Source organism: Eurosta solidaginis, chromosome 3 (genome assembly GCF_040869045.1).
Source record: "Eurosta solidaginis isolate ZX-2024a chromosome 3, ASM4086904v1, whole genome shotgun sequence".
Classification (NCBI taxonomy): domain Eukaryota; kingdom Metazoa; phylum Arthropoda; class Insecta; order Diptera; family Tephritidae; genus Eurosta; species Eurosta solidaginis.
In genome coordinates this window covers 100,139,257-100,427,614 of record NC_090321.1, presented here as the reverse complement: position 1 = coordinate 100,427,614, position 288,358 = coordinate 100,139,257, and the positions used below count along the sequence as shown (strand labels likewise).

The following is a 288,358-nucleotide window of genomic DNA, read 5'->3' as shown; positions in this document are numbered from 1 at the left end:
AGTGCCATCCGAAGATGTCATTCATTAGCTTTATTATGCTTTGGATACAGCGGAATTCCTCGAGATAGTCAAAGATTGGTATTATTTTTTTAACACGAAATTCTCCACCTTTCAATCAGTTGCAAACAAAAAGCCTTTCGGAATGGCGTTAAATGAGCAATTTCAAACATTAGAGCGAATGGATGTGTGCATGCAGCAAACTCTAGCCTATAGACATAAAGCATTACTGCCTTTTCAGAACGCCATACTTATAAGCAACAATTCCCTCAGATAGTTGCATCAGTTTGTTCAGGATGGATACGGCCTTCAATATATTCTCACTTACCGACTTAATCAGGATATCATTGAACATTTTTTCGGCGCGATGCGTGCTAAAGGTGGTCTTCATGACATAACCCTGTAATGGTTAATACTAAGATAGAGGGGGATGGCACTCTTCTGTAGGCGGATTTGTGTTTGGAGCTGCGCGGAGTAGGTCTGCCGGGACCCGTCTAAGGCTAGCAAACAGTGGTTGGGAGGTTCGCGACCTTTCCTCACAACCTCGGAACATTACATTTTTTTTATTACAGAGTCCCTATTTATTTAATAGCTTACAAAAAAATTTATTTATTTAGCGAAAACGTTTCAGTGGCCATCTGGTGAAATCATTATAATCGAAAATATCAACTGCAAGGGATGTTACTTAACTGGATGAACACAATAAAAATGAATAGCGGCTTTCTCCCATTCTCGTCGCACAGTGGACGCATAGGTGTATTTGCGCCACGGCCTCTCTGATCCCTACCATGATCCGTCGGTGGCGTATACAGTTTTTGACAGATCCCAAAGGAAAAGGAGACAACTTACCCTCTCACATAGTTACCACCACCCTTACAGAAAATTAGTACCGCATAATTACCTCTGCTAGCGTTTACATATTTTTTTAGAATTGATAGGAACTTATCCCTAAAAGCTTATTTCAACAATTTTCAAATTCAGGTTATTGTCTATGTTGGAACAATTCGATACCTTTTTTCAATAAATTTCATTTTTTCTTACAGGCTTACACGCCTAATAGTAGGCTAAATTAATGTATACGTGTTACTCTATTCATGTATGTGTACTTTGAAAAATTAAAATAAAACATTAACTTCCTTTATGTTAATATTAACATTATTCCTACATCTAGCATACTGATTCTTTTAGGAAGCAGTTTACACAAGTACATATGTACATACATATATGTATACCCGCCTACTCTGCTGTTCTTGCGAACATTAATGTAAAAAAAATAATATTGGTTTAATATCAAAATATGACGATATGAATGTTCCCCCACGAGTCCGGGATAGCGAAGCAACCGAGCTGTTACTTGATTGAATTTATATGAATCAAACATCGTTAACATAAAATCATTCTGTTAATGACGCTACATTTTATACAAATTCACGTCGAACATGATCTGAACAAAAGAAAATGTTACATTATCTGCATGTGTTCGCTATGTATGGAGCTCGTAAAGAAATATTCAAATTGTAAACATCATACAGAGAGGACAAGTTTTATTACATACCAGAGAGCTTCTTTGCTCTTGTATTTGCAGATCCACCGATGAAAGCGCTTCCATGTGTGTGTGTATGCTTGGTTTCTGACTGCATTAGCTAGTTTCAATTCAATTATTTTTCCTAAAAATTTCTCTCCGCAAAAAAATTTACGAATTAAGTTACAAGCTATTTGTGGGTTGTTTTTATCCCAACCTTTTGATATTTTATTGCGACGTTTACGATCCGTCCTGTTCTGACGTCATCCAAGAGGATTAAAAAATGGACAAATTAGAATATATGTATATTTTTTCTTCTTTGATCGGCGTTGATATAACAACCTTCAGAAAAAAATAGTTAAAACCATGAACAAGAAAAAACTCTCAAACCAGAACAGGAGTGTCGTTGATAACTTTTTCCACTTTAGATAGGTACACAAAGGTGTGGAATGTATGTATGTATATACACGTGCACTCCTCCAAATACACTGGAAAGCTATATTCTTTTTCACTTCTTTTTTTTTTCTTGATACCGCGTAAATACCGTATACTACCTACTTATTCTTTTAGTATAATTATTTAACTATTTTAATATAGTAGTTTCACAGAGATTATCTTAATGTTCCGTATATTTCTATTCTTTTTTCCTATTTTTTTCTTTACACGATTAATAACTTATTTCCCGTACCGCGTCTTACTACTTGCACGGAATCACTGCCTGACTTGGAAAACAATTAGATTTGGCATGGTTTTCCAATGTTTTCAGTGCTCTCAAATTTTGATTTTTTTTTCTTTTGTTTGTTTCAAGTACAGCTTATGGAGACATGCTGCATTATTAGCTTTTAACACTTCTCCTAAGTTTTTTTCTTTGATGAATAAAATTTTTTTTGTTTTTTTCTAACAACTTTACATAAGTACATCTGCACTCTAGGGCTCTTTTGATCTCTATTTTTTCCAGATCCTTAAGCTGCAGATACCTAGCATGTAGTCGCAGGGACTGACAGCTTTTCCGCTGAAGTAATTTAATTTTTTCCACACACACCCTGGAGACTGCCTTTGTTCTTTCTTCACTATTATATATTTATCGGTTGAGGCTAGAATAAAACACAATGTTTTTTTAACCCGAACAAAACTAAGTACACTCCCTACTCTATGTATGTATATTTACCTTCAAAGCTTGGTTGATGGCTTTTATAGCTGGCGTTGACTTCTTGGTTCGATGGCTGGATCCAAAAGAAAGAGGTCAACTCACCGGAAGTTAATCTGAAGGTGAGGTATATCTTGACAATGAAATCATATGACTTCTGTCAAATAATTACCCCTTTCAGGATTATTCCCAATTCAACCTTGGGAAAAATCATTGTATAGTAAACATTTTCAACACTTTGTCTAGCAATGCCAATCTATTACTATTCGTCTTATCTCTTTTATTAGGTTTTCCGATACTGATATCAAAGATATTAGAAAGGTACTCATAATTCGAAATCGCTCACTACAACCCATTGCAGTTCAAGTGGACTGCGAAAATATTTATTGGGTAAATTGAATGTTGATGGGCACACAAACTAGAGCTTCCGATTTCTTCTCGAACACAAGCGAGATTTTCGAGACCCGAGCTTCTCGACATTCTTACTTATTCGCTGTATGGACAGTATTTATAGACTTGGTTTTTTTGTTGATCTCCTTCATGTTAGTCGCCCTCCTCTGCGGAGGGGTCCCAGCACAAGACGAAGTAAGAGGAAAGCCTCATATGTCCTACAGCGTCAACGGCGTGTTCAGAAGAACGCATCACCAACAACACCCAAGCCAATGTGTTGAGGTACCCGTTCCGGGATGCTAGCTCTGCGGCGGGTTGACTAACCATTTCATGCACACTCGTGGGAAATTTATGTCAAATATTAACAAAAACAACAAAAAGGAGGGGAGAAAGGGAGCGTTCTGGGAACGCTCTATGAAGAGGATCTTCTGGCTAGCAGCCAGGAGAGCGTCAAAGAGGTCGGCCAGGGTACCAGCCATAGTACCCCTGTCGCACCCAGCCAAATCAATAACCAAATACAAAATAGAAAGAGGAGCACACAAGCCAAAGTGGCTCCCAAGAGGTCGAAGAATTCCTCAGGCAGTCTGATGAAAGCTAGGTATCTGAGGGCTCCCTTCATCCTCAAGAAGATATCCAAGAATGAGGAAAAAGATGAGGCTCACGAGCGGGACGCCGAAGTTAAGGTATGTTGCGAGGCAGTGGTCAAGGAGTACGAGACCGCCCTCGCGTACAAGCCCTCAGTGAAGAACCAAATAAGCAAACAACAACCAGCTCAAAAACAGTCGGCGAAGCGCAACCGGTCACAAGAGGTGAACGAGCGCGACGTCAAGATAGGGAAGTAGTCCGGGCAGACGATGGCGCTTCTACCAGTGCTGCGGCATCGGACAAACCCACTTACAGAGAGGTGGTCAGGGACCACCTCCAAGTGGCTCTGGTCGAAGCTGAGAGCAATGGCGGGAGGGAAGTTCTGGCGGCTTGGATTTCCATTGAGGGACGGCTATAAGAGATGGTCGTCGAGCACCTGATGGAGGTGCAAATCCCAGTTCCCGCCTTCAACTGCGAGGAGGTATACCGCGGCTGCAGGGTAATCAAATGCGCGGATGGATTCTCTAAGGTTAGCAACGCATTTGATGGCCTTACTTTAAAGGTCATCCAAGCTTCGAAGATTGCCAGGAGGCCCCGGGCGCGCATTTGGCTACTCGAAATGCCAAAGCTGGAACTGGGTTCACAGAAGCTAATACAGGTAGAGCAACAACAGAAAAGTAGCCAGGCCGTGCTGCTGCTGATCAGCAACGAGTCCCTGGGGGCACTCGAGCGAAGGGGAAACCGCCTGAAATTTGGCCTGAGGGAGGCCAAAGTGACGGTTTTCCCAGCGGCAGCGGCACCAGACAATAATCTGGAGGAGATTGACGACGCCAACAAACTCCTGGGGGGGGGGGGGGGGGGGGGGGGGGGCTCAACCTGACGGAGTTGGGTGAGGATGGGTCGTCAATCCTCGGAAGTGCAGGCGAGTCTCAACCCAATGATTAGGATGGCTCAAATTAACCTGCAGCACTCAAAAGTCGCCTCGGATAACCTGCTGGTCCTCCTCAGGGAGGAGGACATTGATGTCTGCCTAGTGCAGGAACCATGGGTGTGGCGGTCACAGGTTATGGGCCTAAAGACCAGAAACTATAACCGCTTTTACACACATGGAGAAGGTAAACCGAGGGCTTGTATCCTCGTTAGGAATACTATTAATGCTTTCTTTTTACCTAATTTCAGTAGTTACGACGGATGGCGGCCACCGTGGTGTGATGGTAGCGTGCTCCGCCTACCACACCGTATGCCTTGGGTTCACACCCCGGGCAAAGCACCATCAAATTTTTAGAAATAAGGTTTTTCAATTAGAAGAAAATTTTTCTAGCGGGGTCGCCCCTCGGCAGTGTTTGGCAAGCGCTCCCGGTGTATTTCTGCCATGAAAAGCTCTCAGTTAAAGCTCATCTGCCTTCCAGATCCCGTTCGGAATCGGCATAAAACATGTAAGTCCCGTCCGGTCCCAATCAAGAGGAGCACGACGCAAATTGGAAGAGAAGCTCGGCCTTAGATCTCTTCGGAGGTTATGCGCCTTACATTTATTTTATTCAGTAGTTACGACGTTGCTATGGTCAAGGTCGAGTCAAGAAGCGGCCGAAGCATGACGGTCGCCTCGGCTTATTTATTTATTTAGTCTAGTAACAAATGTTTAGTACAGACACTTATGACTAAATTACAGAGACCAGCTTATATTAAGCTATGGAGAACACTCGCAAAAAGAATTTATATTATTACAGAGACCAGCTTATATTAAGCTATGGAGGACACTAGCAAAAAGGATGTATATTATTACAGATTAAGTAATTGTTTAGTTTAAGTTGAAAAGCGTATTTTGATCGGAGAAATCAATATCCAAAACACTTGAGAAGCAATTAATTTCTGATAGGGCTCTGTTAATAGGCGCTTTTGAGCTATAAACAGTTCTACTCAGCCCTATGAAAAAGACTTCAAAGTGGCGGAGGTTTCTACAGGGAGTATATTAGCATAGTCTTTCATGAAGCAACGCGCAGTCAATTTTGCCCGTGAAAAAATCGAAAATGAACAAAGAGGCCAAAAGAATTATGTGATTGTTTAGGGATAGTAAGGATATTAGTTGGCATCGAGACTCATAAGACGGGATCGGTTCAGAGAAACGTAATGAAATAAGAGCGAAGCGCATAAAGATTTTTTGAATCCGCTCCAGGCGGTTGATGTGAACTGCGTGGTAGGGCCGCCAAATGAAAGCCGCATATTCAGGTTTGGACCGCACAAAGGACGTATCTAGACTTTGAGTGTGTAGGGGTCAGAGAAGTTTGCGGAATGGCGTCTGACAAAAGCAAGCATTGAAAGCGCCTTAGAAATTGTGAAGCTGACGTGAGTGTTAAAATTAAACTTTGAGTCGAAGTATACCCCCAAGTCTTTAATTTCAAGAGTCGTTCGAAGAAAGGTTTCTGCAATATGATAGGAGGTATGAAGTGGCATCAGCAGTTTACCATACGTCACAGTGTGGCACTTACTTATATTAAGGAAAAGACGGTTCTTAACACACCAGACATAAAGCTTATTAATCTCAGATTGAGAACAACGACATCATTATAACAACTGATCTCAGAATAGATCTTGAGATCATCAGCATAAAGCAGACATTTGGTAGATGAGAAGCAAGAGCTAATGTTATTAATAGACAAGATAAATAGTAAAGGGCCCAGAATACTGCCCTGGGGCACTCCAGAGGTGGCCCAAAATGGTTTCGAATAAACACCGTCAATATTTACAAGATTACTTCTGTTGTGCAGGTAAGATTTAATCCACTGTAGGAACGTAGAGTGGAACCCATAACAAGCTAATTTCGCAATTAAAATTTTATGAGAAATTTTATCGAATGCTTTGGAGAAGTCTAGGTATATTGTATCAACCTGAAAACCCCGCCTAAATGCCGCGTAGCAATCCTCAGAAAAGACAGCGAGGTTCGTTAATGTGGATCTGGCGGGACAAAACCATGTTGATTGGCGCAAATCAGCTGTTTAATACTAAAGTAAAGCTTGTCATTGACAACACATTCAAAAAGCTTTGAAGTTGTAGACAATTTGGAAATAAGCCTGTAATTAGAACAGTTACTTTTGTTGCCAGACTTAAAAATGGGAGTAACGGATGCTTGTTTCCAGTCATCAATAAAAATCCCGATGCCAATGATTTATTGAATATAATCATTAACGGTCGTACTAGCGAAGGACAATTTTTCAATAGAATAACTGAAGGATTGTCAACATCAGTTCTGGAGGAATTTTTACGTTTTATCATCCCCTCAACTATGTCTGCCTCAGTGAGAGTAAGTGACCCAAAATTATTAGCGGAGTGAGACTTAATTAACTTGTGTATGTTATCTGTATCTTCCACAGTTAAATCATTATCTGTGATAAAGTTCGCCGAGAAGAAGTCAGCAAAGAGATTAGCAGCCTCATTAACAGAGTTGGCAGTAATATTATTGTAGCTTAGTGATTTCGGTATGCTAGATACGCTCTTCATGGAGTTAATGTAATTCCAAAAGTTCTTCGGATTGCTCTTGAAGTTTACCTCAAAATTTCTGACGTACTTAGCATATAAAGACTTATTAAGATTGTTAAATTTTTTCTTATAAACAATAAACAAATCATAAAATCGACGCTGATTAGTAAACTTATATTTTTTAAAGAACTTGTTTCTCAAATTTTTTAGAGCTCACTATTGTGCCAGGGAGATTTATAAATTTTATTTTTATATACCGGCACGTTTTTTCGCAAATCTTATGAATTTAATTTTTAAATACATTGAAAGACTTTCCAACTTCACTTTCGCCAAGCATAGCATCCCAATCAACTCCACGTAAAGCAGAATTTAAACGATTAAAATCACATCTTCGAAAATTGAACGATGTTTTCATATTTAATGTAGGAATACGGAAATACTCAAAGAACTGAATTTCAAGCTTTAAAGGCAGGTGATGCAAGTTTGGTGGCGAAATTGAAGACGCAAGTTCCGAGATAACAAAACTATTATTATTAGTTACAAAAATTAAATCAAGAGTGCGATGTAAAGAATTATGGAAACTATTAATTTGAGATAAACCAACCCCTCCCAAATTATCAATAAGATACGATTCATAAGAGCTGTTAATATTAGTAGGATTTAAATAGAGATTGTTTTCAAGAGAGATCCAGCTAACATTACTTAAATTAAAATCCCCCAGTACACATAGCTGCGTTTCTCCTAAACTTCGCTTAAGATTTAAGATATTATTTACACGAGCCTTATAAATACTTTCTGGGCTAGACGGCGGAATGTATGAAGCACAAATGAGCAGTTGACCCAGAGAGCCATGAATCCGCACACAAAGTTGATCAAGAAGCGTGTCACTAACAGTTAAAGAAATAAGCGAGGCCTGGAGACCGACCCGGGCGGCAATCAGCACACCACCTCCTCTATTTAGGCCAGTCTTTGTTGCATCTCTATCCTTACGGAAAACATGATAAAGCTTAGGATCAAAAAAATCAGCATCGAAGAAATTACTATTCAGCCAAGTCTCAATGATGACAAATACATCATACTCCAATAAAGAACCAAATAGGCGCACATTTTCGGCTTTGCTTCTAAGGCCAGAAACATTTTGAAAAAAGATATTGATATATTTGCATGGCATGTGATTGACACTATGAACTAAGTCCGCTGTTGTAGTTTTGCGTCCTTTTGAAAAAAACGGAAGTGGCTGATCGTCACATTGACTGGCCACAACTCAGGCTTCAGAACTTTATCAAAGTGCAATTCATCTACACCAAGTTTAAAATTTACATATTTACGGTTAATCGACTCCGACTCCTTAGCAAGCTTGAAACACTGCAGTTGATGCTTATTTAGATTAGTATGTTTAATCACATACTCAATAATATCCTCAGGTTTGACCGAGGGTAAAAAAGAAGAAAGATGAAACCATCTGAAACGAGCAGCTACCCCAAGTTCAGTAGACACATAAGAGCCAATCACGCCCCTCCGTGAACGCCTATGATTGTTATTAACATTATTGTTGTTGTTACCGACATTGTTGTTGTTGTTGGCATTCTTGTTGTTGTTATTATTATTATTGTTATTAGGCGAGCTAGGTTGAATGTCCAATCCCGACGATGTACTTGATTGCATATTAGGATTCCCACCACTAGCAGTAATATTTAACTCATCAGGGTTAACAGCAATCGCAGCAGGTTTTTCCTTATATGGCCCACGATCGGCCCGCTCCTCCAGAGGAGGTCGCGCAAATGATAGCACAAACAACCAAGAAGGAGACGGTCGTGATGGGTTGCGACGCCAACGCAAGGTACGCGGTTTGGGGGAGCAGCGAGATAAAAGAACGGGGTGAGTCTCTTTTTGAATTTATATTAGCTGACAACCTTTACGTATGTAACAAGGGCAGCTCTCCCACCTTTAGTTTTCCGAGTACGGCGAACTACCCGGGGTGGGACGAAGTCGTTGATATAAGACTAACATCTGACTCCCAGGAGCTTACGGTAAGAAAATGGGAGGTGTCGAAAAAACTTTCCTTGTCCGATCACCGGTTGATCCTTTTCAACATAGACTGGGAAAAATAAATAAGTCAGCCGCACAGAAACCCTAAATGAACGTCCTGGAGCCTATTTGACAAGATAGTCAGTGATAGGCTCCATAGAAGTAGGACGCCCATTCAATCTACGGTCAGTCTTGAATACCGAGTCCGGTCTCTGGAGAAAAGTTTTCAGGTGGCCTTTAAAGTCGCATGTCCAATTTCGAGGAGCAAAAAGACCTTCCCACCGTGGTAGGACGAAAATCTCAGCGACCTGAGGTCAAAGCTGATGAGGGTCTTCAACGACTGTCACTTCAGGAACGATTTGCAGGAGTACAGGACGGCTCTGAGGGAGTATAAGAAAGCCATATGGATAGCAAAATCAAGCTCTTGGCGAGAACACTGCGAGTCGATTGAGTCCACGAAGGACTCAGCCAGGCTGGGAAAGATTCTTGCCAAGAGTCATTCAAACAAGACATTTGTCCTTATAGATGCTCATTTCCCGGATGGTTCGGGGGAGGGAGAACGCGATACAGAGACGGCACATCAGGAAGTACCTGTTGGCCTCATAGACAACCTTTTATCGGTGAAGAAAATTGCCTGGGCAATAGATAGCTTCTCTCCATATAAATCACCGGGCGTGGATGGTATTCTACCTATTATGCTGCAGAAGACTCAGAAATCTTTGGCTAAGGAATTAAAGAAGATCTTCGAGGCATGTATTCGTCTCAACCACATTCCGGTCTCGTGGAAAACAAGGGTGTTCTTCACTCGAATTTTCACTTGCGTCTTCGACGTCGTTTGCATTATTTTGCACAGTCACCACGTTGTCTGCTGCTGCCATGGTATCAATATCGACAATTTATTAATAGGAATTGCTCCAAAATCAATATAAAATGGTTCCTCGTAGTTTTCGTCACTACAATTAGTTTTTTCAAATGAGAAACCGCGCTACTTGAGGTAGTTCGAACGCTGGAAAAGTCCCAACGTGCTTTGCACAAAGAGTATATTAACTTTGATTTGATAACGGTTGGTTGTACAGGTATGAAGGAATCGAGATAGATATAGGCTTCCATATATCAAAATCATCAGTATCGAAAAAAACTTTGATTGAGCCATGTCCGTCCGTCCGTCTGTCCGTTAACACGATAACTTGAGTAACTATTGAGATATCTTCACCAAATTTGGTACACGAGCTTTTCTGGACCCAGAATAGATCGGTATTGAAAATAGGCGAAATCGGATGATAACTACGCCCACTTTTTATATATATAAAATTTTGGAAAACACAAAAAACCTGATTATTTAGTAAATAATACACCTAGAATGTTGAAATTTGACATGTGGACTGATATTGAGACTCTTGATACAAACTTGAAAAAAGTTTTTAAAATGGGCGTGGCACCTCCCACTTCTGATAAAATCAATTTTACAAATATTATTAATCATAAATTAAAAATCGTTAAACTTATCGTAATAAAATTCGGCAGAGAGGTTGCCTTTACTATAAGGAATGCTTTGAAGAAAAATTAACGAAATCGGTTAAGGACCACGCTCACTTTTATATAAAAGATTTTTAAAAGGGTCGTGAACGAATAAAATAAGCTATATCTTTGCAAAAAAGAGCTTTCTATCAATGGTATTTCATTTCTCAAGTGGATTTATAACAATAAATATGAAAAACTCGGGAGCCATAACTCGAAGAAAAATTAAAGGATCTTAAAAAAATTGGGTACACAAATGTTCCCTATAGCAAGAAATATTTCTAGAAAAAATGGACGAGATCGGTTAAAGACCACGCCCACTTTTATATAAAAGATTTTTAAAAGGGTCGTAGACGAAAATAATAAGCTATATCTTAGCGCAAAAGAGCTTTGTATCGATAGAATTTTACTTTCTAAATTGAATTGTAACATTAAATTGGAAAACACTACAATTTTTGAAAATGGGTGTGGCACCGGCCCTTTCATGACTAAGCAATTTTATATTATTCGGGAGCCATAACTCGAAGAAAAATTAACATATCGTAATAAAATTGTGTACACATATTTTCCTTATAGCAGAAAATATTACTAACAAGTAAGGAAGGTTAAGTTCGGGTGTAACCGAACATTACATACTCAGCTGAGAGCTTTGTGGACAAAATAAGGGAAAATATGTGGGATAATCACCATGTAGGAAAATGAACCTAGGGAAACCCTGGAATGTGTTTGTAGGACATGGGTATCAAATGGAAGGTATTAAAGAGTATTTTAAAAGGGAGTGGGCCATAGTTCTAAAGGTGGACCAGGGGTGACTCTAGAATGTTTGTACGATAGGGGTATCAAATTAAAGGTATTAAGGAGGGGTTTAAAAGGGAGTGGCCCTTAGCTGGTACGATATGGGAATCAAATGAAAGGCGTTAATGGGTATTTTAAAAGGTAGTGGGCCTTAGCTCTATAGGTTAACGCCTTTTGGAGATATCGCCATAAAGGTGGACCAGAGGTGACTCTAGAATTTGTTTGTACGATATGGGTATCAAATGAAAGGTGTTAATGAGTATTTTAAAAGGGCGTGGGCCTTAGTTCTATAGGTGGACGCTTTTCGAGATATCGCTATAAAAGTGGACCAGCGGTGACTCTAGAATGTGCTTGTACGATATTGGTATCAAATTAAAGGTATTAATGAGGGGTTTAAAAGGGAGTGGGCCTTAGTTGTATATGTTCAGGACCACGCCCACTTTTATATAAAAGATTTTTAAAAGGGTCGTGGACGAGTAAAATAAGCTATATCTTTGCAAAAAAGAGCTTTATATTAATGGTATTTCATTTCCCAAGTGGATTTATAACAGTAAATAGGAAAAACTTAAAATTTAAAAAAATTGCGTGGCGCCGCCTCTTTATGACTAAGCAATTTTCTATGTAATGCAATTGTGTACACATATTTTCCTTATAGCAGAAAATATTTATAATAACTTAGATATAAAACAAGTTTCAAAGGTTTGAAAGGGTCGTAGACTAGAATAATAAGCTATAACTTAGCAAAAAATAGTTTTGAATCAATGATATTTCACTTATCAAGTTTTAGTGTAAGGGGAAATGGGGAGACATTTTTTCTTAAACGGGCGGTGCCACGTGTTATGTAGAAAAGTAATTTATCTAAAATGAAATGAACAATTGAAGTTCACGCTGAGTATATAATGTTCGGTTAGACCCGAGCTAGACACCTTTACTTGTTATTACTGGAATTCTTTTTAGTTTCCGATCTTGTCGTAGCTTTCATTATTTTACATGCCTGTACTGACATTTCTTTCAAATCATTGATATCTATTCGTGACAGAGCGACTGCCACGTAATTTTCTTTTCCAGCTATGTACTCCACCCCAAAGTCATACTCTTCCAAATCTAATCTGATCCTAGTTAATTTAGATGAAGGATTTTTCATTGAAAATAAATATGTTAAGGGTCAATGATCTGTTTTCACTGTGAATTTTCTGCCATAAACATATGGTTTAAAATATATAGTGGCCCAATGAATGGCCGCCAATTCTTTTTCGGTCGTGGCTTTATTTATTTCGCCTTTTGTAAATGATATTGAGGCATAGGCAATTAGTAATTGTTTTCCTTCATACTCTTGGCTTAGGACAGCTCCGCAAGCATAACCACTTGCGTCAGTTGTAATACAGAACTCTTTATCAAAATCGGGATATTGTAGGATATTTGGACTAATTAATGCATTTTTTAGGTAGTTAAATTGTTTTTTTTGGATTGGTCTGTCCAATAGAAGATGACATTTTTCGTACTAAGCCTTGTTAGTATTCTAGAGTATTCCGCGAAATTTAGTATGAAGCTTCTATAATAATTACAAAATGCGACAAATCTTTTTGCTTCATCAGCATTTTTGGGAGTTGGGTAATTTTGAACAATTTTAAATTTATTTGGGTCTAGTGAAATTCCAATACTTGTGAATTTATGCCAAAGATAAGTAACTTCTTGACTGACAAATATACATTTATCGGGATGTAATTTTAAATTATATTTTCTACAAGATGAAAATACATTTCTTAAATTTCGTATCATATGTTTTTCGGAGCAGCCCAATACGACTAAATCGTCCATGTATAAAAATGCTTGTGATAGATTCAAACCTGCGAATGCCAATACCATCATCCTCTTGAATGAGTTTGGAGCTACTTTGAGGCCATAAGGCAATCTTTTGAAACGATAAGTACCGTTATAAGGATGTGATATCCCTTGACTCTGGGCTGAGTTCTATTTGGTGAAATACTGATATTAAATCTAGGCATGAGAAATATTGTTTTTATGAGAAATATTTCACTCTTCCTAATTGATCCAGAATATCATCTATTCTAGGCAACGGAAATTTATCAGCTGTTAATTTTTTATTTACTTGTCTGAAATCAACAACTAATCTCCACCTTTTTTCTTTTACCCGGAAGGGATTTTTTAGGTACCAATAAAATAGGGCTGTTATATTCTGAAGTTGATTGTTCCACTATATCATATTGAATTAATTTATTTACTTGTTTGTTTATCTCACCCTTATGTGCTTGAGGTAGTCTATAATTTTTAATATAGACAGGAGTATTATCTTTCATATATAATCTCATGTTTTTTATAATGAAACCTCTGCATACTCTCTTACTGATGCCGTCAATCTTTTTGCAGATTCCTTCAGCTCAAACTTCGAGTCTGATACTGTTTTTGTGGTTGAGCATACTGATTTTGATACTCAAATAAATGGTGAACTTTCCATATCACTTAATGATGTTACTCGGGGAATTTTGGTGTTAAAGTCCTCAAAACAATCTTATGTGGATGAATTGTGTTCATTTTTGCTAAAAAATACTGTGGCAATTGCTTATCCGATTTTATTAATATTCAATAAATCTCTAAAGCGGGGAGATTTTATTAATGCCTGGAAAGTAACATCCATTACTCCAACTTTCAAAGTTGGCAATAAGAGCAATATTACCAACTACCGTCCAATATCAAAACTTTCCACAATATCGACACTTTTCGAGATTATAATTAAGGAAAAGATATCGTTTGCGGTAAAAGTATTGTAACGATTTTACTGAAATTCCACTTATTTGCAATCTTCTGCCAACGTTCGTATCGCTAAACTGTTGAATAAATAACTCCAATATTGAATAATGAAAAAAACGGCCTTCATTAAAGTACTTCACAATAACACTTATACTTTGCAACGAATAGCTTGCTTAATTACCAAACTGATTGATAACTCAAATGAAACTGATTCTCGCCTCCACTGTTGTCGCCCTTTTATAGTGTCCGACCTCCTCATTGCATATTTCTAGGCTTTTCTAATTCCAGAACTTACTAGTTAGTTATAATTTCTCACCTACAACTACAGATGTATAATTTTTATAGCTTCTCTCAAACCCCATGCGCTTGTATGTGTGAGTGACACTTCCACAATTACACTGCAATTTCGGGGACAAACCTTTTTTCGTTGTGGCTTGTATAACAGCACCAAATCTCCTTCCTGAAACCCTTCCGAATTAATTGCTTTATCGTACCTCGCTTTCATCTTGTCACTCATAATCTTTGCTCGTTGCCTTACCAGATCGTGTATTTCCCTCAGCTCTTCTTCCAAGACTCCAGTGGATTTCTTGACATTTCTCTCCGCATCGGCATCTATCCCATACTTCAAATCAGCTGGCAGTCGAAGGTCATTGCCAAAAATTACCTTTGCGGGAGTTTGGCCTATTGTCTCATGTACCACTGATCGATAGGCCATCAAGAACAATTATATGTGTATATCCCAGTCCTTATGGTACTTGTCTACTACTTTCCTTAAATGTTCCTCCAATGATCTATTGAAACGTTCCACCATACCATCGGACTGAGGATGCAATGCAGTTGTCCGTGTTTTCCGAATGCCCAACTTCTTGCACATTTCTTGGAACATAGCTGATTCAAAATTCCTGCCTTGGTTAGAATCTAACTCCATTGGTACCCCATACCTTGCAACCCAATCGTTTGTAACCACTTCTGCTACTGTTTCTGCTTCTTGGTTTGGGATTGGGTATACCTCTGGCCATTTACTGAAATAACCCATAACCACCAGTACGTATTTGTTTCCGCGGTTGCTAGTAGGAAATGGTCCTGCGACATCCATGGCGATCCTTTCAAATGGTGCACCTGAAACATACTGCTTCATCTGGCCGTTACTTCGTTTTTTGGGCCCTTTTGCTCTGTTGCAAACCTCGCAGTTGGCAATCCACTCGGTGCGCGACTGACGGCAACCAACCGAATAGAATCTCTGCTTAATTTTCTCGAGCGTCTTCGTGATTCCAAGATGACCTCCACTTGGAACATTATTCAGCTCGCTGAGCGCGTCAGGAATCCTCTTTCTGGGAACAACTATCAATTTCTTCTTGCATTTACCATCCTCACTCTCCCATAATCCATGAAGGCAACCGAATATCAATTCTAAACTGTTCCACTGTGCCCAATATGACTTCGCAATGGGACTCTCTGCTGACATCTCTTCTCTGTTTGGTCTTTCGTTTCGTTCGAGCCCTTGCATAACATGTGACAGATCTGTATCTTCTAGCTGACACTTTCATAGTTGTTCCTTGTCCCATTAATCCGTACACGTTATAGGCATTAGCCGGGCATCTATAATGTCTTCTTTAGCCTCGGCCTTTGAACAGTGCTTGCATTCCAAACTACATGGTCTTCGTGACATTGCATCGGCATTTCCATGGGTACTACCTTTTCGATGCTCAATGGAAAGTTATAGCTTTGTAGTCGCTCGATCCACCGTGCCAGTTGTCCTTCCGGATTACGGAACTGCATAAGCCATTTTAACGCTGCGTGATCTGTCCTGACACGGAATCGCTGGCCGTAAAGGCATTTGTGAACATGTTTAATGCACTCTACCAATGCCAACAGCTCTCTCCGCGTAACGCAGTAGTTCCTCTCTGGTTTTCCAATCGAACGGCTGTAATATGCAACTACCTTCTCCTGTCCATCGACCAGTTGTGATAAAACGCCTCCTATAGCATATCCACTCGCATCTGTGTCTAGAATAAATGTTGCTCCTGGATTCGGATATGCTAACATTGTGGCAGTGCACAACCGCTCCTTCAATGCTTGGAAAGCCACTTCTTGGTCCTTCTTCCATTCAAAAGGTTTATTTTTTCTTGTAAGCTCATGGAGGCTATGGGCTACGCTGGAAAAATTTGGTACAAATCGGCGGTAATATGTGTACAGTGTAATGTGTAGGTTCTGTGGTCTTGGCCAATCCTTTACAGCCTCTATCTTTTCGTTTGCAGTGCAGATGCCCTCTGTCGTTACCTTGTGACCCAAATAATTTACTACCTTTTTAAACAGCGCACACTTTTTGGGACTTAACTTCAGGCCAGCGCCAGCTACTCTCTGGAAAACTTTCTCTAAATTTTTAAGATGTTCATCAAAGTTCTTGCCCAATACGATGATGTCGTCCAGGTACACCAAGCATGTTTTCCAATGTAGTCCTTTCAATACCTGATCCATGAGTCTCTCGAAAGTAGATGGTGCATTACATAATCCAAAGGGTATTACTGTAAATTGCCAAAGACCATCTCCGACGCTGAAGGCTGTTTTCTCTTTATCTTCCTCCTTCACCTCCACTTGCCAGTAGCCGCTTTTCAAGTCCAGTGTGTAAAACCATTTCGTACAAGAGAGCGAGTCCAGAGTGTCGTCAATTCTTGGCAATGGGTAGCTATCCTTTTTCGTAACGTCATTCAACTTCCGGTAGTCCACGCAAAACTTAATTTTTCCATCCTTCTTCTTTACAAGTACTACCGGTGAGCTCCAGGCACTAGCTGATGGTTCGATAACGCCGCTGTCGCTCATTTCTTGTATAATTTGACTCACAACTTCCCGCTTCGCCAGTGGAACACTACGTGGAGCTTGACGTATCGGCCTCGCGTCTCCAGTGTCAATTTGATGTTTCACAACATTGGTGCGGCCTGGTTTGGAACCATCCTGTTCAAATATGTTTGCGTACTTTAGGAGCAGTTGCTTTGTCTTACTCTGATAATCTTCCTCTAGCCCCTCCGTCCATGCCGTGATGTCATTTGAAAGATCAGTATTACTAGATGAAACGTGTTCATGGAGCTGTTCACAGTTAATAATTACTTCATCCTCTTGGCATCTTCCCAAAATAGCTCCTTTGGTCAGTTTGAGTGGTGACTTGAACTCATTGAGTACTCTTACCGGAATACTTCCATCTTGTTTTGTCATAGCCAGGGTTTTTCCTACAAGTATGTTCGGTGCTGATTTGTTTGCTGCTTCGACAACCCACAATTTGTTTGTCCCACAATCTCCATCAACCTTTGCCCAGATGACTGCTTCAGATTTTGGTGGTATTTGCTGACTCTCTTCCACCAGCACTCGTTTACTGCTGTAGCCTCTCTCGTAGCCGAAATTAAGTGGCACATCCATGTTCTCATATCGCATCGTCTTGCTTTGCATATCGATCTTAATGCCTTGGTCGATTAAGAAGTCTACTCCAGTTATGATTTCATCAACAATATCTGCCACTATAAAATTGTGTAGTACCGTGACGTTCCCAATTGCTACTTCACATTCTACTTCTCCAATTACCTGGGTGTCCTCTCCCGTGGCTGTACGTAATCTTGCTCCAAGCAATGGTCTTATCTTTTTGTTGACTAAATCCGCTCGGATGATGGAATGAGATGCACCCGTATCTACAGTCAGTTAACGTTCCTTTCCATCCACATGTCCTCCGACAGTAAGATTGTTTGACCTTCTTCCAATTTGTGAGATTGAGATTATGGGGCATCAATTGAGGGAGCCAGCTGTCGCCACTTGCGGCTGACTCGCTTTAGTTTAACGATTGAGTAGACTTGGAGATTTGCTCATCTCCTTCAGCTCTGCGTTTACGGCCACCCACATTGTTGGAGCTATTGGGACTGGTGCTGCAATGTCGTGCAATATGACCTGGGTTGCCGTACTTGAAACATTCATTAACTCCGACATTTTTCTGTTGTGATCCCTTCAGTGCTTCCATAATTATGTTTCCACTTCCACACGATGAGCTTTGTATGCTGGTTTACTCAATAGTGAGGCAGTTTCCTGAGTCAATGCATGTGATACCGTTTCTCCAAATGTTGGCTTTGGGTTTGCGTATGTGGCTCGCTTCGTTTCGACGTCCCGTATGCCATTTATAAAGCTCTGAATTTTTACCCTTTCGGTGTGTTCCACGGGTGCGTCGGCATTTGCGAGATGAGCCAATCTTTCAACATCTGAGGCAAACTCCTGCAAAGTGTCATTCGCTCTTTGGTGACGGTTTTGCAATTCAATCTGGAATACTGTTTTCTATGCTCGCTTCCATAACGTCCCTCGACAGCGCCCATCAACGCTTCATAGTTATTCCGCTCTCCTTCGGGAATCGTCTGTAGGATTTCGGCTGCTGGCCCCTTCAATGCTACGAATAGAGCTGCAACTTTATCTTCAGAATTCCAGTTGTTCACTGCTGCGGTCTTCTCAAACTGTAGCTTAAAGACCTGGAAAGGAACAGACCGTCAAAGGATGGTGTTTTTACCTTTGGATTACTCGCTGAAACAACTGGACGATTTAGTTGCAACTCCTGTATACGATCTTTTAAAGCATCTATCTCGGCCTCTATTTTATCTTGTCGACCACTGAACCCTTCCTGAAACTGCGTTAGTTTCTCTTCCATACGTGATTCTAGTTGTGCAGAGATCTGCGATGATACCTGTGCTGAAATTTGTGTCGACATTTCTGATATACGTGCCTCTTGTGCTTCAATTTTAGATGTTATTTCTGACGACATTTCTGAGATACGTGTCTCCTGTGATTCAATCATCGCTATTATACGGTTCTCCTTCGATTCTAGTTGTGATGCCATATATGTCTTCTGTTCTTCCATCTTGGATGTTAAACGTGTCTCCTGCGATTCCAGCTGAGATGTCATTTGCGACAAAATTTCTGAAATGCGTGCCTCCTGTGCTTCCATCTTGGATGTTAAACGTGTCTCCTGCGATTCCAGCTGAGATGCCACTGTCGATGTTTGAGCAGTTATTGCAGCCAATATCATGTTAAAGTCTGTGCTCGTAACTGTCTGCGATGTTTCGTTTTTCTCTTCAATTTTTGTTGTTGTCTCGTCGACATCAAGATGAAAGACATACTCTTCCACGTTAATTCCTTCTGCTTCCATTGCCTCTCGTAGTCGTGTCTGAAGTTCGAGTTTAATGCCGGTTGTATTCAATCCACGGTTCTCCAACTCCTTCTTCAGTTGCTGGATCTTCAATTCACTGAACTTTGCCATGTCCTTGTTGTCCTCTGGAATTTATTCAACAATTCCTCTTCTGACACCAATTGTAACGAACTTACTGCAATTCCCCTTATTTGCAATCTTCTGCCAACGTTCGTATCGCTAAACTGTTGAATAAATAACTCCAATATTGAATAATGGAAAAATGGCCTTTATTAAAGTACTTCACAATAACACTTATACTTTGCAACGTATAGCTTGCTTTACAACCAAACTGATTGATAGCTCAAATGAAACTGATTCTCGCCTCCACTGTTGTCGCCCTTTTATACTGTCCGACCTCCTCATTGCATATTTCTAGGTTTTTCTAATTCCAGAACTTACTAGTTAGTTATAAATTTCTCAGCTACAACTACAGATGTATAATTTTTATAGCTTCTCTCATACCCCATGCGCTTGTATGTGTGAGCTACACTTCCACAATTGTAATTGCATACCTTTAGGAGCATCTCAGATAAGATATCTGCATGTGGTTGTGCGTTGCTTCTCAGCTGCGTATACGTACATATGTGTAGACCTAATGATTGATTAGTTTATGTAGATACAAGTGACTGTCTGCTTTATTGTTGTTGTGTCTTTATTTACTTAGCATCAGACTAGGGATGTGAGTTTCACTTAGTGTCACTCATATTCGTCACAATATCTAGTGCAAGAGAATTGCGAATGTAGAGTGGGGTGGTAACCATTTTCTTTGTCCGTCTTACGATTATTCCGTGATAGTTTTTTTGCAATTGTTAGAATTTAAAAAAAAAAATTCATATAAACTCGCACTTTCGGTATAAAATTTTATGTGTTGAACTCGTAGTTAATACCGTAAATAGGCTCGCCCTCTTAAGTTCGTTAGTACATTTTTTTTGTATAATTAAAACCATTCGATTTACTAGTGATGCCTAAATAGGCATTTTAACATGATGCTAGTGTAATTTCCAAATTAATTGCAGCACTAGCAGACATGGTCGCTATACATGATACGAACTTACAACATTCTCATCATCGTCGCTGAGCTCACCGTCGCATCGATGGAGACCAAGTAAGTAGAAAGAAAAACAAGTTATAATTCAATTACATACATATTTTATTTTTTTTATAGTAGAAACATTTTTCGACATGTTAGATTAGGCGAATATATGTCATTCTATGGGTAATAATTAGGTGAAAATATCCCTTTTTGCCTTGACATTTTGAACCGCGATTCAAAATCTAAGTTTGATGAAATCTTTGTAGTGTAAACTAAAAATGGATTTCTGAGTCTTTTATTCTGATGACGAAATGTAGGGACAGGTTAGTATACCAGGTCTAAATGTTTAATGGTCTAAAGGGTTAATGTACGTAAAGTCAGGGTACATTAACAGGTTGGGTGGGTAAAGACGAGGAGGGAAAATGCCATCTTTCCAATCCCTCCGTCGCTGGTTGCAATGAACCTTTTTGATTCCGCTGTTGTAATAAATTATTTTTGTTTCGCTGCTTGAGTTTCGCTGGTTTTTTTTTGTATTTTTATCTCCGTTCATGAGGTAAGTAGTGTTAAATACCCTGCATCAAATTTTGTTTCGTACGAATTTCGCTGTATGTGACCGAGACAAGCCCACTCCCATTTACCTGAGCCAGACCGTAGCATAGCAAGGTATGCAGACCCGTCTCGGAAGCATGCGTCTGACCCTTTTTCATTAGTAAACGTCAGCATTCGAGATAAGTTCGTTACAGAAATAAATGGCGCCCAAAGTGGGGCCTAAATGTGATAAACCCCTAGGTCTTTTCATCGTTACCGAAATAAACCTACGTGTGGTACGACAAGTTGGTTTTTTTTTTCATTACGAGTAGTAATGGATAGCAAACAAAATAAAAATTAAGCTTATAAAACTGATCATCTTGTCAAGGCTCCCAAATTTCATTTATAAAATAACCTTCTTTTTCCCAGTGAATAAAAGAAAGCAGGATTTGCAAAGTTTGGATTAATTCGGACTCTGATCGCTGACTTGTTTCACTGAATTAGTATCATAAGCATGATATCTAAAGATTTGAGATGGATTACAGATTGACGTATTTATTATGTATTCTGTCCTCGCAAAGACAAATTTTTTTTCGTTTGTAGGACTGTTGGAGTCAATGGATTTGCAGAAAATAAATATTTCTATACTTACATCTGACCTTGATCCACAGCCAACAAAAAAATCGAATACGTTTCATATTTCAACCAAACGGTCAGGCATTTACTTTCGGATTTTGATCTGTTGTAGAACTGCGGCGATTTACCAAAGTATAAGCTTAGCCACTAACCTCATTTTTATCCAGCATACATGTACACATTAAGGAGTGAAGCAACCGCGAATTATTAAGTCTAAATTATTAACCTTCCCTACAGAGTAGTCATCATATTCTATTTTATTAATTAGTTGATTTAAAAAACGCGATCGATTGATTGTTTTCATTCCTAACGAGTTTCCGTTAGAGACCTAAACATTAACACACATAAACATTTTTTTTAGTGACACGTAGTCCTGATAATGCCTCTGGTGGCACTGATGGTGCTCAGTTGAACAACCAGTCCTGTGCCATATGCACTGAAACCTTGTCAAATAGTCAAGATAGAGGAGAAACGGTGTGCCATCATTGTTTCAACCTGACTTGCATCCATACCTGGTCAGACAATAATGACACTTGTCCAATCTGTAGAAGTCCCTGTTTCGCAAAAGACCTAAAAATCTTAGAAAAGGAAAAACTGAGTATGCCAACCAGTACTATTCCTCGTGAACGACCGAATACGCGGCTTTACGCCCAAAATAAACCCCAATTCCAAACTTATCCGTCAACTGACCGTCGACACGGTCAAACGAATAGTCCACGATACCGACGCGCGACTAATCCACACCAAAGCGGAATTACTGAACAGCGAGTGCAGCAAGTAGTTGCTGAATCAATGCAAAACTTTCGTGAAGTAATGACCATGGATATTCAGAATATGCTACAAAACATAACTATGGATAGAAATACTAGACCATCTCCAACTGTTTCTCGGCGAGAAGAGCAGGTGGAATGGCCACGCGACGCATCGTATCCGGAGCGACTTATTAATGACAATGTTCGGTATGAGAGACAGCCAGAGTCATTAGGCATTAGCCGATTGTCTGTGGCAAACGAAAAACTGTCATATCTAATTCGAAATTGGCAGGTTCGTTTTAGCGGGTCGAAAGATGGCATATCTGTAGACCAATTTATTTATCGAGTAAACACGTTAACTGCCCTACACCTGAACGGAAGCTTTACAGTACTTTGCCAACATCTGCACTCATTGTTTGAAGGCAAAGCTTGGCAATGGTTCGCGACGCCAATTTAAGGATTTTTCGACAGACGCCGAAATATGCGATGACATTCGAAGAAGGAAACAAAAATTTGCTGATCCCTTTGATGATTTCCTTGAAGTTGTAAAGGAAATGTCCGACAAGTTGAGAATCCAAATGAATGAAACAGAGTTAGTCGAGATTTTGATACGTAATTTGAAGTCCGACTTGCGCCACGAAATTTTACACTTCGAAATAACGGATATTGCTAGTTTGAGGAAAGCAGCGCGAAAACATGAAAAGTTCTTTAACGATATTCACGTTGGCTCATCCCGGCAAACCACTGGACGTCACCAAATCAATGAACTAGTTAATTCAGATGTTACAGACTCCAACCAAGACGAAGAACTCGGCAGAGTAGAAGCTGTTGAGGCAAGTAAGCTAAAATGTTGGAATTGTCAAGAGACAGGACATAGATATCATGACTGTCTCAAGCCCAGGAAAATCTTCTGCTACGGCTGTAAACAAACGGCTGAAAACATGTATAAACCCACATGTCCTAAATGCACCGTTTCATCGGAAAACTCGAAGAACGATGTCCGTCGAATTCCAGACGAGCATCCATCGTATCGCCCTCGGAATTAAACACCAAACACGGTTATGGTGAAACAAACCATTCAAATGACGACAATACCGAAAACACTCAGATACTTTCACCAGATAGTACAAAAACTAATAATAACCTGATGAATAATACAACTTTAAAATTTTCTATAGATTTGAGTGAGACGTTATCTAGAAAACCCTATCACGTTCGTTTGACGGAGTACAATAGTTCGAGGAAAAGAATATTATCGGACATGGAGAACAACCGTACTCCAACTCGTTCCTTTAAGCGCATATCAGCCTATTGGAAGCGTAAGAAAGCATTACTTAATTCGTGTTTGCTGGGTTGAGCACATATGGTCAAAAAATTAAAACACAGTTGTTGTTGTTTTCCCGTCGCGTTTCGACGTTCTTTTTTCTCACGTCATCTTCTGGGGATTTCTTTAATGCTAAATATGTAAAAATAATATACATATTAACATTTGATACTTTTTTATACCAATAAACATGAAACTAACACTTCACACAATTTTTTTTTTCTTTTACTTACATTAATTATAACACAATTAAATTATACATTGCACTTTATTTTAAACAAACATAAAGAGTTGGCACTTGCATTTTTTTTTATACTCAGTTGAGCAGAGCTCACAGAGTATATTAACTTTGATTGGATAACGGTTGGTTGTACAGGTATAAAGGGATCGAGATAGATATAGACTTCCATATATCAAAATCATCAGTATCGAAAAAAAATTTGATTGAGCCATGTCCGTCCGCCCGTCCGCCCGTCCGTCTGTCCGTTAACACGATAACTTGAGTAAATTTTGAGGTATCTTGATGAAATTTGGTATGTAGATTCCTGGGCACTCATCTCAGATCGCTATTTAAAATGAACGATATCGGACTATAACCACGCCCACTTTTTCGATATCGAAAATTTCGAAAAACCGAAAAAATGCGATAATTCATTGCCAAAGGCGGTTAAAGCGATGAAACTTGGTAGATGGGTTGAAGTTATGACGCAGAATAGAAAATTAGTAAGATTTTGGACAATGGGCGTGGCACCGCCCACTTTTACAAGAAGGTAATTTAAAAGTTTTTCAAGCTGTAATTTGGCAGTCGTTGAAGATATCATGATGAAATTTGGCAGGAACGTTACTACTGTTACTATATATGTGCTAAATAAAAATTAGCAAAATTGGATGAAGAACACGCCCACTTTTTAAAAAAAAAATTTTTTAAATTCAAATTTTAACAAAAAATTTAATATCTTTACTGTATATGAGTAAATTAAGTCAAAATTCAACCCCAGTAATGATATGATGCAACAAAATACAAAAATAAAAGAAAATTTCAAAATGGGCGTGGCTCCGCCCATTTTCATTTAGTTTGTCTAGAATACTTTTAATGCCATAAGTCGAACAAAAATTTACCAATCCTTCTCAAATTTGGTAGGGGCATAGATTCTATGACGGTATCTGTTCTCTGTGAAAATGGGCGAAATCGGCGGAAGCCACGCCCAGTTTTTATACACAGTCCACCGTCTGTCCTTCCGATCGGCCGTTAACACAAGAACTTGAGCAAAAACGGATATATCTTTACTAAACTTAGCCCACGTACTTATCTGAACTCACTTTATCTTGGTATAAAAAATGGCCGAAATCCGACCATAACCACGCCCACTTTATCGATATCGAAAATTACGTAAAATGAAAAAAATGCCATAATTCTATACCAAATACGAAAAAAGAGATGAAACATGGTAACTGGATTGGTTTATTGACGCAAAATATAACTTTGGAAAAAACTTTGTAAAATGGGTGTGACACCTACCATATTAAGTAGAAGAAAATGAAAAAGTTCTACAAGGCGAAATCAACAGCCCTTGGAATCTTGGCAGGAATACTGTTAGTGGTATTGCATATATAAATAAATTAGCAGTACCCGGCAGATGATTTTCTGGATCACCTGGTCCACATTTTGGTCGATATCGCGAGAACGCCTTCACATATACATCTAAGGGCGACTCGCTTTTAAAACCCTCATTAATACCTTTAATTTGATATCCATATCGTACAAACACATTCTAGAGTCACCCCTGGCCCACCCTAATGGCGATATCTCGAAAAGGCGTCCACCTATAGACCTAATGCCCACCCCCTCTTAAAATGCTCAGTAACACCTTTCGTTTGATACTCATATCGTACAAACATTCTAGAGTCACCCCTGGCCCACTCTAATGGCGATATCTCGAAAAGGCGTCCACCTATAGACCTAATGTCCACTCCCTCTTAAAATGCTCAGTAACACCTTTCGTTTGATACCCATATCGTACAAACATTCTAGAGTCACCCCTGGCCCACCCTAATGGCGATATCTCGAAAAGGCGTCCACCTATGGACCTAATGCCCACTCCTTCTTAAAATGTTCAGTAACACCTTTCGTTTGATACCCATATCGTACAAACATTCTAGAGTCACCCTTGGTCCACCTTTATGGCGATATCTCGAAAAGGCGTCCACCTATAGAACTAAGGATTACTCCATTTTAAAATACTCATTACCACCTTTCATTTGATACCCATATCGTACAAACACATTCTAGAGTCACCCTGGCCTACCCTAATGGCGATATCTCGCAAAGGCGTACACCTATAGACCTAATGCCCACTCCCTCTTAAAATGCTCAGTAACACCTTTCGTTTGATACCCATATCGTACAAACATTCTAGAGTCACCCTTGGTACACCTTTATGGCGACATCTCGAAAAGGCGTCCACCTATAGAACTAAGGATTACCCCTTTTAAAATACTCATTACCACCTTTTATTTGATACCCATATCGTACAAACACATTCTAGAGTCACCCCTGGCCCACTCTAATGGCGATATCTCGAAAAGGCGTCCACCTATAGACCTAATGCCCACTCCCTCTTAAAATGCTCAGTAACACCTTTCGTTTGATACCCATATCGTACAAACATTCTAGAGTCATCTCTGGCCCACCCTAAGGGCGATATCTCGTAAAGGCGTCCACCTATAGACCTAATGCCCACTCCCTCTTAAAATGCTCAGTAACACCTTTCGTTTGATACCCATATCGTACAAACACATTCTAGAGACACCCCTGGCCCACCCTAATGACGATATCTCGAAAAGGCGTCCACCTATAGACCTCATGCCCACTCCCTCTTAAAATGCTCAGTAACACCTTTCGTTTGATACCCATATCGTACAAACATTCTAGAGTCACCCTTGGTCCACCTTTATGGCGATATCTCGAAAAGGCGTCCACCTATAGAGCTAAGGATTACTCCCTTTTTAAATACTCATTACCATCTTTCATTTGATACCCATATCATACAAACACATTCTAGAGTCACCCCTGGCCCACCCTAATGGCGACATTTCGAAAAGGCGTCCACCTATAGACCTAATGCCCACTCCCTCTTAAAATGCTCGGTAACACTTTTCGTTTGATACCCATATCGTACAAACATTCTAGAGTCACCCCTGGCCCACCCTAATGGCGATATCCCGAAAAGGCGTCCACCTATAGACCTAATGCCCACTCCCTCGTATAATGCTCAGTAACACCTTTCATTTGATTCCCATATCGTACAAACACATTCTAGAGACACCCCTGGTCCACCTTTATGGCGATATCTCGAAACGGGGTCCACCTATGGAACTAAGGATCACTCCTTTTCAAAATACTCATTAACAGCTTTCATTTGATACCCATATCGTACAAACATATTCTAGAGTCACCCCTGGTCCACCTTTATGGTGATTTCTCGAAAAGGCGTTCACCTATAGAACTAAAGCCCATTCCCTTTTAAAATACTCATTACCACCTTTCATTTGATACCCATGTCATACAACCACATTCCAGGGTTACCCTAGGTTCATTTTCCTACATGGTGATTTTCCTTATTTTGTCTCCATAGCTCTCAACTGAGTATGTAATGTTCGGTTACACCCGAACTTAGCCTTCCTTACTTGTTTTACTTCGATTTGCATCTCTGAATAACAGCTGAGTAGACGCTGTTGATGTTGTCAAAGTCTTCTTTAAAATTTAGTGTGTTGTGTATTTGTTGTTGTATTCTTATGCTTTCTAGAGACATTCTCGTTTTTTCTCTTTTTTCAATATTTAATATTTCGACATTTGAGAAGTCCGCTATATGGCTGCTCTTTTTTAAGTGATGAGCTAAACCGGTGTTCGTTTTTTTGTTTGCTGCGTCTTTCTGGTGTTCATTAATACGTATAACCGGTTGTCGTTTGGTTGTTCCAATATAACATTTTCCACATTTATCATCATCGCGCCCATTGCATGTTATTTTATACACCACATCATTTTGTTGATCTTTTGGAATTGGATCTACGATTTTAGTAAAAATATAATTAAGTGTGTTGTTCGGCTTTTGCGCGTAGTTAATATTTTTTTTGTTTATTATTTTATGTAGTATTTGATTGTCAGTAAGACCCGGTATGTATGTTACACCGATGTACTTTTTATTAGTGTTGTCCGGCGGTAAATTGTCGCGGTTTTGACTAATTCTGTTTATTGTGTTCTTAATTAGTCTATCAATAAAGGTGCTTGGATAGCTATTTTTGAATAATATATTCTTTATTTTCTTCATGTTTTCTTCAATGTACTCTTCATCACTGACTAGCGCTATTTTTCTTATCATACTTGTTGCCGTGTTAAGTTTTTGCTTGCAAGGGTGGTTTGAATGATAGTTAATTAATCGGCCCGATGCGATGGATTTAGTGTGCCAATTCATTAATAACTGTTTATTTTTTCTAATTATTTCTACATCTAGGAAGGGTATTTTATTTTCCTTTAATATTTTTAAGATGTCTTCCGCGTCCTTGATTTTTATGATTGCGAATACATCATCTACATACTTGTTGATGTATTTGATGTATATGTCCTTTTCTTTTAATTCAGCTATGCTGGCGTCAAGTATTTTGTCCAATACTATATCCGCTATAGTCGGAGATAGTGGATTGCCCATTGGCATTCCGTTTGTTTGTTGGTAAAACCTCAAGTTGTGTATAAAATAATTGTTTTCTCGTAAACAAAACTCTAATATATTTTGGAACTGTTTTTTTGAGATGTTTGTGTGTTTTTCCAATTGTGTCCATTGTTTCATTATCGTCTGTATTGCTAGGTGTATTGGAATATTTGTGAATAGTGAAATTACGTCGAGCGATATGAGTACTTCATCATCTTCTATGTTAATATTCTTTAATCTCTCCTTTAGTTGAAATGCATTTTTTATGTTGAAATCTTCTGATATTATGTTTATGAGTATAGCACCAATATGTTTGGACAACTTGTAACAAGGTACCTTCGTAGAAGAGGAGATTGGTCTTAATGGCATACTTTCCTTATGGATTTTTGGAAGACCGTATAATCTAGGCGCGACGGCTGCTGTACTAGCTAGTTGAAATTTTTCTCTTATGTTGATTTTGTTTTCTTTGAACAACTCATTAACAATTGCGTTATTCTTTCGCATAAGTTGTTTGGTTGGATACTTTCTTATAGTTTCATATACCTTTCTGCCGCTAAGTAGATCACTCATTTTTTGTTCATACTCAGTTTTGTTCATCAGAACCGTTTTGCTTCCTTTATCCGCCTGCGTTAGCACTACATTACCCTTATGCTGTCGTAGAAATTTCTTTGTATTTTCAAACATTTGAATTATATATTTTTCTTTCGGATTATTGTTAATTCTTCTCTGGTAACTGCTGATTTTCGTGGCTATGTTGCTTCTTATTCAGCCTTATTGTAAACTTCATGTGAATAAATCAATCCCATGAATTTTTTATTTCCCCTGAACACAAAATTCGTATCGTTAATTTCATGTGAATCAATACTTATATTCGAATTTCGAATATGCTATTGTGAATATCACTCATGTTTTGTTTACAAATTTTTGCAGAAAAAATTGCTGTTGTGTAGTCAAACATTTTATTTTTGCGTTAAATATTAAAATTGTAATGATTAATGCTTACTTGCGCCTTTGTTTAATTGAAGAAAAAACTAATACCAGTCAGCAATTGGCTGAACGAGTGTTCAGGAGGATATTACGCGACAAGTGTAATCCCCTTGAATTACCCAATGCAAGGTAAACATGCAAATAATTATACTCGTAAACCAAATAAATAATCGCGTTTTAACTATTTATACATAGCTTTCACCAATTGCATAAAATAAATAAGCCGGCGTTCAAATATTTGTTGGATGTATTGCACAGTGGTCTGCCAGTGGCACGTAAACGTTTTGCAATAGACACAGTCGTAAAGCTTTCAGCTGCTCTAAGATTTTTTGGTGAAGGAGCATACCAAAAAGGAGTAGGGAAGCAAGTGGATGTTGGCTTATCGCATTCAAGTTTTAGCCACGTCTTGTCTGAAGTATTGAATGTTTTTGAGGAGTGCCTTTGCAATCAGTGGATAAAATGGCCTACTAAAGACGAAATACGTTAAATTGCTTTGGATTTTCATCAACAATTTAATATCCCAGGCATTATTGGCTGCATAGATGGCACACACGTTAGAATTATAGGCCCTAGGAATGATAAACACTTATATTATAACAGAAAGGGTTACTATAGTATGAATGTTTTGCTGGTAGATTGGTAAAATTTGTGTATGCTTTTACGCATGTTAATAATTTTATCTGCAGGTATGTGATAACAAAATGGCAATAAGATACGTCGATGCTACACACGCTGGAGCCTGCCCTGACTCATTAGTTTGGGATACAAGTGAATTGAGGGTTTCAATGGAGCAGCATTACTTGCAAGGCACTAGAAATGTTTGGCTGCTAGGTAAAATTTTAATGAAATCTGTACGTCCCAAAATCAAATTTTGTTCATAGGCGACGCTGGATTTCCACTGGAGCCTTGGTTGCTAACACCCCACAGATCAGCGGAAGAGGGCTCCACAGAAAGGAAATTTAATGAGGTTCATGCACGTGGACGTAACATTGTGGAAAGGACCAATGGCGTCTTAAAAAATAGATGGAGGTGTGTACTAGGAGCCAGGGAGCTACATTATTCGCCTAAGAAAGCAGATCAAATTACTAATGTCTGTTGCGCGTTGCACAATATATGCTTAAAATATCGGTGCAATGACACACCTTTTATTTCAAATAGAGCTTCTCAACCAGAAATTTCTGAACACGTGCAGTTTGAAGAATCTGAATCGCATTCATCATACCTCAATGAGGCTAAGCGTATTAGAGCAAATATAGGCAATTGCCTTATGTAAATTTATGAAAAATGTTTTTATAATTGAATGACACTCTTCAAAGAAATGTCTGATTTTTATTAGCTCAAAAGCGGCTTTATTGTTAATCTTGCTTTACAAATTTCAAAAAATAAAGTACATAAAATTCATTTTTTTTTTACAAAAACGTTCGAAACATTCTAATTAATGCCTAAGCTTTTCTTTGCAGCTAGTATTTCCAAATTTTGAACCTCGATTTGGCTGTTTATAAGTATGAGTTTACGGTCAACTTCAATTTTTTTGAGCCGTTCAATTTCCGAGTTGTGGCGTTTTGTTTCCTTTAGTAAACTGTTTTGAGTATTTTGAAAGTTTTCGAGGCCTTGGTTTAATTCCTTTAAGTGGCCTTCTATTTCAGTATAGTGATGACTCTGGATTTCCAAGCCCTTTCTGACGTTGTCATTCATTTCTTTTTGAACATCTAGTTCAATGTTTAATAGCAGTTATATCCAAATAGACTGTTCTAATACAGAAAAAACATGTTGCTTGCAAGGTCCTCCACCGGCCTTTCCCTATTTTTGGTATTTTCGACAGCCTTGTTTCGTACGTATCGTTTTTGATCAATCCAAACCTCTAAGCAATGGCTATATAAATTATGGCACATTCCATAGCCACATTGCATTCATAGTCACCTTTTTCCATTCGAAGATTGATTTTGATGGTGGGCCCATGCTATTGAGGGAATTGTTCAATTTCTTCCAAAAAGCCAGCACTTTATCTTTATTTATTTTTTTTTTTTTGGAAGCCCTTTCCTATTTCAGGATTTTCCGCCATAGTGCTTACCAAGAAAGTCAACTGAGTTTTGTTTATAGACCTAATGTGATATAAAATAATTCTTAACTAAGTTTAATAAGCAATAAACAATCCTTACATTTTATCGAGTGTTGTTCCCCACTTTCAGTTTTGCGAACAAATTCTATACATTCACGTGGAAAAAAAATTTGTTGACGGTTAGGGTAATTTTTCGAAAATGGGAAATTTTTCACATGTGAAGTTCACAATGAGAACAGAACAAATGTGGGAATTTTTCCCTTAGGAATTGCATTCACGCGAAGTTTACAATATGGCTGATTGTGTCTTTATTTCTGTCGTCCTCGATATCTTGTATCCCTTGTTCTAATTCTGCGAATAAATGTATGGGGGGAAAATTACCTTTTGTTACTGGTAATGCAAATTTTGTGCCAAACGAGAGTAAACAAAGGCTTTCATATAGCACTTCAATGCTCGTTTTGTTGATGGACCAGTCTTCATTAAACCTAATTCCAAACTTGTCACTGTTTCGTGATATTTGAGCCTGCAGCTTTTTTTTTTTATGAATTTTTTCTGTAATAGTGCCAATGTGCTTCGAAAAATGGTATTGCTTTTCCATCACAGTTTCATATTCATTTACCTCTAATCTCTCCCTTAGCGTTTTCGTTATTTCTTTCAAGCCATTATCAATTATTTTAATATTTATGTTTGTTTCTTTTATCTCCAAACTCAGTATTTTTTGCAGAAAGCCCGTTTCCATTTTTTTTAGTTGATGACGGGTAGACTGGTTTGTGAAGCAATGCGACAGATATTTTGTCTTACCTCGTAAGTGTGGTGGTGTGATCCCATAGCTTTTGCATTTGAGCAGAAACTTGAGTCTTTCTTTTTGTTTCGCAATATTTTTCGATTTTTTATTGAATTGTTTGATAGTATATTGTATTTCTTCATTGTATTTTGTTTTGATGTGTCTAAAGAATTGTTTCATGTTTATGGTTGATTGTTGGATTTTTGTCTCGGAACAAGTCAAAACCGCGACAATTTACCGCCGGACAACACTAATAAAAAGTACATCGGTTTAACATACATACCGGGTCTTACTGACAATCAAATATTACATAAAATAATAAACAACAAAAATATTAACTACGCGCACAAGCCGAACAACACACTTAATTATATTTTTACTAAAATCAAAGATCCAATTCCAAAAGATCAACAAAATGATGTGGTGTATAAAATAACATGCAATGGGCGCGATGATGATAAATGTGGAAAATGTTATATTGGAACAACCAAACGACAACTGGGTACACGTATTAATGAACACCAAAAAGACGCAACAAACAAAAAAACGAACACTGGTTAAGCTCATCACTTAACAAAGAGCAACCATATAGCGGACTTCTCAAATGTCGAAATATTAGATATTGAAAAAAGAGAAAAAACGAGAATGTCTCTAGAAATCATAAGAATACAACAACAAATACACAACACACTAACTTTTAAAGAAGGCTTTGACAACATCAACAGCGTCTACACAGCTGTTATTCAGAGATGCAAATCGAAGTAAACAAAAAATGCAAGTGTCAACTCTTTATGTTTGTTTAAAATAAAGTGCAATTTATAATTTAATTGTTATATAATTAATGTAAGTAAAAGAAAAAAAAAATTGTGTGAAGTTTTAGTTTCATGTTTATTGGTAGTAAAAAGTATCAAATGTTAATATGTATATTATTTTTACATATTTAGCTTTAAAGAAATCCCCAGAAGATGACGTAAGAAAAAGAACGTCGAAACGCGTCGGGAAACAACAACAACTGGGTTTTAATTTTTTGACCACATGTGCTCAACCCAGCAAACACAAGTATCAGAAATTGGTCCATATATAAATATAAATTACTTAATTCTGTTATTTCCTCTATAGTTTACAATAATTCTGACATTCGACCATAGGCAAATATAAAGATATTAGATAAACCATATTTAGCTTTATTAGATAATGGAGCAAATAAGAGCTGCATAGGATCTGAATTATCAAAACTAATTATGCAAAGTCCCAAAAGAGATTACCAGAAGCTTTTAGGTTCTGTAAAAACAGCAGATGGGAAAAACCAGAGCGTGGCTGGAGTCATAGAGCTTACGATAGATTTCAAAAATCGTAGAGAAACGATTGAATTGCTTTTAGTGCCGTCTGTTGCCAGCAACGTTATATGCGGAATGGACTTTTGGCAGAAATTTGGTCTGCAAGTTCAAGCTGAACCATGCATAGATCAACTTACGGACGAAGGAGAAGACCCCGATGTGATTCCGTTGACATCATTACAGAAACGCCAACTTGAGATAGCTATTTCTGCATTCCCTGCTTACGAGAAAGAAGGCCTTGGAACTACAAAGTTAATTGAGCACGTCATAGAAACTGGCACAGCTACCGCAATAAAGCAGCGCTATTATCCAATCTCGCCTGCAATGGAAAAGCTATTATGTGAAGAGATAGATCGTATGATTGAGTTAGGAGTAATCGAAAAGGCTGAGAGCTCCGCATGGTCCTCTCCAGGAGTGCTTATAGTAAAACCTGGAAAGGTGAGATTTTGTTTAGATTCGAGAAAGCTTAATGAAGTAACTGCGTATCCTATTCCGAATATAGATGGACTGATAGCCCGACTACCGCCTGTATATTGCATATCGAAAATCGACCTGAAGGATGCCTTCGGGCAAATAAGTTTGTCTAAGGAGTCTCATCCCAAAACCGCATTCACAATACCCAATCGACCATTGTACCAATTTACACGCATGCAATTTGGTCTTCGTAATTCACCACAAACAATGTGTCGATTGATGGACATGGTTATCCCGTACAATCTCAAGACTCATGTTTTCGTTTACCTAAACGATTTGTTAGTTGTCTCACAAACATTTGAAAAACACATATCGCATCTGCTGGAAGTTGCAGCACATTTAAGAAAAGCTGGTCTAACTATCAACATTAAGAAGAGTAGCTTTGGTCTAAATAAAGTTAAATATTTAGGATTTGTAGTTGGGAATGGGAAAATAGCGGTAGACGAAGATAAAGTGAAGGCTATTTCTGACTATCCATGTCCGAAAACCATTCGCCAAGTACGCCAATTTTTGGGAATGGCAGGGTGGTATAGGCGCTTTATTGCCGACTATGCCAGCCTCACGTTTCCACTAACCGAGCTGCTCTCTAAGAAAAAAAAAGTTTGCTTGGAATACAGCAGCTGAAGATGCCTTTCAGCAGCTTAAAAATAAACTTACAACGGCCCCCTTATTGATTCACCCTGATTATTCGAAACAGTTCATTGTCCAATGTGATGCATGCCAGTACGGTGTTGGAGGCCTGTGAGCTCAAGCTGATGAAAATGGCGACGAAAGGCCTATTGCCTTTATGTCCCACAAACTGAACAGAGCGCAGAGAAATTATACCGTCACTTAACTGGAATGTCTCGCAGTGGTTATGGCAATAAAGAAGTTCAGGCCATATATAGAAGGGCACGACTTTAAAGTCGCTACCAACCACGCGAGTCTGAAATAGCTAATGCGCCAAAAAGACTAAGCGGAAGGCTAGCGCGGTGGGCCCTAAAACTACTAGGTTTTGACTTTTCCATCGAGCACAGAAAAGGAAGCGATAATAAAGTCGCTGACGCGTCGTCTCGCGCTTTTGACGAAACTGGAAATGTGGAGGAGATAGAGTTAGAGATTTTGCCAGAAATAGATTTAGAATCGTCGCACTTCGAATCCAATGAATACCGAGAATTACGGGAAAAATTTTCAAAATTAAGTGCAGCACTAGCAGACATGGTCGCTAGACATGATACATCGAACTTACAACATTCTCATCTTCGTCGCTGAGCTCACCGCCGCATCGATGGAGACCAAGTAAGTAGAAAGAAAAACAAGTTATAATTCAATTACATACATATTGTATTTTTTTATAGTAGAAACATTTGTCGACATGTTAGATTAGGCGAATATATGTCATTCTATGGGTAATAATTAGGTGAAAATATCCCTTTTTGCCTTGACATTTTGAACCGCGATTTAAAATCTAAGTTTGATTGCGTTTGATCATAAAGTTAACACACTCACAACCTGTCTCATTTACCTGTGGGCGAGTTCGTGTCTTTAGTCGTTGCGTATGCTTATTTTATTTTAGCACCAAAATCGAGTTGATAACTCAAAACCTAACCCATATATTGAGAGAATTTGCAAATAATAAGATTTCCCAAAGAAAGTTACGAATGTTTGAAATTAAAATTTATATAAGTATATATAAAGCTATTATTATAAACGGACCAAACCATCGAGAGCTCGTATATTCGAATATTAAATATATCGATTAATTATATATCTTTTAATCTTAGGAAGTAATTGGCTTTTGAATAAATTGATAAAAATACCCAAATACTGAGAATAGGATGGATTAATTTTTTTTGTTATATTCTTACCTTCAAATTACTTGATCTAATAATGTTAGCTATTACTATTATTTCAATAAATGTAAGAAATCTTTGTAGTGTAAACTAAAAATGGATTCCTGATTCTTTTATTCTGATGACGAAATGTAGGGGCAGGTTAGTATACCAGGTCTAAATGTTTTTCTCGGGTTAATGTACGTAAAGTCAGGGTACATTAACAGGTTGGGTGGGTAAAGACGAGGAGGGAAAATGCCATCTTTCCAATCCCTCCGTCGCTGGTTGCAATGAACCTTTTTGATTCCGCTGTTGTAATAAATTATTTTTGTTTCGCTGCTTGAGTTTCGCTGGTTTTTTGTTTTTTGTATTTTTATCTCCGTTCATGAGGTAAGTAGTGTTAAATACCCTGCATACAAATTTTGTTTCGTACGAATTTCGCTGTATGTGACCGAGACAAGCCCACTCTCATTTCCCTGAGCCAGACCGTAGCATAGCAAGGTATGCAGACCCGTCTCGGAAGCATTCGCCTGACCCTTTTTCATTAGTAAACGGCAGCATTCGGGAGAAGTTCGTTACAGGTGTTGAAACCGAACAACCAGGTAGCAGTGGTAATGCAAAATGAAGACGAGGAATCGGTAGCCATTGACGCTTTTAATTATGTAAGTATTACGTTTAGGGTCAAAGAAAGAGTATTGTCTGATGTAGTATTTTCTCTTTTCGACACCGGCAGTCCGGTTAGTTTTATACAGAGGTCACGGGTCCCAGAACCGTCACCTACAGGAATGTAGTAACATAAATACGGCGGAATATAAAGGAATTGGGGGCAGAAAAATAAATATTATTACAAAAATACAATGTCATATAAAATATAATGAAATGTCCAATAATATTGAATTAACTGTAATTTCGGATGAAGATATGGTCGTACCTGTTATTTTGGGACGTGATTTTCTCATAGGTTTCATATTAACTTAAGAGCATTAGGAAAAAAAATGAAAAACCAAAATTGTTAGACATAAGACGAAATAAGCAAAATTCAATAGAATTACAAAAACCCATAACCGATTCTGAAGCACTCTCGGTCATTGTAAAACCATATCCAGAAAGAGATGGCCATTGCAGTCCCGATGAATCACCTGCCGATTACCTGCCTGACGTTTTTGGTATCGATGTTTGTTATGAGCAAAGTGAGATAGATATAGATTATATACTTGCCGAGGGTCATCAAAACAGGTTAAAGCAACTCATTGATGATACTTACCTTAAGCGGGAGTCATTGGTGCCGTATTTCGAATCGCTGTAGTCGTATCCCTAACGTAATCAGCTGTTTATCGTTACGACGGTAAACCAAAAACCAATTGGTTGGCTACGATACGGTTACGACCTTAGCGGCACCAATAATCGATTGCATTGATTCCCTTAAGGTTGGTCGAATCAGCTGTTATAAGGTTACCGATACGGTTACTGATAAAGCACCAATGTCTGCAACTTTAAATCGGTAATAAAAATTGAACCACTTAATTATGAAATGAAAATACATTTAAATACTGACGTTCCTTTCCATCACGCGCCCCATAGACTGTCTTACACTGAACGCAGTGAGGTGCAAACAATTATAGCTGACCTTCTTAAAGAAGCAATAATACAACCAAGTGACTCACCCTGTGCTTCAGCCATTGTGCTAGTAAAAAAGGAGAATGGGAAACCCCGCATGTGTGGACTATAGAGCACTCAACAAATTGACGGTTAGGGATAATTACCCACTGCCATTGATTGAAGACTGTATTGAATATCTACAAAATAAAAAGTTTTTCTCCGTATTGGACTTGAAGAGTGGATTCCATCAAGTCAATATATCTGCCGAATCCATACCGCTTACCGCCTTTGTAACTCCTAATGGACAGTTTGAGTATTTAAAAATGCCATTTGGTTTAAAGAATGCACCAGCAGTGTTTCAACGATTTATCAATACCATTTTTCGGGATATGCTAGATGAAAGAAAAATTATTGTTTACATGGACGATATAATTATTATTAGCGGGAATTTCGAAGATCATGTGATTCTGTTAAGATCAGTACTAAGCGATTTGAAGCTTAATTTAAAGAAATGTAAATTCGGTTACCAAGAAATCGACTATTTAGGATACAAAGTTACTAGAGCGGGAATTGTGCCTAATGAATCCCATATTAAAAGCATTAAGAATTGTCCATTCCCTACGAACCCAAAACAATTACAGCCGTGCCTAGGTTAATTTTCTTACTTCCGTAGATTTGTGTCATTATTTTCACGAATCGCTAAACCGCTACAAGATTTATTAAAGAAAATACTCAATTTAATTTTTACGAAAAATTTCATGACGCTTTTTCTGAATTAAGCTACACTGTGACGCCAGTAGTATCGGTTTTGGAGCAGTACTATTACAGCGCCAAGATGATGGTAAATTTCATCCGATCTCCTGTTTTTCTAAAACTGCTTCAAATGCTGAATCGAAGTACCATAGCTTTGAGTTAGAAACTCTATCATATATGCGTTAAGAAGATTTCGGACCTATTTGGAAGGAATACCCTTTACTATAGTTACAGACTGTAATTCTCTAACTATGACTCTTGATAGAGTTAGAGAACTTCAACTATAAAATACAACACCGTCGAGGTACTTCCATGGGTCATGTCGATGCATTGAGTAGACGACAGATTGCTTCAGTTATAGACGCCAACGATATTGAATTTCGCATTCAAGTTGCTCAAGAACGTGATCAAAATATCAAGAAACTACGGGATCGAATTGTCAATGAGGAATTGACTGAATTTGATCTAACTAACTAACGATGACAAAAACGCGTTATATGCCCCAAACGAAATGGAATTTAACGTTATTCAGTCAATACACGAAAAGTTAGTCCATCTGTCTGTCGATAAAACATTGAGTAAGCTAAGCCTCTATTATTATACTTTTAAAAATAAAAGTCCGGAAATAAAAGTTAAATCCCGACTTTTATTTTTTAATGCCAAGATAAAACTAGTCCTATCGGACTGAAAAAATAAAAATCCGAAAATAATTTTTATCTTGATCCAAATATATTTAAAGCCAAAAATTAATAGTTTTGCAAGGACTTATATATATTATAAAAGGAATAACAGTTTCAGCCCCTGGTTGAGTGTGGTTTCATAAATGAGTTTCATGTGAACTCTTTGGTAATGCGGCAGTTACCCACCGACGTGTGCCGTACGTAAGGACGTTTGTCGTACGAAGCACGTTTGACCGAACTCTCAAGCCCGTAGGAATCAATGTGTGCGTCTGTGTACATGTACATAACATATTTGTGTGTGTATTGTTTACAGATAAGCACTGTTGCCATTGACCATTTTGCATGTATGCTTATGGAAACATCAACTTTTTCCAATTTAATTTTTGATATTGTAAAAGGCCGGAATACATATTAAATAAGTATAAATAGATTAAATATTTATAATCAGCACTTTTACATAATTATTTCGAATTATTTCCACAATTTTTCAAACTTTAATTAGGCGTTTTTGCATAAAATTGCAAACGGTCAAAAATTAGCGCACAAAAGTTTACTAGGCAACTCTGTCTAGTGAGAGAGCGATCAGCTGACACGTTCTTACGGAAAAAATCAAAATTGTTTTGATTTCTACGTTCCGGGCTACGTACGTACGGGCGTTGCACGTCGGTGAGTTTTCGTTTACATTGCACACTCATAAGATAGGTCGTGTCAGCTGACACGTTTTTTCTACGTACGTTCGTGGGTAACTGCCGCATTAGACATTTAAAAAGAGTTAGATTTTAACATTTTGGTTCGATAGAGAGTGATAAAAAAAAAATGTTCGAAGTTTGAAGTACCAATGTTGTGAAATAACTAATATTATTGCTCTCTGTTAATGTGAAATAACATCCATACATGCATTATAATTTATTCCCCGAATTTAATATGTATTTTAGATTGGTCATATCTGTAAAAATTTGTGTATGAGGTGGGTGACCGTGCGTGGTGTTACATGAACATGCACATATATTAAGTTGTGCACCTTTAACCGCGTTGCAAGTTGAAGCGTTGATTGTGTACATTTTTACACTCAGTTGGGCAGAGCTCACAGATTATATTAACTTTGATTGGATAACGGTTGGTTGTACAGGTATAAAGGAATCGAGATAGATATAGACTTCCATATATCAAAATCATCAGTATCGAAAAAAAATTTGATTGAGCCATGTCCGTCCGTTCGTCCATCCGTTAACACGATAACTTGAGTAAATTTTGAGGTATCTTGAGGAAATTTGGTATGTAGATTCCTGGGCCCTCATCTCAGACCGCTATTTAAAATGAACGATATCGGACTATAACCACGCCCACTTTTTCGATATCGAAAATTTCGAAAAATCGAAAAAGTGCGATAATTCATTATCAAAGACGGATAAAGCGATGAAAGTTGGTAGGTGAGTTAAACTTATGACGCAGAATAGAAAATTAGTAAAACTTTGGACAATGAAGCTAATTTTGAAGTTTTGCAAGCTGTAATTTGGCAGTCGTTGAAGATATCATGATGAAATTTGGCAGGAACATTACTCCTATTACTATATGAATGCTTAATAAAAACTAGCAAAATCGGCGCCCACTTTAAAAAAAAAATTTGTTTAAAGTCAAATTTAAAAAAAAAGTTAATATCTTTACAGTATATAAGTAAATTATATCAACATTAAACTCCAGTAATGATATTGTGCAACAAAATACAAAAATAAAAGAAAATTTCAAAATGGGCGTGGCTCCGCCCTTTTTCATTTAATTTGTCTAGGATACTTTTAATGCCATAAGTCGAACCAAAAATTTACCAATCCTTGTGAAATTTGGTAGGGGCTTAGATTCTAGGACGATAACTGTTTTCTGTGAAAAAGGGTGAAATCGGTTGAAGCCACGCCCAGTTTTTATACACAGTCAACCGTCTGTCCATCCGCTCGGCCGTTAACACGATAACTTGAGCAAAAATCGATATATCTTTACTAAACTCAGTTCACGTACTTATCTGAACTCACTTTATATTGGTGTAAAAAATGACCGAATTCCGACTATGACCACGCCCATTTTTTCAATATCGAAAATTTCGAAAAATGAAAAAAATGCCATAATTCTATACCAAATACGAAAAAAGGGATGAAACATGGTAATTGGATTGGTTTATTGACGGAAAATATAACTTTAGAAAAATGGGTGTGATACTTATTAAGTAGAAGAAAATGAAAAAGTTCTGCAGGGCGAAATCAAACGCCCTTGGAATCTTGGCAGGAATACTGTTCGTGGTATTACATATATAAATAAGTTAGCGGTACCCGACAGATTATGGTCCGGGTCACCCTGGTCCACATTTTGGTCGATATCTCGACCTTCACATATACAACTACCACCACTCCATTTTAAAACCCGCATTAATAACTTTAATTTGATACGCATATCGTACAAACATATTATAGAGTCACCCCTGGTCAACTTTTATGGCAATATCTCGAAAAGACGTCCACCTATAGAACTAAGGCCCACTCCCTTTTAAAATACTCATTAACACCTTTCATTTGATGCCCATATTGTACAAACAAATTCTAGAGTCATCCCTGGTCCACCATTATGGCGATATCTCTAAAAGGCGTCCACCCATAGAACTAACGCCCGTTCCCTTTTAAAATATCCATTAACACCTTTCGTTTGATACCCATATTGTACAAACGCATTCTAGAGTCATCCCTGGTCCACCTTTATAGCGATATCTCGAAAAGGCGTCCACCTATAGAACTAAGGCCCACGCCCTTTTAAGAAACTCATTAACACCTTTCATTTGATACCCATATCGTACAAACAAATTCTAGCGTCACCTCTGGTCCACCTTTACGGCGATATCGCGAAAAGGCGTCCACCTATAGAACTAGGGCCCACGCCCTTTTAAAATACTCATTAACACCTTTCATTTGATACCCATATCGTACAAACAAATTCTAGAGTCACCCCTGGTCCACCTTTATGGCGATATCTCGAAAAGGCGTCCACCTATAGAACTAAGGCCCACTCCCTTTTAAAATACTCATTAACACCTTTCATTTGATACCCTTATCGTACAAACAAATTCTAGAGTCAGCCCTGGTCCATGGCCCTGGTTATGGCGATATCCTTAAATGGCGTCCACCTATAGAACTGTACCCCACCCCCTCTTAAAATACTCTTTAATACCTTCCATTTGATACACATGTCATACAAACACATTCCAGGATTACCCTAGGTTAATTTTCCTACATAGTGATTTTCCCTTATTTTGTCTCCATAGCTCTCAACTGAGTATGTAATGTTCGGTTACACCCGAACTTAGCCTTCTTTATTTGTTTTTGATAGCATTATGCACGCGATAACATTGTTTGTACAATTATTCTTACGCCTCCTATAAAACAACATTAGTAGCATAAAACTAGGCGAATAAGCCTTAAAAAAGGGGTTTCAATCCTTTTAACTTTAAGGTAATGCGAATTCCACACAGAAGCTTTATCAAATCATAAACAATTTTTTTTTATGAAACAATTAAATTTTTTATCGTTTTACACACAACCATCAGCTTCATCAGCTGCTATACGGTAAAATTTCACATTTCCTTTTTATATACACAAGAAAAAAAATAAGTCAAAGGGTAAATTTTCTATTTTTTGGACTTTGTGAACAATTTGAATAAAACGCAGGTGTAGTTATTTATAGACAACACACCTGAGCGTAAAGGTACTAGTTTTATTCAAAAGCCGTTTTATCTTGTGCTGCCAACGCTGCAGGAGTTCAACTGCAGATATTTACCTTTTTAGCTGTTTATTAAATATTAAATATAATAAATCTTTAACTGTCATTTGTTGTTAGAAAAAACAATAAAGTTCGAAGCACCAATCTAAGTTGACTAGATTTGGTATTCCATTAGGCATTCAATATTGCACTGATTAAATAATCAGAAACCTATATTTTTGTGTGAGGAATTAAGTCCAATAAGAGCCTTGATATAGAAAAGCTCATTTATGACATCGCAAACTGTCTGTGTGAAATTGCGATTAGGTTAAACATATACATGTAAAATTTAGAACGTATAAGTTACCTTTTTTTTTTTAAGTTACCATTACATACACATTTTTTTTAATTTAAATAAAATGTATTAATTATGTGAATGAAGTGAAATCCGATATGACCTAGTAAATTTAATCGTGGTGGCAACCAAGTATAAAGGTAAGTGATCCTCACTTAGGGACATTCACAAAATTTTATGTGCAAATTTGAATGTCAAGGTAGGGAGGGTATAGAAGCACGAGCGTCCCGACATCTAGGCAGCTCATTTTTAGGGGAAGGAATTTTTTAGCCATGAGATTGTATCGCCTTTATTAACAGCAGAATTTTATTTTTTCTTTGTTTTCCTTAGTGGGAAATTAGTGCACCAAATAAATTTGTTTGTGATAAATAAACAGGGACTCTGAATTAAAATGTAATGGGGTCTGGTGCTGTGAGGAAAGGTCGCGAATTAGACTATGGGGCGTGTTTAAGACCCAGTAGAATCGACCGCCTGGCTCTTCTGGGCTGTTTTCTTTTCTTTTTTAATCACCTTTAGAATACAATTCCTAAAAATCTATAAAGGAACATTGTACCAAGTATAAGTGATTTGCTTGGAAATACTAAGTTATCGACGTAGTTCATTATTTAGTCCAAAATCACCCTCTACATAAAACAATGTACCACTACAAAATATCTGTCAGCAATAGCCCAAGTAAATGCCAGCTAAAACTTCTTCCCGTTCGATGTTCACTTACCCGTCACGAAGTTACCACCTTAAAAGTTATATTCTTTTTGAGATTTTTAAAAACAAAGCGCTATGACAGTAGCACATAGTAATGAAAATCTGTCACTGGTACCAGAAGGTTCAGAGGCCGAAGGTAATATTTATACCATCTGTCAACAAGACCTTAAATCATATCAGAAAGTGCGTAAAACTTTATGTAACCATATATGTATATCACAGAGAGAGTATCAGAAGTTGGTTATCCACTTCACAGGAATGTCCATATTGTAGAAGAGCTTGTAATTTTCGCGAATTGCAAAATATTAAGATCGGTAAAAGTAATAATCCGGCATTTTCCAATCCGACACAAACGTCACAAGGACGAGGAGGAGCGGTACCCGGATACAATTTGCGATACAGTTCTAGGCGCCGGTTATATAATGAAAGTAATAGCGTATCACAACCAACTAGTAATCATGACCAAAATCGCTCTTTACCTTTGATAAATCGAAATATGTAATCGTTTTCGAGTAAACGATAATACCCTGCAAAATGTAAATTCAAACTTAGTTGATAGTAGCTAAATATCTCAAATCGTCGACGCGGCTAATAAACGACTGAGAGCCAGCCTAATCTTCAGTCCAATACTCCGAATACAACACTGTACCCGGATAATAACCAAATACGACAGGATCAGCAAGGTTTTCAGCCTGCTAACGTTCCATCCATTCGCCAGGATAAAATAACCACCATCATACAAAACTGGCATGTAAAATTTGACGGTTCAGCTGACGGACTAACTTGCAACGAGTTTATATATCGTGTCCATGCGCTGACAGCGGAAAGTTTAAATAACAATTTTAATGCAGTTTGCAAAAATTTACATATTTTGCTTGCTGGTAAAGCCAAAACCTGGTATTGGCGGTATCAACAACAAGTACCGGCCATCGACTGGAATTCTTTCTGTACTGCGTCGAGGTATGAATTCAAAGATTACCGTTCGACATACGACCTACGTGAGCAAATAAGAAACAGAAAGCAACTTCCAAATGAAACCTTTGTAACTTTTTATGACTCAATAATGTCCATGATAGATCGACTCCCCATACGAATGGAAGATCACGAATTAGTAGAGTTGCTAACTAGGAATTTGCGTCCCGATATCCGACATGAGCTTCTATATGTCCCTGTACTTTCAGTAGCACATCTACGAAAGTTAGTACAGATGAGGGAAAATCTTTTAAATGAAGCCACATATCAACGAACACCCATACGCCGGACCAATCCGCCAACATATGCTCCGAGACGTAATGTTGCATCGTTAGAGGCAGGTGAAATGGAAGAAATCAGCTCCGATTTGGAGGAAGCACAAGTATCGGCAGTGGAGTTACCATCCGGTAACATCCGGCAACTAATCTGTTGGGACTGTGATGAAGAAGGTCACCAATGGGATATGTGCATCAAGGTACGTAACATTTTTTGTTACGGATGTGGGGCTAAAAATGTATACAAACCCCAATGCGAAAATTGCATATCCAGGCCAAAAATCCCCGAAGAAGACGTTCGACCACAAGCGAACGTCCAGCAACCCGACAAATTAGAGTTAAGCGGTGAGAAAATTCAAACTAATTCCGACAGTGATTTAGGAGTCGACCAAATGTTAGGTATAGAAAACTCCCACAACCATACAATTTTAAAACGAGAGCTCGATTCGAAGGAAGTCGATAAACTCATTTACCCACGCAAACCATTAAATGAGCGAATACGTAACTATATTGAGGCAAGGAACAGAATTTTCCAGGATCATCCTGAAACCAATAAATCTTCTATAAAAAAACAAAAGATAAACCTTGCGACTTAGGCGCTTTTGGAAAGCAATTAAAGACAGGAAAAATATGTTAATATCGTCTATTTTAAATGAAGAAGATGCTAGGTATCATGCAAAAGTAAAGATTCTTGACCGCGGGATGTTCGGATTGCTAGATACAGGTGCGAATATCAGTTGTATGGGTTCTAGTTTAGCCAAAGAGAATTTGTTAGACCTATCCGAGTTCCGAAAATTTAAATCTAATGTCAAGACAGCAGATGGGAAATCTCAAACAATAAATGGTTATCTTTATATAAATATAGAATAAAGGGCAAAAATTAAAAGGATAACACTTTATATAATTCCATCTATAAGCCAAAACCTAATTTTAGGAATTGATTTTTGGAAATTGTTTCAATTGGCTCCAAGCATAATTAGTAGTATTTCTTCCAGCGACAAATGTCAAAGTAGTTCAGATAGGGGTAATCAACACATAAGTGAAAACTATAAATCTATTTTGTATCCGCTGACTGAGGGTCAACGTCAGCAGCTAGAAGCAACAACTTTACAACTTTTTCCTGATTTCGAAAAACAAGGGCTGGGCAGGACAAGTCTCTTGCGACACGAGATTGACGTAGGAGATGAAAAGGCAATAAAGTAACGCTTTTATCCAGTTTCCCCAGCAGTAGAGAAATTAAAGTATCAAGAGGTGCTGAAGTTAGTAGTTATTGAAAAGTCTCAAAGTCCTTGGAGCTCGCCAATGCATATGGTTATAAAACCCAATAAAATTCGACTGTGTCTAGATGCAAGAAAAATTTGCCAGAGGCAAATATTATAACTAAACTCTTTTTAAAGGATGCCTTTTGGCAAATTCCTTTGGCAGAGGAAGCCAAAGAAATTACAGCTTTTACTGTGCCTTGACGTCCTTTGTATCAATTTGTTGTGATGCCTTTCGGTTTGTGTAACGCTGCGCAAACTATGTCTCGTTTAATGGACGAAATTATTCCAGCTGACCTACGAACACGTGTATTTGGATATTTAGACGATATTTGTATCGTATCAGACACCTTTGAATCCCATTTATCGATTCTTGTTAGGATAGCTGAGCAATTTAGAAAAGCGAATTTGAAAATTAAGATCAGTAAGAGCCAATTTTGTGTAACAAAAGTAAAATATCTGGGATATGTTATTGGTAACGGTGGCATTGCGACAGATCCAGAGAAAATTGAGTCGATTAAGGACTGGCAAATACCGAAAAATATTAAACAAGTTAGAGGCTTTCTAGGTTTAGCGGGATGGTACAGAAGATTCATAGAAAACTTTTCCGACATAGCTTAGCCCATAACTGAGGTTTTGTCTACCAAACGCAAGTTTGAATGGACCGAAGATGCCCAATCAGACTTTGAGAAAATTAAACAACGCTTGATGAATGCTCCGGTTTTACAGAACCCAGATTTTTCGAAAAAATTCTTTGTTCATTGCGATGCCAGCGATTACGGGATAGGTGCCGTTTTAATACAGCTAGACAGTGAAGGAAATGAACGCCCAATAGCCTTTATGTCAAAGAAATTAAACTCTGCTCAAAGGAACTATAGCGTTACGGAGCGTGAGTGTTTAGCAGCAATAGAACGCTTTAGGTGTTATATAGAAATGCAGGAATTTGAGATTATTACAGACCACTCTAGTCTCGTGCGGCTTATGAGGCAACCAAAGTTAAGTGGCCGCTTGGCAAGGTGGGCGCTTAAGCTGCAGAGCTATACATTTTCCGTTAGCCATAGAAAAGGCCAAATTTAACTTTTATCAGTTGTGCGCTTCGGAACTCAATACATCAGTCCTTAAAATGCTCACCATACCACGCGTTATATGGACTCGATATGATTACTCATGGGTCATCATATGAATTGTTACGCAAAGCGCATGCGCTAGATGAACCTTGCATAAGACTAGCTGGAGACGATATATTATCCCTTGGCCGTGCCAAGTTGAAGAAAAATTTAACGAATGCCTATCATTGTAATGAAAGACAATACAATCTACGAGCTAAACCTGTATCATTTAGAGTAGGACAAGAATACGTAATTTTGCACAAAGTAATTTCGAGATGAATTTCAATGCAAAATTTAGTAAAAGCTTTTATAAAAGCGAGAGTTCGCGAGAAACTGGATTAGTCCTACTTTGTCTTAGAAGATTTGCAAGGGAAGATCGTGGGAACATTTCATGCCAAAGATATCAAAGTTTGATCGCCTTTTTTCAGTCTAATTCACCGGTTTAAAATAAATCGTTAATTATCCAGTTTGTAATGTGCGATTTCAGAATTTTCAATTTTTCAAGCAATTAATTTCCAGCGTATTAACGCAAGATCATCTTAGTTTCAAATTATAATAGAATAGAGTTTCGTTCAATTGTATTTCCATATGGCGGAAATCATATGATATGCCAGAAAACCGAAGAGAAACCCGGCTTGGTTTAAGTTTTGTAGAATGAAAATCCTTCTTTTGGATTCGTTTTTTCGGACGTCTTTAAAAAACATAAGCCTTTGGTCCATACTTGATTATAAACTTGGTAATCATCGCATATTTAGTGGGAGATACACTGATCGGGTACAGTTTTACTCTCTCACCACAATTTACAACGTTTTTCAAGAAGTGGTTGAGGTAATGGAGGAAACCAACAAAGCGATCAAATGATAAAACCCACGCGGACGGGAACATGGCAGCAGAGTAGGAAAGCGTCAAAAAATATATTTAGTGCCGAAAATAATAAAGCATTTGGTGAAAAAAATTTTTTGGAAAACGTTGAAGTGAAAAAAGTGGTCATCATTCAGCGCAAGGATATGGCTATATAAAAAAAATGATGGGAAATTTTGTATAAAAAAAAAATAATCCATTAAATTGTTCCTAATGTGAGCTATTTTCAAAAACAAAAAACAAAAAAAAAAACAACAGAAATAAGAGTTTGTTAATAAATATATGTTTCGGGATTTCAATACAAAAGAAATATATATATATATGCGACAGAAAAAAATTATTTAAATTAGGTGAAATTATCACATGAACACTAGAAAAGTTTGCAACAACATACATTACGACAAAAAAAAAAAAACGAGAAAGGAAAATAGGGAATCAAACTAAATTTGAACATAAGTAAATAATTTTATATAGTACGTCAATACAAAACAAAAGGTGTAAAGTAAAAATTATGTGTGTACAAATATTGCACAAAAATGAATTTGAAAGAAATATGGAAATATGAGTTCATGTACAAAAAAAAGGGGGAATAGCAAAAAGAACGGTCTGTGCATGTAAAATAAGAGTATCAAATAAAACAAGAGTATCTCATTATAATAAAAAAAATGTTAATATTTGAAGCCGAAATAGTAAGTGCTGTTAAAATGTTGTTTTATATAGTAAATAGGCTATACGAAACCAAAGAAAAAGGTTTAGAAAGGTGCGGTTAATTCACTTTAAGAAAAGATATATACGAAGGCTTGATTATCCAAACGGTGGTAAAACAAAAAAAAATTAGTTTCAGCCACCCTAATATTACTTACACGTTTTTTTACCACTCATCATACTTATATACATACATACATGGATTCTCAAAAATAAATGCAGATCAACACACATACATGGAAGCGCTTTCATCGTGGGCTGTATCAGTAATTCAAAATGTAAGTCAACCTTTAGGAAATTAAATTTTTCTCTTTAATTGTGTTTATTATTTCTTTACTCAGAGAGTGTGTTATGTTAGTACAGTTGTAAAGGTTGAGTGAGTGTCGTTTGATCAAAGAGTTTCATGTGAGCTCTTGGTTAGACATTTAAAAAGAGTTAGATTTTAACATTTTGGTTCGATAGAGAGTGATAAAAAAAATGTTCGAAGTTTGAAGCAGTGATGATAATCATGGCAAATTTGTACTTCTTTTGTACATTTCGCTTCCCGAAAGTACGTTGGTACTACATTGACATATTTGGTACATTTTTGTAAAATACAGCACTACACTTCAAGTCATTTGCAGGCAGCTCTGAATGTACAAACAAATTTTTAATTTTTTGAAATTAAGTTGTTTTGTTGCCGAGCACAATTTGCAATTGGCAACTATGGATCATTTAAATATGCTTATGAAAAATAGCATAACTGATTCTAAAATTGTGAACAAATTTTGCATCAATAGAATTAAAGCACAGAAAATAACTCAAATAACAGGGCCAGAAAATATAAATCCATAACTGCATTTTGTCAGAAGATCTATTACTCTAGTAATAGATGAAACGACTGATATATGTATATAAAAAATTTGGCAGTTTCGATTCGAATTTTTTATAAAAGTGCATTGATAGATTTTTAGATTTCATACCTTTGACCGATAGTAGTACGGAGGATATTTTTTATGACATTATTAAATCTTTGAAAGACAGTTGAATACCAGTTGAAAAAATTATTGGTTTCACTACCGACAATTGCTCGGTTATGATGAGAGCAAAAAGCGAAGTGCAAGCAAGGCTGAAGCAAGTTGTTCCAAATCTGCATGTTAATGAATGTGTTTGTCACATTTTAAATTTAGCTTCAATGGCCGCTTATGATGTATTTCCCAACAAAAATGATACATTGTTAAAAAACGTAAACTATAATTTTTGTAACAGCTAGGGGGCAGACTTTCAGAGTTTTCAAGAACATTTCGGTACAGAAATGCATGTTATACTAAAGTACGCCCCCACAAGGTGGCTTTCTAGACAAGCAGTCACAGATAGAATTCTTGAGCAATGGGATGCCCTCAAGTATTATTTAAATCTTTACGTATTTGAAAATAAAACCAGTATCGAAATATTAATCTTATATCTGAAATTTTCCAAACTCCTATTTATAAAGTATATTTTACATTTCTTTCTCATATTTTAAATGAAATAAATAATGTGAATCTAGAAATGCAGTCTGAAGATTTCTGCATACGTTTACTTATTACCAAATTAAAAAATTTATAAAAATTTAAAAAAAATCTTATTTAGACTCCAGTCCTATTTGGATTTTAAATATTGATTCACTTAATCCCAGATGAAGTTTACTGCGGTGTTAATGTGGATATTATTCTGTAAAACAACCTTTTGAAAAAAATGACGTACACTTTATTAAAGAAAGTAAATTTAAATGATACAACTATGTTGTGGGCTGCAAAGCTTTCGCCAGAAAGTATTTTAAGCCGTATTGTGCCTTTACTTATGGAATTGTTTCCAAAATCTGAATTTGATAAAATAGAGAAATTTAATTCTGAACTTAGAGCTTTAGCAGAGAATGAGAGCCTTAAAAAATTCAAGAATTTAAATATATGCAGCTTTTGGGAAAAACTATGATCAGTTAAAAATTAATTAAATGCGCAAATGTTTTCTAATATTTTTAGAATAGTTCAAGGCATATTGTCGATTCCGCATTCATCCACAAACGTAGAAAGGATATTTTCTATACAAAATTTAATTAAAACTAAGTGTACAAATAGACTTCAAATAAACACAGTTTCAAATTTAATAAAAACCAAGATTTGATGAAATCAACTAACAATAGTTGTCATAATATAGATACGAAAAAAAGCTTTTTGTCAACTGAACAATAGTTGTCATAATATAGATACGAAAAAAAGCTTTTTGTCAACTGAAGTATTTAAAGAAATCAAAGAAGAAGAACTGTTAATGTACTGATTGAAACATGAGTTATTAGTATATATATAGGCGACAATTTGCCAACTTTTAGACCTGAATCTAAATCTTTTGTACCTAAAATGTTTTTATGACACGTTTTTGCATTGAATGCAGTTGTTATTTTTTTTAAATATTAATTTTATGTTCCTTACTGGTACACAAAAAAGAAATGTTTTGATATACATATGTACATAATTGTATGCTTCAATCGATAAACTTCTTTTATTATTTTTACTGGAAAAGTATTTCTTCATAAATCATATTTCCCTGTTATACTACCTTTAATTTGTGTTAGAAAGTTTCCTGACTAAAAAGAGTTTTTGGATAAAGAAGCAGAATATAACTCTAGTTTGGTTCAAATTCATCATCGGAAGACTTTTGGTACATTTTTGGATGATTTGGTACATTTTTTTCCTCGTTTGGTACATTATGAAAAAATCCATTTATCATCTACTACTATTTATAATAACTACTGTTAGCTGATTTCATCAAGTCTTTATTTTTTATTAAATTCGAAACTGTGTTTATTTGAAGTCTATTTCTGCACTTAGTTTTAATTCAATTTTGTATAAAAAATATCCTTTCTACAATATGCCTTGAACTATTCTAAAAATATTGGAAAACATTTGCGCATTTAATTAATTTTTAACTGATCTTAAATTTTTATGAATTTTTTAATTTGGTAATAAATAAACGTATGCAAAAATCTTCAGACTGCATTTCTATATTCACATTATTTATTTCATTTAAAATATAAGAAAGAAATGTAAAATATACTTTATAAATAGGAGTTTGGAAAATTTCAGACATAAAATTAATATTTTGATTACTGCTTTTATTTTTAAAAACGTAAAGATTTAAATAATACTTGAGGGCATACCATTGCTCAGGAATTCTATCTATGACTGCTTGTCTAGAAAGCCACCTTGTGGGGGCGTACTTTAGTATAACATGCATTTCTGTACCGAAATGTTCTTAAAAACTCTGAAAGTCTGCCCTCCTAGCTGTTACAAAAATTATAGTTTACGTCTTTTATCAATGTATCATTTTTGTTGGGAAATACATCGCAAGCGGCCATTGAAGCTAAATTTAAAATGTGACAAACACATTCATTAACATGCAGATTTGGAACAACTTGCTTCAGCCTTGCTTGCACTTCGCTTTTTGTTCTCATCATAACCGAGCAATTGTCGGTAGTTAAACCAATCATTTTTTCAAGTGGTATTCAACTGTCTTTCAAAGATTTAATAATGGCATTAAAAATATCCTCCGTGCTACTATCGGTCGGTCAAAGGTATCAAATCTAAAAATCTATCAACGCACTTTTATCAAAAATTCGAATCGAAACTGCCAAATTTTTTGATATACATATATCAGTCGTTTCATCTATTACTAGAGTAGTAGATCTTCTGACAAAATGCAATTATGGATTTATATTTTCTGGCCCTGTTATTTGAGTTATTATTTTCTGTGCTTTAATTCTATTGATGTAAAATTTGTTCACAATTTTAGAATCAGTTGTGCTATTTTTCATAAGCATATTTAAATGATCCATAGTTGCAAATTGCAAATTGTGCTCGGTAACAAAATAACTTAACTTCAAAAAATTTAAAATTTTTTTGTACATTCAGAGCTGCTTTGCAAATGACTTGAAGTGTAGTGCTGTATTTTACAAAAATGTACCAAATATGTCAATGTAGTACCAACGTACTTTCGGGAAGCGAAATGTACAAAAAAAGTACAAATGTACAATGATTATCATCACCGCCATACATGGCATTATTATTTATTCCCCGAAATTAATATGGATTTTACATTGTCATATCTGTAAAAGATTGGGTATGAGGTGGGTGAACGTGCGTGGTGTTACATGAACATGGACATATATTAAGTTGTGCACCTTTAACCGCATTGCAAGTTGAAGCTTTGATTGTGTACATTTTTTTTGATAGCATTATGCACGCGATAACATTGTTTGTACAATTATTTTTACGCCTCCCATAAAACAACATTAGTAGCATAAAACTAGGCGAATAAGCCTTAAAGAAGGGGTTTCAATCCTTTTAATTTTGAGGTTATGCGAATTCCACACAGAAGCTTTATCAAATCATAAACAATTTTTTTTTATGAAACAATTAAATTTTTTATCGTTTTACACACAACCATCAGCTTCATCAGCTGCTATACGGTAAAATTTCACATTTCCTTTTTATATACACAAGAAAAAAATAAGTCAAAGGGTAAATTTTCTTTTTTTGGACTTTATGTACAATTTGAATAAAACGCAGGTGTAGTTATTTATAGACCACACACCTGAGCGTAAAGGTACTGGTTTTATTCAAAAGCCGTTTTATCTTGTGCTGCCAATGCTGCAGAAGTTCAACTGCAGATATTTAGGATTTCAGCTGTTTATTAAATATTAAAAATAATAAATCTTTAACTGTCATTTGTTGTTAGAAAAAACAATAAAGTTCGAAGCACCGATACAAGTTGACTAGATTTGGTATTCCATTAGGCATTCAATATTGCACTGATTAAATAATACTGGTCAACAACATTTTTGTACATGGGTCGTGCGTATATTTTTTTTATTGCTTTTGCACCCAGAAATAAGAATATGAACATAAAAAAGTTTTTGATTTGGTTTTGTTCGAAAAAAATGAGAAAAACGAAAAACATGAAAATTCATCAAAATTTGACATAGATTTAATTTATTCTAGTATAGTAAAAATCAATTTAAGATATATTCTTATAAATTTAGTTTTAGAATACAGTTTAAATGTTTAAAAATGCTTTTTCCTGCTTTTCCTGCCATATTCGGTAACATTTTCTCTTATTAACATCCAAATTTAGTCCCCCATCATGCTTTCCGTATACTGGCCTTGGTAGCGTTTCTCAAACTCCATTATATCTTGATGGAATCGCTCCTCGTGTTCTTCTGAATAAGCTCCCATATTATCTTTGAATTTATCCAGATGTGAATGTAACATGTGCATCTTTAGCGACATTCTACATCCGATGGCGGAAAAATTTGTAATCATGCCAGTTATCAGCTCATCATAATTTTCATCCCTACGATTTCCAAGAAAGCCATGAACTACTGCCTTAAAACTGTTGCACGCTAGATTCTCCTCATTGCTAAGTAGGTCCGGGAAAATATCGCAGTTCATATTTTTTTTTATTTGAGGGTCAACAAAGACTCCAGCTTTAATTTTCGCCTCTGACAGCTTTGGACAAAAGTCTGCAAATATTTGAAAGCTTTAGACTCAATATTAAGAGCCTTCACAAATTGTTTAATAAGGCCCAATTTAATATGCAATGGCGGCATTAATACATTTTTAGGATCGACAATTGCTTCATGTTTAATATTAAATCTTCCCACTCCATACTCAGTACGTTCAGGCCAATGTTTTTGGCGATAGTGGGCGGCATCATTTCTGCTATCCCATAGGCAAAGATAACAGGAGTGTCTGGTATATCCACCTTGCATTCCCGTAAAAAAAAACAAACCATCTTGAAGTCTCCAATAACTTCCCACTTGTATTCCGTATATTTGATTGCAGTTAATAGCATTTTAATACTCGCATAATTTTCTTTAAGATGTGTGGAATGTGCCAGTGGAATAGATGGAAATTTGTTCCCATTGTGTAGTAGAACTGCTTTTAGACTTTTTGTTGAGCTGTCGATAAAGAGGCGCCATTCATCTGTTTACAAGGAATACCAATTGCTTCAAATAAACTTTTCACGTCATAGCAAAAACAGAGTCTATCTTCATTACTGTAGAAACAAGAAAATTCTTCATGACGCTTTCTTTGCCGAGATATTCGAACATCAGAAGTAAATTCCGTTGTTTAAGCCGCGATACTAATAACTCTGCTTTGTCTTTTGATAGATTTAAGTCTCTTATTAAGTCATTGAGATCTCCAGAGTTGATGAGATGTGGTATTCCTGGTTCAAATTGAGGAACAAATTCGGAATTTACGGATGCAGATGAACTCGGTGTTTGAAAGCTGCTTTGAGGGAATAGTTGCTTTTCCAACACAGGTGGATCAGGTACAGGATTTTGCTCCGAATCTGGTACTGTAGCGGATGTCGATGGTAGTTCCGGATATATTGTTTTCCTTAAACGTTTCCCTTTCAGTGGTTTCACCACACAAAAATAAGAATCAGTGTCATGATTACTCGGTTCCCTCCAAATCCTCGGCACTGCGAACTTCATGGATATTTTCTCACCCTGGTACCAAACTATAATAAAACGTAAAGCATTTCATAACAATTTCAGTTATTATGCAATTATATATATGTAGATATATGTATATATATATATGAAAAAGTTAGTACAATAAAAAAAAGAAAATAAACTTACGCTCCAGGGTGATTCTGCAAGAGTTACATGAAGCATGTGGAGCCCATTTTTTGTCCTGGTTTTTAACAGGTAGACCGAAGTAGGCTAGGTGGGTCTCGCAAATCCTTGTGTTTTTAGTTAAATCAAACTTTGTTTGTCTTCTTTTAATACATTCGCCACATACATAGCAAAACGAATTAGCTGCTCGTTTACAACTTCTCGAAGACATCATTCCTCTGTGATATGCAAAAACATAGTGTCGCCCACAACGAGTGACCCAAGAAACTACAGCTTCTTAAAAAAAATTTACTTACAAAAACGCTATCAGGTAGCTGGCATGCTCTATTGCAAGGCCTTCCAATCCGTCAGTAAAAGTTTCGATGAGTTTCTTAATATGTACTTAACGAATTGCCAAATCTACTTAAAATCATGTGTATCTGGGATCTTTTATCTCCTTTTTACTGTTTCTCAGCCACATTTTTTTTTTTTTTTTTTTTTTTTTTAAGATGAGTATGTTATGCTTTAAGTAGATCTTTTATCGATGCATCGCTGCTTCAGGTAGCTACCCGTCGCCCTCTATCGACCGAAATAGCGCGAAAGGACCTACATTAGCCTGGTGCAAAAATGCAAAATTTTCAAATCGCTATAACTTCTACAAAACCAAATATTTTTGATTCGTAATTGCATTTTTTTTTTAAGAATTGAACATAGAATCCGTATATAGGGCAAAACCCATGTACAAAAAAAAAATTTTTTTTTTGTTGACCTGTGTAATCAGAAGCCTATATTTTTGTGTGAGAAATTAAACCCAATAACAGCCTTGATATAGAAAAGCTTATTTATGACATCGCAATCTGTCTGTGTGAAATTGCGATTAGGTTAAACATATACCCAGCAAAAAATCGGTAATCGCTACTAAGGGTAATCGCTTCTAAGGTAATGTCTTCTAAGGGTAGTTTCACTTCACCAACCCATTGCTGGTAATGCTGCAAAGAATCGCTATTCAGTTCGAAGTATAATGTATTCTAGAAGGCATTGATTAAAATGCCTCCAAATGATTTCGCTTCTCCTACCCATAGCTGGTAATGCTGCAAAGAATCGCTATTCAGCTCGAAGTATAATTTATTCTAGAAGGCATTGATTAAAATGCCTTCAAATTATTTCGCTTCTCCTACTCATTGCTGGTAATACATAAAATAAGCAGAGACGCGCATATTTACACTACCCTAATTTATATTCACTTCGGTTATCAATTACGGGTAATGCAAAAAAGCGCAATAGGTAGATAAATAGAAAAAAATCTTAATTCCCATTACCTTCTGTGGAAATTTCCATTCGACAACAATCATGTTTGGAATTGCTTAATTCAGTCTGCAATTGTTATCCGTGTGTGACGCGTCTTTTATAAGCGATCAAATAAAAAAGTGAGTTAATAAAATAAAATAAAAATGTTAAGCAAAAGACAATTAAAACGTTTAATAAAAATAGAAAAAGAGCGAAATAGACCTAAAATTTAGTGAAAGTGTTGAACAAAATGAAATTAATATAGACAATACTTCGTCAGGAGTAGGACAACATAGTGACCGTGAAAGTGTTAAACAAAATGAGATTAATACAGAAAATATTGCGTTAGGAGTGGGACAACATAGTGACAGTGATGACTCAGTGGAAAATAATATTGAAATTAATAAAGAAAATATTGCGTTAGGAATGATACCACTTAGGAACAAGTTGAGGGACTGGTTTCTGGAGTTTTTTTCCCCGGTACCATGTGTTACCAGTTTGGGTGAAGATATAATATTACAACATAATATGGATGGGAAACAAGGGAAAACGCCAATACTTCGATACGCGAAACTAATGAAAGTACTTTTTGGTAAGTATATTTAAAAAATATAAATATATCAGTATACTTAACACCCTTTAGGCTGATTTACACGAGTCCATTTTAATTCGATTTTTGTCGTTCGACTGCGTTCAACCATCAAATACATGCTTTATATCAGTCGAATTGCTATTTGCACAGTGGAACGACAAAAATCTACCAGTAAAATCAACTCGTGTAAATCAGCATTTAGGAACAGTTTTTCAGTGCAGGTTTAAACTCCAGTCAAAGTTGACTAGAGTTTAACCCTGGCAGTATTGTTGCTTAACCTAAGATGATGTTATGTTATGTTTGTTATGCAAGGTTGAACTCTAGTCAACTTTAAATGTAGTTTAAACACGCACTGAAAAACTGAGCATTGTTCTGGCATGGTTATAGTTTAATGAACACCCTACTTACAAGAAATTTTACAATCTTTTGGTGATCTATCTGCAAAAGTTTCTAAATAGTAATGTTACCAGAAGATAATAAGAGTGTAATCATGGCAGAATAAGGGGGTAAGTCGAGTTATTAAAGAGCTGACAATTCACTTTTTAAAAGATGTTTATTTTATATATGTTTACCAACTTTTCATATTTTTATTTCAGAAGCTGCTAACAATTTGGGAATTGGGGAAAAGGAATGCAAAGACCAGCTGCGACACGCAATGAAGGCCGTAAAAAACCACTACCACAAGACCTCAAGTTTAAAGAAAAAGCGCACCGAAGCTACTCCCGAATAAAAGCAATTAAACAAAGCCAAAATAATGTTATGTCATAAAATGTTTAATTTGATAAGTATGTATGCAAGACTAAATTTTATTGATATACTGCGTACAAGACTGAATTCCTAATAATTTTTAATTTCTGTAACAATCAGGGACTAGAAATAATGATTATTATTATTTTTTTTTTTTTTGTTTTATTCAATAATGAGTTTTTCATAATAAAACTAAAATAGTCATATATCCTGAACTATGCTGAATTTCGCCTTAAACATTTGAACGAACACCTTCTTGCTCTGAAATTGCTGATATCAAAGATAAGTTATTGAAAATGCTACTATAAGTGTCGGAAAATCGGTATGAATTGAATACCTGCTCCCCCATTTAAAGTAATTTTCAAAAACTTAACTTTAGTGTGAAGAATTGAAAATTTTTAAGGCGAAATTCCGCATAGTTCAGGATATATGACTCTTTGAGTTTTATTATGAAAAACTGATTCTTGAGTAAATTAAAAATATAATCATAATTTGCAGTCCTTCGTAATAATTGGCAATTAATTTTTAAGATCTGCTATCAAAAAAGATAAAATAAAATGTAAACTTTTTAAAACACTGTTTATATTATCCTATTAAATACACTGAACCAAAAAAGTACATGTGAAAAAGTTCATGAAAACTTCTCCAAAAACCAGTTTTCACAGAATTAAAAAAATATTTCTTAGAATATAAATATTTTTTCATAAAATCTATAAACCCATTCATAGAATATAAGAAAAAATATATATATTCTAAGAAATATTTTTTTTTAAATTCTATGAACACCGATTTTTGTAGAGGTTTTCATGAAACTTTTGGTTCAGTGTAGTTCTAGGTGTTTCACTCTATTTCTCTGCAAGGCATTCTTGCTTCGTTTCTATAGATTTAATATAGGAAGGCATTCTAAACCTTCTTCTACGTAAGGGTTTGTTGCTTCGATTCTATAGATTTAAAATAGGAAGGCATTCTTAACAATCTTCTCCGGAAGGGGTTCTTGATTCGCTTCTAAAGATTTAATATAGGAAGGCATTCTAAACCCTCTTCTCCGGAAGGGGTTCTTGCTTCGATACCATGGGTTTCATGAAGAAGGGCGTTCTGCATTTGTTTTTACCAGGGATGCACCTTAACGTTAAGCTAATCGTTTATCAAAAAATTTCCACCGTTTCCGTTGAAACACTTGGAAATATTATCGATAAAGAAATTATCAAGATAAATTGTATCTCGTTTTTAACCGAAACGAAAAGCTTTCGTTAACGTTAAAAACGTTAACAAAAACGTGATACTTCATGTTTGAATTGTGCTGGCAATGCTATAGCCATGGTGAAGCCGTAAGGTGGTAACAGCGAGCGGACATACACACAATGTGTACCTATTTGTTTGTGTAATTCGTTGGTGGTAATGTCAAAAATACTCTGAGAAATGTTCGTACTGTCAAAATTCATGAGAAAAGTTGCAATCAGCTTGGCTAATGCTTTCACCTTTAATGACTCCGCCATCAATCAGCTTTGCCAGCATAGTTTGAAATTAATAATCAACATAAACGATTTGATTTCGTTTTGATATGGCAGAAAACGAAACAAAATCACTTCGTTAATTTGACGTCCTTAACGTTAATAAACGAAACGAAATGACTTTGTTTCGTTTATTAACGTTAATTACACTGGTCGACGGCCAAAATTTACCAGAGACGCCGTTATTAAATTCGTATGTAAAACCACCCCCTGATTTCGAAAATTGAGTTAATTTTTGATTCTATCGTACCGTTTTTGAGATATTTGCAATTTACCGTTATTCAAAAAAACCAAAAAGATGGCTCCCTTTAATAACGTATATCTTACGAACGGGTCAAGCAATCAAGAATCGGAAAGATAATAAAATTTGCTATAAACGCATTATACATTGTTTTTTGCTGACCCAGATAGTTTTCGAGATATTAGCTTATCATTTCAGATTTTTGTTTTTTTTAGGGAAAAATATGAAAAAATTTACTTTTTGCGAGGGCAGCATTCCAAAACCACAACTTTTTATCCAGATATTTTTTCTTTACGTAAAGCTCTGTTTAATTAGAAAAAAGATAAGCTATTATCGAAGAAAATCGATGTAAAACTGCGTAAGTTATAAGCGATCAAATAAAAATACCCAGGTTGCGCAATTTCAACGTATACCTCAAAACGTATGTATGGTATAAAGAAGAGTGAAATATCTAGCTATGCTCTGTTTCTATTTAGTTAAAAGTTCAATTTATGAACGAAATTACCCATATTTTTAACTTTTTTAAATTTATTTATGTTTGTACTATATTCTAACAATCTTTATTTGATTTTACTATGTAGTCGAAATAATTATGTGTTCTAATTTGACGCTTATTCAGTTTCGGATCGGTTTCTCTTATGAGAAACCAGCAGTAATCACCCATCATTGCGACGTCCCAGAATCCTTGATATCGATTCTCAATTAATTTTATTTGCTGATTAAACCTTTCGCCATGTTCGTCACTTTCGTCGCCAAGATTTGCCGGAAAAAAGCTCAAATGTGAGTGCAGAAAGCGAATTTTTAAGGACATATTTACGCCTGGAAAGAAAATATTAGTTAGGTAAACAAGTTATAGAATTTTGGGAGACTAATTTTAATAAGCCTTTAAGCCATTTTCGCATAATTATTGATTAAGTCGTTCACTATCTGCTCGTAGTTAGGGCTTTTGTGTCTACCGAGAAAAGAAGCAACGACCTTTTCAAAGGTTTCCCACGCTGCTGCCTCAACTGATGAGAGTAGTCTTTTGAATTGATTATTGTTGATCAACTTTTTTATTTGTGGTCCAACAAAAATACCTTCCTTTATCTTGGCTTGAGAAATATCTGGAAAAATTGTTTTCAAATAGTCGAATGCTCCGCCTTCTTTGTCCAAAGCCTTAACAAAGTTTTTAATGAGACCGAGCTTGATGTGTAAGGGTGGAAGTATGATTTTCTCTTTCTTGACAAGAGGGGTGTATTTGATGTTATCCACACCAACGGTAAACTCGACTCTTTCCGGCTAATCCTTTCTGACGTAGTGGTCCTTACGAGCTCGGCTATCCTACTTGCAAAGGAAGCAGCAGTGCTTGGTGTAGCCACTTTGTAGACCGCATAGCATTGCAACGACTTTGAGATCAGAACATATTTTCCAAACATGCTCTTCATATTTGACGAATTTGAGTAGTTTTTGAATTTCCTCGTAGGTTTCCTTTGTATTTACTGCATGTACGGTCGGGATAGAAGGCTGTTTGTTACCAATATGCAATAATACAGCCTTCAAACTCAGTTTATTGCTGTCTATGAACAATCGCCAGTCTTTTGAATCATATGTTTGACCAAACTCTGAATAAACCAGGAATGTCGTTGCAGTAGCATATACTGTCTTTCTTGGTATAGTGTTTGGAAAATAGTTCGTGACGAGTTCTACAATATATCACCTTAACATCGGATGACACAAATTTAAATTGTTGCATACGAGAAGTGTGGATCTCGGCCTTTTCCGTGGATAGTTCCAAATCTCTTATCCAATCATTAAGTTGTGCTTGTGACAGAACGTTTCTCTCGTTTACCATGCGAAATTCAGTACAACTTGATTCCCCGCACTCAGATATCACTGTTGACAATGGAACTGGATCCGCAACTGCCGTTGAATGTAGTACTGGTAATGTCACTGTAGGTACGCTGGCATAGGTTACTCTTCTTGATCTTCCAACGCCAAGTACTTTTGTTTGACAAATATAACACTCTATTGAATGGCAAGTAGGTTCTCTCCATATCATTGCTGTATCAAATTTTATTTGTTGTCCTGATTCCGACTGAATCAGTTCTACTCGACACGATGTACACAAAGTGTTCGGTGTCCATGGGTTTTCAGCATTTTTAGGCTCAATGCCAAAATACTTGGAGTATAAAGTTTTCATATGACCTGAGAACACTCGTCGTCGCCTTATGATAGTATATTGGCCACACATGAAACAGAACATATCTGGATCGTTATTACACACAAATTCTCGCGTCCTTTTACTCATTTTATTTTTTTTAATAAACCACGGTTTTGAAATTTGACTTATGAACTGAACTATCTCCGGCGAGCCTTGCAGATGTTTTGAGGTTTCAAGGCGCATTAACTCATATTTATACTCGGAACAAAAATAAAATTGAAAAAATCAAATCTTACCTAGACAGAAAGGTTCCTTTTTATACGAAGCTGGGAAAAGTAAAATACTACCTGCTTTAGATGTAGGCTTTAAAAAATTTCTGTGTCTTATAATTTGAAAATCTACCTGCATACTTACCCATAAGTGACGGAAATACATGTTTATAACTACATGCCTACAGCAGGTTTCGAATCCAACCACTCTTCCTTTCGATGCAACCACTCTACCTACTATAAAACAATTCGAGTATTAAAAGTACTATTTGATTTATTTAAAGAAAAAGTATTATCATTGTTATGGTGTTATTCGTTTATCAGGATAATATCCTATTTGCACTTTATACCTTTAATATATGTATGTATACATACATTGAAGTTGCGCAACCTGGGTATTTTTAGTTGATCGCTTATAACTTACGTCGTTTTGCATCGATTTTCTTCGATGATAGCTTATCTTTTTTCTAATTAAACAGAGCTTTACGTAAAGAAAAAATATCTGTATAAAAAGTTGTGGTTTTGGAATGCTGCCCTCGCAAAAAGTAATTTTTTCATGTTTGATTGATTTTCCGACAGGGTGGATAAATGATGTATATTGGAACGATTTTCCGTCATCCCTTGTCAAATTTGGTTTTGAGACAAACCGGTTTCGGCGTTGTGCCATCATCAGTGTCGATTTTCGTTCTGATCTGTTGTTGTCATTTGTCCTGTATTTATAGTTCGTAGGTATATGAGCAGGTATTGTCAAATTGATGCTTGTGTATATTTAGTTATGTGTATGTGCTGTGTGTTCGTTCAGAACCGAGGGTGGTTTACTAATCGATTTGTGTGGCTGACTGGGGTAGGTAGAAATCTGTGATTTTAGTCGTTTGACCTTCTTTGTCGGTTTTTTGTTTTGGTGTGTTAATTGTTTTGTATTTATTTGTTGTTGTGCGTTTGTCTGTTGTACCTGTGTGATTAAGTTGTTTCCTGTAAACAAGTTTTAAAGGCTCGAATATTGTGTCAGAAATGGTGTTTATCTGTTCGTTTATTATTCTACCGTCGAATGTTTTCTGTTTGCAGATTTCCATGTTTTCGAGTACGTTGAGACGTCGGCCCTTTTCTTGTATGTGAAGAACCCTAACTGTTTTATTGATGTTTGCTGGGGAACATTCATTCTCGACCATGTGATTCGCGAAGTTAGACTCGGGTATAATGTTTGGATTCCGTATTTTTTTGTTGTAATCTCTAATATGTTCTCTGAACCTCGTTCTTATTTGCCGTCCTGTTTGTCCTATGTAACTATGCTGGCATCCGCAGGTAAGCTTGTATACGCCGTGGCTGCTAAACGGATCCTCTGAGTTAATGTTAGTTCTTAGTTTTCGCCCTAGATTGTTCGATGTTTTGAATGCTGTGTTAATGTTGTATTTTTTAAAGAAATTTGCCAATTTATATGTTGCTTTTCCAGTATATGTCATAGTCGTCCAGCTATTATTTTCTTTTTCATTATTTCTTTTTGGTTCTCCATTTGTCCTTCTGAGCTTATCTACTAGTGCTTTTTTATATCCGTTGTTTGCAGCGATATTATATATGACCTCAAGTTCTCTCTTATATGCCTCTTGTGTAAGAGGTGTTCTTTCAAGTCTATGTACCAAGTGCCTTAATGCTGCATTTTTATGATGTTGAGGGTGATTTGAGGTATTGTGTATTATTGTGTCGGTGGCCGTTGACTTTCTATATATATCATAGTTAAATCTTTTGGCTTTTTTATCAATATTTATCGTGAGGTCTAGATAGTTGATTCCTCCGTCTTTTTCGGTTTCCATTGTAAATTTTATATTGCCGTGCTGTTTGTTGAGGTACTCCAGTACGAGCTCTTCGTTATTAGTAGTTAAAACGCATATTATGTCATCCACGTATCTAGCATAAAATGACACGCCTAATTTGGACTTCAGCTCCTGTATGTACTTTTCTTCCAGATTTTGCATGAACACTTCCATAAGAATTGCTGATGTGGGGCTTCCCATTCCAAGACCATTTGTTTGTCTATATATTTTATTGTTGAATTTAAAATAGTTTTGACGTAAAGTGGTTCTTAGCGTATTTGTGATTTGCATACTTTTTACTTTGTTTTTTGTGTTATGAACTATTGTTGAGCTAACTATGTCCAAAGTCTCCGATAGTGGTATAGATGGGTATAGATCTTTTATGTCAAAAGATACCAATTTGCTGTTTCTTGTTAGCTCTACGGTCTCGAGTCTCTCTATTAGTTCTGTTGTGTTAGCCATTGCATATTCGTTCCTTAGCTCCAGAGTGTCTATCAATATCGTTTTTAAATATTTGGACAGTTTGTAACATGGTGCCGATTTAAAATTAATGATGGGCCTCATTGGCGTGTCCGGCTTGTGGATTTTTGGTAGCGCAACCAGTGGAGGAGCCGAAGGGTTCATTTGGACCAATCTATGTGCCATGTTAGAATCTACTATATTTGTTGCATTTTTTATAGCAACTTTGATTTGTTTTTGGTATTCATCTGTGGGATCCTCTCTCATTCTACGACATTTCATTTCCTCTATGAGATCCTCGGTTTTGGATATATATTTCTCTTTTTCGATTAGCACAGTGGTGTTTCCTTTGTCCGCTTTCGTTGTGACAATATTGTTTTTCCTTAGTTTATGCCGTAGATTCTTTATTGTTTTCTCCTCTGTATTCGGTTTTTGTCCTTCCTGTGCTTTCACCTCCTTTCTTATGATTTCTCTGCACATGTGTCTTGCGTGCTCCTGTTCTTCCTGTGGTATCAATGATATTGCGATCTCCGCATCTACAATCGCTTGCTCCGTTTTTCTTACTGTATTCTGGTCCATGATATTGTGCTTCAGGCCCTTTTCGAGAAGTTGTGCCTCTTCCTTGGTAATGGCCACTGTTGTGAGGTTAACGAACTTGTCATGAAACTGGTGAGTATTTTGGTTTTGGTTACCCTCTCGTCGTCCTGCCAGCTTGTCCAATTTTCGGTTCAGCGACCTGTATTTTTGTTGTAGTTCCTGATCGACCTCTGTCTTAATGCGGTCGAAGCATTCCATTAATACAGTCGTAGGTAGTTGTTCTGCCAATCTTAAATGGATAGATAATAACTCGGCATTTATCTCATCCTTCTTCGAGTATAAGCTTTCCAACTCATATTTTAAAAAATCCTTTTCCGCTTTTCTAACTGTTTTCCTGCTAGATTTGGTATTTGCCTTTATTGTTATTTTTGCGAATTTCGGAGTAACATTCAATTCCAGGCATTGTTTGTTGAACCAAATGCTCGCCTTTGCTTTATATATTTTCAGTAGGCGTCGCTTGTAAATTGTTAGTAGTCCGTTCGCGTTCAAGTTAAAAGCCTGACAAGCAATAACTGACTTATCTTGTTTGGTTGATTTTCCGACAGGGTGGATAAATGATGTATATTGGAACGATTTTCCGTCATCCCTTGTCAAATTTGGTTTTGAGACAAACCGGTTTCGGCGTTGTGCCATCATCAGTGTCGATTTTCGTTCTGATCTGTTGTTGTCATTTGTCCTGTATTTATAGTTCGTAGGTATATGAGCAGGTATTGTCAAATTGATGCTTGTGTATATTTAGTTATGTGTATGTGCTGTGTGTTCGTTCAGAACCGAGGGTGGTTTACTAATCGATTTGTGTGGCTGACTGGGGTAGGTAGAAATCTGTGATTTTAGTCGTTTGACCTTCTTTGTCGGTTTTTTGTTTTGGTGTGTTAATTGTTTTGTATTTATTTGTTGTTGTGCGTTTGTCTGTTGTACCTGTGTGATTAAGTTGTTTCCTGTAAACAAGTTTTAAAGGCTCGAATATTGTGTCAGAAATGGTGTTTATCTGTTCGTTTATTATTCTACCGTCGAATGTTTTCTGTTTGTAGATTTCCATGTTTTCGAGTACGTTGAGACGTCGGCCCTTTTCTTGTATGTGAAGAACCCTAACTGTTTTATTGATGTTTGCTGGGGAACATTCATTCTCGACCATGTGATTCGCGAAGTTAGACTCGGGTATAATGTTTGGATTCCGTATTTTTTTGTTGTAATCTCTAATATGTTCTCTGAACCTCGTTCTTATTTGCCGTCCTGTTTGTCCTATGTAACTATGCTGGCATCCGCAGGTAAGCTTGTATACGCCGTGGCTGCTAAACGGATCCTCTGAGTTAATGTTAGTTCTTAGTTTTCGCCCTAGATTGTTCGATGTTTTGAATGCTGTGTTAATGTTGTATTTTTTAAAGAAATTTGCCAATTTATATGTTGCTTTTCCAGTATATGTCATAGTCGTCCAGCTATTATTTTCTTTTTCATTATTTCTTTTTGGTTCTCCATTTGTCCTTCTGAGCTTATCTACTAGTGCTTTTTTATATCCGTTGTTTGCAGCGATATTATATATGACCTCAAGTTCTCTCTTATATGCCTCTTGTGTAAGAGGTGTTCTTTCAAGTCTATGTACCAAGTGCCTTAATGCTGCATTTTTATGATGTTGAGGGTGATTTGAGGTATTGTGTATTATTGTGTCGGTGGCCGTTGACTTTCTATATATGTCATAGTTAAATCTTTTGGCTTCTTTATCAATATTTATCGTGAGGTCTAGATAGTTGATTCCTCCGTCTTTTTCGGTTTCCATTGTAAATTTTATATTGCCGTGCTGTTTGTTGAGGTACTCCAGTACGAGCTCTTCGTTATTAGTAGTTAAAACGCATATTATGTCATCCACGTATCTAGCATAAAATGACACGCCTAATTTGGACTTCAGCTCCTGTATGTACTTTTCTTCCAGATTTTGCATGAACACTTCCATAAGAATTGCTGATGTGGGGCTTCCCATTCCAAGACCATTTGTTTGTCTATATATTTTATTGTTGAATTTAAAATAGTTTTGACGTAAAGTGGTTCTTAGCGTATTTGTGATTTGCATACTTTTTACTTTGTTTTTTGTGTTATGAACTATTGTTGAGCTAACTATGTCCAAAGTCTCCGATAGTGGTATAGATGGGTATAGATCTTTTATGTCAAAAGATACCAATTTGCTGTTTCTTGTTAGCTCTACGGTCTCGAGTCTCTCTATTAGTTCTGTTGTGTTAGCCATTGCATATTCGTTCCTTAGCTCCAGAGTGTCTATCAATATCGTTTTTAAATATTTGGACAGTTTGTAACATGGTGCCGATTTAAAATTAATGATGGGCCTCATTGGCGTGTCCGGCTTGTGGATTTTTGGTAGCGCAACCAGTGGAGGAGCCGAAGGGTTCATTTGGACCAATCTATGTGCCATGTTAGAATCTACTATATTTGTTGCATTTTTTATAGCAACTTTGATTTGTTTTTGGTATTCATCTGTGGGATCCTCTCTCATTCTACGACATTTCATTTCCTCTATGAGATCCTCGGTTTTGGATATATATTTCTCTTTTTCGATTAGCACAGTGGTGTTTCCTTTGTCCGCTTTCGTTGTGACAATATTGTTTTTCCTTAGTTTATGCCGTAGATTCTTTATTGTTTTCTCCTCTGTATTCGGTTTTTGTCCTTCCTGTGCTTTCACCTCCTTTCTTATGATTTCTCTGCACATGTGTCTTGCGTGCTCCTGTTCTTCCTGTGGTATCAATGATATTGCGATCTCCGCATCTACAATCGCTTGCTCCGTTTTTCTTACTGTATTCTGGTCCATGATATTGTGCTTCAGGCCCTTTTCGAGAAGTTGTGCCTCTTCCTCGGTAATGGCCACTGTTGTGAGGTTAACGAACTTGTCATGAAACTGGTGAGTGTTTTGGTTTTGGTTACCCTCTCGTCGTCCTGCCAGCTTGTCCAATTTTCGGTTCAGCGACCTGTATTTTTGTTGTAGTTCCTGATCGACCTCTGTCTTAATGCGGTCGAAGCATTCCATTAATACAGTCGTAGGTAGTTGCTCTGCCAATCTTAAATGGATAGATAATAACTCGGCATTTATCTCATCCTTCTTCGAGTATAAGCTTTCCAACTCATATTTTAAAAAATCCTTTTCCGCTTTTCTGTTTTCCTGCTAGATTTGGTATTTGCCTTTATTGTTATTTTTGCGAATTTCGGAGTAACATTTAATTCCAGGCATTGTTTGTTGAACCAAATGCTCGCCTTTGCTTTATATATTTTCAGTAGGCGTCGCTTGTAAATTGTTAGTAGTCCGTTCGCGTTCAAGTTAAAAGCCTGACAAGCAATAACTGACTTATCTTGTTTGGTTGATTTTCCGACAGGGTGGATAAATGATGTATATTGGAACGATTTTCCGTCATCCCTTGTCAAATTTGGTTTTGAGACAAACCGGTTTCGGCGTTGTGCCATCATCAGTGTCGATTTTCGTTCTGATCTGTTGTTGTCATTTGTTTTAACTACTAATAACGAAGAGCTCGTACTGGAGTACCTCAACAAACAGCACGGCAATATAAAATTTACAATGGAAACCGAAAAAGACGGAGGAATCAACTATCTAGACCTCACGATAAATATTGATAAAGAAGCCAAAAGATTTAACTATGACATATATAGAAAGTCAACGGCCACCGACACAATAATACACAATACCTCAAATCACCCTCAACATCATAAAAATGCAGCATTAAGGCACTTGGTACATAGACTTGAAAGAACACCTCTTACACAAGAGGCATATAAGAGAGAACTTGAGGTCATATATAATATCGCTGCAAACAAAGGATATAAAAAAGCACTAGTAGATAAGCTCAGAAGGACAAATGGAGAACCAAAAAGAAATAATGAAAAAGAAAATAATAGCTGGACGACTATGACATATACTGGAAAAGCAACATATAAATTGGCAAATTTCTTTAAAAAATACAACATTAACACAGCATTCAAAACATCGAACAATCTAGGGCGAAAACTAAGAACTAACATTAACTCAGAGGATCCGTTTAGCAGCCACGGCGTATACAAGCTTACCTGCGGATGCCAGCATAGTTACATAGGACAAACAGGACGGCAAATAAGAACGAGGTTCAGAGAACATATTAGAGATTACAACAAAAAAATACGGAATCCAAACATTATACCCGAGTCTAACTTCGCGAATCACATGGTCGAGAATGAATGTTCCCCAGCAAACATCAATAAAACAGTTAGGGTTCTTCACATACAAGAAAAGGGCCGACGTCTCAACGTACTCGAAAACATGGAAATCTACAAACAGAAAACATTCGACGGTAGAATAATAAACGAACAGATAAACACCATTTCTGACACAATATTCGAGCCTTTAAAACTTGTTTACAGGAAACAACTTAATCACACAGGTACAACAGACAAACGCACAACAACAAATAAATACAAAACAATTAACACACCAAAACAAAAAACCGACAAAGAAGGTCAAACGACTAAAATCACAGATTTCTACCTACCCCAGTCAGCCACACAAATCGATTAGTAAACCACCCTCGGTTCTGAACGAACACACAGCACATACACATAACTAAATATACACAAGCATCAATTTGACAATACCTGCTCATATACCTACGAACTATAAATACAGGACAAATGACAACAACAGATCAGAACGAAAATCGACACTGATGATGGCACAACGCCGAAACCGGTTTGTCTCAAAACCAAATTTGACAAGGGATGACGGAAAATCGTTCCAATATACATCATTTATCCACCCTGTCGGAAAATCAACCAAACAAGATAAGTCAGTTATTGCTTGTCAGGCTTTTAACTTGAACGCGAACGGACTACTAACAATTTACAAGCGACGCCTACTGAAAATATATAAAGCAAAGGCGAGCATTTGGTTCAACAAACAATGCCTGGAATTGAATGTTACTCCGAAATTCGCAAAAATAACAATAAAGGCAAATACCAAATCTAGCAGGAAAACAGTTAGAAAAGCGGAAAAGGATTTTTTAAAATATGAGTTGGAAAGCTTATACTCGAAGAAGGATGAGATAAATGCCGAGTTATTATCTATCCATTTAAGATTGGCAGAACAACTACCTACGACTGTATTAATGGAATGCTTCGACCGCATTAAGACAGAGGTCGATCAGGAACTACAACAAAAATACAGGTCGCTGAACCGAAAATTGGACAAGCTGGCAGGACGACGAGAGGGTAACCAAAACCAAAATACTCACCAGTTTCATGACAAGTTCGTTAACCTCACAACAGTGGCCATTACCAAGGAAGAGGCACAACTTCTCGAAAAGGGCCTGAAGCACAATATCATGGACCAGAATACAGTAAGAAAAACGGAGCAAGCGATTGTAGATGCGGAGATCGCAATATCATTGATACCACAGGAAGAACAGGAGCACGCAAGACACATGTGCAGAGAAATCATAAGAAAGGAGGTGAAAGCACAGGAAGGACAAAAACCGAATACAGAGGAGAAAACAATAAAGAATCTACGGCATAAACTAAGGAAAAACAATATTGTCACAACGAAAGCGGACAAAGGAAACACCACTGTGCTAATCGAAAAAGAGAAATATATATCCAAAACCGAGGATCTCATAGAGGAAATGAAATGTCGTAGAATGAGAGAGGATCCCACAGATGAATACCAAAAACAAATCAAAGTTGCTATAAAAAATGCAACAAATATAGTAGATTCTAACATGGCACATAGATTGGTCCAAATGAACCCTTCGGCTCCTCCACTGGTTGCGCTACCAAAAATCCACAAGCCGGACACGCCAATGAGGCCCATCATTAATTTTAAATCGGCACCATGTTACAAACTGTCCAAATATTTAAAAACGATATTGATAGACACTCTGGAGCTAAGGAACGAATATGCAATGGCTAACACAACAGAACTAATAGAGAGACTCGAGACCGTAGAGCTAACAAGAAACAGCAAATTGGTATCTTTTGACATAAAAGATCTATACCCATCTATACCACTATCGGAGACTTTGGACATAGTTAGCTCAACAATAGTTCATAACACAAAAAACAAAGTAAAAAGTATGCAAATCACAAATACGCTAAGAACCACTTTACGTCAAAACTATTTTAAATTCAACAATAAAATATATAGACAAACAAATGGTCTTGGAATGGGAAGCCCCACATCAGCAATTCTTATGGAAGTGTTCATGCAAAATCTGGAAGAAAAGTACATACAGGAGCTGAAGTCCAAATTAGGCGTGTCATTTTATGCTAGATACGTGGATGACATAATATGCGTTTTAACTACTAATAACGAAGAGCTCGTACTGGAGTACCTCAACAAACAGCACGGCAATATAAAATTTACAATGGAAACCGAAAAAGACGGAGGAATCAACTATCTAGACCTCACGATAAATATTGATAAAGAAGCCAAAAGATTTAACTATGACATATATAGAAAGTCAACGGCCACCGACACAATAATACACAATACCTCAAATCACCCTCAACATCATAAAAATGCAGCATTAAGGCACTTGGTACATAGACTTGAAAGAACACCTCTTACACAAGAGGCATATAAGAGAGAACTTGAGGTCATGTATAATATCGCTGCAAACAACGGATATAAAAAAGCACTAGTAGATAAGCTCAGAAGGACAAATGGAGAACCAAAAAGAAATAATGAAAAAGAAAATAATAGCTGGACGACTATGACATATACTGGAAAAGCAACATATAAATTGGCAAATTTCTTTAAAAAATACAACATTAACACAGCATTCAAAACATCGAACAATCTAGGGCGAAAACTAAGAACTAACATTAACTCAGAGGATCCGTTTAGCAGCCACGGCGTATACAAGCTTACCTGCGGATGCCAGCATAGTTACATAGGACAAACAGGACGGCAAATAAGAACGAGGTTCAGAGAACATATTAGAGATTACAACAAAAAAATACGGAATCCAAACATTATACCCGAGTCTAACTTCGCGAATCACATGGTCGAGAATGAATGTTCCCCAGCAAACATCAATAAAACAGTTAGGGTTCTTCACATACAAGAAAAGGGCCGACGTCTCAACGTACTCGAAAACATGGAAATCTACAAACAGAAAACATTCGACGGTAGAATAATAAACGAACAGATAAACACCATTTCTGACACAATATTCGAGCCTTTAAAACTTGTTTACAGGAAACAACTTAATCACACAGGTACAACAGACAAACGCACAACAACAAATAAATACAAAACAATTAACACACCAAAACAAAAAACCGACAAAGAAGGTCAAACGACTAAAATCACAGATTTCTACCTACCCCAGTCAGCCACACAAATCGATTAGTAAACCACCCTCGGTTCTGAACGAACACACAGCACATACACATAACTAAATATACACAAGCATCAATTTGACAATACCTGCTCATATACCTACGAACTATAAATACAGGACAAATGACAACAACAGATCAGAACGAAAATCGACACTGATGATGGCACAACGCCGAAACCGGTTTGTCTCAAAACCAAATTTGACAAGGGATGACGGAAAATCGTTCCAATATACATAATTTTTTCATATTTTTTCATAAAAAAAAACAAAACTATGAAATGATAATCTAATATCTCGAAAAATATCTCGTTGAGCAAAAAATAATGTATGATGTGTTTATAGCAAATTTTATCGTCTTTCTGATTCTTTAAACTTTTTTGCAATTGCTTTACCCGTTCGTGAGATATACGTAATTAAAGGGAGCCATCTTTTTGGTTTTTTCGAATAACGGTAAATTGCAAATATCTCAAAAACGGTACCATAGAATCAAAAATGAACGCAATTTTCGAAATCAGGGGGTGAGTTTACATACGAATTTCATAATGGCGTTTCTGGTAAAGAGAAAAAGTTGAAATTCGTGGTCCAGTGTTATCGTAACGAAATGATATCGGTTCGTTGGTTAAGCATGCCTAGTTTTTACCGAAGGTGTTCTTGCTTTGCTTCTATGGATTAAATATAGCAAGGCGTTCTACATCCGCTTCTCTGTAAGGCATGCTGCAGTAGCTTCTTCAATAGTAGCTGTAATTGGTTCCCAGTTCGTTTGACGGTGATCCAGAAAGTAGGGGCTTATCTCCAATGACATGCCCATGCTTAAGTAATAAAGAAAAGAAGGGAAAAGGGAAGCGATTCCGAAAATTTATTTTGATTCCTCTTTCCCTTCTAAGGTAATCGTGTTTTTTGCTGGGTACATGTAAAATTTAGAATGTATAAGTTACCATTACATACACATTTTTTTTTTGATTTAAATAAAATGTATTAATTATGTGAATGAAGTGAAATCCGATATGACCGAGTAAATTTAATCGTGGTGGTAACCAAGTATAAAGGTAAGTGATCCTCACTTAGGGACATTCACAAAATTTTATGTGCAAATTTGAATGTCAAGTTAGGGAGGGTATAGAAGCACGAGCGTCCCGACATCTAGGCAGCTCATTTATAGGGGAAGGAATTTTTTAGCCATGAGATTGTATCGCCTTTATTAACAGCAGAGTTTTATTTTTCCTTTGTTTTCCTTAGTGGGAAATTAGTGCACCAAATAAATTTTTTGTGATAAATAAACAGGGACTCTGATATAAAATGTAATGGGGTCTGGTGCTGTGAGGAAAGGTCGCGAACCTTACCCCCGCACCTCTGTTTTGCTAGCCAATAGACGGGTCCCGATGGACCTACTCCTCACAGTATGAGCAAGTTAAAAGACCTTTTTGGATATTTTCAATACCAAAACCATTACACTACACTGGTTTTTCTAAGGCCTTCGATAAAGTTAGCCATAAATTACTACTTTGAAAACTTGCTGATCTGGGATTTCACTCCAAAATTCTATCATGGGTGAACGATGGTGTCAGTTCTCATTGTTTTACCACGACCTCTGGTGTTCCTCAAGGGAGTGTCCTAGGACCTCTCCTATTCGTAATTTGTATTAATGACATACGTCATTGCTTCATTTACTCGAACTTTTTGTTGTATGCAGATGACTTGAAAATGTTTACATCAGTCACAAATCAGGCAGATTTCCTTCGGCTGCAGTCAGATTTTGACAGAGTAATTGATTGGTGTAGTAGGAATTGCTTACATTTAAATATTAATAAGTGCTTTCACATCTCATTTTCAAAATCCCGTAATGGTATTAACACCTCGTGGTGGTGCTTCTGCCTTGAAAACTGTTGATGAAATATCAGATCTTGGAGTTGTCTTCGATGTTAAATTTCTCTTTCAAAGTCAACTTAACTGTGTTATTGCTAAGTTGTATTCAATGCTTGCGTTCATTCGCCGCTTTAGCTCGGATTTCCATGATCCATATACGATAAAGCTACTATATACATCGCTTGTACGGTCTAAACTGGAATATGCTTCCTTCGTTTGGAGACCATACCACGCTTGTCATATACAGCGACTTGAAATGATCGATAAAAAATATTTGCGTTTTGGGCTCTGGTTACTACGTTTTCAGGATCCCTTACCATCTTACTACTCTAGATGTCTACTTATAAGACTGATGTCCCTGGATAGTAGAAGATCTATTCTAGCGCTGACATTTATCTAAAACACTTCGAAATTATGATATTTTTTTTATTGGATATAGCCAGAACGACATATGTCGCTAATTCGCCTATTGCTAGGGCATTGAAGGAATTCAATTTTCTTACTAATGCCAGGGAAATTGATTTTTCAGTAAATAAATCAAAGTTTATTTAAGCTAATAATTTATAAATAGTCTGTAAGGATATTTTAATTTGTCCTAGATTTACTTTGAAATAAATAAATAAATGAATAATTTTTGTTTGTAAAAATTGGTGGTAGTGATTGGTTCTGTTCTAATAAAAATATATCAACGAATTCTATCATACTGTGTTGAGTGATTTACTAGCGAAGGGCGGGAAATTTTTATTCGATCTTTCTAATTTTTCTTTATTATTAGCTTTATTTTTAGGTGTATTTTCAATTATTACATAATCCTGTAAATATTCTGTTTTGATGTCATAATCTTGAATGATTGCATATTTATCTGTTGTATTAATTACTAACGCTTGGTTTGATTTTACTATTTTGTAGCCAACACAAAAGTGCAATCAGACAATTCTTGATGAGGTACTAATAGTTCATTATTGTTACTTTTGATAAGAACCTGTCTAATTACTTCTCGGATCTTGCGGGTATTATAATGCTATTGATTGTTGGTTTATTCATCATACTATATACTATATCTTCTGGGTAATCATATGGTCGTAGTATTGGGCTATCCCCACTTTTATTATAATCTAAAATGCAATTATATTTTTTAATGAAATCGAGTCCCAAAATTCCATCACATGGGATTGGGAAATTATCTTCTACTATGTGAAATTTGTGTCGTATTAAAAGACTATCATCTGTTAGATCTGCTTTTACTGTTCCAAGTGTGCTGGTTATGCCTCGGCCAATACCTTTTAAATCTGTGAGTTATTAATTGTGACATTACTGTCAATGTGACCCCCTTCTTTATAATTAAGATATCCGCTTCTGTATCTATCAAAAACTTTGAAGTTGACTTATTTAGAGTAGTATTGGAAGATATGTAGCTGCTCAGAAGCAAGTTGAATGTACATACTTTATTACCCTTGGAGTTTACTGTTGGAGTGGAGTTTGCGGGTTTTCCTGTTGGTTTAAATTACGGAGATTTCGCGTGTTATTTTGATCTTCACTGACCTCCAAAATTGTTAAGAGGCGTCACTCGATACTTTGTTGTTGCCAAAGCAACCCTGTCATGTCGAATGTGATTCTCAAGGAAGTTTTGTTTAGTTTTTTTAAATTTAATCCTATATAGTTATGCGGTAAAGTGACTTTGCATAATTACGATTTTTGGAAAGAGAATTAATTAATTAATTTAATACAATCAATAAAATAAACACAAATACCCCACGAAAATGTACAGAAGGCGTTTTTATAAATACATCTGATAAAAAAAACCAACGACTACCTTGAGAAAACATCGAGTAATTTGCTTTGGCAACAACAAAAGTATCGAGTGACGCCTCTTGACAAATATATACTCTTTGTTATTACTATTATTATTATACCGATGAGAATTATTGTAATATCTTCGGTTACATCGATAATTATTATTTTGGTAGCTTCTTCAGAAGTTACCCCGGTAATTACCTTGTGAGTGCGTCTGTATTTGAGTTACCCGTGACTTCAGCACAGCTATTCGTAAATTTTGAAATAGCCTCGTTCATAGATGTGAACGTTCCTGCTTGCATTATCATTTTAACTCTTTCATTAGCCGAGTTCTTACACATAGCCTTTACAGCTGATTGTGTGGCATATTTGGTTGCCAAATCAGGTGCAAAACCATCAGATATGTAAGCACCCTCTAACGATATTGTTAATTTTTCGATTTCTGCAGTGTAGTGGTTAGCTGTTTTACTGCGCTGTTGGACGTTTAAGAGTTTTGCCGTCAGAACCTCTACCGATTCACGTTTAATTGCTGCACTCAACTTTTGCTTTATTGCTAGTATTGAATCTTCAGTGCTCAAAAGGTTTCTAGCTGTTCCCTTCAGCTTAGTTTTTATCATGGAGACTTCTATCGTCTCATGAGTATCCTTAATTTGTTATAGGATATCTAGTGCGTCTAAGAAACCATGTAAGTTTTCAGGCTTACCTTCAAACTCAGACAGAATTGACGAAGCCGTTTTCAAAAATTCTACTGTTGTTTGCGCCATCTTTTTAGTTTGCAAATCTTCTGTTTGGGAATTTTTGTGTTGGATTTCAATTTTCGGACTGTCCTCTGAATTGGATTGAGATTCTAAGAGGGTACTAAAGTACATTTCTATTACGTTTTTAAATGTGATTGGGACGGATGCCTCTATATTATATCTTGCTAGTGAGGATACCAATTTATCCCTAACACTGGAAAAAATGTGATGTGCTTCCAGCTGACGATTGCCTATTAATAGGCTATTTACCCCTTGTATAGCTTTGCCTATGTTATTCAACGACTGTAATATTATTGTGAGATGCTTCAACACAGTTTCATTTCTTAGGCTTGAATTTTTATTAATGCATTTATAAGCCTTTTCTGCCAAAGCATTTTCTTCCACAAGTGTGTTGAAAATAGTTTCCCATTTACCCATTGAGGTAAAGAGAGAAAAAACAAGTAAGGAAGGCTAGGTTCGGGTGTAACCGAACATTACATACTCAGCTGAGAGTTTGGGAACAAAATAAGGGAAAATCACCATGTAGGAAAATGAACCTAGGGTAACCCTGGAATGTGTTTGTATGGCATGTATATCAAATGGAAGGTATTAAAGAGTATTTTAAGAGGGAGTAGGCCATAGTCCTATGGGTTGACGTCATTTAGGGATATCGCCATAAAGATGGACCCCGGCTGACTCTAGAATTTGTTTGTACGATATGGGTATCAAATGAAGGGTGTAATGAGTATTTTAAAAGGGCGTGGGCCTTAGTTCTATAGGTGGACGCCTTTTCGAGATATCGCCGTAAAGGTGGACCCCGGCTGACTCTAGAATTTGTCTGTACCTATAGTGCAGCTTGAATCCATTCCTGCGTGTGAGCTGGTACGATTCCTCGTCTATGCCCACTTCGAGACGTAGGCCCGTTTCTTCCGCACTACAATTAATAACGCGCCATCTCTGCGTCCTGAGGCCCTCATTTTGGTTCGTGAGGAGCCGCAACGCAAACTCCTTGGGGCGTTCTGCACATCTGGGGAGGTACATGGTCACATTATGGGTTGGCGGTATATCATCCCCACGTCTCGTGCATAATGGTGGCCCTGTCCACCCCTCAAGCGTCGGTATTACTTCTGCGAGCCACTTTACAGTTTTCTCGTCCTCTCAGTCTACGAGGAGGGGCGCTTAGGACATCCGCTGGGTAGGGCTTCCGAATAGCTCTGCTGCCTTGGTGCTATCTCAGCGGGTATCGCAGTCGACCTGGCCAGATTATCCCTGCCCATGGGTGCAGTGTTCTGTGGAGCATGAGCCCGTTGCCTCTTCGAAATTGGATTTTCCTCCGGCTCTTCTCCCCCTTTCTCTGCTTCCTCTTTGAGCGGTGATTTTCTTTGCCCATGCTCCGACGGTGGACGCCTAGACTTACTCGTCCCTCTAGAGGGACTGCTAGGGTGGTTGTTATCGTTCCCAGTCACGTGCTTGGGTGCGCCGTCCTAGTCCCTTTTTGTTTTCTGGTCACGTTCTTCGGCAGTCAATCCTTGGATTTTCCTAGGGCCACGCCATGCACATTGGTGGTGCTGGGCCCTTCATGGATCGCGGGTTTGTTGCTTGACGCCGCCTTCTTCTCTCCTTGCTTATCCTGCTTATCATGCCCGAGCTGCTCACCAGTGGCCAGGGGGCCTCTGGGGATAGGCGAGTTTCGTTACTGCTTGGTTAGAATGCTCTTTAGGCCCGCGCTGCTCTCCTTGGGTTTTGGTGTTGCCCATGGGGTTTGCGGCTTTAAGAGCCAGTTCTCCGTGCACTCCATTGCTTGTGGAGGGGCATTCCTCGTCCCTCCGATACTCTAGGAAGAGCATTGCCTCCTCTCTCGTGAGGCTTTCCTGGAATTGATTGGAGTACGTGGGGTGCCTACTGCTTCTCTGCCCGCTGCTCTTCTTGGAGCCCGTTTTTTTTTTTTTTTGTTGTGTTGCTTCTATTATATTTGTTTTTTTTTTTTGTTGTTGTTTGTGTTTATCTTATTCGTGCAACAACTTGCTTGACAAGGCAAGCGTTGTTGTCAATTGTTAGTTATGTGGAACTCGGTTGGTCCGCCGCGGCAGAGCCCCTTGACGCGGTAAGGCCATGGTTACTCCCCAAGGTGGCCCGGTGTTGGGGAGGCGCCGTTGTAATACAGCCGGTGTTGTGGACCTCCTGGCTTCAACCGAGTCCAATGGGCACGTTGACGCATGACACCCTGGATTAGGAGGTGACAGTTCCTGGTTACCGATCGTATTCGACCACATCTGTCAGGTGAGCGCGATTGCACCGCTCCTATCTGATCAACCTTAGACTAACAAAATTATTTCTGTTATTAAAAAGGGAGGACTGTAGACTCATGACGGGTATTCTGGCTGGACACTGCCTTTAAATTAAGCTTGGTTAGTAATAGAACATGTAAGAGGAAACGATGGAACACGTTTTGCTGTTGTATTAACAGTGCTTCCCCCACTAAATGGGCACGACCACTCACAAATTGTCATCAAAATCCTCTAACCGGAGTCCAAGGAAACTGGCTGTTTCAACAGGGGCGGACCATAGGGAGATGGGTGATGGAGACGTAGGTTCCACATTACAATTGAAAAGATGGTTGGTGTCATGTGGGGACACATCGCATGCAGGACATATATTACGTATGTCGGGGTTGATTCTGGACAAGTAAGAGTTTAACCTGTTACAGTATCCAGGACGGAGTTGGGCCAGGGTGACTCGTGTTCCCTTGGTAGTGTACTTTCTTCTTCTCCAAGGCTGGGATATTGCATATTAATAACGGGGTTCACCGGGCGCGTCCTGACAAAGGCGTTTACCGATTCTGTATGGATTTGGCTAAAGGACTGCTTATGTTTGCCCGGATCAAACGACAGTGTTGGCAGGTGCCGGATCTCGTCATAGTACTTTAGGAGATGTTCCTTTAATCCCCGTGGAGGTGGTACTAGATCAATGCTCGCCCCACCTAATAGCCGCGACCGATCACAAATTGTCATCAATATCCTCTAACGGGAGTCCAAGGAAACTTGCCGTTTGAACAGGGGTGGACCATAAGGAAAGGAGTATTAGAGGCGTTGGTTACACATTACAATTAAAGAGATGGTTGGTGTCATGTGGGGACACATTGCAAGCGGGGCATACATTTTGTATGTCGGGGTTGATTCTGGATAGGTAAGAGTTTAACCTGTTACAGTATCCAGAGCGAAGTTGAGCAAGAGTGACACGCGTTTCCCTGGGGAGTATGCGTTCCTCTTCCGCGAGTTCCGGATATTTTTCTTCAAGTACTGGATTCACCGGGCAATTCCCGACATAAAGGTCCGACGCCTGTCTATGGAGTTCACCAAGGACCTGCTTGTGTTTTTCCGCTTCATACGGCTGGGTTCTCAGGTGCCGTATTTCCTCAAAATGCTTACGGAGATGACTCCTTAGGCCCCTAGGCAGTGCTGGTTCGTCAATCAGATGTCTGTTGGGATGCCCAGGTTTCTGGGTATTCAACAGAAACTGTTTGGTCAGCATCTCATTTCTCTCCCTGATGGGGAGTATTCTCGCCTCATTATGCAGATGGTGTTCTGGGGACATAAGAAGACAGCCCGTGGCGATTCTGAGAGCAGTATTTTGGCAGGCCTGTAGTTTCTTCCAGTGGGTGGTTTTTAGGCTTGGCGACCATATGGGTGACGCGTAGCACGTAATCGGCTGGCTAATTGCTTTGTATGTGGTCAAGAGCGTTTCTTTATCTTTTCCCCAGGTACTGCCAGCCAGGGATTTGAGGATTTTATTACGGCTCTGAATTCTTGGAACAATTGCGGTTGCGTGCGCACCAAAATGTAGATCCTGATCAAACGTCACACCCAAGATTTTGGGGTGTAGGACAGTCGGTAGCGTAGTGCCATCGACGTGGATGTTCAATATGGTCGACATTTGGGGCGTCCATGTTGTAAATAAGGTCGCGGAAGACAATGCCAGGTTTCGCGAGGCGAAAAACCTGGAGAGATGAGGGAGATAGCCGTTTATTTTATTGCATAGCTCATCGATCTCTGGGCCTGGGCCTGTGGCCATTATTGTGCAGTCATGGGCGTAGGAAAAGATTGTGACTCCTTCCGGTGGTGAAGGTAGCTTAGATATGTAGAAATTAAACAAAAGTGGGGATAGGACACCACCCTGTTGCACCCCTTGTTTAATTCTCCTTTGTTTTGATGTTTCGTTTCTGAATTGCACCGATGCCTGCCGACCACCCAGATAATTTCCGGTCCACCTTTTAAGACATGGGGGAAGGGTAGACCCTTCCAGGTCTTGCAGTAACGAGCCATGGTTGACCGTATCAAAAGCTTTTGATAGGTCTAGCGCTACGAGTACTGTTCTATGGTGGGGGTATTGTTTCAAACCGCAATTTATCTGGGTGCTAATGACATTTAGCGCGGAGGTAGTGCTATGGAGTTTTCTGAAGCCATGCTGATGAGGGGCTAACTGCAAATGTGCTTGGAAATAAGGGAGCAAAATGGCTTCAAGCGTCTTTGCCACTGGCGATAGGAGAGATATCGGACGATATGACTCACCTACGTTAGCTGGTTTCCCAGGCTTTAGTAGCGGGACCACCTTGGCCATTCTCCATTTCTCGGGTATGACAAAGGTGGAAAGAGACAGGTTGAAGACATGCGCTAAATATTTGAAACCCTCTTTCCCTAGGTTTTTAAGCATCGGCATGGCTATGCCGTCTGGGCCCACTGCTTTGGATGGTTTAGCGCGACCAATGGCGTCCTCAACCTCTCTAGCGGTGATGGTGATGCGCTGAATTTGTGTTTATGTGCGTGTCTATTGGCTCTCCGTCTATCTTTGTCGACCGTAGGATGCATTATATATTGTCGGCAGAAAGCGCTCGCGCATTTTTTCGCATCCGATAGCACTTTGTCGCCAAAGGCGATGGAAACTTTGTCATTGTGCCTAGATGGATTCGATAGGGACTTTACGGTGGACCAAAGTTTACCTACACCGGTAGAGAGGTTACAACTTCTTAGGTGCTCTTCCCATTTCGCCCGCTTGTGTTCGTCCACAAGCAATCTGATGCGTTGATTTATATCCCTTATTTGGGGGTCGCCTGGATCAAGCTGTCTTATAAGGTCGCGTTCCCTCGCTAAGCTCGCGGCCTCCGCCGGGAAGTGGGGCCGGATTTCGGGAATTCTCCCGGCGGGAATGAAATGTGCCGAGGCGGATTCAATGACCTTATGGAAGGCACGCTCCCCTTGGCGGGCATCAGTCGGGATAGGGAGGGCAGCAAAGCTGCTGTCTGTTGCACATTTATATTCTTCCCACTTTCCTTTTTTGAAGTTTATGAAAGTGCGTTTTTCGGTGACGATGAAGTCGGCGGTACGCTCGAACGAAATAAGTATGGGCAGGTGGTCGGATGCCAATGTTACCATCGGCTGCCAGTTGACGCAGTTTACGAGATCTGCGCTCACGATTGAGATATCTGGCGAGCTATGACAGCTTCCTACCATACGTGTGGGGGCGTCTCCGTTTATTGTGCAGAACGTCGTTTCTTCTATTTGATCCGCCAACATCTCGCCCCTACTGTCCGTCCGTAAGTTTGAATGCCATAGGTCGTGATGGGCATTGAAATCTCCTAAGATAATGCGATTATTGCCAGTGAGTAAGGCCCTGATATTAGGGCGGTATCCACTGGGGCAACAGGTGGCAGGAGGGATGTAGATGTTGATGATTTCTAGGTAGGCGATGCAAACCGGACAGATAGGCCTTGACGTTCTAAGACATTGTCCCTGCGGTCGATGCCAGGATCAAATATATAATATTGCACAGAGTGGTGTATGATAAACCCGAGACCGCCTCCATTTCCGCTCTCGCGGTCTTTCCTGTGGACATTATACCCAGAGCAGGTCTGCAATGCAGATCTTGCTGTGAGTTTAGTCTCTTGAATCGCAGCAATGCGGATGTTGTGCCGCTTCATGAAATCGACTATCTCCGTAATCTTCCCAGTTAGTCCATTACAGTTTAACTGCAGAATTCTGAAGTGCATGAGGGGTGACGCCGCCACTCTAGGGGTAAGTGACGGGTGACTACGCCTAGGTTGTGGAAGGCCAGGACGCAATTGCTGTTGTGGCCTTGGGACTGGGCGCCCTTGGGCAAGCATTGGGGTACCCGGATGATTTGGGTTAGCGACCTGGCAACATGGCGCGATGAAACCCGTCGAGGGGTTGCCGTCGCGGAGACCACAACATCTAGGAAAGTGGCACCACCGAAGGCAGGAGCTGCATTGAGCGGATGTCGCAAACCTATATATTCTGTGCTGGCGGACGGTGCAAACGGAGGCAGGGACTAAGAGTCTGTTTCCCTGACCTGCACGATTGCTGCCAGAAAAGAGGGGGGGAGAAGAAGACGGGGGCAGGGGCTGATGCTCAGCATTGCTACCAGCTCTACTACGAAGGTAGTAGTTATGAGTGGTATCAGCTGTTTGAGTTGTTGGCGCCGTGGGGCGCGAGCAGCAGCGGGTACTTGTTGTGGCTTGCTGAGCAGCGAGGCTGCTGGAAGGTAGTGGGGGTACGCTTAGGCGTAGACTACGGGACGCCCTTGGGCGTGAGCAGCAAGGAGCCACAAAAGATTTATAAAAGTTACGTGGACGTCGGGTTTTGGGATCAAGCCCAGAACAACCTGTCCGATGCAACCATCCCTTGCACGAGACACACTGAACAGAGTATGACCGTCCTAAAAAGATTCTTTTCTGGCAAATGCAGCAAAACCATTTCTCAGGACCGGGATCAGGAGACGGACCCGGATTGGGTTCGATACCTTCCCGGAGTAAGAGAATATGTAGCAGTCCTGCTGCAAGGAGCTGCTGGGAGGATGACAATTTGTGACAAATTAAATGGGGTCACACTGAAATGACAGTCCTTGGTCGGGAAAAATCCCGAGGTGCTCCGGTACATAGAACCGACTGCCTTGGGAAGCGAACGTTTCTTCATCTTCTCCCTATGTGCTGCCGCCAAGCGGCTTGAGGATTTTGTTGCGACTTTGTACTTTAGAAACAATCTCGATGGCATTGGCCTTGAAGGTTAGAGTATTATTGAACGTTACCCCTAAGATCTTTGGGTGACTGACAGTCGGTAGTGTGACACCATCGTCGCGTACGTCCAATATTTGCGACATCTGTTCCTTCCACGTCGTAAACAGGGTGGCTGTGGATTTTGTCGGTGATAATGCCAAGTTGCGCGAGTTGAAGAAACCGGAAAGTCCGTCTCCTGACCCCGGTCCTGAGAAATGGTTTTGCTGCGTCTGCCGGAAAAGAATCTTTTTAGGACGGTCATACTCTTGTCAGTGTGTGTCGTGTAAGGGATGGTTGCATCGGACAGGTTGCTCTGGGCTAGATCCCAAAACCAGACGTCCACGTAACTTCTATAAATCTTTTGTGGCTCCTTGCTGTTCACGCTCAAGGGCGTCCCGTAGTCTACGCCTTAGTGCGCCCCCACTACCTTCCAGCAGCCCCGCTGCTCAACAAGCCACAACAAGTACCCGCTACTGCTCGCGCCCCACGGCGCCACCAACTCATACGGCTGATCCCACTCACACCTACAATCTCCGTAGTAGAGTCGGAATTAATTTCGAGCAGCAGCCCCTGCCACCGTCTTCTCTCCCCCTCTTTTCCTCCAGCAAACGTGTAGATCAGGCAAATAAACTCTTAGTCCCTACCTTCTTTTGCACCGTTTGCCAGCACAGAATATATATGTTTGCGACATCCGCCCAATTTGCGACATCTGCTCCTGCCTTGGACGGTGCCACTTTCCTAGATGTTCTGGTCTCCGCGACCGCAACCCCCCGACGGGTTTCATTGCGCCATGTTGCCAGGCCGCATATCCAAATACACCGGGTACCCCAATGCTTACCCAAGGACGTCCAGTCCCAGGGCCACAAAAGCAGTTGCGTCCTAGCGCTTCATAACCCAGGCGTAGTCACCCGTCACTTACTCCCAGAGTTACGACGTCTCCCCCGTTGCGCTTCAGAATTCTGCAGGTAAACTGTAATGGTTTAACTGGGAAGATCACGGAGATAGTCGATTTCATCAAGCGGCACAACATCCGCATTGTTGCGATTCAAGAGACTAACCTCACAGCTACATCTGCTCTGCAGACCTGTTCTGGGCATAATGTCCACAGAAAAGATCGCGAGAGCGGAAATAATTTGTAGCAATATCATATATTTGATCCCGACATCGGCCGCAGGGACAGTGTCTTAGAACGTCAATACTTATCTGCCCGGTCAGGTGATGCAAACGTAGAAATCATCAACATCTACATCCCTCCTGCCACCTGTTGACCCAGTGGATATCGCCCTAATATCAGCGCCTTACTCTCTGGCAATAATCGCATTATCTTGGGCGATTTCAATGCCCATCATGATCTATGTCATTCAAACTTGCAGGCAGACAGGAGGGGTGAGATTTTAATTTTCAATTTAATAATAACTAGTATCGCCTGTGGTCGAAATCGACCAACGTGTATTTTTTTCAACTCAGTCTATGCATCAAGTGTTGGAAATATAGCAAACTGGTCTAGGTAGGTAGGTTGAACTGGCCGGTCCATGAGGACCTCACATAGACTGATTGAGTCCGTAGTGTTACCAGAAGTTTGTTTTAACGACCAAACTGAAAAACCCTATCAAAAACCAGGACCTATGTTATAAAATAACTCCGTCCTCTTGGCAAATACTAGAAGCTTCCTAGGACTTAAGCCACTTGCTGCTTCTAGATCTGACAGCTGTATCACTCCTAATAGCTGGAGTCTTTGCCTGGCAAGTGCAGGGCACGAGCACAGAACGTGCTCGATCGTTTCCTCCTCCAACCCGCACTTCCTACACCTGCTATCACTGACCAAGCCTAATTTAAAGGCATGTGACGCCAGAAGGCAGTGTCCAGTCAGAATACCCGTCATGAGTCTACAGTCCTCTCTTTTTAATGATAGAAGCAACTGTGTTAGTCTAAGGTTGTAAGACCTACACATAATCTTCGACACTTTACAGCCCCGCGCTTGAACCCACGCCTTTTCTGCTTGGTCGATCATGTGCACCTCTCGCCTTCGCTTAATCTCGCCCAATCTAATTGGGACGTCTACGGAGCAAGCTTCAAAAGATGCGCCCTTTTTAGCTAATTCGTCCGCTTTTTCATTCCCATCTATTCCCATATGCCCTGGGACCCAATATAGATGTATGCTTCTCCCTGTCCCGATTCTCTCCAGAGACTGCTTACACTCTAACACGCATTTAGATGCTGTGCTATGCGAGATTATTGCCTTAATTGCTGCTTGACTGTCAACATAAAAGTTAACACGGTTGCAGCTTAAGCTATTCTCTTCCAGGGTTTCTACTGCTTTGGTTACGGCTAATATTTCCGCTTGGAAAACGCTACAGTAATCCGGCAGCCTGTAGGATCTGCTTAATTCCGGATCAGCGCAGTATACCGCAGACCCTACTCCTTCCACTATTTTGGAACCATCGGTGTACACATGTATCGCCTCGTCCGCCATTTGCGCACCCTTGCGCCAACCGTCCACCTCTATTGTGGCCTTAAGATCTCCCTCAAAGTGCAGGTAGGGAATCATGTAGTCTGTTCGTCTTGTGACTGAGGACGCTATACTACTATGGCCATATGGTCGGCGCTCAAGCTGCCCCGAAGCACCGAGCACCAGGTCTACAGGTGGAATGTGCAGAATGGCATACAGTGCAGCCGTCGGGGTTGTTTTCAGGGCTCCCGTAATGCAAAGCATCGATAGTCTGCATACCCCCTCTAATTTTTTGAGGTATGTTGTTTTTTGTGTGGCTTTCCACCAAACAAGAACTCCATAGTATAGAATAGGGCTTACAATCGCTGTAAAAACCCAATGAGAAAGAGAGGGCGATAGGCCCCACGTACACCCCAGCATTCTTTTACATGCATAGAGTGCCGTTGAGGCCTTCTTGACCCTCTCCTCCACGTTGAGCTTCCATGACAGCTTACTGTCTAGGATGATTCCTAGATATTTTGTGCAAGGTTTCTCCTGTAAGGTCACCGCTCCTAACTTAGGCCTGGTCCAATTTGGGACCTTGTACCTCTTTGTAAACAAGACCATATCCGTCTTCTCCGCATTGACTTTCAGCCCGACATTAGATGCCCAGGTATGAATATCCCGAAGCGCCCGATCCATCAAAGAACTAATCGTTGGAAGGCATTTTCCACTTATGACAATTGCAACGTCATCTGCGTAAGCCGTAAGTTTTACGGGTCCCTCATCGAATTGCCTGAGCAGTTGGTTGATGACCAGTGTCCACAGCAGAGGTGATAGCACCCCTCCCTGCGGCGTGCCCCTGTCCACTGATTTCGTGGCCTCGTACAATCCCCATTGTGATGTAATCTTTCTGCAATTTAACATGCAGCCGATCCATCTGATTAAGGCAGGATGTACTTTAATGTAATTAAGACCATCCACGAGCAGTTCTCCAAGAGTGCGGAACATGATTCAGTCTTATGCACGCATCGAATATTATTTTAAGCCATTCCACGACCGCCCTGCTTGAGAATTGTAGCATGGCCGGGAATATACCATCTGGGCCCGGCGATTTAAACTTAGAAAACGTCTTCACTGCCCACTCGATCTTGGTATCGGTCACCAAGCCCGGCACCACTAGCTCCGTGATCGAAGTGTGAGTGATGTCTGCTGGTTCTTCTAAACCGTCTCCCGATGGGAAATGTGTATCGAGAAGCACCTCAAGGGATTCCTCACTATCACGTGACCATTCCCCGTTCTCTTTCTTTATTAGTCCCTGGACTATGTTTCCCTTTGCTAGGACTTTTTTCAACCGTGCTGTTTCACTGGAGCACTCTATGTCCGTACAGAAACTTTTCCATGAGTTTCTCTTCGCCCTGGTAATTTCACGCTTGTAGATCCTCAGTAGATCCCTGTACTCGTCCCGACACGCTTCGCTTTCCGCGGTCTTTGCGAGTTTAAACATTTCTTTTACCTGTCTTCTTAGAAGACTCAGCTCATTGCTCCACCATGGCGGCTTTGCTTTTCCTCTGAATCTTCTTAGAGGGCAAGCTTTGTTATACGCAGTCATAAGCGTCCTTGTTAGGAATTCATTCGACTCCTCCAGTTCCTCTACATTAGCAACCTCTTTGGGTTGTCCCAGTTTCGTTTCTACATGTTTCTGGAATTTAGTCCAATTCGTTGCCCTAGGGTTTCTAAAGGTTCCTCCCTTCTCTACCCTCTTTAGTGGGATGCTGAAGCTTTTATACGCATGGTCGGAGAAGGATGGTCTATCGAGAACCATCGAATCATACCTTGATATATCACGCTCGGAGCTCAATGTAATATCCAGAACATTGCTGGATGTTGGACCAATGTATGTAGGAACATTTCCCCTGTTGGCTATCTGCAAATTGGTTTGCAGGATGTAACAAAATAGAGATTCGCCTCTCTCGTTCGTATCTGCTCCTCCCCACGCATTGTGGTGCGCATTTGCATCTGCGCCAATGACCAAACTGGTCTAACTTACTTAACTTTTTCTTTAAAATTTTGAATTTGATCTAAGACTTTGCACTTTTCGATTGTACTTTCTTAAATTTTCTACAAACTTTTCACATATAATTATAACGTTTTGGTATGGAGCTCCTTAAACAAAAATATAAAAATTATGTAAAATCAAATGAAATTGACATATAATTATGGTGAAATTACTTGAAATTGAATTGACAAATAGGTTTTTCCACACCACCCGGAAGGTCCCCGTTGGCGCGCTACCGAATTTAGTTTTGGGTGCTCGGTTCCTGTTATGTATTTACCAACAGTTGGCAGCCCTCTTTTTCCTACTGTCATTATTATATATATATATACTCTTTCCTTTTTTCATATAGTGATATAATTACTACTGCTATAGGTATGATGTAAAACTCCTCATACAAATAAATTGAAGTTTTTATTATATAGTATAACCTAAAATCAAGCGCGTGTATTTATTCCTTTATAGGACATAACAATAGAAATGGCGACGAGTAGTAAAATCAGAAAATAATTATTTAGATAGACGGTCCAAAAATTTTACTAAACGTGCACGAACATAACATCAAAATAAAATGGAGGCTCAAATTCAACAATTGCTACAGGCAATAACCGCCATGACGACAACGATGCAGCAGCAGCAACAGCAAATTGCGGCAAATCATCAAACGAGCAGTACCAACGTAAACATCATGTCAAGTTTCAAAGCATTCGATCCAAAAATAGAATCATTTAAAACATATAAAGAGCGTCTGGAAGAAGAGGAATATTATGGTGTGAATCAAGTTATCGACATTTATGAACATAGCACTGCAAAAATATCACGTATGAACGCAGAAAAATTTTATACAGATGTGTTAATTAATGGAAGAAAGCAAAACTTCGAAGTCGACTCAGGTGCCGGCTACACGTTACTGCCGGAAAATCAATTTATGAAATTAAATATCAAAACACCGCTAAGGAAAACAAATATTGCCTTCCGCGTTTATACAGATGATGTTTTTGTGCCAATAGGAGTCGTTACTGTGGACGTAAAGTACAAAAATAGGGAATCAAAAGAAGATTTGTACATTGTATCTTCGAAACGTACCGCATTACTGGGACGTGTATGGATACGCCATTTGAAAATTAATCTACATGAAATTGACGAAGATAGTTCTAAAAACGACATTAGCCATAACAACATAAATTCTATATCAGAAATCGAACAGAAATTTTCAGAAATTTTCGAAGAACGTGTTGGATGCATTCCAGATTTGGTTTGTAGTTTAAAACTACGCCAGGGTGCAAAGCCAGTGTTCTTAAAAGAAAGGCCAGTGCCTTTTGTCATACGCGAAAAAGTAGAACGTGAACTGGATAATTTAGAACGAGACGGCATAATTACAAAAATTAATACTAGCAATTGGGGTTCACCTTTGGTGGTAATTCCAAAACCTGATGGTAATGTACGATTATGCGTCGACTATAAAGTAGCTGTTAACCCTCAGTTGGAAACCGCTCATTATCCAATCAAAAGAGTCGATGAAATTTTTAACAGTTTAAAGAATTCTAATTATTTTTGCAAGTTAGACTTATACAAAGCATATCTGCATGTACGAGTTGATGATGACAGCAAAGAAGTGCAAACTATTTCAACGCACCGAGGTACGTACCAAATGAATCGATTATCTTTTGGAATTAAAACTGCTCCGAGTGAGTTTAACCGTATTTTAGATCAAATACTACAAGGCCTCGAAGGTACATTCTCTTATTTTGACGATATAATTATACATGGTGCAACGTTGAAAGAATGTGAAGAACATCTGATCAAATGCTTTGAAAGATTGAATAAATAATCAACTGCACGTCAACAAAAGAAAATGTGAATATTTTAAAGAAAAAATTAAATACCTTGGATATATAGTAAGTCATAACAAAATAGCAAAATGTCCAGATAAAGTAAAGGCGATTATAGACATGCCAAAACCTCAAAATGTAGAGCAATTAAGAAGATTCCTTGGAATGATTACATATTCACCCCTATTCTGCATTTCGATTACGTTCCCTTTCTACGCTCCGCTTCAATCGAAGTTTGGTATTCTGCATTACCACGGAATCGTAAAGATAAGAGGAAGAGGAAATGATTTTTCGAAATCAGCTGTTGGTACGGAATGTGTGAACATTGGAACAAAATAAATTAAAGAAAATTTGTAAAAAACACTGAAAAACGTTTATATTTTATTATCCACGCCATTTTGTACAAAAAAAAGTAATAGAATATATTGCCGTATTGTTATATTTTTTTTAGTGAAGTGCTTTCATAATTGTAAGTGTGTTTTTCTCGTTCTTTTGGCCAATTCCCTGCCGTGGCCACCAAGTTTTGTTAAAACGGATTCCTGCACGAATATAGTTGACATTTTCTGAATTTTATGGATGCTAATTTCATTGCACTGACCTAAAATACTTTATGAAGATTTATTTATTCTTTCCGCAAGGATTGTTTACGTTTTCGCTTCACCTTCCTCTACTCCGGCAGCTTGCTTTGGCATATAACTAGATCCAACGAACAGACACAAATTATAGCTGCCTATTATACTGGAATCAATAGCCGCGGTATTATTTGTGGAGTTGGAAAGCAGAGCATACGAAAATTGCCAAGCGAGAATGGAAAGGCAAATATTGCGAGATTTGTGTAATCCATTTGAGATAAGTGACGAATTGTAAGAAATTGAACTTAAAAGTGGTAAAGCTTAATGACTTATTTTCTTATTTAGGTTAAAAAAAAACTTTCGACTTAACAAGGATGCTTTCAAGTATGTGTTAAGATACTTTTGCGGGGTAAATACGTCCAAGGACTTCGACATCGACATGTTGTTTTTGACCTGGAAACATATAAAAAACAATCATCATCAAGCCTTCTACGTTTCTTAACAAGTTTTACTTACATTTTTGTTAAAATTCTGTTATAAATTAATAAAAAAATAAAAAGAAAATATTTTTCCGCCAACTAATTTGCAACTTAGAAAAACGGAACTACGATCGAAATGCAGAATACAAAAAATCGAACGATTCGAATTTGGATCGAAAGAGATTGGAACACAGAATACCAAAATTGCCAAATCGAAAAAATTCCTATCCAAGTCGAAATGCAGAATAGGGCTGATTATTCAAAATTTCTACCGGATATTTCGACAATTACATTCCCTTTACGCAAGCTTTTAGAAAAAAATAAAAAGTTTAATTGGACAACACAATGCGAAAAATCATTTAAAAAGCTTAAACAGGAAATTCTTAGACAGGGTTATAGTACCATTCAACGAAGCTTTGCCGATAACATTAGCGTGCGACGCAAGCCCAACGGGCATAGCTGCAGTACTATCTCATATTGTTGAAGGAGAGGAACGCCCCGTCGCATTTATTTCAAGAGCATTAACAAAAGCAGAACAAAATTAAAGCCAGCTTGACAGAGAAGCGTTAGCAATTATTTTTGCCGTTGATAAGTTTTTTATGTATTTATACGGAAGAGAATTTACATTACTGACAGATAATCGTCCTCTAACAAGAATATTTCATCAGAGTGCAAAAACACCAGTCATGACCTCAGCAAGACTACTTCGTTCTTGCAGGGATTCAACTACAAAATACAACATCGTAAAGCTGAAGATAATGTGATCGAGAGCACCTAACAATGAAATATCGACGTTTAAACATTTTTTGGATGAAGAAGTACGCAATATTCAGGACGGGACGATCAATCAAATATCGACATTTTCAATCAACGCCACTACTATTTCAAACAAAACAGAGCATGATGTGGAACTAGCAAAATTAAAGAAGGACTTACTGGATGGCAAAAATTGTGATCCCAATTATTCGTTGCAAGATGGCGTCATATTTAAAGGTGACCGTGTTGTTATACCATCAAGATTACGTGCAGAAATTTTAAGAGCTACATTACACACATGTGGGCATAGTAAAAATGAAACAGCTCGATAGGAAGTACTGTTTTTGGAAGGGCATCGACGCGGATATAGAGCGACTGGTAAAATCGTGTCCTAGTTGTGCGGATGTGAAAAAAAGTCCCCCAAAAGTTGTAACGCACCATTGGGAACAACCAACCGAAAATTCTCAAAGAGTGCACATTGATTACACAGGACCATTTCGAAATCACTATTTTTTCATACTAGTAGATGCGAAATCGAAATGGCTGGAAATTTGAATAATAAGGGATGCCCCAACCTCTGAAAAGACTATAGATTTAATACAAGATATTTGTGCGACACACGGATTACCACAAGCCATTGTATCAGACAATGCAACGATATTCCAAAGTGCAATGTTTAGAGAATTTTGTTGCGAAAATGGAATTATTCAGAAGTTTATAGCCCCTGGACACCCAGCAACAAACGGATTGGCTGATAGATACGTCCAAATTCTGAAAAGGAAGCTAACAGCGATGGATGATGAAAAATTACCATTGAATATCAAACTACGAGAAATCCTGTTTCGATTCAGGGCAACGCCTTTGGCAAATGGTCAAACCCCAGCCCAAATGTATTTAGGACGTGAATTAAGAATTAAATTGGATGCTATGCGACCAGTCAAACAATTGAAATCAGCAACACATAATCCAAAACTGCGTCATCTAAGTGTAGGCGATAGAGTTCAAGTGCGGTGGTTTCACAGGAATAAACCTAGCTGGAAATCAAGCGCGTGCATTTATTCCTTTATAGGACATAACAGTTCCCCAGTAGGCCTATATCACCCATATACATATATCGCCCATTTACTTCAATAGTGTCATAATTCAAAAAACATGAACTTTTGGTTAAAAACGAAGAAATTTAGCCTATTTCACGCCACCCGTTTAATTTTGTAAAAATACATATCTAATATGTAAGTGTGACACAAAACAAAAATTTCGAGTAGAATGGAGGATACCTTCATAAAAAATAAAATAAAAATATAAAAAAATTATGTACTGAGAAAGAAGGCAGAGTTTACTAAAAAAGCGTTTAATTAAAGAAAAAAAAAATAAAGTACTTAAACTGCGAAAAAATTAAGTGAAGTGAACAAACAGTTCCATATAAAAACGAAATAAGTGTCCTTAGACTTTTTTCCGGCTTTTAATGTGATCATTGTGGAAATATGAAGATTCTAATGCTCGGATATTTAATGTTGGGATTCCCATTCAGATCTATGTACGCAATTAATTTGTATTAAATTTGTAAACACTCCATTTCATGAATATATATGACCATATCTACCATAAAATATCGTCTGTGAACAATATAATACTAAGATATAACAAAGCAGAATAAATTAGAAAGAAAAGAAAAACAAACAAAAACATTGAAATTATTCAGCAAATATATTTACTAAAATAAAATTGATTTCATAACTTTAAGCGACATAAACAAATTAGGGTTATGGGATCAAAGCATCCGATTAATGGATATATAATGCAACAAATTTAGCCTAATAATAAATATAGTGGGTAATATACTTGCCTATGCAATACGGCCGCTATGATGCCGGTTGCCGCTTTGACCTAAAATCAAAAACGTTTTTGGGACGTTTTTTTTGTTTCGTTTAATATACAACATGAAACTTTCCGATTCAGTCAAGTTGCATTTAAATAATAATAAACCAATTTGAAATAAGAGAATATATAATAAAATAAAATAAGAAATAAAATAAATTAGCATAAAAGGCAATAAAAAAAATTTAATGCTATATTTTTGTAACTTTTTTTTTGTTCAGTATAAGACGTACTTTATCTAAAATGAGGATTAAATTGTTATAAATAAATTAGTTAGTTTCAACAAAAGTTAAATCATTATTTGTGATTTCATGTTTTTTTGAAAACAACTAAAATAAAAAACAAAGAATCTGTTAAATAAAGATATGTATTTACGTGTAAGTGAAATTTGCCACAAAAAATGGGCCGGTCAAAAATTCATTCTATTTAAGATTTTTTGGTATGCTACAAATTATTTTGGAACAATTTTTTAGGATTTTGGTAGAGGCTATTATAGGTAAGTGGCAACAATGGGAAACCATATTTGTATGTAGGTGAAACATTTGTGCTTTCGAATTTAGCGGGGATACATAAAGGTTAAGGTCTTTGAAATTCGCATTAGAACACTTAGATAATTGTTCCCTAAGATGGTGCGCTTGTGAACGCAAATGAATTTCGATATTTGTATGAATTGTTCGAATTTACAAAAAACTTGTTCTATTAATTATAAACAAATAGAGTAATATTTGTTAACAAAAATAGGCCTATGCACTGCGGCTGATCAATACGAATCGATTCATATAACTTTTATATGATTTTACGTATGCTAAGTATGCGAAACAGCCTGTCAATTGATTGTATGGAAATTTTGTTAGCGTATTAATATATAGATAATTAGTTACATTAGCGCCTTAAGACTAAGTCTTTTATCACGCAATACAAACAGAAATCTCATATTAAAGTAACGGATTTTTTAACACAATGTATGTAAAATAAAATATAAAGAAAAGAAAAATTAAAACAAAATAGAATAAAAATTTAAAAACTATATATAAAAAAATATATTAAAAATACAGAAAAACTTAGAGCTAGATATAAATTATAACCACCTCATTATGAGATTTCGTTAGTGAAAACACCAAAAATAAGTTATTAAAAATTATTTTCCCGCAACAAATTCCTTATAGATTGAGGTATGGAGTTCCAGAGTTGTTGTTGTTGTAGCTATGTTTCGCCCCATCTAATAGCTGCGACCGATCACAAATTGTCATCAATATCCTCTAACGGGAGTCCAAGGAAACTTGCTGTTTCGACAGGGGTGGACCATAATGAAAGGGGTGTTAGAGGCGTTGGTTCCACACTACAATTAAAGAGATGGTTGGTGTCATGTGGGGACACATTGCAAGCGGGGCATACATTTTGCATGTCGGGGTTGATTCTGGATATGTAAGAGTTTAACCTGTTACAGGATCCAGAACGAAGTTGAGCCAGAGTGACTCGCGTTTCCCTGGGGAGTATGCGTTCCTCCTCCGCAAGTTTTGGGTAATGTTCCCTGCGTACTGGGTTCACCGAGCAATTCCCGGCATAAAGGTCCGACGCCTGTTTGTGGAGTTCACCAAGGACCTGCTTGTGTTTTTTTGCCTCATACGGCTGAGTTCTCAGGTGCCGTATTTCCTCAAAATGCTTACGGAGATGACTCCTTAAGTCCCTAGGCGGTGTTGGCTCATCAATCAGATGTCTGTTGGGATGCCCAGTTTTCTGGGTATTCAACAGGAACTGTTTGGTTAGCATCTCATTTCTCTCCCTGATGGGGAGTATCCTCACCTCATTGTGTAGATGATGTTCTGTCGACATAAGATAACCGTGGCGGTTCTGAGCGCAGTATTTTGGCAGGCCTGTTGCCTGTTCCAGTGGGTAGTTTTTAGCCTTGGCGACCATATAGGGGACGCGTAGCACGCACCCGGCTGGCCAACTGCTTTGTGTGTGGTAATGAGCGTTTCTTTGTCTTTCCCCCAAGTACTGCCAGCAAGAGATTTTATGACGGCTCTGGATTTTTTGAACAATTGCGGCTACGTGCTCACCAAACTTTAGATCCTGATCAAATGTCACACCCAAGATTTTGGGGTGTAGGACAGTCGGTAGTGTAGTGCCATCGAAGTGGATGTTCAAAATGGTCGACATTTGGGACGTCCAAGTTGTAAATAAGGTCGCGGATGATTTAGTCGGTGATAATGCCAGGTTTTGCGAGGCAAAAAAACTGGAGAGATCAGGGAGGTAGCAGTTTATTCTGTTGCAAAGCTCATCGATCTGTGGCCCCGGGCCTGTGGCTATTAATGTGCAGTCATCGGCGTAATAAACGATAGTAACTCCTTCCGGTGGCAAAGGTAGTTTTGATATGTTAAAATAAACAAAAGTGGGGATAGGACACCACCCTGTGGCACCCCTTGTTGGCTTTGATGTTTCGTTTCTGAATTGCACCGATGCCTGCCGACTGTAGGGATTTACTACACACACGTTGTTATGAAATACTTGTTATTGTTAAAACTTTAATTTTTATTTAAAAATCGAGTTTCAAGTTTTTATATTTCATGTTATTTTTTGATGTGAAAATTTATATATATTGCTTTTGAATTGAATATTGAACAAATATAATTGAACTAGTTAGATTTATTTAATATCTGTACATGATCTTCCTGATTAATATCTGTACGTGATTGTTAAATTTGGCGACCCTACCAGGAGCCTTTGGGTGATGTGGGATATAGAAAATCTTTGTTCACAAGCAACATAAGCATACTGGAGCTTTTCGTACTTAAGGAATATTTTCAAGAATTTTCAACTACAAGCAGCACTAAGCAGTGAAAAAACCTAAACAAGCAACAAATCGAAAACGACTGGAAAGATATACCAATTAGCCATAACACACGACCACTAGCTTCTGGCACAAAGAGAACGTTAAATAAATATCCCAACTGGCTGACGTCCCAAAATTGATATCAAGAAACAATTCAATGTCACTACAAAAACGTTACCATCAATGTGCAACCAATGAAAATAAATCCAACTACATCATCCACTAACGTTTATATTGCACATCAAGCTGTTGAGAGATATTTATGCAGCCATTCAACATATCAACATATCCACACCAACTACTAAACGTGTAACAATTAAAATTGACGAAGGATAAGTAGATATATTGACTATATAATTAAAATTTTTTTTTTTATTTTATAATATATTTATCTATAGGATTATTGTTAATTTTTGTTTGTGAACCTTTTTCAAAATGTTTCATTCTCCGCGTGAAACGGGCGCGGGAGATAGACAAAACAGGTCTCTTATAGATATAGAGGATCCATGTGAGTTCTCGTCAGAAAATATACGCAATCCTTACGATATGAATGAAACTTGTGCCACTTTGGTAAAATTACCGCAATTTTGGTCGAACTGTCCAGAAGGATCGTTCGTACATGCTGAGATGCAATTTGCTACAAAAGGTATAACTAGAGATTTGACTAAATACGAGTTTGTAATAACTGCCTTGCCACAAGACATTATTGCAAATGTATTAGATGTTATTCAAAATCCACCTGAAAGTGGAAAATATGACAATTTAAAGAAAACTCTTATTGATAGGCACTCCTTAAGCGAACAGAGAAGATTGGATAAAATTTTATCAGATACTGAGATAGGTGATCGGAAACCTTCTGAATATTATAGGACCCTTGACCAACTAGCAGGTAATACTATCGATTCAAATTTCCTTAAAAATCTTTGGTTACGTAAACTTCCAAAAAATCTTTATGTTGCATTGACTAGTGCTAATTTAAATAATGTTAATGATCTTTTGCAACTGGCAGATAAAATTTGGGAGATAACCAGTGGTAATGAAATATGTGCAGTTAGAAATAGAGTTGTTACATCTTCGATTAATATTGATGAATTGGGAAAAATTGTAGAGAATTTAGCGAAGGCCACAACAAAAATATGTGAAAGTTTTAATCATTTACAATTAGATATTAACGAGATTAAAACACAAATTAATGACAGACAGTCACGTCCAAAAAGGCGGAATTTTAGTTTTCGCAGGAATTCTCAGTCGCGAGGTAGATCAAAGTCTCAAAACTGGTTATGTAAGTATCATTACCGTTTCGGCAGTAAAGCTCGTAAATGTGAAGAACCGTGTGCTTTCCAGAAAAATGGTCCTAGTCAAACAAACTAGACAGCGCTGTTGTTGCAGCGACTAACAACAGCATTTTGAATTTTTCAACACGACGCTTGTTTGTATTAGATAAAGAAAGCAAGCTAAAATTCTTAATAGATAGTGGTGCTGAGATTTCAGTTCTTCCTTCATCTAAATTCAAAATTTACAAAAAATCTTCAGATATTATTTTAACGGCTGCTAATGGCAGCATGATTTCGACTTATGGAAAAAAATTATTAAAACTTAATTTAGGACTCCGTCGAGAATTTCCATTTGTATTTCTTATTGCAGATATTTCAAAACCGATCATAGGTGCAGATTTTTTAGAAAAATATGGACTTTAATAGATATAAAGAATAAGAAATTAATAGATCCTCTAACTAGTTTATCTGTAGATGCTATATCCGGGTTTTGCAATATTTCATTGCCTAAATTATTTTCAGTTGAAAATCAATATACAAAACTTTTAAAAAATTTTCCTTCTTTAACTTCTGAGCCAGATTATAATAAAAAGGTTAATCATTCGACAGTTCATCATATTATAACAAAAGGAATATTACCTTTTTGTATGCCGAGACGTTTAGATCCTGTTAAATTTAAAATAGCAAAGACTGAATTCGATTTTTTATTAAAATCAGGAATATGTCGTCCATCTAAATGACATGGAACATCGCCATTACATTTAGTACCAAAAAAAGACGCAAATGACTGGCGTCCTTGTGGAGATTATCGTAGGATTATTTTAATCACTGTATCTGATCGATACCCTTTGTCACACATACATGATTTACATATTGAATTAAAAAATAAAACAATATTTTCAAAGATAGATTTGGTTAGGGCTTACCATCAGCTACCTGTTGCGGAAGAAGACATTCATAAGACTGCCATAACCACACCTTTTGGAATGTTCGAATTCGTTAGAATGCCTTTTGGATTACGAAATTCAGCGCAAACATTCCAAAGGTTTATAAATGAAGTGTTACACGATTTAGATTTTATATTTGTTTATTTGGACGACATACTGATAGCTAGTAAAGATGAATCAGAACATTTACAACATCTTAATATACTATTTCAACGTTTAGATAAGTACGGATTGAATATCAAGCCATCTAAGTGCGTTTTTGGAGTAGGTAAAATTAACTTCCTAGGTTACAACATATCGTCTGAAGGTATTCAACCATCAGCGGAGAAAATTCAATCAATTCTTGATTTTGGACGGCCAATGTCAATCAAACAAATGCAAACGTTTGTGGGAATGGTTAATTTTTACCATAGTATATACCAAAGCTTGCTGAAATGCTAGGCCCAATACACAGCATGATAACAAAGGCATCGAAGAGCAAAGATAAGGTACTTGATTGGTCTGATGAAACATTGCAGGCATTTGAGAAAGTAAAAGAGTTTTGCTAAGAAAACATTGTTAACACATTTCAACAGTGAAGCAATTCTCTCTGTTGTTGTAGACGCATCAAATAGGGCTATTGGAGGAGTTCTTCAACAGGAAATCAACAATACTAAAGAACCGTTAGCCTTCTTCTCTAAGAAACTTAGTCCGTCTGAATGTAAATATAGTACTTTTGATAGAGAGTTAATCGCTATTTATTTAACTATTAAACACTTTAAACATTGGTTGAAAGGTAGATCTTTTACGGTTTATACGGATCACAAGCCACTTACATTTGCATTGAATTCAAAGGTAGATCAAAGTCCCAGACAGACAAGACATTTGGAGTTCATATCCCAATTTACTAGTGACATTAAATACATAAAAGGGGAATTAAACTGTGTTGCGGATGCGTTGTCAAGGATACCCGAAGTTTTAACGTTAGAAACCATTGATGTAAATTTAAAAGAGTTATTTATTGAACAGGGAAAAGATGGTGAAATAAAATCATTAGTAGAAAATCTAAATTGTAGACATAAATTAGAACTAATATCAGTTCCATTTTTAAATATTCAAATTTGGTGTGAGACATCACTTAATTTAACAAGGCCATATATACCTCAAGTGTTAAGAAAATTAGTGTTTGAGAAATTACATGGTATAGCCCACGTTGGTATTAAAGCAACACGCCGGTTAACCACTAATAGATATTTTTGGCCAGGAATGAATAAAGATGTAAACCAGTGAGCGAAATAGTGCATTAATTGTCAAAAAAGTAAAATTTATAGACATACAAAATCGCAAGTTTCGAAAATACCAATTCCAAAAGGGCGTTTTGAACATGTACATTTAGATATCGTTGGACCTCTTCCTCCATCACATGATTTTAGATTTATATTAACTTTAATAGATAGGAATTCTCGTTGGCCGGAAGCAAAATATTTCCGCGAAAAATGTGGCAGAAACTTTCTTTCGTGAGTATATATCACGATTTGGAGTTCCGTTGACAATTACAACTGATCAGGGAGCGCAATTTACATCGCAGGTTTTTACAGAGCTCTCAAAACTATTAGGAAGTCATAATATCGTAACCACTGCTTATCATCCGCAAGCTAATGGAATAGTTGAACGCTTTCATAGGCAACTTAAAGCTTCAATTATGGCAAGTGGAAGTGCAGCTGAATGGTATGAGGAGTTACCTATAGTGCTGTTAGGTTTGCGATCATCCTATAAAGAAGACATTCAATCTACAGCTGCAGAGATGGTATATGGGGAAAATCTAAGACTTCCTTCGCAAATTGTAGTTCGATCTGAAAATAACTTTGACTCATCTGATGTTCTGTTAAAATTAAAACAAAATTTAAAGAATTGTGCATCAAACATAACTCATCATAAAAATTCACTAGTTTATGTTCCAAAAGATTTAAATGATTGCAAGTTTGTATTAGTTAGAGTTGATAGAAAGAGAACCGGTTTACACGAGCCATATGAAGGACAATTTGAGGTAATAGAGAAAACACCAAAGTGGTTCAAAATTAATTATTATAATAAATTCATGAATATTTCTATAGACAGAATTAAACCTGCATATTTGGATGCGAGTAAATATAGTTGTTTTGATAAAACAAAAAGAGTTACATTTAATTTGTTAAATATGGAACAATTTGGAAGAGGGGAGTAGTGTAGGGATTTACTACACGTCGTTATGAAATACTTGTTATTGTTAAAACTTTAATTTTTATTTAAAAATCGAGTTTAAAGTTTTTATATTTTATGTTATTTTTTTGATGTGAAAATTTTTATATATTGCTTTTGAATTGAATATTGAACAAATATAATTGAACTAGTTAGATTTATTTAATATCTGTACATGATCTTCCTGATTAATATCTGTACGTGATTGTTAAACCGACCACCCAGATAATTTGCGGTCGACCTTTTAAGACATGGGGCAAGGGCAGATCCTTCCAAGTCTTGCAGTAACGTGCCATGGTTGACCGTATCTAAAGCTTTTGATAGGTCTAGCGCTACGAGTACTGTTCGATGGTGGGGCTTCTGATTTAAACCACAATTTATCTGGGTGCTAATGGCATTTAGCGCGGTGGTGGTGCTATGGAGTTTTCTAAAGCCATGCTGATGACAGGCTAGATGCAAATTTGCTTTTAAGTAGGGGATCAGAATGGCTTTAAGCGTCTTGGCTACTGGCGATAGGAGAGATATCAGGCGATATGACTCTACTGTGTTAGCTGTTTTCCCAGGCTTTAGTAGCGGGGCCACCTTGGCCATTTTCCATTATTCGGGTATGACAAAGGTGGAAAGAGACAGGTTGAAGACATGTGCTAAATATTTGAAACCCTCTTTCCCTAGGCTTTTAAGCATCGGCATGGCTATGCCGTCTGGGCCAGCTGCTTTGGATGGTTTAGCATGACCGATGGCATTCTCAACCTCTTTGGCGGTGATGGTAATTGGTGACACGCTGAACTTATGTTTATGTGCGTTTCTGTTGGCCCTCCGTCTATTTTTGTCAACCGTAGAATGCATTATATATTGTCGGCAGAAAGCGCTCGCGCATTTTTTCGCATCCGACAGCACTTTGTCGCCAAAGGTGATGGATACTTTGTCATTGTGCCTAGACGGATTCGATAGGGACTTTACAGTGGACCAAAGTTTACCTGCACCGGCAGAGAGGTTACAACCGCTTAGGGGCTCCTCCCATTTCGCCCGCTTGTGTTCATCCACAAGCAATCTGATGCGTTCCAGAGTTCCAGAGTCTAACACCATTTATAAAGAAAAGCCTAGAAGAGCTTAAGTAGTTGAACTTCGGCAGAATTAAGTTAGTTGAACGTCTGCTTATAGAAAATCTAAGCTTTTCATAAAGATATTCCTGTTTTTTATAGAGTAACAATTTAAACATAAAAATACAATTTCGTGCTTGCATAAATTTAGACAGTCCCCATCCAAGTATTGAATCTCTGAAAGTAGATATATGATCGAACTTCTTCAATCCATGAACATATCGGATAGCATGGTTTAATGCGACATCAAATTTGTGCAAGGAACCCCAATCAAGTTTACTGTAGACGACTTCGAAGTAGGTTATAAGGGGAACGATCAGGCTGACGACAAACTTCCTTTTCGTGTCAGAGGGAACATAAAGGGAAGATAGCCTAAGGCAACGCAAGGTATAATAGATTTTACCCACTACATTGACATGATCGTCACAAGTTAATTTAGAATTGATAACAAAGCCAAGGTTTCTTACCTTGTCAACCAGCTGAAGCCTTATAAAGGTGGGGAATATCGGAAAGATGGACTTTATCTTTATATATAGGAAGTACAAAGGATTTCAAAGGGTTAAGGTGCAATTGGTTTGCAGTAGACCACTCAAGAATCGAACGCAAATCCTCATTGAGCTTTGCAGATAAGTCCTGTAACATATTAAAATGGTGTGAGACGTGTAGTTGCACACCATCGGCGTAGGCGTGCAATTGAACATGAGCGCAAGTGTTGAATAGTCGTTAAGAAAAATACTGAAGAGAAGCGGACCCAGAACAGAGCACTGATGTACTCCAGAGCTGGTGTGCCCCACTCTTCAATAACTATTACCGACTTTGACTTTCTGCGCTCTCCCACTTAAATAACTATTAACAAGCATCACGGCACTATCACAGAAACCAAAATATTTTACTAGTTTATCACAAAGAAGGCTATGGTTTACAGAGTCAAATGCTTTCGAGAAATCCAAAAGACACAACAATGCCAGATGACCACGGTCAAATTCCTGCCGGACATCGTCTAGTACCTTGGTGACAGCAGTCGTGCAAGAGTGGCCAGATCTAAAACCGGATTGAAACGGACTTAGAAGATTATATTCCTCCACAAAAGCAGTAATTTGTCGAGTCATAAGTAGCTCAAACACCTTTGACAACCCTGACAGAATGCTTATTGGTCTAAAGTCAGACGGGTCAGAAGCCCGTGGTTTCTTCGCTAAGTGAGTGAGAATTGCTACTTTCCACGCGGAGGGGAAAGAGGAGGTAGTGAAACAGTGGTTCATCAGATGCGTTATACAACTAAGAACATTAGGTACCATTATTAACTTAATGAATTTCAATGGAATACCATCGGCCCCGATGGCATTGGATTTAACACTGTAAATACATTTTGCTACTTCCATTTCCCCCACCGAAACAAACTGAAAGTTCGCAACAGGCGATGAACTGGAGGAAGAAATCACGCGCAAAGATCGATTGGAAGCAGTTGAGCTAGATGCGACAAAAAACTCGTTGAGGAGGTTGGGATCTAGCGAACATGGAACTTCAGAGCAAGGCCTTACGCCCAACCTTTTCCAATTAAACCATAGCTGTTGGGAAGGCAGATCAGATTAAGCTTACCACAGAAATATTTTTTTTTAGCTAGTAGAACAGACGACGAGGCTCTGTTCCGAGGCAGTTTATAGGCAATCAGATAACATTAGTCGGTTGCCTTTTCCAAACTTTGTATGCGATATTGCGGCATTTTATGGTTACTTTAACTACACGTGTGAAACACGGGCAAGAACGTGGGCAAACCGTGAGCTTCCGAAGCGGTACGTGCTTATTCAAAATATAAAATATAGATTGTGTTAAGAACTGAAATTTGTCATCAGGGGAGACTAAATTCCAGCAAAAATCCCATGAAAAATTCTTCAAATCAGAAAATAATCTATCAAATTGAATGGAATTATAGTCACGGTAGTAGAAACTAGTAGATATATCATCATTATGTTGCAATTTAAAATCAAATGTACAAAAAATCAAATTATGATCCGAGATGAAGGACAGAAGGATATAACCACTCCATTGGAGGGGGGCTCGATAAAAATATCCAACAAACTCGGAAGTGTGTTATAACTTGGTAGGTATTTGGTTATTAACGATGGACATACCGGTCGACAGTGTTTACGAAATTGACCAATGTAGAATCGGGATTTAGTAAATTTATGTTAAAATCACCGCAAGCAAGGTCAAAGTCAGTTAATTGAGGCGAAAGATCATCGAGAAAGGTTGATAAGACGAACTTTTGTTGGGATTATATACACATGCCACAAAAAATTTAGATAGTGTATCCAACAGAGCTAAAGAAAGAAACTCAAATTCAGATATGGTTGACCGACTTACAACTTTCACATCTAGGTAATCTCTACAATAAATAGCTACACCACCTCCCTTTTTATTCAAGCGGTGATTTCAGAATAGCTTATAATTTTCAATAGAGTAAAAACAGTCTGGAATATCAGAGTTAAACCAAGTTTCCGATACACAAACGACATCAACAGAAGATAGTTCAAAGATACTTCTAACATAGTCTAGCTTTTCCGTGTTCAGACTACGAGCATTAAAGTGTACAGCTCTGAAACCATCTGCCTGTTTAGATAGCACATTCAACATAACAGACTGGTCAGCTGTCATTTCAATAATTGATGATACTCAATTCGCGGAAAAAAACATAATTAAAAAAGAAAAAACAAAAACACAACAGCAGAAAACTGATCGTGTTATGTATGTAGGTATAAATGTACGTAAGGTTGGAAAGCAGCATAAGTGAGGTGAGTATAAGTTTCTAGTACAGAAAGTGGGTTTCAGAGAAAAGAAAATTGTATGTATATGTCTAAATATGTAAATAAAATGGTTTGGTAGAAAACAAAACAAAATAAAATAGAAGCAGCAGTAGCAATATATGTATGTAGGTAACTATGTAAGTAAATACACGTATGTATGTAAGGTATGTAATGTGTTTAACAGCAAGGGCATATGCTTAAAATAAAACGAAAAAAAGAGCATAAACAAGATATAAAATATTAAATATTAAGAAGCACCAACAATGCTGATTAAATTATCGTTGCTTGTTACTTTGACAGATCCACTTCTTCTCGCAACGCGAACGAAAATTTCTCCTAGCCTTGAGAAAACACTGCTCAATTTATTTGACTTTTTTAATTTAAGAGCAGCTTGCAGAATATTTCTATTGGCAGCGGAGAGGCACTCAAAGATGTTAAAGTTGGCGTCGCTGTCAAAACCAGCAAGTCTTTGAGAAACAGCAGAGTTGTGTGTTTTTCGATACTTACAAGCCAACCTAATATAAACGCACGCAAGTCATTTTCTGTCATAAATGTCTCATGCACATACATACAACTTGTATGAGAGGAACCCAAATTGAATTTGCTGCGTGAAAACCCAACTCGATTTCCAATTTTTGTTTTGCGTGACATTTAGATTTGACGTTTGCACACATGATTTACATTGTCGCAACGCATGCTTATTTGGGTTAGGGCAAAAAACGCCGGTTGTTTGCGTGCGCTAAAAAAAACGCAGTGCGGTTTTATTAGGTTGGCATGTTAGAAAAGGCAGAGAGTGTGCGAGTACGATCATAAGTTGAGAAGAATTTGACTATAACAGCACTGTTCGGGCGCTCAGCTGAGAGTTTGGTGCGAAAGATATCACGAAGAGGGGGTGGGGTGAACTCAACAGATTTGCACACCTTCTCAAAAATTCCACAGAGATTTTCTTCGCTTACTAATGGAAGGCCGAATATGACAGGGTGAGCGGATTTAGTATTTACTTCTCCCTCACTTTTTAGTTTCGCTAACTCTTCTCTAACAGCTTCCAATTCTAAAGACAAGCTGCGGGTAGTTGCAGATTCCTCTTCAAGCTTGCGTTCAACTTTCTCAATACGCTGTGCAAAAGCTTCGATGTTCTCCTGCAGCTTAGCCTTAAATTTCCGCTCAAGAGAAGCAATCTCTTCAGATAGTAGAGAGTATACACCGCTGATTCTCTCACGAAGTCGCTCTTCCATCGACAGAACTTTATCTTCAGTTGTTTGCAAAGCAGCGAGTATTAACTCCGAGAGAGATCCGTTATTCCCAAGCCGCAAAGTATTTGCTGGCGAATCTTTGTTAGTTGATTCAAGTTTTCGCTTACCAGCAGAATCCATAGAAAATTATTGTAGGTGTAATACTGACTACTGAGCTACATGGCTGTCTCCTGATCGAAATACTCGCAATCAGATCGATTACGTTGTGATAGACGGACGGCATGCCTCCAGTGTTTTAGATGTGCACACGATCCGAGGACCTAACATCGACTCGGACCATTATCTCGTTGCAGCCAAAATACGCACCCGCCTCAACGCGGCTAAAACCAAGGAACAAAAAACACAAGGAAAGCTAGACGTCGAAAAGCTTCAATCACAACAGACTGCCAATGATTTCGCAACTCGACTCTCACACCTGCTCTTTGAGAGCACAACTCATCTTGAAGGAATACAGGAGCAGTGGGAGCACATCTCCAAAGCACTTCGTACTGCCGCCTAGTAAAAAATTGGTTACCGGCGGCCCCGAAAAAACAACTGGTACGATGAAGAATGCCGCGTTGCAACCGAAATAAAAGACGCTGCCTACAGGGCTGCGTTAAAAGCGAGCGCGACAAGAGGAGTGTGTGAAAGCTATCGTGAGTTGAAAAGGGAAGCGAGATGATGCCTTTTCAGGTAGAAAAGAGCAGAAGCAGAGAGGCGTGAGTGCGAGGAGCTTGAGCTGCTAGCCACCAGGAATAACGCCCGAAAATTCTACCAAAAAATACGGCGACAGACGGAAGGTTTTAAGACCGGGGCAATCTCCTGTAGGAATGAAAACGGCGACCTTGTAACTGATGTCCAGAGAGTTCTTGGATTATGGAGGGAATACTTCTCTGCTCTCCTAAATGGAGGCAGCAATTCACCGCGCAGAGATGAAGAACCCGATCCCCCAATCAATGATGATGGAATATATGTCCTCCCGCCCGATTATGACGAAGTTAGAATAGCAATAACCAGATTGAAAAACAACAAGGCCGTGGGCGCTGATGGATTGCCTGCGGAGCTATTCAAGTACGGCGGCGAGGAGTTGGTAAGGCGCATGCAGCAGCTTCTTAGCAAAATATGGGCGGACGAGTGCATGCCCGACGGTTGGAATCTAAGTGTTCTTTGCCCAGTCCACAAGAAGGGGGATACTGCAAAATGTTGGCCGGTGTCGTGGAATCAGCCTTCTTAATATCGCATATAAGGTACTTTCAAGTGTATTGTGCGAAAGATTGAAGCCCACCGTGAACCGGCTGATTGGAACTTATCAGTGCGGCTTCAGACCTGGTAAATCTACCATCGACCAGATTTTCATCGGTCATGCTAAACCATCCAAAGCAGTGGGCCCAGACGGCATAGCCATGCCGATGCTTAAAAGCCCAGGGAAAGAGGATTTCAAATATTTAGCACATGTCTTCAACCTGTCTCTTTCCACATTTGTCACTCCCGAAAAAAAAGAAGTCATATCGACCGATATCTCTCCTATTGCCAGTAGCCAAGACGCTTGAAGCCACTTTGCTCCCCTACTTCAAAGCAAATTTGCAGCTAGCCTGTCATCAGCATAGCACCACCACCGCGCTAAATGCCATTAGCACCCAGATAAATTTCGGTTTAAATCAAAACCCCCACCATAGAACAGTACTCGCTGCGCAAGACCAATCAAAAGCTTTTGATACGGTTAACCATGGCACGTTACTGCAAGACCTGGAAGGGTCTGCCCTTCCCCCATGTCTTAAAAGGTGGACCGCAAATTATCTGGGTGGTCGGCAGGCATCGGTGCAATTTAGAAACGAATCATCTAAACCAAGAAGAATTAAACAAGGGGTGCCACAGGGTGATGTCCTATCCCCACTTCTGTTCAACTTCTACATATCGAAGCTACCTTCGCCACCAGAAGGAATTACTATCGTTTCCTACGCCGATGACTGCACAATAATGGCTACAGGCTCAGGCCCACAGATCGATGAGCTTTGCAACAGTATAAACGGCTACCTCCCTGATCTCTCCAGTTTTTTCGCCTAGCGAAACATAGCATTATCACCGACTAAATCCTCCGCGACCTTATTTACAACATGGACGTTCCAAATGTCGACCATTTTGAACATCCACGTCTGTGGCACTACGCTACCGACTGTCTTACACCCCAAAATGTTGGGTGTGACGTTTGATCAGGATCTACATTTTGGTGAGCTGCAGCCGCAATTGTGCCGAAAATCCAGAGCCGTAATAAAATCCTCAAATCTCTTGCTGGAGGGACTTGGGGAAAAGATAAAGAAACGCTCATTACCACTTACAAAGCAATTGGCCAGCCGATTACATGATACGCGTCCCCGATATGGTCGCCAAGCCAAAAGACCACTCACTGGAAGAAGCTACAGGCCTGCCAAAATACTGCCCTCAGACCCGCGACGGGTTGTCTTCTTATGTCCCCAGAACACCATCTACATAATAAGGCGAGAATACTACCCCCAGCGCGTTAGCGGGTCAGAATATACCCGCGGTAGGTATGCCTGTCGTAAGAGGCGACTAAAATACCAGATTCAAGGGGCTGTGTAGCGCAACCCTTCAGGTTGCCAGCGCAATATATAGCTTCTCCAAACTCAATTGTCAACCTCTCCTATCCGCGGCGAATCCTGTTTCACTAACAGACGAGTCTCTGGCGACCCCAAGCTCCTCATGGAACTTTGGGGTGGGGAGGGAGGGAATGGCCTGAAGGTTTAATGTGGCCAAATAAATCGTTCCGGAGATGATCGGGCTAGCACCTTAATGGTGCTGTGGTACCGGATCTGTATCCGTCAAAGGACCATCACATCGATAACACTCCCCAAAGCCTTCGGGGAGCAACCTTATCGGTACAACAACAACACAACAACAATACTCCCCATCAGGGAGAGAAATGAGATGCTTACCAAACAGTTCCTGTTGAATACCCAGAAACCTGGTCATCACAACACCCATCTGATTGATGAGCCAACACCGCCCAGGGGCTTAAGGAGTTGTTGTTGTTGTCAGGAGTCATCTCCGTAAGCATTGTGAGGAAATACGGCACCTGAGAACATACCCGTATGCAGCCAAAAACACAAGCAGGTCCTCAGCGAACTCCACAAACAGGCGTCGGAACTTTACGCCAGGAATTGTCCGGTGAATCCAGTACCCAAAACATGCGGAAGAGGAACGCATATTCCCCAGGGAAACGCGAGTCACTCTAGCTCAACTTCGATCTGGATACTGTAACAGGTTAAACTCTTACCTATCCAGAATCAACCCCGACATACAAAATGTATGCCCCGCTTGCAACGTGTCCCCACAGAACAACAGAGCGGAAATCGAGGCGGCCTCGCGTATATCATACACCACACTGTGCAATATCATATATTTGATCCCGACATCGACCGCAGGGACAGTGTCTTAGAACGTCAAGGATTATCTGTCCTGTCAGGCGATGCAAATCTAGAAATCATTCACCCCTATTCTGCATTTCGATTACGTTCCCGTTCTACGCTCCGCTTTAATCGAAGTTTGGTATTCTGCATTACGACGGAATCGTAAAGAGAAGAGGAAGAGCAAATGATTTTTCGAAATCAGCTGTTGGTACGGAATGTGTGAACATTGGAACAAAATAAATTTAAGAGAATTTGTAAAAAACACTAAAAACGTTTATATTTTATTATCCACGCCATTTTGTACAAAAAAGAGCAATAGAATATATTGCCGCAGTGTTATATTTTTTTGAGTGAAGTGCTTTCATAATTGTAAGTGTGTTTTTGTCGTTATTTTGGCCAATTCCTTGCCGTGGCCACCGAGTTTTGTTAAAACGGATTCCTGCACGAATATAGTTGACATTTTCTGAATTTTAAGGATGCTAATTTCATTGCACTGGCCTAAAGTACTTTATAAAGGTTTATTTATTCTTTCCGCAAGGATTGTTTACGTTTTCGCTTCACCTTCCTCTACGCCGGCAGCATGTTTTGGCATATAACTGAACCCAACGAACAGACACAATTTATAGCTGTCTATTATAATGGAATCAATAGCCGCGGCATTATTTATGGAGTTGGAAAGCAACGCATACGAAAATTGCCACGCGAGAATGGAAAGGCAAATATTGCGAGATTTGTGTAATTCATTTGAGATGAGTGACGAATTGTAAGAAATTGAACTTAAAAGTGGTAAAGTTTAAAGACTTATTTTCTTATTTAGGTTCAAAAAAAAACTTTCGACTTAACAAGGATGCTTTCAAGTATGTGTTAGATACTTTTGCGGGGCAAATACGTCCAAGGACTTCGACATCGACATGTTGCTTTTGACCTGGAAACATATAAAGAGCAATCATCATCAAGCCTTCTACGTTTCTTAACAAGTTTTACTTACATTTTTGTAAAAATTCTGTTATAAATTAATAAAAAAAATAAAAAGAAAATATTTTTCCACCAACTAGTTTGCAACTTAGAAAAACGGAACTACGATCGAAATGCAGAATACAAAAAATCGAACGATTCCAAGTTGGATCGAAAAAGATTGGAACACAGAATACCAAAATTGCCAAATCGTAAAAATTCCAATCCAAGTCGAAATGCAGAATAGGGCTGATAAACATCTACACCCCTCCTGTCACCTGTTGTCCCAGTGGATACCGCCCTGATATCAGCGGCGTACTCACTGGAAACAAATCGAAAGCGATTTCAATGCCCATCATGATCTATGGCATTCGAACTTGCGGGTGGACAGTAGGGGTGAGACGTTCGCGGATCAAATAGAAGAAAGGACGTTCTGCACTATAAACGGAGACGCCCCCACACGTATGGTAGGAAGCTGTCACAGTTCGCCGGATATTTCAATCGTGAGCGCAGAACTCGTAAACTGCGTCAACTGGCAGCCGATGGTAACATTGGCATCCGACCACCTGCCTATACTTATTTCGCTCGAGCGTCCCGCCGACTCCATCGTAGCAGAAAAACGCACTTTCATTAACTTTAGAAAAGAAAAGTGGGACGAATACAAATCCTTTACAGACAGCCGCTTTGCTACCCTCCCTATCCCAACTGATACCCGCCAAGGGGAGCGTGCTTTCCGCAAGGTCACTGAATTCGCCTCGGCTCGTTTCATTCCCGCCGGTAGAATTCCTGAAGTTTGGCCCCACTTCCCGGCGGAGGCCGCAAGTTTAGCGAGAGAACATGAGCTTATAAGACAGCTCGATCCCGGCGAAACGCCTCTAACACCCCTTTCATTATGGTCCACCCCTGTTGAAACAGCAAGTTTCCTTGTAACGTAGCGTTACAATAACATCACCCCCCCAATGGTTTGAAAATCACCAGAAAATCACAATAATGGTGTATTGATTTCTCAACCAGTCTGCGGCACCACCCATATAAACAGCGAATTTGTATTTTTGCAATTCAATCCTCGCAGGTGAGCCAGCGGGAGTGGATTTATTTTTAAAGACATACTTTTCCCTCCTGCTAGCTAGCTGAGTGGAAGGGGCGCCGTCATGGCGCGGGTCACCCTTCACTAAGGTAAGGACGACGGGGAGGATGCCTTGTGCTACTTTGCCCCCCGCGCCCACCTAGGTGTTGTGCGGCCCGATGCCTTAATGACCATACAACCCCTCCCCCTCAGTCCTAGCTTCGGCCGGCTGAGACGGGAGGATGCCTTGCGCTACTTTGCCATCCTAGGTGTTGAGCGGCCCGACGCCTTCATGACAATTCGATCCCTTCCCCTGAGCTCTGATTTCGGCCGTAAGCCGACGCGTGCGCACAGAGGCTACCGCTGTGCCGTTAAGGTGCACTTCCCCTCCGCCCACGAGTCGACCCACGGTGTCTCGGCTGGTACAACCCCGCCCCCCTTTCGCACCTTCTACTAGTGTGCAAGTAGGGAGGCGGTGGTGTCCAGCGGTGAAGCCAGCACTAACGAGTCCTCGCAGTCTCTTCCCCAGGTGACCGACCCCGCCGACTATCGAAGACTACCGATTAAGCCGATCCCGCCAACCGACCCCGCCCGGAACGAGCCGCCGCTGTCCAGGTAAACACCATCGCCATTCTGCTTCCTCTCTCACCCCGGCCCAGGTACGCGCTCTGTAGCCCACCGCCGCTGCTACACCAACCACTGGCCGCCTGCCATCCTACCGCCGTTAAGCCGCTGCATCCGTCACGCCGCTGCTACGCCGACCGTTGGCCGTCTGCCATCCTACCGCCGTTAAGCCGCTGCATCCGTCACGCCGCTGCTACGACGACCGTTGGCCGTCTGCCATCCTACCGCCGTTAAGCCGCTGCATCCGTCCCGCCGCTGCTACGACGACGGTTGGCCGTCCGCCATCCTACCGCCGTTAATCCGCTGCATCCGTCACGCCGCTGCTACGACGACCGTTGGCCGTGTGCCATCCTACCGCCGTTAAGCCGGTGCATCCGTCACGCCGCTGCTCCGACGACCGTTGGCCGTCCGCCATCCTACCGCCGTTAAGCCGCTGCTTCGGTACCGCCGTACCCTTCCGCCCGTTACCCGACCGTTCAGCTGTCCTACCTAACATCCTCTTCTCCAACGACCGTCAGCCGCCGCTCCGCCCCCGTCACCATCTTGCGGCGGAAAGCTGCTGCCCGTCTAGCATCTCCAGCCGTGTGTGCGTAACACATAAATATTGTGTATTTATTCAGTAGGAGTTTGTGGGCCCTTTAGCCGACTCTGGATTGACTGAGCGTTACCCCAGCCTTAGACAAAACCCACCTCATAAATGGCGCCCGAGCAGGGACCCTACTCCGCAGATGACCGTGGAAAAACAAATACAACAACCACCAACACTGCCGGGGCGAGTTCGACGAGAACACAATCAGAAACAACAAATACACCGGCCCCCGAAGTTACGATGCTGAATACCGACTCACTCAATTGGATCTACTTACTGAAAAGGGAGAGGGTGATAGAGGAGTGTAAGAAGCATACGATTCACGTGGAGGGCTAAACCGTAGCCGACCTGCGCCGCGCACTGAGCACGTACGTACAAACAAAACGCGCGAGGAAATCAAGCGAAGACCTACTGAAGGAGTTGGAGAAGGAAGTAGAAGAGAACGAAGGAAAACCAGTTAAACTACCAACACCGACACTAAGCATCTCCCCCACACCACCGACCAAGTCAATCCCCACCATCCCGATTCATAGTCCTCAACCGCATGCGCATGAGAGAGAACGCGCACCGCCGAAACGAAACGAAATGAGCACCGGTGGGCTAATGAATACCGTCCGCCACTGGGACCTGCATTTTTCGGGAGAGGAGTCGCTGCACGAATTTCTGGAGAATAGAGCGAGCTCGCCGAATGTTACCGCATCCCCTTCGACCGGCTCCTCCTAACGCTGCCGGGACTGCTACGTGGCAAAGCACTCCAATGGTACCGCATACGTAAGCCACAAATCAACCACTGGAGCGATTTTCGAAGGGAGGTGAAACACTTTTTTCTGCCTAAGCGTCATCTTCAACATTTAGAAGAGGCCATCCGAAAACGCAGGCAACAAGGCCGAGAAAAAGCCAAGGACTACGTCCTCGCATTGGAAACGCTTATCCGCCAGCATCCGACAATGTGCAAGGAAAAACACCGCGAGCGAATATACGATGGCCTACGCGTTGAATACCGCCTCTTCGTCAAGCGCAGCGAGTTTAAGACGACCGATGAGCTCCTGGAAATAAGCGAAACAGGGCAAAGTGGCGATCCACAGCCTGTATCATCTTCAGACGGAGTACGATAGCAAGGAGTGCTGCTGGCGCTGCAAGGAACGCGGACACCGCCGCTTCCAATGCAGGGGCCGCTGGAGAATGTTCTGCTCCAGGTGTGGACAAGACAACATCCTCTCCAGGGATTGCCTATGCCCGTCGACCAACAAAGGCACCGACAACAACACATCCAGGATGCCGTCAAACTATGTGAGAGGTAGCCGCCAAGCATTATTTGTTCGGCCAGAGACGCCAATGGAACCACCAAGCTCCGAGCCCACTACCGAAATGCAAGTAGATGACCGTTTCTACATACCGATAACCACTGAGGGCATGGCCGTGCGCGCGCTAGTGGACATTGGCGCCACCCTCTCATATGTCGATGAGTCAATACGAAACCACCTGGAGAGGAACAACATCAAACCACATCTTAACAGGCGGATCGTCCAATTGGCAGACCAGACTTGTGTCTATAGTTCGAATTCCTACCCAGCAAGGATAACGTACCAAGGACGAACGACTAAAACAATGATGTCCGTCATCCCGAACCTGGCAGAACGGATGATCTTAGGAATGGACTTTCTACGGGAAAGGGGAATCACCCTCACGCTAGATGGCCAGCCGTTAGGATTCACCTTGACCAGGAGATCAGCCGAGCTAGACACACTATGTGCAATGACCAGCCGGGAACACGTGAATAATGGTCAAAATCGGGAACACCACCAGAAGCGATTGAGTAAAACTGTTAGCCCAATTACCGCAGCCGAACATTCGACCATCCGTAAACATAACCGACCGCTGAAGCAACGCTTCTACCCCCGTTACCCGGCTATACAAAAATACAACTTCAATAAAGAGTACCGAAAAAGAGCACCGAACGCGATATGCAATGCGCTCTCTCGCCGCCCGTTACAAAACACCAAACCAGACATATTTTACACAATAAAAAGCGACAGAGAAGAGCCGGGGATGTTATTGGCAACCATGCAATATCCGCAGCCATGGGAAATAGTAACCGCCGACTTCGTGCCACCACTACCACGTTCCAAGCAAAGAAGCAATTACCTCCCCGCCATGATCTACAAATTCTACAAGTGGTGGAGTTAATCTTGGCGCGCCAAGCAAAAACGGCAAGCGTGCTCTAGGCGCTACAAGCGTACATATACTTACTTGGTTGTCCGAAAACCTTCCTCACCGACAATGGGCAGCAGTTCGGCGGAAAAGCGTTAGCACCGTTCCTTAGCGACCACCGCACATGGAATTAGGAGATTCCACAAATGGCACTTGCAATAAACATGGTCAGAAAAGAGGGTACAAAAGCATCTGCAGCAGGCATAAATTTCGGCGAAATAAAACGACGTCAGAGCGGGCGCACACGGAGGGAGCAGTACCAGTGGTCAGTCAACCGAGCAAAAACGCAAAGGGGACCAATTTTTTTCGGGTCACATTTTACCGAATACCTGATGGCCATGATGAAATCACAACCCGAGGAAGATGGAAACGAAGAAGAAGAATATTATGTATTATAATGAATTGTATGAAATATACTCTGTTAGTTTTAAGAACAATGAAATGTAATTATTCTTACGTTATACAAATGAATTGAAACGTGACATATAAACATAAACTCTGTTAGATATAAGTGGAATGACTCTGTATATATTTGAGAGAAAAGAAAAAAAATAATTAATAAAGTGCTTCGCCCACATGCACACCGGCATAAGACAAACCTAGCCCATGCAGCTTTACGTCAACCGAAGTGGAAGGGGGCCTGTAACGTAGCGTTACAATAACATCACCCCCTGTATTTCCTTACTCACTTAAACTTGAACCCCTCTGTACTTATTTCTCTATAGCCAACAACCACTATGGTAAATAACCACACGCTACCAACGACTGATAGCAAACCAATTGTGTGTTCCGTCAACACAAAAAAACCACAATAATGGTGTATTGGTTTCTCAACCAGTTTTCGGCACCACCCATATAAACAGCGAATTTGTATTTTTGCAATTCAGTCCTCGCAGGTGAGCCAGCGGGAGTAGATGTCTTTTTAAAGACATACTTTTCCCTCCTGCTAGCTAGCTGAGTGGCGCGGGTCACCCTTCACTTAGGTAAAGACGACGGGGAGGATGCCTTGTGCTACTTTGCCCCCCGCGCCGTCCTAGATGTTGAGGGGCCCGACGCCTTTATGCCCATTTAACCCCTTCCCCTCAGTTCTAGCTTCGGCTGGCTGAGTGGAAGGGGCGCTGTCATGGCGCGGGTCACCCTTGACTTAGGTAAGCACCGACGGGGAGGATGCCTTGTGTTACTTTGCCCCCCGCGCCATCCTAGGTGTTGAGCGGGCCGACGCCTTCATGACCATTCGACCCCTTCCCCTCAGCTCTGGTTTCGGCCGTAAGCCGACGCGTGCGCACAGGGGCTACCGCTGTGCCGTTAAGGTGCACTTCCCCTCCGCCCACGAGTCGACCCACGGTGTCTCGGCTGGTACAACCCAGCCCTCCGTGCGCACCTTCTACTAGTGTGCAAGTAGGGAGGCGAGGGTGTCCCACCGGTGAAGCCAGCACTAACGAGTCCTCGCAGTCTCTTCCCCAGGTGACCGACCCCGCCGACTATCGAAGACTATCCATCAAGCCGATCCCAGCAACCGACCCCGCCCGGAACGAGCCGCCGCTGTCCAGGTAAACACCATCGCCAACCTGCTTCCCCTCTCACCTTGGCCCTGGTACGCGCTCCCTAGCCCACCGCCGCTGCTACACCAACCACTGGCCGCCTGCCATCCTACCGCCGTTAAGCCGCTGCTACGACGACCGTTGGCCGTCCGCCATCCTACCGCCGCTGCTTCCGTACCGCCGTACCAATCCGCCCGTGACCTGACCGTTCAGCCGTCCTACCTAACTTCCTCTTCTCCAACGACCGTCAACCGCCGCTCCGCCCCCCCCCCCCCCCTCACCATCTTGCGACGGAAAGCTGCTGCCCGCCTAATATCTCCAGCCGTGTGTGCGTGTGTTCGTAACACATAAATATTGTGTATTTATTGAGTAGGGGTTTGTGGGACCTTTACTCGACTCTGGATTGACTGAGCGTTACCCCATCCTTAGACAAAACCCACCTCATATCCTTGGACTCCCGTTAGAAGATATTGATGACAATTTGTGATCGGTCGCAGGTATTAGGTGGGGCGAAGCACTGCTACAACAACAACATTGGCATGGCTATTCCGTCGGGGCCTATTTGTATTTAATGCTAAAAACAGCGTTTTTCGCACTTTTAGGTTAGGATATCTCAAAAACCTGACGTGCTGGAGACGGTTTCGGACTCAGCACGCAGAAATGCGTCAGAAATGACTTCCTGATCCGAAACAAAAAAAAACCTTGCAGGCCTGTGTAATTTTTATTCGAGTAGTCCCACCCCTACTGTCTTTTCTCCACTGATTCATATATGTATATCACTTTTTTCTTCGTTTTGTCCTACACTAACCCTTCCATTTAATCACCATTCTGCGCAACTCGTATGTATGCGTTTTTTATATAAAAAAATTAGCTGTATTGTAATTAATATTAATAAACTGAGCAAACTTTTATGAAAAGGATTTTCAAATATTTCTAAATATTCAACACAGACGATATAACATTTTACGTTGCATGCGATGCTGCAATTCTCCTCGGCGGATCATCGTGTGGATTACTTTTAATATAGCACGTTCTTCATATTTCTGCCTTAGAAAGTCCTGCAAGAAAGAAAATACAATTTATTATTATATTTGGCAGGTTCAAGTTATACAAAATGCAATAATAACGGTGATGTTAACAACATAACCTCACGTTTTCGGCAGCTCTATTTGCCAGTATTAATGTGTGGTACAAAATTAATAAACATTGATTGCTTCATTTTTCATACAAATTTCCTTAAAAAAATTAGTTTTCTGCAAAATTGTTTCTATATTCTTTTGGAGAGTACAAAGTTACGTTAATCTTTTTGTCTAAACATTTCTGGTTGCGTTGTTTAATGTTGCTAAACGTATATTAAATTCTGCTATGATCGTAGTATAATTTATGGGCAGTTATGTATGATAGACAAAATATGCATGCCGAACTTGTCAAAATAAGGGAAGATGTTACAGCATGTCTTAAAATTCATTCATTTATGCATACATATATTTTGACACGAGCCAACTAAAAAGCACGCACAGCCACCCCCTGACCAAAACTTCTGTTATGTTGTACTAAGCAAATTTTATTACGCTAAGCCAATAGGTTCATATGTGTGTGCGCACATAAGCATTTTAAGACGAGTGTGTATTAGTTCAATTCAATTGTTTAGTATTGGACTTCACGATGCACACTACGAAACACAAAATAATACATGTATTTATGCGGCACAATATTACACACAACTCTTAATGTGCATTGAAATACACAAAACAGGCAACTTAGTAGGCATGTACGAATGCCGGCACAATTCAGGCACACTACGAAGTAGTTTTGTGTTTCACTACGCAGTCAGTCAGGGTAAGAATTTTAGTTTAAATGGCGAAGGCTTATTTGTTTACCGATTTGGTTGAAATTTGGTACATAGGTAGCTTTTTGCAGAGTTTAATATTTGAAGAACTTTTTTTTTGGCAAGTGGATCAAGGACCATGTTTTTCACCGCATACAAATCACGAAACAAAATGAAAGTTGTTCATTTGGAAAGGCTGGCAACGTTTAGGTCGGGATGATCAGACTTAGGTGGGGAGGGCAGTGTGGGGAATGTTAGCATTTTCGATGCGTCACTGTGCTGCTAGTAAATAAATGCACAACAGCAAATCAAGCCACCACACATATGTACATGTGAACATCAAAGCAAGGAGCCACACATTCATACAAGTAGGGAACGCTTTCCAAGGCCGTCGGTTCTATGTACCGGAGCGACTCGGGATTTTTCCCGACCAAGGACTGCCATTCCAGTGTAACCCCATTTAATTTGTTGCGACCCTCCCACAAATTGCCATCCTCCCAGCAGCTCCTTGCAGCGGGACTGCTCCATATTCTCTTGTTCCGGGAAGGTATCGAACCCGATCCGGGTCCGTCTCCTGACCCCGGTCTTGAGAAATGGTTTTGATGCATCTGCCGGAAAAGGTTGTTCTGGGCTAGATCCCAAAACCAGACGTCCACGTAACTTCTATAAATCTTTTGTGGCTTCTTGCTGTTCACGCCCAAGGACGTCCCGTAGTCTGCGCCCCCCCCCCCCTCCCTCACTTCCTTCCAGCAGCCCTGCTGCTCAGCAAGCCACAACAAGTACCCGCTGCTGCTCGCGCCCCACGGCGCCACCAACTCACACGGCTGCTCCCCCTCATACCTACAATCTCCGTAGTAGAGTCGGGAGCAATGCCGAGCATCAGCCCCTGCCCCCGTCTTCTCCCCCCCCCCCCCCCCCTCTTTTCCGGCAGCAATTGTTTAGGTCAGGGAAACACTCTTAGTCCCTACCTCCCTTTGCACCGTTTGCCAGCACAGAATTAATGTGTTTGCGACATCCGCCCAATGCAGCTCCTGCCATGGACGGTGCCACCTTCCTAGATGTTCTGGTCTCCGCGACGGTAACCCCCCGACGGGTTTCATTGCGCCATGTTGCCAGGCCGCATACCCAAATAAACCGGGTACCCCAATGCTTACCCAAGGACGTCCAGTCCCAGGGCCACAACAGCAGTCGCGTCCTGGCCTTCCACAACACAGGCGTAGTCACCCGTTGTGAAGTGGCTCCTTTGGAAGCCACTCATTTTTGGGCAACTAGCCCCACGTGCAGGCTTAATGTCCAAATAAATTATTCTTATTTAGGTTTTCGTTTATTTATTTATGTTGTATTTCAGTTTGGTTATTATAATAAATACTTTGTAAACTTTATATATGTTTTATTTGTATTGTCTTTTTTTATGTTGTTCACTTAAATAACTTAGTTTTTATTTCCAATACATAGTTCGCGTTTTCTCGTTGTCGTCCAAATTTATAATGATGGCCGGGAATTATGGAAATGGCGAGGGCACTCTCGTCAATCGACATTTTCATAATTCAACATACATTCTTTTATTCTTTCTAGCAATATGCACTGTTCACAATGACATATGTGTATTGTGAGCAACGATGTTGTCAGATGGTTTATAAAAGATAATTTGGGGAATTTTACCCTTAAAAAAAAATAAATGTAAGGCGCGATAACCTCCGAAGAGATCTAAGGCCGAGCTTCTCTTCCAATTTGCGTCGTGCTCCTCTTGATTTTCCCTACAAATTGGCCGGAGGGGACCTACATGTTTTATGCCGACTCCGAACGGCATCTGCAAGGCAGATGAGTTTTCACTGAGAGCTTTTCATGGCAGAAATACACCCGGAGCGCTTGCCAAACACTGCCGAGGGGCGACCCCGCTTAGACAAATTTTCTTCTAATTGAAAAACTTTATTTCTAAAATTTTGATGTTGCTTTGCCCGGGAGTTGAACCCAGGGCATACGGTGTGATAGGCGGAGCACGCTACCATCACACCACGGTGGCCGCCACCCGGAATTTTACCCTTACATCACCCTTTTTGGGGAAAAGAAGAATTGACAAAGTGATCAGTTTTGTCACATTCTTCTTGTCCATAAACTTATAAAAATTGTTGCGAACAAACGAATATATTTACATTAGGGCCTTCCTCCCCTTTTGAATTCGTTGGTTCGGAAACATTTTTATTACTAATTGAAAAAGAACTTATACGTGGTATACTCAAATTTTAGTTACATTTTAGTAGTTTATTGGAAGTAGCTTAAATGAAAGCTATATTCAAATTAAATTTGTTAAAGTTTTACATTTTTAATTTTTGCTGCTTTTGAAATATTTTTTTTGGTTTTTGTTTGTTTGTTTGTAACTTAAGACAATCCAGAATCCGCTTGCTATTTCTGGATGATACCCATAAGAAAATAGAGGCAAATCTCGACAAAAAATTGCATAATTCAATATTGAGCAATTTTGAGAAATTTAACTTAAATTTTAATGAGGATTGGTTTATGAATAAAACTGAAATAGAAATTCCCCTCGGGTGCCGGTGGCTACTCCCTCTCGGGAACAAATTTGCTCTTCCAATTTCTGGGAAAACCTTTTCCCCTATACAATTAATAGCAGATATCGAACAAGGTATACAGACAATAACAGAAGATAAAGATAAAGATATGGCCAGGTGCAAATTTGCCACCAGGGTTCATACGTACAAAAATAAACTAAAGAACAGTCCCAAAGAAAAGTTCATCTTACAAATATACGAAGAAACTAGAAGATTTATAAAGAAGCACAAGGATTCCATTGTAATCACAAATGCGGATAAAGGGAATACGACAGTAATGATGTACAAATCCGACTACAAAAGAAAAATGACATACCTCTTGGACGATAAACACACATACAAAACAATTAGAACGGATCCTACCCAAGCTTTTTTGAGGAAGATCAACAAAATCGTGAGTGACCTGTACCAAACCCAAACCATAAATATAAAGCAAAAGCTATCCTTAGTATGCCCAGCGGCTACAGCCCCGAGACTTTATGGATTACCGAAGGTCCACAAAGAGAACATTCCGCTGCGGCCTATTTCGTATTCGATAAATGCACTTGCTCGAAACTATCAAAATACGTAGGAAGTATTCTTAAAACGTTATCTCTGAAGAAGTTAATATAAAAAGTTCAATGCAACTTAAAGAAAGTATTAAAAATATAACCATTGACGACGATGAAATCCTAATATCTCTAGACGTTGTATCCTTGTTCACCAATATTCCGATACACTTGGCGATAGCCACAATAATGAAAGAGTGGCAAACTCTACAAATGCATACAAAAATGTCAAAAAGCCAGTTCCTAAAAATTCTAGAGTTCTGTTTGAGAGAGAACAATTACTTTGTATACGATCGAACTTATTACCAACAAACTTATGGTATGCCCATGGGCAATCCTTTATCGCCAACTATAGTGACATTGCCTTAGATAAGATTATTGACGACAGCATATCCGAGCTGAGATATTAATATCAAATACATAACCAATGGACAGCATACAAAAATAAAATTTACCCTTGAAAAGGAAAAAGCGAACAAATTAGCATTCCTCGACGTAGAGATTCACAATATGGACAATAAGGTAAAAACTAATTGGTACAAGAAAGCCGCGGCATCATCCAGGATGATACATTACCAATCCAATCACCCATGGACTCAGAAGAAGAACACGGTCATCAACTTTATAAACAAAGTTTACTCCCTGAGTGATCAGGAGTTCATAGAAGATAGCAAGCGAAAAATCAAAAATATATTACCAAAAAATGGGTATCCAAATAACATAATAGATACACTAACAACGACAGCAAGAAGTAAAACCAACCGAAAAAATGGCCATGCACAAATAAACGAAAACAACAAGAAAACATATATTGGCGTTACCTATATTCCAAAACTTGCGGACAACACATTAACTAAAATTATAAAAAAAACAGCAACGTTAGCTATGCACACAAACCACATCACACAATACACGGCATATATACAAGAACAAAAGACAAAATACCAAAGGAAGAACTACACAACGTAGTGTATGAAATCCAGTGCAATGGCAAAGAAGGGGAAAAGTGCAACAAAGTTTACATCGGCACAACAAAAAGATCATTAGGCACGCGAATATACGAACATAAACATGATGCGAAGAAGAACAAAAGCTCGACGGCTCTCGCGCAGCACTTAACAGAAAACAAACACACAGCAGACTTTGACAATACTAAAGTATTAGATGTGGAGAATAAAACGAGAAGAAGGATACTTTAGAAGGCCTGCGAATATTTATTTTATTTATTTATTTATTTATTATTTAAAGTCGACGACAAACTATGGTCGACTGCATAATATAAAAGATATATAAATATACAACTCAAAAGATAAAATTTAAGATATATCGAGCTTTCAACAATGTTATATTACAAACAAAGAAAGATTAATGAACATTACTATTTAATTTCAGAATATAATAATAATAAGAAATATGAGCAGAAATAAGATCTTATGCCGAAATCTTATACTGGCGGAATGCATCAGATTCCGCTCAGCATGATTTCGGAATGCAGTGGATTCCAATCTCCCTGTTGGAATGCAACAAGATTCCAATCAGCATGTCATGGGAATACGGCAGTGCTAAGAGTAGTGTAATGAGGATACGCCATCACAAGGCATAAAAAAGTAACATGACCTGTGTTGTTGGAATGCACCGGATTCCAATCAGCTCGATGCCTGACCCATAAGATTATACTGCCGGAATGCATACGATTCCGGTTAGTGACTCATGAAAAAGCATGTTTTTTACGTTGTTGGAATGCACCAGATTCCAATCAACACAGTACTGTCTTGTTCCTTCTTAATGATACATGTTGATAAATGTTCCTCCATCCTTAAGCAAGATAGTTCCTGTTTTTTATCGAAGGAATAAAATGCCGGCAAATTAAATTAGCTTGCATCTCTTAAATTAGATAGGCAAGTATTGCATTACGTATAGTGGCAAAAGTACATTCAAGACTGATGCAGCTATACAAGTCATTGTAGTGCGCGCACCAGATAAGAAGAGGATTATTTTTAGCAAAGTTTCGTCGACAAAGGGGTAAATAGAAAGGAACGTAGTGTCTGGATACTCTAGGGGGAACCGCAAAAAACAAGCGGCTGAGGAGGTCCGCGGAATCAATTTCTCCAATAATGAGCTTATGGATGAACAATACCCCCAGTAATATTCTCCGATTTTCCAGAGTGGGTAAGTTAATAAGAAGAAGTCTACTTCTGTATGGAGGAAGGTGGAGACTTGAGTTCCAATTAAGGCCGCGCAATGCAAATATCAAAAATTGCTTTTGAACTGACTCAAGACGCTTTATATGCTTTTGAGAAACAGGGGACCAAACGCATGAGCAATACTCGAGTATTGGACGAACCAGCGATGTGTAAAGAACCTTAGTGAGGTACGGATCATCGAACTCTTTAGCCCATCTTTTAACAAATCCAAGTAAACCCAACGCTTTGTTGGCTATAGATGAAATATGCATGTTAAAATTCAATTTCGGATCAAAAAGGACACCAAGATCATTTGCAATAGATATACGCTCCAAAGGCGTACCATCTATTACATAAGATTTCAATGCTGGCTTCACTCGGTGAAATGTCATATGCTTACATTTAGAGCAATTTAAAGCTAATAAATTTGTTGTGCACCAACATTGGAACGAGTCCAAGTCGGCCTGAAGAAGATCCAAGGAACTCAAATCGGTAGGACAGTAAGTGTAGCAAAGTTTTACATCATCCGCATACATTATAGTATGGGAATATAATATTGTCTGTGGCAAGTCATTAATGAAAAGGGCAAAGAGCAAAGGGCCTAGATGACTTCCCTGGGGTACGCCGGAGGAAACTCCGAACGATTCCGACAGATTGCACTTGAACAGGACTTTTTGGGTCCGGTTAGAAAGATAGCTTTTCAGCCACATTAATAGGTGAAACGGAAAGCCCAGTAAATCAAGCTTATGAATAAGCAACTCGTGGTTGACGGTATCAAATGCTTTACTGAAGTCCGTGTAGATGACATCCGTTTGCTTGTTCGCTAAAAATCCTTCCATAACTATAGAGGTGAATACAAGCAAATTTGTAGTGGTTGACCTTTGACGAATAAAACCGTGTTGGCATTGAGATAAAAGACTAGAACACTGATATTGCAGTTGATTGGTGACAATCTGTTCAAAGACTTTAGGAATGACTGAAAGTTTAGCAATACCCCTGTAGTTTTCAACTTTTGACCTACTACCTTTTTTATGCAGGGGTATAATAAAAGACTGTTTCCAAAGTGCCGGGAATGACGCAGATCCCAGAGATAGCTCAAATAATTTTAAAATAGGCTTATACATGTTTTCGGCGCAGTACCTAAGCACGCAACTAGGAACACCGTCCGGTCCCGGAGAAAAGGTGGGCTTCAAAGATTGAAGACTCTGAAGAACAATATTACCATCAATAGCAGGATTCCCAATGTAATTCGAGCTATCTAAGCGATAGGGATATTGACCAGAATGAAAACCACTGGATGAATACGTGGACTTAAAGAACTCAGAAAATAGTTCAGCAACGTCGTCATCAGTGCAAGCTTTTTTACCTCCAAAGGTTAATGAGGAAGGATACCCAGAAGTTTTCCGCTTTGAATTTACGAAACTGTAAAACTTTTTTGGATTTCTAAAAAATTGGGCTTTACAACAACTCAAGTAATTTTTATAACAAAGCTGATTAAGACGATGAAATTTAGAACGAGCTATTAGATATTTAGAGAGGTCTGCAGATGCTCCAGATTTCTTGAACCTCTTATAAAGCCTAGATTTAATGTTATTAACTCTGATAAGTTGCCTTGAAAACCAAGGGGGCTTATTCGAACATAGGGTATAGCGAGTAGGAATGCAGGTATCAAAGAAGCTATCAAGCGTACTGTAAAATATATAGAGATCCGACCAATCATAGGAAGCCAACAGATCATTGAGCATAATGAAATTCGTTTTGTAGAAGCATCTAGATCGGGGACGAGACTGTACTTGAATCCTACGGGGTAGGCTGATATCAAGTGATATCTCTAGCGTAGGGTGAAGAGGGTCTTCTGGAAGGGATAAAGGTGGTATTTGCGTAAGGGCAGTACCCACCGAGCCATCCACAAATATTAAATCCAGCATTTCATTTCCACTATTTGGAACATTGTTAATCTGTAAAAGAGATGAGTCTAACAAGCAATTGAGAAACTCATGTTGAGCAGTGGGAGTTAAAAAGTTTGAATCACTTATATTAACCAACTAACTGTTGGTAAGTTAAAGTCACCAACAACAACAAGTCGATCGTTATCTCCTAACTGCGAATGCAAATCACAGATGGCCGAGCTATGACTAGCATAAACATCCATATCCGAACGAGGTGGTATATACGAACAGCAAACAATTACGCTATAGCTACCGAATGAAAGCCTAACTGCTATGAATTCGATATGAGAGATATTGTCCAGCGAAATCAACTCGGACGATAGGTTAGATTCAACAGCAATAAGGACACCTCCCGCTCTAGAGATGCGATCACGCCGATAAACAGCATATTTATTTGAAAAAACCTCAGAATTGTAATTATCATGCTTTAGCCAGGTCTCCGTAAAAGCTACAACTTGTGCAGAAAAGTTGAAAGAATTAAGGAAGAATGGAACAAGTTTTGATCGTAAACCACGAACATTTTGATAATTAATGAGAAGACGGGACAGATCAGCAATTACCGTTGTGTTGTTATTACTGTGTTCGTATACCGTTTTTTGGCTGTAATAAAACAGGTTCGGCCCTCGCCTACAACAACAAATACATAAAGCTATCAACTTTAAAGAGGACGTCGATAATATAAACTGCGCGTATTCGGCTTCGATCACATACAATGCGTGATGTTGACGGTAGAGGACGTGCAAGTTGCTCAGTGTTTGAAAATGTATCTGTGTATTTATGTTTGCTATGTACATACTTTTATGTTGTGATAAAAATATTATCACTCGAATTTTAAATGTTAAATGTCGTAAGTATTACATGTCTCAAGTCAATGAATATTGGTTGTAATTTATTGTTTTCATATTTAGTAATAAATTCCTGATGAAGACGCGAATAAGCGTCGAAACGCGTAGGATCTAATAAATCCTTGTTTTATTTAAATCAACCGGCCGAAAAGCTCCAAAAATAGCAATAAAAATATAATTTTTCCTTGGCCCAACAAAAATACATGACAATCTTTACAATTTTTGATATATTTCGATATATCACGAGTCATATCTTTCCAATAAAATTTTGTTCGTAGTTTTGCGTAAAGTCTTTTCATACCAAATTTGTCCACCAGAAATGGGATCATTATGGTAAATTTTCATTAGTTTTAATTTTGTATCCTCATCTGTTACTGTCTTGTTGTTGTTGTTACTGTCTCCACTAGATCTGTTAAAATAATTTCTAATGATTTTATAATCTTATTTCCAATATTTTTGAAATTTGTAATAGTATAATGTTCGAACAAAATGTCGTTTTTAGGCCATTAATCTGCTTAATTTTGCGTTTGCCGGCTTCTGATTCAAGCCTCGAAAGTAATTTCTCTAAAGCCATTATTTCGTTAACAAACTCAAAACTAAGTAACTCGAGTTTTTTATGATAATATGCGCAAAAATTCTTAAACTTGTTGTTTTATTATTTTTATCGTACGTAATTTCAGATATTATTCGTGGAATCTTTTTTGAAAAATTAAATGAAAATTTGTCGTAGACATGTAAAGTAAGTTGTTTTTCGTGGTTTTCATCTGTTTTCCTAGGAAGGTTATTGTCGTTTTGCCGTTTTGTCATTGATCTTGTCTGTACTGCTAAAATTTGTTTGTTCGATTCCTTAATCTCATCGATTGCAATACACGATAGTGCATCAGCACCAACGCTTGATTTACCCTTAATATATACAATAGTGAAATTGTATTCAGCTAGTTCTAGCCTTATTCTCGAAAGTTTTGAAGAGGGGTCTTTAATGTTGAATAGGTATACTAGAGGTCTATGATCTGACTTTACAATAAAATAGGTGCCATAAACGTATGGTCTAAATTGCTTTATTGCGAAATAGATAGCCAATTCTTTAATTGGTTTTTTCTGCTCTGCTCTATTAAATGCTTTAGAAGCGAAACAAAGTAATGCTGCTTTCAAAGATAAAAATGCTCTTTCGCACTCAACATCCCTTACAAATTCAACTCTTTTTCTGCTTAATCGATTTAGAGGCGCTGCCAGAGACGCAAAATTAGGTATAAACCGTCTGTAATAGTTTGCAAACACGACGAATCGTCGTACCGCGTCTTTATCAGTCGGTTTTGTATACTTTTTAATTGCGTTTATTTTGGAGTCGTCCGGCAGCAAACCTTTGGCTGAACATTTGTGACCTAAAAATGTAACTTCTGGTCGTAAAAAGTTGCATTTATTTGGGTTAAGTTTGAGATTGAAAGACCTGCAAGTATTGAAAACTTTTGAAAGATTTTTAATATGGTGTGCTTCACTACAACCTATGACGATAATATCGTCGACGTACAAGAATGCCACGTTGGGTGGTATACCCGAAAAAGCTATAGTCATCATTCGTAAGGATGAATTAGGTGCTATATTTAAACCGAATGGAAGCACTTTCCATCTAAATGCACCTCGGTCAGTGCTGAAAGAAGTAATGTCACGTGAGTCAGGATGCAAGGTGATTTGATGAAATCCCGAAAAAAGATCTAATGTGGAAAAATACTTTGCCCTGCCAAGATTGTCTAAAATATCGTAAACTCTAGCTAGTGGAAATTTATCAGCAATTAGTTGCTTGTTTACTTAGCGAAAATTTACGCACATACGATAAGCTTTTTGACCATTAGTATCCTTCTTGGGGACTACAATCAAAGGACTATTGTAATTGGAATAACTGGATTCAATCAAATCGTTGTCTAACAATTTATTTACTTGGCGATTTATTTCTTCGCGTTGAGAGTATGGCAATCGATAATTTTTAACATATACCGGCTCGTTGTGTGTCAGTCTTAATTTTTGCTTGTAGAAGTTGTTTAAAGTCATTTTGTCCGTGTCAAGAGCGAAAATGTCGGCATAATCTATGCAAAGGTCAATTATTTTACTATGAGCACGTTTAGGTATTTGATTTCTTAAAATTGAAATAAGTTTTTTCGTACGTTTGTCTTCTGTTTCTGTCTTGTTAATTGTATAAATATTATAATTTAAAAGTTTTTCTGTCCGAATACTTTTTCTTTTCACATACTTTACATCATCCGTGGTGTTAATGACTTTAATTATTGGGTTACTGGAATTAACAATGCATCTAGCTGTGAAAACGCCCTTTTCAATTTCCTGCGAGTTCACGAAAAGTGGCTCGGGTGAATCTCCTAAATCAAAAAGTCTGAAGATTTCACATCTGGGAGGAATGATACAACTGTCGCTTTCTGTTCTATTCAGGATTGGTATCGCGACTTTTTCATTACCTACCCAAAAGGAAATACTATTTCTTTCATAATTATTAATGCATTTGTTTATTTTCAGAAAATCTTTTCCCAGTATGCCGTCGGATGGAATATTAAAGTCTTCATTTACTACATGTAAAGTATGTTTAAAATTGTTGTTTGAAAAATTTAAATTTGCGGTAATTTTACCTAAAGTGGAAGCTGAATTGGAAGTAAAACCGGTAATGTTGATAATGTCGTTTGTATTTAAGGAAATATTATTGTCTAAACATGATATCTTTATTAAAGAAATGTGTGCTTGAGTGTCTACTAGGGAAGAACAAAATTTTTGTGACTCGTTGAGTTGTAATTCTATGAAGTCTGAATAATTTAAGTTTAAACAATAGATGCCTATTGGTGAGGGAAATTCGCTCACTCGGTTAGTTCGTCCTCCCCCAGTGTTCGCTCCTGAGGGGCACTCGCGTTTAAAGCGCGAACGTTTTGTTGCTATTTTGGTATCTATTTCCGTTATAATTTCTATATCTTTGATTATTGTTGCCGTTACGGTTGCCGTTGTATGAAAATGAGCTATTATTTCTATAACCAGTATAGCTGCGGCCACCGTGGTGTGATGGAAGCGTGCTCCGCCTACCACACCGTATGCCCTGGGTTCACACCCCGGGCAAAGCAAAATCAAAATTTTAGAAATAATGATTTTCAATTAGAAGAAAATTTTTCTAAGCGGGGTCGCCCCTCGGCAGTGTTTGGCAAGCGCTCCGGGTGTATTTCTGCCATGAAAAGCTCTCAGTGAAAACTCATCTGCCTTGCAGATGCCGTTCGGAGTCGGCATAAAACATGTAGGTACCGTCCGGCCGATTTGTAGGGAAAATCAATTGGAGCACGACGCAAATTGGAAGAGAAGCTCGGCCTTAGATCTCTTCGGAGGTTATCGCCCCTTACATTTATTTTTTGTTTTTTATTTAGTATAGCTGCGATTTGGGTAAAAACCTCGATAACTACCACGTGAATTTCTGAATGTGTTGTTACCACGCGATCGAAAAGCTAAAACCTGACGCTCTGTTAATTCGTTATTTTGTTCTACAATTAATTTCGCTACTACGTCTGTCGGATCAGTAAATGCCGTTGAGGCTAAAATGGTTTTGACTAAATTGGATTTTGCGTTTGAACGACACACGTTAACAGTTTGTTCCACTGCCATTTCATGAGCTTTCGCTTGAGTGATCCCTTCAATAATAAGAGAACGCTCAAGTGAGTCAGCTAAATCTTCAACTTGTTTGGCAAAATCTGTTTAATTGTTGTTATTAACGTGCAACGCTGCAATTTTCCCTGCTAAAACTTCGAGTTATCTGGTTTGATCCTACTACGTAGAGCTACTTTGATTTCATTAACTGAAGTTACTTGCCTTGGTATTGCTTCACGGGCTTTACCCTCCAGTTTTGATTTTAAGAAAGCTATAAAAATACCAGTTAAATTTACATCAGCGAACTCTTCAAGTAATTCGATTTTGTCTGAATTTTTTGGCACTCGCTTACCACTTCTAAGGTACATATGTAGTTATCAGAATAGCAAAAAGAATTCACTTCAAACTATGAAATTAATGAAGTTACTTATTTGAATGTCTGAATTTATATTTGAAGCTGAAATGTTGAGGAAAAAGAGAAAAAAATGTTTGTAAAGGGGAACTGATTTACAGGCGAATAGTCGCTAAAGAAATATTTAACAATTTATTGGAAGAATTATTTGAAACTGCAGTATCCTTGTATAAAAAATCTGTAAAAAGTAGTTGAATTTAAAATGGCTCAAAAGTATGTAAGTATGAATTGGTAAAAATCTCAAAATGTGGTAATCGCGGACGCACCGCTTTATTCAAAAAAATCTTAATTGGCTTTTCACGTAACCACCGTTTATATCAAAAAAATGCTAATTGGTTTTTAACGGAACCACCGCATATATCAAAAAACTTTTAATTGGTTTTTAACGGAACCACCGCATATATTAAAAATTTTAATTTTATAGTTTATCTAGTTCACTCAGTTTTATATGGTGACATTTTGTTGTAAAATGAACATATTAAAGAAATTCTACCTGAAGTAAGAGAAATTTTAAATGGAAGATTTGTGAGATGATGATGGAAGCTTGAAAATATGAGAATTTGTGAAATGAATTGATAAATTTTTAAATTAGAAATTTGAAAATATGAAAAATTTGAAGAAATTGTAAAAATGAGTGAAAAAAATAGAAATTGCAGACTTGAAAATGTTGATATTTATAGAATGGTTTGAAAATTTTAAAAATTGTTGAAAACTGAGGAAGTATTAGTGATTAAGTTTAGAATTTGGACGCACGTGGCGTTTTAGTAAAAAAAATCCCAGTGTTTTCTGCTTTACTGCTGCTATGATGATGGCTGCCGCTGAAGTCGCCAATGCTACTGCTGCCGGAGTTTTTTCTGCTGCCGAAGTCGCTGCTACTGTTTGCGTTATACTGCTGATGTTGTTGCTGAGTGCGTGGAGTAGGTATTTGTGTGCTGTTATGCGCGTTAGATTTTTAAGGTGTGACAAAATGCACCATTGTGTCGTCTAATGGTACAGCACAGCTCAATTTTTACTATATTTCTGTAATGAATGATTCGATTGGAATTTTTCAGAATTAAAGAAGAATTCCGTTTAAAAACTTTGTTATTTGCGTTTTAATTAAAATGTCTTCTTTCCTTTTCTTTCCAGGCTCCAGCCTCACGGTCGCCATGTGAAGTAGCTCCTTTGGAAGCCACTCATTTTTGGGCAACTAGCCCCACGTGCAGGCTTAACGTCCAAATAAATTAATCTTATTTAGGTTTTCGTTTATTTATTTATGTTGTATTTCAGTTTGGTTATTATAATAAATGCTTTGTAAACTTTATATATCTAGTCTTAGTTTGTTTTATTTGTATTGTCTTTTTTTATGTTGTTCACTTAAATAACTTAGTTTTTATTTCCAATACTTAGTTCGCGTTTTCTCGTTGTCGTCCAAATTTATAATGATGGCCGTGAATTGTGGAAATGGCGAGGGCACTCTCGTCAATTGACATTTTCATAATTCACCCCACATATGTATTTTATTCTTTCTTACACGCTGCATTACAGCAGCTGAATACATATGGACATACATTCTTTTATTCTTTCTAGCAATATGCACTGTTCACGATGACATATGTGTATTGTGAGCAACGATGTTGCCAGATGGTTCATAAAAGATAATTTGGGGAATTTTACCCTTACATCACCCTTTTTGGGGAAAAGAAGAATTGACAAAGTGATCAGTTTTGTCACATTCTTCTTGCCCATAAACTTATAAAAATTGTTGCGAACAAACGAATATATTTACATTAGGGTCTTCCTCCCCTTTTGAATTCGTTGGTTCGGGACCATTTTTATTACTAATTGAAAAAGAACTTATACGTAGTATACTCAAATTTTAGTTACGTTTTAGTAGGTTATTGGAAGTAGCTTAAATGAAACCTAGCAGTATTAATTTGATTTTAATTTAGTAAAGTATGTTGTTTGTTCTTTTTTCTCTTGTAAATATTTACATTTTAATATATATTCAACTTAAATTTGTTAAAGTTTTACATTTCAATTTTTGCTGCTTTTGAAATAGGTTTTTTGGTTTTTTTGTTAAGTTATGAACAACTTTTATGAAATAGGGGTTTTTTTCTCTTTGAATATACAAAATTTTGTGTTATTTTCTTTTTTTTTTGTTTTAACAGTTTTTGAGCCTTCGTGGCTGCTTAAATGCTAGTACTAAAAAAAATTTTGGATTTATTTTTCAATCAAATTTAAAGTTTAAACAAAATATACTATATATATATAATGTTAATTTACTTTACTTAGGTGATTTTTATGTACTACTTTTTCTTTGTTTTTAACTTCATCGAAAATAGTTACATTAGGTTCATTAATTTTAGTTATAATAAACGGACCTTGATAAATATTTTCATGTTTATGATGTGGTTCTTTCCGTAAAAGTACTTTGTCTCCGATTTTGACAACTAAAAGACGAACCGTTTTATCATATAGATTTTTGCTTTGTAACTTATTTTTATTTACCAAGTTTTGTGCCATTTTGTGCGTTTTATGCATTCTATACTTAACTTCTTTGGCATAGTTTTCGACATTATAGATTGGGTCAATCTTTGCATTTTTCCCAAAAACTAACTCGAAAGGCGAAAATTGATTGTCGAAAACTGTGCTACTCGTAGTATTGTGCAAGAAAGTAAAGTATTTTAAATAAACATCCCAATCAGAAAAAGTATCTTTCAAATATGCACGTAAGTATTCATTAAAAACTCTATGATTACGTTCAATTGTACCAACAGTTTCGTGATGGTATGCAGTTGAAAAATTATGTTTAATATTTAAAAGTTTAGTTAATTCTTCGAGTAATTCATTTTTAAGTTCTGTACCTAAATCTGATTTTATGGCATTTATTGAGCCGTATGTTAAAATGAATCCTTCGAAAATTGCTGAAGCGATTGTTTTTGCCGATTTGTCTGGCACAGCGACTGTTACCAGGTATTTAGTCATGTCGCAAATCATGGTAAGTGCGAACTTGTTACCATATTTGGACTCAGGTAGGGGTCCTATTGTGTCAATTACTAGTATATCGAATGGTTTACAAGGAGTTGGTGTTAAAACGAAGTGTTTCTTTTGTTTTAGTTTTTACCTTGTTTAAAAGACAATCTTTACAATTTTTGATATATTTCGATATATCACGAGTCATATCTTTCCAATAAAATTTTGTTCGTAGTTTTGCGTAAAGTCTTTTCATACCAAATTTGTCCACCAGAAATGGGATCATTATGGTAAATTTTCATTAGTTTTAATTTTGTATACTCATCTGTTACTGCCTTGATGTTGTTGTTACTGTCTCCACTGGATCTGTTAAAATAATTTCTAATGATTTTAAAATCTTATTTCCAATATTTTTTAAATTTGTAATAGTATAATGTTCGAACAAAATGTCGTTTTTAGGCCATTCAATCTGCTTAATTTTGCGTTTGCCGGCTTCTGATTCAAGCCTCGAAAGTAATTTCTCGAAAGTCATTATTTCGTTAACAAGCTCAAAACTAAGTAACTCGAGTTTTTTATGTTTAATACGCGCAAAAATTCTTAAACTTGTTTTATTATTTTTATCGTACGTAATTTCAGATCTTATTCGTGGAATCTTTTTTGAAAAATTAAATGAAAATTCGTCGTAGACATGTAAAGTAAGTTGTTTTCGTCGTTTTTGTTTGTTTTCCTAGGAAGGTTATTGTCGTTTTGCCGTTTTGTCATTGATCTTGTCTGTACTTCTAAAATCTGTTTGTTCGATTCCTTAATCTCATCGATTGCAATACGCGATAGTGCATCAGCACTAACGCTTGATTTACCCTTAATATATACAATAGTGAAATTGTATTCAGCTAGTTCTAGCCTTATTCTCGAAAGTTTTGAAGAGGGGTCTTTCATGTTGAATATGTATACTAGAGGTCTATGATCTGACTACAATAAAATGGGTGCCATAAACGTATAGTCGAAATTACTTGATTGTGAAATAGATAGCTAGGAGCTCCAATTCTATAATTGGTTTTTTCTGCTCTGCTTTATTAAATGCTTTAGAAGCGAAACAAATTGATAAGTCACTACCTTGCTGTTCTTGACTCAAAATAGCGCCACATCCAGTTGTGGAATCATCAACGGTAATGATGACTTGTTTTGTAGAATCTGGGTATTGAAGTAATTTTGGTGAAAGTAATGCTGCTTTCAAAGATAAAAATGCTCTTTCGCACTCAACATCCCATACAAATGCAACTCTTTTTCTGCTTAATAGATTTAGAGGCGCTGCCAGAGACGCAAAATTAGGTATAAACCGTCTGTAATAGTTTGCAAACGCGACGAATCGTCGTACCGCGTCTTTATCAGTCGGTTTTGTATACTTTTTAATTGCGTTTATTTTGGAGTCGTCAGGCAACAAACCTTTGGCTGAATATTTTTGACCTAAAAATGTAACTTCTGGTCGTAAAAAGTTGCATTTATTTGGGTTAAGTTTGAGATTGAAAGACCTACAAGTATTGAAAACTTTTGAAAGATTTTTAATATGGTGTGCTTCACTACAACCTATGACGATAATATCGTCGACGTACAAGAATGCGACGTTGGGTGGTATACCCGAAAAAGCTATAGTCATCATTCGTGAGGATGAATTAGGTGCTATATTTAAACCGAATGGAAGCACTTTCCATCTAAATGCACCTCGGTCAGTGCTGAAAGAAGTAATGTCACGTGAGTCAGGATGCAAAGGGATTTGATGAAATCCCGAAAAAAGATCTAATGTGGAAAAATACTTTGCCCTGCCAAGATTGTCTAAAATATCGTCAACTCTAGCTAGTGGAAATTTATCAGCAATTAGTTTCTTGTTTACTGCGCGAAAATCTACGCACATACGATAAGCTTTTTGACCATTAGTATCCTTCTTGGGGACTACAATCAAAGGACTATTGTAATTGGAATAACTGGGTTCAATCAAACCGTTGTCTAACAATTTATTTACTTGGCGATTTATTTCTTCGCGTTGAGAGTATGGCAATCGATAATTTTTAACATATACCGGCTCGTTATGTGTCAGTCTTAATTTTTGCTTGTAGAAGTTGTTTAAAGTCATTTTGTCCGTGTCAAGAGCGAAAATGTCGGCATAATCTATGCAAAGGTCAATTATTTTACTTAGGTATTTGATTTCTTAAAATTGAAATAAGTTTTTTCCTACGTTTGTCTTCTGTTTCTGTCTTGTTAATTGTATGTATAAATATTATAATTTGAAAGTTTTTCTGTCCGAATACTTTTTCTTTTCACATACTTTACATCATCCGTGGTGTTAATGACTTTAATTATTGGGTTACTGGAATTAACAATGCACCTAGCTGTGAAAACGCCCTTTTCAATTTCCTGCGAGTTCACGAAAAGTGGCTCGGGTGAATCTCCTAAATCAAAAAGTCTGAAGATTTCACATCTGGGAGGAATGATACAGAAATGTGTGCTTGAGTGTCTACTAGGAAAGAACAAAATTTTTGTGACTCGTTGAGTTGTAATTCTATGAAGTCTGAATAATTTAAGTTTAAACAATAGATGCCTATTGGTGAGGGAAATTCGCACACTCGGTTAGTTGGTCCTCCCCCAGTGTTCGCTCCTGAGGGGCACTCGCGTTTAAAGCGCGAACGTTTGCGTTTCTCCCTCTACCGCTTGACGATCTAGAATTGTTACCTCTATTGTTGCTATTGTTTGAATTAGAATTTGTATTTGAACGTGTATTACTATTGTTGCTATTTTGGTATCTATTTCCGTTATATTTCTATATCTTTGATTATTGTTGCCGTTGTCTGAAATGAGCTATTATTTCTATAACCAGTATAGCTGCGATTTGGGTAAAACCCTCGATAACTATCACGTGAATTTCTGAATGTGTTGTTACCACGCGATCGAAAAGTTAAAACCTGACGCTCTGTTACTTCGTTATTTTGTTCTACAATTAATTTCGCTACTACGTCTGTCGGATCAGTAATTGCCGTTGAGGCTAAAATGGTTTTGACTAAATTGGATTTTGCGTTTGAACGACACGCGTTAACAGTTTGTTCGACTGCCATTTCATGAGCTTCCGCTTGAGAGATCCCTTCAATAATAAGAGAACGCTCAAGTGAGTCAGCTAAATCTTCAACTTTTTTGATAAAATCTGTATAATTGTTGTTACTAACGTGCAACGCTGCAATTTTCGCTGCTACAACTTTCGAGTTGTCTGGTTTGATCTTACTACGTAGAGCTACTTTGATTTCATTAACTGAAGTTACTTGCCTTGGTATTGCTTCACGGGCTTTACCCTCCAGTTTTGATTTTAAGAAAGCTATAAAAATACCAGTTAAATTTACATCAGCGAACTCTTCAAGTAATTCGATTTTGTCTATAAAGGTTTCAAGTGCTAGAGGATCACCGCTGTAGTTTTCTCTAATAGAATTTGCACACATGTTAATGAAATTTTTCTTTTCCTCAGGTGTTGCCATGATTTGATCGTTAAGATGTGAAGCTGAATTAGAAGAAGATAAGGCAACGTTTGTACTAATTGGATCGTTAAGATCTGGGTTAACGTTAGAAGAAGGGGTAACTAAGTTTGTACTATTTGAGTCGCTAAACTCTGATTTTAAAGTAGAAGAAGTTGAAGTTAATTTTGCACTATTTGAATCGTTGAGATTTGAATCTAAATTAATACTGGAAGAATCTTCGAAGCCTGGAAAATCTGTTGACAAAGATAATCTATTTTCCTGGTTTGTGACTTTTTCGGTCGAAGATGAAGCTAAACTTTCGTAGCTTGAGGCTGAATTATCGGAATCGTATTCTGAGTCTGCATTTTTTTGCACTCGCTTACCACATCTAAGGTACATATGTAGTTATCAGAATAGCAAAAAGAATTCAGCTCAAACTATGAAATTAATGAAGTTACTTATTTGAATGTCTGAATTTATATTTGAAGCTGAAATGTTGAGGAAAAAGAGAAAAAAATGTTTGTAAAAGGGAACTGATTTACAGGCGAATAGTCGCTAAAGAAATATTTAACAATTTATTTGAAGAATTACTTGAAACTGCAGTATCCTTGTATGAAAAATTTGTAAAAAGTAGTTGAATTTAAAATGGCTCAAAAGTATGTAAGTATGAATTGGTAAAAATCTCAAAATGTGGTAATCACGGACGCTTTATTCAAAAAAATCTTAATTGGCATTTCACGGAACAACCGTTTATATCAAAGAAGAATTAATTGAAACTGCAGTATACTTATATGAAAAATCTTTAAAAAGTAATAGAATTTAAAATGGCTCAAAAGTATGTAAGTATGAATTGGTAAAAATCTCAAAATGTGGTAATCACGGACGCTTTATTCAAAAAAATCTTAATTGGCATTTCACGGAACAACCGTTTATATCAAAGAAGAATTAATTGAAACTGCAGTATACTTATATGAAAAATCTTTAAAAAGTAATAGAATTTAAAATGGCTCAAAAGTATGTAAGTATGAATTGGTAAAAGTCTCAAAATGTGGTAATCACGGACGCAGCGCTTTATTCAAAAAAATCTCAATTGGTTTTTCACGGGACCACCGCTTGTATTAAAAAAAATCTTTGTTCGGTTTTCACGGAACCACCGCATGTATTAAAAAAATCTTAATTGGTTTTTAACGGAACCACCGCATGTATTGAAAAAATCTTAATTGGTTTTTAACGGAACCACCGCATGTATCAAAAAAATCTTAATTGATTTTTAACGGAACCACCGCATATATCAAAAAAAATCTGAATCGGTTTTCCAACAACCACCGTTTATATCAAAATTCCAAAATTTACAGATTACACGTAAACCTAGATAATAGTTTAGTTAGTTCAAGCAGTTTTATATGGTTAAAATTTTATAGAGAATGTACGTTTTTTTTTTTTTAAAGCTGAAGTATGATGAAAATTTAAGAAATGGAAATACACATATGTAAAACTTTAAATGAAAGATTTGTGAGATGATTTGAAGCTTTGAAATTGAAATGGTAGCTTGAAAGTATGGGAAATTGTAAAATGATTTGAGAAGTTTTTAAATTAGAAATTTGGAAATATGAAAAATGTGAAGAAAATGTAAATTTGTAAAATGAGTTGAAACTTGAGAGAAAAAAAATTTAAATGTAAGTCTGCAAATGTTCAAAAATGGTTCAAAAGTTTTAGAATTATTGAAAACTGAAAAATTATTAGTAGTTAAGTTTAGACGGATGCACCGCTTAATTCAAAAAAATCCAAAATGTTTTATTAAACGGACGCACCGTTGAAAAAATATATATTTGGTTGTTCAACAGTACCACCATTTTAATCAAAATCCAAAAAAAAGTATGTATATACGTAAATGTATTTGGAAATTATCCAAAATAAATGGATCAGCCAAGCCTGAAATAATTCATATAAATCTTAATTTGAACTGATCGAAAAAATTACAAGAATTTACTCTCGGAAGGCCTGCCGACACTACATACGGTTTATTTTTAAAATTTAAAATTAAAAGGAAAAACAAAAACACAAGTGAAAACAAGATGAAGCAATACTACAAACACATGAAGTACAAATATGGACAAAATACATGCATTACACTGAAACACTATAGCAAACAAAAACACAAACTAGCAAAACAGATCGAACAGTTAAAGTTTTTACTGCAATGCAAGCAATACGGCTTAATCCAAAATTACTTATCAAATTCCATAAAGAATGTAAAGGCAGCAACAACATCTGGAAAAATCAAACAGCAACTGGAAAATTCAAAACGGGTTTTTCTCACAAAAATTCTAAACATCAAAATATGTCAGACAAACATTAACATCAAAACAACCAAAGACTACTTGTACCATGCACTTTTTTTTTTTTTTTTTTTGTTGCGGGGAGGCTGAAAAATGCCTAATGCCCCATAATTGCTGCCGTCGCAGCAACCGTGTGTCCATTTTTCTCACTGCAGTCCAGCACTCTTTCCTGTTGCACATATGTGAAACTAAATTTCTCGTGGTAGGTTCCTCCCCAAAGACTCCATGCAAGGTGAGTCTTTCTTCGTGGAAACGGGGGCAGTAGAACATGACGTGTTCTGCGTTTTCTAACTCTGTGGTACACATTGGGCAATGAGGATCTTCCTCTATCCTACGCTTCCATAAATACTCTTTGAAACCGCCATGTCCACTCACTATCTGAGTGAGATGGTAGTTCAGTTCGCCGTGCTTCCGCTCATTCCATTGAGCTACGTTCCAAACTAGTGTGAAAGTCCAACGCCCTTTACTCGAGGCCTCCCACCGTTCTTGCCACTTAGCTATTGTTTGTGTCCTTGCTCTTTTCTTGTCTTCTTCAGATGGTCGCTCGATATTAGTGTTATATAGATCGGCCATTTCGCTTGCCAGTAAGTCCACTGGGATTTTCCGGGTTAGAACCAGGATCGCGTCGTCGGACACCGTCCGATAAGCACTTGCTATTCTTAAAGAAGCAAGTCGGTACGCTGCTAATATATATTTTTGATGGGTCTGTTTAGATCCATACCACACTGGTGCTGCGTATAGTATTATTGAGCTGGTTACTGTGGACAATAGCTGACGTATAGCTTCGCTCGGACCACCAATGTTAGGCATTATTCGCATAAGTGATCCATTAACTTTGGTAATTTTCTCCCCCACCGCTCTGAAGTGCTCTTTGAAAGTTAGCGTTGGACCGAGAACAGATCCCTGTGGGACGCCTCCTGTGATTTTGGACTCTTTTGCTCCTTGAGCCGTGTCAAAAAGAAGTACTCTGTCTTCAAGATAGCTACCTATAATTCTGCGTAAGCTGGAGTGGCGAAGCTTTGCAGCGCTGCCATTATCTGCATCCAGTTCGCAGTGTTAAAAGCATTCTTGATGTCCAACATAATCAGTGCACAGAACTTCCTTTTATTTTGGCCTCCAAAGATAGCTTCTCTAGCTATATTGACGACTGTTTGTATTGCATCTACGGTGGATCTTGATTTGCGAAATCCATATTGACTATTCGATAAGCCACCTGGTCTTTCTAGAGTCAGCTGTAGGCGCTCACTAATTATACGCTCGAAGATCTTCCCTAGGGAGTCCAGCATACAACGTGGCCTATATGAGGATGGTTGGTCCGGCTGTTTACCACGTTTCAGCAATAGGACAAGTCTTTGTCGTTTCCACGGGCGAGGGAACACGCCTTCTTGCATACAGGCATTAAAAAGATCAGTAAATAATGTAGCCCTAGTTGTAATCGCGGCTTTAAGGGCTATGTTTGGTACTTCGTCGGGTCCTGGGGATTTTTTATCAGCAACTCTTTTTGCAGCGTCCAGCACCTCTTGCTCTGTAATTTGCGGAATTTCCGTACTTTCTAGATCCTCGCTTGGATAAGTCCAGCGATCTTGCGCCGGGAAAAGTGTTTCAACAATAATATTCATCAGTATCGGGCACGTAGGTTGCTGTGATATCGGTCCTTTAACTTTGGCCATCACAGTTCTGTAGGCTGATCCCCAAGGATCTAGGTCGACATTATCCAGCAGTTCCCTAAAGCATAACTTCTTGCTCTTTTTTATGGCATTTTTAAGTGCCTTTCTTTGTGCGACATAGGTGCTGTGTAGCTCTGCATATCGTGGTGATTAGCGTGCCCTCTGCGCTATTCTTCGTGCTTTGTGGCATTTTCTACGCTCTTCCGCAATTTCGTCATTCCACCAATATACCGGAGTGCGCTGTGCTTTTCCGTGACTTCTGGGCATGGCAGCATCACATGCCATACATAGCAACTTAGTGATTTGAACCGACTGGTCTTCCGCATGCGATTCTCGTACTATGGCGTCCTTCCAGATAATGTCAAATATTTGTGGGTCGAAAAGCTGCTGTTTCCATTTCCTACTTTGTCGAAGTTTTGCTGCTACCGTTCGTGGAGTTTGGAGCAGCTCTACGCTAATAGCTTTATGGTCGCTGTGTGTGTAGACGTTCCTTATGGACCATTTTGCTCGTCTTGCTATTTCGCCGCTAGCGAAGGTGAGATCTATAATGGATCGTCTGGTACCTGTATCGAAGGTATATATCCCTGGTTCATTTAGGAGTTCTAGCCTCAAAGAAGTAGGGCTTTCGAGGAGAACTCTCCCTCTTTCGTTGGTTCGTCTACTTCCCCACACAGATGACCATGCATTGAAGTCTCCACACACTAAAAGCGGGTGTTTACCTCGTGCTTCAATGGTGATCCCGTATATCATGTCTTCAAACTCGGCGATGGTCATGCTCGGAGGGGCATAGCAACTGAAGACGTATATACCGTTGATTTTTGCCCACGTGAATCCTGCTGCCGTTGGCGTCATAATTTCCTGTGGGAAAAATTTCCCTGGTGCACAAATTGAGGCTTTCCCTGCTGAATCTGAGAGCCAACCCTGCTCCTGGCGATTTTTGTGTTGTTCAGAGAGTACCACTATGTCATATCCTCCTTCATAGACTGTTTGGGATAATAGCTCTTGGGCTGCCTCGCAATGGTTTAAATTGAGCTGCAATACCCTCATGAGACAGTAATTTTGCTGCCCCCTCGTTGTGGGCATTTAAAACTGCCTGCTGAATGTTGTCCCCCACATAGCGCGCATTTCGGTGCATTTTCGCAACTTGCAGCCTTATGACCTTCCTGGCCGCATTTCCTGCATAGGCTAGACCTATCTACAGTCTCCTTACATTTCTGAGCTATATGCCCGTAGCCCCAGCACCTATAACAGCGTTTTTCTTGCTTGAGCTCTCTAATTCGGCAGGAAACCCATCCTACCCGGATTCTTTGCGTATTAAGAACCGCCTTGGCATCATCCGCTGTAAGGCTTATAAGTGCCGACTTCGTGCCACTGTAACCTGTACGTATGCTTATGGCAGCCACATCTGGAAGTTTGATGTTGCATTGCTGGTAGAGGGCGTTGCAAATCTCCTCGGGCGTAGTAATCTCATCGAGATCTCTGCACTGTAGCGTGACCATTTGGGACTTTGTTATAACTTTAGCCGAGTCCTTTAGTACCGCTTCAATTTCTGCTTGGTACGCGCTTGTTTTCCCATCTTGCGATTTTTTCAGCTCTAGTCACAGCTCTCCTTTCGCCGTTCTTCTAATCGTTTTGACGTCATCACCCAGGGATTTTAATTCGTCGCATCTTCTCACATTACGCAATATGTCGGCGTACGTCGCATCCGCCGCCTTGGAAATGATGATTGCATCCGGCCTAGCCTTAAGTGATTTTTTCTTGCTCTTCTTTTTGGCTAACTGCTACTCCCGTCTTTTGGGCTGCAGTTTCCTCTTTCCGCTCCATCTTCTCTTGCGTTTCTTGCCGTCGTTTGTGACCACCTACGTGCCCTGGTAAGACATCTTTTAGTGTAGTAGTGGGTTTTACCACGTTGTTCTCCTTGGTCGAGTACGAATTATTCCTCGGTCGCTTTCCTGGGGGTGATGGACTTCTATCCTTGGCGCATTCGCTTGCACGCAATTTATGTTCTAAATTCTTTACCTCTAGGGCCGACTCGATGTACAGCACTTTTATTACGGAGGCCAAGCGCTTGATTTCCGCGTGTATATTATTACGCCCTATGAAGAACTGCATCAAGTCCTCAATCGCCTTGCCCAGCTTGGTCATCTTTTTTTCTCCAGGGGGGTTTTGCTGATTTAACGCAGCTGACGCCTGCTTAATTAGCTCACTTAATAATGGTGTGCCCGTTTGAGCCTTGCTGTCGGAGTTCTTTTTGCAAAGCTTCGGTGTAGCACCCGGCGACAACGCTCCTTGCTTGCTTTCGGCCTCCGCTCCTTTGGGTTTCGTTACCACTTGCGACGAAATGTTAAGGCCCCCAGCCGATGGGCCACGCCTTTCTGGAGAGCGAGCTAGCTTCCTTCCTACAAATGGATTGAACGCCATTTCATTCTCCTGTGTTTGGTTTTTTATTTTAGTATTGTTGTTGCTCATCATTTATTTAATTGGGTCCCCACTTGAGGCCGCTATCTTGGTCCGAGTGTGCAGTTACCTATATAGATCCCGTGGTTGTCTATGCGAAGACAGGGAGGCCACGTGAAGGTTGACGCAGTCCCTCATGAAGACTGCGTTCAGAGCCAGATCAGTATTAATCGGGAGGATCTCAACCGAACCTGCACCACCAACTTAATGATGACGGACTTTGAACGTACCCCAAGGCCTGCCAAAGTTTTAACGGGACGGAGACGAATGGGACATTAACCGGAAAGTCATTTCGACGGTATGTCAAGCCGTGTACTGAGATTTCCGAATGCCACATTCGCCAGCCCTTAACAAACATATCCCAGTCGTTGATTCCAGTATACCTTAATTAAGACCTTACTGGGCTCAGTCTTAATGTGACAATCACCTTAAATTTACAAATAATTTACCTCTTTACCTTCCTGAGTGTGTATCCCACGTCGTATAGTTGCCTCCCTATCTTGGGTAGGTATTCCCTCGAAGCAACCCCGTACTAGGCTGCGGATGCTTAATTCAGGGCGGCATCTACTCGCCCTGTCACTGGAGGTTCTCAGGGTGCTTTAGGTCTTTTAAGCGAAACCCTCCTGTACCATGCACTACAACAACTGAAAGCATCTTTAACAAACTCCGAGGTAGACGCGTTCACCAAGCAACAGAACCTCCAAAGTCAAAACAAAGCCAACGAAAAACGATCAACCCATGACAAAAATAGAGAGACTTAAATACGAACAGATGCAGAAGTTAGGGATACACAAGAACAACAATTGGTTTGTTAACAAAACAACCGTCGACTTTCCCGATGAAGTCAGGTGGGTACCCTCTCTTGGTAGAAAATTCACACTATCAACAAAAAAAACAAGTTTCTCACCAATACATACTATAGCTGAAATGGAGCAAGTTATCACAGGTATAAAAGACGAAAAAGAGAAAGAATCGGCAAGAAATATGCTAAGTACAGAATAACACTCTTTAAAAGAAACATAAAACACAACGCTGCGGAAAAATTCTTTTTAGCATCATTCGCCCACACAAAGGAGTTTTTGAAATCCCACAAAAACATTGTCATAACAGTGATAAAGGCAACAAAACGGTAGCAATGTACGAATCGGAATACACAAACAAGATGAACGAATTACTAGAAGACAAAAACACATACAAAACCATACGGGTAGACCCAACGAACACTCTACAGAGAAAAAACAATAAAATAGTAGATGAGCTTTACAAAGCACAACACATAACGAGAAGAGAAAAACAACTTCTCACATGCACAGCAGCCATCGCGCCAAGGCTTTATGGACTACCAAAAGTTCATAAACCTCAAGTTCCTTTACGTCCCATTGCCTCGTCTGTCCTGGTCTCCTGTTACAATTTGTCAAAATATGTTGGAGAAATTCTCAAGCCACTTATTTCAGAAAGATTTAATGTGAAAAATGCATATGAATTGAAAGATAGACTAACTAATATATGTTTGTCCGATGATGAAGTGTTAGTCTCATTCGATGTCATTTCCCTGTTCACATTTATATCGACAATGCTTGCAACCAAGATTATAATGAACAAATGGGACAGAATACAAGAAACAACAAAAATCACAAAGAAAAGATTTCAAGAAATCCTGGACTTTTGTCTCAAAGACAACAATTATTTTAAGTGCAATAACAAATTATACTTCCAAACATTTGGAATGCCAATGGGCAATCCCCTCTCCCCAACCATTGCGGACATTGTTATGGACGAACTACTTGACAACACCATCTCGGAGCTGAAACAACACTACAATATTGACATCAAATTTATCAACAAATATGTAGACATTTTTGCAATAACAAAACGAAGCGACACGAACAAGATTCTAGAGACACTTAACAAATATCATCCAAAACTCAAGTTTACAATAGAAATGGAGGAAAACGAAAGCATCCCCTTTATTGATGTCCGTATACATAGAGACGAAAACAATATAATTCTGAACTGGTACTCTAAACCCACCTCCTCTGGACGTCTGATCAACTATTTCTCTTCCCAACCTAGGAAATATAAAATCAACACAGCGAAAAATTTAATTAGTAAAATATTGACAATAAGCCATAGAAAATTCCACGAAGCTAACATAGAAAAAATATACAACATATTAAAAAGCAACAACTACCCAGTGCAATTGATACGCGAACTGATCACACAAGAGAAAATAATAACAGGAGAACAGAAAACGAAGAAACAAAACCCAGAAACTTCTAATGCGTCAAAAAAATATTATAGCGTCACATACATACCAAAACTCAGCGAGAACTTTGATCAGAAAATATTAAAGCAACAAAATATTACGCTTGCATACAAATCGAATGCAACAATATCCAGCATTTACACGAAAATGAAAAGCCCAATAGAAAAACAACTACAAAGCAACGTTGTTTATGAAATAAAATGCAAAGGCAACGACGACGAACGCTGTGATAAAGTGTATATCGGAACAACAAAAAGAGCATTAGGCGTCCGCTTAGCCGAACATGAATCGGATATAAAGAAGCAAAAACAAAGCACAGCCTTAGGTCAACACATTTTAAGTAGTGGCCACGCAGCTGACTTTACCAACACCAGAATCATCGACAAAGAAAAGAGAGAAATAACGCGATACACATTAGAGAGTCTAAGAATATTACAAAGAAGGGAGGAGACGATAAACAAAAAAGAGGGCACCGATAATATAGCTTCAGCTTACTTGTTATGCATAAGAAAATGAACAGCAATTTAGTTTAGACAAGACTACCACAAGAAGTGGTACTGATGGTACTAGTTTTAAGCTCTAATATAATTGTTTAATATTGCAGTGAGTATTGCGAAAATTCAAGTGCATTTATTTCTTCTGTTTGTGCGAATGTATAATTGATATATGTCTTTTGTTTTTTAAAAATAAACAGAGTTGCCCCTGATGATGCTGAAATTTGTCAGCGAAACGTTGGGCAGAATGGTGAATTGAATTCTTTCATTTGCACCAAAATAAATGGATCAGCCAAGCCTGAAATAATTCATATAAATCTTACAATTTGTTTTTTTTTTACTGCACCACCACTTTCCAAATTTTCACTCCACTCTACTCACCGTCGCTGCCAAATTTAAAAATGACCGAGGCTCCAGCCTCACGGTCGCCATGTGAACTCTTGGAGGTTAGTGTTGAACACTTTTCGCCAAGTTGATGGCCGCCCGCTGTCGTCGTGAAGGACGCCGCCTCCATAGGTCTGCCTTTATATAGATTCCCAAAATTAGTAACCCGAATGGTGGTAGACCGAAAACTCTTGTTTTTTAATTTAGTTATACTTTTTATTTAATATGCAAGTCTCAAATATCACGACCGAACTTTATGTCTGGCAAATTTATATTGATGGCGGTGAAACATGAAAATGCCGAGCCATCATTGCCAGTCATTTTTCATGTTTCACCCCACACATATACCTTGTTCACTCTTACATACTATATTTCATCAGCTGAATGGCTAACGTATATACAATCTTTTAATCTTTCAATTTATGGTATTCACAATTAAATATTATTGTGAGCAACGATGTTGCAATGTTGCCAGATGATTTTTAAAAAGCTAATTTGGGGGATTTTACCCTTACAAATATAACTACATAGGTGTATAAACATATAAATTCTTAGAAATACACCCTTATAAATAATGATAAATACATTCATACATATATACTTACATCGAGTACAGATATATATATATATATATGTAAGCATTTACCTACTTAGAAATACCCCGTCATATACAATGACATATACATATATGCATATATACTTATATTGAACATGGTTATGTATAAGCAAATACATACCTAGAAATGCACATATATATGCCATGACATATACCTACATGCATATGGGGTATTCCATCCCATTTCGACCCCTTTAGAATTGGCTGAAAGTTTTTCTTCTTTTTCTAGCTTACGAAAGACTTTTTTCAGAATTTTTTCATCCAACTCAAAAAAAGTTATGAATTGGCGAAATTCGAAAAATCTCGAAAAACTGAAAAATTACAAAAAAAAAACTTTAAAAATTTTTTTGTATTTTTTCCGAAAAGTACATTTAAAAACAAATTTAAAAAAAAAAAAGATCCCAAACGGCCAATTTTTGAAAAAGCTATAGCATTTTGAAAACAAAAACGGTGTTTTTTTTTAAATTCATAACTTTTTTTGAGTTGGATGAAAAAAATTGAAAAAATTCTGAAAAACGTCTTTCGTAAGCTAGAAAAAGAAGAAAAACTTTCAGCCAATTCTAAAGGGGTCGGGTTCAAAATTGGTCGAAATGGGATGGAATACCCCATATATACTAATTGAATATATTCAAACATAAGCATATACATACATAACTAAAAGTACACACGCATATGTCCGGAATTTAGCTTTAATTTTCTTAGGGTTAACAGGCAATTGCTGAAGCTGGATACTGAATTCTAATAAGGTTTTCCTGAAAGGATTTTAAATAATGAATTATAAATAAAAATTGTAATTAAAATGGGAATGCTGATGTGTCCATTTATTTAGAAGGCACTAGGTAGGGTCAGGTAAGGGGCCACTGAAAAATTAGGTGCGTCGGTGGCCATGGATTTGAGGGTGGGAATAAGCACCGAGCGTCGCAACAACACCCGCGGCACCCCCTATGTATATTCGGCCTTTTTATTTTAATTTTCAACCGTTTTTTTTTTAGTTTCCTTTTGTTTCAGCGTTTGGTAACCGGTCATTTCCGGTTCGGTAAATTTTTTTTTGTGCGTAAGATTTTTTTTGAATTTCTTTTTTGAATTTTAAATTCTGAAGTGAATTTAACGGTCTGTCCGTGGCATCCGGTTCAACCGGATGCCGTTTTATTTTGAAATTATGAGCGTTTTGAATTAGTTCTGCGCTTTTTGTCAGTTTTTTTTAAGGAGGCATGATATGACCTTTTTTTCTGTTTATGGCTGTTACGGTCTGCTGTTATGGTCTACGGTTACGGTCCACTTGGGAGCGTTCTCATTGGAACGGTATAGTTGCTGGGGATGGGACCTAAAAGTTGCGATGGAAAAGTATCGGAAAAAAAGATATCGGCGATCGCTAGAAAAAAAAACACGAGTTTCCGGGAGATCGAGAACTCTATTCTTTGGTTGGCACGCTGACGAAAAAGGTCAGACGAAAATTCATTCGTTCATCGTAGAAAACCTGAGCACAGGCTTATTTCTGCTAACAACGTAAGATATACCGGCAAGACAAAAATGTATTGATGGAAATGCTCAAAAAGTGAAATACAAAAGTCATAAAACTTCATTTCGCTGCCTCCATGTACATAATATATATGTCCGTAATTATGTTAGCGTCAAAATTATACGCAAATACGAGTGATTCAAGTGACTCTGGGCATTTATAGAATAAGAGGAAACATCGGGATGAAGGAAGTGTGAGTGCGACCATTAAATAGGTGGAGAACTGCCTATTGGAAAATCGGTGCATATACTTATATGCATAATACAGCGTAATTGCTCACAAAACAACGAACAAATACCAGCGTATACATACAAACAAGCGCATCTCGCGCCATTTCGAATATTTTCACCCTTCGAATGTTGGAACTTGGTTAATTTTTGTACTAAATCATTGCAGAAGCTATCCCCAGGCTTACCAGGCACCAGCAAGAACCATAATAGCGGCAACAACGCCTAACCTGCAACAACACAGAGGTACACCAGCGGATGCCGCCGGACGGTCTTTTGCCGGGTTAGTAGGTACCGGCCTACTGGGTGAGTCCGTTTTTTTTTTTGCTTTAAAACGCGTACGCATCTTTGGGCGCTGATACTTTGCCTTTTTGTTTGTGGGTCGTGCGTTTATGTACCCTATTGTATGAAGTCCTGTCAGAAGGCAAACCATTATTGTCCTAATTGTAATGCATTCATTGGCACCTATTCAAATTGGTTTCCAGTAAACTGAAACCGAAAATTCTAATATGTCCTCACTAAAGCCAAAGCAGAGAAAAATTTTTCCTAAACAAATCAAAAGAGAGAGCGAGTATAAATCGGTTGGAGGTGATAGCTTTCACATTACAACATTCCAAGGACGTGCACATAAATGTATTTAGACATATACGCGCCCATACTTGCTATTATATGTATTCAATCCATATACGACACCAGTAATTATTATTTGTAATGTGTCATATTTATAATATGGCAGCACTAACGATTATGAAATTAAAATAAACTTTCTACAAATATTCACTTGCATGTAAACTCGAAAAAAAATGGGTTGCAATTTTTAAGCAAAATTTCTGAAAAATGATTCAATGCAAATTCTATTTAGGTATATTTTTCTCTGTATACTACTATGCTTTTGTATTTGTATACGCCAATTTGAAAAGAAAAGAAAAATTAAATAATTTAACAAAGCTAAACTTTGGCTTAGTATTCAATGTTTTCGAAAATAGTGATAAATCGCATTCTTCAGGGTTTTACATTGAAATTAAATAAGCGAAATTACCATAACAAATATTGCAAATTAGCGACAAGCTAAATCTTGCAAAGGAATTATATTAGTTTTTTTTTATGCATATATGTACATATGTATTAAGATGTATTGGTAAACTATGTGTTAAACATAGGAGAATTAGAAACGAAGCTAGATTTTAAACAAACCGGAATTCCTTAAATTTATATTGTTTAATTTCTCAAATTTGCTCATTTCTTAAATTTTTTAAATTTTTTTCTAATATTTTAAAATTAAAGTTTTTATTATAAGTTTTCAAATTCAGTTCACCTATTAAATTTCTTATCGCTCAACAAGAGTACACAAAATTAAAGATAAAACTATGAATTTCAAAAAAAAAATAAAACCCAGGTTTTAAAAACTTACAACATAATGTGATGTGATGGGCTAAAATAAACGAATAAGCATATGATAACACAACTGCAATATATATTTATGTATATGTATGATATGAGGCACATTCTAATCTACATACAAGTTTTCAATATAGTTCTTATTACATAATTTTTTTTATATACAATTATATTATATACAATGCGTATAAAAGAATTAAATGAAACAATTAGACGCATTGAAAACATACAAATAACTTTTTTTTTGCCCAGACGCAGCCAAAATGCGTTGAACATTCTCAAGAATACTGTAGAAGTTTTACAACAATTGCAATTGTTTGAAAACATAGTACATTTATAGCTAAATCCGCGAAAACAGAGAGCGTTTCTTATTAAAAGCTTAGATTTCTTTTGTTTAACGTTTCCCTCTTACAAAAATTTTATATGTAGAAACCTAAGAATTGCTTCCATTAGCGGGTTATATTAATTAAGCAAAACAGACAGAAATTGTAGTATTGGTTTTCCTTTAAGAAAATGAATTGTTAATAAAATTGTATTTAAAATGGGAATGCTGGCCCCTTACTTAATTAGAAGGCACTTAGGGAATGCAGGTAAGGGGTCACCGAAAATTCAGGTGCGTCGGTGACAATGGATTTTGAGGGTGGGTTAAAGCACCGGGCGTCGCACCAACACCCGCGGCGCCCCTATGTATATTCGGCCTTTTTGTTTTCTTTTAATTTTTCAGCGTTTTTTTTTTGATTTTGATTTTCAGCGTTGGTAACCGGCCATGTCCGGTTCGGTAAATTTTTTTGCGGTTATCTTTTTGAATTAAAATTTTTGAATGTTAACGGTCTGTCCGTGACATCCGGTTCGGCCGGATGTTGTTTTATTTTGAATTATAAGCGTTTTGAGTCGTCTCTGCGCTTCTGTCGGTTTGTTTTGAATTTGACAGCTGTTAGTTTTGATAGGCATGATACGACTTTTTTTTCTGTTTATGGAGCAGGAACAGTAAGGTTGGCAAGGACCCGCCCCAGCCGACAATGACTAGCCACTATGCACCACAACATCATGCCGACCGCCTTCCTTACTGCTTCCACCGAAAATGCGTATCCATAACATGGCGCAGGACAGCAAGGATGGCAAGAACCCAACCCAGCCGACATGACTAGCCATGACTTGCAAAAATGGTTTTGCAATGGGCGTGGAAGCACATCTGGATCCCAAATTGTTTATCTTTCGGTGAGGGCTAAACATAGGGAAGTCACCCTACATTCTGAACGTCCCCTTGGAGAAACAATACTAAAAATGTTACTCGTGTGGAGTACGAAATGTATTGGTATTAGGATTCATTCCAGCACAGGAATCTATTGTAGTGTTGTTATGCCGGTAAGCTGAAAATGGAGTAAATATTAAAAGGTGTATTTAAACGAAAAAATTTAAATTTTAGTCAACCATGTCCAGCGCCAAACTTTGAAAAATATGAATTGGGATCAAGAACAGTGGAAGCCACTTATAACTGACCGTTCATTTTTGCCGTGGTTGGTTAAGGTGCCTACCGAGCAAGAGCAGTGGTGTGCATGACAAATATCAGCAGCACAAATAAACAAATTAGAGGAATTATGGAAGGAAAATATTGATGCAACATTTCAGGATTTAGAGAAGGTTTAGATACTGAACCATCACAAGTGCTATTGCGTTATGAAGATGGTTATCAATACGAGAAAGTTTTTGGTCCACTTGTGAGCCTAGAAACAGAATACGATAAAAATTTAAAAGAATCGCAAACACAGGAGGGTATAGAAATAAGGTGGGACGTTGGCCTAAACAACAAAACAATAGCATATTTTACGCTTGCTAAAACTGATTCGGACATGAAACTAATGCATGTGTTATTCATAAGTTAATACTTCTAGGCTTTAGCCGTTAACAGTTGTATAAAATTTGTGTTTTTGATGGAAAAATAAAAGAATTATAGAGACATATAACACTCGTCTTATTGTAAACAGATTAACTCAACATTTAAGTTTTTTTGGGATAATGCAATTCAAGCTTTGTCATATGGTTTGTCATATACAATGAATTCTCTGGCTAATTTCTAGGGCACTGAAGTCGGTGGCTAATTTTCTTCTAAAGAATATTTTTATAATAGTTTGAAGAATTTGCTATATTTTTCATTAAAAATTGATTCACTTTACTATACAAATATTATGCAGCTAAATACAACTTTCAGAATAAATTCATACGGAGTATTTCTGAATACATCGGTGTAGTATAATAATATAGTAAATAAATCATGTTTTTATGGTGTTACATATACCGATTTATTTCGGGTTGATTCATCTTACATTTAAAAATCAAAGCATTTTCAATTAGCAAAATTTATAAAACAAAGATGCATAGACATCTATTTCAGCTAGTTTCATCTCATTGAGTGTAATACGAGACTGAACATATTATCGTAAGCCAGTTAATAATATACATATATCATAACATCTCAGAAAATTAGAATTTTACATTACATCAGTTTACAATAAAAGTTACATATTTTTGTCTTTTTATTCCAATTTTGGTTCATATATTCTGTATACTAAATTAAATTAATGTATAACATTCAATCTACTCCGGTAAACAAACTTAAACATTCATTTTTTATATCCAAGTATACAAATAATTGCAGATTCGCTTATCAAGGATAAATGAAAGCTATCGCCATAGCTGTAAAAAATAACCATATCTATATTCATTGATACCTCAAAATCGCTGTATCGCCCATCATATCTTCTGTATAGAAGCGCTTGTTAAAAGAAAGCGATCGCTATAGCTATAAAAAATAGCCGTGATTCAAAAATATCCATATCTATTTTCACAGATAGCTCAAAATAGCCATATCGTCCATCACAAGTATAGAAGCGCTTGTTAAAATAAAGCGATCGCTATAGCTATAAAAAATAGCCGTGATTCAAAAATAGCCATGTCTATTTTCACTGATAGCTCAAAATAGCCATATCGTCCATCACTACTAGCCACTGTGCACCACAAGATCATGCCGACTGCCTTCCTTGCTGATCCATTAAAGATGCGAAACCATAACAAATCTCGATATATCTTAAATTTTATCTTTTGAGTTGTATATTTATTAGGGTGGTCCTTGTTTTTGAACTTTAAAAAAATGGCCGGGGCACCCTGTCATATGATTCTCCTCAGAAAAAAAATTAATACGTATTTTTTTATTTTAGTTTTAGAAGCATTTTAGAGGTCGCTACCATGCATCAAAGTTTTGGAAAACGACTTTTGAAGAGACAAAATACCTATGAATCCGTAATATTATCTAAAGGCATGCTTTTATTAGTATATGTATTAGAGTGATTCAAAAAAATTGCCACCCCTTATGGTTAAGTTAGAGCACTAATTTTTTCCAAGGCTAATATTTTCCAAGGCCTAAAGTTTCAGGGGGTAAGACCGAAAAAACAAATTTTTTTTAATTTGAATCACCCTAATGTATATATTCAGTTGATATTGAAATCAAAAAGTAAGAACTTATGTTATTATTGAAAACATCGAATTTGAACTTCTAAATAGTAGCATGCTTTGATTTGTTTATAAGTGAAAATAAGTTTTTAAATTCAAAAACTAGGTGGCGTTGCATGACCGTGAACTACATTTTTTTTTAAATTGTAACCCGAGTTGGCTTTGCACACACCTTTCTATACATTGGTTTGTGTTTTATAAGTGAAGCTGTTGAAACATTTTTCAAATTGAGCACCCAGTAGGCGCTGCATGGCCGTAAGCTAAAATTTTTTTTAAATAGTAACACGAGTTGGCCTTGAATCTTTGCATTTAGTTGTAACTTTTCTGTATTTTAAAGTGTACGGGTTGCCTGTTATAAGTTATCATGGCGTCTACAAGTAAAAAAGCTAGTCTATCAACTAGAAACAAAACCAATATTTGGCTTTTCGGACAATCAATACCAAATCTCAATCAGTCAAAGTTGCCTTCTTTTGGCGAAGTGTTACGTTTATTCTTTTATTACAAAAATGAAGAAAAAAAAAAATGTTCGGGATTCTGCGAATCTTGCCGCATGTGAAGTCATAAAGTTATGGGAAAAGGCCAGTATACCAACAAGATTGAAAAAGCATGTGATCAATAAAATAGAAAAACTCTTCAATGAATGGCGTAATCTAAAAACAAAAAAAAACGTTCGAAGAAGTTACAACAAAAGGAACAATCCTGGCATCGTAACTTAGAAGATCTGTTTGATATCGCGCATTCTGAAGCTTTGATTATTATGACAATAGAAGAGGATAAACAGTTCTTACTAGCACAGCGACAGCAAAACCGACCGGGTTTAATTGGCTCTGTAGATAAAAAAAAAATAAGGAAATGTGATCAGATAAAAAAGAAAGCCGAACACATGCAACAATTGCGTGAAAAGGAAAATAAAAGCATCTCGGCTATGACAGAAAAGGTCCTACTTTCTTTATCGACCACAAGCGAAGAATCGTCTGGATCTGATTTCGAAATTGAAGTCAAGACGTTGAAGACGTTGAAGTCAAACCCCCCCAAAAAAAACGAGCTCGTCAAAATTTAATCAGTAGCGACCTATCTGCTAGCCTCGATGTTGCTAAATTAAGTGATAGAAAAGCCACTATGGTCGTGTCATCTACCTTAAAGAGTGTTGGTGTCAATCTTTCAGAGTTTAATGTGAATAGGTCTTCAATACGTCGAAATCGTATAAAAAATCGGAAAACACTGGTGGAATCCCTTAAAAGAGAATTTAAACCTGACGTACCACCTACAATTCATTGGGATGGCAAAATTATTGAGGATATAAACTGTAGATCGGTTACCAATTTTGGTATCTGGGGTTGGTATTGATCAGCTCCTGGGGGTTCCAAAACTTGAACATGGAACAGGCGCAGCATATGCACAGCTGTGCACGAAACAATAAAGTCATGGAGTTTAACAGATAAAATTAAATGTGTTTGTTTTGACACTACATCTGTTAATACGGGCCTAAAAAATGGTGCTTGTATTCTTTTGTAGCAAAAAATGGAGGAAGATATGCTTCGGCTGGCTTGTCGTCATCACATAATGGAGATTTTATTAGAAGCGGTAGTGGTACAATCCTTGGGCCCCTCTAGCGGGCCTGATATTCAGTTATTTAAAAGATTTAAGAAGAACTGGCATAGAATCAACCAAAACGAATATACCACAGTAATTAATGACGCAAATTCATCACACATCATTAATAATTTTGCGGCAGACATGCTTTCTTTTGCCCAAAAACATCTCCTAGCATATCAACCCCGAGATGATTATAAAGAGTTGCTGAACCTTACTATAATTTATTTGGGAGGAGTCCCTGAAAAAGGGGTTTCTTTTAGAAGACCTGCTGGGCTACACCGTGCTAGATGGATGGCAAAATCTATCTATTGTTTAAAGATTTTTCTATTTAAAGACCAGTTTAAGCTAACGAAACAGGAAGAAACAGCAGTGAAAGATATATGCCTTTTTACAGTTATTATTTATATTAAATACTGGTATGAGGCTCCTGTAGGATCCTTCGCACCAAGAAACGATCTACAGTTATTAAAAGACCTTGCATCGTATGAAGTTGTAAATGAGCCGTAGCCAAAGTAGCCATGAAAAAAATACTTGGGCAGTTGTGGTATTTGTCGGAAGAGCTAGTGTCTTTTGCTTTTTTTGACGATCAAATTCCAATACAAGAAAAGAAAAAAATGGTGGATGCGCTGGGAGTCGAAGGCTTAGAGGACTGTCCAAAAAGAAAACAAATCAACATCAAATACATCTCTGACATGGGTATAGAAGATTTTGTAACCAGCAACTCTTTACGATTTTTCAACATAATGGGCGTATCGTGTCAGTTTTTGAGAAAAGATGTGCAAACTTGGGAGGATGATCCAGAATTTGAAGCTGCGAAGAAAATCGTTCATTCCATGCGGGTAATAAATGATATAGCTGAACGTGGTGGCTTTAATGGAAGAATATAATAAGTTATTAACAAATGATGAAGAGCAAAAGCAATATCTACTTTTGTTGGTGAAAGATTACAGAAAGAAATATCCAGATACAAAAAAATCAACTCTTCTTAATAATAGGTTATCTGCTTAATTATTAAAAGTATTTTTATTTTGAAATTGTTACTTTTGCGAATCCTTTATAATACTAAATAAAATTTTATACTTAACATTTTTATAAAAGTTCAAACGCTGGTAGCGACCCCTAAATATTTTAGAATTTTTTTTTGTTTTACTGAAAAATTAGTTTCTCGGGATAGAGAATCGAATGAAACGGTGCCCGAAAGAAATAAAAACAAAATTTTTTTTTACCCATATAAGGACCACCCTAATATTTATATATCTTTTATATTATTCAGTCGAACATAGCTTGTCGTCGACTTTAAATAATAAATAAATAAATGTCTTCAACCTGTCTCTTTCCACCTTTGTCATACCGGAGAAATGGAAAATGGTCAAGGTGGTCGCGCCACTAAAGCCTGGGAAACCAGCTAACATAGGAGAGTTGTTGTTGTTGTAGCGATAAGGTTGCTCCCCGAAGGCTCTGGGGAGTGTTATCGATGTGATGGTGCTTTGCCGGACACGGGTCCGGTACGCTCCGGTAACACAGCACCATTAAGGTGCTAGCCCGACCATCTCGGGAACGATTTATGTGGCCACATTAAACCTTCAGGCCATTATTTCCCTCCCCACCCCCAAGTTCCATGAGGAGCTTGGCATACCTACCGCGGGTATATTCTGATCCCGCTGACCTGCTGAGGTAACATAGGAGTCATATCGCCCGATATCTCTCCTATCGCCAGTAGCCAAGACGCTTGAAGCCATTTTGCACCCTACTTCAAAGCAAATTTGCAGATAGCCTGCCATCAGCATGTCTTCAGAAAACTCCATAGCACCACCACCGCGCTAAATGCCATCAGCACCCAGATAAATTGCGGTTTAAATCAAAACCCCCACCATAGAACAGTACTCTTTGCGCTAGACCTATCAAAACTTTTTATACGGTCAACCATGGCACGTTACTGCAAGACCTGGAAGGGTTTATCCTTCCCCCTCTGTCTTAAAAGGTGGACCGCAAATTATCTGGGTGGTCGGCAGGCATCGGCGCAATTTAGAAATGAAGCATCAAAACCAAGAAGAATTAAACAGGGGGTGCCACAGGGTGGTGTCCTATCCCACTTTTGTTTAATTTCTACATATCTAAACTACCTTCGCCACCAGAAGGAGTTACTATCGTTTCCTACGCCGATGACTGCACAATAATGGCCACAGGCCCAAAGATCGATGAGCTTTGCAACAGAATAAGCGGCTACCTCCCTGATCTCTACAGTTGTTTCGCCTCGCGCAACCTGGCATTATCACCGACTAAATCCTCCGCGACCTTATTTACAACATGGACGTTCCAATTGTCGACTATTTTGAACATCCACGTCGATGGCACTACGCTACCGACTGTCCTACACTCCAAAATCTTGGGTGTGACGTTTGATCAGGATCTATATTTTGGTGCTCAAATCCTTTGCTGGTAGCATTTGGGGAAAAGACAAAGAAATGCTCATTACCACATATAAAGCAATTGGCCAGCCGATTGCGTGCTACGTGTCCCTTATATGGTCGCCAAGCCTAAAAATTACTCACTGGAATAAGCTACAGGCCTGCCAAAATACTGCTCTCAGAACCGCCACGGGCTGTCTTCTTATGTCCCCAGAACACCATCTACATAATGTGGCGAGAATACTCCCCATCAGGGAGAGAAATGAGATGCTAACCAAACAGTTCCTGTTGAATACTTAGAAACCTGGGCATCCCAACAGACATCTGATGGATGAGCCAACACCGCCTAGGGACTTAAGGAGTCATCTTCGTAAGCATTTTGAGGAAATAAGGCGCCTGACAACTCAGCCGTATGAAGCAAAAAACACAAGCAGGTCCTTGGTGAACTCCACAAACAGGCGTCGGACCTTTATGCCAGGAATTGCCCGGTGAATCCAGTACTCAAAGAACAGTACCCAAAACTTGCTGAAGAGGAACGCATACTCCCCAGGGAAACGCGAGTTACTATGGCTCAACTTCGTTCTGGATACTGTAACAGGTTAAACTCTTACATATCCAGAATCAACCCCGACATACAAAATGTATGCCCCGCTTGCAATGCGTCCCCACATGACACGAACCATCTCTTTAATTGTAATGTGGAACCAAGGCCTCTAACACCCCTTTCATTATGGGCCACCCCTGATGAAACAGCAAGTTTCCTTGGACTCCCCTTAGAGGATATTGATGACAATTTGTGATCGGTCGCAGCTATTAGGTGGGGCGAAGCATTGCTACAACAACAACAAACAGTGAAGCTAAGAGGGAAGAGATTATTTCACATACACATATGTTGTCATCACTTCAGAGCAGCAGTTATTACTCACACATACACACGCATATAATTAGAAGAAAAAAGTACATACCAGATACATAAACGAGAAATAAATAAGCAGCTGTTCGAGTAGGTTGTTCGTTTGGAGAAATATGCTACCGAGGTAACAGAGAGTATAAAAGCAGCGCAAGCTGAGGAATTATCAATCAGTTTGATTTTTGATATTAGTGAAGTACGAGTTAATTGTACTATTTAGGTACTACCTCTAAAGTAGTCTAAATCAAGAACGTTAACAGAAGCTGCAAAATCATCAGGAATCCAAAATTTGCTAAAATATTATATAAGCAAAGAACTTACCTGGACGACGTTTTGTTCAGAAACTTGAGAGCCGATAGCGAATCGACGTTTTAATTGCTTTTCTATGCGGTTTAAAATTTCTTGGTCCTCTTCTGTAGAGAAACCCTCAACTCCAGCCAAAGAGCCTGTGGTTGCAGCTTCTAGGGTAGAAACTTGGAACAGCCTCAAGGACTCGTTAACGTGCTCATCGGTTGCAAAAGGGAGAAGTCGCATTTTAGCCAAAGACTCTGATATACGAATTATTGCTTCTAATTGACGCACAGTAATTGGTATACTTAGTCGCTTGTCTGCAGATTTTTCTTGTTGTCCCGCTCCACTTCGCATTAGAACATATCGGCTTTTTAGCTTTTCACCAGCTTCTTCGCTTAAGCGGGGTCCACAATGAGTGCGACAGTAATGGACATATTTTTTAAATGTTGAAAGAGAAATTTCCCCCTCTGCCCGTTCCAAAGGAGTATTTTTATTTGATGACAAATGGACATTAATAACGTGCTTCGCCATTGTGATGTCTCGCTGTTCATCATGTACATCTTTAACAATAAAAATCATATCAAACCGAGATAATATGGTTGGCATGAAGTCAATATTTTCTTCTCCTTTTGTATCGTCCCATCGTCCAAATATAGAGTTAGCAGCAGCTAGTACGGAACACCGAGAATTTAGAGTTGTTGTGATTCCCGCCTTTGCTATTGAAATTGTTTGCTGTTCCATTGCTTCGTGTATTGCTACACGATCATCTTCGCGCATTTTATCAAACTCATCAATACAAACAACACCACCATCAGCAAGTACCATTGCTCCGCCCTCCATTACAAAGTTTCGCTGTTGAAAATCAAAATAGTTTTAAAACCAAAATCGGATAAAAATAATACGGCAACTTACTGTAGCTGGATCCTTTATAACTGAAGCTGTCAAACCTGCGGCACTAGATCCTTTTCCAGATGTGTATACCCCAATTGGAGCTACTCTTTCAACAAACTTTAACAGCTGTGACTTCGCTGTACCTGGATCGCCCAAAAGTAAAACGTTGATATCACCGCGCCTGTTCAATCCATCCGGTAATCGCTTTCTTGAACCACCAAATAGCATACAAGTTATTGCCTTTTTTATATCTTCTGAGCCAAAAATACTCGGTGCCAGTGATTTTGATAAGCGTTCATATATATCGGGCGAAGCAGCCATCCTGCGGAATATCTCTTCTTCTTCTGTTGTGATATTACTATATCGTGAGATTGCCCCAGAACTCTCTGAATCTACAGTTATGCCCACAACGCGCATGTAAGGCGCACGAACACCCACAACAGCTTTCTCACGTCCATCTTTTCGAGATGGCTTACCCACTTTTCGAATTGAATATATACCTTGTATAAGAACCCTATTGCCTGGCACAACACGTTCACATAATGATCTTTCACAAAACAATTGTAAATGTCTGGGAATTTCGCCCTGTGGCACGTAATCAGGTAACTCTTGCAATTTCAGTAGTTGAAAGTCCACACACTTGCATTTATCAGGCATTATGAAAAAAGGATCTAAAGGACATTGAGGACGACCTGCTTGCTCAGATGTACATTTACGCGGAAGAGCAAATCCCTCTAAACCAGGGTTAACTTTTAAGTTTGGTATTACTGTGCTACAAGATTGACACATAATTGACATCCGGGTTGCTTTTGCTTTTATACCAGATGCTGATACAATTATACCAGCAATTTTAACTAATTTTGAAACGCTATCCGACTTCAAATCTCGAACATTCGTTGGATTGGCTTTGGATGTGACAAGAATTTGAATATCATGTAACAGACTTTCTTGCTCTGGCCGGGGTGATGTTATCTCATCTGCATAATCTCTGGCTGCTTCTTCGAAAATTTGCAAATGCTCAGTTGGTTGTTTACACAGCTTATCCGCCAGAACTTCATCGAATCCAGTTAAGTCCTCTAATTCAACTTCCAGAAAATATCGCCCATTTAAATAATTTCTTTTCAACGTATCTCTGAAATAAGGAACAAAGGATATATCATAAACCGCCTGAATAGCATCAGCAAAAAGTAAAATATATGAAACGACCAGCTATACATGAAGCATTCTACTGTGGTACGGAGCAAATAGTACATTTTTTACTTTTTTCCTCATTCACAAATATAGATATTGTGTGGTAAATAGCCAACCAAAACCGAAAGTTTTGAAATATTTATAGTGTGCGAAGAATTCCCATAAGCAGCATTTATAGTCACGAGTACTATACATAATAGATGATTACATAACTTCAGTCCCCCCAGCGGGTTAGGGGCCCTAGAATATACCCGCGGCAGGTTTCCTGTTGTTGTTGTAGCAGTGCTTCGCCCCATCCAATAGGTGCGACCGATCACAAATTGTCATCAATGTCATCTAAGGGCAGTAGAAGGAAACTTGTTTTAACAAGGGTGGACCATAGTGAGTGGGGTGCTGTTGATGTTGTTGTATTAACGATAAAGACAATGCCCGAAGGCTTTGTGGAGTGTTATCGATGTAGATGGTCCTTTGCCGGATATAGATCCGATACGATCCGGTAACAAAGCACCATTAAGGTACTAGCCCGACCATTTCGGGAACGATTTATATGACCAAATTAAACCGTCAGGCCATCCCCCCTCCCACCCCCTAATTCCATGAGGAGCTTGGGGTCGCCAGAGCCTCGTCTGTTAATGAAACAGAATTCCCCGCGGCTAGGTGAGGTTGACAATTGGGTTGGAGAAGCTATATATTGCGCTGGCAACCCCTTGAGAGGGTTGCGCTACACAACCCCTTGACACAAGCGGGGAGAGGCGTTGGTTCCACAATACCCACAAAGAGATGGTTGGTGTCATGTGGAGACACATTACAAGCAGGGCATATGTTTTGTATGTCGGGGTTGATTCTGAATAGGTAAGAGTTTAACCTGTTACAGTATCCAGATCGAAGTTGAGCTAGAGTGACTCGTGTTTCCCTAGGGAGAGTGCGTTCCTGTTGTTGTTGTTGTTGTAGCAGTGCTTCGCCCCACCTAACAGCCGCGACCGATCATAAATTGTATCCTCTAACGGGAGTCCAAGGAAACTTGCTGTTTCAACAGGGATGCACCATAAGGAAACGGGTGTTAGAGGCTTTGGTTCCACATTACAATTAAAGAGATGGTTGGTGTCATGTGGGGACACATTGCAAGCGGGGCATACATTTTGTATGTCGGGGTTGATTCTGGATAGGTAAGAGTTTAACCTGTTACAGTATCCAGAACGAAGTTGAGCAAGAGTGACACGCGTTTCCCTGGGGAGTATGCGTGCCTCTTCCGCAAGTTTTGGATACTTTTCTTTGAGTACTGGATTCACCGAGCAATTCCCGGCATAAAGGTCCGACGCCTGTTTGTGGAGTTCACCAAGGACCTGCTTGTGTTTTTTTGCTTCATACGGCTGGGTTCTCAGGTGCCGTATTTACTCAAAATGCTTACGGAGATGACTCCTTAAGACCCCAGGCGGTGCTGGTTCATCAATCAGATGTCTGTTGGAATGCTCAGGTTTCTGGGTATTCAACAGGAACTGTTTGGTCAGCATCTCATTTCTCTCCCTGATGGGGAGTATTCTCGCCTTATTATGCAGATGGTGTTCTGGGGACATAAGAAGACAGCCCGTGGCAATTCTGAGAGCAGTATTTTGGCAGACCTGTAGCTTCTTCCAGTGGGTAATTTTTAGGCTTGGCGACCATATGGGTGACGCGTAGCACGTAATCGGCTGGCTGATTGCTTTGTATGTAGTTATTGTTGTTGTTGTAGCAGTGCTTCGCCCCACCTAACAGACGCGACCGATCACAAACTGTTATCAACATCCTCTAACGGGAGTCCAAGGAAACTTGCTGTTTCAACAGGGGTGGACCATAGGGAAAGGGGTGTTAGAGGCGTTGGTTCCACATTACAATTAAAGAGATGGTTGGTGTCATGTGGGGACACATTGCAAGCGGGGCATACATTTTGTATGTCGGGGTTGATTCTGGATAGGTAAGAGTTTAACCTGTTACAGTATCCAGAACGAAGTTGAGCCAGAGTGACACGCGTTTCCCTGGGGAGTATGCGTTCCTCTTCCGCAAGTTTTGGATACTTTACTTTGAGTACTGGGTTCACCGGGCAATTCCCGGCATAAAGGTCCGACGCCTGTTTGTGAAGTTCACCAAGGACCTGCTTGTGTTTTTTCGCTTCATACGGCTGTGTTCTCAGATGCCGTATTTCCTCAAAATGCTTACAGAGATGACTCCTTAAGCCCCTAGGCGGTGCTGGCTCGTCAATCAGATGTCTGTTGGGATGCCCAGGTTTCTGGGTATTCAACAGGAACTGTTTGGTCAGCATCTCGTTTCTTTCCCTGATGGGGAGTATTCTCGCCTCATTATGTAGATGGTGTTCTGGGGACATAAGAAGACAGCCCGTGGCAATTCTGAGAGCAGTATTTTGGCAGGCCTGTAGCTTCTTCCAGTGGGTAATTTTTAGGCTTCGCGACCATATGGGTGACGCGTAGCACGTAATCGGCTGGCTAATTGCTTTGTATGTAGTCATGAGCGTTTCTTTATCTTTTCCCCAGGTACTGCCAGCAAGGGATTTGAGGATTTTGTTACGGCTCTGAATTCTCGGAACAATTGCGGCTGCGTGCTCACCAAAATGTAGATCCTGATCAAACGTCACACCCAAGATTTTGGGGTGTAGGACAGTCGGTAGCGTAGAGCCATCGACGTGGATGTTCAAAATGGTCGACATTTGGGACGTCCATGTTGTAAATAAGGTCGCGGAAGATTTAGTCGGTGATAATGCCAGGTTTCGCGAGGCGAAAAAACTGGAGAGATCAGGGAGGTAGCCGTTTATTTTATTGCATAGCTCATCGATCTGTGGGCCTGGGCCTGTGGCCATTACTGTGCAGTCATCGGCGTAGGAAACGATTGTGACTCCTTCCGGTGGTGAAGGTAGCTTAGATATGTAGAAATTAAACAAAAGTGGGGATAGGACACCACCCTGTGGCACCCCTTGTTTAATTCTCCTTGGCTTTGATGTTTCGTTTCTAAATAGCACCGATGCCTGCCGACCACCCAGATAATTTGCGGTCCACCTTTTAAGACATGGGGGAAGGGTAGACCCTTCCAGGTCTTGCAGTAACGAGCCGTGGTTGACCGTATCAAAAGCTTTTGATAGGTCTAGCGCTACGAGTACTGTTCTATGGTGGGGGTTTTGATTTAAACCGCAATTTATCTGGGTGCTAATGGCATTTAGCGCGGAGGTAGTGCTATGGAGTTTTCTGAAGCCATGCTGATGGGAGGCTAGTTGCAAATTTGCTTGGAAATAAGGGAGCAAAATGGCTTCGAGCGTCTTTGCTACTGGCGATAGGAGAGATATCGGACGATACGACTCTCCTATGTTAGCTGGTTTACCAGGCTTTAGTAGCGGGACCACCTTGGCCATTCTCCATTTCTCGGGTATGACAAAGGTGGAAAGAGACAGGTTGAAGACCTGCGCTAAATATTTGAAACCCTCTTTCCCTAGGCTTTTAAGCATCGGCATGGCTATGCCGTCTGGGCCCACTGCTTTGGATGGTTTAGCGCGACCAATGGCGTCCTCAACCTCTTTAGCGGTGATGGTGATTGGTGACGCGCTGAATTTGTGTTTATGTGCGTGTCTGTTGGCCCTCCGTCTAACTTTGTCGACCGTAGAATGCATTATATATTGTCGGCAGAAAGCGCTCGCGCATTTTTTCGCATCCGACAGCACTTTGTCGCCAAAGGCGATGGAAACTTTGTCTTTGTGCTTAGTCGGATTCGATAGGGACTTTACGGTGGACCAAAGTTTACCCACACCGGTAGAGAGGTTACAACCTCTTAGGTGCTCCTCCCATTTCGCCCGCTTGTGTTCATCCACAAGCAATCTGATGCGTTGGTTTATATCCCTTATTTGGGGGTCGCCTGGATCAAGCTGCCTTATAAGGTCACGTTCTCTCGCTAAGTTTGCGGCCTCCGCCGGGAAGTGGGGCCGGATTTCGGGAATTCTCCCGGCGGGAATGAAACGTGCCGAGGCGGATTCAATGACCTTGCGGAAGGCACGCTCCCCTTGGCAGGCATCAGTCGGGATAGGGAGGGCAGCAAAGAGGTTGTCTGTAAAGGATTTATATTCTTCCCACTTTCCTTTTTTAAAGTTTGTGAAAGTGCGTTTTTCGGTGACGATGAAGTCGGCGGTACGCTCGAGCGAAACAAGTATAGGCAGGTGGTCGGATGCCAATGATACCATCGGCTGCCAGTTGACGCAGTTTACGAGTTCTGCGCTCACGATTGAGATATCTGGCGAACTGTGACAGCTTCCTACCATACGTGTGGGGGCGTCTCCGTTTATTGTGCAGAACGTCGTTTCTTCTATTTGATCCGCCAACATCTCGCCCCTACTGTCCGCCCGCAAATTTGAATGCCATAGATCATGATGGGCATTGAAGTCGCCTAAAATAATGCGATTGTTTCCAGTGAGTAAGGCTCTGATATTAGGGCGGTATCCACCGGGGCAACAGGTGGCAGGGGGGATGTAGATGTTGATGATTTCTAGGTTTGCATCGCCTGACCGGACAGATAGGCCTTGACGTTCTAAGACGTTGTCCCTGCGGTCGATGCCAGGATCAAATATGTGATATTGCACAGAGTGGTGTATTATAAACGCGAGGCCGCCTCCATTTCCGCTCTCGCGATCTTTTCTGTGGACATTATACCCAGAGCAGGTCTGCAATGCAGATCGTGCTGTGAGTTTAGTCTCTTGAATCGCAGCAATGCGGATGTTGTGCCGCTTCATGAAATTGACTATCTCCGTAATCTTCCCAGTTAGTCCATTACAGTTTAACTGCAGAATTCTGAAGTGCATGAGGGGAGACGTCGCCACTCTGGGGGTAAGTGACGGGTGACTACGCCTGGGTTGAGGAAGGCCAGGACGCAATTGCTGTTGTGGCCCTGGGACTGGGCGTCCTTGGGCAAGCATTGGGGTACCCGGATGATTTGGGTTTGCGACCTGGCAACATGGCGCTATGAAACCCGTCGAGGGGTTGCTGTCGCGGAGACCAGAACATCTAGGAAAGTGGCACCACCCAAGGCAGGAGCTGCATTGGGCGGATGTCGCAAACATATATATTCTGTGCTGGCAAACGGTGCAAACGGAGGTAGGGACTAGAGTCTGTTTCCCTGACCTACACGATTGCTACCGGAAAAGAGGGGGGAGAAGACGGGGGCAGGGGCTGTTGCTCAGCATTGCTTCCGACTCTACTACGAAGATTGTAGTTATGAGTGGTAGCAGCTGTTTGAGTTGTTGGCGCCGTAAGGCGCGAGCAGCAGCGGGTACTTGTTGTGGCTTGCTGAGCAGCGGGGCTGCTGGAAGGTAATGGGGGGGGCGCTTAGACGTAGACTACGGGGCGCCCTTGGGCGTGAACAGCAAGGAGCCACAAAAGATTTATAAAAGTTACGTGGACGTCGGGTTTTGGGATCAAGCCCAGAACAACCTGTCCGATGCAACCATCCCTTACACGAGACACACTGAACAGAGTATGACCGTCCTAAAAAGATTCTTTTCCGGCAGATGCAGCAAAACCATTTCTCAGGGCCGGGGTCAGGAGACGGACCCGGATTGGATTCGATACCTTCCCGGAGCAGGAGAATATGGAGTCCTGCTGCAAGGAGCTGCTGGGAGGATGACAATTTGTGGGAGGGACGAAACAAATTAAATGGGGTTACACTGAAATGACAGTCCTTGGTCTGGAAAAATCCCGAGTCGCTCCGGTACATAGAACCGACTGCCTGTATGTAGTCATGAGCGTTTCTTTATCTTTTCCCCAGGTACTGCCAGCGAGGGATTTGAGGATTTTGTTAGGGCTCTGAATTCTCGGAACAATTGCGGCTGCGTGCTCACCAAAATGTAGATCCTGATCAAACGTCACACCCAAAATTTTGGGGTGTAGGACAGTCGGTAGCGTAGTGCCATCGACGTGGATGTTCAAAATGGTCGACATTTGGGACGTCAATGCCAGGTTTCGCGAGGCGAAAAAACTGGAGAGATCAGGGAGGTAGCCGTTTATTTTATTGCATAGCTCATCGAGTGCGTTCCTCTTCTGCTAGTGTTGGTTACTGTTCTTTGAGTACAGGATTCACCGGGCAATTCCTGGCATAGAGGTCCGACGCCTGTTTGTGGAGCTCACTGAGGACCTGCTTGTGTTTTATAGCTTCATACGGCTGTGTTCTCAGGTGCCGTATTTCCTCATAATGCTTACAGAGATGACTCCTTAAGCCCCTCGGCGGTGTTGGCTCATCAATCAGATGTCTGTTGGGATGCCCAGGTTTCTGGGTATTCAACAAGAACTGTTTGGTTAGCATTTCATATCTCTCCCTAATGGGGAGTATTCTCACCTCATTATGTAGATGGTGTTCTGGGCACATAAGAAGACAACCCGTGGCGACTTCTTCCAGTGCGGCTCTGGATTTTCGGTACAATCGCGGCTGCATGTTCACCAAAATGTAGATCCTGATCAACGTCACACCCAAGATTTTGGGGTGTAAGACAGTCGGTAGCGTAGTGCCATTGACGTGGATGTTCAAAATGGTCGCCGATGATTTAGTCAGTGATGTCAGGTTTCGCGAGGCGAAAAAACTGGAGAGATCAGGGAAGTAGCTGTTTATTTTCTTGCAAAGCTCATCTGTGGGCCTGTGCCTGTGGTCATTATTGTGCAGTCATCGGCATAGGAAACGATAGTAACTCCTTCTGGTCGCGAAGGTGGAAAGGGACAGGTTGAAGACATGCGCTAAATATTTGAAACCCTCTTTACCTAGGCTTTTAAGCATCGGCATGGCTATGCCATCTGGGACCACTGCTTTAGATAGTTTAGCATGACTAATGGCATTCTCAACCTCTGTGGTGGTGATAATTACCTCGCGAATTGCGTGCGAACGGACGTGTATTTGGAGCTCGTAAATAGAATAAACATTATTAAGTCTGTGTGCTTTGATAGCCACTAAAAATTGGTGAAACTAGCAAAGTAGCGACCTGTGATGTTCCAGCATTAATAAAATGCCTTTCTTGTGAACTTCAATTATATTTTATTTAAACAAAAAGGTTGTGAAAATATATTTTGCTTGTGCAGTTTTGTGTAACTGTTAAGCAGAAATGTCGCAAAAAAATAAGAGGGGAAACAGGTGTACGATGTGAGGGTGTGTGCGGTAAGGTTTACCATAAAAGCATTGCGTGTGCATCGATGATTATGGCCTTAATTGTTTGCAAGGTTGTAAACTTTTAAAATTTATTTGTGATGATTGGATGACTTATGTTTCCAATATTGATGAGGCTTTAAGGGAAATCTTGGCTATCAGAGGTAAACAGAGTAAATTTGAAAGAGCAAAAAAGCGAAATTGAAAAAATGTTGAGTGAGCATAAAAGGGAAATAAGCGCTTCCATAACTCACAACGAAAGAGAGATGAAAATAATAGTAGAACAAATCTATAAGGTGAGCTCAGAAAAACTAGAGTTAATGAAAAAAATAGAATGATTGTGCTTGGAAAATAAGGATAAACTAAGTAAAGTTAGTATACCGAATGAGGCGTTCACTAACCAAAAGGATGAAATTATTAATGAAGTTAAAAAGGTTGCTAATATCTATAATGAGGCGTTTAATAAACAGAAAGAGGAAATTATAAAAGAGGTTAAGAAGGCTGCTAATCAGAATAAAGGTTTTGACGGTGCAAATGTTTCTACATATGCCACTGTTATAAAAGGCATCCCTCCAATTGTTATAAAGCCCAAAGTGAAACAAGCCATTGAGAAAAAAAGAACGGATTTAAACAAAATGGATCCATCCGATTTAAATATAGGAAGGGTACAAAACAAAAATAATGGCAGGATAATTATAAGCGCTAATACAGCAGGCGACATGGACAAAATTAAGAGATACGCTAACAGAAAAGTTGGATAAAAATGTGTATAATATAGCTGAGCCAAAAGTGTATTTGCCTAGAGTTGTGGTAGCTAATATTAGTGCAGAGCATACCAAGAGCGAAATAGTTAGCAGGATCCTTGTGCAGAATGATACACTGAGGAAAGCTAAAATGAAATGTATTACAATTAAACGCGCTAAGAAGTAAAATAGAGGACAACATATTAATGCAGTTATAGAAATAGAGCATAAATATTATGAGGCCATCCTGAGACATAAGAAAATTAATGTTGGATGGGATCGCTGCCCAATTTACGACGGTCATACTGTAAAAAGGTGCTGCAAATGTTTATGGTTTAACCACATAGCTGAAAATTGCACTCTGAAACAGAGATGTAGTAAATGTCTGGGAGAACATGGGGTAGAAAACTGCAAGGAGAGCATACCCATTAATAAATGGTAATTGCGTAGATGCCAATAACACTGGTTAAAGCCAGAATGGACCAGAGACGCCATTATGAAATTCGTATGTAAAATCACCCCCTGATTTCGAAAATAAAGGTTATTTTTAATTCTATGGTAACGTTTTTGGGATATTTACGAATAACGGTTTTTCCCAAAAAAAAAAAAAAATTGGGTCCACTTAATCGTACATATCTCAAGAACGAATTGAGCAATTCCAAAACGGTTTGAAGCTTTTAAAAGGTAATAAAATTTCCTATAAACTGTGCATACAACACAGCGCTAAGCCCTGCACATTCAAAGATAACGAACAATAATTACGGATTTTTTCCATTTTTTTTGTAAAAATATAAAAAAATTTGTATTTTCCGAGGAAGGATCTAGAAAACTTTTTATTTTTTGCAGATTTGTTTTTTTCTCCCTAAACTCTGTTTTATTACAAAATAAATAAGCTTTCATTCAACAAAATCAGCATTCATATAAATATTCCCATTTAATACTTAAGTACCCTACTGGTACATATGTGTTAGTATTCGTATATCAGTTAGTTTTTGTAGATTTTTTTGTTTTCTCTAAGCTCTGTTTTATTACAAAAAAAAAAATAACCTTTCATTCAACAAAATCGATGGACTACTACAAAAGTTATAAGCATTCAAGTAAATATATCCATTTAATACTTAAGTACCCTACTGGTACATATGTTTCAGTATTCGTATATCAGTTAGTTAGCGAATATTAACACATATGTACCAATAGGGTACTTAAGTATTAAATGGATATATTTACTTGAATGCTTATAACTTTTGTATTAGTCCATCGATTTTGTTAAGTGAAAGCTTATTTTTTTTTTTTTTTTTGTAATAAAACAGAGCTTAGAGAGAAAGAAACAAATCTGCAAAAAAAAAAAAGTTTTCGAGATGCCAATAACGCAAAGTACAAATTTTTTTATATTTTTACAAAAAAAAATGGAAAATGTCCGTAATGACTGTTCGTTATCTTTGAATCTGCAAGGCCTAGCAAAAAGTGTTGTATGCACAGTTTATAGCAAATTTTATTACCTTTTAAAAGCTTCAAACCGTTTGGAATTGCTCAATTCGTTCTTGAGATATACATATATGATTAAGGGGACCCAATTTTTTTTTTTTTCGGAAAAAACCGCTATTCGTAAATATCTCAAAAACATTACCATAGAATTAAAAAAAACCTTGATTTTCGAAATCAGGGGGTGTTTTTACATATGAATTTCATAATGACGTCTCTGGTGCAGAAAAAAATTGGAATTTGTGATCCAGTGTAATCAGTTAGGTTTTAAGCTCAATATAGACCATAACCTAATGAGTCATGACTGCCCAGTTTATCAAAGGAAGCTTAAACTTGGAAAAACAACGAGTTGGTTTTTAGCAACCAAGACGTACAAAGCCCAGTAATAAATGTTTTTGAGTTGAAATGTGTCTACTTGAATATTTGTAGTTTGTTAGCAAATAAAGCAGAGCTCAAAAAAATGATAGAAGAAGTGGATCCGAACATTGATTTATGCTCAGAAACACGTATAACTTCAGATATTCTTGATTCTGAAATTAATATTGCACCGCATACATTAATTCGCAGCGACTCTCATAGTAGACATATGTACGGCAGGGGTGGTTTTATTACTGAAAAAGGAAATCAAGTACAAAGTCAGATTTAATCGATTAATTGATAGAAATGTATGGTGTGCTATAGTAAAATTAAAGCAAGTGGACATTAAGTGGCAAATAGGTGTGTTGTACCATTCCCCAAGTTCTAGCGACAGTGAATTTTTAAATCACGTAGAGAGCATTTTATCAGAAGTATTTGAATCAGGTAAGAATTCCTTTCTAGTTGGAGATTTCAATATAAACTTAAATATTAGCTCTTCGAGTAGCTACAAACTGAATGAAATTTGTGCACGTAGCGCAATGAAACAAAAAATAAATTTCAATACGAGAGTCGCGGAAACTTCTCAAACAAATATAGATTTATTATATGCAAACGCTGATATACTGTCTTGTGTAAATCTTGAAGACCACAGAATATCCGATCACGAAACTATTTCATTTACTATTAAAGTAAGTAATTCAAACCCGTTACGAAGAGTAATTTCATCAACATCCTGGGAGAATTATTCTGCCGATAACTTGACGACTCTACTGAGGAATTGCGATCTCAGTTTAATAAGAAGCATGAATGTCAACGACATGGTCAACTATATAAATACTTGTTTACTAGATTGTATGTGAGTACTAACATTTAAAAAAAACAGTACGGTAAAGGTAAGAAATAAATAGTATGACCAAGAATTGACAGAATTGAATAAACTAAAATACCGGTAGCACTCACAAGCTAGAGCAACGGGTGACTATACCGAATATAACATGGTCGCGAAGTACTACAAAAAATCTAATCAAATTTAAAAAGATTAAATACATGGAGAATAATATTGATATCAATAGGTCAGATAGCAAGCTAATGTGGAAGCATCTTAAGCATGCTGTAAACTTAACAGGGCTACAAGAAAAGATCTTGACGGTGATAGTAAAAGGTGTGTCATATGATACACCTCGCGATATTGCTGAAGCATTGAACTCCTTCTTTATAGATAGTATTGTTGATATAAACAAGGAAATTGAAGTTTTTCAGAGTCAGAACGACTTTCAAATTACAGATAGGTCATGTTGAACCCTTTCAGGACCGTAAGAAAACTACAAGTAAATTTTGTTGTACGTCTGTTTTATTTAGTTGATTTGAAAGCAAAATACATAAAAAACAATTCGACTTTTAAATTAATTTCACGGTTTTTTTGTAATTTCTTGGGAAAAATATTTCCCTATGGACCTCAATGGGAATTTCGTAATAGCAGGGAACATTTGTTTTCTAATAATGCGAACTTTAAAAATTTGTTGTGAAAATATATAGATTTTGGAAAATAAATTATTTATGGAAATCTGAAAACAGTTTCTTTTGCTAGCATAACAGAGGTGAACGTTGCACATTAAACATATGTTATGCGTCCTATTTTCAATCCGCTTCTTAGCGCAATTTACACACCTCTTCATGTTATTTACTTTTTGCATATTGTGCATTGGTAAACTTCGCTTTACACCGACTTGACTCTTCAGTTTATTCACTACGGACGGCCTGGATCTTTGCCTACATGAAAATTCATTTATAAGGTTTCGAACAATATTTTGACGAAATTCTATACTGCTCAAAAGGGGCCCCTCTACAAGTTTCTTCTAATGTAACTTTTTATACACCAAATATGAGTTGTTCATAGCAATATCCATTATATCGAAAAAAATGCGTAAGTAGTATTTTATCTTTGCTTTGCAATCCATTTCATAGCAGACTTTTCGCAGAATATATTTATGCTACCGAACTCATTGTCACTTTCTCGAAAGATACTCAGCGCATATGAGTCCTTTATCCATCTGAAAACAAGAGCTTCTTCATCAGAGGTATGGACAGGATTCTCATCCGATTTGTCTTCTTGAACTTCCTGGACTAAACTTGTTATTTCTACCACACCTTCACCATTTTCCATATCCTGAGCAAGATATTCTTGAGCTTCTTCAACAGAGGTATGGACAAGATTCTCATCCGATTTGTCTTCTTGAACTTCCTGGACTGAACTTGTTGTTTTTTCTACCACACCTACACAATTTTCCATATCCTGAGCAAGGTATTCTTGATCTTCTTCTCGTAGTTCATCTTCACCATCACTATTGTCAGCTATGAGTAATTGTAAAATCTCATCTTCTTTCAGATGAAATTCCCTGCATCTTTTTCCAGCCATTTTGTCTGTAGTCAATTCGAAAAACATGAATAAATGAGTTAATCGCAACATAAAGTAATAATAAAAATAGTACCTTAACATTTCCATTGTGGTCCACAGGGAAACATGTTTCCCTTATAATAATTCTTTAGTTTTAGATACTTTTTCCCATTTAATTACATAAAATTGATCGATTACTTACCATTCAACAAATAAAAATCTCTTAAAAATAATTTGAAATTCTAAATAAGTTAAATAAATATGAACGCACTTCACTCCTCGAAAGTTTGCCGACTTTACTTACACTTTTAATAAAGAATATTTGAAAATACTGTCAATCTTCTTAACTTGATTATGGGGACTCCCCTTTTTATGTTTAAACACACTCGCTTGAACAAAGTTACCATATAAGAAAATATAAAAATTCCCTAATTTATTCATGGGAAATATATTTCCCATAGTCCTGAAAGGGTTAAAATTCGAAGAAATTACGGTTGAGGATGTTATACTTATAGCAAAAAGGTTCAAAAATAAAACTGGGGAAAATTTACTTTCAGAAGGCGTTATTAAAGATTCGGTATAGTACATGGGTTTCTTCTATGCAACCGCTGTAAACAAATCTATGACTACTGGAATAGTGCCAGACATGTGGAAAATTTCGACAATAGAACTGTAGTGGTACTTGTTTATTGTACCACTTAGATATGTTATACGAAAAATTTAATTTATTAGTTATATTTTCTTTTGGTTTCAATGAATGTTAATAATTTTCTTATATCAATTTTCTATCAATTTTAAAACATCAATTTCCTTTAATTTATTTTCTTTAAATAATATTATTATTACTGGAATAAATTTATATTAATTGGTTATACTAAGAGTATAACATATGGCGATCCAGCTTATTAGCCGATAAATACATTGCCGAACATAGAAACAATTCTGGAAATTTTAGAAAATAATAAAATTCTTATAAAGGAAAAATCCCGTTTCCGAGAAAGGCACTCTTGCGAGACTGCGTTAAATTACGTCATATCTAGCTGGAAGGAAGAGCTGAGTCTAAAAAAACATAGTAGCAGTTTTCACTGACCTGAAAAGAGCCTACGAAACAATTGATAGGAATATAATGCTCGATAAACTACAAAAAATTGGTATTAGGGAAAATGAATGCAGTGGATTAGAAGCTTCTTATCAGACCGGAAACAAAGAACAACCATTGAGTCAGTAGTCTCATCCGAGGCACAAGTGGACATAGGCTTACCACAGGGGTCGGTATCAGCACCAATCCTGTTCAACATTTACATAAACGATATATCGGCACTTAAATATAGTAAAATCAGGTTGTTCGCAGATGATACGCTACTTGAAGTAAATGAAACGGACATTTCAATAGCAAGGAGCAAAATGCAAGAAGATTTGGACTCATTGTATAGATGGCTTTGCATTATTAAACTCAAGCTTAACGTTAACAAAAATAAGTTCATGGTGTAATCTAGGACGACAAATAAAGAATCACTTAATTTAGATCTAAAAATAATGAATACGAGCATTGAGTATGTCAAAATATTTAAGTACTTAGGGATCCTGATTGACAATAAACTGAGGTTTACGGATCATATTGATCATATTGTTGCCAAAATGGGCACAAAAATTGGATTTTGGAAGAAATCATGTAAACTTATTAGTAAGAAATATAAGTTGAAAGTTTATAAATCCATCATAGAACCGCACTTCTTATATTGCCCTACAATACTCTTTATTGTCAATGAAACACAAGTAGACAGGTTACAAATTATGCAAAACAAAGCTATGATATTTATATTGAAAGTGAGGTACACATAATAATTTTAGATTACCTCTTTTCAAAACAGAAATGGACAAGCAAAATATATTTTACAAAGGCCTGAAATGTTTTAATGAACTACCAAATCATGTTAAAAATTGTGAAAACTTAAACACCTTCAAAAAAAGTTTATTAGAATATTGCAAACCCCTTCCAATAAGATAAAATATTTTGTATCTGTATTTCATGTTACTGATCCTTGAGCGTACATGGCAATCCAAACAGACACAGAGGAACCTTATGCATCAGGTCAAATACATATAACGCTCGCAATCAAATTGGGAAGGAGTTCATGAAAATATCGTCCCAGACAAACAGTTGGAGTGTTCATGTGAATCACATTTATTCCTACAAAAATAATAGAACAATAATATATTATAATTAATTATGTTATTGATATTAGAGAAAAATTGTAAGTTTACAAACGGCGATGTTTGCTAGGACATGTTTCTGAATTTCACTTCTTCATCAGCTAGCTTTTCGGGAGCTGAGCGTTGAACTCGAATCTCCAACATTCATATGAGTGCAAAGGCAGATGCCTTTAGCTGCTTAGCCATATGAATGTCCCGTTGTTCGCTGTACTATTGGTCTCTAAGAGTTGCCTTTTTGTTTTTATTCCTTTTGATCACCATGTAGGCACATACACTCTGTATGTAGTTTATTCCTAATGGTGCTGATATAATTTTTAGTCGCGCTTTTGAAAGCTTAGTAACAATCAATAACAAAAACCATTGTATAAAGCAATATGAGCAATGCACTACTACAGCAACAACAACAACAACAGCAATGCTCGCTAATTAAATACGTATGATAATTAATTATGTTTACATTGTTGATTAAGAAAATAGAGAAGTATGTGTCTCCTTTAAGTATTTTATACAAAATGTACTAAATAATCTGGCAGCTCCACACAGAGTGGACGAGCGTATGTATAACTTGGCAGCACTAAAGTCTCGTAACGAGCGACGATTTTACCGAAAGGGCAAATGAATTTTTAAGTAATACACACGCGTTTTAAAATACGAGGTCAACCAAAAGCTAAATAAAAAGTACTTAAAATTGTAACCGCCACTCATTTCGTAGCTATAAAGCTGAATTCGATACACCAGGTAATAAGGTAATTACTACAGTATCAGGTGTGCAACGAACCCTTCGCGCAGAAAGAAAAAAACAAATAGACCGATAACTTTGCAAAATGGCTGAAGCAAAGCAGAAGAGGCAAATTGAAGCTGCCCTGGCAGAAATGAATGTGGAGTTCCCAAAAACAGCAACACTATCGCAATTACGTGGCCTGTTAGCAGCAACAATTGGCGGGGCCAAAAAAGCAACTCGCGCATCAACACGTAATGAGAACATGGACGAAGAAGTGCCACTTGAGGTGACACCATCCACCTCGAGTAACGGCGCACAAAATAACGGCGATTCAGCAGGTGCAACAGCACCGACAGGCGAAACGCTGGCGCCGCAACACGCAGCGATGTCGAACATGAACTGCGCAACCAAGAAAGCGCTGCGACTTATGGAAACATAACCTCAAATCGCGATGTTTGCAGTATTCGCCACACAGCGGCTGCAAGCAATGCAAATAACTCTGCTACTGCAAACGATGATTTGGAGGAACTTGAAGAACAATTGCAAAGGCGCCTAAGAATATTACAGCTGGAATCCGAAATCGCTACATTAGAAGCCGGAAGAAAAAGCACCTCTTGTCGTTTTCCAATCAACTTCAGTGAGATAGAAAAAACTCATCCAAGTTTTAGGGGCGATGATAAATTAGAAATCGAAAAGTGGTTGGCAGAGTTTGAAATCGCTATGGGTATATACGCGTGTGACGATGAAGCAAAAATGCTGGGAGCTAAACGACTACTTAAGGGTAGTGCGCAAATTTTTGTACGCATTATAAATACAAATTCGTGGCTCGAACTTAAAAATAAATTGATAAGCGAATTCAAAAAACGCCTAAGTATCAAAGATATTTTCCATCAACTGGAAAATCGCGCTTAGCGAAAAACTGAAAGCTTGGTGCATTACGTTTTATCAATGCAAGAGCTTGCACAATCAGCCCCTATCGAAGAGCACGAGCTAGTGGAACTTATCATCGGCGGCTTGAAAGACAAAACTACAAGCATTTTGGTATTCAGTGGCGTGGCAACTTTAGACAAACTCAAGAAGCTATTACCTCAATACGAAAGACTCATAAGCAACAGCGGAAGAAATCGCGATACCTTAACACCAACCGAATCCCCAATAAGGTGCTATAATTGTTCCCGATACAGGCATTTTTCAAAGGACTGCAAAGAGAAAAAACGGTCTCCAGGCGCCTGCTTCAAGTGTGGTGAAACAGCACACCAATACAAAGATTGCCCTTTAAGGACGGTGGCAGCAGTGAAGGAAGATGACGATCAGAGTGCTGTTCACTTTAGAGAAATGGTAAGTGTCGCTTTTAGTCTTAACCAAAAGAAACCCCCTAAATTTGTGAGATTTTTCTCTTTGCTCGATACTGGCAGCCCATGTAGTTTCATACAACATTCATGCATTCCGAGTTCCATAACTCTTAATATAGCTCAGCCAAGGGCTTCACAATTTAGAAGTATTGGACGATCCATGATAAAGCCGCGAGAGACGGGCGACAGATTCCTTTCTGACACATAAAATCGAACTCTTCTTTAGCAATCTTAAGCTTTGCAGGATGAAGTCGTCTAGATTTGTGGATAGGCAAATGTCTCTTTGTTATGATACGATGGACAACATTGTGTTTAACAGGGAGTTTGAAATCGATTTCATTGAGAAGAGCTGGAAAATCTTTCAATATATCACCCCAGTTAGAACCAATGTTAAAAAATGTTGGCGTAGGTAATTGTTTCTTTGAAAGGACTCCTGAAACCTTTATATTAGTTTTTGGATCAATAACATTTTGGGATTTGATGTCTATTACAAGACCATATTTGCTTAAGAAATCAGCACCAATGATTGGCTCTGTGATTTCAGCAATGTAAAATAAATGTGGAAAATTACGACGTAAATTTAAAGTTAATGTAAATAGTTTTGATCCAAAAACATCTATGTTTATATCATTCGCTGCGGAAAGAACTTGTGTTGGTACCTTCGAAACTTTGGAACAAAATGATTTCGGAATGGTGCTAATGTCTGCACCAGAATCAACTAAAAATGTTAACTTAGTATTTGGGTCAAAAACAAATAAGCGAATAGAAGGAAAAATGCTACTGTTCGTCGCTTTAACAGTAGTATCTACTGGTTTTTTGAGTAACTACAGGGTTGGATACATATATTGGCCTTTTCCGAAAATTTCTCATGATACCAACACAAACCTGATGATGATAACTGTCTTGGCTTCGACTTAGATCGAGACCTAGACGTTGACCGAAATGAAAAATTTTTCTGAACACTAAGTTTTTGAATAGTATCAGTTAATGTTTGAATTTGTTTTTCTAAGCTACTAAGGCGGTCATTTTGCTCAGATGTTGATGAAGATATTGCTTGCACATGACCTTGCTTACTTGACAGAATGATTTCATAGATTGAATCTGCCATGTTTAATAATGTCTTTATGTCTTGATTAGGCAATGTTTTAAGTGAAACTTGTATTTGTATTGGTAATTTACGAATCCAAAGTTGTATAATGAGTTTGTCTGAAATCGAGTCTGACTGTCCCGCTGTTTGTATAAGTGCGCGATAAAATTCCGATGGTTTTCTATCACCTATGTCTAGATCTGCCAGGAGAGACTCTAAGCGTTGAGATTCACTAAGAGAATTTCTTTCTAAAAGAGCTTCTTTCAGTGTAGAATATGCTGTCGAGGCCGAATTATTCCAATTATCATTAATAGCCTGTATATCAAAAACCGTTGTAGTCATATCCTGTGATAGCGATACTATAAGATATTCATACTTGGAAATTTCGCTAGTAATATTTTTAATACGAAATTGAGTTTCAGCTAAAATAAACCATTGGTGAGGATATATATTAAAAAAGGGGTAGTTTCAAACCTGAGGAATTTGAATGCTGAATTTGAGGAGGGGGCGAAGAATTCTGATCTTGCTCTAGAGACATGACCAGTTGTTAATTTTGTTGTAGAGATTTTGTTCTAGAGAAATTATCGGTTGTTGACTTTGTTCTAAAGACACAACCGGTTGATACAAATTAATTAAACTCCTATTTCTAGTTATAGTCGTAAAAAATAAAAAGAGAACAATCACAAATAGTATCTAAATAGCCAATGGCTTCTACTTAAAATAGTCGTGCTAGTATTGTATATATACCTATTAATCACTTACAATTTATAAATTTTACATAAGGTCAGGAACATATGATGATGGATTCACGACGAAAGATGCTTGCGGATGTAAATAAATTATTATACTTGCAGTTGATTAAAACTTGAAACATTCATTTGTTGAAGATGCGGAGTTCACAATCGTTGATCAGCTATGAATTGCTCGTCCAATCACCAGATTTTCTTTCTTCAAAATGGTAATTAACGTAGTACAATAATATGTATATTGACCATATAACATATGCTCGTCACAATAAGATCATATTGTAACGAATTTACCTCAATTCCCCTTATTTTCAATCTTCTGCTAACGTTCGAATCACTGAACTCTTGAATAAATAACTCCACTATTCACTAATGCAAAATGGCCTTTATTAAAGTTGTTCACAATATAACGTACTACTATTGCTCGCCAGGTGGCTTCTTAAATCAAACTGATTGTCGCGCCTCTACTGTTGCTGCTTTTATACTGTGTGATTTCCTCGTTGCATCTTCTAGGCGCTTCCAGAATTTACTTAGTTACTGGTATATAATTATAACTACAGATGCACGTGTGTAGCTCTCATATGCGCGTGTATTTGTGAGCGACACTTCCACAATTATAATTGCATACTTTTGGGAGCATCTCAGATAAGATATCTGCATGTGTTTTTGCGTTGCTTCTCCTCTGCGTGTACGTACATATGTGTAGACATAATGATTGAATTATTGATGTGCGTACAAGTCACTGCTTAGCATCGGCTTAGAAATTACAGTACCCCTTAGTGTTGCTAATATTCGTAACAATATGTATTATGTGAAACAGGGGGTATATGTATGTATTCGAAATCGGCAACTATTTTTTGTATACAAAATTATCCATTGGTCTGGTTAGCTGCTGTACAAATAGGTTTTTTCAATTTGTATCCGTTGGCGTAAATGCAGAAAACGATGAGTTGTTGATGCAGAAAATAAGGTCGTTCCTCCGCTGGAACTGCTTAAGAATGTTCTTTTTATCGGTGTCACCAATTTATTGAAATTATTGAAATCGTCACCAATTTTATTAGTGGTTTTAATAAAAATTTATTTAACTGAACTTTTTAAGTTGAGAAAATCTTGTAGAATAATTTTCGTTTTACCAATTTTTATTAACATATTTTCTAACGCCTATTCGATCGCTTTTTATATATTTCAAATATCAATAAATTAACAAAGTTTTAACAAACAAAGTGAGTAAAGCCCGTTACACCGGTCAGCATAAGAGGCATTTTTAAACAATTGGAGTCGCGTGTTTGGCAAAAAACAGAAACTCTCACCCATTATGTTCTGTCAATGCAACAGATTGCTCAAACCGCTCCAATCGACGAAAGTGAATTAGTTGACGGCCTACGCGACAAAACGGGCAACGCGCTTATATTCACAGGTGTGTCAAAAATTGATGCTTTAAAATCTTTGTAGCCGAAGTACGAAAAATTAATCCAAAAGGTGAAGTACAGTAGCGATCAGGCTCCTGCTGGTAAAAGTCAAACCACTCCAACAAGATGCTTTAACTGATCACGTTACGGGCACTTTGCGAAGGAATGTAAGGAAGACAAGCGCGTCCAATGTCCCTGTTTCAAATGTGGCAAGATGGATCACCAGTACAGAAACTGCCCACTGAAGATAGTTGCAGCCATCGAAGAGTCGGAAGCAGACGAAGAAATTTTTTATAGAGATATGGTAAGTGTCGCTTTTTATGGTAAATCCCGGAAAGGCCCTAAATTCGAAAACTTGTTTTCCATGTTCCATACGGGCAGCCACAATAGTTTTGTCAAGCAATCGTTGGTAGAAGCGTATCTATATCGCGAGCACAACAATGAAAAGATACCACAAATTAGAAGTGGGACAATTTTTGTTTTAATTAAATATCGAAATATTGTAAAACCTTTCTTTTTATACGTTATGCCAGATAACTGGTCATCGTTTCCTTTACTACTCGGTAGAGATTTTATGGAAAAATTTAACATTTCTTTGTACACAAAGAACAAAATAAATGAATTTAATATGGAAACTTACGAAAATAAACCGTCTCCAAATATCTTGAGTGAAACAGCTAAAGAAAATCTTGATAGAAAAAGAAATGAAAGCAAAAGTACAGTGGATAATAGTTTTTAACATTGGCAAATGGATAGGCGAAGGGGGAAAAATTTACGTGAACCCCAAATTACCTTCAGAAAAGTTTAGAAAATGATTGAAACAACTTATGTGGGAAACCAAAGGGAAGTAGTTCCAAAGATTAACTTTGCAGCAAAAATTGTATTAACATCTAATAAGCCAACATTCTGTAAGGCAAGGTGACCATCATTTACGGGAAAAAATGAGGTTAATAACATTATTGAAGACTTGCTTAAGAAAGGCATTATAAGACATAGTGATTCACTCTACGCGTCACCAATAGTTCTCACAAAGAAAAAGTCGGGTGCTACTCGAATGTGCGTTGACTATAGGAACCTAAATAGGTTTATTGCAAGGGAAAATTATCCACTTCCGATAATTGGAGATTGTCTAGAATATTTAGGGGAAAATAAAATTTTTTCAGTTATAGACGTGGAGTCAGGATTTTACCACGTTAAGATGGCAAATGAATTTATCAAATATACATCGTTCGTCATTCCGAATGGTCAATATGAATTTTTAAGAATGCCCTTTGGGTTAAAAAACGGGCCGGCTATATTTCAGAGATACATAACAACAATTTTGAGAATATTTATTGACAATAATGTAATTATCGTGTACATGGACGACATTATCATCGCGAACAAAACACTAAACGAACATTTCGAATTGCTTCAACGAGTCTTCCAACACCTTAATGAGTATGGCCTCCGAATTAAACTAAATAAGTGCAAGTTTGCTTACGATGAGATGGAATACCTAGAGTATAAAGTAACAGATCGTGGAATACGACCTTCCGAAAGTCACATTAATACCATTAAGAATTTCCCAAAACCTAGAAATCAACGCGAGTTGCAATCATTCGTAGGATTGTGTTCATATTTCCGAAAATTCGTTGAATCTTTTTCTGTTATAGCCCGTCCTTTATACGAACTGCTGAAAAAAGACGCTAGGTTTATATTCACCGAGAGATTTTTAAAAAAAGAAGAAAAGAGAAAATTTTTAAACCTTAAAAAACATTTAATATCATGGCCGATATTAGTAATTTACAATCATAAAAAGGACACTGAACTACATTGTGACGCAAGTTCCTATGGTTTTGGTGTTATTTTGCTACAGAACAGTCTGATAAAAATTTCCACCCAGTATCTTATTTCTCCAGGAGAACGTCAGACGCCGAAAAACGGTATCACAGTTTTGAACTGGAAGCATTAGCAATCATTTACGCACTTCGTCGATTCAGAGTATATCTAGAAGGTTTGGAATTTAAAATAGTTACCGATTGCAACTCCTTAGGACAAACTCTTAGCAAAAAGTCAATCAATAGTAGAATAGCAAGGTGGGCGCTGGAACTAGAAAACTATAATTATACAATAGTCCATCGAGCGGCATGCACATGCGTTAAGTAGGATTGAAAACGAGTCACAGGAATTGATAGGTGTAGAATAGGTAGATAGCGAAGACATAGACTTTCAACTCCAAATTATGCAAAATAGAAACAAAGTTATACTTAATTTAAAACAAAAACTAGAGAAGCAAGAAATGGCAAAATGCGTGATGGAAAATGGTGTAGTCTTCAGGAAAAAAGAAACCCGGTTACTACTTCTTGTGCCGGCAGAACTCGAAAGGGAACTAATACGTTCAACACATGAACAACTAGGTCATCAAGGAATCGATAAGTGTTATCAAAAACTTATAGCGAATTATTGGTTCACGGATATGAGAGAAAACGCGTACGGGTACAAATTTATACAACATACCGAAACATATAGAACCTTTTCATACCATGCATTTGGACCACTTAGGCCCCCTCCCATCCATTCAGTCAAAACGAAAACATAGTCTGGTAGTAGTAGATGCTTTTACAAAATATGTTAAGTTATATCCGGTATTAACAACCAGTACTAAAGGAATAAAATGCGCCTTAAACAAATACTTTGAATATTACAGCCGTCCCCATAGATGCATAACAGATAGAGGTAGTTGCTTTATATCAAACGAATTCAAGCAATACCTATATGACAAAAATATAACTCACATAAAGGTAGCGGTACACTCTCCTCAAGCAAACAGACAAGCAGAACGAGATAATCCAAGTTTAGTGGGAATGTTGGCAAAACTAAGCGACCCATTGTCACATAGTGACTGGGTAAAACAGTTACGAAAGATTGAATTTGCGTTAAACAACTCGGTAAACCGATCACTAGGAATAACACCAAGCCAAGCCCTTTATGGTGTAAACCAAAGAGGCGAGATTGTAGATAAGCTTACAGAATATCTAGATGATTTCATTTTCATTGCGGGGAAAAGCAGAGGAGCGCATTAAGAAAGTACAGAAGTACAACCTAGGTCGCAGTGAAGAAAAACCAGGCAGATCAGATGACTTCAAAGAGGGAGATTTTGTAGTAATTAAGAATGTGGTTACTACAGCGGAACTTAACAGAAAGTTTCTGCCAAAAGAAGCCGTATCTCATCCACAAGAAGCTTTCCAACAATCGATACGTAGTTAAAGATATAGAAAATGGGCAAATAACGCAAATACCCTACGATAGTGTAATAGAGACCCGTAAAAGAAAAGATGGAAAACCAAAGAAAGCGACACTGAACCATTATAACTACTTATGTAAAATTAGTTTGTAAAAGATAGACACAAACATAAACAGGCTGTGATCGAGGCCGATCACTTTATAAGGTTGGCTGTAGTAGATTAAGCCGTAGTGTTAACAATATGGTAGCACTAACAATATGGTAGCACTAGCAATGGTGAATATGAAATGAATAACGTAAATGCACACGGCAACACTGTTTGAGCACGATCTAAAATAACACGGCATTACTTTGTGAATAATCAACATAATAGCTGTGTTTTTTTCTCATCTATATACGGTTACGCTTAAACTTTATATGGACTGCTAAGCGACAAACTTTAAATACACCTCTGAAATTGCTACGTATAAAATTAGTACTACTAAATTTCAATACGCATTATACTCAGATGTAACTGGAATATGTGTCTATGTTTCACCCTCTGCACTAATTCTATGTATTATATGCGCATCCACTATTTATCACAACTGATTCAGCTATATGTTATACACAGAAATACAACAGAGGGTTTTGTCTCCGCTTTTCGGTACATCCTGTTGCTGTAGCTAGTTGTTTAACCACAGCCGCTACATGGGTCTCCTAAGCATTATCTAAGCGAGGATAGGCGTTTTCTTTTCACGCGCAAACGAAACGTATACGCGCGTAAAAAAAACACGGCTAATATTAACGTTTCTACTATAGGCCAAAAAGTTATACTTTCATCGTCATTTACGGGCTCAGCGCGTTATATGCAGGAAAACACACAAGACGAGATGACATATGTACGTCATTATGGACGCCCTGATTTATTTATAACATTCAGATGTAATCCCGAATGGCCAGAAATAACTCAAGAGCTTGTTGATTCACAAAAGTCATATGATCGACATGATATTGTAGCTAGAGTTTTTCATTTAAAAATGAGAAAGCTAATGTTTATTTTAACCAAAAAATGCATATATGGAGAAGTTAGGTGCCACATGGTCTCTGTAGAATGGCAAAACGTGGGTTACCGCATTGTCATATATTGCTTTGGCTGCAGATGAAAATTCAACCACACGAAATATATAGCATAAACGTGTCCCTCCAAGAAGAAAAGGTTTGTTCCATTCGAAAGAACGGGTCACTGGCTAAAATAATATAAGAGGCTATTTTTATATTGTGTGATGAGTGTACAATGAACCGAGCACATATTGAAGCAGTATATCATACATTAAAAGACCTAAGATCAAAGGACAAACCCTTTTGGGTTAACAATCCTTTTTGCAGGGATTTTTGTCAGAATTTGCCAGTAATGGCGAAAGGAACTCGAGCTGATATTGTTAAATCGTGCTTCAAATCATCGTTATTATGGATTCACCTCGAAAAATTGTGTCTGCGAATAAACATGAGAGCGCATCTTAACGGAACTATAAGTACATTTCCCCAGGATTTATTAGATATTGGAGATGGTAAAATTTTCACTGAGAACGGCTACTTTATAGTAGATTCAATGCTTGGGAATGTGGTACATAACGTGAGCGAATTAATATCAGAAGTTTACCCAAATATGCGGCCACCGTGGTGTGATGGCAGCGTGCTCCGCCTGCCACACCGTATGCCCTGGGTTCGCGTCCCGGGCAAAGCAACAACAAAATTTTAGAAATAAGGTTTTTCAATTAGAAGACAATTTTTCTAAGCGGGGTCGCCCCTCGGCAGTGTTTGGCAAGCGCTCCGGGTGTATTTCTGCCATGAAAAACTCTCAGTGAAAACTCATCTGCCTTGCATATGCCGTTCGGAGTCGGCATAAAACATGCAAGTCCCTTCCGGCCAATTTGTAGGGAAAATCAAGAGGAGCACGACGCAAATTGGAAGAGAAGCTCGGCCTTAGATCTCTTCGGAGGTTATCGCGCCTTACATTTATTTATTTTATTTACCCAAATATTGAAGAGCTATCCAGCAAGCCATATAGTTGGCTATGCGAACGGGCTGTCATTTCACCAAGGAATAAGACTGTAGACGAAATAAATAACATAATTCTAGATAGAGTTCCTGGCGAAGTTAAAGAATATATATCAAATGACACTGTTCTTAATAATGAAGATGCCGTACACTATCCAATTGCATTTTTAAATTCGCTTAATCCCTCTGGCATACCGCCCCATAATTTGAAGTTAAAAAACGATATTCCAATTATTTTGCTGCGTAACCCCAAGCCACCAACTCTATGCATGGAACGAGATTACAAATAAAACGAATGCATAACAATATCCTCGAGGCAATGATCCTCACGGGTCCTGCGGCCAGAGAGATATCGTTCATACCACGCATACCTATGATTCCAACGGATATGCCTTTCCAATATAAACGGTTACAATTTCCTTTGAAAGTTTCCTTTGCAGTCACAATCAACAAATCACAAGGCCAAACTTTCCACAATGCTGGTATTGACTTGCGTGCAGAATGTTTCACCCATTGGCAGTTGTATGTTGCAATATCGAGAACTGGGAACCCTCAGAATCAAACTATACAGCTACCTTGAGATAATAAAACTAAAAATGTAGTGTATTCGGAAGTACTTTAAGTTATAGAATTAAATAAATACCACATAAGTACATATGTATATTTAGAGTAATTTCCTTCCTAATATCAATAACATATCTCACGTGTAAACCCATTATGTACATGTAGCTTAAGTTACTTGAAGTTAAGCAACCCTATTGTAAATATTGTAAAACTATCGATATGAAAATAGAGGACAACCTTGGAAATAAAGATGATGGCCGGCACTTCCGGTAAATCTAAAGACTATAAAAGTCGTGTTCCAACTTAATCACTAAAATTCGTATAAAATAATTGAATACCTTTTTATTTTGTACAACAATAAACATCCGTTTTGCGAGCAACGTCGCACACAGGCTGCTAGTATATATATATATATATATATATATATATATATATATATATAGGCGTAACTTGGCAGATGAACGTTAATTCGCCTGCCGCGTGGCGCCGCGCGGCGCGGGTTTCGCGTCCCGCGCCCGCAGCGCCAACCGTCCGTACCAAACTATGTTATCTTCTTTAGATATAAATTTTGGGAAACGCAATACGACCATCATGATGTCTTTATTTCCCTTGACATTTGGAATAAGGTCATATCAAAATTACGGCTTTATTTCCAACTGCAACGGGAAATAAAGCCATTATGGCCTTATTGCGTATGTTGTTATTGCACCCCACCGTAAATGCTGATGATTTCTAGGTTTACATCGCCTGACCGGACAGATAAGCCATGACGTTCTAAGCCACTCAAATATATTAGATTGCACTGAGTGGTGTATGATAAACGCGAGACCGCCTCCATTTCCGCTCTCGCGATCTTTTCTGTGGACATTATACCCAGAACAGGTCTACAGAGCAGATCTTGCTGTGAGTTTAGTTTATAGAATCGCAGCAATGCGGATGTTATGCCGCTTCATGAAATCGACTATGTTGTTGTTGTTGTTGCTGTAACAGTCAAATCGACTATCTCCGGGATCTTCTCAGTTAATCCATTACAGTTTAACTCCAGAATTCTGAAGTGCAGCGGGGGAGACGTCGTCACTCTAGGAGTAAGTGACGGGTGATTACGCCAGAGTTGTGGGAGGCCATGACGCAATTGCTGTTGTGGCCCTGGGACTGGACGTCCCTGGGTGAGCATTGGGGTACCCGGTGTAGTTCGGTTTGCGGCCTGGCAACATGGCGCACTGAAGCCCGTATGAGAAGAGAATAAAACGTACACTGACGTATGAGAAGAGAATAAAACGTACACTGCTACAACAAGATAATAAGAACACAGCTAAGAAATAAGTGGTATGACCGCGAGCTGAGAATATTGCATACATACAGAACTCGACTCGCTATAATGCTGCTAAAAACACGGGATACTGCGATGTTAAGCACGGTAAATTACCAACATACCTCAGCGAAAAGCTTATATATGTAAATGATGCACATTCATACGAAATCAGAGAAAACAATAATTTTAGATTACCTCTTTTCAAAACAGAAGTGGACAAGCAAAATATATTTTTTATAGGGCCTGAAATATTTCAATGAACTTCCTAATCACCATAAAAAGTAGTAATAACTTCAATACTTTTAAAAAAAGTTTATTGGAGCATTGTAAAACCCTTCCAATAAGATAGTTCTTTTTTTCTTTTATTTTTTTTTTTTACATGATATATTGGTAGCAGCAAAATACAATGCACCCGGCCCTAAGGAAAAGATAACACAGTGCTACAAAAAAAAAATATCTCAAGAACTTTAATAGCGACCTAGTGTCCGTTGTAGGTCTTGATGAGTAAATCAAGATGCCGTGTTTCAAAATTTTCTAACACCCCGAAATTTTCAAGTTATTGTTGAAAAACTGTTTTTCTTGTACCTCGCGCATCCAAAAATTCGTTGATGAATCATGCAATGCATTGTACCCAATTAGGCGCTATGATTGATTATCTGCTGATAAGGCAGTACATTTGTGCCGGCAAAGTAGTGCCCATTAGTTGCTTTCAGCAACTAATGGATTTTGACGTTTTGTTATATTTTGGTTGATTTTTCGCTAGCAAGTGTAAAGAATTGAAACGTGCCATTTTTCCACCGCCCGCCTTTAAATTATTTGAAAGGTTGAAAAAACATTAAATTATATATTTAAATTAAATTTATATGTGCTAATCGAGCAACATCATTCGTGTTGTATTATTTGGAGTGCTTTCACACAAACCCACCGCAAGTAATCCCTGAAAAGGACGCATCATAGTATTCCCCGTAGTACATCACGCCAGCCTTTTATCGGTTGCAGCCGGATATTTTGGCGTAAGTATAAACCCACACTATACAGTCCACATCCGTAGATAATCTACCGCCCGCTACATTGCCTCTAAGCGATCTACCACCCGCATCTGCTAAGGTAATCTGTCGCAAAGCTCCTTTGCCGCAACATTTTTTGATCCAACGAGCCGGATCGCCCGCATCGCTCGCAATTTTAACCTTTTTAATTTATATATACACCGCATATTTGATTACGTTGGAAAAATTACAAATCAATTGAATTTTTATTCTCCCGCTACGCATACATATTTGCAAAAATACTAACAATTCAAGTCATTTGCCCTCTACGCGTACACGCATTCATTGCACTGCAGAATCCGTATACCCTTCTCTACACAAACAACTCAGCGAACAATATTTTCATAGAGCTGTACATTTGCGCATTTTAGTAAGCAATCGTGACAATTATTTGTCTTCTACGAATAGCGTTACATACGTACATTTATAGAATTTGTTTTTTTCCTCGCTCTGCAAGTACTGTAAACTTAAACAACAACTACAAAAATGTCAGCCTCTGTGAAAACACGGGACTCTGCGTTGAACGCAATAAAAAGGTACATGAAAAAAGGCATGGATGGTACATTTTTGTTAGATACCGACCAAGTTGAGAGTTATTTGAAACTCTTGGACGAACAATGGGTTCGATTCAACGCTGCACAGGATGAGGTGGACGTCGCTTGTGGTGCCGATAACGTTGCAGTGGAAGAGAGTACACGAACTTAAGCCGAGACTTGGTACGCTATGGCCTTAGAAAATTTTAGCCGTGCCAAAAAGTGTCACACCGAAGCCTCATCCCCGAATGTAACCCGATCAACAAATGTTTCTACAACCGTGTCTGCCTCCATTCGTTTACCCAAAATGGAGCTACCCACATTTTCAGGCGACAACTGAATGGGTAGGTTTTTACGACTCGTTCTGTTCACTGGTTGACAGTAATACCGCGCTGTCGTCAGCGGTTTCCAAATTTGTGATGCAAATTACAAGGAGGCATGGGACTTGCTTATGTCGCGTTTCAAGATCATGCGCGTCATCGTCGAAACGCATTTCAAAGCTATGGCCGATATCCGCAAAGCAACAAGCGACACCGCCAGCTCGGTAAAAGGTGTCCTCAACCCATATCAGCAGCACATTCGAGAACTGAAAGCGTTAGGCCGACCCGTCGATTTCTGGGACGACTGGCTCGTTCATGAAGTAGAAGGTAAACTCGCCTTCGAAACCAGGAAGCAATGGGAGTTGTCACTTGTTAGCGACGAACCCCCAACTTTCGAGCAGCTAGTAACATTTTTAGAAATTAGGTGCAGATCACTCTCGATGCTATCGTCAGCTACTCCGGTACAGCCAAGCAAAGCTGTTACTGCTACCAAGCCCACCAAATCTCTTCATGCCACATCCACCCAGAATACGAATAGTTGCCCTTTTTGCAAGGGGGATCATAAGATTTATAGCTGCGAAAAATTCAGTCGTCTGGACGCCACCGCTAAAACTAAATTTGTGAAGGACTCGAGTCTCTGTTTGAACTGTCTGAGTTCGGGACATTTTAAGCCTCGTTGCAATAGTCCGCCGAAACCAAGCAAACCAGCTCGAACTACGCCGACGCAGGTACTACTTCAGGTAACGATACAACCGCTCTTTCTGCGACCACTTCTTCGGCAGTCAACCCCGCCCCTGAATCTGTATCTTCGTGCCTAAAAACCGATTCTGACCCATTATCTACGAGTAAGACAATTTTGCTGGCTACTGCTCTGGTAAGGATTCGAGACTGTGCTGGTCGCTTTCAGCAAGCTCGTCTGTTGTTTGACTCTGGGTCGCACGCTTCCTTCGTGACTGAGTCGTGTGTTCGTCGTCTGGGCTTACCGAGGAAATCGTCTGCTGCTATCATCACCGGTATTGGTTCGTCTCAAGGAGGGCGCGCTAGAGGTCAGGTTTCGCTTTCGCTTCTGTCGAACTTTTCGAATAATTGCTACTCTGTAAATGCATTAATTTTGCCGAAAATTGCGGGGGATTTGCCAACGCAAACTGTCGCCACAACTGCATGGCCACATATTAAAGGGTTGTCTCTAGCAGACCCACAGTTTATGAGGCCTGGTCGTATTGATTTGCTGATAGGAATGGATGTTATGGATCAGCTTATGTGCCCGGAAATTCGGAAGGGTCCTTGTGGAACGCCGGCGACTCAGCGTACAGTCTTCGGTTGGACGGTTTTCGGCAGTGTTGACAATCCATCTACCCCTTGTTTGCAAACGTATTTTTGTGATGTACAGCTTGAAAGAGCGTTGACTAGGCTGTGGGAATTGGAGGATGTACCGGAAAAAACCCATTTAACTGGGAGGAACAATTTTGCAAACAGCATTTTCAGGAAACGCATAAAAGATCTCCAGATGGCCGTTTCGTCGTCGAATTGCCGTTAAAATCTGAGGTACCGTTGGGAGACTCTAGGAACCAGGCCGTTCGTAATCTCTTACGTATAGAGAGGAAGCTTGCCGCCGATACTGATTTACGTTTGCAATACGACTTTATGCAGGAGCTCATCAGCATGAATCACATGGAAGCCGCATACGCAATAACAAGTCCGACCTTCTACATGCCACACCATCCTGTTATAAAGGAGTCGAGTGTTACGACCAAATTGCGAGTCGTATTCAACGCGTCCGCTAAGACATCGACTGGGTACTCGCTCAACGATGCACTGTTTGTTTGTCCGCAACTGCAACAAACCTTGGTATCCATTCTTCTGCGCTTCCGTGCCCACCCGTATGCCGCTACCGCTGACATTGCTAAGATGTACCGGCAGGTATGTGTTTCACCGAAGCACATCGACCTGCAACGGATTGTTTGGCGAAGTGATCCGTCACATCCAATCCAAGACTACAGAATGCTACGGGTGACGTACAGCGTCGCCGCCGCATCTCATTTGGCCGTCAAGTCGCTGCAAGAAAGTATACGGTACTCATCAAGTAGTTGCGAAAAGGCTGCGGCTGTCATTCAACGCGATTTTTATATGGACGATTTGTTGACCGGTGCTTCAAGTAAGCATGAGCTGCAGTTGCTGCAAAAAAATGTCTCCGAAATATTTCTCGAATGTGGGTTTGAATTTCGCAAGTGGGCTTCAAATTGCGTGCCGCTAAGGAACGGGATATCCAGCGCTTCGGAAAATATTTTTCACTACCTTGCTGAAGGGAAAGATGTACACGCTTTTGGTCTCGTTTGGAATACGGATGAGGATTATTTCACTTTCGCAATCAACCTCAAGAAACCGCCCAAAATTTTGTCGAAGAGAGCATTTCTGTCGGACGCTAGCACGCTTTTCGATCCGTTGGGCTTGCTTGCCTCCACTACGATTAATTCTAAAATATGGTTTCAGGACATCTGGCGCGCCGAGATTGGTTGGGATGAGCTCGTACCGGAAACAATCGCAACACGTTGGTCTGAACATCGCTCTGAGCTACAAAGTTTAACCGAACTGAAAGTGCCTCATTGGGTTGGTTGTAACGCCTCTGAGTCATCAAGCGAACTGCACGTTTTTTCGGATGCGTCCGAACGAGCTTACGCCGCGGTTATCTACGCACGGACAGTCCATAGTAACGGTCAAATTACAGTAGCCTTGATTTCGGCCAAGACCAAGGTAGCGCCAATCAAGTCTACAACGCTGCCTCGTTTGGAGCTATGCGCTGCGCACCTTGCTTCTAAGTTAGTACGAAGTATTTCACAGAACTGGAACGAACTCCGCTATCCGTTATACGCTTGGACTGATTCCACTATTACTTTGGCGTGGTTGCAAGCTCATCCCAGCAGATGGGAAACGTTCGTCGCAAATCGCGTGGCCGATATTCAAGGAGTTTTACCTTCTGAGTGCTGGCAACATGTAAGCTCCGAACAGAATTCTGCAGACTGTGCATCGAGAGGTATAACAACTCGAGAACTCGTTCAACATCAGTTGTGGTGGTCTGGTCCAGATTTTTTGCATGGCGAAGATCAATTTTGGAAGCAAGCTTCGCAAGAACCGCATTTAACTGACCTGGGCCTACGTAAAAGGGTCGCCGTTCATATTACAGTACCCGAGGACACTTGGTCAGTCATAATTAAATATTCTACGTTTTCAAAATTACGAAGGGTTATGGCTTATGTGCTAAGGTTTACACACAATACTCGCGCAGAAGTAATCACACGCTTAAACGAACGAGTGGCACCCCTAACTGTCAGGAATTGGCCGAGGCCGAACTAAGATTGATTAAGTATACTCAACGTACTTATTTTGCTAACGAAATTTCTCATTGCAGGGAGAAAAAACCCATTCCACTGCGAAGTAGCTTGTTACGCCTGCAACCGTATCTTGATCCGTCTGATGTTTTGAGGGTTGGAGGTCGTCTAAAATCAGCAGACGTCTCGCTTGATGCAAGGCATCCTATCATTTTACCTAAAAACGCTCCGCTGTCGAAATTGATAATTTCTGACATACATCAGTATACCCTACACGCAGGGCCTCGCATAATGACAGTAGTTCTACAGCATCGCTATTGGGTGATTGGCACCCGCAATCTAATTAGAAGCGTATATCATAAGTGTGTTAAATGTACTTGCTTGAACCGCAACACTTCCGTTCAGTCGATGGGCGACCTGCCGTCGTCTCGTACGACGTATGTTCGCTGCTTCACACGAACTGCTGTAGATTTTGCTGGTCCATACACGTATAAATTTGCACATGGTAGAGGGTCAAAGTCCACGAAGGTTACATTTGCTCGTTGATCTGCATGTGTACTGGCGCAATGCACTTGGAATTTGTAGCGATTTATCGACGACCGCCTTTCTCAATGCTTTCAAACGTTTTATCAGTCGTCGAGGGTATTGTAAGGCCATGTACTCCGATAATGGCACGAACTTCGTTGGCGCTGACAGAGAACTTCGGGAGAGATATCAGAAGTGTATGGCAGATGATAAACTACGAGCATTTTTCGCCGACTCCAACATCGAGTGGCATTTCAACGCACCAACTGCGCCACATATGGGTGGATATTGGGAAGTCGGTGTAAAGCGCGTAAAATACCACATTAAACGCATTCTTGAGGGGAGCTTATTATCCTTCGAAGAGTTCAGTACATTGCTAGCTGAAGTTGAGGCATGCGTTAATTCGCGCCCTCTATGCGCAAATCCAACTACCGCGACCGACCTTGAAGCCTTAACGCCTGATCACTTTCTCATCGGTGAGCCATTGAAGTCGATCCCAGAACCTGAGGGTCAAGGGTTCTGTGGAAATCTACTTCGACGATGGCACCTAATCTCCGAAATACGAAAACATTTTTGGCACCGATGGAGAGATGAATATCTTTTAAACTTGCAACGCCGAACGAAATGGCTCAAATCTTCACGCAATTACGAAGAAGGAGATGTTGTAGCACTGTTTGATGAACGAACTCCACCTACAAAGTGGACGCTTGCTAGGGTAATTCATTGTCACCCTGGGAAGGATGGAAATGTGCGAGTTGTAACAGTGAGAACAAGTAATGGTGAATACGTGCGACCTATAAACAGATTGTGCCTTCTGCCTACCAAAGGAGATCTATTCTGCGAGTCGTAATGGGTTGAACAATTACATTCACACTTGGTATGCATCTAACTAAGAATTCTGCTGCATACGTATATATATGTATATCGCAAATACAAACTGTAAAATTTATAATTATCAATCTGTTTGATTATATTTAAGTAACTATAATTAAACTTAAATATTTTTTAAGTCCACATTCTTTGAAGTTCGAAATTTGGAAAAAAAATGTTTATATTTGTGACATCCAGCTTTATAATTACATTTGTATAATTATAAGTAAACTTAAATATGTGAAGTCTGTTCGAAGTTTTAGTCATTGTAAAATTAAAGTAAATTTTGCATATTTAATGAAATTTGAAATCTATTTACAGATCGAACTGTTGTTAAATTAACGTAACATTTGAATATTTAAGGAAATTAAAATTTGTGAATTTTTCAACATTAAGTTTCAAACGCCTTGTAAATATTCATAAGTTTTAGTTGAACCTATCTTGTATACATGCACAGATAGTTCAAGGGCGGCGGTATGATGAATCATGCAATGCATTGTACCCAATTAGGCGCTATGATTGATTATCTGCTGATAAGGCAGTACATTTGTGCCGGCAAAGTAGTGCCCATTAGTTGCTGAAATTGTGCACGTTTTGTTATATTTTGGTTGATTTTTCGCTAGCAAGTGTAAAGAATTGAAACGTGCCATTTTTCCACCGCCCGCCTTTAAATTATTTGAAAGGTTGAAAAACACATTAAATTATATATTTAAATTAAATTTATATGTGCTACTCGAGCAACATCATTCGTGTTGTATTATTTGGAGTGCTTTCACACAAACCCACCGCAAGTAATCCCTGAAAAGGACGCATCATAGTATTCCCCGTAGTACATCACGCCAGCCTTTTATCGGTTGCAGCCGGATATTTTGGCGTAAGTATAAACCCACACTATACAGTCCACACCCGCAAATAATCTACCGCCCGCTACATTGCCTCCAAGCGATCTACCACCCGCATCTGCTAAGGTAATCTGTCGCAAAGCTCCTTTGCCGCAACATTTTTTGATGCAACGAGCCGGATCGCCCGCATCGCTCGCAATTTTAACCTTTTTAATTTATATATACACCGCATATTTGATTACGTTGGAAAAATTACAAATCAATTGAATTTTTATTCTCCCGCTACGCATACATATTTGCAAAAATACTAACAATTCAAGTCATTTCTATTTGACTGTCATTTGCCCTCTACGCGTACACGCATTCATTGCACTGCAGAATCCGTATACCCTTCTCTACACAAACAACTCAGCGAACAATATTTTCATAGAGCTGTACATTTGCGCATTTTAGTAAGCAATCGTGACAATTATTTGCCTTCTACGAATAGCGTTACATACGTACATTTATAGAATTTGTTTTTTTTCCTCGCTCTGCAAGTACTGTAAACTAAAACAACAACTTCAAAAATGTCAGCCTCTGTGAAAACACGGGACTCTGCGTTGAACGCAATAAAAAGGTACATGAGAAAAGGCATGGATGGTACATTTTTGTTAGATACCGACCAAGTTGAGAGTTATTTGAAACTCTTGGACGAACAATGGGTTCCATTCAACGCTGCACAGGATGAGGTGGACGTTGCTTGTGGTGCCGATAACGTTGCAGTGGAAGAGAGTACCGAACTCAAGCCGAGACTTGGTACGCTATGGCCTTAGCAAATTTTAGCCGTGCCAAAAAGTGTCACACCAAACCCTCATCCCCGAATGTAAACCGACCAACAAATGTTTCTACAACCGTGTCTGCCTCCATTCGTTTACCCAAAATGGAACTACCCACATTTTCAGGCGACTCAACTGTATGGGTAGGTTTTTACGACTCGTTCTGTTCACTGGTTGACAGTAATAGCGCGCTGTCGGACGGACAGAAAATGCACTACTTACGGAGTTGCTTAAAGGGCGAAGCTTTGAAAGTCGTCAGCGATTTCCAAATTTGTGATGCAAATTACAAGGAGGCATGGGACTTGCTTATGTCGCGCTTCAAGATCATACGCGTCATCGTCGAATCGCATTTCAAAGCTATGGCCGATATCCGCAAAGCAACAAGCGACACCGCCAGCTCAGTAAAAGGTGTCCTCAACCCATATCAGCAGCACATTCGTGAACTGAAAGCGTTAGGCCGACCCGTCGATTTCTGGGACGACTGGCTCGTTCATGAAGTAGTAGTTAAACTCGCCTTCGAAACCAGGAAGCAATGGGAGTTGTCACTTGTTAGCGACGAACCCAAAACTTTCGAGCAGCTAGTAACATTTTTAGAAATTAGGTGCAGATCACTCTCGATGCTATCGTCAGCTACTCCGGTACAGCCAAGCAAAGCTGTTACTGCTACCAAGCCCACCAAATCTCTTCATGCCACATCCACCCAGAATAAGACTAGTTGCCCTTTTTGCAAGGGGGATCATAAGATTTATAGCTGCGAAAAATTCAGTCGTCTGGACGCCACCGCTAAAACAAAATTTGTGAAGGACTCGAGTCTGTTTGAACTGTCTGAGTTCGGGACATTTTTTAAGCCTCGTTGCAATAGTTCGTCGTCGTGCCGCCTTTGTCGACAACGCCATCACACCTTACTCCATGGGACTCCAGCCGCATCCAACGTCAGCAACTCCGCCGAAACCAAGCAAACCAGCTCGAACTACGCCGACGCAGGTACTACTTCAGGGAACGATAGAACCGCTCTTTCTGCGACCACTTCTTCGGCAGTCAACCCCGCCCCTGAATCTGTATCTTCGTGCCTAAAAACCGATTCTGACCCATTATCTACGAGTAAGACAATTTTGCTGGCTACTGCTCTGGTAAGGATTCGAGACTGTGCTGGTCGCTTTCAGCAAGCTCGTCTGTTGTTTGACTTTGGGTCGCACGCTTCCTTCGTGACTGAGTCGTGTGTTCGTCGTCTGGGTTTACCAAGGAAATCGTCTGCTGCTATCATCACCGGTATTGGCTCGTCTCAAGGAGGGCGCGCTAGAGGTCAGGTTTCGCTTTCGCTTCTGTCGAACTTTTCGAATAATTGCTACTCTGTAAATGCATTAATTTTGCCGAAAATTGCGGGGGATTTGCCAACGCAAACTGTCGCCACAACTGCATGGCCACATATTAAAGGGTTGTCTCTAGCAGACCCACAGTTTATGAGGCCTGGTCGTATTGATTTGCTAATAGGAATGGATGTTATGGATCATGGAAATTCGGAAGGGTCCTTGTGGAACGCCGGCGACTCAGCATACAGTCTTCGGTTGGACGGTTTTCGGCAGTGTTGACAATCCATCTACCCTGAAAGCTTGAAAGAGCGTTGACTAGGCTGTGGGAATTGGAAGATGCACCGGAAAAAACCCATTTAACTAGGGAGGAACAAGTTTGCGAACAGCATTTTCAGGAAACGCATAAAAGATCTCCAGATGGCCGTTTCGTCGTCGAATTGCCGTTAAAATCTGAGGTACCGTTGGGAGACTCTAGGAACCAGACCGTTCGTAATCTTTTACGTATAGAGAGGAAGCTTGCCGCCGATACTGATTTACGTTCGCAATATAACGACTTTATGCAGGAGCTCATCAGCATGAATCACATGGAAGCCGCATACGCAACGACAAGTCCGACCTTCTACATGCCACACCATCCTGTTATAAAGGAGTCGAGTGTTACGACCAAATTGCGAGTCGTATTCAACGCGTCCGCTAAGACATCGACTGGGTACTCGCCCAACGATGCACTGTTTGTTGGTCCGCAACTGCAACAAACCTTGGTATCCATTCTTCTGCGCTTCCGTACCCACCCGTATGCCGTTACCGCTGACATTGCTAAGATGTACCGGCAGGTATGTGTTTCACCGAAGCACATCGACCTGCAACGGATTGTTTGGCGAAGTGATCCGTCACATCCAATCCAAGACTACAGAATTCTACGGGTGACGTACGGCGTCGCCGCCGCATCTCATTTGGCCGTCAAGTCGCTGCAAGAAAGTATACGGTACTCATCAAATAGTTGCGAAAAGGCTGCGGCTGTCATTCAACGCGATTTTTATATGGACGATTTGTTGACCGATGCTTCAAGTAAGCATGAGCTGCAGTTGCTGCAAAAAAATGTCTCCGAAATACTTCTCGAAAGTGGGTTTGAACTTCGCAAGTGGGCTTCAAATTGCGTGCCGCTAAGGAGCGGGATATCCAGCGCTTCGGAAAATATTTCTCACTACCTTGCTGAAGGGAAAGATGTACACGCTTTTGGTCTCGTTTGGAATACGGATGAGGATTATTTCACTTTCGCAATCAACCTCAAGAAACCGCCCAAAATTTTGTCGAAGAGAGCATTTCTGTCGGACGCTAGCACGCTTTTCGATCCGTTGGGCTTGCTTGCCTCCACTACGATTAATTCTAAAATATGGTTTCAGGACATCTGGCGCGCCGAGATTGGTTGGGATGAGCTCGTACCGGAAACAATCGCAACACGTTGGTCTGAACATCGCTCTGAGCTACAAAGTTTAACCGAACTGAAAGTGCCTCATTGGGTTGGTTGTAACGCCTCTGAGTCATCAAGCGAACTGCACGCTTTTTCGGATGCGTCCGAACGAGCTTACGCCGCGGTTATCTACGCACGGACAGTCCATAGTAACGGTCAAATTACAGTAGCCTTGATTTCGGCCAAGACCAAGGTAGCGCCAATCAAGTCTACAACGCTGCCTCGTTTGGAGCTATGCGCTGCGCACCTTGCTTCTAAGTTAGTACGAAGTATTTCACAGAGCTGGAAGGAACTCCGCTATCCGTTATACGCTTCCCAAGGCAGTCGGTTCTATGTACCGGAGCGACTCGGGATTTTTCCCGACCAAGGACTGTCATTTCAGTGTGACCCCATTTAATTTGTTTCGTCCCTCCCACAAATTGTCATCCTCCCAGCAGCTCGTTGCAGCAGGACTGCTACATATTCTCTTACTCCGGGAAGGTATCGAACCCAATCCGGGTCCGTCTCCTGACCCCGGTCCTGAGAAATGGTTTTGCTGCATCTGCCAGAAAAGAATCTTTTTAGGACGGTCATACTCTGTTCAGTGTGTCTCGTGCAAGGGATGGTTGCATCGGACAGGTTGTTCTGGGCTTGATGCCAAAACCCGACGTCCACGTAACTTTTATAAATCTTTTGTGGCTCCTTGCTGCTCACGCCCAAGGGCGTCCCGTAGTCTACGCCTAAGCGTATCCCCACTACCTTCCAGCAGCTTCGCTGCTCAGCAAGCCACAACAAGTACCCGCTGCTGCTCGCGCCCCACGGCGCCAACAACTCAAACAGCTGATACCACTCATAACTACTACCTTCGTAGTAGAGCTGGTAGCAATGCTGAGCATCAGCCCCTGCCCCCGTCTTCTTCTCCCCCCCCTCTTTTCTGCATTGCAGAGCTGCTCTGGTTATAATGTCCACAGGAATGACCGCGAGAGCGGAAATGGAGGCCGCCTCGCGTTTATTATACACCACTCTGTGCAATATCATATATTTGATCCTGGCATCGACCGCAGTGACAATGTCTTAGAACGTCAAGGCCTATCTGTCCGGTCAGGCGATGCAAATCTAGAAATCATCAACATCTACATCCCTCCTGTCACCTGTTGCCCCAGTGGATACCGCCCTAATATCGAGGCCTTACTCACTGGCAACAATCGCATTATCTTAGGCGATTTCAATGCCCATCACGACCTATGGCATTCAAACTTGCGGGCGGACAGTAGGGGTGAGATGTTGGCGGATCAAATAGACGAAACGACGTTCTGCACAATAAACGGAGACGCCCCCACACGTATGGTAGGAAGCTGTCATAGCTCGCCAGATATCTCAATCGTGAGCGCAGAACTCGTAAACTGCGTCAACTGGCAGCCGATGGTAACATTGGCATCCGACCTCCTGCCCATACTTATTTCGTTCGAGCGTACCGCCGACTTCATCGTCACCGAAAAACGGACTTTCATAAACTTAAAAAAAGGAAAGTGGAAAGAATATAAATCTGCGACAGCAGCTTTGCTACCCTCCCTATCCCGACTGATGCCCGCCAAGGGGAGCGTGCCTTCCGTAAGGTCATTGAATCCGCCTCGGCACATTTCATTCCCGCCGGGAGAATTCCCGAAATCCGGCCCCACTTCCCGGCGGAGGCCGCGAGCTTAGCGAGGGAACGCGACCTTATAAGACAGCTTGATCCAGGCGACCCCCAAATAAGGGATATAAACCAACGCATCAGGTTGCTTGTGGACGAACACAAGCGGGCGAAATGGGAAGAGCACCTAAGAGGTTGTAACCTCTCTACCGGTGTAGGTAAACTTTGGTCCACCGTAAAGTCCCTATCGAATCCGACTAAGCACAAAGACAAAGTTTCCATCGCCTTTGGCGATAAGGTGCTGTCGGATGCGAAAAAATGCGCGAGCGCTTTCTGCCGACAATATATAATGCATCCTACGGTCGACAAAGATAGACGGAGAGCCAATAGACACGCACATAAACACAAATTCAGCGCGTCACCAATTACCATCACCGCTAGAGAGGTTGAGGACGCCATTGGTCGCGCTAAACCATCCAAAGCAGTGGGCCCAGACGGCATAGCCATGCCGATGCTTAAAAACCTAGGGAAAGAGGGTTTCAAATATTTAGCGCATGTCTTCAACTTGTCTCTTTCCACCTTTGTCATACCCGAGAAATGGAAAATGGCCAAGGTGGTCCCGCTACTAAAGCCTGGGAAACCAGCTAACATAGGTGAGTCATATCATCCGATATCTCTCCTATCGCCAGTGGCAAAGACGCTTGAAGCCATTTTGCTCCCTTATTTCCAAGCACATTTGCAGCTAGCCCCTCATCAGCATGGCTTCAGAAAACTCCATAGCACTACCTCCGCGCTAAATGTCATTGGCACCCAGATAAATTGCGGTTTGAATCAATATCCCCACCATAGAACAGTACTCGTAGCGTTAGACCTATCAAAAGCTTTTGATACGGTCAACCATGGCTCGTTACTGCAAGACCTGGAAGGGTCTACCCTTCCCCCATGTCTTAAAAGGTGAACCGCAAATTATCTGGGTGGTCGGCAGGCATCGGTGCAATTCAGAAACGAAACATCAAAACAAAGGAGAATTAAACAAGGGGTGCCACAGGGTGGTGTCCTATCCCCGCTTTTGTTTAATTTCTACATATCTAAGCTACCTTCACCACCGGAAGGAGTCACAATCGTTTCCTACGCCGATGACTGCACAATAATGGCCACAGGCTCAGGCCCAAAGATCGATGAGCTATGCAATAAAATAAACGGCTATCTCCCTGATCTCTCCAGTTTTTTCGCCTAGCGAAACCTGGCATTGTCACCGACTAAATCTTCCGCGACCTTATTTACAACATGGACGCCCCAAATGTCGACCATATTGAACATCCACGTCGATGGCACTACGCTACCGACTGTCCTACACCCCAAAATCTTGGGTGTGACGTTTGATCAGGATCTACATTTTGGTGCGCACGCAACCGCAATTGTTCCAAGAATTCAGAGCCGTAATAAAATCCTCAAATCCCTTGCTGGCAGTACCTGGGGAAAAGATAAAGAAACGCTCTTGACCACATACAAAGCAATTATCAATTAACCAAGCCTAAAAACCACCCACTGGAAGAAACTACAGGCCTGCCAAAATACTGCTCTCAGAATCGCCACGGGCTGTCTTCTTATGTCCCCAGAACACCATCTGCATAATGAGGCGAGAATACTCCCCATCAGGGAGAGAAATGAGATGCTGACCAAACAGTGTCTGTTGAATACCCAGAAACCTGGGCATCCCAACAGACATCTGATTGACGAACCAGCACCGCCTAGGGGCCTAAGGAGTCATCTCCGTAAGCATTTTGAGGAAATACGGCACCTGAGAACCCAGCCGTATGAAGCGGAAAAACACAAGCAGGTCTTTGGTGAACTCCATAGACAGGCGTCGGACCTTTATGTCGGGAATTTCCCGGTGAATCCAGTACTTGAAGAAAAATATCCAGAACTCGCAGAAGAGGAACGCATACTCCCCAGGGAAACGCGTGTCACTCTTGCTCAACTTCGTTCTGGATACTGTAACAGGTTAAACTCTTACCTATCCAGAATCAACCCCGACATACAAAATGTATGCCCTGCTTGCAATGTGTCCCCACATGACACCAACCATCTCTTTAATTGTAATGTGGAACCAACGCCTCTAACACCCCTTTCCTTATGGTCCACCCCTGTTGAAACGGCAAGTTTCCTTGGACTCCCGTTAGAGGATATTGATGACAATTTGTGATCGGTCGCGGCTATTAGGTGGGGCGAGCATTGCTACAACAACAACAACAACAACATCCGTTATACGCTTTGACTGATCCCACTATTACTTTGCGTGGTTGCAAGCTCATCCCAGCAGATGGGAAACGTTCGTCGCAAATCGCGTGGCCGATATTCAAGGAGTTTTACCGTCTGAGTGCTGGCAACATGTACGCTCCGAACAGAACCCTGCAGACTGTGCATCGAGAGGTATAACACCTCGAGAACTCGTTCAACATCAGTTGTGGTGGTCTGGTCCAGATTTTTTGCATGGCGAAGATCAATTTTGGAAGCAAGCTTCGCAAGAACCGCATTTAACTGACCTGGGCCTACGTACAGTACCCGAGGACACTTGGTCAGTCATAATTAAATATTCTACGTTTTCAAAATTACGAGGGGTTATGGCTTATGTGCTAAGGTTTACACACAATACTCGCGCAAAAGGAATCACACGCTTAAACGAACGAGTGGCACCCCTAACTGTCAGAAATTGGCCGAGGCCGAACTAAGATTGATTAAGTATACTCAACGTACTTATTTTGCTAACGAAATTTCTCATTGCAGGGAGAAAAAACCCATTCCCCTGCGAAGTAGCTTGTTGCGCCTGCAACCGTATCTTGATCCGTCTGGTGTTTTGAGGGTTGGAGGTCGTCTAAAATCAGCAGACGTCTCGCTTGATGCAAGGCATCCTATCATTTTACCTAAAAACGCTCCGCTTTCGAAATTGATAATTTCTGACATACATCAGTATACCCTACACGCAGGGCCTCGCATAATGACAGTAGTTCTACAGCATCGCTATTGGGTGATTGGCGCCCGCAATATAATTAGAAGCGTATATCATAAGTGTGTTAAATGTACTTGCTTGAACCGCAACACTTCCGTTCAGTCGATGGGCGACCTGCCGTCGTCTCGTACTACGTATGTTCGCTGCTTCACACGAACTGCTGTAGATTTTGCTGGTCCATACACGTATAAATTTGCACATGGTAGAGGGTCAAAGTCCACGAAAGGTTACATTTGCTCGTTGATCTGCATGTGTACTGGCGCAATGCACTTGGAATTTGTAGGCGATTTATCGACGACCGCCTTTCTCAATGCTTTCAAACGTTTTATCAGTCGTGGAGGGTATTGTAAGGCCATGTACTCCGATAATGGCACGAACTTCGTTGGCGCTGACAGAGAACTTCGGGAGAGATATCAGAAGTGTATGGCAGATGATAAACTACGAGCATTTTTCGCCGACTCCAACATCGAGTGGCATTTCAACGCACCAACTGCGCCACATATGGGTGGATATTGGGAAGTCGGTGTAAAGTGCGTAAAATACCACATTAAACGCATTCTTGAGGGGAGCTTATTATCCTTCGAAGAGTTCAGTACATTGCTAGCTGAAGTTGAGGCATACGTTAATTCGCGCCCTCTATGCGCAAATCCAACTACCGCGACCGACCTTGAAGCCTTAACGCCTGGTCACTTTCCCATCGGTGAGCCATTGAGGTCGATCCCAGAACCTGAGGGTCAAGGGTTCTGTGGAAATCTACTTCAACGATGGCACCTAATCTCCGAAATACGAAAACATTTTCGGCACCGATGGAGAGATGAATATCTTTTAAACTTGCAACGCCGAACGAAATGGCTCAAATCTTCACGCAATTACGAAGAAGATGTTGTAGCGCTGTTTGATGAACGAACTCCACCTACAAAGTGGACGCTTGCTAGGGTAATTCATTGTCACCCTGGGAAGGATGGAAATGTGCGAGTCGTAACAGTGAGAACAAGTAATGGGGAATACGTGCGACCTATAAACAGATTGTGCCTTCTGCCTACCAAAGGAGATCTATTCTGCGAGTCGTAATGGGTTGAACAATTACATTCACACTTGGTATGCATCTAACTAAGAATTCTGCTGCATACGTATATATATGTATATCGCAAATACAAACTGTAAAATTTATAATTATCAATCTGTTTGATTATATTTAAGTAACTATAATTAAACTTAAATATTTTTTAAGTCCACATTCTTTGAAGTTCGAAATTTGGAAAAAAAAATGTTTATATTTGTGACATCCAGCTTTATAATTACATTTGTATAATTATAAGTAAACTCAAATATGTGAAGTCTGTTCGAAGTTTTAGTCATTGTAAAATTAAAGTAAATTTTGCATATTTAATGAAATTTGAAATCTATTTAAAGATCGAACTGTTGTTAAATTAACGTAACGTTTGAATATTTAAGGAAATTAAAATTTGTGAATTTTTCAACATTAAGTTTCAAACGCCTTGTAAATATTCATAAGTTTTAGTTGAACCTATCTTGTATACATGCACAGATAGTTCAAGGGCGGCGGTATGATGAATCATGCAATGCATTGTACTCAATTAGGCGTTATGATTGACCTCTCTGAAGTTGGCAAGACAACTTTTACGTGGAAAAAAATTACCTATTGGGAAAATTGCCGTGAATTTGCCGTAATTTATCCGTGAAACAAAAAAATTTGCCGTGGCCATATTTTAGAAAATACAGGGTGGCACGCCAACTTCACGTGAAGTTAGCGTGCCACCCTCGGAAAACCACCTAAGAGACCAGCTAGGAAAATAATTCTTGCACACGAATTTGCCGTAGGTAAGCGGCATATTATATAATTTCGAAAAAATAAAATTTAACTTTTTTTTATGGTGCACCGCCAACTTCACGTGAAGTTAGCGTGCCACTTTTTGAAAACCACCTTAGACACCAGTTAGGAAAATAATTCTTGCACGTGAATTTGCCGTAAATTTGCCGTGAATTATCCGTGAAACAAAAAAATTTGTCGCGGCCACGTTTTAGAAAATACAGGGTGGCACGCTAACTTCACGTGAAGTTGGCGTGCCACCCTCAGAAAACCACCTTAGATGCCAGCTAGAAAAATAATTCTTGCACACGAATTTGCCGTAAATTTCCCGTAGATAAGTGGCATGTTTTATAAATTCGAAAAAAAAAATTTCAAATTTTTTTTATGGTGCACCGCCAACTTCACGTGAAGTTAGCGTGCCACCCTGTATATTCTAAAACATGGCCGCGGCAAATTTTTTTGTTTCACGGATAATTCACGGCAAATTTACGGCAAATTCACGTGCAAGAATTATTTTCCTAACTGGTGTCTGAGGTGGTTTTCAAAAAGTGGCACGCTAACTTCACGTGAAGTTGGCGGTGCACCATAAAAAAAAGTTAAATTTTATTTTTTCGAAATTATATAATATGCCACTTACCTACGGCAAATTTACGGCAAATTCGTGTGCAAGAATTATTTTCCTAGCTGGTCTCTTAGGTGGTTTTCCGAGGGTGGCACGCTAACTTCACGTGAAGTTGGCGTGCCACCCTGTATTTTCTAAAATATGGCCACGGCAAATTTTTTTGTTTCACGGATAAATTACGGCAAATTCACGGCAATTTTTCCAATAGGTAATTTTTTTCCACGTAAAAGTTGTCTTGCCAACTTCAGAGAGGTTTATGATTGATTATCTGCTGATAAGGCAGTACATTTGTGCCGGCAAAGTAGTGACGTTTTGTTATATTTTGGTTGATTTTTCGCTAGCAAGTGTAAAGAATTGAAACGTGCCATTTTTCCACCGCCCACCTTTAAATTATTTGAAAGGTTGAAAAACACATTAAATTATATATTTAAATTAAATTTATATGTGCTAATCGAGCAACATCATTCGGGTTGTATTATTTTGAGCGCTTTCACACAAACCCACCGCAAGTAATCCCTGAAAAGGACGCATCATAGTATTCCCCGTAGTACATCACGCCAGCCTTTTATCGGTTGCAGCCGGATATTTTGGCGTAAGTATAAACCCACACTATACAGTCCTCACCCGCAGATAATCTACCGCCCGCTACATTGCCTCCAAGCGATCTACCACCCGCATCTGCTAAGGTAATCTGTCGCAAAGCTCCTTTGCCGCAACATTCGTTACTCCGTCATTTTTCCATCAATTTTTGATTGCTTACAGTTTTGGAAAGCTGAAAGATAGGGCTTTAAAAATATATATATTTCTCTACACTTTTTATAGCAAATTTTTGAGATTTTTTAAAAGTTATCTAAAATTTTCTCGTTTTTTTTAAATTTTTCAAAGTTTGACGGCTTTTTAATGTATCATTTCTTTAACGAATAATTTTTTTTCTTAAAGAGGTTGAGAGAACATTCTATTTCGAGTAAAAAAAAGTACTGGTTGATCAAATTCGGTTGAGAATTGTTGAAATGACTACACTTTTTGTGAACAAGAAAATTTTGCTCTCATCGTAGAATCGATATCGCGCCATGTCAGGATTGAATGTATGATTTCAGTATATCGCTGCCATCGTATTGAACATTCTTATCGTTTCTTTTATTCCATCCATTATTTTTTGTTATAACAAAATTTCAATTATTGACTTTAATTATTTAAACAATTTCGATATTTTTTATTTATCTACATATATCATCTCTCGAGTAATTTTATTTCGCTCCTATGTTGGAGAGAAAAAATAAAGAAATAAATAGTTGCAAATATATTTACATAAAATTTTGTTTTATATTATGTACTTAATACAAAAAAAAAACTTCGAATTTCGATAGCTGTTAAAAATGTTTGCTAGATCTTTTGGGTTTATAAGCCACATCGTCAATATCGCGTTTTAGAGACCAGCAATAATTTACCAGCATTCTGATCTGACTTTTTCCGACAAAGCGTTTTTCGATCTCTAATACTTCCTGATGGAACCGTTCTCCCTGTTCGTCACTGAATTGTTCAAGATTTTCAGGGAAGAAATAGGCTATATGAAACAATTTGTTAAACAACTTCAAAAAGACGGTGAGCTTTTTCACGGTTTTCCCAAGACTGAGTGATGCGAAGATCAAAGAAAGTATAGAAAATTCCTATAAGAATCTGTAATTTACAGCAATTTTCTCATTATTGTCAACTTTACAGGTATTTTTGTTGGCCCACAAATACGAAAAATTTTTTCTGATCCGGAATTTTTCAAAAAATTGAATAACGTAGAGCAAAGAGCATGGGCGAGTTTTATTTCTCTATGCAACAATTTTTTGGGGAATAACAGAAGCGCCAACTACGTAGAAATAGTGAATGAGTTTCTAGAGGCTTATTGGCAGATGGGGTGCAGAATGTCAATCAAAGCCCATTTTCTGCATTCACATTTGGATTTCTTCCCTGAAAATCTTGGACAATTCAGTGACGAACAGGGAGAACGGTTCCATCAGGAACTATTAGAGATCGAAAAACGCTTTGTCGGAAAAAGTCAGATCAGAATGCTGGCAAATTATTGCTGGTCTCTAAAACGCGATATTGACGATGTGGCTTATAAACCCAAAAGATCTAGCAAACATTTTTAACAGCTATCGAAATTCGAAGTTTTTTTTTTGTATTAAGTACATAATATAAAACAAAATTTTTTGTAAATATATTTGCAACTATTTATTTCTTTATTTTTTCTCTCCAACATAGGAGCGAAATAAAATTACTCGAGAGATGATATATGTAGATAAATAAAAAATATCGAAATTGTTTAAATAATTAAAGTCAATAATTGAAATTTTGTTATAACAAAAAATAATGGATGGAATAAAAGAAACGATAAGAATGTTCAATACGATGGCAGCGATATACTGAAATCATACATTCAATCCTGACATGGCGCGATATCGATTCTACGATGAGAGCAAAATTTTCTTGTTCACAAAGTGTTGTCATTTCAACAATTCTCAACCGAATTTGATCAACCAGTACTTTTTTACTCGAAATAGAATGTTCTCTCAACCTCTTTAAGAAAAAAAATAATTCGTTAAATAAATGATACATTAAAAAGCCGTCAAACTTTGAGAAATTAAAAAAAAAACGAGAAAATTTTAGATAACTTTTAAAAAATCTCAAAAATTTGCTATAAAGTGTATAGAAATATATATATTGTAACGAATTTTACTTGCAATTCCTCTTATTTGCCCTTTTGCTAGGTTCGTATCGCTAATGAATAAATAACTCCAATATTGAATAATGGAAAAATGGCCTTTATTAAAGTACTTCACAATAACACCTATACTTTGCTACTAGCAGGCTTAATAACCAAAATGATTGATAGCTCAACTCAAACTGAATTACAGCGCCTCTACATCTGTCGCCTTTTATACTCTTTGGTTTCCTCGTTCGCATTTTTCTAGAATCTACTAGCATTGTCCATGAGCTCTCAAACTTCTCAGCTATAACTAAAATTGCACAATTTTATACATGTTTTAGGCGCTTCCAGCATCTACTAGTCCAGTAGCTCTCAAACTTCTCAGATATATGCATGTGTTAGTGCATTGACTCTCCGCTGCTCGTATTCGTACATGGTACATATGTGTAGACGCAATTATTTATTCGTTTATGTAGATACATAAAGATTGAATTATTGATGTGAATGTTTGTAGTTTACAGTCTCTCACGCACACATAGGCGTATAAGTAAATGCATCTGTGTGTGACATCTTTCGGCTGCCTTATATATGTGTATACATGATTTGATTATTGACGTAAATATCGCTTAGCATCGCCTTAGTGATGGTATAGCTTAGTGATGCTAATATCCGTGACACTGCCCTCCACCTAAGTCTGATCGTCCCGATCAGACAAATCTCTCGATCTAAACGCTGCTAATCTTTCCAAATGAACCACTTTCATTTTGGTTCGTGGTTTGGTAGTGGTTTGTATGCGGTACACTACATCGTTGATCCGTTTTACAACTTTGTATGGGCCTTCCCAGTTACACTGCAATTTCGGGGACAAACCTTTTTTTCGTTGTGGGTTGTATAGCAGCACCAAATCTCCTTCCTGAAACCCTTCCGAATTAATTGCTTTATCGTACCTCGCTTTCATCTTGTCACTCATAATCTTTGCTCGTTGCCTTACCAGATCGTGTATCTCTCTCAGCTCTTCTTCCAAGACACCAGTGGATTTCTTGACATTCCTTTCCGCATCGGCATCTATCCCATACTTCAAATCAGCTGGCAGTCGAAGGTCATTGCCAAAAATTACCTTTGCGGGAGTTTGGCCCGTTGTGTCATGTACAGCCGATCGGTAGGCCATCAAGAATAATGATATGTGTGTATCCCAGTCCTTATGGTACTTGTCTACAACTTTCCTTAAATGCTCCTCCAATGTTCTATTGAAACGTTCCACCATATCATCGGACTGAGGATGCAATGCAGTCGTCCGTGTTTTTCGAATGCCCAACTTCTTGCACATTTCTTGGAACACAGCTGATTCAAAATTCCTGCCTTGGTCAGAATGTAACTGCATTGGTACACCATACCTTGCAACCCATTCGTTTTTAACCACTTCTGCTACTGTTTCTGCTTCTTGGTTTGGGATTGGGTATACCTCTGGCCATTTACTGAAATAATCCTTAACCACCAGTACGTATTTGTTTCCGCGGTTGCTAGTAGGAAATGGACCTGCGACATCCATGGCGATCCTTTCAAATGGTGCACCTGAAATATACTGCTTCATCTGGCCATGACTTCGGGTTTTGGGCCCTTTCGCTCTGTTGCATACCTCGCAATTGGCAATCCACTCGGTGACCGACTGGCGGCAACCACCCAATAGAATCTCTGCTTAATTTTCTCGAGTGTCTTCGTGATTCCAAGATGACCTCCACTTGGCCCATTGGGCAGCTCGCTGAGCACGTCAGGAATCCTCTTTCTGGGAACAACTATCAGTTTCTTCTTGCATTGACCATCCTCACTCTCCCATACTCGATGCAAGCAACCGGATATCAATTCTAAACTGTTCCACTGTGCCCAATATGACTTCGCAATGGGACTCTCTGCTGACATCTCCTCTCTGCTTGGTCTTTCGTTTCGTTCGAGCCCTTGCATAACATGTGACAGATCTGTATCTTCTAGCTGACACGTTCTTAGTTGTTCCTTGTCCCATTCATCCGTACACGTTATAGTCATTAGCCGGACATCTATAATGTCTTCTTTAGCCTCGGCCTTTGAGCAGTGCTTGCATTCCAGACTACATGGTCTTCGTGACATTGCATCAGCATTTCCATGGGTACTACCTTTTCGATGCTCAATGGAAAAGTCGTAGCTTTGTAGTCGCTCGATCCACCGTGCCAATTATCCTTCCGGATTACGGAACTGCAGAAGCCATTTAAACGCTGCGTGATCTGTCCTGATACGGAATCGCTGGCCGTAGAGGTATTTGTGAAAATGTTTAATGCACTCTACCAATGCCAACAGCTCTCTCCGCGTAACACAGTAGTTCCTCTCTGGTTTTCCAATCGAACGGCTGTAATATGCAACTACCTTCTCCTGTCCATCGACCAGTTGTGATAAAACGCCTCCTATAGCATATCCACTCGCATCTGTATCTAGAATAAATGTTGCTCCTGGAATCGGATATGCTAACATTGGGGCCGTGCACAAACGCTCCTTCAATGTTTGGAAAGCCACTTCTTGCTCCTTCTTCCATTCAAAAGCTTTGTTTTTTCTTGTAAGCTCATGGAGGCTATGGGCTACGCTGGAAAAATTTGGTACAAATCGGCGGTAATATGTGCACAGCCCAAGAAAACTTCTCAATTCATGTAGGTTCTGTGGTCTTGGCCAATCCTTTACAGGCTCTATTTTTTCGTTCGCAGTGCAGATGCCCTCTGTCGTTACTTTGTGACCCAAATAATTGACTTCCTTTTTAAACAGCGCACACTTTTTGGGACTTAACTTCAGACCAGCGCCAGCTATCCTTTGGAAAACTTCCCCCAAGTTCCTAAGATGTTCATCAAAATTCTTGCCCAATACGATGATGTCGTCCAGGTACACCAAGCATGTTTTCCAATGTAGTCCTTTCAGTACCTGGTCCATGAGTCTCTCAAAAGTAGCTGGTGCATTACAAAGTCCAAAAGTCATCACTGTAAATTGCCAAAGACCATCACCGACACTGAAGGCTGTTTTCTCTTTATCTTCCTCCTTCATCTCCACTTGCCAGTAGCCGCTTTTCAAGTCCAGCGTGGAAAACCATTTCGTACCAGATAGCGAGTCCAGAGTATCGTCAATTCTTGGCAATGGGTAGCTATCCTTTTTCGTTACGTCATTCAACTTCCGGTAGTCCACGCAAAACCTCATTTTTCCATCCTTCTTTTTTACAAGTACTACCGGTGAGCTCCATGGACGATGGTTCGATGACGCCGCTGTCGCTCATTTCTTGAGTGATTTGACTCACAACTTCCCGCTTCGCCAGTGGAACACTACGTGGAGCTTGACGGATCGGCCTCGCATCTCCAGTGTCAATTTGATGTTTCACAACGTTGGTGCGGCCTGGTTTAGAATCATCCTGGTCAAATATGTTCGAGTACTTTAGGAGCAGTTGTTTTGCCTTACTCTGATAGGCTTCCTCTAGCCCCTGCGTCCATGCCGTGATGTCATTTGAAAGATCAGTATTACTAGCTGAAACGTGTTCCTGGAGCTGTTCACAGTTAATAACTACTTCAGCCTCTTGGCATCTTCCCAAAATAGCTCCTTTAGTCAGTTTGAGTGGTGACTTGAACTCATTGAGTACTCTTACCGGAATACGTCCATCTTGTTTTGTCATAGCCAGGGTTTTTCCTACAAGTATGTTTAGTGCTGATTTGTTTGCTGCTTCGACAACCCACAATTTGTTTGTCCCACAATCTCCATCAACCTTTGCCCAGATGACTGCTTCGGATTTTGGTGGTATTTGCTGACTCTCTTCCACCAGCACTCGTTTACTGCTGTAGCCTCTCTCGTAGCCGAAATTAAGTGGTACATCCATGTTTTTATATCGCATCGTCTTGCTTTGCATGTCAATCTTGATGCCCTGGTCGATTAAGAAGTCCACTCCAATTATGATTTCATCAACAATTTCTGCCACTATAAAATTGTGTACTACCGTGACGTTCCCAATTGCGACTTCACATTCTACTTCTCCAATTACCTGGGTGTCCTCTCCCGTGGCTGTACGTAATCTTGCTCCAAGCAATGGTCTTATCTTTTTGTTGACTAAATCCGCTCGAATGATGGAATGAGATGCGCCCGTATCTACAGTCAGTAAACGTTCTTTTCCGTCCACATGTCCTCCAACAGTAAGATTGCTCGATCTTCCTCCAATCTGCGAGATAGAGATTATGGGGCATTCAATTGCGGGAGCCAGCTGTCGCCCCTTGCGGCTGACTCGATTTAGTTTAACGATTGAGTGGTCTTGGAGATTTGCTCATCACCTTCTGCTCTGCGTTTACGACCACCCACATTGTTGGAGCTATTGGGACCGCTGCTGCAATGTCCTGCAATATGACCTGGGTTGCCGCACTTGAAACATTTAATAACTCCGGCATTTTTCTGTTGTGATCCCTGCAGTGCTTCCAAAATTGTGTCTACCCAATCTGGTTTTTCCACTTCCACACGATGAGCTTTGTATGCTGGTTTACTCAATAGTGAGGCCGTTTCCTGAGTCAATGCATGTGATACCGTTTCAGCAAATGTCAGCTTTGGGTTTGCGTATGTAGCTCGCTACGTTTCCACGTCCCGTATGCCATTTATGAAACTCTGGATTTTTACCCTTTCAGTGTATTCCACGGGTGCGTCCGCATTTGCAAGATGAGCCAATCTTTCAATATCTGAAGCAAACTCCTGCAATGTCTCATTTACTTTTTTGGTAGCGGTTTTGCAACTCAATTTGGAATATCTGTTTTCTATGCTCGCTTCCATAACGTCGTTCTACAGCAGCCATCAATGCTTCATAATTGTTCCGCTCTCCTTCGGGAATCGTCTGTAGGATTTCCGCTGCTGGCCCCTTCAATGCCACGAACAGTGCAGCAACTTTATCTTCCGCATTCCACTTGTTCACTGCTGCGGTCTTCTCAAACTTTAGCTTGAAGACCTGGAAAGGAACAGAACCGTCAAAAGATGGAGTTTTTACCTTCGTATTGCTTGCTGAAACAACTGGGCGAATTAGTTGCAACTCCTGTATACGCCCTCTCAATGTTTCAATCTCGGCATCGATTTTGTTCTCAAGTTGCAAAATTTTTGTGTCTTGCGCCTCCATCTTCGAAGAAATACGTCCTTCTTGCTCTTCCAGTTGTGCAGAGATTTGCGCTGATATTTGTGCCGACATTTCGGACATTCGTGCCTCTTGTGCTTCAATCTTCGATGTTATACGGTTCTCCTGTGATTCCATCTGTGATGACATATACGTTTTCTGTTCTTCCAGTTGAGTTTCCATCTTGGATGTTATACGTGTCTCTTGAGATTCCATCTGTGATGACATTGTCGATGTTTGAGCAGATATTGCAGCCAATATCATGTTCAGGTCTGTATTCGCCATTGTCTGCGGTGTTTCTTCCATTTTTGTTATTTCCTCGCCATCAAGATGAAAGTCATACTCTTCCACATCAATTCCTTCTGCTTCCATTGCCTCTCGTAGCCGTGCCTGAAGTTCAAGTCTAACGCCGCTTGTATTCAATCCACGGCTCTCCAACTCCTTCTTTAGTTGCTGGATGTTCAATTCACTGAACTTTGCCATGTCCTTGTTGTCCTCTGGAATTTATTCCACAATTCCTCTTCTGACACCAATTGTAACGAATTTTACTTGCAATTCCTCTTATTTGCCCTTTTGCTAGGTTCGTATCGCTAAACTGTTGAATAAATAACTCCAATATTGAATAATGGAAAAATGGCCTTTATTAAAGTACTTCACAATAACACTTATACTTTGCTACTCGCTGGCTTAATAACCAAACTGATTGATAGCTCAACTCAAACTGAATTACAGCGCCTCTACATCTGTCGCCTTTTATACTCTTTGGTTTCCTCGTTCGCATTTTTCTAGAATCTACTAGCATTGTCCATGAGCTCTCAAACTTCTCAGCTATAACTAAAATTGCACAATTTTATACATCTTTTAGGCGCTTCCAGAATCTACTAGTCCAGTAGCTCTCAAACTTCTCAGATATATGCATGTATTAGTGCATTGACTCTCCGCTGCTCGTATTCGTACATGGTACATATGTGTAGACGCAATTATTTATTCGTTTATGTAGATACATAAAGATTGAATTATTGACGTGAATGTTTGTAGTTTACAGTCTCTCGCGCACACATAGGCGTATAAGTAAATGCATCTGTGTGTGACATCTCTCGGATGCTTATATATGTGTATACATGATTTGATTATTGACGTAAATATCGCTTAGCATCGCCTTAGTGATGGTATAGCTTAGTGATGCTAATATCCGTGACAATATTTTTAAAGCCCTATCTTTCAGCTTTCCAAAACTGTTAAGCAATCAAAAATTGATGGAAAAATGACGGAGTAACGAATTTTTGAATGCGCGAGGTACAAGAAAAACAGTTTTTCAACAATAACTTGAAAATTTCGGGGTGTTAGAAAATTTTGAAACGCGACATCTTGATCTACTCATCAAGACCTACAACGGAAACCAGGTCGCTATTAAAGTTCAAAATCAGTGTAGCACCGTGTAATCAGTCGCCACCTGTAACTCCAGACAGTTGCAACAACTAATTTTGCTGGAATTCGGTATTTTCAGCCTATATTTACTATTGCTGATCGGAATCACTCGCATTCCGACAGCAATAATATAACAATAATATTATATGATGTGTAACGAAAATAAGGTCAAACAAAGGTTGGAGCAGGGGGGATTGGAAACACGTCCTTTTCAACCTCCCATCATAATTTGAGCTGTGCGGATCGGAATCTTCATGCATTCCGACAGCGTCTTTACTAAAAAAAGTTGAGGGGTGATTGGGTACACTTTATTTTCAATTTCCAACATCCAAAGACATGTTTAGCTGTGTTGATCGGAGACCAATACATTCCGACAGCTTAAAATACAAATATAATTGAAAAATATAAGTTCCAAATTTTGTTGCCTTAAGCTGGGAGCACTGGAGGATTGGAAACGCGTCCTTTCCAACCTTCCTTAAATGAGTGGCTCCCAGACTCGTCCGTTTGTCACGCCAGTAAATATGCTGATCGGAATCACATGGCATTCCAACAGCATATTCAATAGAAATAAGTGATTAAAATAATGAATTGTACTTAGTAGTTTAAGTTTTAGGCCTAAACAGCCGTAATAATAAATAAATTTGATTACAAAAATATTATTATTATTATCATAGTTTACAAATAAATGTATAAACTATTTTTGGTTAGGGTACCTGGTTACTGAGATCATATGGTTCCCTGCAATTAAACATATTGGTATGTAAGCTAAGTGTACATTATCTTAAAGGATATTTATTTTTCGCTGCTGTGTTAAGTAGGGTGGTAGACGTTGTGGGTTTTCAAGGCGTTATTGACAGTGTTTATCGTATCCGTTTTACTGCAGTCTAGGCAACATCCATGGGGGTTGATACTTTCGTCAACGGATATATTTGCATCATGTGTTCGGGAGTCAATGCAGTGGAGCATGGCGAACATTGAATCGGACCATTATTATTGTAATGATGAGATACAGTGTGTGCTGAACAGCGTTGTTCCAACTCTCATTCTTGCAATCTTTATACATTCATCCCTGGTAAAATTTATATTTTAGTTTGGCCTTTTTGTGCCCGGGTTGTGTGTTCGAAGAAATATATTTGAACATTTCCATTTTTCTTGTTCTTCAACGTCTTGACAACTATAACAGTGGTTTCTTATAATACTGCTATAGCAAGGTACTTCCACAGTTAATGGTAACCGGAGCGCTGCTTTTGCTATGTGATCAGCTTGTTCATTTCCTTTGATTCCTATGTGGCCTGGAACCCAAAGGATTTTTTTTAATTGATCCTCTCCAGGTCTTTGGATTTCCGGTCCATTATATTCAGTAGAGCCAATGTATCTGACTACACTTTGGCTGTCGGAACATATCCACGTTTTTGCTTTTCTTTCAGCAGCGTATATAATTGCCTGTTCAACAGCTGCAAGTTCTGCATCGAAAATTCCTGCATGTAGCGGTAATAGACATTGCTTCAGAGTTTTAAAGGAGTCAACTGAAGTTTGTTCTACTAAAGCATAGGTTGAGGTATCGCACTGCCTAGAGCCGTCAGAGAACAAGATAAGTTCTGGGTTGAATTCATTTTTTATTTTTGCGTAGAATGTTTTAAAGATGTTAGCATTTGTGTTTTCTTTTTTGAATTCGCAGTGTCATATCCGTATGGAATTTTACTTTAGGTGATTTCCTTAGTGGTTGTGCTGGTATGGGTGTTTTATTAATGTTAAGGTAGCGTATAATGTTTTCCAGAGCGCTAGCGTTTCTGCCGCCTACTTTTCTTCTATTCGCTGATTGTAGCTCCCACATATGCTCGTGTAATGGGTGATCTGGTAGTGTCAAAGCTTTCGCTGCGAAACCAGCTGACCTGCTTTGTAGTTGCCAATCGATATCGTGGTACCGCGCTACTTGTCTGAGGGCGGCTATTGGGGTAGCCATGAGCAACCCTGCAGCCGTTGTTGTTGTTGGTGTTGGTGTAGCGATAAGGTTGCTCCCCGAAGGCTTTGGGGAGTGTTATCGATGTAATGTTCCTGTGCCGGATACAGATCCGGTACGCTCCGGTACCACAGCACCATTAAGGTGCTAGCCCGACCATCTCGGGAACGATTTATGTGGCCACATTAAACCTTCAGGCCATTCCCTCCCTCCCCACCCCCAAGTTCCATGAGGAGCTGTTAGTGAAACACGATTCGCCGCGAATAGGTGAGGTTGCAAATTGGGTTTGGAGAAGCTATATATTGCGCTGGCAACCTGAAGGTTTGCGCTACACAGCCCCTTGAATCTGGCATTTTAGTCGCCTCTTACGACAGGCATACCTACCGCGAGAATATTCTGACCCCCTAACCCGCTGGGGTCCCTGCAGCCGTTCGAAAGCCGTACATGTATTGATTTTGTTTTTATTCTTTTCGGATGTCCACCCATAAACCGTGAGTCCGTGTTGAATTATTCCTTCACATATAGCTCGACTGATTGATATGGCAATGTCTATGTGTGGTCCTTTTTTCCTCGTACAGAGGTTATTAACCTTGCCTAGTTTTTCGCAAATTTTGTTGATATGCTCATGTGTGCATATCTGCATTTCTGGAGTTGATGCCAAGGATTGAGATATAGGGTTTCAACCTAACATCTTCGTTGCCTACTTTCAATGAGGATATATCACATTTGTGTTTTTTGCATACATGCATAGCTTCTGCCTTATTAATTGGTACTACTGCACCAGTTGCTTCTGCCCACCGTTGTACTTTGGTGTTTACTCCACCCAAGCTATTATTTATTTGTTCTGCTGAGCCTGAAGATACAACAAAGATGTTGTCAGCGTATACACCAATGAAGTCCACCACATTTATGTTTCTAATATTTTTAATAAGCGTATTACAACATGCCTGAGGGTGCCTTTCATGGGGGTGTTTGCGCCTTGCACTCACCGGCGTCACCCCAAACCGTCGACTCGTAGGTGTTTTTACACCCTCCCTCCCTCATGTAGGGGCGGAGCCTCCTCGTGGTGGCACCTGGTAACGCTTCGGCGGCTAATTCGAGCGGCGACCTCTCTTCCCACTCCCCTTAAACCCTAATTTCCCTTCTTTTTCCTTTTCCTTTTTCTCTCCCCTTCTCCTTAATGGGCTGGATCAAGGTGTTATACGACCCGTGCCGAGGATCAGCCTGGCTGGGGGCCCAAAAATAGCCAAGCCGTTAGCGGAGTGCATCGAATACCGGGCGACCTTCGATGCTATTAAGCCTTACCCGGACATCGCGGATCTCTGTCCGGGTGGACCTTTCCCCTTCTCCGCTACTCGTGCGTTTTAAGTATGGAGGAAAAATTGTTAAAAATTAGTAAGGAGGGCGACTCTCCAAAAAAGAAGTCGTTAGGAGCTTGCTCCGCAAAGGCTACGGCTCAGCCGGGCCTAAAATTAGCTGAGAGAACTCCTCAGAGGTTCGCTGCTGCAGCGGCAGATAGGCAGAAAAGCGCCGAGAGTTTATCCGGTTCGAGCAGTCCGATGGCCAGTACCTCTCATGGAGGGGGTACTGACCGGGAGGCCATCAGTGCCACTACCGCCCCTCCCTTGGGCCCCACCAGCAAACCCTCCACCCAGCGACAAGCGTCTGGTGGGTCAACTGCTGGGGGCCTCGGGGTGGGGGGAGGGGTCGGCTATAGGGCCAAGGGCCAATCTAGGCAGGAAAGGGCTGAGGAAAAATCCAGCCAGGGTATTCCAAGGGCCGGTACCTCTCGGGGAGGGGCCACCGATCGGGAGGCCCTTGGGGCGGCTGCCGCCCATCTCGTAGCCACCAGCACGGCTGCCAATCAGCGTCAAGCGTCTGGCGGTTTGGCTGCTGGGGGCTCCAGGGGTGTGGGGGCCGGCTCTAGGGTCAAGGGAGTCAAAAAGCCCAGTCATCAGGACAAGGGCTGGGCTGCCCGGATCCTACGTAGGAATGCCTCCTCGCCGATAAGGGAGGGGGAAGTTTCCACGGAGGAATGGGCGAAGGCTCAGCGCGATCTTGAATGGGCGAAGAAAATGTTGCCGGAGTTCAGGCCGGACTGGGTCGAGAGCAATGAAGCCTCGAAGCGCCAGCGGTCTATAGATGAATCCAACCCTACGGCGCCGAAAAGGGCCAAGGTGCAGGGAGGCTGGACTCGGTCTTTCGCCGAAATAGCCAAGGATCGGCAGAGTGGATTGAGGCAGCGCTCACTACTGTGGCCGTTAAGGTCAAAAAAGATAACCCTGGTCCGCCGCCTTCTTATACCGATGCGGGGTGGTTCCAGGGAAATATAAAACTAATTGCGTGTGACGACGCCAGGTCGGCGAAGCTTTATAAAAGCCGCCGTTTCGCTGATAGCGGATGTGTATCCGGGCGCGCGCCTCAAGGTAGTGGAGGCGTGTGATATCCCCTCACGACCAAGGGCGAGAGCCTGGGTTCCAGTGACGCCAACGGACCCCGCTGATATCCTGGAACTGCTCCAGGAGTACAACCCGGGTCTACCTACCCAAAACTGGAAGGTGGTTAACGTGGAGAAGACTGAACGGGCCACGATGCAGATAGTCCTGTTGCTCGACAGTGCAAGCGTCGAAGCGTTGAAAAGGCAGGATTTCAGGGTAAGCTACGGCTTCAAAAATATAAGCCTTAAGGTTTATAAGGCTGATGTCGAAGCCTTGGTAAACCTTGCATCTCGTACGGAAGTGAAGACGGGATGGAGGTAGACGAGAGCGAAGAAGCTGGTGGCTATGCTTCGTCAGGTTCGAGCGGAAGCTTGGCTCTCAGAGGGTTGTACTCTGAGGGTCAGCTTCTGGAGGATGGCGATTCCGGCGCGACGCTCACGGAGAAGAGCACAAACAAGCAGTGATCCGGGTCCTCCAAATAAACCTGCATCACTGCAAAGCAGCATCAGCTGCACTCCTACTGCACCTGGCTTCAGGTGCGGTAGATATCGTTCTAGTCCAGGAGCCGTGGATCACTGGCAATAGGATCTGTGGCCTGCGGAACCAGCGTATAAGCTTTATAGCGCTAAGGAAAAGGGTAAGCCTCGCACATGTATATTGCCTAAGTCTACTCTTAATGTTTTTCTTCTACCCAATTATAGCGATGGGGATTTGACAGCGGTCAGCGTCGAGGTGCTAGGGAGGAGCTTTAAATTTGCCTCCTTCTACCTAGCACACGATCACCAAGGCTCATTACGACCGGATAATTTCATTTCGTGAGAGCGGCAAATCCACCAAACGATTTTATCCTGCTCGGAGGCGACGCCAATGCTCATCACGCCCAGTGGGGCAGCAGAGATACAAATGACCGAGGTGAGTCTCTATTCAACTATCTGTTAGGCACTAATCTGAGTATATGTAATAGGAGAAATGATCCCACTTTCATTACGAGGAACCGCAAAGGTCCTTTACATAACACTGGTCACAGACTCTTTCAGTGACCTGATCGTTTCATGGAGGGTTCTAAACGAGCACTCCTTTTCTGACCATAGATATATAAGTTTTTCTATATCGCAGGCGCACGCAAGTCCTAAGTATATACAAAACATTAGAAGAACTAACTGGGGCTACTATAAGAAGATTATAGGTAAAAAGCTATCTGAGGAGGTACGAGTCCCAGAAAGCGAGGAGGAGCTGGACGTGTTTGTAAATAATTTCAGTCAAAATTGCAGGAATGCTTTAGATAGGGCTTGCCCGGCTAAAAAGGTTTTGGAAACTCACACCATGGTGGTCGTCTGATCTTGATAAACTTAAAAAGTCATGTAGGGCGGCCTTCAATAAAGCAAAGCATGATGGACATGAATCATCATGGGCTGCTTATAAAGCGAAGATAAATATATATAAAAAAGCAATCCGGAATGGGAAGCGATCCTCCTGGAGGGATTTCTGCGGCAGGATTGAATCCGCATCCGCGGCCTCCCGGTTAATGAAGGTGCTATCAAAATCTCCAACTCAGCTAAGTTACGTCCAAAAGCCGGATGGGCACTGGACGGACTCCAGCGCTGAAACCATAGCTGGATAGGTTATATTAGGCTCAATTACGTACCAGTATCGTGGAGGGAAGTCAACGTGGTCTTCATCCCCAAGGCAGGGAAACCCTCCCACTCTAAACCAAATGATTATAGGCCTATAAGCTTATCTTCTTTTCTGCTTAAAGCGCTTGAAAGACTTCTAGAGGACCACATCAGGAGGAGGATTGAGCCGTCGCTTCTTTCGCAAGCACAGCATGCCTATACTAAGGGCAGGTCAACTGACACGGCCTTGCACTCACTGGTATCCGCTATCAAAAGGTCACTAGACCTCAAGGAATACACATTAGTGGCATTTCTAGATATAGCGGGTGCCTTCAACAACGTTCTCCCGGAGGCCATCACCTCGGCGCTGACCGATCTGGGGGTGGACGCGTGCCTGGTGGAGTTTATATACAATCTGCTTATGCGTAGGCAGATTAAAACTGAGCTAGGTGGATGCGTGATCCGCAGACCGGTCAGCAGAGGCACTCCGCAGGGACGTCTTCTCTCTCCGCTACTTTGGGTGGTTACCGTCAACCAACTACTCCGCCTCATGGAATCGGAAGGTCACCAAGTGATCGCGTATGCAGATGACACCTGCGTCACCATGCGGGGGAAATTTCCGCAAACTCTTTGCAACCTAATGGAAGGGGCACTATCCAAAATCTCGCACTGGGCCACAGCCACAGGCTTGGAAGTCAACCCGGATAAAACCGGGGCTTGTCTTCTTCACGAGGAGGTATAAGGTACGAAATCTAACACCGCCAAGAGTTGGGGGTACGTTTTTAGCGTTTAGCGATCGAGTTAAGTATTTGGGAATAATTCTGGATAGGAAGCTATTATGGAGTGACCATATAGTGGAGCGATGCAAGAAGGCAGCAGCAGCACTGTTCACCTGCAAGAGGGCAATTGGCACCTCCTGGGGATTCTCCCCCAAGGTGACATACTGGATTTATACAGCCATTGTGCGCCCGATTCTTCTTTATGGTGCCTTGGTCTGGTGGCCTACACTAGCTAAAACTACCTACCTTAAGACGCTTCAAAAGGTGCAACGGAGTTCGGAGCTCTGCATCACCGGGGCTCTCGGCTCCACTCCATCTAAAGCACTCAACACAATGCTATACCTTCCACCTCTTGACCTGGTGCGAAGGAAATATCGCCGCTCTACGCATAAGGGCCTAAGTAGTGAGCTGTTACCATAGTGTTCAGCTCAGCCCTTGCAACCTAACCTAACCTATTACAACATGCTGCAAATAATATGACTGATAGTGGAGATCCTTGGGGGAGGCCATTGTCTAGGTTGAGAAACTTCGATAAAAAACAGTCTCCTCGAACTGTGATTCTACGATGCGACATAAAGGAATGTATAGTTTTCAGCACTAGTGACGGAACACCCCAGAAAGAAAGTTCTTTTATTAAAACAAATGAAATAACTATATCAAATACCTTTTCTATGTCTTCTGAAAATATAACATTGTGTTTATTTGCTGTAAGATTATCTTTTATTTTTGCTTCTAATGAGTGACACAATGTATGTACTACACGCTGTGGGAGGAACGCATGTTGCTCTGGGAGAAAGTGCGATTTGTAGTGTTCTCTAATTTTCCTCGCTAGAATTTTGTCAAATACTTTAGCTAGGACCGACATCAGCTAAATGGGTCTGTATCCTTCCACCAGATTTGCATTTTTATTTGGTTTGGGAATTGTAGCAAGAACTGCTACCTTCCAGTAGTGCGGATAAGTTCCAGTTTCAAGTATTCCCGTGTATAACTTGCATATTCTCTTCTTCAGCGAGATGTCCGAATGTTGTATCATGGAGTATGTTATTTTATCAATTCCCGGTGTTGTGCCTTTTGAATTTTTTATTGCTACATTGAGGTCATCGATTTATATTAGAAAAATGTTTATGAAGACTGAGTGCTTCCCCGGGTGGGGAGTCAATTTCATAGTTTTGTTTAGCCAGTATCACTTGTGTAGCAAACGAATTGTCAGAGCCTATTAAACTCCATGTTTCTGCAAATTTATCTGCTATCTGTTGGGGATGAGTAAGGCACTCGTTTTCTGAAAAAATAGTTGGAAAACTTATATATTGTGGCGATTTGACTTTTTTAATTTCGTTCCATATTGTCCTTGTGTCCATAGTAGGGTTAAGGGAGTTGATAAAGTTTTGGCATATATTCCTCTTGGCTTGTTTACATGCACGCTTTACCTGTGCGCAGAGTTGTTTAAGCCAATTAATTTGGCTATCTCGGCATTAAATCATACGGGGGTTTTGCGCAGCTTTGTATTCTTTTTTACTGGCATGGACTCATTTGCAGCCTTCCTGATAATTTTCTTTATGCTGGCTGCCTCCTGGTTAATGATGGCCGTTACTTTAAATTGTCGACTTACTTTTTCGGTTTTTTTTTTTGAAAAATCTCCCAATTTGCTTTAGCATTTTTTAAACCGGGTATGATGTTATTGGAAATCAAAATTGGGAAGTGGTCATTTCCTTCTGGATAGCAGTTCCAGGTTAGGATACCTGCCAATTCTGCACTAGCCATAGTTACATCTGCAGCCGTCAGAGTTTTTTTTGTGCTGAGCAGCGTTGGCGAACCATCATTTAAGAAAACTAAGTTTCTACAGTTTGCGAATTCTTCCCATATTTTCCCGATACGGTTCGTGGTTTGTGATCCCCATAGTATGTTATGTGAGTTCAAAGCACCGAGCAGTAGATGATGCCCACTGCTGTATAGTGAAATAGGGTTAGGAATGTTCCATTGGAGGATTGAAAAATTAAGTCCGATATCCATATTTTCAAACGTTTAAATTGTTTTATTTATTCAAAGTCAGAGATGTCACTGTCAAATTGTTTTGTTTGGACGAAGTAGTTGTTGCTTTCTATTAGGTTTTGTGTTAAATCAGTTATAGGTGATTGGTATATTTGCGGTTGGGAGTAGTCGCTAGAGTTGTTGTGAGTTTTGTTACTAATTGAGTGTATTGGAGTTGAGTGGTAATTATTATGGTTTGTTGTTGTGAAAGGTGACATTTCTATGTATCCACTTTCTGCGTTTGTATTATTAGCTAGTGCGCTTGTTGTTGTATTTTGTTTAGCTTTTTCTGTTATCTTTGTAAACAATGTATCAATATTGGAGTTTGAACTTGTCTTTTGAATGTTATTTTGAGGTGATTTTGTACTGATTTGTGTTTTGTTTGTGTTTTCTTGGTTTTGAATGTTATTTAAAAGTTGTGGAGCTGGTGCAGTGACCTGTTTGATATTTTCTTTTAGCGGTCGTTCGATGATATTATTTTTTGTAATTTGTGCTTGCTTCTGGGTTCTATTTGGAAAGGAGTGGGGTTACTGTTGTACAATTTCCAAGCTTCTCTTACAGTACATCGAAGTTCAATTTTAATTTTGTTGATGGATTTATGTTTGAGGAAGCTAGGACAGGAGGGGTCTTCAGAGGTATGTGTGTCAATATTGCAATTTACACAGAAGGTTCTCGAGCAAGTATCATGAGGTGGAGGTGTGGCACATTGCTTGCACAGCTGATTACCTTTGCAATTATTTTTTGTATGCCCCAACTTCAAGCAATTTCTGCATTTCATAGGGTTAGAAATATATTCCTGAACTGCGACTTTTTCCCAGCCCAAGCTAGTTTTTTCTGGTCTCCGGATTGAATTAAATGTTAGAATTGCTGCTCCAGTTGGCGCTGATGTATCGTTAGTTACCTTGATGATTTTCTTAACTTCGATTACTTTTTGGTCTGCTAAGCCTTCCAATAACTCTTTTTCAGTAAGGTGGATAATGTTTTTCGAAAATATTATACCCTGCGTTGAATTGAGTTTTTTGTGAAAGGATATTTTAACTGGTACAACATATGATGAATTTTTCTGCTGCGTTAAGGTTATTTGCTTTATCAGCAGGTCACAAGATTTAAGCTCTGTTACTTCCAAGTATTCGCAACTTATGTGTTTAAGCCCTTTTTCTATTTGGAAAACGTTCTAGGATGCTAATGGTTGGGTTTCAGTGTTGTTTTGGGCGATGGCGGTGGCTATGATGTATCGTGGTATATGGTTATCATTTTGTGCTATTGGCGGTAGAGGTACAAAATCCCCTTCCCTTGGCCTTTTAGATTTGGTTGTAGGAAGAGAAATATTCTCGTCCGGATCTAAGTGTTTAAACCTATTTCTATGAGGGGTGTTAGCCCCTTTCATTTTGTTTGATTTCAGCTACCAAATATGTAGTTTTTAACACAACGACTTAGAAATAATATATACACTAACGGTCGCGTAGAAGAAAAATACAATACAAGCTTATTTAACACACACTAGTGTCTATAGACTTAATTGCGCTGCGAAAAAAACACGTCTGGGTAAGGCGGCTGCCCGAATAAGGCATACTGCGATGTTATAATACAGTTAAAAGAACATATAAAAAAAAACTCTCAAGTATAAAAAGGAAATATTTGGAAGGTAGGGTGCTCGATAATCATGGAGACATGAAACGGATGTGGAAGTGTTTGAAAGATCTCGCAGAGACTGATAGGCCGACAGCATGACACTGATAATACGCGTCCGAAAATATCGAGAGAGGTGTCAAAAGAAGCGTATTGACCTCGAGAAGGTATGCCTGTCGTAAGAGGCGACAAAAATACCAGATTCAAGAGGCTTTGTAGCGCAAGGGTGTTCAGGTTGCCAGCGCAATATATAGCTTCTCTAAACCCAATTGTCAGCCTCACCTATCCGTGGCGAATCCTGTTTCACTAACAGACGAGGCTCTGGCGACCCCAAGCTCCTCATGAAACTTGGGGGTGGGAGGGAGGGATGGCTTGAAAGTTTAATGTGGCCATATAAATCGTTCCCGAGATGGTCGGGCTAATGGTGCTTAATGGTGCCGTGTCCCGAGCTTACCGGATCTGTATCCGGCAAAGGACCATCACATCGATAACACTCCCCAAAGCCTTCGGGGAGTAACCTTATCGCTACAACAACAACCTCGAGAAGGCCGCCAATGCAGAAAGATGTTCTGCGCAAAAATACTATGGATCCCACCAACCGTTTCGAAGGGAACCGCGGGTATTTTCCGGTTTTTCGTTAATATCTTTTGAACGAGTTAAAATTTGTATATTCCGCCGAAGGCACCTCTTACGCGCTCCCCAAGGCAGTCGGTTCTATGTACCGGAGCGACTCGGGATTTTTCCCGACCAAGGACTGTCATTTCAGTGTAACCCCATTTAATTTGTTTCGTCCCTCCCACAAATTGTCATCCTCCCAGCAGCTCCTTGCAGCGGGACTGCTCCATATTCTCTTGCTCCGGGAAGGTATCGAATCCAATCCGGGTCCGTCTCCTAACCCCGGTCCCGAGAAATGGTTCTGCTGCGTCTGCCGGAAAAGAATCTCTTTAGGACGGTCATACTCTTGTCAGTGTGCCTCGTGCAAGGGATGATTGCATCGGACAGGTTGTTCTGGGCTAGATCCCAAAACCCGACGTCCACGTAATTTTTATAATTCTTTTGTGGCTCCATGCTGTTCACGCCCAAGGGCGTCCCGTAGTATACGCCTTAGCGCCCCCCCCCCCCCCCTCCACTACCATCCAGCAGTTTTGCTTCTCAGCAAGCCACAACAATTACCCACTGCTGCTCGCGCCCCACGGCACCACCAACTCATGCGGCCGCTCCCACTCATACCTACAACCTCCGTAGTAGAGTCGGGAGCAAAGCCGAGCATCAGCCCCTGCCCCGTCTTCTTCCCCTCTCTTTTCCGGCAACAATCGTGTAGGCCAGGGAAACAGACTCTTAGTCCCTACCTCCTTTTGCACCGTTTTCCAGCACAGAATATATATGTTTGCGACATCCGCACAATGCAGCTCCTGCCTTGGACGGTGCCACTTTCCTAGAAGTTCTGGTCTCCGCGACGGTGTTGCCAGGCCGCAAACTCAAACACACCGGGTACCCCAATGCTTACCCAGGGACGTCCAGTCCCAGGGCCACAACTGCAGTTGCGCCCTAGCCTTTCACAACCCAGGCGTAGTCACCTGTCACTTATTCCCAGAGTTACGACGTCTCCCCCGTTTCACTTTAGAATTCTGCAGTTTAACTGTAATGGATTAACTGGGAAGCTCACGGAGATAGTCGATTTCATGAAGCGGCACAACATACGCATTGCTGCGATTCCAGAGACTAAACTCACAGTAGGATCTGCTCTGCAGACTTGTTCTGGGTATAATGTCCACAGAAAAGATCGCGACAGCGGAAATGGAGGTTGCCTCGCGTTTATCATACACCACTCTGTGCAATATTATATATTTGATCCTGGCATCGACCGCAGGGACAGTGTCTTAGGCGTTAAGGCTTATCTGTCCGGTCAGGCGATCCAAACCTGGAAATCATCAACATCTACATCCCTCCTGCCACCTGCTGCCCCAGTGGATATCGCCCTAATATCAGCGCCTTACTCACTGGCAATAATCGCATTATCTTAGGAGATTTCAATGCCCATCACGATCTATGGCATTCAAACTTACAGGCAGACAGAAGGGGTGATATGTTGGCGGGTCAAATAGAAGACACGACGTTCTGCACAACAAACGGAGACGCCCCCACACGTATGGTAGGAAGCTGTCACAGTTCGCCGGATCAATCAATCGTGAGCGCAGGATTCGTAAACTGCGTCAACTGGCAGCCGATGGTAACACTGGCATCCGACCACCTGCCTATACTTATTTCGCTCGAGCGTACCGCCAACTTCATCGTCACAGGAAAACGCACTTTCATAAATTTTAAAAAAGGAAAGTGGGATGAATACAAATCCTTTACAGACAACCCCTTTGCTGCCCTCCCTATCCCGACTGATGCGAAGAACGTGAACTTATAAGATAGCTCCCCCTGCGAAGACAGTCACCTTGTAGCGGTGCAGGGGCTTACGCCGATCGCATATGATACTAATTGGTCAGATCGGAGCGGGGCAACCGCGCTCACCTGACAGATGTGGTCGAATGCGATCGGTAACCAGGAACTGTCACCTCCTAATCCAGGGTCTTATGCGTCACCGTGCCCATTGGAGTGATTTGCAGCCAGGAGGTCCACAACACCGGCTGTATTATAACGGCGCCTCCCCAACACCGGGCCACCTTGGGGAGTAACCATGGCCTTACCGCGTCAAGGGGCTCTGCCGCGGCGGACCAACCCAGTTCCCCAAATTAAAGCAGTGACAAAAACGCTTGCCATTTCAAGCAAGTTGTCGTAAGATAAAACGATGAACAACAACAACAAAAAAACCAACAACAACAAATAAAGCACAACAAAAAAAAAAGGGCTCCAAGAAGAGCAGCGGGCAGAGAAGCAGAAGGCCACGCACGTACTCCAGGCAATTCCTGGAAAGCCTCACGAGAGAGGAGGCAATGCTCTTCTTAGAGCATCAGAGGGATGAATCCCCCTCCACAAGCACTGGAGTATACAGAGAAGGCTCTTAAAACCGCGAACTCCAAGGGCAACACCAAAACCCAAGGAGAGCAGCGCGGGCCCGAAGAGCACTCCAACCAGGAAGCAGAGAAACCCGCGATCCCCAGTGGACCCCTATCCACTGGTGAGTAGCGCGGGCAAGGCAGAGCATAAGGCGGTGGCAGGCAACAATCCAGCGATCCATGGAGGGCCCAGTACTTCCATTGCGCAGCGCGGGCTACAAGAGAGAGCAAAAGATTTGACTGCCGGAGGTCGAGAAAAGCTGACAAAGAGAGGCTACGACGGTGTGTCCAAGCACGAAAACCACCACCCTAGCAGTCCCTCTAGAGGGACGAGTAAGTCTAGGCGCTCACCGTCGGAGCATGACTCAAGTAGCAGCTCACAGAGCACCTATGGAAGGTCCCAGGAAGGGAAAAGTTAAAGAGCGGAACCCGGAGGAGTGGAAGCGGCCTAACAGAAGGCACAACAGAGGCAGGCAACCTGCACTTCCACCACGGGGCAGTCCAGGAGCGGTGGATGAGAAGATGCGCTTTGGACTAAGTGGGGCTGTGGTAAAAATATATCTCCGATATCTAGAGGAAGGCCTGTCGCCCAGGGAGGCAAGAGCCAGAGCAGATGAGCGCAGGCATGAACCGGACCACGGGCAGAGAAAAGCCAATGCTCAAAGAGGAAGCAGAGAAGGAAGAAGAGCACAGCCAGCTGCAGCTGACCAACATGCGCCCGCTCCCGCTGAAAAGCGCAGGATCGGGCAAATTACGCCGGAGGAAACTCCAAGCTCAAAGAGGCAACGGGCCCACGCTCCCAGGAACACTGCACCCACGGGCAGGGAGATTCAAGCCAGGGCGACTGGGGTACCCCGCTTCCCAAGGCAGTCGGTTCTATGTACCGGAGCGACTCGGGATTTTTCCCGACCAAGGACTGTCATTTCAGTGTGACCCCATTTAATTTGTTTCGTCCCTCCCACAAATTGTCATCCTCCCAGCAGCTCCTTGCAGCAGGACTGCTACATATTCTCTTACTCCGGGAAGGTATCGAACCCAATCCGGGTCCGGTTCCTGACCCCGGTCATGAGAAATAGTTTTGCTGCATCTGCCAGAAAAGAATCTTTTTAGGACGGTCATACTCTGTTCAGTGTGTCTCGTGCAAGGGATGGTTGCATCGGACAGGTTGTTCTGGGCTTGATCCCAAAACCCGACGTCCACGTAACTTTTATAAATCTTTTGTGGCTCCTTGCTGCTCACGCCCAAGGGCGTCCCGTAGTCTACGCCTAAGCGTATCCCTACTACCTTCCAGCAGCTTCGCTGCTCAGCAAGCCACAACAAGTATCCGCTTCTGCTCGCGCCCCACGGCGCCAACAACTCAAACAGCTGATACCACTCATAACTACTACCTTCGTAGTAGAGCTGGTAGCAATGCTGAGCATCAGCCCCTGCCCCCGTCTTCTTCTCCCCCCCCCCCCCCCCCCCTCTCTTTTCTGGCAGCAATCGTGCAGGTCAGGGAAACAGACTCTTAGTCCCTGCCTCCGTTTGCACCGTCTGCCAGCACAGAATATATAGGTTTGCGACATCCGCTCAATGCAGCTCCTGCCTTGGGTGGTGCCACTTTCCTAGATGTTCTGGTCTCCGCGACGGCAACCCCTCGACGGGTTTCATCGCGCCATGTTGCCAGGTCGCAAACCCAAATCATCCGGGTACCCCAATGCTTGCCCAAGGGCGCCCAGTCCCAAGGCCACAACAGCAATTGCGTCCTGGCCTTTCACAACCTAGGCGTAGTCACCCCTCACTTACCCCTAGAGTGGCGGCGTCACCCCTCATGCACTTCAGAATTCTGCAGTTCAACTGTAATGGACTAACTGGGAAGATTACGGAGATAGTCGATTTCATGAAGCGGCACAACATCCGCATTGCTGTGATTCAAGAGACTAAACTCACAGCAACATCTGCATTGCAGACCTGCTCTGGTTATAATGTCCACAGGAAAGACCGCGAGAGCGGAAATGGAGGCGGCCTCGCGTTTATCATACACCACTCTGTGCAATATCATATATTTGATCCTGGCATCGACCGCAGTGACAATGTCTTAGAACGTCAAGGCCTATCTGTCCGGTCAGGCGATGCAAATCTAGAAATCATCAACATCTACATCCCTCCTGTCACCTGTTGCCCCAGTGGATACCGCCCTAATATCGAGGCCTTACTCACTGGCAACAATCACATTATCTTAGGCGATTTCAATGCCCATCACGACCTTTGGCATTCAAGCTTGCGGTCGGACAGTAGGGGTGAGATGTTGGCGGATCAAATAGACGAAACGACGTTCTGCACAATAAACGGAGACGCCCCCACACGTATGGTAGGAAGCTGTCATAGCTCGCCAGATATCTCAATCGTAAGCGCAGAACTCGTAAACTGCGTCAACTGGCAGCCGATGGTAACATTGGCATCCGACCACCTGCCCATACTTATTTCGTTCGAGCGTACCGCCGACTTCATCGTCACCGAAAAACGCACTTTCATAAACTTCAAAAAAGGAAAGTGGGAAGAATATAAATCTGCAACAGACAGCAGCTTTGCTGCCCTCCCTATCCCGACTGATGCCCGCCAAGGGGAGCGTGCCTTCCGTAAGGTCATTGAATCCGCCTCGGCACATTTCATTCCCGCCGGGAGAATTCCCGAAATCCGGCCCCACTTCCCGGCGGAGGCCGCGAGCTTAGCGAGGGAACGCGACCTTATAAGACAGCTTGATCCAGGCGACCCCCAAATAAGGGATATAAACCAACGCATCAGATTGCTTGTGGACGAACACAAGCGGGCGAAATGGGAAGAGCACCTAAGAGGTTGTAACCTCTCTACCGGTGTGGGTAAACTTTGGTCCACCGTAAAGTCCCTATTGAATCCGACTAAGCACAAAGACAAAGTTTCCATCGCCTTTGGCGATAAGGTGCTGTCGGATGCGAAAAAATGCGCGAGCGCTTTCTGCCGACAATATATAATGCATCCTACGGTCGACAAAGATAGACGGAGAGCCAATAGACACGCACATAAACACAAACTCAGCGCGTCACCAATTACCATCACCGCTAGAGAGGTTGAGGACGCCATTGGTCGCGCTAAACCATCCAAAGCAGTGGGCCCAGACGGCATAGCCATGCCGATGCTTAAAAACCTAGGGAAAGAGGGTTTCAAATATTTAGCGCATGTCTTCAACTTGTCTCTTTCCACCTTTGTCATACCCGAGAAATGGAAAATGGCCAAGGTGGTCCCGCTACTAAAGCCTGGGAAACCAGCTAACGTAGGTGAGTCATATCGTCCGATATCTCTCCTATCGCCAGTGGCAAAGACGCTTGAAGCCATTTTGCTCCCTTATTTCCAAGCACATTTGCAGCTAGCCCCTCATCAGCATGGCTTCAGAAAACTCCATAGCACTACCTCCGCGCTAAATGTCATTAGCACCCAGATAAATTGCGGTTTGAATCAATATCCCCACCATAGAACAGTACTCGTAGCGTTAGACCTATCAAAAGCTCTTGATACGGTCAACCATGGCTCGTTACTGCAAGACCTGGAAGGGTCCACCCTTCCCCCATGTCTTAAAAGGTGGACCGCAAATTATCTGGGTCGGCAGGCATCGGTGCAATTCAGAAACGAAACATCAAAACAAAGGAGAATTAAACAAGGGGTGCCACAGGGTGGTGTCCTATCCCCGCTTTTGTTTAATTTCTACATATCTAAGCTACCTTCACCACCGGAAGGAGTCACAATCGTTTCCTACGACGATGACTGCACAATAATGGCCACAGGCCCAGGCCCAAAGATCGATGAGCTATGCAATAAAATAAACGGCTATCTCCCTGATCTCTCCAGTTTTTTCGCCTCGCGAAACCTGGCATTGTCACCGACTAAATCTTCCGCGACCTTGTTTACAACATGGACGCCCCAAATGTCGACCATATTGAACATCCACGTCGATGGCACTACGCTACCGACTGTCCTACACCCCAAAATCTTGGGTGTGACGTTTGATCAGGATCTACATTTTGGTGCGCACGCAACCGCAATTGTTCCAAGAATTCAGAGCCGTAATAAAATCTTCAAATCCCTTGCTGGCAGTACCTGGGGAAAAGATAAAGAAACGCTCTTGACCACATACAAAGCAATTAGCCAGCCGATTACGTGCTACGCGTCACCCATATGGTCGCCAAGCCTAAAAATCACCCACTGGAAGAAACTACAGGCCTGCCAAAAAACTGCTCTCAGAATCGCCACGGGCTGTCTTCTTATGTCCCCTGAACACCACCTGCATAATGAGGCGAGAATACTCCCCATCAGGGAGAGAAATGAGACGCTGACCAAACAGTTGTTTTGAATACCCAGAAACCTGGGCATCCCGACAACCATCTGATTGATGAACCAGCACCGCCTAGGGGCTTAAGGAGTCATCTCCGTAAGCATCTTGAGGAAATACGGCACCTGAGAACCCAGCCGTATGAAGTGAAAAAACACAAGCAGGTCCTTGGTGAACTCCAGAAACAGGCGTCGGACCTTTATGCCGGGAATTGCCCGGTGAATCCAGTACTTAAAGAAAATTATCCAAAACTCGCGGAAGAGGAACGCATACTCCCCAGGGAAACGCATGTCACTCTTGCTCAACTTCGTTCTGGATACTGTAACAGGTTAAACTCTTACCTATCCAGAATCAACCCCGACACACAAAATGTATGCCCTGCTTGCAATGTGTCCCCACATGACACCAACCATCTCTTTAATTGTAATGTGGAACCAACGCCTCTAACACCCCTTTCCTTATGGTCCACCCCTGTTGAAACGGCAAGTTTCCTTGGACTCCCGTTAGAGGATATTGATGACAATTTGTGATCGGTCGCGGCTATTAGGTGGGGCGAGCATTGCTACAACAACAACAACGCGCCCTGAAGGTTTCTACTTGATATCGTGCTTACATTTATATTCAGTAGGAGGTTTCCACTCGAACTGACGGAGAGTTTGGCAGAGGGGTTCTACCTCAGCTACTCTTATCAAGACAAGGCCAAAGTTGGAAAACACGGCAGGCATACAACAAACGTATGTACGAGATTAGGTACACTGATTTCTATGTATATTAGAGCTCACGAAATTCGAGTGAAGCTGAGTGCCGGGACAACGGATTATCCTACGTGGCTGAACGCATGCATATGTACATACGCACAAACCAGGGGCATGACAAAAGAAAAGGGTAATGTACATATGTTAGCAATGAATTATTATTCGAGTTCATCCCTCTACTTTCTTATAATTGTTATTGCAAAATTACGGACTGCCTTAGCGCAGCTCTATATTATTTTATAACGGAAGGATTGTTACTAAGGAATTGTTTTTAGAAAATAACCGTCCGCCGACGTACGAAATCGTATATAAAGGCGACAAAGTAGCATGTAAGATCAGAAGCTAGGAGATATGCATACGAGTCAGTGGGCTTCTACCACTGATCAGGACGCGCCCAAGGCAGTCGGTTCTATGTACCGGAGCGACTCGGGATTTTTCCCGACCAAGGACTGTCATTTCAGTGTGACCCCATTTAATTTGTTTCGTCCGTCCCACAAATTGTCATCCTCCCAGCAGCTCCTTGCAGCAGGACTGCTCCATATTCTCTTACTCCGGGAAATGGTTTTGCTGCATCTGCCGGAAGTAGAGTTGGTAGCAATGCTGAGCATCTTTTCCGGCAGCAATGGTGCAGGTCAGGGAAACAGACTCTTAGTTCCTGCCTCCGTTTGCACCGTCTGCCAGCACAGAATATATAGGTTTACGACATCCGCCCAATGCAGCTCCTGCCTTGGGTGGTGCCACTTTCCTAGATGTTCTGGTCTCCGCGACGGCAAACCCCCGACGGGTTTCATCGCGCCATGTTGCCAGGTCGCAAACCCAAATCATCCAGGTACCCCAATGCTTGCCCAAGGACGTCCAGTCCCAGGGCCACAACAGCAATTGCGTCCTGGCCTTCCACAACCCAGGCGTAGTCACCCGTCGCTTACCCCCAGAGTGGCGGCGTCTCCCCTTATGCACTCCAGAATTCTGCAGTTAAACTGTAATGGACTAACTGGGAAGATTACGGAGACAGTCGATTTCATGAAGCGGCACAACATCCGTATTGCTGCGATTCAAGAGACTAAACTCACAGCAAGATCTGCATTGCAGACCTGCTCTGGGTATAATGTCCACAGGAAAGACCGCGAGAGCGGAAATGGAGGCGGTCTCGCGTTTATCATACACCACTCTGTGCAATATTATATATTTGATCCTGGCATCGACCGCAGGGACAATGTCTTAGAACGTCAAGGCCTATCTGTCCGGTCAGGCGATGCAAACCTAGAAATCATCAACATCTACATCCCACCTGCCACCTGTTGCCCCAGTGGATACCGCCCTAATATCAGGGCCTTACTCACTGGCAACAATCGCATTATCTTAGGCGATGTCAATGCCCATCATGATCTATGGCATTCAAACTTGAGGGCGGAGAGTTGGGGTGAGATGTTGGCGGATCAAATAGAAGAAACGACGTTCTGCACAATGAACGAAGACGCCCCCACACGTATGGTAGGAAGCTGTCATAGCTCGCCAGATATCTCAATCGTGAGCGCAGAACTCGTAAACTGCGTCAACTGGCAGCCGATGGTAACATTGGCATCCGACCACCTGCCCATACTTATTTCGTTCGAGCGTACCGCCGACTTCATCGTCACCGAAAAACGCACTTTCATAAACTTAAAAAAAGGAAAGTGGGAAGAATATAAATCCTTTACAGACAACCTCTTTGCTGCCCTCCCTATCCCGACTGATGCCCGCCAAGGGGAGCGTGCCTTCCGCAAGGTCATTGAATCCGCCTCGGCACGTTTCATTCCCGCCGGGAGAATTCCCGAAATCCGGCCCCACTTCCCGGCGGAGGCCGCAAACTTAGCGAGAGAACGTGACCTTATAAGACAGCTTGATCCAGGCGACCCCCAAATAAGGGATATAAACCAATGCATCAGATTGCTTGTGGATGAACACAAGCGGACGAAATGGGAGGAGCACCTAAGAGGTTGTAACCTCTCTACCGGTGTGGGTAAACTTTGGTCCACCGTAAAGTCCCTATCGAATCCGACTAAGCACAAAGACAAAGTTTCCATCGCCTTTGGTGACAAAGTGCTGTCGGACGCGAAAAAATGCGCGAGCGCTTTCTGCCGATAATATATAATGCATCCTATGGTCGACAAAGATAGACGGAGAGCCAATAGCCACGCACATAAACACAAATTCAGCGCGTCACCAATCACCATCACTGCTAAAGAGGTTGAGGACGCCATTGGTCGTGCTAAACCATCCAAAGCAGTGGACCCAGACGGCATAGCCATGCCGATGCCTTAAAACCTAGGGAAAGAGGGTTTCAAATATTTAGCGCATGTCTTCAACCTGTCTCTTTCCACCTTTGTCATACCCGAGAAATGGAAAATGGCCAAGGTGGTCCCGCTACTAAAGCCTGGGAAACCAGCTAACATAGGTGAGTCGTATCGTCCGATATCTCTCCTATCGCCAGTGGCAAAGACGCTTGAAGCCATTTTGCTCCCTTATTTCCAAGCAAATTTGCAGCTAGCCCCTCATCAGCATGGCTTCAAAAAACTCCATAGCACTACCATCGTGCTAAATGCCATTAGCACCCAGATAAATTGCGGTTTAAATCAATACCCCCACCATAGAACAGTACTCGTATCGCTAGACCTATCAAAAGCTTTTGATACGGTCAACCATGGCTCGTTACTGCAAGACCTGGAAGGGTCTACCCTTCCCCCATGTCTTAAAAGGTGGACCGAAAATTATCTGGGTGGTCGGCAGGCATCGCTGCAATTTAGAAACGAAACATCAAAACCAAGGAGAATTAAACAAGGGGTGCCACAGGGTGGTGTCCTATCCCCACTTTTGTTTAATTTCTACATATCTAAGCTACCTTCACCACCGGAAGGAGTCACAATCGTTTCCTGCGCCGATGACTGCACAATAATGGCCACAGGCCCAGGCCCAAAGATCGATGCGCTATGCAATAAAATAAACGGCTACCTCCCTGATCTCCCCAGTTTTTTCGCCTCGCGAAACCTGGCATTATCACCGACTAAATCTTCCGCGACCTTATTTACAACATGGACGTCCCAAATGTCGACCATTTTGAACATCCACGTCGATGGCACTACGCTGGCCCAGCGGGTTAGGGGATCAGAATATACCCGCGGTAGATATGCCTGTCGTAAGAGGCGACTAAAATCCAGATTAAAGGGGCTGTGTAGCGCAACCTTTCAGGTTGCCAGCGCAATATATAGCTTCTCCAAACCCAATTGTCAGCCTCACCTATCCGCGGCGAATCCTGTTTCAATAACAGACGAGGCTCTGGCGACCCCAAGCTCCTCATGGAACTTGGGGGTAGGGAGGGAGGGAATGGCCTGAAGGTTTAACGTGGCCACATAAATCGTTCCCGAGATGGTCGGGCTAGCACCTTAATGGTGCTATGGTACCGGCGCGTACCGGATTTGTATCCGGCAAAGAACCATCACATCGATAACACTCCCCAAAGCCTTCGGGGAGCAACCTTATCGCTACAACAACATCAACAACATGGCACTACGTTACCGACTGTCCTACACCCCAAAATCTTGGGTGTGACGTTTGATCAGGATCTACATTTTGGTGAACAGGCAGCCGCAATTGTTCCGAGAATTCAGAGCCGTAACAAAATCCTCAAATCCCTCGCTGGCAGTACCTGGGGAAAAGATAAAGAAAGGCTCATGACTACATACAAAGCAATTAGCCAGCCGATTACGTGCTACGCGTCACCCATATGGTCGCCAAGCCTAAAAATCACCCACTGGAAGAAACTACAGGCCTGCCAAAAAACTGCTCTCAGAATCGCCACGGGCTGTCTTCTTATGTCCCCTGAACACCACCTGCATAATGAGGCGAGAATACTCCCCATCAGGGAGAGAAATGAGACGCTGACCAAACAGTTGTTTTGAATACCCAGAAACCTGGGCATCCCGACAACCATCTGATTGATGAACCAGCACCGCCTAGGGGCTTAAGGAGTCATCTCCGTAAGCATCTTGAGGAAATACGGCACCTGAGAACCCAGCCGTATGAAGTGAAAAAACACAAGCAGGTCCTTGGTGAACTCCAGAAACAGGCGTCGGACCTTTATGCCGGGAATTGCCCGGTGAATCCAGTACTTAAAGAAAATTATCCAAAACTCGCGGAAGAGGAACGCATACTCCCCAGGGAAACGCATGTCACTCTTGCTCAACTTCGTTCTGGATACTGTAACAGGTTAAACTCTTACCTATCCAGAATCAACCCCGACACACAAAATGTATGCCCTGCTTGCAATGTGTCCCCACATGACACCAACCATCTCTTTAATTGTAATGTGGAACCAACGCCTCTAACACCCCTTTCCTTATGGTCCACCCCTGTTGAAACGGCAAGTTTCCTTGGACTCCCGTTAGAGGATATTGATGACAATTTGTGATCGGTCGCGGCTATTAGGTGGGGCGAGCATTGCTACAACAACAACAACGCGCCCTGAAGGTTTCTACTTGATATCGTGCTTACATTTATATTCAGTAGGAGGTTTCCACTCGAACTGACGGAGAGTTTGGCAGAGGGGTTCTACCTCAGCTACTCTTATCAAGACAAGGCCAAAGAGTAGGAGTAGCCATTAAGGAATATTGATATTTTAAACAAATTTTATAACGCTCTTTCGGAACCTCTCTGTTTTTATTTGTTGCAACAGGAATAGGTTCTCCCATTTTACTATAGGAACCCTGGACGGACAGGGCATACTTCAGCCGAGATTAAGTTCGTCACAAACCCCCACCGTAGAACAGTACTCGTTGCGCTAGACCTGTCAAAAGCTTTTGATACGGTCAACCATGGCACGTTACTGCAAGACCTGGAAGGGTCTACGCTTCCCCCATGTCTTAAAAGGTGGACCGCAAATTATCTCGGTGGTCGGCAGGCATCGGTGCAATTCAGAAACGAAACATCAAGACCAAGAAGAATTAATCAAGGGTGCCACAGGGTGGTGTCCTATCCCCACTTTTGTTTAACTTCTACATATCAAAGCTACCTTCGGCATCAGAAGGAGTTACTATCGTTTCCTACGCCGAGGATGGCACAATAATGGCCACAGGTCCAGCCCCACAGATCTATGGGCTAAGAATGGGATAGAAAAACAGAACTAATACTGTTCAGTAACAGAACAAAAATACAAACTTTTCGACTACCCTCAATAGATGGAACGGAACTCTCGCTCTCTACTAGAGTTAAGTACCTAGGCGTAGAAATAGACAACAAGTTTAATTGGAAAACCAATATCGAAAAAAGAGTATAGAAGGCGTATATCGCATACTACTCATGCAAGAGAATAGTCAGCAGAAATTGGGGGCTAAAGCCAAAACTTATGATGTGGCTCTACACGGCGGCCATAAGGCCCATCCTGGTGTACGGAGCCATAGCATGGTGGCCTGCCCTGAACAAGCAATACAACACTAAAAAACTAGACAAAATACAAAGGGCAGCATGCGTAGGGGTTACAGGTGCACTTAGATCGTGCCCGACGGATGCACTAAACGTTATACTTAACCTGCTGCCACTGAAAATCCACATCAGATGTTCGGTGGCAGCAGGATAAGTATAACGTTTAGTGCTTTCGTCAGGCACGATCTAAGCCACTGAACTTCCACATCAGATATACAGAACCCAGCGGGTTAGGGGGTCAGAATATACCCGCGGTAGGTATGCCTCTCGTAAGAGGCGACTAAAATACCAGATTCAAGGGGCTGTGAAGCGCAGCCCTTCAGGTTGCCAGCGCAATATATAGCTTCTCCAAACCCAATGTCAACCTCACCCATCCGCGGGAAATCCTGTTTCACTAACAGACGAGGCTCTGGCGACCACAAGCTCCTCATGGAACTTGGGGGTGGGGAGGGGATGGCCTGATGGTTTAATGTGGCCACATAAATGGTTTCCGAGATGATCGGGCTAGCACCTTAATGGTGCTCTGGTACCGGAGCGTACCGGATCTGTATCCGGCAAAGGACCATCACACCGATAACACTCCCCAAAGCCTTCGGGGAGAAACCTTATCGCTACAAAAACAACACCAACAACAACAAGAACATCAGATATACAGCGAAAAGCACAGCCATCAGACTAAGGGAGTCTAAATGCTGGAAAGAAAAAGGTTATGGCCACAGTGAATCCTAACAAGGCTCACCAATGTGGATTCAACAGCAGATTACCTCTCAAATACACTGATTTTCGACAGAAATTACAAGGTGCAGATACCCTCTAGAACGGATTGGGCGGCCGACAGAGTTGGCAGGGAGGGTGCCACATCAATCTACACTGACGGGTCCAAAATGGACTGCGGCGTCGGTGCAGGTGTCTACTCCAACCAACTAAAATTCGCAATTCCCAATCCGTCTTCCAACAACATCCAGCATCTTCTAATCAGAGCTGCAAGGAATAGAGGGCCTGTATCTTCCTTTTGCAGAACCGGAGAGACGGTGAGGTCGTTATATACTTCGACAGCCAAGCGGCACTCAAAGCGCTAGAATCACCGTACACATCCTCTAAAGCCGTCGATAACTGTAAGAGGGTGCTACGTGAAGCAGCCAACCAGGCAGCTGTCACTCTCAGCTGGGTACCCGGCCTCAGGAACATTGACGGCAACGAAAAGGCGGATGAAATAGCAAAGGAAGGAGCATCGTTAGACATCACTGAAGCAGTAGCGGTGCATCGACCACTCACATCAGTTCAAAGAGACATTCTCACATATCTAAGGAAAATAGCAATCCGCGATTGGTACTCTACGGACACCTGTAGAATCACCAAATTAATATGGCCAGACTACAACCAGAAAAGAACCGATGACCTACTAAATAGGTCTAGGAAGGAAATATACAGAATCACCGCCACTATTACAGGGCACTGGCCGTTTGGCGCACTCGTGAATAGAATGAGTATCCCCTAAAATGAGTGGTGTAGGAGCTGTAGACAGGAGGGTGCCGAAGAATCGGTTACTCACTTTCTCTGCGAGTGCCCAGCCCTTGCGCGTTTCGTTCCCGAACTCTAAGCAGTTATGTGTTTCCGGACTTAAGGGCGGTGTCAAACTGCCGAATCAAGGACATCAGTAGGTTTATTGATCTAACCAAGTGGCTTGAGTAAAACTATACGCAGGGTACATCAATCGAAAACGTAATTGGTTCCAGGAGGAAGTGCATCAAAATGGCGTCTAGAGCGCTACTTGGGCCGGCTCCATAGCCGGGCAGCACAGCAACCAACTTACCATCATGGAGAGAAATGAGATGCTAACGAAACAGCTCCTCTTGAATACACAGAAACCTGGGCATCCCAACACACATCTGATTGATGAGCCAACACCGCCCAGGGGCTTAAGGAGTCATCTCCGTATGAAGCAAAAAACAAACAAACAGGTCGTCAGTGAACTCCACAAACAGGCATGGGACCTTTAGGCCAGGAATTGCCCGGTGAATCCAGTACTCAAAGAACAGACCCAAAACTTGCGTTCCTCGCACACTCCCCAGGGAAACGCGAGTCACTCTAGCTCAACTCCGATCTGGATACATATTGTATACCTTGCTTGCAATGTGTCCCCAGATGACACCAACCATCTCTTTAATTGTAACGTGGAACCAACGCCTCTAACACCCCTCACATTATGGTCCACCCTGTGGAAACGGCTAGTTTCCTTGGACTTAGAGAGAGGATATTGATTACAATTTGTGATCGGTAGCACCTATTGGATGGGCCGAAGCAATGCTACAACAACAACGATATTTTTGGAAGCGTATTAGCAGAATTACTGTGCATGACGCAGCCCGTGTTGGATTGGCTAACGTAACAATAAACAAAAGAGTTATAAGGTAATATCAGCTCGTTCACGAATGCAAAAAAGAGCTTTTTCAAATTTTTGATAAATAAAGACTAGAAAAGTTAAATATATATGGGGTATTCGATCCCATTTCGACCAATTTTGAGCCCGACCCCTTTTAGAATTGGCTGAAAGTTTTTCTTCTTTTTCTAGCTTACGAGACGTTTTTCAGAAGTTTTTCAAATTTTTTCATCCAACTCAAAAAAAGTTATGAATTTTTAAAGAAACACCGTTTTTGTTTTCAAAATGCTATAACTTTTTCAAATATTGACCGTTTGAGATCTTTTTTTTTTTTTTAATTTGGGTAGTAGTGCAGTTTACGGTACCCACCCTAAAGTTGGGCCAAGATTTCCGAGTGAGGTATCAAAAGACGTGTATTCACCTCGAGAACAATAATCCGAAGGCGGAAAAGAAAAATTGTATCTCTGTCCGGCGATATTTGCAGTTGAAGTTGGCGATTTTCATGTGGTTGTTGTTGTGTTTGTATCCACAAAAAAAATTGTCCATCACCGTGGCGGTTTTTCGTTAATATCTTTTGAACGGGTAAAAAAAGTTTACTTCCGCTTTCGGATTCTTGATATAGACGTAAATACGCCTTTTGATACCTCACTCGAAAATTTTGGCCCAAATTTCGGTGGGTACCGTAAACTGCACTATTATTTTTAGTTTTTAGTTTTTTTTTTTTTTTTGTAATTTTTCAGTTTTTCGAGATTATTCGAATTTCGCCCTTTTTTTCTCATAAAAAACTTCAATCAATTCTGCAATCATCCCCACTAATCCCGGAGTGGGCCGAGAATTTTTTTTTTTTATTTAATTGAAAAAAAAACTCAGAAAAACTGAAAAATTACAAAAAAAAACTTTAAACTTTTTTTTGAATTTTTTCCGAAAAGTACATTTAAAAACAAATTTAAAAAAAAAAGATCCCAAACGGTCAATTTATAAAAGTTATAGCATTGTGAAAACAAAAACGTTGTTTTTTTTTTAAATTCATAACTTTTTTTTGAGTTGGATGAAAAAATTTGAAAAACTTCTGAAAAACGTCTTTCGTAAGCTGGAAAAAGAAGAAAAACTTTCAGCCAATTCTAAAGGGGTCGGGTTCAAAATTGGTCGAAATGGGATGGAATACCCCATATATACATCAGATGAAAGGTATTTTTATAAGTTAGTATCGATTCTGCACTTAGTCCGTTTTTTAGATGTGGCAGCACAGATTTGTAATGTATAAAATATATATACGTATACACATATAAAAGTTGTATAGAAATTTGCAATCTTTAACAACAAATAAATTTTAAATTATAAGTTTGCGCACTTTAAAATATATATATTTGTGATCGGGAGAACTCCCTCTTTCATTTGATACCAAGTTAAACCCCGAACTCGGGGTGTGCTAAACTAAATCGCTGCCGTCGACCCCTCAACTACTCTTTTACCGAACTTGTATTAGCAGTTGCAAAAACGTTAAGATTCGTCCAGTATAGGTAATGGGCTAAAGCTGGTAATAGTCTAGTTGAGGGATCGAGAGAGGTGTCAAAAGCCGCGTATTAATCTCGAGAACAATAATCCGATGGCGGAAAAGAAAAATTTGGTAATAGTCTAGTTGAGGGGTCGACTGCTAATACGCTACCAAAAATATCGAGTGAGGTGTCAAACGACGCGTCTTGACATCAGTATTAATAATCCGAAGGCGGAGAAAATAAATTTTAACGGTAATAGTCTAGTTGAGGGGTCGACTACTAATACGCTACCAAAAATATCGAGAGAGGTGTCAAACGGCGCGTCTTGACATCAGTATTAATAATCCGAAGGCGGAAAATAAAAATTTTAACGAGTTCAAAAGATATTAACGAAAAACCGAAAAAAGACCCGCGGGTACCTCCGAAACCGGCGGTCGGATCCATAGTATTTTTGCGCAGAACACCTTTCGGCGTTGGCGGCCTTCGGCCGCGCTTATAAAAAATAACCCTGGGCTACGCCATGCCACGTCCGGGTGTGTGGTTTAACCGTGGCTACCGCCACGGTGATGCACAATTTTTTTGGTGGGTACGAACACAACAACAACCACATGGAAATCGCCAACTTCAACTGCAAATATCTCCGGACAGAGATAAAATTTTTCTTTTCCGCCTTCAGATTATTGTTCTCGAGGTTAATACGCGTCTTTTGACACCTCTCTCGATATTTTTGGTAGCGTATTAGCAGTCGACCCCTCAACTAGACTATTACCTTTTTTATAAGCGCGGCCAAAGGCCGCCAACGCCGAAAGGTGTTCTGCGCAAAAATACTATGGATCCGACCCCCGGTTTCGGAGGTACCCGCGGGTCTTTTTTCGGTTTTATGTTAATATCTTTTGAACGCGTTAATATTTTTATTTTCCGCCTTCGGATTATTAATACTGATGTCAAGACGCGTCTTTTGACACCTCTCTCGATATTTTTGGTAGCGTATTAGCAGTCGACCCCTCAACTGGACTATTACCTATAATTTACCTGTATTTATAGTAAAAATTGTCTTCACTGAAAGTACGAAGAAAATTTTTGTATTTGGTTTTCACTTCTTGCATGTTAACTTGAGTTCCATCTTGGTGATTAGAACCCCCAAAATTATCTGAGAAAAAAACGCCAGCTTCGTCAAACCCTTCCATTTTAGATGTTGCTACCAGTATATGAGGTGTACTATTATACTTTGCGCGCCACAAAAACTATCCACTAGGGATGCCAGGTACTAATCGATACTCGATTGTACCGATAGTAAGCAGTGCTGGGCAGCGATTTAGTTTAGCACCCCTCGAGTTCGTGGTTTAACTTGGTATCAAATGAAAGAGGGAGTTCTCCCGATCACAAATATATATACCTTAAAGTGCGCAAACTTATAATTTAAAAGTTATTTGTTGTTAAAGTTTGCAAATTTCTATACAACTTTTATATGTGTATACGTATATATATTTTATGACATTACAAATTTGTGCTGCCACATCAAAAAAACGGAACAAGTACAGAATCGAATAATAACTTATAAAAATAACTTTCGTCTGATGTATATATATCTTAAACCTTTCGTCTGATGTATATATATCTTAAACCTTTGTAGTCTTTATTTACCAAAAATTTGAAAAAGCTCTTTTTTGCATTCGTGAACGAGCAGATATTACCTTATATGTCTTATGTTTATTGTTATGTTAGCCGATTCAACACCGGCTACGCCATGCACAGTAATTCTACGTAGAATACCCTTCGGCCGCGCTTATAAAAAATAACCCTGGGCTACGCCATGCCAAGTCCGGGTGTGTGGTATAACCGTGGCTGCGCAGAAGGTTGTACTACGCAGAAGGACATCACCGTGGCGGTAGCCACAGTTATACCACACATCCGGACTTGGCATGGCGTAGCCCAGGGTTATTTTATATAAGCGCGGCCGAAGGCCGCCTACGCGGAAGGGTGTTTCAACTTCTCAAAATGAGTAGTAAAAATATATATTTTCCTTTTTCTTTATTAACTGAAAGGTTGTAAGGTATTATTTATATTTGTTTTTTTTTTGTTTATGTGGCAGCACAGTTTGTAATGTCATCAATAATATATATATATATATATATATATATATATATATGTGTGTGCATGTTGCTACAAAAGCGCGATTGATTTAATAAAAACATTTATAATAAGTAAAAACAATGCAAAAATGAAATGTGAACTATACAAAAATGCAATTTAAGTTTATCGTTGCCAATTTATATAGATATGTATGTTTATTAAGGTTTTGAAAGATATGTAAATTGTAATTTAAAGTGCTATAGAAATTTGCTAAATTTGCAAACCTTAACAACAAATAACTTTTAAATTATAAGTTTGCGCACTTTAAAATTTATATATTTGTGATCGGGAGAACTTCCTCTTTCATTTGATAACAAGTTTTACCCCGAACTCGGGGGGAGCTATTCTAAAATTTTCCCCAGTACTGCCCCACAAATCACAATTAGAAGATTATGCATTCACCAGTTCAAAATTGCTTCGTTCTGTGCAAGTACGTCACGGGGAATATTTTGGGTTGGATTTTATATAAGGTGCCACGATTTTCAAATTTTTGTTAATTTGTAGGGGTAGAGGGGGTCCTAAAAATTACAAAATTATTATCCGCAGCTCTAGGAAACTTTTAGTTTATGAAATATAAGCTTTTTAATTTCCAAATTTAGTAAAATTTTAACTTAAGTCCTGCACTTAAAATTCGGGTCGATAGCGGTATCAAAATACGCGTATTTGCGTCAAAATTCCTAATCCGAAAACAGAAACTGTATTTTTTATCTCGTTTAAAACTTATTCGCGGAAAACATGTCGGTTCTATTGTCGCTTTTTTCGTTTTTGCAATTAAACAAACGAAAACAAAGGAAGGTGGTGAATAGTGTTGCCACCTCCGCAACAATATCATTTTATCTTGGTAGAACATTAGCTGTATTTCGTTGCTAACTAGTACAATTAAAACAATAGCTAGCTTACCGAATTGCATGAAAAGCAACAATAAAAAGTAATCGAGTTGAGTTGGCTAAGCGCTTTCAGTTGAAACCGCTTAGGTAATGGTCGACCTGATTGATAGTGTTGTATAGTGTTGCATATTCAAAAATAGGGCGTTATTGTGAACGAGCGAATGAAATGTGCAGATAAACAAAAATAACAAAATAACAGCGTGGCGTCAGGGTGACATACATACAAACAAACACACGCATTTCATGTATTTTGTTTTTATAATTCTCTGGTTGAGTGTCAAAAACATACTGCGCTAGAAGTCGAAATGTCAAAGTACACCCTTCTGCGTAGCACCCCAAATAATATTAGACTACAATTTATTAAAAGTGTTTTACAAAAACAAAATACATTGATAGTGTATGTATGTTTGCATTTATGTCGACGTGCCACCACCTTATAATGTTCTACCAAGATAAAAAGATATTGTTGCATAGCTGGCAACACTATTCACCACCTTCATTTGTTTTCGTTTGTTTAATTGCAACAACGAAAAAAGCGACAATAGTACCGACGTGTTTTCCGCGAATAACTTTTAAACGAGATACAAAATATAGTTTCTGCTTTCGGATTCTGAATCTTGACGCAAATACGCGTCTTTTGATACCGCTATTGACATGTGCGACCCGAATTTTAAGTGCACGACTTTAGTTGAAATTTTACTAAATTTGGAAATTAAAAAGCTTATATTTCATAAACTAAGAGTTTCCTAGAGCTGCGGATGATAATTTTGTAATTTTTAGGACTAAAGGGGGTCCTACAAATCAACAAAAGTTTGAAAATCGTGGCACCTTATATAAAATCCAACAGTTTATGGTACCCACCGAAATTTGGACCAAAATTTTCCAGTGAGGTATCGTATTCACGTCTAGATTAAGAATCCGAAAGCGGAAGTTAACTTTTTTCACGCGTTTAAAAGTTATCCGCGAAAAACAGGTTTGTGTCATATTGTTCCGCACGTTTACAATCTTTTAAGCGCAAACATCACTTTATTTTTATATTTAGTATATTAACATAATCTAACTTTCACGAATTTACGAAAAAACTATGTTAAATTTCACTAATTTACTAATAAAATATCAAAACAAATATTGCAACAAATTTCTGTTGAAATGAAAACACATGAAAGTGAACAGTGTTGCCAGCTCAGCAACGCTGGTGATTACTTTTGTTGTTCTCTGTTAGGATTAATACAAGCCCGTGGCGGCTCAACATAAATTTAAATAAACATACACGATCCATCTAAAGAAGAGGAAAAAGGTTCCATCGGTGTTCACAATGCGGGGTATGGTGCATATAAAGCGAAAAATCAGCGACCGACCCGAAGCAGTCCCCAGCCTGAGTTTTCTCGAGAGTCTCGACCCGGAAAACAATACTTCCTTTCGTGAAGACGACACGCCGGTTGCGAACAACGCCCTGGAGGGCCACCAAAGGCTTAACTAACAGCCTCCTGCTAATAAATATTTCTCTTTGCTCTGTTCTAATCTATTCCTTCTCTGTCTTTTTCTCCACCTACAACATCACAAAATCATTAATTATGTTGTTAGCCAAATTCAGTGTAAATCATTCACTTAATTATTTTTATAATGTTGGTCTCCGATAATGAGTCCCCGAGTTCCAAAGACTGTCTATCTACTTTGTTGCGCATAGTCAGCAAAAAAGCCAACGGGCTGAAAGTTATTCATATCAATGCGCAAAGCCTTTATAAAAAGCTTGACGAGTTGAGGTTTCTGATATTGATGCCATATGTGTTTCAGAAACATGGTTTTCTTCGTTTCATAGAAATGATATGGTGAAGATAAATGGATACCAACTTTTCAGAGTTGATAGAAGTGGTCATGGTGGTGGTGTTGCGATATATGTAAAAAGTAGTATGTCCTGTAAATTGTGTTGTTGTTCTAGTCCAGGTGATCCTGTGGAATATATGTTTGTTCATATGTTTTCTCATAATAATAGTAGGCTTCTTATCGGCTGTGCATATAGACCGAATCGACTAGTAGATTTTTCCGCGTTTATTGAATTTCTTCAATCGTTACTATTAGACTATGACAATATTATCATTGCTGGAGATTTAAATAGTAACCTACTGGTGGATGCCACTTTAAAACAAAGCATGAAATCTCTGGGACTTTTTCCCACAAACTGTGCTATACCAACGCATTTCACAAATACAAATTCTTCTCTATTAGATTTATATTTTGTCAATGATCTTCATAAAATGATTCACTACACGCAACTATCCGCCTCCAGCTTCTCAAAACACGACCTAATATTCCTAAACTACAATTCCAAACATCATGTAGGCCAAGTTCGTTCGCGTATCGCGATTACAGAAGTATAGATTATTATTCTCTTGCTGAGTCCGTTGAGTCGGTTGAATGGAGCTTGATTCGTACGTTAACATCGGTTGATGACCAGACAAAGTTTCTGCAGGATAATATAAATAAGTTATTCGATGATCACGTTCCACTAAAAATAGAAACACCTAAATACAAGAATAGCCCTTGGTTCAATGCTACATTAGAACACCTTATCCAGCTTCGTAACCAAGCCTACTCACGGTGGAAAAGGTACAAAACAGTCGAAGCGCATAGCTGCTTTAAAACAGCTCGGCTTACTGCAAACAAAGCCATAAGGCTGGCCAAGGCAAATTATTTTAAGTATAAGTTTAGTTCTGCTTTGAATACAAAAGAAAAGTGGAACAAAATCAAACAAATAGGAATTGGTAAGCCCAAAAGTGACCTGTCTCATCCCCCTGATGTCGACATCAACGAAATAAATAACATTTTTGTAAGACTACCAAACTCAGCCGACAATGTGTGTATTGATAACTACTCCGTGCGTGTTAATGTTGACACCAGCCCTTTCGAGTTTGTTTGTGTCGATAATTGTGATGTTGTCCAAGCCATACTTTCTGTGAAGTCTAACGCAATGGGGCTTGATGGTATATGTTCAAAGTTTTTAAAAGTCATTCTTCCCAAAATCCTTCCCCACATTACTTACTTGGTCAACTCAATTTTGACGACCGGTGTCTTCCCAATATACTGGAAAGCTGCAAAAGTTTTTCCAATCCGTAAACAAAATAATGAGTATCGACCAATAGCCATACTCCCTTTCCTCTCTAAGGTCGTTGAACGTATTCTACATGGGCAAATCGTATCATATGTACATGAATACAAGCTCCTGTCAGACAGTCAGTCCGGTTTCAGGTCAAAGCGGAGCTGTACAACGGCACTATTATCTGTGACAGAAGAAATTCGTGAGCGAGTGGATGAAAGTTACATTGCCTTCTTAACACTTCTTGACCACTCCAAAGCTTTCGATTCTGTAGACCACACTCTGCTCTGTAGGAAGCTGGAAAACCTATTTAACTTCTCTGGTCATGCAGTTGCCCTTATAAGATCATATCTTGGCGATAGGACTCAAGCAGTATGTATAGATGGTGAAAACTCTGACTTCCTTCATGTCTTAAGAGGTGTCCCTCAAGGCTCTATCCTGGGTCCTCTGTTATTTGTTCTGTACATCAATGACTTACCCGATGTCCTTAAGTATTGTAATGTTCATATCTACGCTGATGATGTTCAGTTGTTTACGTGTTGTCCTCGTGATCAAACTAGCTTGTGCATAAGTAACTTAAACCACGATTTGAATCAAATTTTTCATGGGCTGCTATGAATGGCTTATGTATAAACCCGAATAAGTCAAAATGTAGTGTTAATGAAAATTGATAATGATTTAGAGAATGTAGTGTTCGACAATTCCGTTATAGAATACGTAGATACGGCGAAAAACTTAGGTGTAATTTTTAACAAAACATTGACATGGAAAGACCATATTTTTAGTTTCCTAAGGCGTACCCCAGAGAAGTCATCTAGGCCCTTTGCTCTTTGCACTTTTCATTAATGACTTGCCACAGACAATATTATATTCCCATACTATAATGTATGCGGATGATGTAAAACTTTGCTACACTTACTGTCCTACCGATTTGAGTTCCTTGGATCTTCTTCAGGCCGACTTGGACTCGTTCCAATGTTGGTGCACAACAAATTTACTAGCTTTAAATTGCTCTAAATGTAAGCATATGACATTTCACCGAGTGAAGCCAGCATTGAAATCTTATGTAATAGATGGTACACCTTTGGAGCGTATATCTATTGCAAATGATCTAGGTGTCCTTTTTGATCCGAAATTGAATTTTAACATGCATATTTCATCTATAGCCAACAAAGCGTTGGGTTTACTTGGATTTGTTAAAAGATGGGCTAAAGAGTTCGATGATCCGTACCTCACTAAAGTTCTTTACACATCGCTGGTTCGTCCAATACTCGAGTATTGCTCATGCGTTTGGTCCCCTGTTTCTCAAAAGCATATAAAGCGTCTTGAGTCAGTTCAAAAGCAATTTTTGATATTTGCATTGCGCGGCCTTAATTGGGACTCAAGTCTCCACCTTCCTCCATACAGAAGTAGACTTCTTCTTATTAACTTACCCACTCTGGAAAATCGGAGAATATTACTGGGGGTATTGTTCATCCATAAGCTCATTATTGGAGAAATTGATTCCGCGGACCTCCTCAGCCGCTTGTTTTTTGCGGTTCCCCCTAGAGTATCCAGACACTACGTTCCTTTCTATTTACCCCTTTGTCGACGAAACTTTGCTAAAAATAATCCTCTTCTTATCTGGTGCGCGCACTACAATGACTTGTATAGCTGCATCAGTCTTGAATGTTCTTTTGCCACTATACGTAATGCAATACATGCCTATCTAATTTAAGAGATACAAGCTAATTTAATTTGCCGGCATTTTATTCCTTCGATAAAAAACAGGAACTATCTCGCTTAAGGATGGAGGAACATTTATCAACATGTATCATTAAGGAACAAGACAGTACTGTGTTGATTGGAATCTGGTGCATTCCAACAACGTAAAAAACATGCTTTTTCATGAGTCACTGACCGGAATCGTATGCATTCCGGCAGTATAATCTTATGGGTCAGGCATCGAGCTGATTGGAATCCGGTGCATTCCAACAACACAGGTCATGTTACTTTTTTATGCCTTGTGATGGCGTATCCTCATTACACTACTCTTAGCACTGCCGGATTCCCATGACATGCTGATTGAAATCTTGTTGCATTCCAACAGGGAGATTGGAATCCACTGCATTCCGAAATCATGCTGAGCGGAATCTGATGCATTCCGCCAGTATAAGATTTCGGCATAAGATCTTATTTCTGCTCATATTTCTTATTATTATTATATTCTGAAATTAAATAGTAATGTTCATTAATATTTCTTTGTTTGTAATATAACATTGTTAAAAGCTCGATATATCTTAAATTTTATCTTTTGAGTTGTATATTTATATATCTTTTATATTATGCAGTCGACCATAGTTTGTCGTCGACTTTAAATAATAAATAAATAAATAAATAAATATTTTTAGAACGGTTGTGAAAGTGTATGGAATGCGTCGTACACTATGGTTAACACAGTATTTCACGCCTTTGCACATAAGACTACTTCTGGCTAAAGCGTACTTAATACCTACGCTACTCCATGGTTGTGTTACTCAAACTGTGACTATCTGTGCAAGAACAAACTAAATGTTGTTTACAACAACATTGCTAGATATGTTTATGGGTTGAAAAGATTTGACCACGTATCTCAACATGCTGAAAGGCTGCTAAACATTTCTTTCGAAAATCTTTTAAAAGTCAAAACACTGTCCTTCCTCCATAAATTGATACACACGAAGGAACCTGACTATCTATATCGTAAGCTTATTTTTCTGCAATCATCAAGATCGGTGCTTCTTCTTAAGCACATCAGATACCGCTCGCTAACCTCTGAGCGCCAATTCTTTGTTACTGCAATACGTCTTTGGAACTCGCTACCTACAAGTCTTCGACTCTTAAGTAATGCTCTGCAATTCAGAAAAGAGCTAACATCTTTTTTTAACGACTCTTAAACTGGATCTCAAATTGGTGTTGTTAAAATGTTTATTTCTAAGTCCTTTTCCTTTCTCTGTGTCTTCTTTCTTTATTTGTTAAATACTATTCAATCTATAACCAGCCAAAGGTTATCATCACTACTGCTGTCTTTTAATATTTATTAACTACTTTTCTTTAGTTTTAAGATTTACATTTACATACATAAATATTTCACTATTGTCCGTTATATTTAATTTAATTTGATTAATCTAATTTATTATTATTATAAATGTTCAATTTTTATAGCTCATGCTATTCATGACTAGCACTGTTAAATAATTTGTCAAAATTTTTGTGCTAGGAACAAATTTTCAAATAAATACATACATACATACATTGTTTTTGGAATTTGCTGAATATGTTGCAATTTAATATATTAAAATTGTAGTAGTTACCTTATTACCTGGTGTATCGAATTCGGCTTTATAGCTACGAAATGAGAGGCTGTTACAATTTTTAAGTACTTTTTATTTAGCTTTTGGTTGACCTCGTATTTTAAAACGCGTGTGTATTACTCGGCTGCATTTTTTTTAAATTGATTTGCCCTTTCGGTAAAATCGTCGCTCGTTACGAGACTTTAGTGCTGCCAAGTTATACATACGCTCGTCCACTTTGTGTGGAGCTGCCAGATTATTTAGTACAATTTGTATAAAATACTTAAAGGAGACACATACTTCTCTATTTTCTTAATCTACTATCTACCAATCTTATTTTCATGATCGACCCGATCATATAATACAAAATAAATGTTTACTACTAGCTACTAGGTTGTGCCGTCTTTAGTCTCATTTTCTGTACCGCCCTTTTTCTCTTTGCTCTTCCAATTTTTTATGTTACATGCTTCTATAATACCATCGTAGGGTATTTGGGTAATTTGACCATTTTCAATATCCCTTATCACGTAACGGTCAGTCGGGAGTTTTTTGTGAACCACATATGGTCCCTTAAATTTGGGCAAAAGTTTCCTGTTGACACCAACTGTGGTGCCGATATTTTTTGTCACTACAAAGTCCCCTTTTCCGAAGGCGCTCACTCCTGGCTTTTTTGTTCACTGCGGCTTAAGTTGTAATCCTGAAGTTTTTCTATATTCTTTTTGGCAATATCACGTAACGCGTCCAAATCTCTCCCCTCCGGGTCTGAATTGTATTCGTCTAGGTATTCTGTAAGTTTATCAACATTTTCACCTCTTTGATTCATACCAAATAACGCTTCGCTTGATGTTATGTCAGTAGATCTATTTACGGAATTATTTAGTGCGAATTCTATTTTGACTAGTTCTTTAACCCAGTCAGCGTGCGAAACAGGGTCACTCAGCTTTGCTAGCATGCTTATAAGACTTCGGTTTACTCTCTCTACCTGTCCATTTGCTTGAGGGGGATGGGTGGCTACCTTTATATGCGTAATGTTTTTGTTTTCAATGTATTCTTCAAAATCTTTCGACGTAAAACCTACCTCTGTCTATAATGCACCTGAGGGGCCTACTATAGTACTCAAAATATTTGCTCAGCGCGGAAGTAACTTCTTTAGTGCTAGTAGTCAATACTAGGTATAATTTGACGTATTTCGTAAAAGCATCAATTATAACTAGGATATGCTTTCGCTTCGACTGTAAGGATGGAAGTGGGCCTAAGTGATCTAGGTGTATTGTCTGGAAAGGCTTAGGGTGTTTTGGAATGTTGTGTAATCTTTTGCCATTCGGCCTATTGGGCGTGGAATACATAATGCATTTAATGCAATTTTGCATAAATTTGTTGATTTTGTTTCTCATATCTGGAAACCAATAATTCGCTTTTAATTTTTTTGTAACACTTTTCTACACCCTGGTGTCCTAGCTGCTCATGAGCATTTCTAATAATTTCGCTTTCAAGCTCACTTGGGACATATAGTTGCAAAATATCATTACTCTTCCTGAAAACTACACCATTTTCCATGACAAAGTTTTCCAAGTCTTCATTTTCTAGTTTGGTTTTAAGGCTTAATATATTTTGATCTCTGGATTGCAAAATTTGAAGCTGGAAGTCTAGGGTTTCACTGTCTGTCATTGCAATAAATTTTCGCAGTCGAGATCGTTTCTGCTTAGCGCGTCAACGTGTGGCATTTTTGTGCCTGCCCTATGGGATATTGAGTAATTAAAATTTCCAATTCCAACGCCCATCTTGCTATTCGACTATTTATTGATTTTTTGTTGAGAGTGAGTGTTAAGGAGTTACAATCTGTTAATATTTTGAATTGTATTCCCTCAAGGTATACTCTAAATCGGCGTAACGCATAAATTATAGCTAGTGTTTCTAACTCAAAACTGTGGTATCTACTTTCCGCTTCAGAAGTTCTTTTTGAAAAGTATGCTATGGGATGTAATTTTCCGTTCTCCTGTTTTTGCAAAATAATTGCACCAAAACCATGTGCGCTTGCATCATAGTGTAGCGTGGCTATATATTGCTTTTCTTTAAGAGTTTGAAAGGCTACTATACATTCGTTAGTAAAATTGTATTTTCTGTTTTTCTTAAGTAAATCGTATAAGGGACGTGCTATAATTGAGAACGATTTGACAAACTTTCTAAAATATGAGCATAATCCAACAAATGATTGTAGTTCCCGGTAATTTTTTGGAGTCGGATAGCTCGTTACTGCTTTAGTGTGCGATTCAGATGGTCGTATACCACTTTTTGATACCTGATAGCCTAAGTATTCTATTTCATGGTATGCAAATTTGCATTTCCTCAATTTTATCTGAAGGCCATGGTTTGCTAAAGTGTTTAACACTTTTCTAACTAAGTTATAGTGGTCATCTAAAGTTTTGTTTCCAATAATAATATCATCCATATACACCATAACTTCATTTCTTTCAATGAAGTCTTTTAAAATTTTTGTTATAAATCTTTGAAAAATTGCTGGTCCATTTTTTAATCCAAATGGCATTCTTAGAAACTCATATTGGCCATTTGGAACTACAAATGAAGTGTACTTTATTGACTTTTCCTCCATCTTTATTTGAAAAAATCCTGATTTTAGATCTAATAGTGTGAATATTTTGTTATCACCGAGGTACTCTAAGCAATCTTCTATTAATGGGAGTGGATAATTATCTCTAACAATAGATTTGTTCAAACTTCTGTAGTCAATGCACATTCTTGTTTCACCTGACTTTTTCTTTGTGAGTACAATAGGGGATGCGTAAGGAGAGTCACTGGGCCTTATAATCTGTTTCTGAAGTAATTCCTCTATAATACGATTCACCTCACTTTTTCGGCAAACGAAAGTCGTCTCGGAGAACAGAAGGTTGGATTATTTGTCGTAAGTAGGATTTTGGCCTCATAGTCTATATTCGGAAGATGATCACTTTGTTTTTGAACGTAAGAATTTTTTATCATAAGCCTGAAGTTTTCTGCCCAAACTGAAGGTAACTGTGGGTTAATATTTATCGAATCGCTTTATTTTGTCTCATATTCAATATTACAAATTTCTTTGAATTCAATGTCTGTGCTCAAAGAAGTTTTATCTGAGCGAATTTTTATGCTATTGTTATTACTATTTTCAATTGAAATGAGTTGAAACTGTTTTACGAATTCAGATGTTTCATTTTTATTCAAGTTATTAATTTCATTTTCATATACAAGAAAATATTAAAAAGATTAAGAAAATCCCCTCCCAATAATAATGGGAAGGGCATATCGCTATCAAAAAGTATAAAGATTTTTAATATTCTTATGATATTGCGGAATTTAATTAAAACAAAAATGCGTCCTCGCGGCTTTATCATGGATCGTCTAATACTTCTGAACTGTGAAGCTTTTGGCTGAGCTATATTAAGAGTTACGGAACCCGGAATGCATTAATGTTGTATGAAACTACATGGGCTGCCAGTATCGAGCAAAGTGAAAAATCTCACAAATTTAGGGGGTTTCTTTTGGTTAGGACTAAAAGCGACACTTACCATTTCTCTAAAGTGAACAGCACTCTGATCGTCATCTTCCTCCACTGCTGCCACCGTCCTTAAAGGGCAATCTTTGTATTGGTGTGCTGTTTCACCACACTTGAAGCAGGAGCCTGGAGAACGTTTTTTCTCTTTGCAGTCCTTTGAAAAATTCCCGAATCGGGAACTATTATAGCACCTTATTGGGGATTCGGTTGGTGTTAAAGTATCCCCATTTCTTCCGCTGTTGCTTATGAGTCTTTCGCATTGAGGCAATGGCTTCTTGAGTTTGTCTAAAGTTGCCTCGTCACTGAATACCAAAATGATTGTAATTTTGTCTTTCAAGCCGCCGATGATAAGTTCCACTAGCTCGTGCTCTTCGATAGGGGCTGATTGTGCAAGCTCTTGCATTGATAAAACGTAATGCATCAAGCTTTCAGTTTTTCGCCAAGCGCGATTTTCCAGTTGATGGAAAATATTTTTGATACTTAGGCGTTTTTTGAATCCGCTTATCAATTTATTTTTAAGTTCGAGCCACGAATTTGTATTTGTAATGCGTACAAAAATTTGCGCACTACCCTTAAGTAATCGTTTAGCTAAAAGCCTTCCGCGATTTACAACCAGATTGACTGAATTTTTGTATGTGTGTGTGTCGGGTATTTGACGCTTGCCCCGCGACTATCAAATAAAAAGCCATCAATCAACATTTGCATTGAGAAACCGTAGCGTTCGGACGTGAATATGCCGTCATCGGCTGATGACTTTTTTTTACTTGCAACTACAGCAGTTTTATTAAATAATAAAAAAATTAATAAAAATTTTATTAAATAATAATAAAAGCTTTACATTCCATAAAGCTGCAAAACATTGATAATTTTCAATAAATTTTAATATGAATTGCTGTTCTTCCGCGCACTTGTTCATTTTGAATGTCGACACAAACTAAATACAACACTGCGTTTTGTCAATCACACCCCGCGACTATCAAATAAGCTAGCGTCAAATGAAAAAATCAAAAATTTTTGATTTTCATCAACGTGTAGCCGACAACAAATACGTGTGTCACGAAGCCACCCGACTGCACTAACACACACAAAATTCAGTCAATCTGGTTGTAAATCGCGGAAGGCTTTAACAGCATTTTTGCTTCATCGTCACACGCGTATATACTCATAGTGATTTCAAACTCTGCCAACCACTTTTCGATTTCTAATTTATCATCGCTGCTAAAACTTGGAAGAGTTTTTTCTATCTCACTGAAGTTTATTGGAAAACGACAAGAGGTGCTTGTTCTTCCAGCTTCTAATCTAGCGATGGCCACGTAATTGCGATAGTGTTGCTGTTTTTGGGAACTCCACATTCATTTCTGCCAGGGCAGCTTCAATTTGCCTCTTCTGCTTTGCTTCAGCCATCTTGCAAAGTTATCGGTCTATTTTATTTTTTTATTATTTTTTTTCTTTCTGCGCGAAGGGTTCGTTGCACACCTGATACTGTAGTAATTACCTTATTACCTGGTGTATAGAATTCGGCTTTATAGCTACGAAATGAGTGGCGGTTACAATTTTTAAGTACTTTTTATTTAGCTTTTGGTTGACCTCGTATTTTAAAACGCGTGTGTATTACTCGGCTGCTTCTTTTTAAATTGATTTTCCCTTTCGGTAAAATCGTCGCTCGTTACGAGACTTTAGTGCTGCCAAGTTATACATACGCTCATCCACTTTGTGTGGAGCTACCAGATTATTTAGTACATTTTGTATAAAATACTTAAAGAAGACACATACTTCTCTATTTTCTTAATCTACTTCAAAATAGAAGAGAATACGTCTTCACTTTATCGAAATAAAGAGATGCTGGCAAATATTTGGAATTTTCATTTTGGAACAAGTGCAGAATACATTCATTTGTCAAAAAAAAAAATAAAAAATCGGACTTTATAGAGATTTTTATGCTGATTCCAACGGTATATTTTTTTTTTGGTGCAAATGAAAGGTTTGGGGTAATTCCATGTCAAAAGGCGGATTTATGAATTTTTCAAAACAAAGTATCTCCGAAACTAGTGGATGGATTTCAAAAATTAAAAAATGAAAAATTAACTTATAAAAATGCCTTTCATCTGATGTGTGGTATAACCGTGGCTACCGCCACGGTGATGTCCTTTTAAGTGCGGCCGAAAGCCGCCTACGCAGAAGGGTGTACTACGCAGAAGGACATCACCGTGGCGATAGCCACGGTTATACCACACGCGGACTTGGCATAGCGTAGCCCAGGGTTATTTTTTATAAGCGCGGCCGAAGGCCGCCTATGACAAATGTATGTATTCTGCACTTGTTCCAAAATGAAAATTCCAAATATTTGCCAGCATCTCTGTATTTCGATAAATTGAAGACGTATTCTCTTCTATTTTAATATATTAAATTGCAACATATTCAGTAAATTACAAAAAATGCAATTGTATGTTTATTTAAATTTATGTTGAGCCGCCACCGCCTTGTATTAATCCAGAGAACAACAAAAGTAATCACCAGCGTTGCTGAGCTGGCAACACTGTTCACTTTCATGTGTTTTCATTTCGACAGAAATTTGTAGCAATAATTGTTTTGATATTTTATAAGTAAATTAGTGAAATTTAACATAATTTTTTCGTTAATTCGTGCAAGTTAGATTATGTTAATATACTAAATATAAAAAGTAAAGTGATGTGTGCGCTTAAAAGATTGTAAACGTTCGGGAACAATATGTATCACACAAACCTGTTTTTCGCGGATAACTTTTAAACGGGTAAAAGAAGATAACTTTCGCTTTCGGATTCTTAATCTAGACGTGAATACGCTTTTTTTGATACCTCACTCGAAAAAAAGGCCCAAATTTCGGTGGGTACCATAAACTGCACAATTACCAACAGCTGAACTGATGTTTACATTCGCAATGCGCCACCTTCTATAAAGCTGGAGACATTGGTGCTTTATCGGTAACCGTATCGGTAACCTTATGACAGCTGATTCGACCAACCTTATGAGAACCAATGCAATCGGTTATTGGTGCCGCTAAGATCGGAACCGTATCGTAGCCAACCAATTGGGTTTTGGTTTAACGTCGTAACGATAAACAGCTGATTACGTTAGGGATACGGATACAGCGATACGACATACGGCACCAATGGCTCCAGCTTAACTCCATCATGGTGCTGCCATTATACAATTACCAGGTAGACGCATAAGTGGAAATGCAGCCCTCCCGTGTATTTTGTTGTTGCCGCTCGACCATAAACTGTCAATTGTTCTTTCAATTTCTTCTGTCAAAAGTGACGGAAGAAGAAAAATGACATATATGTTATGTCAACAAAAAGTGATAATAGCTATCATCCAGTGGCAAAATCCTGAGCCAGATAAATAATTTTGCATGTAAATGCAACAACAACGATTTGAGCCAGACAAATCCAGATAGAAGTCTGGTTCAATTTGTGAGCCAGTTAATTACTTCTTTTTAGGTTGGCAACGCGGCCTTTAATATACCTATTTTTCAAAAATAGATGTCGCTGCTTAGCCTTTCGCCGTATGAGTTAAATGAAGAACAGCGCCGACATCTGCCTATCACATTTCACGTGTGCGAAAATTTCACGACATCTGCTTCTCAAGTCTCTCAATGATTCAGAGCATTCCCGTGAGATTTGAGCCTGAAAGACGGCAAATATCAATTTAATGCAATACGTGAAGCCAAAAATATACAAATATAACAAATGCAGCGGAGAGAAGAACAAACAGGAAGCAGAAACCAAATCCGAGGCGAAATCCAGAACTACGCCGTTCGTACCGTTCACCTGTAAAACCAATACGTGCAGTCATCCAGTGAGTTTTACAGCTTCGGCTCACGCGCAATTCTCACGGGAATGCTCTGGATCATTGAGAGACTTGAGAAGCAGATGTCGTGAAATTTTCGCACACGTGAAATATGATAGGCAGATGTCGCCGCTGTCTTTCATTTAACTCATACGGCGAAAGGCTGAGCAGCGACATCTATATTTTTAAAAAACTAGGTTCATTAAAGGCAGCGTTGCCAAACTAAGAAGGAGTAATTAACAAATTATCTGACTCACAAATTGAACCAGACTTCTATCTAGATTTATCTGGCTCAAATCGTTGTTGTTGCATTTACATGCAAAATTATTTATTTGGCTCAGGATTTTGCCACCGGATGATAGCTGTTATGAAGTATCCTCCGCTGAGAGTGAAAATTTCAAGAACAAAAAGCGATCAAAAGATCTCGTGCGGAAATGTTTGGTTCTGAAAGTGATGATTTTGTTGAGAAGACACCAGTTAAACTTGTGGCACCCAGAATAACCGGTTCGTCGCAAACATCGTCGAGCTCTTCAGGAAAAAACGGAAGCGTGAAGAAAGGAAAAGTGAACGCACATCTCAGCAAGAGATGCAATCCATGAGTAAATGGCTGAGTAAGACCAAAGAAATTGAAATTATAAGGTTGAACTCGCTGCTTCAAAATTCAGCGAGAAAACAAAAATTTTCTGAAAGAGCAGGTTAGTGGAGTTCACCATACTCTTTGGCTCGTCTTTCGCACGGCGCGGCGAAAACGAATTCTAATTGAATTTTCGTGATTTTCGTATTTTCGTGTAGTTTTGTTTTGGATTTGGACGCGACCGTTTTTGGTTTTATTTAAATAATTATTTATCAGTGAATAATTATTTAAATAAGTTCTAAAGTGTTGTTAAAAAGTGAAGTGCTTTAAAGGATTAAAAAAGAAATTGTGATTAAAAAGTGAAGTAACAAAAGAAACTGTGTGAAATGCAAATTTAAGCAATGTCGGCTATTGCTGAAAATAATAAGAAAAGAAATACGAAGTAATTCTTTCAAAAATGAATTAATAAGTGGTGGTCGGTTTAGTAAAATTAAAGTAATCAAAGTAAAAAACCGTTCTGAGTGAAATAAAGAAATATGAAATAGTGTAAATTATATCAAAAAGTGGTCTGAAAGAAAAAATATTTGTTGTGAAATTTGTGTTGTGTTGTTGATTTAAATGTCGGCCATTGCTGAAAGATGTAGCAAAACAAAAATGTGCAAGAGGAAGAAGTGTGAAAGTGTGACAATGGAAAGAAGTTTTTGTATTTTAATTTTGAAATAATTGCCAAAATAAGTTTTTATATTATATTTAAGTTGCATTAGTTGTATTTGAAAACTGTGCAACAATATATAAATAAGCAAGTGTTTTGGTTTCAATCAAACAAAATCAAAAGTGAATTGTGTATTAGCTGGTATAGTGAAGCAGTATGTAGCAAGGTCAACAGCCGAGAATATAGCAAAACAAAGAACTGTTGTGTTTACAAACAAATAACATATTGCCAAAATAGGAGTTTAATTATATTTAAGTTGCATTAGTTGTATTTGAAAGCTATGCAGCAATATATAAATAAGCAATTGTTTTGATTACATTTCCAACTTGTGTTTGTGTCGGATTGCTTTGTCTAATTGGAAAATGTCAAAAGCGCAAGTGTATCAATCTTTCAACCTACCTGCAGCCTGCAACCTGCAACGGTATATCTCATTAAAGATAAGGAAAGATGCGCCAAAAATGATGACAGCTTTAAAAAATTTCTAACGAGCTTCAATTGTCCGCCAAGAGTGAATGCGCTTAGTAGTGATTAAAAGTGTTGAAGTATTTTAATATCAAAAAAAAGAAAATGCCAAGTGATAGGAGGTGCGTGGTTTTGGGATGCGTTCGTACATCCGTATCCGACCGCAAAGTGAAGTTCTTCCTTATGCCGAAGAACATGAAGGAGCAGTGGTTTGCCAACTTAAGGCTGCAGGAGCACCAAAACGTACTGGTGTACGTTTGCAGCCTTCACTTCCCAAAGGAAGCCTATGGAGATAGGCTTAAAAAGAATGCTGTACCCACAATTAATTTGGGTAAGTATATTTAATTACAATATTCTTGTATATAAAAGTGAATGTGTTGAGTGAAGTGACTACATACATAGTTGAGCACATTGCAATGTCAACCTTGGCCAAAAGGCAGAAAAGTGCTTGAAGCTTATGTTTATCTTTTGCTTGCTTTATCATTTTAAGTGAAGTTTACTTGACTTTTTGCTAAGGACGGCATTGCAAATATTTTAAAAATTTTTCATTTAATTTTATTTTAATTAAATTTTTTTTCATTTATTTTATTTGGTTTTACTTTACTTGATTTTATTTACTTCATTTTATTAAATTAAATTTTATAATTTTTTTTTTAATTTTAGTTTACTTTGCTAAATTTTATTAGAATTTTTTGTTTGTTTTACTTTTGTGCGAGTGAATGGTATCTTTAATATTAAATTGGATCAACCATACCCCATCTCATCACCCCCAACCGCCTATCCCTGGACCCTTAATCTGTTATCTACTGGCTAAACAGTTTTCGGGACTTTTTGGGACTATTCCGGGACCTTTCTTATACCCTTCCGAAAACATTTCTGAATGGTTTTCGGATCATTTGGGGATCCCAGCTCATTTAGTTCTTTTTTAATACAAAAATAAAATACGTTAGTCAGAAAATTTTTTTTTTAACAGATAATGCTGATAAGCAGGCTAATACCAATTTCACACAGAAACTAATCAAATGTATGACTATTTTTGAAAAAGCTACATATATTATTTATATTTTCTTGGTGTTTTTCATATATGTAATACTCCTATATTGCTACAAAAGGCTAGGTACATTCCCAAATATCATAATGCCGATATATTCCTGTTTAAACGTTTTATACTCAGTTGAGCAGAGCTCACAGATTATATTAACTTTGATTGGATAACGGTTGTTTGTACAGGTATAAAGGAATCGAGATAGATATAGACTTCCATATATCAAAATCATCAGTATCGAAAAAAAATTTGATTGGGCCATGTCCGTCCATCCGTCTGTCCGTTAACACGATAACTTGCGTAAATTTTGAGGTATCTTGATGAAATTTGGTATGTAGGTTCCTGGGCACTTATCTCAGATTGCTATTTAAAATGAACGCAATCGGACTACAACCACGCCCACTTTTTCGATATCGAAAATTTTATAAAGCATTTTAATGATATGTTTGACGAGCTCGACTGTCGATTTATTGGGAATAAAAATCCTTTTAAGTGGCCCTTGCCACTTTCTTTGGTAAGACGCAACCTGAAGAATCGTCGAAAAATGCATATAAAACGAATAAATATTCGCAGGCGAAAGAAACTAAAGCAGCAGAGGCGTATTGTTTAACCAACACTCGAAGAAATTGCAGATAATGAACACAGGGAAAAGGCACAAATGAGATTTAATGAAAATATGGAGAATATATTAAAAGAGTTAATAAAATGGCTAAAAAAAGTTGAAATCATGTTAAAATACTGTGAGGAGTACATATATTTGTTTATTTATCATATGCCAATGAATATTAAATTTAGAATTTCGCTTTATAACAGATCTCTGAATGAATGAATGTCTAGTAAGAACAAGACTCCATCTCTCCAGCTTCAAAAAACAAAGCGAATGCTGTTGGGAACAGCACTAATTCTGTTAATGCTGATGATTCTGATGGTGTTAAAGCAAAGAAATTGAAATTATAAGAAGGTTGAACACGCCAGTATACGAGTTTTTTTGGCGAGTTGAGTCCAGAAGAACAAATAAGTGGAGTTCACCACACGCAACACACTATTTTTCGTGTTTGCCAAGTTCACCAAATGCAAGCCGCGGCGAGCATATTTTCGCCTCGTGAAATATCAGAAATGTCAAAAATACAAACAAATAGAATGAATAAAATTGATCTTGTCTACTTTGTTTCTCGTAAACTCTATGCCGAAATTGGGGTGCTTTTTGGCAAACAATTATTGTACTTGTTTACTTCCACCAATTGATTTTAACCGCGGCGGCCTTTAAATCCTTAGGTGTGAGGCAATTAACAAACTTTCATTCATAATATCCTCGCCCCGCTGCGCCCGCAACTTTTGATGATTCTTCAGGTTCGAATACCAACATTTATTTATTTTTATATTTTTTCTTCTTTAAATCATCCAAAATCAATGAATCAACAACCAAAATCATCAAAAGTTGTTTCACAAGGCCACAGAGGAAGCCCGAAAATGTATGTATGAAAGAGCCCAATACACCAGGCCATCAGAAAAATATGTAGGGTTATGGAGTATGTTAGAAAAATATAAGTTAAAATACACATCCATAAATTAATGCTGCAAAGGAAAAAAAAACCAAAGTATAATAGAGCTATCTTCTTTGTACAACATATAAATATGTTTAGAAGTCAGAAATTACCGCTACTTAGTATGTATGTCCCACGCATTCACTCACCGCTCACTAGACTGAAACTCAAGCATCATGCTTGTTAGGCCAATAGCAGTTATCAGCTAATGTGGCATAGCTGTATAGACTACTGAGTTGTTGTAGGTTTTCGTGGGTTCAAAGCCCGGTCAAGTTGATTCTTCTTTATTTTTTTTTTTTTAGCTGAAATTATAAAAATGCGCCAAAATTCAAACAATTGTTTGAAATTGTTCTCAATGGTAAAAGAGGCCATCGAAAGCTGGCATGGTAATAGTCGACCATATAAAATAGCAAATGTCGCTAAAATATGCAAACATTTTTCCTAACTTCCATAACCGCCTTCTCCTCATCAACAAGCACAAAAGTCAAACCAGAGACAAAATCTTAAATTTTGATTTTGTGTTGATTCTTTTTACCAACACATTCAAACATTTTGTCCGGCCTCGTACATATAGGCCAAAACTAACACAATCTTAAATTTTTTGCCGAGGAAATCTTACATTCCCGCCAACGTCTCATCCAGAAAATCACAAACATAAGAGGAAGAACAAAAAATAGAAAGAAGTCAGACAAAATTTAAAATTTGGTTCTTCCTACTAACCCATGCAAACTTTTCGTCTGGTCTCGTACGTATAGGCCAAAACGAACACAATCTTATAACTTAGGCGAGGAAAACTTCCATTCCCTCCTACTTCTCGTCTAAGCAAATTTCTCTAATTTATTTTGCCAGAGAGATTTTCCCATCTTTTAAAGGGAAATTTTGACTTCACCAGGCGCTCATAAAAATTAGCGCGTATCCGTCAAAAATATGAAACGAATTTTTTGGTGTTCGTACGGACACATGTATGCATCTCCTTTTACGCAAAGAATTTTACGCACGAGGGTGAGTATAGCCATCTCATATTTCGCACTTTAGAAATAGTAGAAAAAATCTTCTTTCGTTCCCGCATTCATCTGATATTCAAACAAATTACAAAAACCCATTGATGCAACCAAAACATTTGCTTATTTATATATTTTTGCACAGCTTTCGTATGCAACTAATGCAAACAAAGTATAATAAAACACTTGTTCTGGCAATTGTTATTAATTTTCAAAAACCAAAAACTTGTACTTGTTTTGATATCTTTGTTTACTTTTTTTCTCACACTGCTTCACTATATATGTATGTACATACATATGTACACAGTTCATTAGCTTCACCTTTGTTTTGATTTGATGGAAACCAAAATACTTGCTTAATTATATATTGTTGCACAGCTTTCAAATACAACTTATGCAACATAAATATAATATAAACACTTATTTTGGCAACTTTTAACAACATTAAAACACAAAACTCACACTTTTTCCTTGTTTACATATCTTCTTCTTCCATATTTTTGTTTTGATACTTCCACTTCTTCCAAGCACTTCACAATTTCTTTGTATCACTTTTAAACTACAATTTTAAGTTTTCTATCACTTTCCGCACATTAATTTTTTGAAAAACACTTTAACACGTTAAATTTCATTAAATTATTAAACATTTTTATCACTGAAACGAAAACAAAATTACGCGACCGACACTGCTTGACATCAAAACAAAACTTCACGAAAATCACGAAATTTCAATTAGAATTCGTTTTCGCCGCGCGGTGCGAAAGCCGAGCCAAAGAGTATGGTGAACTCCACTAACCTGCTCTTTCAGAAAATTTGTGTTTTCTCGCTGAATTTGGAAGCAGCGAGTTCAACCTTCTTATAATTTCAATTTCTTTGATACAGGTTGGCTCATCTGTAAAGCAACAAAATATGTCTGTTCAAATTGTCAAAATCTGTGTATTGGTGTTGGTGCGAATGGTATGGAATGGAAACATAAAACTTAGCAGTTTTTGTATGTGTAAAGCCCCCGTTACTGATACTTAGCATAGACTTGACTTGACTTGGCGTAAACTTGGCAACTTAGCCACGATTATACTCCACTTGGCGCATAAAATCTGGCATCATAATCAGCGTTGAAATTTATTTTTAAATAAATGTCAATTTGTATGACAAAATGTCAAAATGAAATGGAAACAAACAAATGGCATCTCAAAATGTAAACGTCACTTAGAACTTACATAGAAAATCAAAATTCAACAGACTTCTAAGTCAAGTTAAGTTTTGAGTAATCAGTAACATGCAATGTTCATTTAACAGAACTGTAAGTGACAGTTCCCAAGCCAAGTCAAGTATATGCTAAGTATCAGTAATTGAGCCTTTAGTAAAATGTTGCCAATGTGTTGGTTTAATTTTGAGTTTGCCATCTCCTTTTGACAATCCCTTCGATCATGCAATGACATAAATAAAATCAGCTGATGAGATGAGCCAACCTGTACATAATTGAACCATGGGACCAGCGGAACAAATGGGGTTGGAAGAGAATATTTTTGGTCCAAATGGACCAAAAGTGGCAACCGCGTTTATGAACAAGGGCCGATTTCACCATCTTCAGTTATAGCGTTTTCTTTTCTGACTGGTGCTACGCTTTTTGTATGCCGCGCAAGGGTTGTAAATATATGTTGTTCTATTCTAAAAAGCAGGTAACGCCTTTACGGGGTATTTCGTTCTTTTGTGAAAATTGTTGCCTGCTCGCAACGCAAAAGCGTTACACTTTTACCTTGCATAAAATGGCAGTGTGGCAGTGCAACTCTGCTAAACCAGCTGATCGTGACAATTTATTTTCGTAACTTCACAAATTTTTGGCGAAGAAAATTTAAATGATGGAAATAATTGCTAATGAATTTTTATTACCAATCACAGCGCATTTGTGAAAATCAGCTAATACACGGGGTAGTCATTTGTGTTCTTTGCATGCACTATAAATGCTGAAAATTTTCTGGGGTAGGGGTAACTCTATTAAGGCTTTATCATTTACTTAGGAAACAGTTTATTTCAGAAAAGAAAACGCTATTAAGTCACTTATCTTTAAGTTATCGAAATTTTCGTTTTCTCCATGATAACTGAAACTTCGCGTCTCAGTTAAGTGCAAGGGATAAATGTAAACAAGTCAGCTGTTTGGCTGTCTGTGTATTTTCACAAGAGATTTTCGCGATTTCGTCTACAAAATATCAGAGCTGTAAAAATATTGAATCAATTGAATGTGTATTCCCTCGACATTCTTTTAAAAATTGTGATTTTTTGGTTCCTTATTAGCCGTGTTGTTTTTTACACGCGTATACATTTCGTTTGCGCGTGAAAAAAACGCCTATCCTCGCTTAGATAATGCTTAGGAGACCCATCTAGCGGCTGTGGTTAAACAACTAGCTACAGCAACAGGGTGTACCGAAAAGCGGAGACACAACGCTCTGATGGCCATAGGGTATAACATATAGCTGAATCAGTTGCGATGAATTGTGGACACCAGGCATGCTTAACCAACGAACCGATATCATTTCGTTACGATAATTAACGTTAATAAACGAAACAAAGTCATTTCGTTTCGTTTATTAACGTTAAGAACGTCAAATTAACGAAATGATTTCGTTTCGTTTTCTGCCATATCAAAACGAAATCAAATCGTTTATGTTGATTAATAAATTCAAACTATGCTGGCAAAGCTGATTGATGGCGGAGTCATTAAAGGTGAAAGCATTAGCCAAGCTGATTGCAACTTTTCTAATGAATTTTGACAGTACGAACATTTCTCAGAGTATTTTTGACATTACCACCAACGAATTACACAAACAAATTACATGGAGTTTGTGTGTGTATGTCCGCTCGCTGTTACCACCTTACGGCTTCACCATGGCTATATCATTGCCAGCACAATTCAAACAAAAGCTTTTCGTTTCGGTTAAAAACGAGATACAATTTATCTTGATAATTTCTTTATCGATAATATTTCGAAGTGTTTCAACGGAAACGGTGGAAATTTTTTGATAAACGATTAGCTTAACGTTAAGGTGCATCCCTGGTGGACACACATAGAATACATAGAATTAGTGTAGAGGGTGAAACAAAGACACATATTTCAGTTACATCTGAGTATAATGCGTATTGAAATTTAGTAGGACAAAATTTATGCGCAGCAATTTCAGAGGGAGGTGTATTTAAAGTTTGTCGCTTAACAGTCCATATAAAGTTTAAGCGTAAACGGATATACGCGTGTTAAAAAATACGGCTATTATAAATGTCCATTCCTGAATGGCTTAAAATACTTTAACTCAAAGCCGAAGTGTGTGTGTTATTGAATAGTAAAATATAATTCAATATAGAGAGTGAATGTAAGAACCATATCCAAACATAAATGAATGTAAACTTGAATGTACACTTTTTTCCATTCAGTAATAAATACTTTTTCCCCAAGGTTACTTTTTTGTATACTTTCATTGCTTACATATATGTTAAATTAATTTAGGAGTTGGGTCCAAAAAAGCCGTAAAACGGGTCAATACAATAATAGTCCCTTCTTGTTATTCAAGTAGGTTATTATAAAACCAGAAACCCTTAAATCATCTTCATGGTTTCCAAACATAACACATAGCAGATTTTGTATACTTCGTAATTGGGTTGATTTTTCTTTCATTAATCGTGTAAGATCAAACAATTTTAAACTTTTGTGCATTTGGTGGTTTCCTTTTTAGGTATATCTCGCGGATAACTTAGTTAAATAAAAGCACAAGGCTCTTGATTATAAAAAGTATTCAAAAACATGAAGATATAATCGAATTTTCGCTGAAACTTCGCAAAGGCATTATATTGCTTTCTTGCTCTATGTCAAAATATTACTACATGTCCTACTTATTTTGCTATTGTTGTAAAATGGACTTTATGAATTGACCAAATAAAGTAAATTATGGACATTTTTTGTCGATAATATAACAACAAAAATAAATACTAGAGTTTAAGTAATTTAAATCTAAATACATCAAAGTAGATAGGTCTATCGGTGATTCCGTTGGAGCTTCAAAATTCCTATAAAATTATGTCCATTTCCATGGCATCATCCTTTGGTGATTCATTTTTCTATTTCTCTGAGTCACCTTCCCCGTTTTCCTTCATCTGTGAGCAGATTTGTATTAAAAGTCAATTTTCTTTGCTGTCTAAAAAGCTAAAACATCTATAGAGCCGACGATAATTGACTGTATATACAAACTATTGTATGTTATGGAAACGCATTTTCAGTGGAGCAGTCAGGAAGGCAGTCGGCATGATATTGTGGGGCACTGTGGCTAGTCGTGTCGGCTGGGCTGGGTTCTTGCCAACCTTGCTGTCCTGCGCCATAAACAGGAAAAATTCCTATCATGCCTATTCAAAATCAACTGTCGGAAGCGCAGAGACGACTCAAAACGCTTATAATTTCAAAATAAAATGACATCCGGCCTAACCGGATGCCACGGACAGACCATTAAATTCAACTCAAAATTCAGAAAAAAATCTAAGGCAAACAATAAAACTCGAATTTAAAATTGATTATAACTGGAAACTAGCACTAAGATAAGAGTCTCAAAGTTCTACCGTGAAGCTAGCCGGGCAACAGAAGGTCCATTAAAAAAAAATCAATTGAGGAAAATGGTTAAGTAATTTTGTTTCCTAGCTAAAATACTTTGCGGCGGATAGGCACTTGTTATGTAGAACTCGTCAAAACTCAGCATGGTTTTTTCTAGTGGTTATCGCCCCCACCGAAAGGCTTAAAATAAATATATAGACATTTTAATGAAGAAGAACTCGTCAAAACTCCGTAAGGCTAGTCCAACTCGAGTTTGGACTGCCAGGTTGTTCACGGTTCCCGGTGAGAACGCGTGTGAACACCCTATGAATATCGTTGCTCGGGGAGAGTACTGGGCGAGATGTCCCCTGCCGCCAAACGCCCAGACAGGGTCAAAAAAATCAAATTTGTAGGTGTAAAAAAAATCAAATTTGTAAATTTAGCAAAAAAAAACGTTCTTCTTGGTTTATTGTGGGCGAATATCCGAAGCATGAAAGCGACCTATCAATTTCCCGTTTAGGTCCTCGAGCATACAATGCATTGCCTATTTTTCGGAGCACTCGACACTTAAGATATTTCGGCAGGAATTTGGCGTTAATGCCCTGTTTGAAGTTACTTAAAGCGAAGTTTTTCCGGAAAACTTCCTGACCTTCCTTGTAGTTGACTTGTCTAGAGCGCTTGTTATAGGTGTTTTTTCCCCTATCCTTTGCTTGATCTAAATTTGTACGGATTTGCTCACGAATATTAGTCAACTTGTCGGCTCTGTTTGCCATTGTAACCTGGTCTTCCCTAAGGCTGCCGAGTTTTCCCAAAATATTGTAAGCTGATGCATGTTGAACCATGTTTTGGCCAAATAATGCAAAGTATGGATAGCACTGAATCGCCGTATGAAAATCCCTTCTTAGAACTGATAAAATTTCGGGTATATGCTTATCCCAATCGGTGTGGTCTGGTTTATCCTTCAGGAAAATTCTTATTTTAGAAACAATTTCTCTATTAACTCGTTCTGAGGAATTCGCTTCCTCACATGCGTCACCCCTTAATTTTCTAAAAATTGTTTCATTTCCTTCGAGATAAACTGTTTACCATTGTCACTATGAATAAACTCAGGGACCCCTACAGCTGGAAAAATTTCTGAAGCGAATTAATTTATAACGTTACAGTTGTAGCTCTCTGCATGGGCTTTAGCCAAACACACTTTGCAAAATGGTCCAGAACTATGAAACGAAATTGATTTCGCCGTTTGGATCGCGGATAAGGCCCTAGAAAATCGCAATATAACCGCTGAAATGACGTTTCGGATGCAAAGGTATTCCCTATAGGTGGTCTTGACTGTTGGTTCGTGGATTTTACCGCTTTGCAGGTGTCACACCGCTGGACGTAGTCCCTGACGCCCTTAGCCTGCTGCGGCCAGAAGTATTTTTGCTTAACGCGTTCCAGGGTTTTCTGCCACCCACCATTGTAACTCTGGTTGGCGTCATGTGCCAATCTCACGGCTTCCTCCGTCAGCCCCTTCGGCAACCACAAACGCCATAGCGAGTCTTCTTCCCATTCCACCCCCTTACGAAATTTAACTCTCTTGAAAATTCCACCATCCACCACTCGTAAGTCTGAAAGCGACTTCTCGTTTTCGGTGACGGTCCTAATCAAATCTAGATATTCGTTGCTGCTAAATTCGGGAGAGACTAAATCTATTTCCCCGGGTGTGGCAGTGAAAGTCAACTCGTCGGCATCAAACCGCGAAAGCGCATCGGTTACTACATTCAGGGTGCCTTTGCGATGTTCCATTCTAAAGACGTATCTTAGGAGCGACCACCTCGCCAACCTCCCGATCAAGTCCTTTTGCGTCATCAACCACTTGAGACTGGAGTGGTCCGTGATAATCCGAAACGGTAATCCTTCAACATAGGGTCGGAAGCGCTTTACGCTGACTATGGCGGCGAGACATTCCAGCTCGGTTACTGTATAATTGTGTTGAGCATTATTCAGCTTTTTCGAAACGAACGCGATTTGATGCTCAGCGCCCTCATCATCGACCTGGAACAACACCCCTCCAACACCTATTTTGGAAGCGTCGCCTTGGATTACAAACTCTTTGGAAAAATCGGGTTGCGCCAAGACGGGAGCGGAACTCAAGGCTACTTTAAGTTTTTCAAAGGCCTATATAGCTTCAGAGGTTAGCTTGAATGGTCCTGGCGATTTCCGAAGACAATCCGTTAGGGGACCTGCTAGGTCAGCGAAATTCGTGATGAACGCCCTATACCAATTGGCCATGCCAACGAACCTACTTACCTGAGGAGGAGATTTCGGAATTGGGAAATTCGTAACGGCTTCTATTTTCCCTGGGTCTACTTTTAAACACCCACTACCTATCAGGTATCCCAAGTATCGAATCTCTTTCTGGCAAAATTTGCTCTTCTTTACATTTATGGTAAGGCAGGCATCCTTCAAACATTTCCCCACTTCCGCTAGCAGGTTCATGTGATCCTCGAAATTCACGCTGCATACCATAAGATCATCCAAGTAAATGAAAACATTCTCCCTCAGGCGTGATGGAATTACCTTATCCATGAGTATACTCATTGTCTCGGTCCATTACAAAGGCCAAACGGCATCACTTTGAAGTGATACAGTGGTTTTCCCGGAACGGCGAAGGCTGTCTTCTGCTTGGATGATTCCGTCAATTTAATTTGGAAGAACTCGTCCTTTAGGTCAATGCCGCTGAAATAATGCGTGTCCTTCAGTCTACTCAACAGGCCGTTGATATGCGGCAACGGGTACGAGTCCTTTTTAGTGACCTCGCTGACCTTCCTGGAGTCAATGCACATCCGGACCTTCCCTGGTTTTCGAACTAACACCACCGGGCTACATCACGGCGAGTTCGATTCCTCGATCACTCCCATTTCAAGCAATCTCTCTATTTCCTTAAATGCTTCGGCTTGCCTTGGTGGCGAAAGAGGGAGTGCTTGCTTTTGATCGGACCCGCGTCGCCCGTATCAATATGGTGTTCGACCAGCTGTGTTTGCCCCAAACCTAACTTCTCTAATGACGGAAACGTCTCTATTACCTTCTGCAGTTCGGACTTCTGCCTTGTTGTTAAATCATGGACATTGGGTTTTTCTTCTTTTTTTCGCTAACTTCCAAACACGATACACTTGGAAATATATCAGGAGTTAACGCAAATGCTTTCCAGAAGTCAACTCCGAAGTAGGCTTCTTGAAGTAGCGAAGGTACAAGATAAAAACGAATAGTTTTGGTGATATTTTTGAAAGTCCCGGGTAAAGAAATCGAGCCAATATTTTTTGCTTGTTACCACCCGCTGTATATACGAAAGCCTGCAGTGGGTGATACTTCAGACCATTGGATTTTAGAAATTCTTCACAATCTTTCCCCAGAATAGAAACGTTATCTCCGGAGTCCAGCAATCCTACTATGAAATTGTTTTCTATTTTCACCCTAACTGGAGGTCTTTCATCTTCGGTAAGGAGAATCGTAGTACTCTGGAGAAGCTTTCGCTCTTTTACACGTTTGGCATATCTTTAACGTCAAATTGGATTGATTTTCAAAAATTCTAGATCTTACTAGCTCATAATTATGTTCTCTTTGTTCGAGACTAGGTGGAATTGCGGCCTGGCAGGCAACATCCCTACTAAATGACTTCAAAATGTTTACTGGCTTGGAAACTATACATGAAGAAGCTGAATCTGATCCGGTGGAACTATCTGTACTATCAGGGAACGTTACTATGACCTTCGGAGGTTCCTGCGTAGGAGTGCTACCAACATTTGGGGACCCGCCATTCGTGAAGGCTCCACTAACTAGTCTAGCGCACGAGATGACTCGGGCACTGGCTGATATGGGGGCTATAGCCCCGAACGAGTTACCCCCTCTGCCTTCTCGCTCGGATTCTGGTTTCCATGTCGAAGATGATCCCTGGGACATTTCGGAGTGAGGACTCCCTTTAATCCGCACTTGAAACAAAACGGGTTTTTGATGGGCTCTTCGCAATAGATGTACGAATGCCCATGCTTTGGCAATTCCAACACTGGATGCCTGAATAATCCGGTCTCCTCGTCCTTCTAAACTCGAATGCCTCAATCTGCGGGTATACTTCGCCGTCTTCATATTCGGGTCTTACGTCTGGTGTTATTGCACGAGCCTCGTTAACGTGGCGACAATGGGACCCCGTTGTAATACTCCTGCTTCAAATTCAGACTACTGTTGACGCTCCGCTTTATGATGTCAACCAGTAAAGGCTCTGCCATGGGCTCCCTAAACCGTCCATTTAGCCCTATCATATCAGTGTGGGACACGTCATAGGATTCATAAGTCTTCTGTTTGCGCATTGAGATCTCCATCATGATCTCATGATCACTCTTCACAGTACAGAACTCTCTTTTTAATGAATAGCACAAAAATGCATAAGTCGCGTTTGGGTTTTGTTTAGTAAACAACCAGTATCACTCTTCAGCCCGCCTAGAAAAGAATAGGTGGAAACTAGCCATTATTTGGTCGTCAGACCACTGTGTACGCTCACACAGGGTGTCTAGCTTAAACAGGAAATCCGCAACGCTCCCAGTACCATCGAACGATATTTTCCACTCCTGGGGCTTCACTACTCTTCTGCTCGGAGCAGGGTTCGTTGGGGTTACAACTGCTGGGATTGGGTTGCGTTCCGTTCTACTCGCGCTTCTGTTAAAATTCATTGATTGTTGAGCAAACTGGAGAGCTGCGTTGAGATGATCCATGTTGTTTCAGATCGTCCCCATTTCCCTCCGTATTTCTTCCTGCGAGGTCCGGAAAAGCTGATGTAACACTTCCACCCACGAGTCTCCTCAAGGAGCTTCGGCACGGATCCCTGGGGTATGCGTCCTATCGCTTGCAGCTCCTCCAAAATTCCCATGATTGAATGGCAAAGCACCAACTCCGTCCAGTGCGTATGTCGACACATTGGTCATTAGCCCCGAGGTATTATGCGCGTTTATCAGTGGCGCGTTCAGATTGCTGGTGCTTCCCGGTCTATCCATTTTTTCGTGCTAGTCATTTTGGTCCGAACTTGCATTCGTCCTCGCTGGACCTCCATCTCGGCTACCTACTGGTGTGTGCATTGCCAGGGGATGCTTATTCCTCGGAAAAGCTCGCCTATTATTGCTACCCCGACGCTGGTTCCCTCTAAATTGCCTCCACTTCCGAACGTAGTGTTCCTGCCCATTCGCCCAAACGATTGGTCATGCGACATTATAATCAAAAAAAATTTAGTAAATTGCTAAACTTGAGTACTGGTGTAAAAAAAAAACTTCTATCTAAAGCAAAACGTAAGGCAGTCAGGGGTTAAAGACAAAGGTCAGGTTGGGGCCTCTCTGTTCAATCAAACTGGACACCCCTCATGCCTCCACCGCAATGGATGGAGGGGTTTCAAAAGCCGCTCCTCAGACTGATGGGACAGGAAAGGGTGCCGCTCTGAATCCCAGCTCAACCCGTCACAATCCAGGTGGTATTGTAGGGTACCACCTGAGGCGTGGGATGAGCTGGGGTCTTTGTAACACACACACACTCACACACTCATAGCAGACAACACAAATTCGGCAAAAGTGAATTGAGAAAAAAATTATAAAATTTAACGAAAAAAAAATCAAACCCAATTAGCGGACACATATTTTAAACCAGAGTCGACCAACGGACAACATCCGGAAAAACTGAAACCCCAAATCTACAAAACAAAAACTAAGTGCGTTCAGTACTGCCTCATCGGGTAAAATGCAAACTCCGGAAGACACGACGTTCAGTCTCGAGGATCCCTCAGCTACCGGCGACGATGATCATTCCGGACACCCTGATCCGTCCAACCATCCCATCGCAACGCAGGGGCATAAATTGAAAATTGGGAATTGGAATGACCCTCGCGACCAGCGCCTCAGGAACTACGTTGGGCGCCATCGGGACAGTTCCTCGGACACCAAAACGTTGGGCGCCATCTGTTATGGAAACGCATTTTCAGTGGAGCAGCAAGGAAGGCAGTCGGCAGGATATTGTGGTGCACTGTGGCTAGTCATGTCAGCTGGGCTGGGTTCTTGCCAACCTTCCTGTCCTGCGCCATAAACAGAAAAAATTCCTATCATGCCTATTCAAAATCAACTGTCAGAAGCTCAGAGACGACTTAAAACGCTTATAATTTCAAAATAAAGCGACATCCGGCCGAACCGGATGCCACGGTTTAACTGAAATTGCTGAAAAATAAAACTCGATTTAAATTTGATTATAACTGGAAACTACCAGTACAACGGAAACCAAGGAGAAACAAAAAATTTAGAACCGGACACGACCGGTTATAACGCTGCAAACAACCAAAAAAAAGCTGAAAATTAAAGAAAACGAGGAAAGGGCCGAATATACATAGGGGGCGCCGCGGGTGTTGTTGCGACGCCCGGTACATTTCCCACCCTCAAAACCATGGCCACCGAGGCACCTAATATTTCGGTGGCCCCTTACCTGTGTTACCTAGTGCCTTCTAAATAAGGGGAGACGTCAGCATTCCCATATATAAAATTTATTAATTACAATTTATTTGTATCAACACATGTATGTAACTTGAAAAAATAAGATAAGTGCGGGTTTCTTAAAAAGGGTGCTACAGCATGGGCTCCAAAGCCAAAACAAGACTGCTTATAAGCGCTGTCAAAAAAAATTTTTTAACTAGTTAAAACAAATTTGAAGTACGAACAGCTAGGGCAAAAATTCTCTAAATTTCGAAGTTGGATTTACATTAGGAAATTTTATCTGGTTGCGGCTAATAATGACTTGACCAGCCACTTTTCATAGATAAATCTTGTCTTGACTTTAATCCTCACGTTCACCGTTTTAGTCTAATGTTTCTAAGCGATTACTTATTTTAAAAAATGCTTTTGCATATGTATAATTTGGAACTTACCCTTTCTCACAATAAAGGATATAAATGCCAACGTTTATAGTTGGGAAAAATGGCTATAAAAAAACCCAACTCTTTATTCGCTTTAATCAGAAACTGTCACAATCAATTCTTTCTCTATCACTCGAATCACAACTGAATTCTTTCACATCTAAAGTCAATCTGAACATGTCGATTTCTAGCTGGCAATACAGCAGTGGCGGCGCAAAACAAAAAATTTATGTGGGCGAGGTACATTTTTCGAGGCCCTTTCATAGTGCAACAAAAAGGGAATTCAAAATAAAAAATCACTTGAAATGAGACGGTTTTTATTCGTTCAGAAATAAACATACATTTTTACATACATACATATAACCTTTTGAAACAATAAAAAAATAAAAAAAAATTTTTTTTTTAAATATTAGTATGATGAAAAAATTTAAGAAACAAAAATTTTCTACTTTTGGTCTTACTGAACTCCTCAATGATTGGTTTGTAACTCATCTTAGACGCTATATCTGCTTCAATAGGTAAAACTGCCGAAGCCGAGAGTCTTTCTTGACCCATAGTATTTCTTAAATAATGTTTAATTAGTTTCAATTTTGAAAAGCTCCTTTCAGCGGAAGCAGTACTTACAGGTATTGTTAACAATATCCTAATGACAATGTAAACATTTTGGGTAAATTTCTTTCAAATTGTTCTCTATAATATATTGTAGCAGATGTTTCACGTCTTTAATAGAGTTGTGTAAATTTGGAATCATATTTTGTAACTCCTCATACAACTCATAAGGCTGGAAGTCACTGCTCTCACCTACTTGCAGAACAGTGTGTAAATCCTGGCAGTTTTTCAGTAGTTGCTCCTTTGGAATTCGTTTTAACTGGTTTAAGTCATATAGAAAACCAAAATCTTCAAAATGTCGACTTAAAGGCATAAATCTCGATTCCATGCTACTGATCACAGAATCAATCATGGCATTAAAAAAATGGGTTTCGCTGCCTTCATAAACAAATATCCTTTTCTTTTTGGCTACTCTTTTATTTTTAAAATTTTGGGCAAATCGTAACTGCTTTTCTCAATAAACTGACGAGCATCAGACAAGCATTTTTCGCATCCAGGTTGTCGATATCCTTTTATCCAGTCACAAAATGTAGGCAAATGTTCAAGAGTAATGCTTAAATGGACTTGTACAGATTGCCATAATTTGCTAATGGTATTGACACGAGTTAATAACTCATACCAGATATGTACTGATACGATAAATTCCAAACTGAACATTTCGTTCAAAATGGAATCGCAATCACTGAGTGTGTCCGATTGTTCCTTTTGGCATTTTAAGTATTCTATACATTCAACAACATCATAAATTGCAATAATACAGCCTTCACGGCCTGGATTCTGCTTTCCCACCTTGTGTCTGATAAAGGCTTCATCGTAAGCTTTAATTTATCTTTAATTATTTTCCAGCGTTTGCTGGAACTTGAAAAAAGCAAAAAAATCTTCTGAAGAAAACCAAAAAATGTTTTTGCTGCCACCGAAGAATTGGCTGCGTCTACCAACAACAGATTCCAGCTATGACAACCGCAAGGTGTGAAAAATGCTCTGAGATTTATATATAGAATTCGAGTTTTAACTCCACTATTTATGCCTACCATATTAGCAGCATTGTCGTATCCTTGGCCACGACAGTTTTGAACATCTAAGCGATTTTTTCCTCGCTTTCACAGTATTGCATTAGCCAAATATTGTCCAGTCGTTTCGGTGACAGCAAGAAATCCGATAAAGTTTTCTTCTATGGTTCCAGTTAATGTATTACAATATCTTAAAATAACCGACATTTGTTCAACTCTACTAGAATCTCTAGTGCAATCGATTATAATAGAATAATATTTTGCCTCTTATATCCTACCAATCACTTCAAAGGTAACTGTATTTGACATTAATGTAATTAATTCATTTTGAATATCATGGCTTAGATAGTGGATAGTAGAAGTTGTTTATTATTAATGCGGTTTAAGTGTTCTTGTAACGTAGGATCATATTTAGCTATCAATTTAAATAAGTCTATAAAGTTACCAGAATTCTTAGTGTTTTCGTCAGTTTTGAGAGATTATATGTGACCTCTAAATGCCAAATTATGAGAGGCTAAGAAGTTTATGATATCAATTAATCTCTCAAACAAATTGTACCAATGTTTTTGAGATTCAAGAATTCGTCTTTCGTTTTCTTGATCTAATGTTTTTCCATGCTTTATTCTCTTCTCTAACGTTATCCATTGGAACATACATAACATATGTTCTTTAGTATTTTCAAGCCTGCGCAAAACATCACACAAGCGTTTCCAATCACAACACCCTTCCTGTAACATTTGAGTTTGTGAATTGCTAAAAAGTCTGCATGGAAAACAGAAAACTTTTATTTTTAGAGCTTGAATACACCAACCAACGCCGATGCTGAGTTTCACCATTATTTAATTTTCTTGAGAAATGAAAATTGGAAAAGTCTCTATGATCATCATATTGAGGATAATGTTCATCAGGATGATTTAACTGCTGTGTGGGACTGCTTTGAACTATATAATGACGCTTAGCATCCGTCATGGGAAACGTCCACAATCCCGCGTCAAAACTGGCAAATGATTGCTCCACTACATCACTGGCTCTACTAGCAGATGGCGAACTTATTTCAATCATGCTCTCTTTATTGGTACTTGCACTACTTAAGGGCAACATAGAAATTTCAGCATAAGCTTTTGATTGGCAATCTATTTCTTTTTCCGATTCTCGTCGTTCGGTATCAATATTCGGTGCATCTGGAGTAATTTCCGAATTGTCGGATACAGACACATGTTTTCGAGAAGTGGAAGCAAGCGATTCAATTGATTCAGTACTACTAGATTCAGCTCGACTGAGAAACTTCATCATAACTGAACCTAAAACATGGTTTGATACAGCTCTTTCCGCTTTTCTTTTTCTTTTTGCTGAACCAGATTCCCATTTTCTCCCTTTATCTCTATCTCTCTTAGTACTTAAGCCTGACATGATTGATAAATTATGAAGAAAGTGCCAATATTGTACCCGTAAAATTAGGCGGATTCTAGCGCAACAAATAAAAGATATAAAACAAATAATAACCTCAATTTTCAATCACATATCGGTTTCTTACCTATCTCAACTTTTTAAACACTTGTTATAGTTTTAAAAATATGTGACGCTATTATTTATTTAAAGGAACGAGCAAGACTCCGTCTGAACGCGATTTGTACTTTCATTGGAAATGGCTATGCGTCAAATTTGACAGGTAACATATCATATGCACTTGTTTTGATACACAATGCTTTTTAATAAGGGGAAGTCCGGAGCAATGCTCTTTCTCTTAAGGGGGACTCCCCGCTACAGCAGCTTAACGCCAACTAATGTTGCCAGACTAAATATAAACGAATTGTCAGAAACGGAAGAGATGAGAATTCGAAATAATTGATTTTAGCAGAAATATTGATTATTTCATAAACATAAATTTGTGGCGCCGAAGATTGGAATATCTTTAAGTTAAAAATGTATTTTAAGTGAGGCGTTCAGTGCAACAACGGACACAATATTAACAATTCTCAACTAATTACATTAATTTAAATTCTAAAGTTTTATACAAAGATGGTGGGAGATTTGACATTCTATAAAGTGAAAAGCAGAAAAAGTCCACAGATCTCAAGTTTCTTTTCGATAATTGCCATAAAATCATCTTCTTCGGACTAAGCAAAATTAAGATCAGTTTCTTTACAAAATTACCAGAGGTCCTTTTTTTAGTTAGAAGTTTTAAAGGTACAATCACGCAGAAAAACGCCTGAGGGGTCAGCTAGCTTATTATAAAAATAGCCTTGTGCCGTGTTCTTAGGTATTTTTCATACTTTTGCAATTATATGTTCGTTGTGGGCCGCGAGGCCGTGAGCGGTGGCCTACACCGCCCACGCCTTACGCCGCCTCTGATTTCCAGACTAGTTTTATTAAGAAATATAATACATATAAGGTTGCCAGCCATCATGAACTCGTATCCCGATATGATACAGTGCCGACAAAAACGGATTGTTTTCCATTATGATCTTCGTCTCCTTTCTAATTCGCCTTCCTGTTTGATTCATTCTTATGGCATATTAGTTTTTTTGATCTGTCATTTCAACTGGTAGTATGCAGATTTTCAGCCTTGTGAGTTTCCCGGTTGCAGTCTTCACGACCACCGATCAGATATGTCCATCTTTACTTTCAATGACCTCTATCACTCTTGCTATCGCCCACTGTGCTGGCAGAAAGTTTTCGCTCTTCAATAATACTAACTGTCCAATCTTAACTGGCTCACATCACCCTGAAACATTCGAAAATCATTGAAGTTTATTTCGCCTTGCCCATTCACATACAAAATTTCGCGTGGCACTGTTATAAACATTCTCCCTATATTGCAGTTTTTAATGCGAAATATGTTAGAAAAGTTACCAACGAGTGGAAAAAATAATTTCACTTGCAAAGTGTGCGAGCAAATGTTAAATTCTTCTTCTGCTTTGCTTGCAACAAAATTTGGAAGTTGGCTTCTTTTTCTTGTCAGGTGGCGTCAGTGTCGCTCGATCTACCCTTCTCCATAAAAATTCGTTCAATCTACTTATAATGCATAAGATTGAGTTGAACGCATCTACATGAAAAACTGCTTATGTGACGGGGTTTTAACAGTTCACCATTGTGGATAAGTACAAGTGTGTTGATTTCTTTCTGACAGGCACTCGATTAAGTTAGCATAACGGGAAAATCTGAGTTGCCATTGTTGTTTTGGTTGAAAACGGTTAATTAGGGTTCTGTGCAGGGACATAAAAGATTGAAATAGGGTTTATGTAGTTACAAAAGTGTTGCTCCTGTTCCACAGCATTTTTTTTATATAATGGCGAAAATACAGAGTTATACCTTGTCTACACGGTTCACGATTTCGGTAGTATGATTTCGTAAATTACATTCCTGTCCACGCGATTATGGTTCTTCTTTGGCAAAATTCCAAATGACATTTGTTTTCCCTTTTTTTTCACAGCTGAATTAAAACGTTCAAGAAAAACATATGTTTTTGAAATTTGACAGCTATTGCGGGCAGACCATTATTTTGTGTAAATTGTAATCGACCACAGAGTCGCTCAGTAAATTGCGCATAATTTAGGTCCATTTTCAATGAAATTAAGAAGAATTTCTAATTTCGTTTGAGCGTTTTCACATAACGAAATTAACTAATTTCGAACTAATTTCGGCTGAAATTTAGAATCTTCCGAAATCAACTTGATTTTGGTGCCGTGCAGATACTAGGCCTTCATTGATTTTCTTTAAAAATTTAATTTATTGCATAAAGCTTCTCCTCTAAATGTAAAAAGGATAGAAAACGTAGAGTTTTTCAAATTATTTTGAAAAACTTTTTATACACAATAACAAAGTATATTGGTAAACTATTTTCTAGGATTTCTAAATTTCTGTACCCAAGTTCATTATATTTTTGCAATACAAGGATCTGGTAACAGAATTTTTAAGTGAAAAAACCACATTATTATTGCAAAAAAACGTATCTAATAGTCAGACTTTGTTACGGTCTGCTGTTATGGTCTCCGGTTCCGGTACACTTGGGAGCGTTTTCGTGCGAACACACCTAATGACTAGTGATGGAACCAAAAAGTTGCGATGCAATAGTATCGAAACAAGAAAAAAAAGGCCGGCGATCACTAGCGAAAAAATTGGCCATGAGTTTCCGGCATGAAAAGTAAAAAGAAGGCGAAAATATTTAAGGAACGAAGAAAAAGAAAAGTTAGCCATGCGTTTCCGGGCTTAAAAAAGAAAACGAAGAAGACAAGGAAACCTTAAATTGTAACGAGAAAAGCTGCATTCACCAAAAAAAGGAGAGAAGCGACATATAAAGCCGGCAGCAGTGAAAACCACGCATGCGGAATTGTAAGGTGCTCCTATTAATTGCACACTGCTTGCTGTTTAACTGAGTTCCACGTACTTATCAACCAACTGCCCGGTCAGCACACTGGCAAAATAATTTTCGTGAATAGTTTTACGCCTTCTAATTGTGGCGAAACTTTTAACTAGTATTGAACAGGTTGGAATCTTCGTTTTTGCAATTTCCTGCGGACACAAAAAGAATTTTTAAGAAACATTTTACGAATCTTGCTGATACGACAGCATCGACAAGTCCGAATTGACATACCAGTCTCATAGTAGTACAGGCACAAGCGAATTGTTAGAAGACCCTTAAACTAACACCTCCGCCTCCAGGGCCAGCAGTACCCTGCAGCGTAACACAACGAACGCCAAAATTAGCCACAAGTCATACAGGTCGTAAAAGTCAACACGCAGTTTTATTGCCACCAGGTTCGCTCAATCACCTCGGACCAGAGCGCAACAACCACCAACAGTACCTACACAGCGCGCCCCAGACCGCGCACCACAACCAACAACAGCGTCAATTTCACCAGCAAAATCAACATCACCAGTAACCACGCCGGCAGAGGCCCACGGTACGTACTCTGGCGGCCATGTATGAACTTCAAAATAATTACCCTACAAAAAAATTTGGTCATAAAACTTACCCACGGCCATACAAACGTGACTATGAATATAACCTATGACTGTAAAGTGACTAGTCCAATGACGTGGAATGACGAGAGTGTTTTTTGCAGGGTAGTTAAGGAACTTCTAAGTAATGCTTAGAGGGTTTTATACAGTCCGGTTGAACCATTTAACAAGGGTCGATTTTTCTCGTCAAATTTTATTATTGAATACTTGAAATTGTTAGCTTTACAGCAAAGGGCATACATCCTTTTTTTATATCATTTTAATAATATATTTTGTCGCTTTAAAATGTTTGAAGTTAGCTCTATAAATTTTATTGATAATAAGCCGTCCTTATCACGTGAAACGTTTTAACGATCCATTTTTGGAGCTCAACCGTGGGTTGTTAGAAAAAAAATGTATGCACGAATTGGCTAGAAGATTTAAACTTTCTTTTCTTATATCATTCAAATACAATATATATATATATATATATATATATATATTTATACATATGACTCACTATTGCTAGCAATATCGTTCGAACAACCAGATGTAAATAATATACGTGCATATAATACATAGCGCTATACAAATTTAATCTTTATTCCTTTTATAACAAGTTTTCTTGGTACATATTACATGTTAGTCTCAATATACCATGCGTTATACCAAATTGATATTTTGTTAAACTCAAAAATAAGTTCTACTACAACAACATAATAATTTTGTAAGAGAGCCCCAATTATTGGAATTTGTATCCCAACTTTATTGCCCTAAAATATGTTTTGTGGAGGGAAAACAGAAAAGGGGTACTCGACCAAATTCTTACGTTGTATGTAGTATATTTACTATACATAAGTACATCTAATTACATTTTTTTTCACACAAAGCGTTTATAACGATTGTCAAAAAAATAAAAAAAGGGGGAGACCTAAATATATGTATAACTTGAAGTATTACGAGCAAAAATAAGAGGAAAGAAAAGAACCCCCCCCCCCCCCCCCCCCCCAACAGAACAAACTTAGCCAGACTTAAGTATTCGTATTAGATTTCGTTTTCGATTTCGGCCCAATAAAGTGTGAACTGTTGGATCATTTTTTTTCCTCTCACTCTATATACTACATACACTTACCTACATTTTCATAATGTGAATAACTATTCGTAGTTCAACAGTGCTGTAGCCCTGGTTAAGAAACCTGCACTATCGCATTTTTTTTGTAGCATACATACGTTAATAGAAATGAATTATAAATAAATAAGTATTTAAAATGGGAATGCTGGCGTCGCCATTTATTTAGAAGGCACTTAGGGAAACAGGTAAGGGGCCACCGAAATATAGGTGCGTCGGTGGCCATGGATTTTGAGGGTGGGACATGCACCGGGCGTCGCCCCCAAGTTATATTCGGCTCTTTTCTTTTTTTATTTTAATTTTCAGCTTTCACTTTTTATTTTTTGTATTTTTATTTTTCAGCGTTTTTTTTTTGAGTTTGGTTTTAACTGTTAGTAACCGGTCATCTCCGGTTCGGTAATTTTTTTTGCGTCAATTTCTTTTTCTTCGTTTTTTTTGAATTTTTGAAATTTTGAATGTTAACGGTGTGTCAGTGGCATCCGGTTCGGCCGGATGTCGTTTTAATTTTGAATTATAAGCGTTTTGAGTCGTCTCTGCGCTCCTGTGAGTTTTTTTTGAATCTGACAGCTGAGTTTTTTGATAGGCATGAGAGGAACTTCCTTCTGTTTATGGCGCAGGAACAGTAAGGTTGGCAAGGAACCGCCCCAGCCAGCAATGACTAGCCACTGTGCACCACCACATCATGCCGACCGCCTTTCTTACTGCTTCCATCGTAAATGCGATATCCATAACAGATGGCGCCCAACGTGGTTCCTGAGGCGCCGGGTGCGAGGGTTGACCATCCCACCAGTCCGAGTGAGCAGCCACAGGAGCTGCCACCTACGTTGCGGTGGGATCGTTAGACGGATCAGGGTGTCCGGAGTAATCATCGTCTCCGGTAGCTGAGGGATCCACGGGACTTCACGTCAGTCCTCCAGATTTTTGTATTCATCTGAAGAGGCAGTGCTGAACGCACTTAGTTTTCTTTGTAATTGGGATTTTTTTGCTACCGGAAGTTATCCGTTAGTCGGCCTAGGTAAAATATGTATCCGCTAAATTGGGTTTTTTTTTGTACAATTTTTTTTTTAGTTTTTTTTTGTTTTAGCCGAATTAGTGTTGTCTGGAGTGAGTGTCTGTGTGTGTGTGGTAAGGACCCCAGCTCATCCCACGTCCCAGGTGGTAGTTTAGAATACCACCTGGACTGTGACGGGGTGAGCCGGGATTCAGAATGACACTCCTTCCTGTCCCACAAGACTGGGGAAGCGGCTCCGAAACCGCTCCACCCATTGCGGCGGAGGCAGGAGGTGTGTCCAGTGAGAATGGACGGGAGGCCCCAACACCCCCAACCAGTCCCAGGGGCGAGCCCCTGGAGACTGCCCCTGCGTTGCGGCTGGGCGTGTTGAGACCAACCCGTGTATGCCTGGAGTGACCCTAGTGGCCCCAACCAGTCTCGGGGGGGGAGGGCCTGAAGACCCCCTCGCATTGCGGTTGGGAGCACTAGGGACAAGTATGAACGGATTTGTGTTGTTTCTGTTTGTGTTTTCCTGTAGCCCAAGTGCCTTCGGGAAGGGGATGCCAGCATTCCCATTGATTACATAATATATATATATATAACTAACCACCTTTTTTTCCCAGCTTTTGGAAATTTTTTTTATTCGGTACGATTATCGAAGTAATCATTGTAGTTATTCTCGTGCATTTTTTTTTATAGATATATACATTTTTTTTTTCTCAACAAACCATCGTCTGGAAACAGAAGTGTGGTTTGAACACTAGGATTTGACAAATTGCATTTTTTTTACTATGTCGCGTGACCAGTCTTTTGGGCAACCGGGCCGGAATACTCCGTTCGGGAGTGCGGGGATATTTAGGGGTAACCAGCACTAGGGTGGTAATAATAGGGGCTTTCCCCAAGGCCAAGCGTCCTTTGGTGGTACACACCCCAGTAGGGGGGCAATACGGAGATCCCGCGGGAATGAACATGGGCTCGGACCTGAATGACCCTCGCGATAAAATGGACAGACCTGTAAGCACCAGTAATCTTAATGCGCCCCTATTAAACGCGCATGATATCTCGGGGCTAATGACCAATGTGTCGACTTATGCTCCGGATGGAGCTGGTGCCTTACCATTAAACCAAGGAGTTGGAAACTTTGGAGAAGCTGCAATGGACCGGGCGAATACCCCAGGAATGCAGAACGAAGCTACTCGTGGAGACTCGTGGGTGGAAGTGCTGCACTGACTGTTCCAGGCTTCACAGGAGGAAATGCGGAGGGAGATGGGGTTAATCAGAAACAATATGGACCAGCTCAACGCCGCTATCGAATCTGCGCAGCAGTCAATTCATCAGAACCGGAACGCAAATAGGATGGACCGTAACCCACTCCAAACAGTAGTACCAATAATGTACCCTGCTCCGAGCAGCATAGTAGTGAAACCGCAGGAGTGGAAAATCGCGTTCGACGGCACTGGAAGCGTAGCAGATTTCCTTTTTAAGCTAGACACCTTGTGTGAGCGCACACAATGCACGGACGAACAAATAATGGCTAGTTTCCACCTATTTCTTTCCGGGCGGGCCGAAGAATGGTACTGGCTGTTCACGAAACAAAACACAAATGCGACTTATGCATTTTTGTGCTACTCATTGAAAAGAGAGTTTGGCACCTTGAAAACTGACCACGAGATCATGATGGAGATCTCCATGCGCAAGCAGAAAGCAAGCGAGTTCTATGACGTGTTCCACACGGACATAATTTCCTTGAACGCGCGCTTAAGAGAACCCATGTCGGAGGTTCTACTGATTCACATAATAAAAAGAAACGTCAACAGTAGCCTTAAGCTGATGCTTTTCAACGCAGAGGTAAGGACCCTTCATGATCTACGCGATGTAACACGCAGAGGTGAACAAGTGCTGAAAGAAAGCAAGCTGTTGGGAGCCACTTACCCAGGACGGCATGTAAACGAAGCACGCGTGACAACCCCGGACATGAGGATGGAAGGCGAGGATGGCGAAATGGATCCGCAGATAGAGGCGCTGGACTATCGACGCAACAGGAGACCGGACTATTCGGGAATCCAATGCTGGAATTGCCAGGCAATGGGCCACTCATACATATACTGCGAGGAACCCATTAGGAATCCTTTTTGTTTCAAATGCGGCCATAGAGGAGTATTAACTCCAAAATACCTTAGGGACCATCGCAGGCAGGGAAACCAGTACCCGAGCGAGAAGGCGGGGGAACCTCGTTCGGCTTCATAGCTCCCACAACAGCCGGTGCTCGAGATGTCGTCCCGTGCACCGAACCAGAGGGTGAATCTCTGCATGGAGGTGGTGAGCTTCCGAGGTGCAGTAGTACCCTGGCAGAAGAACCCTCAAACGTAATAATAACTTACCCTGACAGTACGGACAATTCGAATAGTTCTGAATCCGAGGGTCAAACGTCCTCATCCGCGATGGGCGCGCCGATCAAGATTCTGCGACGCCAATACAGGGACGTCGCTTGCCAGACGCAATTTTCACCAAACCTAGAAGAAAGGGAACATAGGTATGAACAAATAAAACATACCATTTTTGAACAATACCCGGTATCGGACAATATGTTGA

At 39.7% G+C, this 288,358-nt stretch overlaps 1 protein-coding gene and 1 long non-coding RNA gene across 3 annotated transcripts; one reads left to right on the top strand and one right to left on the bottom strand.

Moving 5' to 3' along the window:
• Positions 1-56,871: 56,871 nt before the first annotated feature.
• LOC137246557 (uncharacterized) lies at positions 56,872-58,710 on the top strand. The gene is made up of 2 exons (XR_010951553.1): positions 56,872-57,389; positions 57,986-58,710. It is a non-coding gene; the product is annotated as an uncharacterized lncRNA (long non-coding RNA).
• Positions 58,711-117,664: 58,954 nt separating this feature from the next.
• On the bottom strand, positions 117,665-244,724 carry Mcm5 (Minichromosome maintenance 5). Of its 2 annotated transcripts, none has more exons than XM_067772870.1 (4): positions 244,498-244,724; positions 160,218-161,328; positions 159,336-160,157; positions 117,665-117,876 (listed from the first exon to the last, which is right to left on the bottom strand). In XM_067772870.1, the coding sequence occupies exons 1-4, from the start codon at positions 244,650-244,652 to the stop codon at positions 117,760-117,762; spliced, it is 2,205 nt and encodes a 734-aa protein (XP_067628971.1). In that variant the 5' UTR covers positions 244,653-244,724; the 3' UTR covers positions 117,665-117,759. The 2 variants fall into 2 exon arrangements, with proteins under 2 accessions (XP_067628971.1, XP_067628972.1); XM_067772871.1 differs by lacking the exon at positions 244,498-244,724 and adding an exon at positions 179,653-179,699.
• Positions 244,725-288,358: the final 43,634 nt, after the last annotated feature.

Coding starts and splice junctions, on each gene's coding strand:
- Mcm5 (XM_067772870.1), bottom strand. CDS start 244,652: ATGGAAGGGTTTGACGAAGCTGGCGTTTTTTTCTCAGATAATTTTGGG. Junction 161,329..244,497: donor AATTTTTACTATAAATACAG/GTAAATTATAGG, acceptor TCCTTATTTCAG/AGATACGTTGAAAAGAAATT. Junction 160,158..160,217: donor TTATAAAGGATCCAGCTACA/GTAAGTTGCCGT, acceptor GATTTTCAACAG/CGAAACTTTGTAATGGAGGG.